General features: G+C 39.3%; 11 protein-coding genes across 14 annotated transcripts; 6 read left to right on the top strand and 5 right to left on the bottom strand.

Annotated features, from left to right (window-relative positions):
- Positions 1 to 21,159: 21,159 nt before the first annotated feature.
- LOC137046506 (zinc finger protein 771-like) lies at positions 21,160 to 35,192 on the top strand. Its single transcript, XM_067423769.1, has 2 exons — positions 21,160 to 21,262; positions 34,059 to 35,192. Exons 1-2 carry the CDS (start codon positions 21,205 to 21,207, stop codon positions 34,841 to 34,843), a joined length of 843 nt encoding a protein of 280 aa, XP_067279870.1. The 5' UTR covers positions 21,160 to 21,204; the 3' UTR covers positions 34,844 to 35,192.
- Positions 35,193 to 41,989: 6,797 nt separating this feature from the next.
- Positions 41,990 to 48,769, bottom strand: LOC137046491 (gastrula zinc finger protein XlCGF57.1-like). Its single transcript, XM_067423741.1, has 3 exons — positions 48,637 to 48,769; positions 46,935 to 47,051; positions 41,990 to 43,963 (listed from the first exon to the last, which is right to left on the bottom strand). The coding sequence occupies exons 2-3, from the start codon at positions 46,990 to 46,992 to the stop codon at positions 42,936 to 42,938; spliced, it is 1,086 nt and encodes a 361-aa protein (XP_067279842.1). The 5' UTR covers positions 46,993 to 47,051; positions 48,637 to 48,769; the 3' UTR covers positions 41,990 to 42,935.
- Positions 48,770 to 54,123: 5,354 nt separating this feature from the next.
- Positions 54,124 to 108,218, bottom strand: LOC137047054 (zinc finger protein 420-like). The gene is made up of 10 exons (XM_067424593.1): positions 108,083 to 108,218; positions 107,819 to 107,946; positions 83,796 to 83,912; positions 82,760 to 83,617; positions 76,795 to 76,908; positions 67,187 to 67,306; positions 65,866 to 67,003; positions 57,949 to 57,968; positions 56,250 to 56,405; positions 54,124 to 56,075 (listed from the first exon to the last, which is right to left on the bottom strand). The coding sequence occupies exons 3-10, from the start codon at positions 83,851 to 83,853 to the stop codon at positions 55,126 to 55,128; spliced, it is 3,414 nt and encodes a 1,137-aa protein (XP_067280694.1). The 5' UTR covers positions 83,854 to 83,912; positions 107,819 to 107,946; positions 108,083 to 108,218; the 3' UTR covers positions 54,124 to 55,125.
- On the bottom strand, positions 85,692 to 176,834 carry LOC137046500 (gastrula zinc finger protein XlCGF8.2DB-like). Of its 2 annotated transcripts, none has more exons than XM_067423756.1 (3): positions 176,766 to 176,834; positions 88,897 to 89,015; positions 85,692 to 88,723 (listed from the first exon to the last, which is right to left on the bottom strand). In XM_067423756.1, the coding sequence occupies exons 2-3, from the start codon at positions 88,952 to 88,954 to the stop codon at positions 87,825 to 87,827; spliced, it is 957 nt and encodes a 318-aa protein (XP_067279857.1). In that variant the 5' UTR covers positions 88,955 to 89,015; positions 176,766 to 176,834; the 3' UTR covers positions 85,692 to 87,824. The 2 variants fall into 2 exon arrangements, with proteins under 2 accessions (XP_067279857.1, XP_067279858.1); XM_067423757.1 differs by lacking the exon at positions 176,766 to 176,834 and adding an exon at positions 99,024 to 99,130.
- LOC137046504 (zinc finger protein 664-like) lies at positions 110,691 to 117,251 on the bottom strand. The gene is made up of 3 exons (XM_067423766.1): positions 115,116 to 117,251; positions 112,409 to 112,528; positions 110,691 to 112,246 (listed from the first exon to the last, which is right to left on the bottom strand). Exons 2-3 carry the CDS (start codon positions 112,464 to 112,466, stop codon positions 111,441 to 111,443), a joined length of 864 nt encoding a protein of 287 aa, XP_067279867.1. The 5' UTR covers positions 112,467 to 112,528; positions 115,116 to 117,251; the 3' UTR covers positions 110,691 to 111,440.
- On the top strand, positions 123,825 to 134,658 carry LOC137046484 (gastrula zinc finger protein XlCGF57.1-like). Its single transcript, XM_067423732.1, has 3 exons — positions 123,825 to 123,953; positions 124,408 to 124,537; positions 132,634 to 134,658. Exons 2-3 carry the CDS (start codon positions 124,453 to 124,455, stop codon positions 133,722 to 133,724), a joined length of 1,176 nt encoding a protein of 391 aa, XP_067279833.1. The 5' UTR covers positions 123,825 to 123,953; positions 124,408 to 124,452; the 3' UTR covers positions 133,725 to 134,658.
- On the top strand, positions 123,879 to 201,831 carry LOC137046487 (gastrula zinc finger protein XlCGF57.1-like). Of its 2 annotated transcripts, none has more exons than XM_067423735.1 (3): positions 123,879 to 123,953; positions 199,424 to 199,543; positions 199,693 to 201,831. In XM_067423735.1, exons 2-3 carry the CDS (start codon positions 199,486 to 199,488, stop codon positions 200,766 to 200,768), a joined length of 1,134 nt encoding a protein of 377 aa, XP_067279836.1. In that variant the 5' UTR covers positions 123,879 to 123,953; positions 199,424 to 199,485; the 3' UTR covers positions 200,769 to 201,831. The 2 variants fall into 2 exon arrangements, with proteins under 2 accessions (XP_067279836.1, XP_067279837.1); XM_067423736.1 differs by lacking the exons at positions 123,879 to 123,953; positions 199,424 to 199,543 and adding exons at positions 178,080 to 178,234; positions 178,667 to 178,786.
- On the bottom strand, positions 170,098 to 173,631 carry LOC137046478 (uncharacterized). Its single transcript, XM_067423724.1, has 2 exons — positions 171,848 to 173,631; positions 170,098 to 171,432 (listed from the first exon to the last, which is right to left on the bottom strand). Exons 1-2 carry the CDS (start codon positions 172,671 to 172,673, stop codon positions 170,708 to 170,710), a joined length of 1,551 nt encoding a protein of 516 aa, XP_067279825.1. The 5' UTR covers positions 172,674 to 173,631; the 3' UTR covers positions 170,098 to 170,707.
- Positions 201,832 to 207,009: 5,178 nt separating the features above from the next.
- Positions 207,010 to 208,657, top strand: LOC137046505 (zinc finger protein 239-like). Of its 2 annotated transcripts, XM_067423768.1 has the most exons (3): positions 207,010 to 207,616; positions 207,712 to 208,128; positions 208,213 to 208,657. In XM_067423768.1, exons 1-3 carry the CDS (start codon positions 207,559 to 207,561, stop codon positions 208,515 to 208,517), a joined length of 780 nt encoding a protein of 259 aa, XP_067279869.1. In that variant the 5' UTR covers positions 207,010 to 207,558; the 3' UTR covers positions 208,518 to 208,657. The 2 variants fall into 2 exon arrangements, with proteins under 2 accessions (XP_067279869.1, XP_067279868.1); XM_067423767.1 differs by having other exon boundaries at positions 207,712 to 208,657.
- Positions 208,658 to 236,545: 27,888 nt separating this feature from the next.
- On the top strand, positions 236,546 to 243,626 carry LOC137046488 (zinc finger protein 135-like). The gene is made up of 3 exons (XM_067423738.1): positions 236,546 to 236,666; positions 237,135 to 237,251; positions 241,040 to 243,626. Exons 2-3 carry the CDS (start codon positions 237,194 to 237,196, stop codon positions 242,110 to 242,112), a joined length of 1,131 nt encoding a protein of 376 aa, XP_067279839.1. The 5' UTR covers positions 236,546 to 236,666; positions 237,135 to 237,193; the 3' UTR covers positions 242,113 to 243,626.
- Positions 243,627 to 251,181: 7,555 nt separating this feature from the next.
- Positions 251,182 to 278,395, top strand: LOC137047053 (oocyte zinc finger protein XlCOF6-like). The gene is made up of 5 exons (XM_067424592.1): positions 251,182 to 251,302; positions 259,113 to 259,755; positions 269,016 to 269,068; positions 272,411 to 272,530; positions 275,730 to 278,395. The coding sequence occupies exons 1-5, from the start codon at positions 251,245 to 251,247 to the stop codon at positions 276,413 to 276,415; spliced, it is 1,560 nt and encodes a 519-aa protein (XP_067280693.1). The 5' UTR covers positions 251,182 to 251,244; the 3' UTR covers positions 276,416 to 278,395.
- Positions 278,396 to 280,949: the final 2,554 nt, after the last annotated feature.

Raw genomic sequence — 280,949 nt, 5'->3', positions numbered from 1 at the left:
ATGAGCAAGCAGAATTTGCATAGCGTAACTGCTCCACCAGGTGGGTATATAAGGAAGTATGCTGGCATGATCGCATTATGTTTCTGCTTTGGAGCCAAGAGTATCTCTTCACTCCTGCAAGCCTAATTGTTGAAGTGATCTTTGAGACGAACAGTTCTCCAGCGTGTTGGTGTGACAGCGCGTTCCAGCAATCTCATTTTGCCTGCCTGCTGATCTGTGCAGTGATTTGCAACAGCTGTGTGTGTTTTCCCTGGGCGCACAGTTCGCCTGCACCCTTCCGGGTGCGATCAATGTCCGTTGCTCTCTTTGGGCACATTCACTGCTCGACGTATTTGGGCTTCAGTACGTTCGGCCAGTGTTTGTGGATGTGCCATGTTTCCACTGCGGGAACATGACCATCGCAATATTGTGGTCAAGACTCAATGATCTCTGCAAAGAGAAAGAGTCCCCTCTGCCACACCCCAGTCTACAGTCTCCGAGAGAGGTGGTACTTTGGCTGGTGGCCAGGGTGACCTGAGGGCGTTGCTGTGGTACCGAACCCAGATGATCATTCCTCTGGCCACACTCCCCTCTCGCACACCGCTACCCGGGACGGCACCTGACAGCTGTTGGGTCCCACCCCCAATGCCTCTTCGTTCCCGAAATAAATGAGGAGCTTAAGCGGTCTGGGAGGTCCTTGTGTCTTTCCGTGACCGTTTGGTGGCCTCCCCCGCCTTCTCTGCCCTCGATGGGGTCGTGGCCTAAGGGTACACTGGGGGTCAGGTCTAAGGGTACACTGGGGTCCCTTCCCTGCGGTTGAATGCTCTGTTGCACACTACGGTGTCCACGGAATGCTTTGACGTGACGTGGTGAGGCTATCCTAAGCGCCCTCCCAAAGCCTGTGGGCTTGTCTACTTCGGTGGTGAAGTCCTGCAGAGCTATGGGGTAAGCCACCGCCCCTTTGCGCATGCACGAGGGTAGAGTTGATCCAGGGCTCTTCAACAAGCTGCGTGCTGCCACTGACCCGCCCTCCCGGTGATGAAGGTGGCCACATGCTCCCTGGGTCGGGCGATGTCCACAGCTGTGCTCCGGGAAAGACACCTGGCCTTACCTGGTTGATGTGGGGAGGCTAGACTCCATCCCTCTCGCACCACCCCAGCAGCAGCCTTCAGTGGGGCCGCGCAGAAGAGGCCGCAGGAAGGCGCCCCAGTCGACTTCAGCCCTGCAGCCCGTGTAAAAAAATAAAAAACACGCCAGGCTAAGCGGTGCTCCTGATACAGAGAAGCTCAGGGATGGCCAGTTCTTTCCAGGAGACTGTAGCAGGGCCTGGCCTCTCCTCTTCAGGCTGGGGAGAATCTTTTGTTAGGAAAGAACAGACTATCCCATCCCTGAGCACACAGAGACCGGTGATGGCAGTGTGCGTCGCCCCCAGGGCTGCGCCACTCTCGCCCCTCTCTGTCGCCAGCCTCCTCTCAGAGCAGAACCCCGTGGAACACGTGTCCTTCCCTGGTCTCTTCTGTCAGGACGCAGCCTTTAACCGCGCCCCACCGTGACACACCAGGACGCTACGCCTTTCACATCCGGGCCGGTAACGCTTCCTCACTGCCCCACCTGGGGTACGTTTGTGATCCTAGTGACCCCGCTGGTGCAGTTCTTGGGAGCCTGGCTACAGCTCGGGTCTTGCTGGGTCGCAGGGATATCAGGCTCAGCTACGCGATTCAGTTCATGCAGGCTCCTCCCAGCTTCCAGGGAGTCCTCTATACCATGGTGGGGCCCAATGCCCCTGTCATGCGTACCGGAGGTTGCTACCCTACTGGCGAAGACTGTGATCGAGCCTGTCCCTCCAGCCAAAATGAGGTCCGGCTTCTTCAGCCCCTACTTCATTGTACCCAAGAAAACCAGTGGGTTACGACCAATCCTGGATCTGCGCATCCTGAACCGATCCCTTCACAGGCTTCCTTTCGGGATGTTGACAGCGAAATGCCTTTTCAAATGCGTTCGACCGAGTGATCGGCCTGAAGGACGCCTACTTTCATGTCTTTATCCTTCCTCGACACAGACCGTTCCTACGGTTTGCTTTCGAGGGGCGGACATATCAGTACGCAGCCCTCCCATTCGGGCAAGCTCTGTCCCCTCGCGTCTTCTTGAAGATCATCGAGGCGGCCATTGCGCCACTCAGACAGCACGGGGTTCGCATCTTGAACTATCTCGATGACTGGCTCATGAACTTGGAAACACAGTCGTTTTACAGACTAAAAATATTTCACCCAAAAACAAGCTAGAAAAACCGAAGTCAAAGGATCTTCAACCTGCTCTGAGTGTGGAACAAATTTCACATATAAAGGACACCTTAAGACACATCAGGATTCACACTGGAGAAAAGCCATTCACATGCTATCAGTGTGGGAAGTGTTTTGCTTACAAAAGCTGTCTTAAAGTTCATCTGCGTCGTCACTCTGGAGTGAGATCATTTAGCTGTGATCAGTGTGAGAAAACATTTGCTGTGGAAACAAACTTAAGACAACACCTTAAAGTCCATGCTGCTGTGAAGCCTCACGTTTTTTCTTTTTGTGGAAAAAGTTTTGCGGAACTGAACTCTTTAAAAGTGCCATGAGAGTATTCATACTGGTGTGAGACCTTATGTTTGCTTTGACTGTGAGAAGACCTTCATTACATCTGGTGCCTTACAATCACACCAGAAAATTCACACTGGAGATAAACCATACCAGTGCTCACACTGTGGAAAGAGTTTCTCTCAGTCAATAAACCTGAAAACGCATGAGAGAGTTCACACTGGAGAGAAGCCGTTCAAGTGCTCACATTGTGGAAAGAGTTTCTCTCAGTCAAGAAAATTGAAAGATCATGAGAGAATTCTCACTGGAGAGAAACCGTACAAGTGTTGTCACTGTGGAAAGAGTTTCTCTCAGTCAGGAAACCTGAAAAGACACCAGAGAATTCACACTGGAAAGAAGTGTGAAGAAGTACTGCCAATGTAATCTTTGCGGTGTCCATCTTCATTGAATTTTGATATCAGCTAGAGCCGGCCAGAGCGCTGCATAAGTTAGGAGCCACGCTTCCCCTTGAAGGCCGACTTGTGTCACTAGTTTCCGTGACGGGTCACATATTGTGTCGTCTCAATCCTCTGAATAACTTGCATGAGCTTTTCTATATGTAGTTATGGCAATAGATTGGCAGCGCCACTGACAGCGGATGTTTGTGAGGATTTGACAGGTTTTTATGTACATCTCAGCATTGACCCTTCAAGTAATCACCTTTATTATCCTTATCATTACATTCCAAATCACTTAAATATAAGTGCCTTTTTCCCTTTGTCTTCTCCGTTTCTCTCTCTTTCTTTAAGTGAAGCATATCCCCTCCCCACATGTGTTTCTCCTGACAGAGGTTTACTAGGTTTGTCTGGTGAGAGGGTCTCATGATCCCTACTCTTTACATGGAAGGGGGACAGCAGGAGCCTAAGGTTCTCCTGGTTGATATAATGATTACCAGATGTGTTTTATATAATGCAAGTACCACCTGTAGCATGTCCCCATACCATGAGACGTATATGTGATGTAATCCTTCTCTCATTGGTTGAAACCATAATACGCCTTTTCTTTTTTTCCTATATATTGCATCCTAAAAAATAGAACTGGGAGTAGACCTTTTTACCTTCTCCCTAGATCTGAGTCATATGTTTGTTTGAATCCAACAAGGAGGGAAGGGAGATCACGGCACACGAACAGGACTCTTTGACTAACTCTGTCAGGATTTTTTTTAAATGGAGGAAGAAAAGGGTTTTTCAAAATTATTATTAGCTTTTTATTATTTTTTATTGGGTTTTGAAAACCTGAAAAGCTTCAAAAATCTGCAACGATGGGAAACCAGACCATAACCAGGTAAATATGTAGCCTATGGCTAAACGATTTCATCGTTAGCAACTGTTAGTTTATGGTTTTATTTCTTATGTCAATTGATTCAAATATGTAATTGTGATTATTCGCATGATTGTCATGAGTTAACTCGCGATTAATCACAATTTAATCTCAAATTTTTAAATGTATCTTAAATTAAGTTTTTAGTACTCTAATCAACATAGGTATGGACAAATATGCATGTTTTATGGAAATATATTATTAGTGAAACCATACTCAACAGAGCATGAAGACTAGACATGAATCAAAGGTCATAGATGTTTTTCAAAGAACTTGTTCATGTTTCTTAAGCCTAAGATTAAAAATTCAGAATAAGCAGTGATTTCTCTCATTTAAATAAAAAATAAATAAAGGGAGTTTTTACACTGACAGTTTTATTCAGAACAGGGTACAGTTTATTCAAAAATAACACAAAAATGGCCTTTTCAAGCTACCATAGTTGCAACACCTGCACCATCAGAAAAGGGTACACCACCGTTTCTGTTGTTTCTTCAGTAGAATGAAGATTTTTAGCTCCAACCCTTGCTCGTATAATGCATGTCAATAGGGTGTATGGGGTGGAGCCAATATGAGAGTAAAAAACAGACATACGAATCCATATTAAACCCTGTGACTCGTAGCAACACATTGATGTCTTAAGACACGAAACGATTGGTTTGTGTGTAGCAGCCTCACGCTTGGTTTTCCTTAAAAGCTTTTTTTTTTACTTATAACAAATCTCCCCTGGAACTCCTGTTCACGGATCAATTCAACAAACCTGTCACACGCTTTTGCTTCCAGAAACACCTCAAATCCATTCTACAAAAGTCAGGCATCCCAGCAAAGAACTTCTCAAGCCCGTCACATGTCTGTCATGTCTTGTGTAGCACATGTTGTGTTTTTGTCACTTCTGACCCTGTGCTTGTGTTTGTCATGTCTCCGGTCAACTGTCAACCCCGCCCTTCTTGTTATCTGATTATTGGTTAATTTGCCCCACCTGTTCTCCCTCATTACCTGCCTTGTTTGTTCCCTTTTTAATCTCCTTGTGTTTGCAGTCCTGGGCTGGATCGTTGTTGGATGTCACCCTGTTCCTTGGTGTGCTATATGTTCTTGCTCCTTTTGTTTAGTTTATTTCAAGTTTAGTTTTCCCCCTTGTGGGTGTTTTGTTTATGTTTGCATTTCATTTAATAAATCTTTGTTTCCCTCCTGCAATTGAGTCCTCGCTCCTTTTCACTGTTATCTACCCTGACGTAACGATCCAGCCTTAATGAGGACTCAGCGGAGGAAGGACCTGACTTCGGTGAGTGCAAGTCTGGTGGTCCAGGAGGACCTGACTTCAGCGGTCTCAAGTCCGGTGGTCCAGGAAGACCCGATGATGTTCGCAGGCGCAGGGACTGATCCTGTCAGTCCGGACCTTGCCAAGAGGGCGGTGTTGGGCTTTTATGTTTTGGCTGTGCTGCGTGCTTGGAATAAGCACAGGTCTTCCTCCAGGCCTTTTGACACTTCAGAGGCCATCCCAGAGCAGACTGCCGGTGTTACGGAGGTTGTTCCAGAGCAGCCCGCCGGTGTTACGGAGATTGTTCCAGAGCAGCCCTTGATCATCCTGGAGGATATCCCAGAGTTGCCTAAGTGCATTGCTCTGCCATGGCCAGCCCCTGAACAGTGCCCAGGGAAGGCTCCAGCCCCCGAGCAGCGCCCGGGGAAGGCTCCAGCCCCCGAGCAGCGCCCACGGATGACTAGGCTTCTTGTCTTGAGTCCAGAGAGAATGCCCACTGAACTGTTCACGCCACCCTGGCGTCCTGCCCAGGAACCAGACCCGCCCGACCCGCCCTGGCTTCTAGAGAGACCGGAACCCGCCTGGTCCATCCCTCCCATCCCACCCTGGTCAGTTCCTCCCTGGTCCAACCCTCCCATCCCACCCTGGTCAGTTCCTCTCTGGTCCATCCCTGGTCATCTGCTAGGGGTTTGATTGGCCTGACCAGCCCTGGTGCATCATTCCCTTCCTGGTCCTTTCTAGGACTTGCTGGACTGTTACACCTGCTCAGTCTGTTTCCCATCATCAAGTGTTTGTGTTTTCTGGTGGAGCGTCTGGTAGCCACTCTGTAGGGAGGGGGTTATGTCACATGTCTGTCATGTCTTGTGTAGCACATGTTGTGTTTTTGTCACTTCTGACCCTGTGCTTGTTTGTCATGTCTCTGGTCAACTGTCAACCCCGCCCTTCTTGTTATCTGATTATTGGTTAATTTGCCCACCTGTTCTCCCTCATTACCTGCCTTGTTTGTTCCCTTTTTAATCTCCTTGTGTTTGCAGTCCTGGGCTGGATCGTTGTTGGATGTCACCCTGTTCCTTGGTGTGCTTTATGTTCTTGCTCCTTGTGTTTAGTTTATTTCAAGTTTAGTTTTTCCCCTCGTGGGTGTTTTGTTTATGTTTGCATTTCATTTAATAAATCTTTGTTTCTCTCCTGCAATTGAGTCCTCGCTCCTTTTCACTGTTATCTACCCTGACAAAGCCCCTTCTGTCACATCGGGGCCGCAACCTCAGCAGCTCAAAAAGGCCACTCCCAACCACAGCTCTAAGTACTTGAGAGATGGTCCTCGGACCTTTTCCAAAGCTACACCAGGACCAATTATTTCCACATCAAAAACGCCCACCAAACCATAATCGATTAAAACCATCCGGGCCGTCCACTGAGTGCAAGAGAGAGTGCAAGTTGCCAAACAGTGAATCAGCAGGAAGTTCCCATGCAGAGCAAAAGAGTGGAAAGTTTCCACGCTGCAAGAAAGTAGAACGTTTCCACGCAGCAAAAAGTGGAAACTTTCCACTTTTTTTGCTGCGTGTAAACTTTCCACTTTTTTTTGCTGCGTGTAAACTTTCCACTTTCTTGCTGCGTGGAAACTTCCCAGTCAGCAAATTTCCTGCGGCCCAGATAAACTGTGGAAAGTTTTGTTGAAAGTTTCCATGCAGCAAGTCAGTGGAAAGTTTCCACGCACTAGTCAATAAAAAAAATAATTCACACAACATAAAAGAGAGGAAAGTTCCTGTGCTGTAAGGAAGTGTTTATTGTCTCTTTCAGGTTTCTCCTTTTCTGTTTTCTTTTTCAAGCAAGCTCTCCAGCATGAGGTACCACAAGCCACTCTCAGGGGGGTATTTAGCAGGCAGCTGTCCAATGCTCCTTAGCTTTTTGGGGAGTATTTCTTTTCGGGCCAAACTTAGATCTTGAAGCCCTCCCCCTGGAGAGCACACCAAATACACATTTAAACTCAGTCTCCAAAAATGATATGTAAGTGTGAACCTGAATACTTTTTTGTACAGTTTTTATCCACCAGGGTATTTTGCACACATTCCCACATTTAATTGACATCTGATTACAGCAAACGAATAATTAAAAGTGATGATCATCTGCTAAATGAGCAATCGCGACCACAATTCACACCTTCAGTCAGTGAAGCTGCTCCCACAGCCGTTCATGAGAGTTTAAATGCTGGGAATATTCCCATCTTCCCACAGGAGAAGAAGAAGCAAGCAGGAGGAATTACTCCAGGAGAAACTTCAGACATACTATTGTAAAGATGGAGTTTGAGGAAGAACCCTGCAGAATAAAAGATGAAGAGACAGAGGAACAAATAGGTTGGTGTTTCCTTCATTCTCTTTAATGACTGATGAGGAACATTAAGAGGAACATTTTGATAATTTGGGCCTCTCTAAATGTATTTTTGTTTCTAATTTTAGACCCAATGGAAGAGAATGAAGGCAAAATGCATCAGTTTCAAAAGAAGATAAAAAATGAAGATGGAGACACAGTCATTTCACAGACTAAAAATAATTTCACCCAAAAACAAGCAGGAAAAACTGTAGTCAAACGATCTTTCACCTGCTCTGAGTGTGGAAAGAGTTACACACATAGTGGAAACCTGAAGATACACATGAGGATTCACACTGGAGAAAAACCGTTCACATGCACTCAGTGTGGAAAGGGTTTTTTATACAAAAGCTGTCTCAATGTTCATCTGCACCGTCACACTGGACTGAGATCATTCAGCTGTGATAAGTGTGAGAAAACATTTGTTGCAGAATCAGGCTTAAGACAACATCGAACTGTTCATTCTGGTGTGAAGCCTCACATTTGCTCTTTTTGTGGAAAGAGTTTTTCGATGCTGCAGCATTTACAAGTGCATGAGCGCATTCATACTGGTGTGAGACCTTATATTTGCTCTGACTGTGGGAAGACCTTCAATACAATGAGCACATTAAAACAACACCAGAGAGTTCATACTGGAGAGAAACCGTACACATGTTCAAACTGTGGAATGAGTTTCTCTCAGTTAGGAAACCTGAGAGCTCATGAGAAAATTCACACTGGAGAGAAGCTGTACATGTGCTCTTCATGTGGGAAGAGTTTCACCCATCCATCTAGTCTACAGAGACATAAGAAAACGCATTCTCAGAAGGTGTCTAAATAAGCAAATGTTCATGTTCGGATCCATCACTCACAAATAATACACTTATAGGTAAACAATTTGACATTCAGATTCAGCAAAAGCTGGCATGTAGGAAACCATAGTGGAGCTTGGAGGCATTTAAGGACGAGCGACACCAATCAAGGACGAGAGAGGACCAGGCCTGGACTTTCACCTCTTTTGCTGCCTTCGCTTCTCCTTTTATGCTCCCGTCACTTGGCCGCGAGACGAGACCGGTGTGTCGCACAGTTGGTTCTCATTACCACTCGTCACCGGCACGCTCTCGCGGTCCCTCGCCCCGCTGCTTGCCAAATACCCCCATCGCCCCTCGCAGGCCGGGGGGTAAAGATGCTGCATGGAACAGCTTTGAGATGATCAGGATGTTCTTTTACAAGTTAGGATAACATTCTTCAAAAACATTAAAAAAATGTTTAGTGGTAACATTCTTATAACATACCCTAACGTTCTTATAACTGTCACATATCAGCCAGACTCTCTCACCTCCCTCACACAGCATTCACAATCATCCGAGTTCTAATCACCAACACCTATATCCAATCACCTCTCCCTATAAAACACCAGCACTTACCTTCAGTCAGCGTCTGGCCGTGAACAAGAGAAGACCCTCTTTCCTTTTCTCCACGTATCCGCCTGAGTGTTCTCCTGTCTCCTTACGACGCTTACCAAAGACTCCAGCCATTTACTTCCACTGATTCTTCTGTGTTCCTCCTCTGGCCGGAAGATTGTTCCTGCTCTCCATTCTCACCACTTTCACCGTTTACTGCCCTGTGGTTTCAATAAAGCCCTCTTGTGTGTTCACCATTAACCTTGTCTAGTGTGTGTATCCTGACAATAACGTTTTCAGCGTTCTATAAAATATATTCTAAAATGGTTTGGGAATATCCTCATCAAAATGTTTTTAACATTGTCTACCCCAACAGTCTTAAAACGTTTCCAGAATGTCCTGGAAGATACAATAATGTACTTTAAAAACACATTTTTAATGATAACATTGTTGGAACATTATGCCCTAACATTGTTATTGATAAGTTTTTTTCTAGTTTGTTAAATGTTCCCGGACTGGTTATTTTTAAGAGTCAAACTTCATGCTTCAATAACATGCAACTGTTGTGAAACATTTCAAGCTTTAATAGAAAGAAAGTGGTTAAGCTGTGCTCTCTTTACACATTCATGTGCACATCATGAAATACAACTATGAATAATTTTTGCTTAAAAATTTGAATTAGTATCATGATAAAAAAAAATTATAATAATTTTTAAAAACTGCTCAAGAAACAACTATGATTAAACAAAATGTAAATTTTTATACATTTTGTATTTGTAAACGGTTAAGTCAGGAGATTCAAACAGGCCGCTCCCCTCTGGTGCTGCTGCATGGTCTTGATGCATTAATTGACTTTCATCCATTGATGGTCCTGTCTCCTGCGTGATGACTGATCTTCAACCAGATGGAACTGAATGTTCTGATCTAATATGATTTCTGACCTGTAATGATGCTAGAATCATAATCATACACTGTTTGTTCGTCGGCCAGAGGGATGAGCCTGGCTTCTCCCAAGGTTTTTTCTCCATTATGTCCCCTGATGGAGTTTGGGTTCTTTGCCACCGTCGCCCGTTGCCTTTGGCTTTTGGCTTGCACAGTTGGGGACACTAAAGATTTTCTCTCAGTCCTATTAGTTAATGTTGATAAAGTAGTGTTGGTGATTTTAATATCCATGTAGATTATACAAACGAAGCGTTAGAGGCTGCATTCGCAGATTTACTAACTTCTTTGGGGTCGAGCAAAATGTCACTAGACCCAACCAAGACAGCACTTCCCATTATAAAGACTCTAAAAGCAGGCAGGGCTGAGCATATCCGTGTATATATACTTGTTATATTCAATACTAGTTTTACTTGATTTTAGTGCCGCATTTGACACCATAGCTCATAAAATACTCTTAGATCGACTACAAAATTACACTGGTATTTACGGGCAGGCATTAAAGTTTAGATTAAACTGTTAATATCTTGTCTATTTAAACAGGGAAAAATCTGAGATAAACAATTCAGTGAATTATGGAGTGCTGCAAGGATCTGTGTTAGGCCCTCTGTTATTCTAAATATATATGCTGACACTTGTAATAATATAAGAAAACATGAAATTAGTTTCTACTGTCATGCCGATGATACTTAATTATATATTTCATCACGACCAGATAAAATCTCTAAATTATCAAGGTTGACAGAGTGTGTTAAGATAGTGGTTTGCCTACAGTGGTTCAGGCTCCAGGATGTTAGTAAATATGTTAAAGAGTTTATGGTATACTTACAGGGCCGGCACGTGCCTATAGGCGAACTAGGCAGCCGCCTAGGGCGGCAGCTCAGCCAGGGCGGCAAGAGAGAGAGAAGGCGAGAGAGCGAAAGCGAGAGAGAGAGATTTTTATTTTATTTTATTTTATTTATTTGTTAGTTTTACATTAGGTAGGTTACAATTATCACACTTATATTAACAGCATTTTTTCCCCACTCCATTAGTATAAATTTAAATTAACTTTAAATTTAGAATAAAAAATCCCGCCCGCCCGGCCGCGCCCTGCCCCCACCCCACTTAGAGCGGCATCGATTAGTATATGCGTGCAAAATACGTTAATGTATATTCAAATATGTCAAAACGAATAAAATGAGCTGGTCATGAGTACAAAAGACGACGGCTTTTAAAAGAGCAAGCACTGGAGAAACAAAGAGGCTCCTTTTTGAAATTCATCGCCTCTGGAAGTCAAGAGGACAGCATAATAAAAATCAGCAGCGACCATGCTAATGAGAGCGAAGGTGTGGACGTTGGTAGTAATGTGCTGGAGGAGGCAGACAGCTTAGCCATAACTAGCTCATCTGATGAGGGACAGACGGAACAGCAGGGAGAAAAATTACCCTCAGAAGGTGAGGAAATATGTCACGATCCCGGCAAATGGCCAGCAGTAATAAATCCTGGACTTAAAGACACTTTGGTACAGGGAGGGCCACATCAAACCAAAGGAATTATTTTCCTAAAAGACAGTTGGAAAAGGGGATTTTCAGAGGCTCATTACAGTCGCACATTAGCTAACGGGGAGAAACTTGACAGACCATGGCTGGTTTATTCGATTAGCAAGGACGCAACGTTTTGCTTTTGTTGTAAACTTTTTTGTGAAAGCGAGAGAAAGTCTGCTCTGGCTAAAGACGGCGTTAAAGGACTGGAAAAATCTCTCCAGCATACTAAATTCACACGAGAAGTCAAGTGAACATCTGGAGTGTTTCCATAAATGGAAAGAGCTGGACACAAGGTTGGCCACTCAAAACACAATTGATGCGCAAAATCAGCATAAAATATTATGCGAAACATTACACTGGCAGCAGGTGTTGGAACGTTTGGTGAGTATTGTGAGAGTAATGGCGATGCAAAGCATGGCATTCCGTGGCAGCACAGATAATTTATATGAACATAACAACGGAAATTTCTTGAAACTTGTAGAGACGATTGGACTGTTTGATAGTGTTATGGCAGAGCATATCAGAAGAATACAGTCTAAGGAAACTCATGTTCATTACTTGGGCAAAGAGATTCAAAATGAAATCATAGGAATGCTTGCATCTCAGATTCAGCAGGAAATTCTCAAAATGCTCAAATCAGACAAATGCTTTTCGTTAATCTTAGACTGCACACCTGACGCGAGTAGAACGGAACAGACAGTTGTTGTGCGCTTTGTGACAGCACTGGAAAGTTGTGTGGGGGGTTAAGGAGCATTTCTTAGAATTCATGCATTTAACGGATTCCACCGGTGCTGGCATGACAGATGTCGTGGTTAAGAAACTTGGCGATCTGGGGATTGACATAATGGATATGAGAGGTCAAGGATACGACAACGGATCAAATATGCGGGGGAAACACAGTAGTGTCCAAAAGAGAGTGCAGGGCATAAATCCAAGGGCATTCTATGTCCCGTGCAGTGCTCACTCTCTTAATTTAGTGGTGAATGATGCGGCATCGTGCTGCCTGCAGGCTCTGTAATTCTTTTCAGTGATACAGGTCTACAACTTTTTTGCCGCTTCCACTTCTCGCTGGCAGATTTTAAAATGGCACATAGGTGACAGTGGCCTTACAGTTAAGCCTCTCAGCAATACTAGATGGGAAAGCAGGATTGAAGCACTCAACCCTATTCGTCACCATTTAGGAGATGTTTATGACGCTCTTCTATCAATAGCAGAGGATGATGCCCTGACAGGCGCTTGTGATGTCAAAGCCAGATGTGAAGCGAGAGGCATTGCGACCAAAATTAAATTCCTGTGCAGTATCATTACATGGTATGGAATTTTATATGAAATAAATATTACCAGCAAGATACTGCAGACAATGAACATTGCAGAGTTGGACAGTAACTAAGTACATTTACTTGAGTACTGTACTTAAGTACACTTTTTGAGTATATGTACTTTTTTTGGAGTATGATTTTTTCTGGATACTTTTACTCTAACTTTATTTACATTTGAAAGTGTAAGACTGAAAAAACTAGTAGATGCCGAATTGTCTGAATGAGGAACAAGGACTCTCTGAGAAAATAACGGAGATTAACACCTGAACTGTCCTTCACGCACAACTGGAGACGCAAGTCTCACCTCAGTATCAGCTAATCTACATCTTTCCCTGTTGACTCCCTCTCCCCCAATTTCTTCCCTCTCTCATACTGAGATCACTGAAAATACACCCAAAATCTCTCTCTTACAATGTCAATCCACACGATACAGTATTATATGCGTTTGATTTGTAAGGCCGCCCAAATCGTCCCAATGGAGGCTAACGATCGGCGGGTGAAGTTCGCTGCGCGTTCGTCTTTTCAGCGGGGAAAAGGGGATTTTATTCCAATTCCTCGTTATCTGACTCCATTTAATGATAATTTAGAATTTGGGTTAGAATGCCAATTGGTTATTTGGTCATTCATTTTTAATAGTTTACGTACACATTTAATTATTCCGTTTAACCCATTGTTGAAATTATACCCAACCTGAATAATTCCAGAGCAAGTCAGAATCCATCAAAGTGTAACAATTTATTTAACAGTCAGGTAAATGTATAAAGCCAATTACATAGTCAATTCAAAGGTAATCCATATATAACATCAAATAGTCTGAAGTAAAGAATGAAATGTATACCTGACTTCTGAAAACTACATAATGCGGCTATTTTGAGACATCCAACATTACGGGCTGACCGGTTTAAAGTGTCAAGCCCTGAGCTCTTTGCAACATTTCCTTAAATACCCAGAAACAAATGCACAAACTCTTTCAAATGTTAACACAAGCTCACAATGGGAATTTGCATTGATCAAGACTTGTATTGATGCAAAGGCCAAATGGCTGAAAGCCACACCCACCAAACTAAGACAAGATATCTTTAAACTCTTAAAACATTGATTATCTTTTGGTTAACTTCTGTGGAGTTGAGATATTTGTACCAGTCGCACTGAGACATTTCAAATGATATCAAACACATATGATACTCGATCGTGTGGATTGACATTGTAATATAGAGATTCTGGATGCATTTTCAGTGATCTCAGCATGAGAGAGGGAATGAATTGGGGGAGAGGGAGTCAATAGGGAAAGATGTAGATTAGCTGATAGTGAGGTGAGACTTGCGTCTCCAGTGGTGTGTGAGGGACAGTTCAGATGTTAATTTCCTTATTTTCTCAGAGAGTCTTTGTTCTTCATTCAGACATTTCGGCATATACTAGTTTTTTCAGTCTTACAGTTATCATTTGAAATGTCTCAGTGCGACTGGTACAAAGATCTCATCCCTACAGAAGTTAACCAAAACATAATCAATGTTTTAAGAGTTTAGAGATATCTTGTCTTAGTTTGGTGGGTGTGGCTTTCAGCCATTTGGCCTTTACATCAACACAAGTCTTGATCAATGCAAATTCCCATTGTGAACTCGTGTTTACACCTCAAAGAGTTTGTGCGTTTGTTTCTGGGTATTTAAGGGAATGTTACAAAGAGCTCAGGGCTTGACACTTTAAACTGGTCAGCCCGTAATGCTGGATGTCTCAAGATAGCCAGCATTATGTAATTTTCAGAAGTCAGGTATATATTTAATTCTTTACTTCAGAGTATTTGATGTTATATATGGATTACCTTTGAATTGACTATGTAATTGGCTTTATACATTTACCTGACTGTTAAATAAATTGTTACACTTTGATAGATTCTGACTTGCTCTGGAATTATTCAGGTTGGATATAATTTCAACAAAGGGTTAAACGGAATAATTAAATGTGTAGTTAAACTATTAAACATAATGACCAAATAACCAATTGGCATTCTAACCTAAATTCTAAATTATCATTAAATGGAGTCAGATAACGAGGAATTGGAATAAAATCCCTTTTCCCCGCTGAAAAGACGAACGCGCAGTGACCTTCACCCGCCGATCGTTAGCCTCCATTGGGACGATTTGGGCGGCCTTACAAAAGACAAATATTGTACTTTTTACTCCACTACATTTCTATCTAGGCCGAAAGTCGTTTCTGCAGCAGCTCTAAAAGTCGTAGCATGATTTTTTTCCATCTTTAAAAGTTTTTTTGTTGTTGTCGTTTCAGACAGTCTGTTGGGAATCACTCTTATAGGGTCATATACATTTTCCCAACTTTACAACTTTGAACACTGATCAGTTCATAGCAAAATGGAAGAAGACGGTTCTTAGGCACAAGTGTGTGCACCCATAGCCATTCTTTGAAAGTATGTTTCAGTTTAAAAAAAAAAAATCAAGATTAGTTTAGTTGGCATATACTTATGGTGCATGTCTTATAAAATATTAAAAATATAAAAATCTGGGAGAAAGAGAAGAGGAAAGTTGGGAGAATATCAGATGTGTATCAGTGTATTGGATCCGTGCATTTGGCCTTAAAGTGACAGCAGCTTTGTAAAGAGCTTTGTAACTTATATAGAAGTATTTAAATGAGTTTAAGTTAGTCGTATGATAGTATGTCAGACGGAGCATCACTGACTGGCTTAAACCATGATGGCATAATGTGCATTTATACAACAATAATAAAATAATGCATTGGAATAAAAAAGGAAATTTACTTTGATACTTAAGTACTTTTGAAAACAAATACTTCTGTACTTTTACTTGAGTAAAAATCTGTTTTTACAACTTTCACTTGTAACGGAGTAAAATTTGACCAGTAGTACTTTTACTTTTACTCAAGTAATAGAGTTGTGTACTTTGTCCACCACTGGAACATTGACATTCCACATGCAACAGAGCAGCTAAATGCGACAAAGCATTTAACAAAGCATTCAAACCTTGTGGAATACCGCACAGGCAGTAATTTTGACAGAGTGCTGTCCAGCTCAAGACAATTAGCTGATGAGTTGGAAACAGAGGCCGTCTTCCCTCCACAAAGTGCAGCGCGACAACGAAAAAGAAAGAAAATGTTTCCTTATGAAGGAGATGACACACCTGTCATGGACACAAAACAAAACTACAGGGTGGGCTTCTTTAACCAAGTGCTCGACTGTGCCGTCCGTTCCGTGGAAGAGCGCTTTTCGCTGCTTCGAGACCATGGGCGCGTATTTGGATTTTTATATGACATCACATCTCTCAAAGAAAAGAAGAATACAATAGTTCTTCAGGATTGCTTAAGACTGGAAAAGGCCCTGACTCATGGAGACTCACGGGAACTGCTTTGGGCAGACGCCTGGTTGCTGGATCTAAACCACTGGATGCGCTTAAATTCATCTGTGAAAAAGGGGTGGAATCAATTTTTCCAAATGTTTTTATAGCATTGAGAGTGCTTCTTACTCTCCCCGTCACTGTAAGCTCTGGAGAACGCAGTTTCTCAAAGCTTAAACTGATTAAAAATTATCTCCGAAGTACAATGACACAAGACAGACTCAATGGACTAGCAACAATTGCAATTGAGCACGAACTTGCTGAAAAAGTTTAACTCGAGGACGCAATCAAAGCGTTTGCAATCAAAATGTAGGCTATTAGTTATGTGAATGTGTGTTTGTGTGTATCAGTCAAGAAAAAATCGAAACCTCCAATGAGCTAAAAAGTTGTGTGCATTTATTCTATACACTATCTATTATAAAACAGAAATGATATGCAACTGTTGCACTGTGTACTTTTTTCATGTTGCAGAATGTAAAATAAAATCTGAAAACATGCTTGCACGTTTTTATTTTAGTGTAATTTTATAGATAATGTTACATTCCATGTGTTTTGTATTGTTTTGGTTTGTTTCTCTTTTGTGTTATTAGTATTCTTTGGACCATCGGGAGATTTGGCTGTTCAGTATTGCATCACGTTCGACGCAATGAGTGACGTTCGACCAATCCGCTGCCGTGCTGGCATCTTAAAAGGCCCCGGTTTTCATGAATGAGTAGTGAGGGCTGATCAGCGCGAGCTCTCACTCACCTTTCCGCACTTTCTGTTGTCTTCTGAAATATATTATTTACTAGACACTTGACTTGGTTCTGCGTTAACTTCTTTTTCCTAGAATTGTTCGTATACTAGTCCTGCCCGAGCGAATATGTGCATACGCTAGAGTTGATTGCGCACAGGTGTTCTGAGATCAACGTGTTACACGCTGATGTTGAGAGACAAACGCAGTATATTACTCAGCCAGGTCTTAAGTCTCCGATTGTCTTTAGTCATTAATTTGGATTAATGTTGTCTTATTTAGATAGGTAGTTTTTTTGTGTTAGTTAGTTAAAGGGAGAATTCGCCCTTAATTGTACTTTTGTTTTGATATTCAGCGTAGTTTATTTAAGAAGTCGTATACGCTGAAGATCTCGGTTTTGTTTCTACATTTTTCTTTGTTAGTTAGTTTAGAGGTTTGGGCTAGTAGTAGTGGGGGTTTGGTTTTGATTATTTTATTGATTTGGGCGATTCTCTTGTTTATTATTTGTGTTTAAATGTTTATTGGTTCTTTTGGAACATATTACATTTGATTTAATAAATCATGTAAGCTTCACTACATTCTTGTTTATGGTTGTTTTTCCTGTCTACACCTCCACAGTTACATCTTGCATAAATGTTGCGTCATCATCCCGTTTACATCTTATAAGCACGTAACATTTAGTGGTGGCAGCGGTGGGATGTTCCTTTTTGGGAACATTTCTTCTTTTTGGGATGAGTATTGTGAGATGTGCTGTTGTTGGTGTTGGCGGATCAACCATAAAATTGGTGGATGAATTGTAGTGAGGATAGTTTTGGGTAATAGTAGCGTACTTAGTATGGCTGACTTTGATTTGAGTAGTTTTGTGAGTGTACCAACTGTTGGACAACTAGATAATTGTAGAAAAGATGATTTGGTGAGTGTGGCTGAGCATTTTCACATTAAAGTTTCTAGACAGCAGCTTAAGCGGGAAATTAAAGATCTTGTAGTGCGAGGGCTGCGGGATCTGGGTGTGTTGAAGCCAGCTGACAGATTTGAGCAGGATCCTTTGGATTCTGATGTTCGACCTTCTTGGACCGGTGAGGAGGATGTAAGTAATATTGAGGCGGAGGGCTCTGAAGCTAAAGCAGGTTTGCCACCCTTCGATCCTTTTTCTCCGACCATGACTGGGTCTGGAAGTGATTCGCGTCTTAAAGTGCGTTTGGCAAGATTTCAAATGGAGGCGCGTGAGAAGGCAGCGGAACGTAAGGCTCAGTTAGATTTACAATTACAAGTCCGTCGGATGGAAATAGAGGCGGACACGCAAGTTAAATTGCGGGAGCTGGAGCTAAAGGCAGCCAGAGACGCACCGGTTTCACCTGTGCCACCTGTTCAACCTCTGTTACCCTCTGCTGTTGTGACAGGAGCGGGTTCGTCAAGCAACACGTTTGATGTGAGTCAACACATTTCTCTTGTTCCACAGTTTAGAGAGACAGAAGTGGATTCATATTTTAATGTGTTCGAACGAATTGCTTCGGCTTTAAACTGGTCGAGGGATGTGTGGCCTTTGCTGTTACAATGTAGGTTAACGGGACGCGCTCAAGAAGTATGTGCCGCACTGTCTTTAGAAGAGAGTCTAAATTATGATATTGTCAAATTGGCAATCTTGAGAGCTTATGAGCTTGTACCGGAAGCTTACAGGCAGCGATTTCGAAACCATAAGAAAAATTTAAGTTAGACGTTTGTTGAATTTGCGAGGGAAAAAGGTTTGTTGTTTGACAGGTGGTGCACATCGAATAAAGTGTCAGATTTTCAGGCGTTACGTGAGATGATCTTGTTAGAGGAATTTAAGAGTTGTATTCCTGATCGTATAGGTGTATACATAAATGAACAGAAGGTGACTTCATTGTCTCAGGCATCTGTTCTTGCCGATGAGTTCGCGTTGACGCACAAGACTGTTTTTAGTTCTTCTGCTCGTATTGAGAGAGGCTTGTCCGTGCCCGCTCTTTCAAAAGAACAGTTGCAGTCGAAAAATGTTGGAAAATCGAAGGAAGCACGAGAGTGTTTTTATTGTCGCAAGCCGGGACATATAATTGCAGATTGTCTTGTTTTAAAACGCAAGCAACAAAACGCTGGTACTAAAAGTGTCGCTTTCGTGAAGACTGTTGATGTTACTGAACCTGAGTGTAGTGATAAGCTGGATAGTAGCTATCAGCCTTTCCTGATGGAGGGGGTGGTATCTGTAAATCACCAGTCTCTGGATCAGGTAAAAGTAACCATGTTGCGTGACACAGGAGCGATGCAGTCGTTCATGGTGGCTGATGTATTTCCGTTTTCTGAGCAAACGTTCTGCGGTAGTCATGTATTAGTCCGAGGATTTGAAATGAACATTATGAAAGTTCCTTTGCATCAGATTTATTTGAAATCAGATTTGTTTATCGGATTGGTAAAAGTGGGAGTGCTCGACAATCTACCTGTGCAAGGAGTGAGCTTCATTCTTGGTAATGATATAGCAGGTGGTAAAATCGTGCCGTTGTTAGAAGTCTGTGATAGACCGGTTTTGTCTGATCACTCTGATGAACTGTCAGAGAGGTTTCCTGAGGTTTTTCCTATCTGTGCTGTGACGCGGGCGCAAGCTCGTAAGTTTGCTGATGCGGATGATTTGTCTGCAACTTTCATGGCACCTACTCTTGTGAGTGACGCGTTGTCAACTGAAGGTAAGCCAGATCAGACTATTGTTTTAAAATCGGACGATGTGGAACTTAAGATGACTCGTGAAAAAGTTATCGCAGCGCAAAAAGAAGACTTTGCTTTGCGTAACTGTTTTTCCTCTGTTGTTCCTTTTGATGAGGCTAGAGAGAGGAAAACCGCTTATTATTTGGAGGACGGGTTGCTGATGCGGTGGTGGTGTACGGATGTCACGAACAAGTTGGAATGGACTCATGTAAATCAAATTGTTATTCCTGCATGTTATAGACAGACTGTACTTTCTTTAGCTCATGATCATGATTTGTCTGGGCATTTGGGTATTAAGAAAACGTATCATCGAATTTTGAAACATTTCTTTTGGCCCCGAATGAAATCTGACATAGTGAGGTTCTGCATTAGTATTCTATTCTGGTTCAATATTAGTATTCTTTGGACCATCGGGAGACTCGGCTGTTCAGTATTGCATCACGTTCGACGCAATGAGTGACGTTCGACGCAATGAGTGACGTTCGACCAATCCGCTGCCGTGCTGGCATCTTAAAAGGCCCCGGTTTTCATGAATGAGTAGTGAGGGCTGATCAGCGCGAGCTCTCACTCACCTTTCCGCACTTTCTGTTGTCTTCTGAAATATATTATTTACTAGACACTTGACTTGGTTCTGCGTTAACTTCTTTTTCCTAGAATTGTTCGTATACTAGTCCTGCCCGAGCGAATATGTGCATACGCTAGAGTTGATTGCGCACAGGTGTTCTGAGATCAACGTGTTACACGCTGATGTTGAGAGACAAACGCAGTATATTACTCAGCCAGGTCTTAAGTCTCCGATTGTCTTTAGTCATTAATTTGGATTAATGTTGTCTTATTTAGATAGGTAGTTTTTTTGTGTTAGTTAGTTAAAGGGAGAATTCGCCCTTAATTGTACTTTTGTTTTGATATTCAGCGTAGTTTATTTAAGAAGTCGTATACGCTGAAGATCTCGGTTTTGTTTCTACATTTTTCTTTGTTAGTTAGTTTAGAGGTTTGGGTTAGTAGTAGTGGGGGTTTGGTTTTGATTATTTCATTGATTTGGGCGATTCTCTTGTTTATTATTTGTGTTTAAATGTTTATTGGTTCTTTTGGAACATATTACATTTGATTTAATAAATCATGTAAGCTTCACTACATTCTTGTTTATGGTTGTTTTTTCTGTCTACACCTCCACAGTTACATCTTGCATAAATGTTGCGTCATCATCCCGTTTACATCTTATAAGCACGTAACAATAAAGAAAATATTAATTTGTTTACATGCATCTTAAGGATACCTAATTGTGTGTGGGAGGTGGGGGCGGCACGATCGTGCTCTGCCTAGAGCGGCATTTGAGCTTGCGCCGGCCCTGGATACTTAGTATGAAATAAAACCATTTTAAATACATTTTGGTATGGTTTTTATCCACCAGGATATTTTGCACACATTCCCACATTTAATCGACTGATTACAGCAATCAACCCTTAATTCACTTAAACCATGAATAATTACGAGTGATAAGTTTATTGCTGCTGATTGTAAGTGTGATGATCATCTGCTAAATGAGCAACAGCGACCACAATTCACACCTTCAGTCAGTGAAGCCGCTCCCACAGCCGTTCATGAGAGTTTAAATGCTGGGAATATTCCCATCTTCACACAGGAGAAGAAGCAAGCAGGAGGAATTACTCCAGGAGAAACTACAGACATACTATTGTAAAGATGGAGTTTAAGGAAGAACCCTGCAGAATAAAAGATGAAGAGACAGAGGAACAAATAAGTTAGTGTTTTCCTTCATTCTCATCCTTAGAGAAAAACCGTTCACCTGCTCTCAGTGTGGAAAGAGTTTTCCTCAGAAAAGCTATATCAAAATTAATCTGCGCCGTCACTCTGGAGTGAGATCATTCAGCTGTGATCAGTGTGAGAAAACATTTGTTGCGGAATCAGGCTTAAGACAACATCGAACTGTTCATTCTGGTGTGAAGCCTCACGTTTGCTCTTTTTGTGGAAAGAGTTTTTCACTGCTGCAGCATTTACAAGTGCATGAGCGCATTCATACTGGTGTGAGACCTTATATTTGCTCTGACTGTGGGAAGACCTTCAATACATCCAGCAACTTAAAAAAACACCAGAGAATTCACACTGGAGAGAAACCGTACACATGTTCAAACTGTGGAATGAGTTTCACTGAGTCAGGAAACCTGAAAACTCATGAGAGAGTTCACACTGGAGAGAAGCCACACAAGTGCTCTTCATATGGGAAGAGCTTCACCTATTCATCTAGTCTACAGTATCATAAGAAAGAGTATTGCCAGAAGGTTTCTAAATGAGCAAATGTTCCTGTTTGGATTCATCACTCATAAATAATACATTTACAAGTAAATCATTTGATATTCAGATTCAGCAAAAGCTGAAATTTAGGAAACCATAGTAATTTAAGAATTTAATTTGCTAAAATAAGTGAAGTAGATCATTTGTAAAGGGACATTTTGCCAGGGTTAGTAGTAGTCCATGAAACTAGTGTTGATGTAAAAGTTGTGATTTATGAAGATATATGTTTTGTCTTCTAAGGAGTTCAATTATTTTCTTTAAATTGCACAAGTCTCACAATTCCTGAGAACATTTTGAAAGAAAATTTTCTTTCATTACATTTTTTTTTTTTTTGCATTTGAAAATATGCTCTGTACATTTTGAGACTAAGAAAAATAAAAAGGAGCACATGACATGACTTGATGAATAAACTTGTTTACATTAAATCAAGGGAAAGGTCTTGGGTTACTTGATTGTAACCCTCTGAAAAAGCGTGAACGAGATGCTGCGCTGACACTATGGGAACACCTTTGTGTGACCGGCTGTGCAAACACAACACTTGAACTTTAACCTCTGACAGTGATGCCATTGAAATATAAATACTTTATAACCACAAATGCTCGTCTTGCACTAGCTCTGCGATGCGTGTCCACGATTCAAGCATACGTAGTCACGTCGGAAAAGTCGCGTGTGGCGGATGTACATACCCAGTGTTCAGGTACAGTAAGTCAAACAGCCTTTACAAAAAAGATAAAACAATATTATCAGACGATTTTGAAGTAGGAGAAGAAAATGACATGGACATTTTCGCCCTATCCCCCTATGTGATGCATCGTAGAGCTAGTGCAAGATGAGCATCTCTGGTTAAAAAGCATATACATTTTTCTTTTTTTTCTTTTTAGAAAATGGCCAGTAGTTTCGTTAGCCTCTTAAAGGTGTAATGAACTGGCTTTTTTAATTTTTTTTATACTGTTGTCTAAGGTCACCTAGTGACGTTCATATGGTTTTTACATTCAAAAACATAACTAATAAGTAATAGGCTATTTACTTTCTATTTTCTCCTGTCTTCTGAATGCTGGGTTTTGATGGGCGTGCCGCACTGAAGACTTGGAAGTAAACACCCACGGCTAGGATTGGATAAGATTTGCATATTTAATGAGCTTTAGCTCCGCTGTCATATCTATGCCCCTGTCAGTTCACATGAGGGAGAGATCATTTTGAAAGATTACTTGTCTTTATCAAACAAACACAATTATTTATTTCTCATCCACCCGTGATTGTATTACATGGGCCCGCACGAATGGTTGATATAAGCGCGAACACACACAAGAAAGATGCCCAGATCAAGAAAGAATTTCTGCCGACGAGTGTACATTTTGTACCCGTCTGGTACAGCCCCGGGACTAGTACTATTACATATAAAAAATACGTTTTACTCACATAAGTTTGTTGCACTATTCCTGTCAGATCCAATATAGAAGGCACAAGATTGTGCCTGCAAATCCAACACTTGAGACTTGTTTACAAACGATTCCTCAGTGAAATGAAGCGAACACACGTACACGGTCTTACTCACGTGAGCTGGATCTTCATTGACCATCTGGTCCTCTTCGTTTAAGGGTCGCACTTGTCCTTCTCCTGATCAAAAGTGACTGAAGCCTTACGCCGCATTCACACGGGGCGTAGGCGTTAACGCTTGACGGAGGGCGTGGCTGAAGCTGGGTGCTGACGCGATCGTCATAGTGACAACAGCCAATCACATTAACTTGCGGCTTGGACCAAAACACAACACAAAAAAGCGCCTTTTTATGACAGCTAGTCTGTGAGACGAAATGGATGCCGATTTGGTTGTATGTGCGAGTGTGATTGCTCGTGTAGTTGTTGTCAGCGCACTGCACAGGTGCACGAAGCTGTTAAGTACATTAAATCCTGAAAAAGCGCCGACAGCGGGAAGAATATCACGTAGTGGTCCAGGAGCTGCGTCTGGATTTTTAACGGTCTATGGTCTGGATGGTTCACGGAGCAGTATGAACACAATTGGCTAGTGTCTGCTTTAGGATATTTGCATACGGCGATCTGATTGGATGACGTCTGCGCTGGCGCATGAAAAGTTAAGAAATTCTTCAACTTCTGCCGCTTGCAACGCGAGTGAAGCGCCGCGACGGAACCCACAATTCAGTTCGGCAACGGATGATGTCACCCATTCAAAGTAAATGGGAAGCGTTAACGCCTACGCCCCGTGTGAATGCGGCGTTTGGCCCAGTCCACATGTACACGGGTATTTTATTACCGGAGTTTTTCCTCCTCCGTTTTAAAAAACAATCGCGTCCAAACAAGCACGGTTTTAAAAAAAATTGGTCCACAACACTACGCTATGATGTGCTGCCTGATTTCCATATGGGTCCCATTCACTGCACCGATGCACATTGCACTGACTGAGGGATGCCATGGGCTCAAGTGAAACACTTCTACAAGTTCCTTTGCTTTGGACTAAGTGACAGGTAACTGTATACACAGGTGCAAGGCCGAAGTGGACTGTAGTAGTTTCACACACTTTACTACTTTGTATTATTGCATTCTGGCGCCTTTGTTCTGCAATACAATGAAATAACTGAACATGTATCTGTAGGCTATATAAGTGATAAGCGCTGTTAGTGGAGTCCACCGCATAGACTCCACTCACGTCAAACAAAGGAGAGAACAATGCGCACTGCGATTTAAAAAGCTGAAATCTCCAGTTTCACCATCTACACAACAACGCTGTAACCGGAGTTTCTAAAAATCTTCACCCTGGCCGGAGTTTTCAAAAAAGTCCGGTTTTAGTAACCGGATACAACGTTTGCGTGTGGACGAACAGCCAAACCGCGTAGAAAAAGCTGCGGTTTTGAAAATACCCGTGTTCGTGTGGACAGGGCCTTAAAACGCTTATGCAGCGACTGTGTTCTTCGACAATATCTTGCTATTTTCTTCCACATGTTTATTGCTGCTGTCTAGCGAGGCTGCTGAATTACATGTTCTGTAGAGGTGTGTTTTGTCAAGCACATGATCGTTTTCTGGGCCTGGTTTCTATAAAAGCTTTTCTTTGACTAAAAAGGAAGTTTTCAGCTCTGAAACTTACAGGATTTTCTTATATTATCATGACCTTAAAAGCTCAAGGGAAAGTTGATTTCTCAATTCATCACCCCTTTAAGATCTGTGACAATTTTTGGGATTTTTCTAAAGTTTTAAACTAAATATCAAACTAAAATTAATCACTAAATTAACTGTATCAACTATATCACTGATCTGCCCATATTGTCGCTCTATGATAAATTAAAATAAGCTGATAACACCCCTGTTTTCTCCAGAACGACTGTACAGCTGAATCAAATTTTGTTGCAATATTTTCCTGTTTAACACTGTGAAGCTGGAAATGGTACCAGAGTAATTTAGTGTAAATACATTACTTTGTGTAAAACAAATGCCAAAGTGATGCATATGTCCAGAAAGTAGAGACTAAGCCACTAAGCGACCTTTGCTATTGCAAAGGGCCCCGTGGCCAGCAGAAGGCCCCCTAGAGTCACTGCTAACTAGTGGGTGAAAAAAATCATACATCAAAAGTAACATAAAATAAATAAATAAAAAGAAATGGGCCTACAGCGCTCTTTATAGGCATCATGATAAGCCCAGTTGTTATTTATTTAGTTCTTTATTATGGCGAGTTCCCCACTAATCTTGACCCTGACTGACCCTATGATGTCACTTGTCACCTGGTCAGTGTCTGTCAGACTGTCAGTCAGTCAGTGACTCCGAGTGAACAACCGCCTCGCAGATTATCCTGCTTATTACATGGAAACTACCAAATAAATAAATTATTTGACACAAAATACTGATTTAAAAAGGAGTTTATTGATTTAAAACCGATATATTGCTAGGCCTGTTGCGATAGTCAATAAATCAATTAATCGCACGATTAAAAAAAAAATGTGCTGGATCTTTTTTTCAGGCCGCAATTATTTCCATTTGCATGCTTGTGTGTTTTCCTTGTCTCTCTCGCTGACTGCGCGCATGCCTCGTTTATACTCGATGCTCAGACTGAGGCGTGATGAAACGTCAGATGAGATGGAGCTCATGGCTCTTCAGTTGCGGCGCAAATGTAAAAAATTTGACGTGCAAACCACCAAGCGAAATGGGGTCTTGCGCACTCCACGTTGACGTCATTTTTGCCGCGCTCGCTCTGACGCTCGTACGTACGCAAGCATCGAGTATAAACAAGGCTTAATAAAGCTACACTGAAGTTGGCCGTTTGATAAATGCAATGTAATTTTTCAGTTCAATCTTTGTGTGCTAAAAAGGCACAAGTTCCTGTAGAGATAGCAATAAACATTTTCCTTTTTTTTGCCAAATAAATGAAAAGCACGTCATCAATGTCTTCTTAAAGATAATTAAAACATAATTTAATAGACAAAAAAAAACAAAAAAACAGTAGATATAATATTTACAGTATAGTTATAAGGTAGTCATTGCTTTTTTTTACGCCTTACTTAAAATGGTCAAAGGGGCCTCCAACCAAATTTTGCTTAGGGCCCCCAAAGGTCTAGGGCCGGCTCTGCTCTAAGCTTTCAAATGGTACCACATATACCATTTGAGCCACCACAGGGACCGCAGTAAAAATGGTTGCCCAGCTGTGTGTTCACAGTGCGTGTTTGTGTTCAATACTCACTGCTGGTATGGTACACCATCCTCGACTTCAAGTCACGTTTCACTTTAAAACAGCACCAGATGTTTTTCTATGTATATTTAAAGAGGCGATTCCTCTCATAATATGAACTCTTGCGTGAGCTTTTATGTAGTTAAGGAATAGTTTGGCAGCGCCACATGTTCCTCTCGATGGCGCTATTTGCTTTCATTTCAACCACGTGATTTTGTCGAGTCCCTCGTAATTCATAAACGTTCACGACACTATGAAACTTTTTGTTCAAATTTTTTTTTTAAATATTTATATTAAGAGAGCTTCCAAACTATATGAATCCATCTTCCAAATCATGTTTTTGTCTTATCCTCAGTCAAAACAGTATGCCTATGCCTATAAGTGTTTCTGACTATTTTAGCGGACGCATGACTCCTCATAGACAGGGATGGGCAGTATTTCAAATACATGTATTTAAAATACGTATTTGAAATACAAAATACTATTTTGTATTTTGTATTTTAAAGCCTTTGGAAAAAATCGAATGTAATTTGTATTTAAATACATTTAAGATGAGTATTTTTGTATTTTCAAAATACTCAAAATACTTTGAGCCAAGCAACCTCTTTATCAGGAGCTGTTTTCATGCATCTACTAGTTCAGACCAGACACCCCTTACGCAACAAAAATATATTTCTCAATATATTAGTTGACAATATATTTAATGTGTCTCCATATATTGTGAAATTTACATGGTAATATATCATATGATATATTATATAATAATATATTATATATGCAAGTTATATATTGCAATATATGGGACAATACTGCAATTATTGCCGTTTTCATATATTGAATAAATACATATTATTATACTATTCAATATATTGCTATGTATATTGAAATCTATCCTACAATATATGAAATTATATATTGGAAGAGTCATTGTATATATATGTAAATATATATGTAAAATTATATGAGATAATATACCTCAATGTACTGGATAATATAATCAGATTTATATGGGAACATATGTCTTAAATATATTGATTTATATTACATAGTATATAATTATCATATATATTGTATACATGGTAAATATGAAATAATCTAATGTACACTGTCTGTCATATATTTTAAAATATAACAGATTAAAATATAATATAGATATTAGGGCCGGGACTCGATTAAAAAAAATAATCTAATTAATTAGAGGCTTTGTAATTAATTAATCGTATTTTAATTGCATATAAATATTTGACCTAAGAACAAAGAGAATGTATTTTTAGTATACCATTGAATAATGACTGAATACATAAGCTTAATCAACAAAATATTGTTTATTTATTTCAGTCCAGCAGACCAGCGCATGTTTGCCATTAAGTGTAGCAAAAGCATTTTTGTGATATTTGAGGCTCGATGTGCTGCGGTGATACGCTAATTCCTTGTTGTATAGCTTGCTCACAACCGTGCTCTTGTCGACGCTTCCATCCTTTCGTTTTTTAAAACAAAATTTCCCATCCACGGGGCCAAGCAAAGCAGTCTCATCAGCTTCTTCGTTCCATAGCTTCGTTCATGTTCACATGGTTTGTTGTTGTCGTGACTCGTGAACGCTAGTTGGTGTTCCAGTATAATTGGTCCGTCGAAACTCATTCATTGAAAAACGTTCCGCGGTGCAAAAATAAGTGTGGTAAAAAAAAATTTTTTTTTGCGTAATTAATTAACGCGTTAAAGTCACGTAATTAACGCGTTAAAGTCACGTAATTAACGCGTTAAGGTCACGTAATTAATTAATCTTAAATAACGCGTTGTTTCAATAAACATACATGAAATAATTCAGTTTTGTTTGTATATCAATGTATTTTAATATATGAATCAATATATAGCAATAGGTTGTCCATCCATATATTGCTATATATTTTCAAATATATGAGGAAGTTTCTGATACATTGAAATATATTTTCTAATGTATTGCAATATAAATTCTAGTATATTGCAATATATTTTTGTTTCGTAAGGGACACCCCTCCCCCCAACATTCATTCAGGTGAGCCGCAGCTGTACAACCCTAGCCTGACAAGCCAGACCCACATCAAGATGTTTGGTCTGGAAACTCACCATAGACAGTTCAATCCGAGGGGCGGGATAAACGGTTGTCTTTCAAACTCCCTCTGCACGCGATAGGATAGCGCTACAACCATCCAGAGCAACGTGAAGCGGAGCTCATTGATAGATTAAACATTCGCTGTATCCGGTCAGCAAAACTCCGAACACATCTTCCCTTTTTAAGAATGACTTCAGTGCCGTTCTTTGTTCTTTTCTCAGAGAAAAGCTTAACTCAAGTCTTCCAGAGTCACAGCCAAAGCTGATTCGAAAGACCGCCGTTCGCCAGCGTCTGTGTTTACTAGAAGCACGCAAACGCAACTCTGCCGTCATTATGTTAAGCCCCGCCCACCGACTCTATACACGATGTGATTGGCCCGACCAGAGTTTGGTTTTTACAGCTCAGAAGTGTATTGAGAGTTGCTAGACGGCACTCGTGGCAGATTAGATTTGCTGCCGCTAGGGTGCGTCTAGATTTCTAGGCTAGTACAACCCAGCCTTGGATCGGCAACTTTACAAAATTGTTGGAATAAGGTGAGGATGTCATGGTCAATTCTACTTGTTGATTAAAGTAGCTTGTCAAATGTGTTTAAAGTATTAACGTTACTGCATGTTAGGGATGAGTGATATCATATGACAATACATATCGTAGATTCGTAGCAAAAATATAAAATGTGAATCGATGGAACTTTTTCTAAATCATTTACATAGATAGGCCTATCGGGGTAAGCACATATATCTGTGCAGCTTTTAGAGGGCAGGAATAATTGGAATGTTGGAGTGGAAAAAGAAGTGAGGGCGAATGAGTTATTGACGTAATTTGTGTTATTATAACTGCCGCTAAAGGAAATTCAAATTCAAATTGAAAACGAAAGTTTCTAAGCAGTTGCACACATCTAAATGCTTTTTGGCATTCAGAATAGGCCCAGATAGATTACAGCCTAATATGGATACCTTCACTGAATTGCCAATTTCACATGTATTTGGTGTATTTTCAAAATACAAAATACTGTATTTGTATTTAAATACATTTTTCCACACAGTATTTTGTATTTGTATTTAAATACATTTTTCCTCACAGTATTTTGTATTTGTATTTTAAATACATTTCCATGTATTTATGCCCATCTCTGCTCATAGACATAATAAGGCACGCATGTAGTTTTCATTATTAGGCGCCAAAAGTTGTAGTGTACTTTGAAATTGTTTAATTTACCGTGCTTTTCAGACTGTGATTTTATTTTATTTGAAGAAATCTAAATCAGACAACTTTTGTTGAGGCTCTCAGACAGAAAAGTTTGGGCAAACCTTTCAGGCAAATCTTCAGGATAAATAATGCAAACTCCTTAGCAAATATTTGAAGTCTGAATCTTTATCCCGAGTTAAACATATTATGGGATAAATTTATAATCTCAAACAAGATACCAGATCTTGTCTGGGTTGTTTTATATAATCTATGAAGGTTCGATAGTTTAATAGTGTCTGTTTCCCGCCAGTGGAGGCGCTGAATCAACCGAAGCAACGACACACATCCGAGTCTAGAGAAGAAGAGAAGTGAGTGAGGGAAGGAACATAAACATGAGAAGTGGAACACAGCCGTTCATTCTGCACTAAATCTGATGCTTTCACACTGTGAGTACATTCATTTATCATTTATTAGAACTCTACATCCAAACGAATGAACGAGTAGGTTCATTTAGTGAATAATTCAGAAATTAATCAAAATTAACCTGCTGATGTTGGTCATTACTGACTGTTTTTTTTCTTTCTTTATACATTACAATTTGTGAAGATTGGGGTTTGTATTTTAATTTATGAAATGAAACCGGAGTTTTGAATGCATGTAATCCATAGCTAAAGTAAAAGCAACATAAAAATCAGCTAGAGCAGTTTTAATAGTTCCTAAACTGTAGTTTAATCAAAACACTTAAAGCTGGATAATTGAGAGTGATTGTAAGTGTGATGATCATCTGCTAAATGAGCAACAGCGACCACAATTCACACCTTCAGTCAGTGAAGCCGCTCCCACAGCCGTTCATGAGAGTTTAAATGCTGGGAATATTCCCATCTTCCCACAGGAGAAGAAGCAGCAAGCAGGAGGAATTACTCCAGGAGAAACTACAGACATACTATTGTAAAGATGGAGATTAAGGAAGAACCCTGCAGAATAAAAGACGAAGAGACAGAGGAACAAATAGGTTGGTGTTTTCCTTCATTCTCTTAAATGAGGAACATTCAGATGGAAACTGACAAATCCTCTTGAGACCCAGGCATATCATTTCCCCCCCCACTATATTATGAGTATAATAATGTCACATTAAGTCTGGATGTCTTTTAAAGAGCACATTCAGGGCTTTATACCAAATGGAGGTTTCACATTGACAACTTCCTCTTTTCAGCTTAAAATATAAATTATTTGTCCTACAGATAAGCGTAACATAATTTCAAGCTGTCAAGGGTCTACTTCTATATGTGTAAACTCACAATAATAAGGAAACACATGCGCTTGCTGCCATCACTGTCTATAAAATGAACCAAAACTCAATGTTTTGCTCCTCTCACAGAAATGAGAAATATATCAAGCTTGAAATGTCTACTTTTAAATTAACAAATTCAAATAGAAAAGAAATGCTCTCTGCTTCTGTAATCCATATGAAATGGTAATTTTCCCCCTGGAGGCGCTATACCGTGGAGATGATGAGTCAGCATCGCCATCTTCATATTTGTAGTCATCACTGACTCAGAAAACACTAGTTTATTAAATCATTTTTTCAACACATTCATATTCATTACTTTTGCAGGTGTGCACTTACTTTTCATAGTTAACGTTTAAATGTATGCATCATAAGTTACGCTTTAAAAAAATCTATTCATCAGTTATTTGCAGTTTGTGAATTATTTTAATGGATTTGCAGAGTCATACATTTGTATTTTATTAATCAGATGGGCGAGTAAACATTTACATGAACATTAGCTTAAAGCTTTCTAAACTTTTAGATTTTAATTTTATTGTGAGATGGACAATCAAGAATCAAAACACTGAGTATCTGAAATTAGTGAGAAGTGCAGATGTAAGGCTTGTTCGACTTCACCCAGCGATGCGCAGACCGATCGGCGGCTGACTTGAAGCAGTGCATGCCGGTTAGAAATTTTGTCCGACTTGAGACAGCGCCGACGGTACGTGACTGTGACGTATGTCAACAAAGTACCGCGAGAGCAATTCGAGAGCAGCCGGCTGATGCAGCCGCTGCAGATTCTCAAGGGGGACTGCAGGAGGCTGCTCGAGCTCTGATGACGACACAGCTGATCCACGATTGGCCGATTCACCGCATGACAGCGATCACGTGCGTTTCGTGTTTATTCTAAAACCTTATGTTACACTAATGCTCACAAATAATTTATTTATAACAGTAAAACCTCTTTTCATGTAGCCTCGATGTTATATCATCATGTTTATCAAACTAAAACTGATAAAAACCGTTTGCAACACTTCATTGATAGTGTAGGTTTATACGTTGAACTTTAATCTTGTCCAAATAGACGCCTTATTAAACAGTACATAAAGTATTGGATGAAAATATCATTTGAAACATCTGTGTATTTGAGAAATACTGCATTTATTTAACTTCAGCTGTGATAAAGTTTGCAAACGCAGTGCATGCGTCACCACGGGAAGCAGAAAGTGTCCGACTTCACGTCTCCGTTTGCAGCTCCTCCCCGCCTGCACTCGGCTACTCTCGTCGATCGCATGCATCCAGCCGCAGCCGATGTCGAACACACCTATTATGTTTAGCAATGGCTCCACAATAACAAGGATAGTCTATATTGCACGTATCTATTTTGACATTATCATTATTTGGCATTATTTTGAACATATTTTTATCCCATGCTAGTATCACTTTTGAGAGTGAATCCTGCATTTATATGTAGATGTCACTTCCAAAACTTGGAAAACAACACTTTGTTCAGTGGGTTATAACTATATAGCCTCGAACGAGCAAAAGACTGCTAACTTTACAATTACTAAAATGTTGTAACTCATCTCAGTTCACCATCTCACAATAAAGCTGTCTACACCCACTGAATAATGTCTACTTATGTGTCTTTGTTTATTAATGACAGGATTCGTGAGAGTGAGCAAAACACTTGGAAAAAAACTCCAGTATTTTGAGCAGATTCAAACTTAAGATAAACACCTCTGATTGGCCCTTGTGTTCAAGAGATCAACAAACATGTCTGTTCTTGGCTACGTTTCTGCTGTGAATAGGAACGTTTCAAGTTCTCCAGTGCCCAAACTCAAAAAAGCTATGTTTTGCCATTAATATTATATTATTACAGTATCAACTAGTGCTTTTGCTTTCATTCTATAGCAATAATGTAAATTAGAATGAAAATACAAAAATATATATATATATATTTTTTTTAGGTAGGTCTAACGTTAGTATTGAGGTAAGACATACTAAAGAACTGTAATAAGGAATCAAATGAAAAAAATAATACTGGATGTCTTCCCTGATAGAATAAATGCAGATTAATCCTTACAATTAAGGTTAAAACTGACATTTTCTGTCCACAAAGTATGTCATCGCTGTTAGCAAATGGTCTATTTTACTAACTCTCTCAACTGTATAGATTCGCTTAAAGGTGAACTATGTAGTATTTTTGCAGTAAAATATCCAAAAACCACTAGGCCAGTGTTATATATTTTGTTCAGTTGAGTACCTACAATATCCCAGATGTTTCCAACTATTTGTAAATTGTGAGAAAATTGCTTTTTTAACTAAGGACAGGGACGTTTCAGCATTGCATTTGAGGGAGTCGCCTGTCAATTGCGTCCTATCTGCGTTACCCTCGGTTTCGGCTTTTATTTGGCAGGAACGCTTTACTCTTAGCAGTGTGAACAACTGAACGCACGGAGTAACGTCATAACATCGTTTTAAACACACTTAAATGTATCTAATATGATAAACAGAGCTACATTACCTCAAAATCATAACCGGAAGAGCGGATCTGTGCAGGCGCCCGGCGAATGAGTCTCGTTCCGTCATAATAAAAGTCCCGGTATTTGCGAGGCGGGTATTTGTTTAACAATCGCTCCAGCAGCTGTGTTCAGCTCCACAACACTCAGTCTTTCATGTCATGTCAACATTCATGTCTCTATGATAACGTTAATCAAACACATTTCTTTTTCAGGTTTCGTCCATTTTATCCACTGCTAAAAAAAACTCTTAAGCCTCTTAAAAGTCCGACCTCTTTTAAGTGTTAAGATGCTGTCTGAATAATTTTTTTTCTTTACATCCCATTTCTAAAAATTTGACTAGTAGCAACTCTTTGCACTTTTTTTTTTTTATTAATGTGGGCCCTGGTTCTCAGGAGGATATAACAATGCATCTAAAACTAGACACTAGTAGACTCAGATTTGCGTTAAATTAAGAACAAACTTTATTTCCTAATGTTTCCTTTTGTCTTTATTCAATGTTGATTTTAGACCTGATTGAAGTGAATGAAGAGAAACAGCATCATTTCATACATGAAGATGGAAAACTGACATTTAAAAATGAAGACGAACATCTGTTTCAACCACCTAATTTCAAAACTGAAGATGGAGACCTAGTCGTTCCAAAGACTGAAGAGAATTTCTCAGAAGAGCAAGCTGGACAATCTGGAGTCAAAGGATCTTTCAGCTGCTCTGAGTGTGGAAAGAATTATGTGCATAAATCAGACCTTATGAAACACATGACGATTCACACTGGAAAAAATCTGTTCATATGCTGTCGATGTGGAAAGAGTTACACTCAAAAAAGCGCTCTAAAAGATCATCTGCGCCGTCACATAGGAGTGAGATCATTCCGCTGTGATCTGTGTGATAAAGCATTTGTTGTCGAGTCATACTTAAGAAGACACCTTAAAGTTCATGCTGGTGTGAAGCCTCACTTTTGTTCTTTTTGTGGAAAGAATTTTTCAAAACTGTACTCTTTAAAAGAGCATGAGCGTATTCATACTGGGGTTAAACCTTATATGTGCTTACACTGTGGGTATAGCTTTACGTCAACCTCACAGTTAAAAAAACACAAGAGAATTCATACCGGAGAGAGACCATACGAGTGCTCACACTGTGGAAAGCGTTTTGCACGTTCAGGAACCTTGAAAGGTCATGAGAGAATTCACACTGGAGAGAAGCCGTACCAGTGCTCTTTATGTGAGAGGAGGTTCACCCAATTATCTCATCTTCGGACTCATGAGAAAAAGCATTGCCCAAAGCTGTCTAAGTGAGCCCAAAGTTGCCCATTGCTCAACGTTTGCTTTTCTGTTTTATCTTATGACCATCTTGAGGTTACTAGTGAGTATATCAGCTCCAGTCTGGATCCAGCCTCTTATGAAGACTTCAGATGACCAACACCTGTGAAGAGATGACCCCGAATCCTGCGAGGACTTCAGATGACACAGCTCTGAGTCAATATGCACCAATACTACATTTTTTATATATATCCTAATCTTTTGTTAACATGTTTCAATTACTTCAATGACTTCATTGGTTCTGCCTTAAATTAATACATTGTTAGCTATCTTTGTGATTTGTATGATATTTGTAGAATTCTAAAATACATCACTTGGACAGTCACCTCTGATTTATTTTATTTTTTTCTGCAACATGACATCATGACTTTGCGTAAACATACACGCCACTTTCTAAAGGTAAGTTATCTATACGTATTTTGAGCTATCCACGTGAATTTCTACGCCGTGTGATTCCGCCAACCTGATCTGACAGAATATTTATATCCTAATTTTATATTTTGGAGCAACTAATTCCACTCCTACCCTAAACCTACCCACTCTCACCAATATAAAACACGTAACAGGCATAAATGTACAGTCACATGTATTTATTGCAAAAACGGACCAAAAAACAATAAACATTAACTCATGTTGCTTTCCAAGTCTTCTGAAGTCATACGATATCTTCATCTGAAGAACAGAGTTGATATTATTGTTTTAGTCGTTGAAATGATAATCGCGCCCCCTTTGTGAACAGAACACACACGCACTCGATTTCTGTCTGATTCAAATGATACACGCGAGACGACGATGATGAAAATGACGCGATCGGTCACGAGAAACAGGAGGGCCAATGGCATTTTACAATCAAAGCTGACGTAATGACGCAATTGGTCACGAGACACACGAAAGCCAATGCTGTCAAAGCTGACCTGACGTTTCTTCCGGCGGCAATATTTGAAATTTATTATTAATCTTTGGCAGATGGAGTCTGTTCTGATCGCTTTTGGGGATTTTCTTCACACAAATCAATTTTTTTTGGCCTCAGAACACTTGGGATATTTGTACTTTCTTAATAAATTGTGCCTGCAGTCGTATCTGCCTGTTATCCTGTTTTTTATAATACACAAATGGGTAGGTTTAGGGAAGAGTTTGAGTTGCGTTCAAAATGTGTCTGAATATGTGTGTCCACAATGTAAATGGATTTATAAACATACTAAATTTTGTTTTTTTTGAAAATGTAAAATGCAGAATGTTTCTTGTGATGGGTAGGTTTAGGGGCTGTGTGTGTGTGATGGGTAGGTTTAGGGGCTGTGTGTGTGTTGGGTAGGTTTAGGGGAAGGGGCAGTGTAGGGGGGTAGAAAGAAACGGCGTTGATTATATTTATTTTAAGGAACACTGAACTTTTTTTGAAAATAGGCTCATTTTCCAACTTCCAACTCCAGAGTTAAATAGTTGATCTCCAGGTCTGGTTGTAGCACTTTTAGCATAGATCATTGAATCTGATTAGACCGTTAACATCTCCCTTAAAAAATGACCAAAGAGTTTCAATATTTAAAACTTGACTCTTCTGTAGTTACATTGTGTACTGAGACTGATGGAAAATGAAAAGTTGTGATTTTTCTAGGCCGATATGGCTAGGAACTATACTCTCCTCTCACCCCTGCGTAATTATCAAGGAGCTAGTCTATCTCAGGCCACCAGAAGTGGTGCACAGGGCTTATGTACTACGAGAACAGACACTGCACTTTTGGTAAAGAAAAACATAGATCTGGACTGAACTGCAATAAATAAAGAACACTGTAGCATAGTTTCAATAATAGCATCACACATTTCAATTAACGAACAGTATAAATTAAAATTAATTCCCTTGTATAGAATAAAACCAGCAGCCATATCACCCTGTAGCCCAAGACTGGTTTCCCACTGAAGCTAAGCAGGGCTGAGCCTGGTCAGTACCTGGATGGGAGACCAACTGGGAAAAACCAGGTAGCTGCTGGTAGAGGTGTCAGTGAGGCCAGCAGGGGGCGCTCACCCTGTGGTCTGTGTGGGTCCTAACACCCCAGTATAGCGATGGGGACACTGTACTGTCAAAGAGCACCGTCTTTCGGATGAGACGTTAAACCGAGGTCCTGATTCTCTGTGGTCATTAAAAATCCCAGGATATCCTTCGATAAAGAGTAGGGGTGTAACCCCGGCATCCTGGCCAAATTTGCCCATTGGCCCCTGTCCATCATGGCCTCCTAATAATCCCCATATCCTGATTGGCTTCATCACTCGGTCTCCTCTCCACCAATCAGCTGGTGTGTGGTGAGCGTGCTGGCGCAATATGGCTGCCGTCGCATCATCCAAGTGGATGCTGCACACTGGTGATGGTTGAGGAGATTCCCCCCTTCTATGTAAAGCGCTTTGAGTGCCTTGAAAAGCGCTGTATAAATCGAACGCATTATTATTATTATTATTATTATTATTATTAAAACAAACGGAACAAATCAAATAGAACAAGGTAACGTCCGGCTATATTTAGTCTGCCTAGCTACGCTCTTTTCATGTTGTGTGTGAGGAAGATGAGTTTGTCCACATTTTCAGGTAAAAGGAAACTTCAGGTCTTATTATCAACGTAACCAGTTTTAAAGAAAATGGGGCTGGGGTTGTCTGAGATATGAATAAAAATCTGGACCAGGTCCTTCTCAAGGAATTTCAGGTGCTTGGATCGCTGGACTAGTGCTGAAGAAAGGAGGTAGATGCTGCTGGGTTCCAAGTTTAGTTGCCATCTGCTGTCGATCTTTTTAATTTCTCTAATGGCAGGGCTGTCATCCTCCTCCGGTGACAGGTGGACAGGTTGAAGAGCATTGGCACTATTGCAGACAATGACATGTTTGCCTTTTGTGATAGTTCTGTGAGTGTGATTAGGGGTTTCAGTACTTCTGTCTCCTGTGCCAGTTTTCACTGGTCAAAGCTGCAGTCTCCTTTCTTTGTGATTCGGGGATCTGACTAAACAGCTGTCACTGCCCATCCTTGCTCCACCAGTCAGTTAAAGGGGGGTGAAAATGTTGTTTCATGCATACTGAGCTTTTTACACTGTAAAGACTTGGATTCCACATTGTTGGTTGTTCCCTGTCTTGTTAAGTATATATTGCAATAAAAAAAAAAAAAAGACTTGGATTCCCATCCTAAACATAGACAAAGTTTCAAAAACTAATGTTGGACGTTTGATGGAGTATTTCTGTGTCAAAAATACTCCTTCCGGTTTCTCACAAGTTTCGGAGAGTTTTTTTCGAGTATGGGTCGGCTTGACGTTAATAGAACGGAAGGTCCTTGTATGGGCCGTACGGGCTCTTCTCCCGGTAGGGTCCGCGCGAGAGAGAGGTAATGCACGCCCATAAACACTCTCTCAGGTGCAGATCCAGTCGTCCGTGACCACTTCTGTCGCGCCGCGCTACACTTTATTCCTATGGGTGACGTCGAGCGACTTCAACGCTTCAGCACAGCATTCCGGGAAGGTAGCGCTGCATTTGAACCGATTTGAACGCAGAAATGACGGGAAGGTTCACAACATCGCTTCAGTCACGTCTCAAAGTGGATTTCCACGCCACTGCTGTCACAGGACTTCACGAAATCATACCAAAGAAGTGTGTTTTTGACGGAGCGGTCCCAGCGATAAAGGTTCGGTCCTGCTTTGGAAGCAGCCGGTGAGTGAAACTGCTTCAAATGTCTGTGCTGTCGGCTATCGTCACGTGAGTAAACATCAGTAAACGACACGATCGCGTGCTTCGTCATTCAAATGCGCTAACGTTACTCCATTGCTGTTCTCTGTATAACGTTATACTAGTCTGACGTGCAAAACCGTTTTGCTTGCTACTGCTAAGGTTTAGTCGCATACAATAGTCCATAAACCGAATCATGTCCTCATAAACTGCGAGTAAACAAGAGCAAATGTTGACAGGCCACTAAATACAGTCCATACCACAGAGACGGACGTCCTGCTGTTGCTGTTTCTCCTGTTCAATTTATTTCAGCCTCTGAATGATTCTGGATCATATATCTATTAGCTGAGCTCGATAGCGATGGGCTTCTCCACGCTTGAGGACGTCACCGCTTTGCGCTCGTCATTCTTTAGCTCCGCCCACTCGATACGCCTCCAGGCGCTCGGTTTTTTCCGGAAAGACTCGGTACAGCCTATATTTCTTTTATAAATATAATAAAACTAAAGACTTTTCGGAGATATGAAGGATGCAATACTACTCTATAGGTACTCAAGATTGACATGAGATTGACTGAAACTGAGTGTTTCACCTGCCCAATGAGCATTTCCAATGAGTAGCGACATCTTGAATAAGTTTATCTACAAAGTTCTGCTTCATTTGTTTATCTTTCAAAGCATCTATAGCCTTTGCACTTTTTTTTTTTTTTAAGTGACACAAGATTCCTGGCAGCCGAAATTGTGTGACAGTCTGTCCTATTTTAGAGCTGTATTTATGGACCGCTGTAGCATGTTCTGAGCAGTGACTCCTTGAACGTTTCTCTGGTTCTTTTTTCAGCATCTCGTGTACAGCTTCCTATTGCTTGCATTGTCGTGAACAACGGCAACTCACTTATAATTTGAAATTGCAAAGGCGTCGGGCGAGTCTCCAAGCTGTTGTGCAATGTTGACTCCCATATGGCTCATCTTAAATGCTTTCATTTCCAAAACGAAGGCAGTGTTCCCACTCCTGCATAAAATGACATGTGACAGCCATGTACGCCTCCATACTCACCAAGGTCCAAGGTTTCCAACAAGAGCAGAAACTTCACAGATTGCTGTACTTCAGAGACAGGGCATTTGAAATACTGGAGCGGTTTGGGACAGTGTAGTCAGGCTCCATCTTCTTAATTCATTTTCTTAAGCCTACACCTTCAACTACATTAATAGGTCTCGTTTATAATGATGAACTCCACTATGGCATCTGTTATCTCTCTCTCTTTCTCTTCTGTTATCAGTGCTCAAAAGTGGGGTTTCCATTCTATTTACCAGTACGCAGTGCCGGCACGTCTACATTTTACTCTTAAGCGTACCAGCACATTTCCTTGTATACCGCTATGTTTCGCATTTACAATGAATCAGTTTTCTATGCAATATGACTGTGACTGAAACCCAATTGTTTAAGTGGTATGCGAATCACTGTGTGCGTTCACCATCGTGCTTGCTGAGTGCAGTCATATAAGTGCTAATATATGCACGAGACATTTTTATGCAACGCTGACGATAAAATGTGCGACCCATTTGAATTCTATCGAGATAGTAAAACACTACAGATAAAGTCAAACTTGATCTCAAACAGCCACTAAAATGACTGATGAAAAGAGGGGAAAACATCATGCAAGCTTTTCAAACTGATGACCACATTTACTATAATTGATCACGTTCTATTGCATTTTTTGTGGTAAATTGACTAGTTGTAGAATTTATAATAGATAATCATTTATGGGAATAGATGTAGACTATATTGCACCTGTGGCATGACTTAGGTATAGTTTCTAATTGTGCTGCTATAGATTAAAAAAAAAAGAAAGAAAAAAGTTAACATTGGCCTGCATGATAATGATGAGCCATTAATGGTCTTGCTATGTAAATAAACCCTTATTGTAACAAATGCTTTATTTAAACAATTAAAAGGACTATATGTTAGTTTTAAAGGTCCCGTTCTTCGCGATTCCATCTTTCAAACTTTAGTCAGTGTGTAATGTTGCTGTTAGAGCATAAATAAGTGTGGTCTTGTTGCTCTCCCACGTCGGAAAAGAATGCGCATTCAGCGCTTGCATCGCCCCGTTATGGTAAGAGGCGGGACCTTTCCGGGCAAAGTGCGCTAAGCTGCTGTCCAATCACAACGCGGGAAGCGCTGGCCGTTTTTAGGACAGAGGAAACAGCGCTGTACGGATAAGTAAATTGTGTGAAAAATACAGTTTTTTTTCACGTGAAACATGAACTCGTGTTATATTGCACACTGTAAACATAATCAAAGCTTCGAAAACACGCGAAGAACGGGACCTTTAAGGCTGAGTACAAGTTAGAAAGAGCTTTAAAATATGGATTTTTTTGAATGAATGACTAAACAATCCCCCCTCCAAAAAAACAAAGCCCCGCCCCCTTTTCTGAGTACCAGGACTTTATTTTTTCCACCTCAGTCACTAGACGGAATTAATGAATGTGCTTTTTGTCAATTGCTTAAACACGCACACGCTTAAAATCCCAAAAGTGGCTCAATTGCTTGGCAAAGTCAGATGAATCACTGGCTTTTTACATCGAAGCAGCATCGCCTGGCATACTCAAAGTAAAACAAAAGTTACTGGATCTACCCTCGCATAAGCTGAAGACTGACGTCGTAACTCGGTGGAACAGGGCACTGGATATTCTAGAGCGTTACCTGGAACAGCAGCCAGCAATCTCCGCAGCGCTCACCTGAGGTTTGCAGAAGTGAGAAGGAGGTGAGATGTAGTGAAGGATGAAGTGTATCCCATGAAATCTGCTACACTAGCCATGCCTGAGGAGTGCGCGCCAACCTTTTCATTCATTGGTCTTCTGGATGCACAGCTGCTGCAGGAGATGAGAATTGCAATCATCAAGGACTTTAATCCACACATGACAACCTAAAGTCAAGGTATGTTTATTTTTACAAATTCTATAGTAGTGTTGATTTATATACCCTGTGTAAACTAAATATAGATAATTACATACATTAGATTTAACAATCAATTAAATGCAATCAGCAACACTTTAATAACTTCCTATGTGACTTGTGCATGGCTTTATACCTGCATATGACAAAAGTGATTTAAATGTGTAATTTCCTCAAGATATGCTGGCCTGAAGGAAACACTGTAAACAGCATCAGCACTAGATCCTCGTTTTATGGCCCTTCCCTTCTTGTCTGAAGACGATCGTGACAACACGTTAAAGACTGATGAGAAATTGTTAGTCTGGAGCAAACTAAAACAATGTAAGTTGTACCAGTGTAGAAAAGATTAGATTATAACTTCTTTGTGATGATTTATAATCATTATATTTTAAATTATATCTTTGAAGGAACTGTATGTGAGAAATTTATTTCAATTAATCATAAAATGGCCCTGATATGTTACTAGATATTAAGAAATCATGTTAATTTCTAATACTTCTATCACTGAAAGCAGTAGTCCGGCCAGGATACTGTCATTTAAAAGTTGTTGTTGCAGCCCTCAACTGATGTTGATGTTGACATGTTGTGTTTTGGTAGGTCGTGACAATCAGGGGGAGGGGAAAGGGGATACACCGCTCTAGTAAGTTGAAAGGGATTGCAGCACCAGTTTTGGCCATATTACTTACATACACTTCCTTTAAGCAACAATGGACCTGATCCTGCTTGCGATGACGTCACTGTGCCTTTTCAGCAGAATGACGATTCCTTGGGTCCTCCGGATGATGTGAGAGATACCAAACCCCCCCTACCTCACCCAAGGAGCCAAAAACATCTGCGCTGATGGATCTCCTTGGACCAGTCTACAAAGCAGTCTACAGTCACTGAAATTGTAAAGGAGAAAGTGGAAAGGTAGAGGGAGTTCAAACCTGTCATTCTCTCTGAAAACCCACTAATCTGGTGGAAGATGCATGCAGAAGAGTATCCTCTTACACCACAAGCACGGTGTCTCTGTGTCTGAAAAAAAGTGTTCCTGCGAAGAGAGGTTTTTCAACTGCTTTTAATGTAAATAACAACGCAAAGGAGCTGCCTTAGTTTTACTAAAAAGTTGTTGAGAATGTATGACCGTTAGTTTTATGAACAGTTTATGTTTGGGTTAGCAAAATCATCAAGAGATGCATGACCGAAGAAACACAACAAAAAGAAATACTACACATTTACCACCAACATTAATGCAAGACAATGAACTCAGGGCGTTTCAACAAAAAACTGAAAACTTTGTATGCTTTTTGGCCATTTATTTACACAACTGTTTTGTTGTGCTGAAAAAGCAAACAAGAAAAAAGTATTCAAAGTGCAAGTTTTTTAAAATGTACTATTAGTTAGACCTTCATAAAATGTCCTTTGTCAGATGCCCAAACTTCACTATTATTTCAGCACGTGTACGGCTTCTCTGCAGTGTGAACTTTCTCATGCTTTTTCAGGTTTCCCGCCTGAGAGAAGCTCTTTCCACAGTGTGAGCACTTGTACGGTTTCTCTCCAGTGTGAATTCTCTGGTGTGTTTTTAAGTCGCCAGATGTACTGAAGGTCTTCCCACAGTCAAAGCACATATAAGGTCTCACACCAGTATGAATACTCTCATGCACTTTTAAAGAGTTCAGTTGTGCAAAACTCTTCCCACACGAAGAGCACTGGTGCGGTTTCTCTCCAGTGTGAACTCTCTCGTGAACTTTCAAGGATTCTGAACGAGCAAAACTCTTTCCACAGTGTGAGCACTTGTACGGTTTCTCTCCAGTGTGAGTTCTCTGGTGTATTTTTAAGATGTCCAATGTAGTAAAGGTCTTCCCACAGTCTGAGCACATATGAGGCTTCACATCAGCATGAATTATAAGGTGTCTTCTTAAGTTTGATTCAAAAACAAATGTTTTCTCACACTGATCACAGCTGAATGATCTCACTCCAGAGTGACTGCGCAGATGATCATTGAGAGAGCTTTTGTGAGTGAAACTCTTTCCACACTGAGAGCAGGTGAACGGTTTTTCTCCAGAGTGAATCCTCATGTGATTATTAAAGTGTTCTTTCTGAATGAAACTCTTTCCACACTCAAAGCATGTGAACGGTTTTTCTCCAGTGTGAATTCGAACGTGCATATTTAAGTTTTTTCTCTGGGTGAAACTCTTTCCACATTGAGAGCAGGTGAACGGTTTTTCTCCAGTGTGAGATCTCATGTGCACATTTAAGTGTCCTTTATGTATGAAACTCTTTCCACACTCAGTGCATGTTAACATTTTTTCCCTAGTGTGAATCCTCATGTGCACAATAAAGGTTTTTTTGTGCATATAACTCTCTCCACACTCAGAGCAGATGAAAGAGACTATGACTCCAGATTTTCCAGCGTTTCCATCTTCATTTGTGAAATGATTGGGTTTTTGAAACTGATCTTGTTTGTCTTCATTCAGGTCTAAAATCAACATATTACATTGTTAAAATTAAAGACAGGATAATTATAACAAAAATAATTATAGCAGTAAAAAATGGTGTTCTGTCATGGCAACTCAAGTGTTTAACATGGAAATGGGTATGACAACGTTAATAGGTTTAGTCTTGGGAATAGATCTCACACAATATTGCGGTTGACTTTGTTGCTGCAGAGCAAGCAATAGGACTTTCTACCGCATCCACCACTGTTTTTTTTTATATTAATAAAATCATGTAGTTCAGTTAGAGAACAGACACTACAACCGACCTATCAGTAAGCCCCTCCCCTCAAATGTAGATGAGCCAATGGCAGGTGAGTATCAGTTGAGCCCCTTTCACACTGCGATTCCGGCAAATACACGGATAATGCGACCCGGCATTTGTTCCTGGGCCGCTAGATTTGGTCCATTCACACTGCCAGCGAAATATCGTAATATGTGCGCTTTCACACACAACCCGTAACGGTCCCGGATCAAGTTGACACGTGACATCTGGATGTGACGTATAACGGCGAGCGATCTCAGCTTCAGCGCGGATAGTAAGGAGCTCCGTGGTCTCGACTTGTGTCCAGTTTGCACAAACTGTCGGTCCATAAAGACATGCACGAGCGAGTTTGGTGTAGAGGAACTTGACTGGCCTACAAAGGGCCAACTCTATATTAAACCCCACAGATTAAGAACGGATATCATTAAAGTTCATGTGCATGTAAAGGACGACATACCAAATCTTTTGCCAATATAGTGTAAAATAAGTACATGTGGCAGATAGGGTTGGGCGATGTCACTTAAATCGGCAGCTGACGATGTGTACAGTAAAACATCGCGATGAACGATGATATCGTCCGGGGGGGAGAGACGAAAAACGAATATTTTCATTTTGTTTTCGTTTTTTCGAACTAAAGCTTAAATCGGTTAGAAAAAAATCAAGACCGACCCTACCCAAGCCAATGCACCCGAGAGACCGGCCCTGCCCGACACATTAACTGTAATTATGAGCCCGAGCCCCATTTAAACCCGACCATTTTTGAATACGTGGGCGTTCTGTCGAGAACGAGCCTGTAATGACTAATGAGCGGAGCGGAGCCGGTGTGATCAGCTCAATAATCCGCAGGCGAGCACTCATGAACCCAGCGGTAAAATGATGTTCGTTCAAATCCAGCTCAGACATGACATAAATCTGTAGCTTAGCCCTACTATACTTGTTGTAGCCATTAAACAATGTTTTTAATTTATGCTTAAATATTATAGCCTAATATTATTTTTTAATTTCATCTGATTATGATAGGCTATAAGTGCAAAAATGCGAGTGGGTCAGAAATGATTTTGGTGGTTATATTTAGTTTTGTTTTGTAAAAAGCCTCTCTTTCGTTTTGTACAAATTGTCTCTTAATTTTAATAAAGGTTTCTTCGGCCAATTGCATGTATTTAATTAATAAGAAGCAATTAAGTAGCCTAGCTATGAGGTCGCGGAAGCCATCGCTTTCAATGATCATGAACTGGAGCACATCTCAAATAAACTGAAACTCAGCAGGCTTGCCTCACAGACATGAGAAAATGGACTGCATTTATATAGCGCTTTTATCCATAGCGCTTTTACATTTTTGCCTCACATTCACCCATTCATACACCGACGGTGATGTCAGCCATGTAAGGCGCCATCCAGCTCGTGGGGAGCAGCTGGGGTTGGGTGTCTTGCTCATGGACACTTGGTCAGGTGGAACCGGGGATTGAACCACCAACCTTCTGGTTTGTAGACAACCTACATGAACCACTGAGCTACTGCCGCCCCGATGATAAATATGTAGCCTAATATGAGTAGAAACGAAAATATTTAAATAAGCATAGTGCAGTGTTCAGAACTCACGGTAAACAACCAGCTTGATACAGATGATCACGGCGATGGGCATGAGCGGGATGTTAAAGTTTAAGGGATTTTTTTTTTTTTTTACCTCATACTGAATATGTTCGGGTGAAAGCACATTTTAAACAGGTAGCATTTATTCACACACGAACTAATCGTTCTCTCTAATGCATTCAAAAACATCTTGTAGTGCTTATACCTGCATACAGTTATCAGTAGCCATAGCCTAAGTTATTATATTCTATTATATGATTTTGAATGAGCAGACATCTGTATTGATCCGTAGATAAAATAACTGACGAAAACGTTCATCTTTCCAAACATACAAACAAATTTGCACTGCAAAAAGCATCAATGATATTTAACTTTTGATAAAGCCAGTTTGGCATAGTGGGGGGGAAATGCACACAAATGTTCCAACCACGTTGAAACTAGGCTCTTAATCTCCTATTGTTTATTTGTTATAAAATTTTTTAAATTAATGCAGGTTATAAACCGAACTTTATAGTGATATTTCAGAGCTTACTAAAATACTTTAGCAGTTATTAGCCGCAAATTTCCTCGGAGCGAAGACGGAGCGGTGTTTCTGTTATCAGTGAGCGAGGCGGGGAGCGGGAGATGGTGAACCCGGAGCGGAGAGATTCTTGAATGCTTAGAAAGAGCGTGGAGGGGAAATTGCCGCCGCTCCACTCCGCTCACGTACTCTGGTGTTGAGTCGCAAGACTTGCAGCGTGGTGGGGGCGGGGCATCACGATGATGTTTCTTCATCGTGATGTCGCACAGCCATCACGATGGACGATGATATCATCCATGGGCACAACCCTAGTGGCAGATCTATTCTGGAGAAGCTGGAGGGTTTCTGATAGCACTCTGCAACTGCTCCAACAAATGCTGAACAGTATTTGAAAGTTAAGCATCAAGCTCATTAAATGCTGATGCAGCAGAAACTAATCAGAATGATGTGGTGGCTAGCAGATTGAGTTATGGACCTATCAGTCTGAACCATCTAGAGTTTCATGACAGAACTTTGCATTTTTAGATTATTGTTCTTGTTCTTAATGTTCTTCATTAAAAAGAATCGAGAAAACACCAACCTATTTGTTCCTCTGTCTCTTCATCTTTTATTCTGCAGGGTTCTTCCTCAATCTCCATCTTTACAATAGTATGTCTGTAGTTTCTCCTGGAGTAATTCCTCCTGCTTGCTTCTTCTCCTGTGGGAAGATGAGAATATTCTTCAGGATTTAAACTCAAGAGATGTGAATTGCAGTCGCTGTTGCTCATTTAGGAGGTGTTCATTATACTTACAATCACTCTGAATCATCCAGGTTTAAGTGTTTTGATGAAATAATCATTTAGAAACAATTTCATAATTTACATTTGTTGACTAACTTCGAAGTTGGTGGAATGACCTGCCTTATCAACCCGAGATGATTTTTCTTTTTTTGCGAACACTTGACACATTAATATTAACACTTGCTAGCCTACATATCTATATAAAAACAATACATTTTGTTGTGTTTACGGTCTTGGTAGTAATGATTGTCATAAATATTACATTGTGTGCTGTTGGCATCGAGTCTGGTGAAATGTAGTCACACTTTTGATCTTTTCCATTTATGTGGGTCTATTTACACTGCACACGTCTGAGGCACATCGCAGTGAACGATCTAAGCAAAGTATCTACGGTTGTATTTTGTAATACAAAATAATATTAAACTTTGTCATTAGACACACTTTAGTTTTGTATGGTACTTGGAGTTTCCTATTGCTACTGTACTAGCATCTTGCGTTATCTAGACAATGCTGTCTCTCTAAGAAACTTTCAATTAAATCAGAAATTGTTTAAACAGCCAATAAGTGGATAAAATCGCTACTTACTGCTTGCAGGAATATAGTTGTGATTGCCACTTTCTTCAGTTTAAGACGCTGAGCGAAGCTTGCTTGAAATGGGCCGAACAAACGAACGATCTTGAATTAAATTGTTGTGGTATCGGATTAAAAACATCAGCCATGACTGTTGACATTTTTTATCTGTGGGAAGGATATGTAAAGTCCTCAGGTCTCCTGAACAGCCTGGAACATGAAGTGTGTCCATGCGAGCAGCTTGTACCTGATGATTCGCTCCATTTCCACCTGACAATGAACATGTTTGGACAGATGTAAATGTTAGGGGCGTGCATATAAATGATCCCCAACGCTTGCGTCACGTTTGGCGTTATGTTGAGAAGCACTTTTTTTTTCGTTGTGTTATAGATTTACGAGATTTACATAAGAAGTAGGAGGCAATGTTTGAGACTCACAGTATGTGATGTCCATGAACTTATTATTTCACCATGGCAAGGTTAATTAAAATTTTCATTCTAGGGCACATTTAAAATAAATATTCTAAATATCTTAATTTGTGTTCTGAAGACGAACAAAAGCCTTATTGGCTTGGGACATGAGGGTAAGTAATTAAATGAAATTTGGGTGAACTATCCGGTTAGTGTTTTGCTCAAACAACTGTTTAAAAACAATTTAACTCCTCCAGCTGACTTTTATATTGCTCTTACATTCATATGACTTTCCTGCATTAAATACTTATTTGCATTAGTTCATAAAATGAACATACAACTCAAAATCTTCACAATTTGTAATGTGAAAACCAATCATTAATGAGTTTACGTTTCTCAAGCGTAATGAACAACATCAATCGGTTCATTTCGATTAATTTCTGAGTGATTCACTAAATGAACTGACTAGTTAAGTCGTTAGGATTTATATTTATCCTAATAAATGATGAATTAATGTACTCACAGTGTTAAAGCCTCAGATTTAGAGCAGAATGAACGGCTGTGGTCCACTTCTCATGTTTATGTTCATTCCCTCCCTCACTTCTCTTCTTCTCTAAACTCGGATGTGTGTCGTTGCTTCGGTCGCTTGAGCGCCTCCACTGCCTGCTCCACTGGCGCAAAACAATCCATATTAAAATATCTAACCTTCATTCAACAGATATAAAACAACCATGTTTATCTGTAATCTTCTTGGTTGATAACAATTTCTATCCATAAACATTTGGAACGTTTGATTTGGAATAATTATCTACTGATTTAGAAATACAATTTTGCTTTCACCATAATAGATAATTTGGAGAGATTCAAACTTTAAATATCTTATATATATATATATATATATATATATATATATATATATATATATATATATATATATATATATATATATATATATATATATATACATATATATTATAATATACTAATTATATAATATATAATTTTAAATAAATGCCAAGTTTGCAATTGTGTGTGTATATATATATATATGAAGAATATTGCTAATGGGGAAACTAAGCAAGATGATTTACTCAGAAGGATGGAGTTAAATGTTTAGAACTAGTGAAATATCAGCCTTATTTATATCTACATTTTTCCAGCTTCGCCGTATAGCCCAACGTTGTTCTTGTGTCTCACCTAAAGATGCTGAAACATTAGCTCATGCTTTTCTTACCTGACGCCTTATCAACAAAAAATCTACTTACATTTTTGTGTGATAGCATAATAATCACAGGTGCAACAATAGAATTTCTGATAATTAGATATATAAAACAGGCAAATGTCTGGATATTTATAGGAGCATTAACTATGTTGTTTTTATTCTGGGTATTATCTTAGGTAATGAAATCATAATATTACTGGAAAGTATTATATATAGATGGGATAAAATAAAAAGACAAAGAAACTATGTAAAGAATGTTACATTTAACATTAAGGAGTTCAGTTTCTCTCTCTGTCTGAATTTCAGATGCTGATAAAAAGATTGCTGAATTGGTGAAGACTGGACAACTGATGAGATTGTTGTGAATGGGGTAGATAGTCCAGCTGGAATCAGACATTAATTAAACCTGTCAATGTGTGCAAATTACAGACAAAGTAATAATTTGTAATTCAGAAATTAGCTGAATCTAGCGCGCTGAAAAACTTTCCCCGAACCCCGTGAAAAAGTAGGGCCACAACATCATGGCCACCAACAAAATTCAGCAAAGATTGTTCTTGCACCGGCTTTATCTTCTGGATATTGTATTGCTTTATTACAGCTGTCATAAAGTTAGTCAAGATGCACTCTGTGGTACATTGTAGAAGTTGACTAACAGAAGGTTAGATGTCCTTAGCTTCCTCAAGAAGTAAAGGCATTGTTGTGATCAAACATGCAGTCGTCACCCCAGGAGTGATCCTCTTGGTAACTCCCAGAAATCTGTGGCTGGTGGTTCTCTCTACAATCTCATCTTTAATATTCACAGGAAGGTGGGTGATCTTTTTAGTGGTCCTAAATGCCACAATAATTTCTTTGGTCTTTTTGACGTTTAAGACCAGGGGCCCGTTCTTCGTACCTCGCTTAATACACCCGAGATGATTTGACAGATCCCAGATCATTTAATCCTGATAACTGATCTCGGGCTAATTTGGTTCTTCAAACGAATTTGCGGATTGGATTAAAATATCTGGATTAAGTTATCTGAGATCACTGCCCGTGCCTGTGTTCCCTGAAGAGATGCATCGATACTCGAAACCACGATCAGCAATGCAGCGATTGGCTGACGTCAAGACAACATAATGACATCATATAATTAAAAAAGCCATCTGGCAAAAAACTTGTCAAAGAAAAAATTACTTTCTGGACCTTTATAAGGAAACAGACAAATGACCAAACTAACATAAAAGTTAAATAAATGAAATGTGCACTGTTTTGATGAACGTTATTCCCAATTATTTATATTCATGATTTTATAATATTTGTACACACTTTACATTTTTATTTCAATTTTTTAATTTAATTTTTAATTTTATTTGAAGCAGATTTGTTATGTGATAGTATTAATTAAAGTTTCTTAACAGTCAGATCAAATGGTCTGCATCTCTTGCGCTACATCAAGCCACTCCCATATTATCCGTCATCAGTCACATTAATGCACGACGGAGATTAACTGCACAATGTGTGTAAACCTCCAATACAACTATAAAGTAATCATTCCATCTCAATTCACAAATACATTTCTCAATCAATTGACTGTGTCTATAGTATTATACGCAAATTTTACACAACATTAAAAAATTATTTTCAAATAAACTTTTATATTTATTATTATTTTAAATTATTATTGCCCCTGGTTCAGTAATGAACTCTTGTAATAAAGTGGCAGTGGCTGGGACAGATTTTAATTATCACCTCAAGATGCGATCTAATCCTTTTTACATGAAATAAGATAACGGACCCGTTGCTATGACAGCAAGTCCAGGATGAGTTACGAAGAACCAAACAATCCGAGATCAAGCCAAATCGGCAGCTGTCAAATCCAGCCAACTGAGTTAGCGACGTACGAAGTGTCAGGTTCTGAACCTCAATAACAAAGACAACTTCCTAGTCAATAGCATCATCATGCTGGGAAAATGTTATATACACAAATGCAAGTTCTTAAAGGTGAAACCAAGGTTTTACTCATTTCACAATGAGTTCAACTTGTATACAAAAGCCTAGCCTAGACATCTAGACGCACCCTAGCGGCAGCAAATTTAATTTGCCCGCAAGTGTGGTCTAGCAACTCTCAATTCCTATCTGAGCTGTATTCCTCAGAATCTGGACGGCCCAATCACATCGTGTAGGCTATAGAGTCGGCGGGCGGGGCCATAATGACGACGGCCGAGTTGCGTTTGCGTGCTTCTAGTAAACACAGAAACTGGCGAACGGCGGCGGCCTTTCGAATCAGCTCTGCCCGCGCCTCCGGAAGACTTGGAGTTAAGCTTTTCTCTGAGAAAAGAACAAAGAACGGCACTGAAGTCATTCTTAAAAAGGGAAGATGTGTTCGGAGTTTAGCCGACCGGATACGGCGAATGTTTAATCTGTCAGCGAGCTCTGTTTCACCTTCGTTGCTCTGGTTGGTTGTACCGCTATCCTATCGCGTGCAGAGGGAGTTTGAAAGACAACCGTTTATCCGCCCCTCAGATTGAGCTGTCTATGGTGAGTTTCCAGACCAAACATCTTGATGTGGGTCTGGCTTGTCAGGCTAACAAAAGCCCTAAAAATTATGAAAAAGAAAAATGCAATCAATCTTTATTCCATTATAGAAGAATATGATCTACAAAAAAAAACCTAGCCCCATTTATTTTATTTTAATTAATTTAATATTTTCTTTTAATTTTTATGGATGTATTTTATTTATTTTAAGCACCTGATCTGTATTTTCTACTACGAAAATTTGTGTATGATTTCTGTTCATTAAAAAAAAAAAAAAATCCCATCTTCCTTATGGAGAATGAGGACATACGTCATGGTAGCTTGCTGTCACGTGACAAATCGGGCAGTGTTTGCCATAGACAGTAAAAGAAATGGACCGAGCGACCCCATTGACGTTGTCATGACCATAGACATCATGGTCATGACAAATCCTGTCCCCCTGTGAAATCGTGTCCGCTGGTAGCGGTTTTAAATGCCTGATCAAAAGTTGTTATACTTGGTTCTGGACAATTAATTGTTTGAAAATAACTAAATAATAAACTAATAAACTATGAATTAATTGCCATAATAAGTACACACGCAAAACATTTATTTAAAATATTTAATTGATTGCTATAATGGGAGCAAAAACATGTTCTGAATTATATACTTATATAAGCACTTATAGCTTCAGTTATATACTACTAATACATGAAACATATGCTTTGTAAGACATTAAAGACTATTTTAACACAATTTAAACAGCAAAAATCAAAACGCGATTGTGTAAGAATTGTAATCAGGCTCTGAACAGATAACCTATTAAAATTTCTTTCAGCCAATAGAATCGCTCTTGGGGTCCTTGCGGACACGATTTCACAGGGGGACAGGATTTGAACGTCAACGGTGAAATAATGAAGTCAACCTAGGGGCACTCACTTCCTGATGGCTGAGCGTACTGCGCCGGCTCAGACTGAGCTTGACGACGTAGATGTGACGTGAGCCTCCTGTCTGACAGCTGTAGGTCTTCTAGTAGTTGTGGAAAGTGAAATCTGAATCAGGTTGTTTAAATATTTTCTCCCGTTGCTTTTGGCTCACTATGGGCTTCTCCCCATTCTTCTCCTTTGACTTTATCAGACTTTGTCTCCACGTCCCTCCGACTGTCTCATAGACAGTAAAAGATTGCTTCTGAGCGTCTCCTCAGGTCTATACGGTAATTTCTCAACTGTGCGACAGAGTCGCGTTGGTTATGATGCAATCGTTAGCCTATTTTTACAAAAACAGCTTCTGCGAGGCGATAGTGTAAGATACAAGGTAATGGAGCCTTTTATACATTGTCGTGTTTCTTTAGAAATAAACAATGGACAAATGGAGTCTTTAAACGTCTCAGATGTAAAGTTATTCACTGTCAAAGTGACTCAAAAATGAATGGGAGTCAATGGGATGCTAACAGCAGGTGATGGCTTGGTTAGCAATGGCAGCCCCTATGGGTGGAACGCTTTCCGAGCGCTAGATTACCCCCTTGGTGTTTGCCCGTCCACCATTTTGGGATCCGACTCTATCGGTTGCCAGGGGCAACACTGTAAGCGCGATACAGAGATCGGAGCAGGAAAGACGGCTCACGGAATCACGTCGTTTAAACGGGGAAATTTTAAAATGGAAAATAAAAAGAAATGGAGGTTAACTACAGGGAGAAATTGCTACCAGCGCCAGGCAGAGGTATTTAGAGGAGCTGGATAATATCAAAAAACTTCAGTCCATACGAGCTGCCTGCAGCAGAATGGAACAGAGACCTAACGTTAGATGCTTTAACTTACTAACGTTACCTTGCACGTTCCTGAAATGTTTCTATATATTTTTTGTGCATTCTGAATAATAAATCTGAATCTCCCCACTATCCTGCAACAGTCTAGTGCTCGTCCTCTTACAGTGTTTTTCTCATACTGACCATATTTATACCTGATGACAAGTTTACATTTCTAAATTAATTTAACTAATAAAAAGGAACGCTTGTGTGCGCTGGTGCTTTTACTCCAGCCTTAGACTAAATGCTCAGTACGTACATAACGTTAGAGGAAAATGACAGTCAACTAGCTATAGGCCTAAGTTACTTTGAATATTAATCATTTTGGCATTAACATGTAAATTACATAGAACAAAATTGACAATGAAAAATGACAGAATAGTTTTCAAAATGTTTAATACAAATAAATAAAGGATAGTGTTCATCAGATGTCAACACACTCCAGCATCGCGGCACTAGTAAGACGATGACTGACACCCTGTGGTGAAATAATGGCGTATGTTCACCAGCAGCTGCTTTCTCAGATCGTCTGGGGTGGATTAAAACGTCATGTTCCATTAAGTTTGGAAAATTATGTACATTGTAATCAGAATATCTCTTCTCCAGTCTCTGTCCGAATCCAATACCTGGTGGACCATCCTCCCAAAATGGTGGAAGGGGGCGGGCGCTGTGTCGAGACGACATCTCCTCATTCTCAATTGTTTGATATAAGCCCAATGACAGTTGTATCATACTAGTTGTATGTACCAAGACATTCCCAAATGTGGGCAAAAATCCACCATACTAAAAGAAACAGCCCTAAGCCCACACCCTGTCCCAACCACACTCAATGCGACACGAAAGAAAATGTATCTTTTTGATGTTAATCAGTTGTTTGTTTGAACCGGCAGCCGCAACCATTTCTATTTCTGCATCATAGCTGCTGGAACAACATACAAAGTATGACAATGAAAATCTCAGGTGCTGATTATGTGCTTTATTTAATGTAAAAAGCATTATAAAACATAAAAAAAAACATTATTGCTAGCCACAGATCTTGAAAATAACTGAATGGAAACACCTGAGTACTGAACATTGTTCAAACTGTCAACTCAAAGTGAATCAACAAGTGTATTCAATAATTCACTCAATATGTATTTTTAATCATGTTAAAATGGAGCAAGTTTTTAGGAATTTGATAATGCACTAATACATTTTGTGCAGTTGAATGCAATGTGCTTGCAGACAGCTCCACCCAAAAGCTGATGAATCTCACCACAGTTAACCTGAAAAAATGAATGCGTTTCATTTCTTTTCAATGAAAAGTTTGAAGTTTAATCATATCATTATAAATCATGTTACAGTGGTTGTGAAAGGGGCAATGTTTAAGCAAACTTTCACCAGATTCAAACTTCACTAATCATTTTCAGCAAATTACCCTCTCAGGTTAAATAACTCTGAATGTCAAATTTTTGTAAGCATATTTGTTAATCATGACTGTGAATGTACTTCGCTCACTTTGGGCAACGCTTTTTCTCATGAGCCCGTAGACTAGATGAATGGGTGAAACTCACCCCACATGAAGAGCACTTGTACGGCTTCTCTCCAGTGTGAACTCTCTTGTGAATTTTCAATTGCACTGACCGAGTGAAACTCTTTCCACAGTGTGAGCACTTGTACGGCTTTTCTCCAGTATGAACTCTCTCATGATCTTTCAGGTGTCCTGACTGAGAGAAACTCTCCCCACAGTGTGAGCACTTGTACGGCTTTTCTCCAGTATGAACTCTCTCATGATCTTTCAGGTTCCCTGACTGAGAGAAGCTCTTTCCACAGTGTGAGCACTTGTACGGTTTCTCTCCAGTGTGAATTCTCTGGTGTATTGTTAAGCGGCTTAATGTAATAAAGGTCTTCCCACAGTCAATGCACACATGAGGTCTCACACTAGCATGAATACTCTCATGCACTTTTAAACAATCCAGTCGTGAAAAACTTTTCCCACAAAAAGAACAAAAGTGAGGCTTCACACCAGTATGAATTTTAAGGTGTCTTCTTAAGTTTGATTCAAGAACAAATGTTTTCTCACACTGATCACAGCTGAATGATCTCACTCCAGAGTGACAGTGCAGATGACCTTCGAGGAAGCTCTTGAACTTGAAAGTCTTCCCACACTCAGAACATGTGAACGGTTTTTGTCCAGTGTGAATCCTCATGTGTGTCTTAAGATGTCCTTTACATCTGAAAGTCTTTCTACACTGAGAGCAGGTGAAAGAGCCTTTGACTACAGGTTTTGCAGCTGGTTTTTGTGTGAAATTCTCTTCAGTCTTTGAAATAACTGCACCTCCATCTTCATTTTTGAAATCATGAGGTTTTGGAAACAGATGCTGTTTGTCTTCATTTTTAATTGCCAGTTTTGCATTTTCATTTGTGAAATGATGATGTTTGTTTTCATTACCTTCCATCAGGTCTAAAATCAAAATATTCAATTAAAAAGGACAAATGAGAAACAAAGTTAATTCTTCATTTAGCACACATCTAGTTTACACATTTGAGTCTACTGGTATCTAGTTTTAGATGTATTGTTATATGTCAATTTTCATCTTAATGTTCCTCATTAAAGAGAATGAAGGAATACACCAACCTATTTGTTCCTCTGTTTCTTCATCTTTTATTCTGGAGGGTTCTTCCTTAATCTCCATCTTTACAATAGTATGTCTGTAGTTTCTCCTGGAGTAATTCCTCCTGCTTGCTTCTTCTCCTCCTGTGTGAAGATGGGAATATTCCCAGCATTTAAACTCTCATGAACGGCTGTGGGAGCGGCTTCACTGACTGAAGGTGTGAATTGTGGTCGCTGTTGCTCATTTAGCAGATGATCATCACACTTACAATCACTCTCAATTATTAGGTGTAAATGTTTGCTCAAATAGTGATTTAGAGACAATCAGTACTTATCTTGCTGGATCTGTCTGCTGCTTTTGACAATGTTTTCCACAAAACCTGTGGAGCGGTGAGATGTCCAAGTCACAACATCTAGCTACTGGGGTGCCCCAGGGCTCAGTGCTTGGACCACTTCTCATCTCCATCTACAAGTCATCATTATGATCCAAAATATGTTTTTTCCTATCATTGCTATGCTGCTGATGACATTCAACTCTACCTCTCATTCCAGCCAGATCATCAAATGGTAGTTGCTCATGTCTCAGCCTTCCTAACAGACATTTCTTGCTTTATTAAACTAAACCATGTGAAGACAGAACTGCTTGTGGTCTCAGCCAACCCAACACTTCATATTATGGACAGGTTAAATATCCCTGTGGTAACATACATTGCCTTAATCAAAAATTTTCATTAAATTTAGAATTGCGTGATAATATTTGAAAGTGGTTTCTGTCAATTTGAAAGATATACATTGTATTTTCCCACTTTAAATCTGGTACAGACTGCACAATTTTAGCAATCCCATTTGAAATCACACTGTAAGACGTTTTTGTATCATGTTGTGTTGATTTCATTTAGCATTTTTTCAAAACACAGTAGACTCGTCAGTAGAAAGAAGGATAAATGAGTTCCAAGATTCTCTGCCCGAGCTCGAACTTGAGCTGACCCAATTGACCTGACCCTCGATCAAGCATTTGTGTTTTTTATAATCGATTACTTTATTAGCCTAATTTGGTGGCTGGAGAGAAAGCTATAGCCTGCCTCTGCACTCCTACATACTTCCGCTCAATTTTCATTCAGTACTCCATCTGGGACTGCGTGTGTTCTTAGGTTTTCTCCGAACAAATTTTAACCGGTCCAATCAGCGAACAGAGGGAGTGGCTGAGAAAATGACAATGTTGTGCGCTAGTTTGAGTTGTAGTATCTAGAAGTTAAACCCGGAGCAAGAACAATCTTTGCTATGGTTTGTTGGTGGCCATGATGTTGTGGCAAAAACAAAAAAATGATGTTGTGATGTTCGGGAAAAGTTTGATTTTTTTCAGGTTGCTCCATTAGTGGTGAAGGAGTTGGCTGAAGCCGTATTCGGACGGTAATTGTTTCTTGTGGGGTCGGAAGGTATTGTCATCATTTAAGTAACGGGCTAGTCAGTGATTTTATTGCCGTCCATCTCCCACCATCTCAAAATCCCTGGCCGAATTACCTACACTGTAAAATTTTTGGGTAGCCAGTAAGACTGTAAATTTACAAGAGTACTGTAAACCTGTAATTACAATTGTACTGTAAAAATACAGCACACTACTGAATATACAGTATTGTTCAAAATAATAGCAGTACAATGTGACTAACCAGAATAATCAAGGTTTTTCGTATATTTTTTTATTGCTACGTGGCAAACAAGTTACCAGGGGCCTGTACCATGAAGCTGGTTTAGCAGGTTATCCAGATAAGTTTAAGCTTAGTTTGTGCTAATCCTGGGTTTTAGGTACCATTAAAGTGGTTTGGCTTTTAGCTGTGTTCATCGCCATAGTAACTTACACTCCACGGCTAACCTGCTCCAGGGCAGGTTATGTTCTGGATAAGAGAACTCAATCTGAAATTGGGCCAATCAGCTGTGAGTAAATTGACACACCTCTGATGCAATAAAGTCACTCCCCCTGTTTCTACTTCAAATTAAAGGTCACTACATAGCAAATGTTTTTAAAGACTAAAGCGTCTGGCTTTTACCCATGCTTATTTATAAAAATAATAATTTTTAATGATTTAGATATAATTTATGTAATTATTATACCCTTACTTAATTACACATTTATCATTTTAGTTAATCAATCATTAATAGGCACTTTGTTAAAATTAATATAAATAGCCTACATAAAGTCATACAAATATGATTAAAATCAATAAATAAAGCTATTTAAAAAAAGAAGTTTACTGAGCTTAAATGTTCAATTTTCTTTATCAACTAAACTAACTTGTATTGACATATAATATTGTTTCTTTAGTTGTCCTCTTTCATAGACAGCTCTTTTCTTCTTGCTGTGTAATTTTTTTTTTTAATTCTTAATATTTTTCAATCATGTAATAATCTGCAGAAGAGAGAAATGAATCTCAGTTTCGCTGATCCACAGCGTGTGATTGGCTGTTCACTGCTGATGTCACAGCTAAACTCCTGAACTCAGGATCAAAGCCTGACTTGACAGAGCGAGCTGATGATCAGCATCATGGGACCAACAAAGCCAGAATAGATTGGTTTGGTTTTGTCAACTCAAAACTAATCCTGTAACCCTGAGTTTGTTAAACTACCATCATGGTACAGGCCCCAGAAGGTTCAGTAGATTCTCAGAAAACAAACAAGACCCAGCATTCATGATATGCACGCTCTTAAGGCTGTGCAATTGGGCAATTAGTTGAATTAGTTGAAAGGAGTGTGTTCAAAAAAATAGCAGTGTGGCATTCAATCACTGAGGTCATGAATTTTGTGAAGAAACAGGTGTGAATCAGGTGGCCCCTATTTAAGGATGAAGCCAACACTTGTTGAACATGCATTTGAAAGCTGAGGAAAATGGGTCGTTCAAGACATTGTTCAGAAGAACAGCGTACTTTGATTAAAAAGTTGATTAGAGAGGGGAAAACCTATAAAGAGGTGCAAAAAATGATAGGCTGTTCAGCTAAAATGATCTCCAATGCCTTAAAATGGAGAGCAAAACCAGAGAGACGTGGAAGAAAACGGAAGACAACCATCAAAACGGATAGAAGAATAACCAGAATGGCAAAGGCTCAGCCAATGATCACCTCCAGGATGATCAAAGACAGTCTGGAGTTACCTGTAAGTACTGTGACAGTTAGAAGACGTCTGTGTGAAGCTAATCTATTTTCAAGAATCCCCCGCAAAGTCCCTCTGTTAAAAAAAAGGCATGTGCAGAAGTAGGGATGGGTACCGAAAACCGGTATTAAACGGGCCCCGGGGCTGAATTTTGAAAGACCGTTGTATCGATAAGCTCGGACGTTATCGGTTCTGCTGTCGGTACTTTTGAAAATACACGTGACGAGAGAGAGAGAGAGAGAGAGAGAGAGAGAGAGAGAGAGAGAGAGAGAGAGAGAGAGAGAGAGAGAGAGAGAGAGAGAGAGAGAGCTCCGCAAACGACAGCCGAGGACAGAACCAAACATTCAAACATAGCCTGGTTACACTTTAGATCTGTGATAGTCTGCTTTTATTTTAGATTTTGTCTTCCAAATATTATAATAATAATATTTATGTCTAGCCCAACTTGATTCCCTTTGCAGCAGTAGCCTACGTACGCTGTCATTTCTCCATAAAACTAAAACGTAATGACAGAATCAGCACGATCAGGGATTGTTGTAAAATACAGTCTAGCTACTGTTGGTAAATTGTGGGACGCGTTTTATAATAAAAAGAGCGATTAAATGCACAAAAATGTGCGCAAGAGATTGTTCCCAAGTCGACGCGCGCGCTCTGAAACAGCCGCAACGAGACGAGCACATTACACTTTCGGTTTCACACTCGCGTCTAAACGATCAAATGTACTCAAATATCTATGTCAAAATGACCGGCTTGGAGAGTCTCATAAACATAACACAGTTTGTGTCTAAAATGGACGTAGTTATTATGGATATAGTCGGGAGAAAGTGTAGTGCATCTGCCTATTATCAGTCGCCTATAGAGCTGCACATCTGTCTTAAAGAGGCAGCAGTGTAAATAAACAAGCTGACGAATTACTGCGAATTAAACAACCAAATGCAAAGAGAAAATCCCTCACAGCTCTTGCATGAATAACTTCAGCTTTAATAAGCATTAATTTGGCTATTTATGATGAACAGTGTTATTTTACATTTGATTAGTAGAATTCTTCCTGAAATGAAAGCACTGCATGTGTAGGCTGTGTATTTTTGTTAATTGTGTGTGTGTGTGTGTGTGTGTGTGTGTGTGTGTATGTGTATGTGTATGTATATATATATATATATATATATATATATATATATATATATATATATATATATATATATATATATATATATATAATCTCAAAAAGTACCGATAAGAATACCGTTAAAGTACCGGACCGATAAGCAGTATCGGTAAGAGTAGTAATACCGTTAAAACCTTAACGATACCCATCCCTATGCAGAAGAGGTTACAATTTGCCAAAGAACACATCAACTGGCCTAAAGAGAAATGGAGGAACATTTTGTGGACTGATGAGAGAAAATTTTTTCTTTTTTGGTCCAAGGGCCACAGGCAGTTTGTGAGACAACCCCCAAACTCTGAATAGCCACAGTACACAGTGAAGACAGTGAAGCATGGAGGTGCAAGCATCATGATATGGGCATGTTTCTCCTACTATGGTGTTGGGCCTATTTATCGCATACCAGGGATCATGGATCAGTTTGCATATGTTAAAATACTTGAAGAGGTCATGTTGCCCTATGCTGAAGAGGACATACCCTTGAAACGGTTGTTTCAACAAGACAATGACCCAAAACACACTAGTAAACGGGCAAAGTCTTGGTTCCAAACCAACAAAATTAATGTTATGGAGTGGCCAGCCCAATCTCCAGACCTTAATCCAATTGAGAACTTGTGGGGTGATATCAAAAATGCTGTTTCTGAAGCAAAACCAAGAAATGTGAATGAATTGTGGAATGTTGTTAAAGAATCATGGAGTGGAATAACAGCTGAGAGGTGCCACAAGTTGGTTGACTCCATGCCACACAGATGTCAAGCAGTTTTAAAAAACTGTGGTCATACAACTAAATATTAGTTTAGTGATTCACAGGATTGCTAAATCCCAGAAAAAAAAAAAATGTTTGTACAAAATAGTTTTGAGTTTGTACAGTCAAAGGTAGACGCTGTTATTTTTTTGAACACACCCCTTTCAACTAATTGCCCAATTGCACAGCCTTAAGAGCGTGCATATCATGAATGCTGGGTCTTGTTTGTTTTCTGACAATCTTCTGAACCTACTGGTAACTTGTTTGCCACGTAGCAATAAAAAATATACTAAAAACTTTGATTATTCTGGTTAGTCACATTGTACTGCTATTATTTTGAACAAGACTGTATTTAATCACAGCTCAAAAAATAAAAACATTTACATTTGAAAACATTTGAATTGGGCCGCTATTTACTGCAGCATTTATTCTTATCATACCAAGCATTACATTTTATTTACAGCATACATTAATGTTACGGACCACGTGAGCAGCGCATTCCCGATCACATAACTCTCCCCTCCACCGTGAATAAATAACAAACCAAATGCATGAGTTTTAGGTTTTATTTGCACAGATTTTCATGTGAGAAACAAAGGTTTAACGACCCATAACATACGTCACAACCAAACGTTAGCGATGGGTTATGGCAGATCCAGAGAGGCTCAGGGTAAAGCCAATAGTTTTATACTTCAAAAGAGTATCCACCTTCATGGAAGTCAACACTTGTCAATGTAGAGTGGCCAGACTCTCTCTGCAAATGAAATGTACGAGAGTCTGGTAAGACCAGGCTAAGAAAGCTATGCCATAATCAGAAATATTATATATTTATAGGAGAACATAGGGCATTGGAACAACAGCAAAATATATAAAGTAAAATATTTCTAACAATGCTAACCAGATTTCTGTAGTTCAAACTCAGATTTGTAGTTGAGAGCGTCAATTATAAACACCTATGTATTAAAAAATGGTCAGGTTTAAATCAGGTTTGGATCATAATTACAGTTAATGTGTCAGCCAGACTCGGACACAATGGGCTCGGGTAGAGTATTCTAGCCGAGAAGTAAGTTAGGTGGAAGCTATATTATTTAAACTCCGGAATGAAACAATAGATGATATTTATCAGTGTGATATCTCACATGCACATGATTTTTTTTCCATTTATAAAACTCTTAACACATTTTTTTGCACTCTTTGGTCTGTGAAATTCCATCTTTATTTATATAAATGTTTTATGAAACAGATGTTTCTCGTCTTCATTCACTCAATTCCCATAATTTAAAAATGTATGGGCTCTCTGAACACAAATGCAATGAGTTTGCCTTCTTTTTTTTTTAGAAAATCAATAATTTTTATGAGAAAATAAATAATACCAGAAAGGTGATTATTATATTCTCACGGTCAATTTATTTATAAAGCACATATAAAAACTCCTAGTGTATGCTAAAGTGCTTTACATTAACACACACAAAAAAAACATACAACACATTAACCATTCTAACACAATACAGCACACAAAGATACATTTCCTTCAAAAGCCAAGAAACACAGATAAGTCTTCAGGGAAGATTTAAAAGCAGGAAGGAAAGGGGCAGATCTAATGTCCTGAGGTAGGCTATGCTATTCCATAATCTATAGGACCGGCTACAGAAAAAAGCCTGAAACCGCTTAGATTTCAAGCGAGAGAGAGGTATCTGCAGGAAAATTTTGTCAGAAGATCTGAGCGTGCGGAAGGATTGCTGATAACTGAGAAGTTCGGACAAGTATGATGGGGCTAGGCCATTTAACGCTTTATACACAAATAATAAAACCTTAAAATGGATGCTGCACTGGTAATAAATGAAGACACTAGAACTGGAGTGATGCTTTCTCTCCTCCAAGTACCAGTAAGCAGCCTCGCAGCTGCGTTCTGGACCATTTACAAGTGATTTGTTGATGATTGTTTGCAATAATCAAGGCTGGAGGTGATGAAGACACAAGTAACTATCTCCAAAGAGCATATATTTAAGTTTAGATATTTGCCTGAGTTGAAAGAAGCTGCTCTTCACCACATCATTTATCGGTTTATCAAAATTCAGATGTGTCAAAAATCACACCTAAGTTTTAAGCAAAGACAAGGCAAAGGCAAAGACAAAGACAACAATCTCAGCTTTGCTCATTTAGTTGGAGAAATGTTCTGCTAGTCTAGCATTTAATATCTTCAAAGCACTTAAAAAGGTCAGAATTAGAGTGGTCCGAGCTAAGAGGAATATAGATCTGAGTATCATTAGTGTACCAATAGTATGCAATATTATATTTTATCATGATCGAAACCAAGGGGAGCATATACAAACAAAATAAGGGGAGGACAAGTTTCCAATCATCACCAATCACTGATCAATCAGAGGTATGATGAGAAATACTCCAGTGCCGTAATGCCAAAACCATTCCTTAGACCATTAAGAAGGGAAGCTTGATCAACTGAATGCTGAACTAAGATCCAAGTAACATTTAAATAGCAGTTTACCAGAGTCCAAAGCAAGGACTAGATTGTTCAACACCTTGATTAGTGCAGTCTTGGAGCTATGATGGACTTTAAAACCAGACTGTTTAAGAAGTTTATTTATAAAATTATTTTGTGATATAAATGAAGATAACCGATTAAAACATTTTGACAAGAATGGCAACTTAGGAATAGGTCAGAAGTTGTTAAAGGAATTGTCTAAGATTGTGGCCAAAACTGTTACTGCAATCACTTTCAAATGACTGTAGAGCGGTGTATCCCCCTACCCCTCCCCCTGACTCAAGGCTGCCAGATAGACTGCAGGATCAGCAGGAACGTTTGTAGCTGCAGCTGTGGTAACTAGAGCCGAGCTGGCAACCCGGATGTAGAAACACTACTGACTTTGTGTTTGGTAGATAGGTGGAGGGCGGAGCTTCAGGTCAAAACACAACATGTCAACATCAACATCAGTTGAGGGCTGCAACAACAACTTTTAAATGACAATATCTTGGCCGGACTACTGTTGTCAGTGATATAATTATTTGAAATTAACATGATTTCTTAATGTCTAGTGACATATCAGGGCCATTTTATGATTAATTGAAATACATTTCTTACATACAATTCCTTTAAATACTGGTTATATCCAAATATAACCAGTATTTAGCCACTCGCGGTCTTTCCTCATCCGCGCTGCCCGAACTCCTCAGCACCGCGATCCCCCTCAGCAGCGAGGGCTCTCCGACAGCGAATCCCTCCTTTCTCCCGGGCTTCAGCACCAATGTAATAAATGTTCGTAGATGGGAAGGAAGGAGGCGGGAACCGGCGAACGTTTAACAACTTTTATTAAATAAACAAAATGAAAGTACGGTTTCTACTTTCAAAAACACCTGTTTTCGTCTGACCCTGCTGACACTGAGCAATTCACTCTCCAATGTCCATGCCTTAACTTCAATTTCTAATATTACATTAGTATTGCATTCTTCTTATAGGCATTTAATAATTTTTTACTTTCCATTTAGCGTTAAATCTCTTTTTGGCTAATTTTAACTGTAAAATAAAATGTGCCTAATAATTCTGCACACATGAATATAAGGTGTTTTTCATTTACAGCCTCCATGAACATTTATATTATCACTTATAAATTATTAAATACAAAATGGTAATTTAGGTGGAATGATAATCCATTATGGAACTCCGAAATGAATCTAGAGTGTTTTAGCTTTTAAATGATCCATAGTTTTCTGATAGTTGATTGAATATTTTTTATAAAACAAAAGTAAGTAAAAGCATTTTTTTTGTAAGCATAATATATGTACATTTGCTCACAAAAGCATTATTCGCACGGGATTAGTATTATCTAGGGACCTCTGTGATTTAGAAATAACTCCCCCACATCTGAGTTTTGCGTGGCGCATTCGCACAGGATAAGCAAAGCCTGTGATTTTACTCGAATTCACTGACTTCTCCCGGATATGATGTCAAGACTTTTTATAGATATAGCTGTATGAAATCATAAACAGGCATCGATATCGTTTTGATTATTTTATAGTAATAAATAAACATAATTTCGTTCAGTTAGCGAACAGACTCCATGAACTGAGCACAGACCAGCGGCAGGAGTCAGACTTCATTTATCACGAGTGAGAAGCTGACACACGGCGGAAGATTCAGTCTTTCAGTGCTAAATGTAAAAGCGCCCACTTAAACGAGCTTGTCATTGTACTGTTCTGTTTTTCATTAATAATAGTATTGATATTAATATTAAACACACCATTCAATCAGTTTACTACCAAAATTGATACTCAGTCTAAATTGAAAGTATAATCCGTGCGGCCGCACGGGAATTCATAACGGTTGGCATTATAAATGCAGACTCCATTCTTCGTGAAAGATAAAGATAGAAATGCTCACAGTAAAAAAAAATTGTGCAAAAATTATATACAATCAGCCTAATCCTGACCAAATCACAGAGATGTTGATTCGCACGGGACCACTATTGTCACAGGGCCTCGGTGTTCGGCAAAATATGGTAGGTAATTTGTGGGGGAATTTTTACTTTTCAAATTACAGCAATTATTACAAATCACCAGAGGTCCCCAGATAATACTAGTCCCGTGCGAATAGGGCTTTAGACAACTTTGGGCAATGCTTTTTCTCATGAGTTCGTTGACTAGATGATTGGCTGAAACTCTTCCCACATGAAGAGCACTGGTACGGCTTCTCTCCAGTGTGAATTCTCCCATGATCTTTCAATTGTTTTGACCGAGTGAAACTCTTTCCACAGTGTGAGCACTTGTACGGTTTCTCTCCGGTATGAACTCTCTCGTGATCTTTCAATTGTTTTGACCGAGTAAAACTCTTTTCACACGACGAGCACTTGAATGGTTTCTCTCCAGTATGAGCTTTCTCATGATCTTTCAATGTTCCTGACTGAGAGAAACTCTTTCCACAGTGTGAGCACTTGAACGGTTTCTCTCCAGTGTGAACTCTCTCGTGATCTTTCAGATTCCCTAACTGAGAGAAGCTCTTTCCACAGTGTGAGCACTTGTACGGTTTCTCTCCAGTGTGAATTCTCTGGTGTGATTTTAAGCGGCTTGATGTTGTGTAGCTCTTCCCACAGTCAAGGCACACATGAGGCCTCACACCAGTATGAATACGCTCATGCACTTTTAAATGACCCAGCAGTGAAAAATTTTTCCCACAAAAAGAACAAAAGTGAGGCTTCACAGGAGAATGAACTTTAATGTGTCTTCTTAAGTTTGATTCCAGAACAAATGTTTTCTCACACTGATCACAGCAGAATGATCTCACTCCAGAGTGACAGCGCAGATGATCATCGAGAAAGCTTTTGCGCTTGAAACTCTTCCCACACTGAGTGCAGGAGAATGGTTTCTCTCCCGTGTGAATCCTCATGTGCACATTCAGGGTTCCTTTACGTATAAAGCTCTTTCCACACTCAGTGCATGTGAACGGTTTTTCTCCAGTATGAATTTTCATGTGCACAGCTAGGTGTCCTTTACGTATGAAACTCTTTCCACACTCGGAGCAGGTTAAAGATCCTTTAACTCCAGAATTTCCAGATTGTTGAATGAAATTCTCTTCTGTCTTTGAAACGACTGCATTTCCATCTTGAGTTTTGTAATGATGAGGTTTTTGAAACAGATGTTCGTCTTCATTTTTAAATGTCAATTTTCCATCTTCATGTGTGAAATGATGGTGTTTCTCTTCATTCACTTCCATCTGGTCTAAAATCAACATTAAATTCACAAAAAAATTACAAATGAGAAAGAGAAATAAAACTTCATTCAGCACAAATTTAGTTTATTAAAGGAGTCTACTAGTATCTAGTTTTAGATGTATTGTTATGTGTCATATTTCATCTTAAAGTTTCTCAGAAGTATTTAAAGAGAATAAAGGAAAACACCCACCTATTTGTTCCTCTGTCTCTTCGTCTTTTATTCTGCAGGGTTCTTCCTTAATCTCCATCTTTACAATAGTATGTCTGTAGTTTCTCCTGGAGTAATTCCTCCTGCTTGCTTCTTCTTCTCCTGTGGGAAGATGGGAATATTCCCAGCATTTAAACTCTCATGAACGGCTGTGGGAGCGGCTTCACTGACTGAAGGTGTGAATTGTGGTCGCTGTTGCTCATTTCGCAGATGATCATCACACTTACAATCACTCGCAATTATCCAGGTACAAATGTTTGCTCAAATAGTGATTTAGAGACACTCAGTACTCATCTTGCTTGATCTGTCCGCTGTCATTGACACATCCACCAAAACCTCCAGACAACTCTCATGGTGAAAGGTATCTCAGGAACCGCCACTGTTTCAAGTCTTACCTCAGGCCCTTCAGGGTGTTGTAGAGGGGTGAGATGTCTAAGTCACAAACATCTAGCTACTGGAGTACCTCAGGACTCTTGGGACGCTTCTCTATTCCATCTATATGTCATTCAGAAACATGGCTTTTCATATCACTTCGTGATGACACTTCACTTAAACTCTTATTCTAGCCAGATGATCCAGTGGTAGCTGCTCACGTCTCAGCCTGTTGTGATGAGGTTGAACCCTCCAGGAACTTTGGAGTTGTGATCAATGATCAGTTAAACTACACTGAACTAAATTATAAAGTGTTGCATTTTGTTTTTGCCCCCATTTTTTATGACTTTTTCTATGTACACAAAATGCCTATTTCTCTCAAATGTTATTAATGTTAGTGAGTACTTCTCTTCTGCCGAGATTATCCATCTCCCTCACAGGTGTGGCATATCAAGATGCTTATTAGACCGCATGAATATTGCACAGGTGCGCCGTAGGCAGTCCACAATAAAAGTAAGACAAAAGCAAGAATCGACAATTGAATGATTGAGTCCTAAGACATTCCCTGCATCCCAATTCGCATACTATCCATCCTAAATAGTAGTAATTCGAAAATAGAATTAGTATGTCCCAAATTGTAGTATGTTGAAAAGAGTATTCCAAAGATTCCCGGATGGTTTACTATTTCCGGTCCGAATTCGAAGTATGGATCGATGGGCACTCTAACGGATGATATTGCCCACAACCCATTGCGAGTTGGACGAGGATTCGATTAGAACTACAAACGCGGATAAAAAGCTCCAAAAAACTACAAACATGACGGATGTGCGCGTTCGACGGTTAAGTAGAGAAGTTTAGATAAAGGGGTTTGAGTGACCAACTATCAATATTTAACCCGACAAAAATATATTTATTCAGTGTTGTCCACATTATATTTCACCCGCAGCAGCATTGAGAACTTTTGTAATGACATGTTCGGCCATTAACTTTTAAATGCATCATTATATTTAAACTGCAAACACATGAGGAGAGTCTCTGCATTAAAGACACACACATGGCAGATCAACGAGCGGCTTCATTTCTCTCCGATACGGCAGGAGATTAAACTGAATGTGGAGGATTTGAACTGTGACGAATCTGACGATGATTGACAGGGCAGATAAACGCTGACGGGATGCACGTAACTAAGCGACAGAGTCCGTTAAAGATGGGGAAGTAGTATGTCCCGAAGCTTGCATACTTTTCTGCTACACACACAAAAGTATATACCTTTTTTTCACAAAAAGAGTACATACTTTTAGGACGTAGTATAAGTAGGTGAATTGGGACGCAGCAATTGTGATGCCACAATGAAACATTAGCATATTGTCTGTGTACTTAGTGCACACAAGTAGCATCACAGAGAAATGTCCAGCTCAAGGTTGGGGTACTAGTAACTGAATAACTAGTTATTGCCGGTTCTTCCGTTGTATCATCATTGGTTCAGAGTTGCACTGGGCTTTGGTGTAAAATCAGCGTCATCATTACTGTCTTTATAGTGTGTATAATTGCTAAGCTTTAGGAACATTAAGCCTCCTGAATGGAGCTGGAGTTCAGCTACGGTAATGGCTGTTTGTTTCCAAAATACTCACTGTACACAATTGACCAATCACAACAGACTGTCTGACCAATCAGAGCAGAATAGGCTCATGGAAAAGAGGGATTTAGAGGGACAGGCTGGAAAACTGGGTCAGATTTTCTGGGATGGCCCTTAAATGGTTCAGGACATACATAGAAGGGAGAGGTTTTTATCTGAGTATAGGTGACCATAAGTCTGATTGGACATCCATGACGTGTCATGAGCCCCTTTCACACTGCGATTCTGGCAAATACACGGATAATGCGACCCGGCATTTGTTCCCGGGCCGCTAGATTTGGTCCATTCTCACAGCCAGCGAAATACCGTAATATGTGCGCTTTCACACACAACCCGTAATGGTCCCGGATCGAGTTGACACGTGACATCCTGATGTGACGTATAATGGCGAGCGAGCTCAGCTTCAGCGCGGATAGTTTGGAGCTCCATGGTCTCGACTTGTGTCCAGTTTGCACACATTTCTGCTTGTTTAATTTTAGTTTCTTTTGTATACGAACACTCTCTGCGTTTAAAACACCGACTAGCTCTTCTGGCACTGCAGGGTTGTTTTATTGAAAAAACAAGCTCTAGGAGTCGCACGATAACTACGTACACGTTGCGGCATTAGTTTCGGCTTTTGTTCACACAGCGCTCGTCCCGGGTCGAATACCGCAATATTACTAGGTCCCCGACCCGGGTTCAATTCGGTAATCAATCCCGGGACGCGGTTGCTTTCACACAGAAGGCGACCCGGCAATGTTCCGGGAATATTGCGGGTCCGACGTGCAGTGTGAAAGGGGCTATGGAGTCCCAGAAGGCATAATTCCTGCACCACTCCTATTTATCCTGTAGATGCTCCCATTGAGCCAATTAATGAGGAAGCCAAGGCAAGTTTATTTATATAGCACAAGTTTTACCACAGGTATGCAGACAACACTCAGATCTGCTTAACCTGTTTATCTGAATTTCGTGGGCGGGGAGGTTGACGCAAGTGTGCGTGTCTCTTTATAATTACTTTTGTTTTATACAAACTATTCAATCACTATCACAAACTATGCATCACTTGAAAGCTAAACACTTAAGATTCATGTTCTGATCTAATTTTTGCAATAAATACACCAGACAGGAAAGGGTTAAATTAATTTCTGAAGCACTAGCTATTTAAACCTTAGCATAATAAACACTGTACTCATCTTTCATCTCCTATTGTGCAGATCAGACGAATCCATGAAACAGCACTGATGTCCGTGTATTAAGTCCACTCTTCAAAATGCATCCCCACCTTGTGCTTACCGTCTACATAGCATCCAATAGTATCCAGCATGGCCTGCCAGTTTTAGCGCACACACTTAATCGTAATCGCACACACGCAGACTGTTTTTTACAACTAAATGAGTTTTTTACACTTGTAAATTCTGTAAATAATTGCTTTAGTTTTTCAGAGCTGTAAATGCATTATAATAAGCAGTTTATTGCAGACTTATTTTAATAAAAAACGAGTCTTTACAATTACAAATGTTCTAATATAATTGCCCTTTTTGAAAAGCTTTTTTTTTTTTTACATAAAAGCTTACAGAAGCTACATTTTTTGAGAGAATCATCCTCAAATTTAAAAATCAAAACATGGTCAGACATTCAGCTTTATATTTAGGTTATTTTCAGGACCTCAAGATTAAAATGTAAAAAAAATTCCTAAGGAAAAAAATAAATAAACGTGAGTCAACATGCATATTTCCCCTTGTTTTACTCTGTTCCTATACTATTTTAAGTTATTATGACTCTTGGGTAACAATTATTTCAAGTGTCTAGTTTAAAATAAGATTTATGAACAGACCATAGGGTTTAAAAGCTGCAGATCGTTTTAATTGGGCATGTCGTTTTCAGAGAATTCTCAAAACTAAGGGTGCGACCACCTCAATTTTTGACAAAGAGAGTCAAATAACTGTCGGATTTAGCATTCAGGCAAGTGTTACAGATCATTATAATCTGGTAAGTTTTTACTTTTAATTATGTACACTCACAATGAATACTTTGTGAATACTTGTCACACAAACACGAGACAAATGTCAGGTTTTAAACAATGTAAATCAAATCTAAAACAAATAATTCTCTATTTATGCAATCTGTTTGAAAAGAGAGAGAGGTCAGTCATTCGCCAGCTGCTTCATTATTTGCTAATGCGGCCATGTCCACGAAGTACAAATTATTTTGAAATTCAAATAGGCCTACTGACACGATCCATGCAAGTGGAGTCAATGCCCACATCAACTTTGACCAAACAAAAGAAGAAAAGTTGTTTATTTCGAAAAGTAACAGATCCATAACGATTGTTATGCAAGTTTATTCTGTTAGTTTCTGTAAATATAAAACTGCAAAACCGGATAGTTTAAACATGAATTCTGCTGCTACATAAAATGTCATAAACGTAAGAATATTTTTTTAATATACTATGGAAGAGTGGCAAGAAGAAAGGCATTTCTTAAAGATATCCATAAAAAGTGTCATTTAAAGTTTGCCACAAGCCACCTGGGAGACACACCAAACATGTGGAAGAAGGTGCTCTGGTCGGATGAAACCAAAATTGAACTTTTTGGCAAAAATGCAAAACGTTATGTTTGGCGTAAAAGCAACACAGCTCATCACCATGAACACACACCATCCCCACTGTCAAACATGGTGGTGGCAGCATCATGGTGTGGGCCTGCTTTTCTTCAGCAGGGACAGGGAAGATGGTTAAAATTGATGGGAAGATGGATGGAGCCAAATACAGGACCATTGTGAAAGAAAACCTGATGGAGTCTGCAAAAGACCTGAGACTGGGACGGAGACTTGTCTTCCAACAAGACAATGATCCAAAACATAAAGCAAAATCTCCAATGGAGTGGTTCAGAAATAAACATATCCAGGTGTTAGAATGGCCAAGTCAAAGTCCAGACCTGAATCCAATCGAGAATCTGTGGAAAGATCTGAAAACTGCTGTTCACAAACGCTCTCCATCCAACCTCACTGAGCTGGAGCTCTTCTGGAGGAGGAATGGACAAACATTTCAGTCTCTCCATGTGCAAAACTGATAGACATACCCCAAGCGACTTACAGCTGTAATCGCAGCAAAAGGTGGCGCTACAATGTATTAACTTAAGGGGGCCGAATAATTTTGCACGCCCAATTTTTCAGTTTTTGATTTGTTAAAAAAAGTTTGAAATATCCAATACATTTCGTTCCACTTCATGATTGTGTCCCAATTGTTGTTGATTCTTCACAAAAAAATCCATTTTCATATCATTATGTTTGAAGCCTGAAATGTGGCAAAAGGTTGCAAAGTTCAAGGGGGCCGGATATTTTCGCACTGTATTTGCATTGGTTTAAATCCATTAGTTCAATTTTATGCAATCATTTTCCAGCGAAGTGGCGTATTTAAAGCCTGAGACATAAGAAAATAAACTGTATCGTCATGCAGCTGAGAAGAACAAATAAATCAGAAACGCATTCGATTTCTAAAATAATAGCAAATAAAGTGTGAGAGTATATCGTAGATATTTCAAGAGGATCCTCTATAATCATGACTGTTTGGATTTATATGAAATGGTAACACTTTACAATAAGAGTCCATTTGTAACATCAATAAAAAGTTAATAACAGTACTGTTTATGGCCCCACTTTATATTAGGTGGCCTTAAGTACTATGTACTTACATCAAAAAATAAGTACAATGTACTTACTGTGTTCAAATTGTATTGCAAAACACCTTTGCTGATATTGAGGTGGGATACGGGTAGAGTTAGGGACAGGTGTGGTGGTATGGGTCAGTTTAAGGGTAGGGTTAGGTGTAAGGGAAGTGCCAACTGTGTAATTACAAATGTAACTACAGAAATTAATTACAGATGTAATTACAGCAGGTATTTTTAAAATGTAAGTACAATGTAAAAACATGTATGTACACAATAAGTGCATTGTATCAAATGATTAATTACAATGTTAGTACATAGTAGTTAAGGCCACCTAATATAAAGTGGGTCCCTGTTTATTGTTAATAAACATCGACAGCGCTTAACATTAGTTTATGCTCTATGAATTAACATGAAATCTCATGGTTCAGTACCATTTTTACATTTTTGTAATACAAGTTTAGCCCCTTTTAGTGTTATGTTTGTTGTCCACATGACACTGTTACTACACAGCACTGGGAGATCCAATGAGAAAGCGTTGAATTGAAAGCCACATAATTAATAACATCACTACTGTGAGATCTAACAGGAGTGTTCGGTTAACAACTCTCTATAATAAACCACACAAACAGATCAAACACAGCTGATGTGGAGACAAGGAGAAACATTGAGCTATGAACAGAGTTCAGTAGCCTGACGTGGTCATACTCAATTCTAGTCAGAATATGAGTCTGATGCTCCATTGGGCTGTGATTATGGGGGCGTTTCAACCAAACCAGGAAAGACATCAATTGGATAGATCTACAACCAATCAGAGCAACGGAGCGACGTCAACAGACCTCAACTGCACTGTGTTGCCCATGGTGTTGCCAAGTCCGCGTTTTTTTCCGCGGTTGTTTTCTGTGTCCGCGGGTTGAAGCGACTATTATGTGATATATAGACCCATGAGTGTGAATTTTAGTAGGCAACCTTGCCAAAATAACACACATTTTACCACATTTTGCCATTTTTCCTCCGGAGAACCCCCCGAGAAGCTATTGTTTAGGGCTAGTAGTTGGCGGGTTTTGTTGTAAAAACTTGGCAACCCTGTCTGCACGTGCACTGGTATCAGGCTGGAATAAACGATCTTTGCCGGTATTGTAAATTTTTTTAATAATTTAATGATACACAGAGTACTTACCCAACATGATCTTTATTTTTGAGAGAAATAGTGAAGGTGATGCAGACACAAACAAGCTCTCCGTTTAGGATTTGAACAAATATAACCCAATCCCTTTGATGACGTGATGATTACGTTACTGTTGATCATCTGTCCGTCATCGTCTAAAGCCCGCCCTGATGATCTCATTGGTCTGAACAGTTTCTGTTCGGGGATAATTACTCCTCTATGGAGCAAGGCCAGACCGAACCGCCCGACCTAAAAATGTTGTGGGCGGGGCTGAGTTCGGCTGGCATCCAGGCTAGGAGTTCGGGGATTTCAGTCACAAATCAGATTGTGGTAAACAAGCACTTTCAGTAGAGCTGGTTTGACTGGCGAGCCTTCTAAGATCCGGTTTGTCTTTCCACGGGGTAGAAAGGCACCACAGAGCCGTCTCTCATCTTTCTAAGCAACTCTAGAAAGGCAGTGGAAAAAGGCACAGCACAAAAGACACAAACACTCCAGGCTTGTTCAAGATGCATCAGTGCTGTGTGGACCGGTCTGCGTATGATATTAAAATACTGCATGATGGATTCAAAAGCATAAGGAGTCGTTTACCCTCGCTGTACTTTGATGTCACAAGTCTTCCATCAATAATGGCGAACATTGCGTCACTATTGATGCACATGGCTTTACGATCCTACATCGGCATCAAAACACAGCAAATCCAACTGTCTTGTTGGTCATGGTAACCCGCCCCCAGCCCCTGATTTAAATGGTTCTTACTTCTAGACCAGCAACGTTTTGGTGCCACTTAATAACCACTTTTCCTGGTTCAGAGCTGGTGCTTTGGGTGTGAAAAGACAAAGAACGATTTGAAACTAGGCTCTGGCTCTCCGAACCAGCACTGCCATGGTGGAAAAGGGGTATTTGATTTAAAAAAAAGACATGAAGTGACCACTATAACCAGTATATAGCGGCAGAGGAGTGCTTAGCTATTTCCACTCTTTTCCAATATATCGTAAAAAGTTAAAGTCTCTTTGAATTGACTGAATTACACAGAAAACAAAGAGTGCTCCTTTTATAATCACTTAAACTATCGCTCAGTTCAGTGTGATATTTTTTTTCTTCTTTACTTTATTTATAAGGGATCATGTACAATATTTAACATAAATGTTTCCATTCCCTGCATTGTAGCAGATTTAGCTAAAAGCTAATTTTCACCCCTGCAGTCCCCTTGCATAATATAGAAGAATAATAGTACATTCAGTAAGTAAGGGATAATGTACACCCAGCCGGTTGTCATCACAGAATAAACCCCGACAGAGTGATCAGGACCCCGACACGAAGCGGAGCATCACTCTGAAGGGGTTTATTCTGTGATGACAACCGGCTGGGTGTACATTATCCCGCTTATTACACGGCTACTAGTCTCAAATAAATAATTATTAGACACAAAAAATTGTCTTGAGATTAAATATTTTATTAGCTCTTACGCAGTTCCAACCTGCATTAAGCCTTTATCTATTGCTGAAGATTTGCCATATGCTTAATGTTGAAAATGAATGCTGAAAGGGTTAGTTCACCCAAAAATGAAATCAAGCCTATGATTTACTCACCCTCAAGTTATCGTAGGTGTATATGACATTCTTCTGCCAGACAAATACAATCGGAGTTATATTTAAAAAGTCCAGGCTAACGTTAATCCCAGCAGTAGTTGTAGTTGTGTTTGAAGTCCATAAAAATGCAGCTGTCCGTCAAATAACGTGCTCCACACGACTCCGATGGGTTAATAGAGCCTTCTGATTCGAATCGATGCGTTTGTGTAAGAAAAATATCCATATTTAAAACTTTATAAAGGAAACCTGCCTTGAAGTCTTCCATTGTAACCCACGACTGTTTAAGCCACAAGATGGCGCCAGCGTTAAGCACAGAAGAAGTACCGGTCAAGATAACTCGTACCCGGATGAGCGGGTGTTATCTGGAAATAACGTACCGCTGGAATGCGCGATTGACCAATCAGAATCAAGTATTTCACAGAACCGTGTAATAAGAATAGAATATTTACATTTTCCTTATAGAAATTAGGTTTTTGTACATTACTTTCTCCACATCAATTCACGCTCAGGGCTTCACTGTTACATTTCTATTAAAAAAACAAAATATTTTAAGTAACTGCATGTATTAACAAAACAAAAGAAATTTTATTTTTAAATTATATGAACTAAAGTTTATGCCACTGCTGTCAATTGTTAGTTGATAGATGTTGTTAATAGAAAACACTGTTTTTTTTTTGTAGCCAGCACTGAAAGCTATTCTCCATAAAATGTGCAGCACACAGATTAACTTTGGGGTTATAATGTTCAGGAACAGTGTTTAAAATAAATGAACCACTCTGAGTTATTTAAACTTAGAAAGGTGTTCAAAGAGCTTTGGAAAAAGGGTGGAAAAAACAGCATCTCTTAACATAACGACAACTTTGTCTTTGCTAATGCAGCTACACCAGACCTCATCCCTATTTTTTGTGTATTCCATGGGCAGAGATTATTTAAATGAGTAACATTGTGACTTCACAAGATATGTATAAAAAAAAGTGTTGAAGCCCAAACAGCTCGTTCGTTTTAGCTCTTGGAAAGTGAATTCTGTTAAATAAAATATCTCCCTTTGGAGTGGACTTTGAGCTTTGTAACCCTGCAGAACTTTTTATGCTCAAACAGCAACATGACAACAAAAGTGAAAAAGCATGACCCCTTTTAATGTTGCTCATCAGTCATTAAAGAGAAATGAAGAAAACACCAACCTATTTGTTCCTCTGTCTCTTCATCTTCTTCCTTCCCCTCCTCAAACTCCATCTTTACAATAGTATGTCTGTAGTTTCTCCTGGAGTAATTCCTCCTGTTTGCTTCTTCTCCTCCTGTGGGAAGATGAGAATATTCCCAGCATTTAAACTCTCATGAACGGCTGTGGGAGCGGCTTCACTGACTGAAGGTGTGAATTGTGGTCGCTGTTGCTCATTTAGCAGATGATCATCACACTTACAAACAAGGCTGAACCCAGCTTCTTATTGACGCTATCCGTTCAACCTTAAAAACGCAATGCTTCTGCGCTTGTTATTTCTTATTCACACTCAATTTAAGGACAGTGCATTTTTTCTCTTTTTCAGGGATTGTGTTAGCCTACAAATCTAGACGCACCCTATCGGCAGCTAATTTAATCTGCCGCGACTGTAGTCTAGTAGCCTGACAAGCCAGACCCACATCAAGATGTTTGGTCTGGAAACTCACCATAGACAGCTCAGTCCGAGGGGCGGATAAACGGTTGTCTTTCAAACTCCCTCTGCACGCGATAGGATAGCGCTACACCAACCAGAGCAACGAAGGTGAAGCAGAGCTCGTTGATAGATTAAACATTCGCCGTATTCGGTCGGCTAAACTCCGAACACATCTTCCCTTTTTAAGAATGACTTCAGTGCCGTTCTTTGTTCTTTTCTCAGAGAAAAGCTTTACTCCAAGTCTTCCAGAGTCACGGTCTTCCGTTCGCCAGTTTCTGTGTTTACTAGAAGCACGCAAACGCAACTTGGCCGCCGTCATTATGGCCCCGCCCACCGACTCTATACACGATGTGATTGGCCCGGCAAGAGTTAGGGGAATACAGCTCAGAAGGGTATTGAGAGTTGCTAGACGACACTCGCGGGCAGATTAAATTTGCTGCCGATAGGGTGCTTCTAGATTTCTAGGCTAGTAGTCTAGCAACTCTCAATAGACTTCTGAGCTGGAAGAGCCAAACTCTGGTCAAGCCAATCACATCGTGTGTAAAGTCGGTGGGCAGGCTTAACATAATAACAGCAAAGTTGCGTGTTACTTGTAAACACAGAAACTGGCGATTGGCGGTCTTTCTAATCGTCTTTGACCGCGACTCTGGAAGACTTGGAGTTAAGCTTTTCTTTGAGAAAAGAACAAAGAACTGCACTAAAATAATTCTTAAGAAGGGAAGATGTGTACGGAGTTTTGCCGACCGGATACGGTGAAGGTTTATCTATCAACTAGCTCCGCTTCATTTTGCTCTGGTTGGTTGTAGCGCTATCCTACTGAATGCAGAGAAAGTTTGAAAGACAACCGTTTATCCGCCCCTCGGATTGAGCTGTCAATGGTGAGTTCCCAGACCAAACATCTTAATGTGGGTCTGGCTTGTCAGGCTAGGTTTGTGTTGCTTTTGTGCTATTTTTAGAGTAAAATAATAATATATTAACGAAAATGGACTGTTAAAATATAAAAACACATAAAATACAATTATAGTATTCTTTAACTATTGTGCATGCCATCCACTCAGTTTAGAGACCATATGGTTTTTCTCTTATTCACACTTTTTAGGGACCCTAATACTATTGTCTATTTTCAGAAAAGAATTATTAGTATAAGTATAATTACATCATTCTTCAGTTACTGCACTTGAATGCATTAATAAATAAAAATAAAAAAAAATAAAAAAACAATTCAAAAAATATAAAACATTTCAATATCACAAGGTAACTAGAGATTAATGCCAGCTTCAGCTCGGATCCAGCCTCCGAAGACTTCATATGAACCAACACCTTTTATTATATGACACCTACTAATGCAAGGTCTCCAGAACATCAAATATGGGTTTATACAAAATATGTAATCATGTTATCTTTGCTTTGAAATGTATATATGATATTTGGCAATACTGTAATTTGTAATATCTTACAACTGTACTTTCTGGTTTAAATGACTAATTAATTTGACTTGAAGAGCCGTTGGTTACTTTGGCAGATATGACAATAGTTATCTCTAGTTACCTTGTGATATTGATACGTAATAATTGTTTGAATTGTTAGCTTTTTTTTTTTATTAATGCATTCAAATGCAATAATTGAAGAATGATGCAATTATATTTTATGTAACGTTACATTTATATTTCTGTGTTATTTACCTTTCAAAATAGTTTATTATTATTTTCTGAAAATAGACATAATAGTATTAGGGTCCCTGAAGAGATTGAACCTAAATTGAGCGGATGGCATGCATGTGCTTTTATTTTTTACAGTTCATTTTCGCTAATATATTATTCTTTTATTCTGAAAATAAGACATAAAAGCAACACAATCCCTTAAAACGCGTGAAAAAGAGAAAAGCCGCAATGTCCAGCTGTGAATAAGCTAACGAACGAGGAAGCATCGCGTTTAGCTACAACATCCTCATGCATACAATTAAAACTGTTTACCAGGTTTAATTTCATTACACAAAATTAAAACAAAACTCGTATGATCTTCACAAATTGCAATTTAAAATCAGTCCGTAACGAGTTTATATTTCTCGAGCGTAATCAGTTTCTGAGTGACTCGTTTGGACTTACATTCCCCCTAATAAATGAATGTACTCACAGTGTGGAAGCATCAGATTTAGAGCAGAATGAACGGCTGTGTTCCACTTCTCATGTTTATGTTCATTCCCTCACTCACTTCTCTTCTTCTCTAGACTCGGATGTGTGTCGTTTCGGTCGCTCCAGCGCCTCCACTGGCGGAAAAACAATCCCTAAACTTGTATTTACCTTCAATACAGTATATCATGATTCATGTACAAAACAACCCAGATAAGATCTGTTATCTTTTTGGAGATTATACAAAACACTACTTATCTCAATCAGATATGTTTGATTCGGGACAAAGATTCAAACTTCAAATATCTGCTAAGGAGTTTGCAACTGTATTACCATCTTGATCATTTTACCTGTTAGTGTTACTAAATCTCTACTTTATTTTAAAGTTAGATAGTACAAGTATGATAGATTAAAACAAAAAGTGAGAGATTTAAAGATTCATCTTAAAAACTCCAGTTCTGTCCGAGCAGCTCAATGCAAATGGTCTGATTTACATTTCTCCCAATAAAACTAAAATGACTTACCCTCAAAGGCTGATAAACACAGTGAAATCAGTTAGGGCTAACTTGTTTTTAAAAAAATCTCAATGGATTCATCAACTAAACAAAATCTGTTAAATAGTTCATCTTCATTATTTTTAGGGATTCAATTGTCAGAATATAAGCATATAATGTAAGAGCCTTAATAATCTTAAACCTTATTTTATATTTGAACTAGACAGCAGCTGCAAAACAAGTATTTCACTGCTCAGTATCAATGCCAACTGCAATTATTTAAATGTTGCAAAGTGATGCAAGTTCAATATCAATTTTGCACCCGCAATACACTTCAATGTCAGCAAATTCCTCACCATTTCAAAATTTGGTCAGTAATATTTTCAAAATTTAGCACATGAAATTGTTCACAAAAACTTCCTTAACCATTCATCACATAATATAGTTTGGATGTGCAGCAAAAGATTGTTGAGCTTCACAAAATAGAAAGTTTCTGTAGGACAATAGAAAACCCCATTTCCACCATCAGGGCAATAATTAAGACATTCCAATAAACTAAAGATTTTCTGAATAGGCCTGGAAGAGGACGTGTGTCTATATTGTCTTAATGCATGAGAGGAGGAGTGTTTGAGTTGACAAAGACTCTCCAAGGATCACAGATGGATAATCGCAGAGATTAAGATAAGATAAGAATCACTTTATTCGCCAAATGCATCAGCAGATACACAGGAATTTGATATGGCCATACGTAGCACACAAACATATGCGTATAGCTGCAAAGCGTGCCTAAAACAAACAATCAAATAGTAAAAAAGACCAAAAATAGTGCAAGATCAGCTGTTCATAAGGGAAATGGCTCTTGAAAAAAAACGAGGTCCTTGTCCTCACTGCTCTGTACCTCCTTCCTGAAGGAAGCAGCCTAAAAATGTCACTTGCTGGATGGGACTGATCATCCAGGGTATTCTCACAAAAATGCGTATAAATAGTACGAGTGTGCAATGTCGTGGAATGTATACGCCAAAACTCATTTTGGCGTGTCTATGGCACGCTGTTTTTCGCGTGCATATGATACGCATTTTATGGCGTATTATACATACGAACCCCCCACCCCACCACCCTAAACCTACCCAAGCGCGTCATATATACGCCATAAAGTGCGTATCATATGCATGCCAAAATGAGTTTTGACATTCCACGACATTGCACACTCGTACTATTTATACGCATTTATGTGTGATCGGGTTGGATCATCAGCAATTTTAGCCGCCCTCTTCCTTACTCTGGCCTCATACAGGTCATTCAGTGACAGCTGCATTTGTCCAGTCAGCCTCTGCTGTGCGCACAATACGCTGTAGTCTGACCTTCGCCTGGGCTGATGCAGATGCAAACCAGACAGTAATGGATGCTGAAAGAAGGCTTTCCACCTTGGCTCTATAAAATCTAGACCTAACAGAGCTAGAAACGTTTAGTTTATTTAACTGTCTCAAAAAAAAACATTCCACTATGAGCTCGCTTAAGAATGGAGGAACTAGTTGAGTCTTGAGGTCAGAAAGAGTAAAATAAACAAAACAAACATAATCCCGGCATACTGAGTTGTCAGACACGACTGAATCTTCAAATGGCACCTGGTTCTGTGGTCAGATGAAACTATGAAAAAAGCTTTTTGTCAGCAAACCCACCAGATGGGTGCAAACAGGGATCAGAAATATCCCAGTCCACGATTAAATATACATCTGAATCTGTGAAATTTTTTGGCCTGTTCTTTTGTTGGAGGTCCTGGACATCTTCAAACACATGAAGATGACACATAATCATGGATTCTAGTAAATACCAACAGATAAAAAAAATCTAAACCTAACGGCCTCTGCTAGAAATAATATAATGGGCCACGGTTGAATCTCAGGACAACGATCCAAAACAAACAGCAAAATCAACACAAAAATGGGTCAGTGTGCACAAATGACGCTTTAGCCAGGGCTGTCCCAGCCCCTTGATCAGAACCCTATAGAAAATGAGGAGAGTGAACTGGAGAGAAGAAGCACCAACATGGATCTGGGAATCTGAAGGATCTGGAGAGATTCTATATGGCGGTATAATCTCTGATGTCTTGGCAGGTTTTCTCCAAATTGATCAGGCATTTTAGGAGAAGACGGTTATCTTGACAAAGGAGGTTTAAAAATTATTGAATAAATGGGTGCTGATAATTATGTCTTACGTGTTTTGGAGAAAAAATAATAATAAAGATTTTCCCTACATTTTCAATTATTTTATTTCAATTAACTTTTGTGGGTTTAACATTTTTTTATAATGCAAATATTTTTTTTTACAGGGTTATTTATTCCCTATTTACCAACAGGATGATAATTCTGTCCACACGTGTACGTCTGAGAACCTTTTATAGACATTATTAACTACAGATACTGAAATTACATGGAAAAAAAAATCATTTTTTTAAGATCTTAATAAATAAGCTTTCCATTGATGTATGGTTTGTTAGGATAGAGCAATATATGGCCGAGATACAAATCATTTAGACCCATACAACGAATTGTTTGCTATTGCCACTCTGACTTATAAGTCTTACAAGACTTGGTTCGTGGTCGAGGGTCACAAATATTTTGAGTGTCCAGAATTCTCTCCAGAAGTTGGCAACCCTAGAGCCGATTCTTCATCCATTAAACCTTGATGAGAATGACTGAGATTGACAACAAACGCAGTAAAATCTGTGGAATTGTAAATGTTCACTTTATTTATAAACATACTGAATTATTCTGATGATGAGAAAGACTAGACAAAATAATAATAATAATAATAATAATTCACCTGTATTTTTGCCCATGCACAACATTCGCTCACTTAGACACCTTCAGGTATGCTTTTTCTCATGAGTCTTTAGATTAGAGGATTGGGTGAAACTCTTTCCACAGTGAGAACACTTGTACGGTTTCTCTCCAGTATGAACTCTCACATGATCTGCTAAGGATGATAAAAAAGAGAAACTCCTTCCACAGTGTGAACACTTGTAGGGCTTCTCTCCAGTATGAACTCTCTCGTGTGTTTTCAGGTTTCCTGACAGAGCGAAAGTCTTCCCACAGTGTGAGCACTTGTGCGGTTTCTCTCCAGTGTGAATTCTCTGATGTTTTTTTAAATCGCTTAATGTAATAAAGGTCTTCCCACAGTCAGAGCACACATGAGGTCTCACACCAGTATGAACACGCTCATGCTCTTTTAAATTTTGTGGTAGTGAGAAATTCTTTCCACAAAAAGAACAAAAGTGAGGCTTCACACCAGTATGAAGTTTGAGGTGTCTTCTAAAGTTTGACTCCAGAACAAATGTTTTCTCACACTGATCACAGCTGAATGATCTCACTCCAGAGTGACTGCGCAGATGATCATCAAGAACTTTTTTGGATGTGAAACTCTTTCCACACTGAGAGCAGGTGAACGGTTTTTCTCCAGTATGAATCCTCATGTGCACATTTAGGTTTCCTTTACGTATAAAACTCTTTCCACACTCTGAGCATGTGAACGGTTTTTCTCCAGTGTGAATCCTAATGTGTCTGTTAAGGTGTCCTTTCTGTGTGTAACTCTTTCCACACTCAGAACAAATGAAAGGTCCTTCAAATCCAGTCTTCTCAGCTTGTTTCTGTGTAAAATTATTTTCTGTATGTGAAATGTTTCCATCTTCATATGTGAAATGCTCTTTGTCTTCATTCACTTCCATCTCATCTAAAAATCAACATTACATTTCCGTGAGAGAGAAAACAAATTAGAAACAAAATCAGGAGGCCCCAAATTAACAAAATCCAGTCTAATATTGAATTTAATATATAATTTTAGATGTATTGTTATAAGTCAGTTTTAATCTTAATGTTCCTCATTAAAGAGAATGAAGGAAAACACCAACCTATTTGTTCCTCTGTCTCTTCATCTTTTATTCTGCAGGGTTCTTCCTCAAACTCCATCTTTACAATAGTATGTCTGTAGTTTCTCCTGGAGTAATTCCTCCTGCTTGCTTCTTCTTCTCCTGTGGGAAGATGGGAATATTCCCAGCATTTAAACTCTCATGAACGGCTGTGGGAGCGGCTTCACTGACTGAAGGTGTGAATTGTGGTCGCTGTTGCTCATTTAGCAGATGATCATCACACTTACAATCACTCTATTATCCAGGTGCACATTTTTTGGCTCTAATAGTGCTTTAAATACAATTTCATTATTTTTTTGTTGTTGTTGAGACGGCAGAAGACAATATAGGAAACAAACAAAATCATGTATTTTAAGTTTAAATGAAGAATAGATTTTAAAAAAAAAATCATAACACAAATGCACATTTGTGCATTCATAATGCACACTAATGACAGAAATAAGCTTAGTTAGAACAGAAAATATAATAGATTGTGATTATATTGTATTTCAAACGAATGTCAATCCTGACATAAAATTAAAACGAGTTTGCACAGTTTAAAGTTTAATACAAAATGTAATATAACAATATTTAATAACATTGATTTCGCTACAAACTGGATGTCTGAAATAATGATTTGATGTTAGGTTGTTTCTAGAATGTTTTTCTGAATGAGAGAAAGAGATTTATGCTCCAACACTTTCTTGCAACTGACAAACAAACTATGAATTTAGCTTTAAAATGACGTTATTATCAGAAATTAGCTCTATACTCCTATAACTGTTAAACTATCATAGTTTTGCCCAAATTCTAGGCTGGACTAAGAGTGAAAAGTAAGGGTGGCGGAGGGATCTAGAAAAGTTTCAAGGTAACTAGGTGATTATTCCAAAATGGATTAAATTCAAATGGAGTCACCAGTGATACATTCAGTTGATTGGACATGATTCGGAAAGGCACACAACTGTCTATTTAAGGTCCTATAGTTAACAGTGCATGACAGAGCAGAAACCAAGCCATGAAGTCCAGGGAATTGTCTGTAGACCTCTGAGACAGAATTGTATCGAGGCAAAGATCTGGGGAAGGGTAAAAAAAAAATTCTGAAGAATTGAAGGTCCCAATGAACACAGTAGCCTCCATTATCCATAAATGGAAGAAGTTTGGAACCACCAGGACTCTTCCTAGAGCTGCCGCCCGGCCAAACTGAGTGATCAAAGGAGAAGAGCCTTAGTCAGGGAGGTGACCAAGAACCTGATGGTCATTCTAACAGAGCTTTAGCGTTTCTCTGTGGAGACAGGAAAACCTTCCAGAAGAACAACTATCTTTCCACCAATCAGGCCTGTATGGTACAGTGGCCAGACGGAAGCCACTCCTCAGTAAAAGGCCACCTGGAGTTTAACTAAAGGCACCTGAAGGACTTTCAGACCATGAGAAACAGTTATCTGGTCTGATGAAACAAAGATTGTACTATTTGGCCTGAATGGCAGAAGTAATGTCTGGAGGAAATCAGTCAACGCTCATCACCTGGCCAATACCATCACTACAGTAAAGCATGGTGGTGGCAGCATCATGATGTGGGGATGTTTTTCAGTGGCAGAAACTGGGAGACTAGTCAGGATCGAGGGAAAGATGAATGCAGCAATGTCAAAAGACACCCTTGATGAAAACCTACCCCAGAGTACTCTAGACCTGAGACTGGGGTGAAGGTTCATCTTCCAACAGGACGATGAACCCCAGATTTCAAAACACTGCTTCCTGAAGCTTCAGAGTATTACGAATCATATGATTCAGTATATCAATTTATGATTCGGATCTGAACTGCTGATTCGATACACTGATTTATAATACTCCGAAATTTCACGAAGCAGTGTTATGAAATCGCCCCATCACTATGTCTTTTTCGTTTTTTTTTGCACAAAAAACTATACTCGTTGCTTCATAAAATTATTGTAGAGCTATAGTGAGATGGACTTTTTAATGACGCCTTTAGTACCTTTATGGGTCTTGAGAGAGGAAATGTCATTGTCCCCAATGGAGGCCTTTCTGAGCCATCGGATTTCAACAAAAATATCTTAATTTGTGTACCAAAGATGAACAAAGGTCTTACGGGTGTCAAACGAAATGAGGTTAATTTTAATTTAATCTTTAAAAACAGTTAAGTTATACATAATATTGTATATTTTACAAAATTATACATTGATTTCCATTGAAGGTGCCATGAACTGGCTTTTTTTTAAATACTGTTGTCTGAGGTCAACTAATGACGTTCATGTGGTTTTTACATTCAAAAACATCATAACTAATAAGTAATAGGCTACACTGTTTCTACACTGGTTTTGATGCTCTCTTCTGAACGCTGGGTTTTGATGGGCGTGTCACACTGAAGACTTAGAAGTAAACACCCACGGCTAGGATTGGAGCAGATTTGCATATTTAATGAGCTTCAGCTCCCGTCATATATGTCCCTGTCAGTTCACATGAGGGATTGTTTTGAAAGCGGCAACCGGAATGATTCTCGACCACAGGGCTCGTAAACGTCTTTATCAAACAAACACAATTGATTGGACTATTATTTTTGTATTACATGGCCTGCCCGATCGGTCGATATAAGCGTGAACTGGGCACACGCCCTTCAAATGTCAAGTTAAGAGAGAGGGAACAGTGCAGATCAAGAAAGGAATATTATTTCACTATTTGAGATTATTTGGCCTGCCGACGGGCTTACATTTTGGTAGCCCGTCTGGAAAACACACAGCCCCAGGACCATGGCCCATACATGTCGGAGTACAGCGTGCAAAAGGGAAGTTCTTTCAGACACATAAACATAATCAAAACAACTGTAACTATGCAATACTATCACATATAAAAATACGGTTTACTCACATAAGTGTGTTGCACCATGCCTGTCGTATCCAATATAGAAGTCAGCATTGTTTTAATCTCAATATGTCTGTAAATTCAGCATCTGAGACTTGTTTACAAACGAGTCCGCAGTGAAATGAAGTGAACACAAATATCTTCCCCACGTGAGCTGGAACTTCATTAAAAATAAACGAAGTATCACATTTCTAATATTAAGATCCGAAGGAAGCTTATGCAGTGACTGTGTTCTTCCACAACCAGAAATAGCACAATATCTTGTTAAATTCTTGGGCACGCTCGTTGTTGTTGGCTAGCACGAGCCGATCACCTCCATGAGTCAGTGGGCGGGAATACTGGATTAGATGTGCTGTAGAGGTGTTTCTTGTCACGCGATGACGTAAAAACGCGCACACGATCGTTTTCTGGGCCTTGTGTCTATAAAAGCACTTCTTTGACTAACAATGAAGTTTTCAGCTCTGAAAGGTATAGGATATTCTTATATTACCATGACCTTTTATATATCAAAAGCTCAAGGGAAAGTTAATTTCTCAATTCATCACCCCTTTAATAAAAGTAAATTGTGTAAGAAGATATAAAAGGTGTGAGTGTGGATTGATAATCTGGGTTTTTGGTATTAAGGAGAAAATAGTTAGCCCTCGACTCGTCGCTATCGAAGTTGCCCATACCCGATCTAAATGTATGCTACTATGAAAGACCGACAGTTAATTTGAATAAGACTCAAACAGTCAGAATATTTTTTTTTGTACCATTTACATTTTTATTGCAATTTTTTCAATCGTTACTGTTTTTGAAGCCACTACTAGTCCAATGAGCATTTGTAAAAGACAAAACAGGTAATATTAATATTGCAGTCTGCACTGCACATTGTGCAGAACATACACAAAATCACAAACATACAAACACTAAGAATTAAAATGTATTAAGAGTACAAAAATGTGAGGTGTTGTCATGTTCTGGCAATAACGAGTAGTTGAAACCACAATTAATGGTCTGTTTTTTACACCTTTGTTTTAAGAGCTAAAGAGCAAAAATCAGCATTAAAAAAATTTGGTAAAAAATTGAAAAAGATTTGGCATTTATCATTCTAATTATCAATATCAAATGAGATTAAAAAAAACGTATTGTGCTTTTTTTGGGCCATATCGCCCAGCCCTACTTTACACCACTATGATATATTTCAAGGTGTGTTTTTAAGCTTGATGCCAAAACAAAGGATTTATCACACTGATCACAGCTGAATGATCTCACTCCAGAGTGAAAGTGATCATCATTGAGAGCATTTTTTCCACACTGAGAGCATATGAACAGTTTTTCTTCAGTGTGAACTCTTATGTGCACATTAAAGTGTGCCTTCCTATTGAAACTCTTTCCACACTCAGCGCATTTGTAAGGCTTTTCTCCGGTGTGAGATCTCATGTGTCTTAAAAGGTTAGATTGGTGCCCGCAACTCATTCCACACTGAGAGCAGGTGAATGGTTTTTCTCCAGTGTGAACTCTCATGTGCACATTTAAATCTTCTCTGCGAATGAAACTCTTTCCACATTGAGTGCATGAGAATGGTTTTTCTCCGGTGTGAATTTTCATGTGCACATTAAAGTGTCCCTTCTGAATGAAACTCTTTCCACACTGAGTGCATGTATGTGGCCTCTCTCCAGTGTGAGATGTCATGTGTATCTTAAGGTGTGCTTCTTGTCTAAAACCCTTTCCACACTCAGAGCAGGTATATGGTTTTTCTCCAGTGTGAATTTGCAGGTGTCTGTTAAGTTGTGATTTATATATGAAACTTATTCCACACTCAGAGCAGCTGAAGGATCCTTTGACTCCAGATTGTCCGGCTTGTTCTTGCGTGAAAATCTCTTCATTCTTTGAAACGACGGTGTTTCCATCTTGATTTGTGAAAGTCTCTTCAGTCTTTGAAACGACTGCATCTCTATCTTCATTTTTTAATTGATGAGGTTTTTGAAAAAGACCTTTGTCTTCAATTTTATATGTCAGTTTTCCATCTTCATCTGTGAAATAATGGTGTTTCTCTTCATTCACTTCCATCTGGTCTGAAATCAACATTCAATTTATTAAAAAAAGACAAAGAAATGAAGTTAATTCCTAATTGACCAAAAAAATTCTAGTTTACTAGAGTCTAGTAGTATCTAGTTTTAGATGTATTGTTATTTTTCAGTTTACATCTTATTGTTCCTCATTAAAGAGAATGAAGGAAAACACCAACCTATTTGTTCCTCTGTCTCTTCATCTTTTATTCTGCAGGGTTCTTCCTCAATCTCCATCTTTACAATAGTATGTCTGTAGTTTCTCCTGGAGTAATTCCTCCTGCTTCTTCTTCTTCTCCTGTGTGAAGATGGGAATATTCCCAGCATTTAAACTCTCATGAACGGCTGTGGGAGCGGCTTCACTGACTGAAGGTGTGAATTGTGGTCGCTGTTGCTCATTTAGCAGATGATCATCACACTTACAATCACTCGCAATTATCCAGGTGCAACTTGTCTTACTGGATACGTCTGCTGTTTTTGACAATGTTAACCACACAAACCTCCTGCCAAACCTCTTGATGAAAGGAACTCAGGAACCACACTCCAGTTTTTCCAAGTCTTACTTCTCAGGCCCTTTATGTCTTGGAGGGGTGAGATGTCTAAGTAACATCATTTAGCTACCGGAGTGCCTCAGGGCTCAGTGCTTGGACCACTTCTCTATCACACCTCTACAGCTACATGCCATTACTAGGATCCAAAACATGATTTTTCCTAACACTGCTATGCTGATGACACAACTCTACCTCTTATTCCTGCCAGACCATACAACGGTAGGTGATTATGTCGCAGTCTGTCTGACATTTGGTCTCCGCCAAACCAACACTGCATCAAAACTTCTCCATTCATCTAGATTCATCAACCGTAACTCCACGCAGGACAGTCAGGAACCGTGGCGTATTAATCGATGATCAGTTAAACTTTACAGACAACTTTGCTAGAACTTCTTGGTCCATCAGATTTGCCTTATATAACATTAGGGAGATCAGGCCCTTCCTATCGGCTCATGCTAAGCTCTTGTTCTCTTCAGACTGTATTATTAAAACGCACTCTTCCAGCATGTACCGTCAAGCCTCTGCATTTGATCGAGAACACAGCTGCTCCACAGATGAAACAGGATTTCTTTCAGACGAAGTTACATTAAAAAAAGTCCCGGCTAATCCAAGCATTATAATGGCAATGAATTGTTGCCTCATTAATGAAAAACATCCATATTTCAACCTTTACAGACTAAAATAACTTCACATAAGCAATTCAAAAAGAGTAACCCCATGACGGGATGTATAGAAGCATCGCATGCTTTAATGCCTCTCGTGGAATTCTCGTTGTAGACTCGGTGTTTAGTTTTGCTCCATCCTCTGCACTTCTACATTTGTCAATACGTCAGTGGTTAGGTCAGCTTTTTCCCGTAAATTGATACATGTAGTCTATACATTTTTAAATATGGATATTTTTTCTTACACAAATGCGCCACTTCACTTCTGAAGGCCTTTATTAACCCCCTGGAGCCGTGTGGAGCAGTTATATGAATGGATAGATGTACTTTTATGGACATTAAAAACAAGGCAACAATTCACTGCCATTATTATTATTATTATTATTATTTGATTTTTGCATAGATAGGGTAACATTCATTGTTCGTAGTTTTCCTTAGAATAAAACAAACAGAGAGGAGACCCTCTGAACCCCACACCCCCACTCCAGCGGTCCCCATGGTCCAGGCCACTGATCCTTTCCATAAAAATGCAATGAAAAAAAAACATTCACGTATACACCTGCATAAAAAAATAACAATAATAATAAAATATAACGTTAAACAAACAGAATAAATAAATACAGATACAGTCTGCAATATGAGAAATTTACTGCCATTATAATGCTTGGATTAGCCAGGACTTTTTTATTATAACTCAGATTTTATTTGCCTGAAAGAAGAATGTCATATACACCTATGATGACTCGAGGGTGAGTAAATCATGGGCTAATTTTCATTTGTGGGTAATCTAACCCTTTAACTAATGATGTAAACTGGGAGTCAGCCTACTAGGCCACATTAGCCTGCTATAATATTAAAGGTACAAACACAAATTACACTTTTTAAAAAATAATAATAATACAATTATAATATTAACTGTACAATTACATAATCATATTTCTATTACAATTCATATATATATATATATATATATATATATATATATATATATATATATATATACACACACACACACACACACTTAAATTGTGGCTCTCATAAAAACGTACTAGATTTATTCAAACATGCATTAAATATTGAAAAACAAAAAATGATAATGAATATATAAGTGCATATTTAGCAAAATGCTTCTCTCTCGAGTTAATTTTTCTATTTCAGTTTATGTTTATGGACATTGGATATGGTTTTTCTGAAGTAAATGTGACGTTACATGACATCGTTTACAAGCAGTTTTACTGATATCTTCCCACGGTTGAAACTGATTGAACTATTCCATGTGATGATATACAGATTTCAGTAAGTGGTTAATGTTTATTTCACACTGAAACTAATATTAAAGGGTTAGATCACAATTTTTTTTAAATTCTGTCATTAATTCCTCACCCTCATGCCGTTTGACACCCGTAAGACGTTCGTTCATCTTCGAAACACAAATTAGGATATTTTTGTTGAAATCCGATGGCTCAGAAAGGCCTCCATTGGCACCAATGTCATTTCCTCTCTCAAGACCCATAAAGGCACTAAAGACGTCGTTACAAAGCCCATCTCACTACAGCGGCTCTACAATCATTTTACAAAGCAATGAGAATAGTTTTTGAGCACAAAAACAAAACAAAACAAAAAACACGAAATAACTTATGGCCGATTTCCAAACACTACTTAGGGAAGCTTTTCAGTGTTATGTATGAAAGAGCAATGGTTAATTTGAATAAGACTCAAACAGTCAGAATATTTTAATTTTATTATATATATTTTTATTGCAATTTTTTACAAATGTTACAGTTTTTGTTAATGAACATAAATTTACATCTGCATCCTAACTGAAGCCACTACTACTACTGTCAACTCCAACTACTGTACAATGAGCATTTCTAAAAGACAAAATGGGTCAAATATTGCAGCCTGCACTACACACTGTGCTTAAGATATACAAGAAGTCAGGCAACACAAACCTGTTTATGATGAGAAAAAAAAAACCTTTATATCATGCAGAAAAATAAGGAATTACATTTTTATTTAAAATAAGGTAAAGAAAGAGAAAGAGAGAGAGAGAGAGAGAGAGAGAGAGAGAGAGAGAGAGAGAGAGAGAGAGATGCCTCATTAGTGCCAGCGCAGATCGGTTGAATGAGGCATCTAGAAAACATATTCAACGGAAGTAATGGCGTGGGAACACTAAATGAGATTCGTCTGAAATGAGATTAAAAAATAATGTTCGGTTTTCTCGCAGAAACCGATCGTTTCGTGTCTTTAAACATCAATGTGTCGCCACGAGCCACAGAGTTCAATATGGATTTATATGTTTTTCACTCTCATAAGCCGCGTTTCCACCGCAGGAACTTAACCCAGAAACCAGGAACTTTGGGTGGTACTCGGTGTGTTTAGACCGCAGGAACCAGGGTCTAAATGAAGTTCCGGGTAAATATTTCCCCCTCCAAACGGCCCTGCTCGCGAGGTAGTACTTTTTCAAAGTTCAGGAACTTTCGAGGGCGGGACTTGGGCGCTGAACATGCTGATTGGTTGAGCTCACGCAGCATTTTAGTTCAACGGGCATTTTTAAAAGTCTTTTGCGAGGTTCGGTCTGCGTTCAGTAAATATCAGTCTTGCTCTCTGTCTGATGGCGCGCGTTCGTCTCAGCCATCTCACGTGCAATGTCCGTAATAGCTGATAACAAGAACTGCAAGCAGTTGTACGGGGCCAAGCCCCAGAAGGGGCTTTCGCCGAACGCAGAGCGACCTTTAAAAGGGCGCCCCCCACGGGACTCGAACCCATAACCTCCGGGCGCTGGGTCCATCGCTCATCTCATTGCGCCACCGGCCGGGCTTGTGTTCAAACACCTGCTGAAGTTCCATAGTTCTAATGAGAGTCGACTCAAAATGAAGATTTTTTTCAAATCAATGCACAGCATTTAATATTTAAAAAGTTCTGTTTACATCAATCTGAGAATGACTCAACGTATGGAACAGAAGCACATTTTGCAAATAACCAATTGGCATGCTAAGCTAACTAGCATAAAAACACAAACACAGGAAGGGTCAACTTCAGTGACAAATATCTCAGGAACGGTAGCGAATATCAAAAATCCATTCAGTCATTTCTGTGCGGCTCAGTCCGAAGATCATCTGAGACAAATTTGGACAAAATTGGACAAAATTTGTAGGAGGAGTAGCGAAAAAACTGTTTTTCACTTGTTTCAATATGGCGGACAGTAACATGTTTGGAATATGACAAATGATATATCGTCGGAATCGGCATAATCCAGGGAACAAAATGAAATAAATTATATCAAATTTAGACAAAGCGTTCAAAAGTTATAAATGTTTTAGCAAAAATTCCTATATCTCGGGAACACTAGGTGGCGCTATTCTGAAACTTCTCAGGTACGTTCGGGACATGCTGACGGTCACGCATACCAAATTTTGTGCAGATATATCAAATATTTCAAAAGATATAGCAATTTATGACAAAATTCAAAATGGTGGTCACGTGGTTCATTCAATCTTAACATATCCGCTATCCACAGATTCGGCATGACGCGGGGAATCCATAGACACCAAAATTATGATTTTCTGACAAAGGGTTCAGAAGTTATGAGCAAAAATAGCCATTTTTCATATCTCATGACCCCTAGGGGGCGCTGTTCCCAACTTTGGCATGGACCCTCAGATCATGGGTCTGATGAAGCGTACCAATTTTCGTTTCGATTGATCAAAGTTTGGCCGAGATACAGCCTCAGAACCAATTTTGGGTCGAGCTTGTTAAGTTCATGACATCATAACTTTTGAACAGAGATGAATATCAAAATTCGGTTCAGTCATTTCTGTGCGGCTCAGTCCAAAGATTCTCTCTGCCAAGTTTCGACAAAATTGGGCAAAATTTGAAGGAGTAGCAAAAAAACTGAATACTGTACTTTTCAAAATGGCTGTTACTGTAAGGGGCGGAGCCTTAATGTAAGATATTGAAAATGATGAGGGTGAGGAGAAGAATCAGATGTACTAAGTTTCATTTCTCTACTCCAAAGGGTTCAAGAGTTATAACAGTTTAAATGTTGAATTTTTGGACTGGTGGTGGCGCTATGGAGTTGGCCTTAGAGACTCCAAATTTGGTATATGCATTATTGATAAAGATATCTACAAGTGTGCTAAATTTCATCATTTTCCTATATACGGTTCATAGGGCTGCCATTGACTCCCATTCGGAAAAATTAATAATAATAATAATAATAATAAAGTAAACCAACAATTTCAAGAGGGGCTACAGCCCCTTTCGGGGCTTGGCCCCTAATAATAATATACATTGTCATTTCAAATCTAGCTTTACAAGCTTTCTGAATATGCTGCTCTTTTCCGTCGTTGTTAATTACCTCTTTAGTAAACCTATACATAACCAGCAAAAACAGCACAGCTTGAATCTCTTCCATACTCGTTATTCATTTTTTTACAGTCTATTTTTCACCATGTAAACGACCTGACTGATTACTTTTAAATGTCCGTCCTTACATGACGTGACAGCGCGCGCCGCACATGTTGACAAGAGAGGAAAGTTCATTTTTCTGAGGGGTAAACTTTTTATTTCGTAAGTTATGAAGATAATGTTGGAGTAATGACACAGCGTATATTGCCCCAGGCAGTTTTTACTTTAACTGCGCCTGACAGAAGAATTTTTGTTTTCTGAGATGATTATTACACTTTACAACAAATAAATAGCTATAAATAATACTGTATTAGTCCTGGTGGCCGTTAAGAGTTGAAAGTCATCACATGAAAACACCAAATCAGTTTAGATAACGTCTCATGTAAACAGTCCACTAAATCTTTCAATCGGTACACGCAAAAATGATTAGCCTACTGTCCGTCACTGACTTGGAGGAGCAGTCGCGTGCAGTCCTACATCACCGGACTAATCTGCCTAATCTTCACAGAACTTTAGATCGCGGTGGAAACGCACAGTTGCAGGTTTGGGGGGGAGAAAAGTTCCTGTAAAATAGTTCCTGGTACAAATTGTTCCGGGTAATTTTGGTGGAAACGGGGCTATAGAAATACACTCAACTGACATGCATTATTCAAGCAACGGTTGGAGCTAATCATCTTCATTTATGTTCTTCTGAAGAAACCAACACACTAGGGATGCTCATATTGACCGTTTAACCGTTAACCAACAGTAAGAATTTTGAACAATTAATACTAATAGCTAAACAGTTTACATTTTTTTATGCTTTGGTTTGTTTGCTGCATGGTAAAAAAAAAGAAGAAGCTGTATTTGTTAGCTTGCGGGACTCGTCGACACAACACTTGCCAACACAGACATATATTTCGCAAAATGAAGCAATGTGAAAGAAGAAGCCTACTGTCTGGGACCATTTTGACAGAAAGGGTGGCAAAGTTACGTGCAAAATAAGCTACGCAGTATTACAATACTGCAGTAGAACTGTAGTACAAGCTCTTGACTGGTGGAGGAAAGCAAATGAAAGGCGCTTCCCGAGGCTGGCCGCTTCAGCGAGGCATTATCTCTGTATTCCCCTGGCATCAGTGCCATAAGAAGCCTTGTTAAATGCTTTTTGTAGTGTGGTTTTGGTCACGTTTACTAAAGTAAACAGTCACGCATGTTCTTCTCGATGATGTTGGTTTATAGAACAATTACTCTGAATCGCCCTCTGTCGTTTCAGAGAACAGCACAGCGGCGAACGTGTTGAGTATTAACACTTCCGCACAGACGAGGCTCGCGCTGCGGAGACAGACGAAATTAAACAAGGCTTTCTTCCGCGTGTCCTACTGTCAACAGGCTGTGCTCCAGACTAACCCACATCACTTTGACATGTTACTTTTTAACAATTAAAAACCAGTCAAGGTGTGGATTGAGGTAGGCCAGCTATTTTTATTTGATGGAAATAAACTATTCCGGTACTTCAAAGCTTTAAAGGTCGACTGAAATCAAAATTTAAGTTTATTAGCTTTTAGTATGACTGTGTTAGCCTAAAAGTTATGAATAAGCTGCTATGTTCCAAAACTATGACAAAATTTGCATTTAGGAGATATAAGCATTCAAAATGTACTGTCTCCCACTTCCGCTAAAACGAATCTCAGATTTTAGTGACATCATCGCAGACTTCACTTTCTCGTCAAATCTTCTGTCCAATCAGAATGAGCTCTAGAATCTAAAGCCCGCCCCCTACACTGCCGAAGCTGAAATCGGTCATGAGTTGTTAACACACATTTACTAATTTCTACATGGTGAAAGGCACATAGCACACTATATATGTGATTGGAAACGATTCAGTGTAAATGTGCTTTCATTTGAGGCGAATAAAGTCTGTTTTCACGTTAGTTTCACACACCGCAGCAGCGAACACACTCCAACGGCTCTGGTCTAAAGTTAGACTACAGACATGAGAGCGCAGCGCAGATCATATGCGCGAGTCCGTGCAGACAACAAACATATCGACCCATTTGAGTTCTGCACAGAATGCTGCATTTCAAAGCGATATGGAGGAGATTATGAAGATAAACAGTGTTAGAGAAGACTGGCTTTACCAAACAGAGAAAGGTCTGCTCTTGCGCTCTAGTCAAACTGTATATTAACGAAACGCTATTGGCCGTTTCAAAAAAGGGGAGGAGCTGCTAACAGATGGAGCCGTTTCAGGGGAAATCACGTCAACACATTGAATAATGCGACGCGTTTCAAGGCACCTTTAAACAGACTCAGTGTATTTTCGTTTTGTAATCTCAATTTGGTAATTAAGGGTCACAGACACTCGTCAATTGTATTTTTATAATGCCAATACAATATTATAATCTTATCAGTTAATGGTTAATAATTGATTAGTGAGCATTGGTTGTCGGTCGGGAAAATTAACCGAAATGAGCATCCCTGAAAGGCAGTCTACATCTTGGATGCACTGGGGGGTAAGCAGATAAACATCACATTTTTATTTTTGGGTGAACTATTCCTTTATTATATTTGGTTTATTAAGAAACAAAAAGTGTAGAGTACAAAAATGTGAAGTGTGTGGTCATGTTTTGGCAATAAAGGGTAGTTGGAAAAACAAGCACTTGAGTGCTTAGAAAAGCGATATATACATGTAACAAATAATTATTAATAAGGGTCTAGTTTCTACACCTTTCCCTTAAGAGCAAAAATCTGCCTTTAAAATTGAATGAAATAAAGATTTGACATTTATCATTCTAATTATCAACATCATGATAGTGACTTTTTTTGGCCATATCTCCCGGCCCTACTTCACACCACTATGAAACATTTTAAGGTGTGTTTTTAAGCTTGATGTCAAAACAAAGGATTTATCACACTGATCACAGCTGAATGATCTCACTCCAGAGTGAAAGTGCATATCATCGTTGAGAGCATTTGTTCCACAGTGAGAGCATATGAACAGTTTTTCTTCAATATGAACTCTCAAGTGCTCATCTAAGTGTACCTTTCTACTAAAACACTTTTCACACTGAGGGCATTTGAATCGATTTTCTTCTGCATGAACTCTCATGTGCTCATCAAAGTGTACCTTTCTAATAAAACACTTTTTACACTGAGGGCATATGAACAGTTTTTCTTCAGGATGAATTTGCATGTGCTGATCAAAGCGGGCTTTCCTATTGAAACTCTTTTCACACACAGAGCATTTTAACTGTTGTTCGTCAGCGTGACCATTTATGTGCTCTTCAAGGCGATCTTTCCTATTGAAACTCTTTCCACACTCTTTCACAGTGCATTTGTAAGGCTTGTCTCCAGTGTGAGATCTCATGTGATTTATAAGCATATAACGGTGCACGCAACTCTTTCCACACACAGAGCAGGTGAATGGGTTTTCTCCAGTGTGAACTCTCATGTGCGCAGTTAATTCTTCTCTCCGAGTGAAACACCTTTCACATTGATCGCAAGAAAATGGTTTTTCTCCGGTGTGAATTCTCATGTGCACAGTTAGGTGTGCCTTCTGAATGAAACTCTTTCCACACAGAGTGCATGCATATGGCTTCTCTCCAGTGTGAGTTGCCATGTGTGTCCTAAGATGTGCTTCTTGTCTAAAACCCTTTCCACACTCAGAGCAGGTATATGGTTTATGTCCAGGGTGAATTTGCAGGTGTCTGTTAAATTGTGATTTATTAATGAAACTTATTCCACACTCAGAGCAGCTGAAGGATTTTTTGACACCAGATTGTCCGGCTTGTTCTTGCGTGAAAATCTCTTCAGTCTTTGAAACGACCGTGTTTCCATCTTCATTTGTGAAAGTCTCTTCAGTCTTTGAAACGACCGTGTTTCCATCTTCATTTGTGAAAGTCTCTTCAGTCTTTGAAACGACCGTGTTTCCATCTTCATTTGTGAAAGTCTCTTCAGTCTTTGAAACGACCGTGTTTGCATCGTCATTTGTGAAAGTCTCTTCAGTCTTTGAAACGACCGTGTTTGCATCGTCATTTGTGAAAGTCTCTTCAGTCTTTGAAAAAACGACGGTGTTTGCATCGTCATTTGTGAAAGTCTCTTCAGTCTTTGAAACGACCGTGTTTGCATCGTCATTTGTGAAAGTCTCTACAGTCTTTGAAAAAACGACGGTGTTTGCATCGTCATTTGTGAAAATCTCTTCAGTCTTTGAAGCAACTGCATCTCCATCTTCATTTTTGAAAGTCTCTTCAGTCTTTGAAACGACTGCATCTCCATCTTCATTTTTGAAAGTCTCTTCAGTCTTTGAAACGACTGCATCTCCATCTTCATTTGTGAAAGTCTCTTCAGTCTTTGAAAAAACGACGGTGTTTGCATCGTCATTTGTGAAAATCTCTTCAGTCTTTGAAGCAACTGTGTTTCCATCTTCATTTTTGAATTGATGAGGTTTTTGAAACAGATGTTCGTCTTCCATTTTATATGTCAGTTTTTCATCTTCATCTGTGAAATAATGGTGTTTCTCTTCATTCACTTCCATCTGGTCTGAAATCAACATTAAATTCAATAAAAAGGACAAAGAAGTTAATTCCTAAAATACCACAAAAAAAAAGTTTACTACACAGTCTAGTAGTATCTAGTTTTAGATGTATTGTTATTTGTCAGTTTTCATCTTATTGTTCCTCATTAAAGGGAATGAAGGAAAACACCAACCTATTTGTTCCTCTGTCTCTTCATCTTTTATTCTGCAGGGTTCTTCCTTAATCTCCATCTTTACAATAGTATGTCTGTAGTTTCTCCTGGAGTAATTCCTCCTGCTTGCTTCTTCTTCTCCTGTGGGAAGATGGGAATATTCCCGCATTTAAACTCTCATGAACGGCTGTGGGAGCGGCTTCACTGACTGAAGGTGTGAATTGTGGTCGCTGTTGCTCATTTAGCAGATGATCATCACACTTACAATCACTCGCAATTATCCAAGTGCAAATGCTTGCTCAAATAGTCGTTTAGAGACGATCAGTACTTGTCTTACTGGATATGTCTGCTGTTTTTGACAATGTTAACCACACAAACCTCCTACCAACCCTCTTGATGAAAGGAACTCAGGAACCACACTCCAGTTTTTCCAAGTCTTACTTCTCAGGCCCTTTATGTCTTAGAGGGGTGAGATGTCTAAGTAACAATATTTAGCTACCGGAGTGCCTCAGGGCTCAGTGCTTGGACCACTTCTCTATCACACCTCTACAGCTACATGCCATTACTAGGATCCAAAACATGATTTTTCCTAACACTGCTATGCTGATGACGCTCAACTCTACCTCTAATTCCTGCCAGACGATACAACGATAGCTGCTCATGTCTCAGCCTGTCTGACATACATTTCTTGCTGGATGAAGGACCACCTCCTTCAACTCAACCTTGCAAAAACTGCCTCACAACTTCAATGACAGAAATGCTTGTGGTCTCAGCAAACCCAAAACTACCGTACAACTTTTCTATTCATCAACCATAACTCCACGCAGGACAGTCAGGAACCTTGGCGTATTAATCGATGATCAGTTAAACTTTACAGACAACATTGCTAGAACTTCTTGGTCCATCAGATTTGCCTTATATAACATTAGGGAGATCAGGCCCTTCCTATCGGCTCATGCTAAGCTCTTGTTCTCTTCAGACTGTATTATTAAAACGCACTCTTCCAGCATGTACTGTCAAACTAAGGCAACTGATGCAGAACACAGCTGCTGCACAAAATAAAGAGGATTTCTTTCAGACGAAGTTACATAAAAAAAAAAGTTCTGGCTAATCCAAGCATTATAATGGCAATGAATTGTTGCCTCATTAATGAAAAATATCCATATTTCAACATTTATAGATTAGGGATGGGCATTTCAAGCAAAAATAATAGGGATGCACAGATAAGTTATCGGGCGTTATGGGTGAAAATTTAATTTTTATTGCTCTGATAAATAAAATATTGATAACTAGATCTGATTAAGTACATTTGCTGGTAAATCAGTCTGATTTATCCAAGGGTGCGTTTCAATCCGCTCCCTAGTTCAATAGTCAGGGAACTGATCAGGGAGTCAACCCATCGAGTTACTTCCCAATCAGTGCCCTGACTACTGAACTGGGGAGCGTATTGAAAAGCACCCAGAGATTCATCTGCTTTCAAACTGCAAGTGACCATGTCACGTACATAACGTCATCATCTGTGAACATGTCATCACTGGTCCGGAAATGTTTCTCTGTAGCAGCAGAGGACAATGCCATTGCTATTTGCTAAGTATGTTCTGCAAAGGTTCCAAGAGTAGGATAAAAGGCGTCAAGTTTTAATACAACAAATCTAGGTGTGATCCCGAATAGTCGAAGATTCGATGCATCGATATGCGGAGCCTGATTCGACCACCGATCTCACGGTCGAATCTTCGCGGGTGTTATGAAACGAGGATCATACCATTTTGGCAATATGGGGGTGCTCAATATTTTAAAGACGTGTCGCGGCGCTGAGCATCGGTGTGAGACCCCTTTAAGGGCGCTGAGCTTCGCACCGCGCCTTTAAAATTAGAACACGTTCAATGAGTGTACACACACCGGCGGCAGCATTCAGCGCCTGTCCACGGCCACTCAGGAAGTTGTTTATAATCCTGCTGCACCACAGAGCGCTTTCGTGCAGCTCATCTGTCAGTCAATTCAATTGAGCTCGCGTGTATATAATGTAAGCATCAGGTGGCGGTGTGAGTGAGATCCTGAGGCGCGCGGGGCTGAGCTTCGCGTACATCTTCACCCGCTTTAGGCACAATCGGCTTCAGAACGTAAACACACTAAGTGTTCTTCTCCTCTCTAGGCAGGTCTTTTTTTTAGGTTTATTTATCAAAATGTTCTTTTATATATTTGTGTGATGTTCTGTATTTCGATCGCGGCTTTAACATGTTATGAGAAAACGGTTTATGAATGTTTATCCACCACATTACCTTTTAGGCTATTTAAACTTAAATAAGAAAGCCACTGTCTGTTCATCTGTCAGTTGGCAGGCAGTTTTGGTCGCTTTATTAAAAGTTGTTGCTGTGTGCAGTGTGTAAAGGAAAATAAAAATAGTTTTACCCTTCTGCTGACAGTGTCGTGCCCCTCCCAACCCATTCACACACACAGATGATTCGACTATCAGTCGACCATAGAGAGATTCGACAATTCTGATTCGAATGTCTAAATCCTTAGTCGAGGACAGCCCTAAACAAATCTCATATCTCACTTGAAAGGATCATCGCGGCAAAGCTGTATTAAAGGAATATGAAGCAGCCGCTGCAGCATCTACTACCGCCAAGCCTAAACCAAGAATTCAGCTTTAGCGATGGCCTCATTTAGCGAGAATTTGAACATTGCAAAAAGTTTTCCAGAGACAGCAAAAAGGCTAAAGCCGTAAATGACAAAGTAATGAATTTCATAGTCCTTGATGACCAACCTTTTCCCGTGGTAGAGGATCTGGCTTTTTATGGGTTAGTAGAACATTTGGAGCCTCCAAGCCGCCACTTCTTTTCTGAAGTTTCCTTCCCTGCCTTGTATGATTTAGTCACCACACGCATTCATAATTTGATTGACAATAATGTACTGAAAAAAAAGTTTCACCACGGATATTTGAACATCTGACGTTAGTCCGGTTAGTATGCTTAGCTTAACAGCTCAGTGGTTGAAGGAATATTTTATCTTGCAAAAAGTCTTGCTGCACGCACAGGATTGCTCCGGATTGCATACAGGGACAATGATATACCAAGCTTTTGAAACCATGCTCGAACAGTGGATAATAATAAAAGACAGTGCATGTGCTCAGGGATAAATGTGATCAAGGAGATGGAGGAATGTGGGCTTGCAAGCTTGGGCTGTATTTCACACATCTTACACCTCGCTGTAAACAAGGCTGTGATAAGCCAAAAAAAGCATCACAGACTGTTTCAATCTGCGGGAATATGGTAGGACATTTCCAACACTCCCAACTTGCCACCTCCCCTCTTAAATACTTTAAAAAAAACTAGAAATTAAAAAAGAAACAAGGCTTCAACAAGGCGTGCACACAAGATGAAACAGCACAGTGTAAATGCTGAGAAGTTTGTTGGAGCAGAAGTGAGACCTTGCAGCATATGCAGTAGATTTCCAATTACCTTCTTTTCTGAGCATACACCAATGGACGTTAATTGAAACATGGCCACGCTTGATCCATGTGAAAAACTGACAAGAGACATTAGCTCATTTACAGCCACAGTAGCCGATGTGATCCCCTCCATTGAAGCCTTGAAGGTATATTTCACCGCTTTTTCATATTAAACTATGTTATTCCCTTACCTAAGATGAGTTGATACATACCTCTCTCGTCTCAGTGCGTGCACTTAATCACTCTGATGTGAGGTTCAACTACAATGTATGGCGTTATAGCACTTCTGAGAGTACTTCGACTCGGTAAAAAGTCACGCCTGAAAAATCCTTCCTTCAATCCCCCCTCCACCCTATTGACAGAAATGAGGGTGAGATGTGAGGGAGGATTTTTCAGGCGTGACTTTTTTACTGCGCCGAGTCGAAGTACTCTCAGAAGTGCTATACCGCCATACATTATAGTTCTCCTTTTTAATCCGCTTAGAAAAGCGCCATGGTTTATTTTGTCACAATACTTGATCGTTCATCTATTTGTGTAACTGTATTTAAATGGGAACATGCGAAGGTGTTTGGTCACTTCTAACTTGATCTCAGTTTGGCACTATAGTGAATGAACTGGGTTTAGTGGGCTAAGCTAAATGCTATCAGAAAGTCCGAGCGCGTCAGAGAGATTACGTATTGAAAACGAGAGATTTATGTATTAACTCGTCTTAGTTAAGGGAATAACAGTTTAATATGAAAAAGCGGTGAAGTAACCCTTTAAAACATCTGTTGCAACAGATTATGGTGTTAACTTCAAAGACCACTCAACTGCAAGCCATAGAACAGCAATTCAGTCAAATCTTCAGAGCCCGTTTTATCTTGCCACAATCTTGGACCCTAGATATAAGGTAGGGCTGGGACGATTAAACGATAATGATAATTATTCTTGATAAAAAGACAACAGTTCGATAAATTCTGGATATAATGCTCACGCGCCATGTGTAATGCTGCACATGCGTATTGTAGACCGGGCTTCTGTGGCCACACGCGGTGTTGTTTAGTCACAGTGGCTGACAGGCTTGGAGGATCGGAGTGAAGTGGAGCGAGAAAAATGAGTGATAGCGATGAAAATTCAGCGCTCAGGACCAGCTTGGAGGACAGAGATATCGTTGACAAGTTAGTTCGCTCAACTTCATTGGTGTGGAGATATTTAGGCTATCCAACATAAAGCAGTGACGTACGTGCACTGCTTATCATAGGTTCACCACATGGTAATATAACTATTAAATTATCTTGCTTCAAAGTTTTTCACTGGACGCACCGTGCCTTTAAAATTCGAACACGTTTTCAATGAGTCTACACACACCGGTGATGGCACTAGGTGCCTGCCTGCGGCGACTCAGAAAGTTGTTTAAAATCCTGCCGTGCCACAGAGCTCCATTTCAAGGTTTTATATCAAATTTAAATTATATTTCCCTCAAATCTTCAATGTACAAAATGATTTCACCCTGTGCTACAAGATACACTCATCGTGCAGCTCTTGTCAGAAGTCGATTCAAAATTGAGCTTGCGTGTATGTACGCGTCTGGTGTAGGGATGCGCGGTATACCGGTACTGGAAAAATACCGGTATATATTTTATTTAAAACGGTACGATATCATGATTTGGCACATATGCTGCTTTTCCGAAGTTCACCGCTAGATGGCAGCGCGCTAAAACTGACCCGAAACAACCGGCAAATGTGACAACAACAGAGACGAACAAAATGGATAAAGCAGTCGAATCTCACTCAAGATGCCCAAAACGAATTAATAAAGAGAGGAGTAGAAGTGACATTTGTAATGACTTTGCTTATAAAACTGATGAAGAACCATCAAACCTAGCCAAGAGATCGACAGGTCAGTGAATCATTCAAACCATCTCATTTAGACATTTATTTTCTTTTTACACTGATCAACACACACACACACAGCCTAACATAAGATCGAATATCACAATCTCCAGCGTTCGTTTCAACCAATGACATTTAGATCTCATTATATTTGCACGCGCACTATTACACTATTTACATTCACGTTAGACACCGCCGACTGTGTTTATGTGAATACTCACTAAAGACGGACATTTGTACATAATTCTGTGTATTTGACTGTTTAAGGAAACTTAATGTGTAATGTGCGAGCGTGACTAAGTGACAGGCGTGTGTGTGTGTGTGTGTGTTTGTGTGTCGTATGAGCTCATATCTCCTGTAACTTATTACGAAATGCTATAAAATCGCTTGCTTGTTCAAATGATTTCTGTTCTCCATCCCGAGACGAGCGTGAAATGTTGAATAGGATTATGCAGATTGCTTTAGTGTAGTGGGATGTCTTTTGAAACCAGAAGCAATTTGCTAATTTTGAGAGATTTTTGCTGAAATTATTTCTCACAAGAAAGTTTTCAAATGGCTGATTTGATGTGATAAGCTTCGCTGATTAATTTACTAATAAACATTTGTGGTAATTTCCCACTTTATAAACTCAAAACTTGCTTAATTGTTCTCATTCGCGTGCAATACACCCGCGCTAATATCAGACCTTGTGGTATCGATTTAATATCGGTACTTCGGTATTAGATTGTGGTACCGTACCGAAGCCAAAATTGTGGTATCGAGCCATCCCTAATCTGGTGTGAGATCCCTGAGGCGTGGCACTGAGCTTCGTGTCCGGTGTGCGACCCCCTTTAGGCACAATCGGCCTGAGATAGTGCATGTAAACGCACTTGCACTTTTCCTCTCTAGGCAGGTATTCTTTTTAGGTTTATTTATCAAAATGTTCTTTTATATATTTGTGTGATGTTCTGTATTTCGATCGCGGCTTTAAAAATGTTATGAGAAAATACTTTACGACCACCACCTTACCTTTTAACCCTTAAATGCATGACTGTTTCGCCAAACATTCTTACATATTCGGGTCGTAAGCGACCCGGATCTATATTTAACATGGATAGACCTCTACCTGTTGTGATAATATATAAAACTCCTGATGTTAGAGTAACAGAAGAATAAAATAAAACCTATTTCATTACCTTTTGGAGCTTGGAAGGATTCAGTTTGAGCAGATGTTTAATACCATCATCATCTCTCCTCGCCAGAGCTCGTTTACCAGTATATTCAGCATCTGCCTCATATTCGCGATCTCCAGCATATTCTCCAAACTCATTTTCAATGTCTTCAAAATCAATATTTTGATCACTGACAGCTTCTTGACCACATCCATCATCAAGAGACAGTGACACTAATATTTGATTGTGTTTCGTACTTGCTCTCTGCGGTAAATCACTGAGCCATTTCAAGTTTTGCAGATTATAATTATAATTGTTTCATTTTCTGTCAGAGGTAACTGTGAGTGAAACGTCACTTCGTCATTGCGTATCAGACATTGCCACCTTGTGGAATAAAGGTGAATTGCGCCTTATTTCGTCATTATAGATTCATTTATCATTGTGCAAAAAAAATACGTACAATCGGGTTGTTAGCGACCCTATACAATTTTGAAAAAAAAACTAGTGAAAAAAACAGGCATTCAGTTATAATTCTATAATTTTTTTCTTGTTATATTGTTTAAAATTGATTGATGAATACTAAGAAGGTTGATGTCTAACTTAAAAAAAAATAATGAGGAGCAGGGTAGTGAATGATGTCTCAGGTCGCTAACGATAATCGCATTTAAGGGCTAAATCTAAATAAGAAAGCCACTGTCCGTTTGTCTGTCAGTTGGCAGGCAGTTTTGGTCGCTGTATTAAAAGTTGCTGCTGTGTGTAGTGTGTAAAGGAAAATAAAAATAGTTTTACCCTCATATCAAACTGTAATTATTTCCCACATCCAGGTTATAATATGCAAAAGTCTAAATATTTATAATTTTGCAGTAAGAAGTTATACTTATCGGAAAATAAAGGCTTAAACATAAAGCACATTTAAACTTTTTCATCATTTACTCTCCCTCAGGTTGTTCCAAACTCGAATACATTTCTTTGTTCTGCTGAGCACAAAGGAACATATTGGGAAGAACGTTTGCAACCAAAGCTGATCCATGCAACCATTACCATAGCAGGGGAAAAAATACTATGGTAGTCAATGATTGCTTGGATCTGATTGGTTAAAAACGTTCTTCCAAATATGTTATTTTGTGTTAAGCAGAAGAGGTGAGGGTGAGTAAATGATGACAGTTAAGTAATATGGGCTAAGATTGAGCCTATTAAGGAAATGTAATTAAGCCAAAGAAGAACTTTTATTTTAAATAAATGTTCATTTAAAACCAGCCTACTGCAGTGTGATATGTTAGCATACCATAATGCATGCTTAAGACAGATAATTTGTTATAATTGTAGTGTGATGATCAGAGAATATCATAGGTTCGGAAAGTTGAAAGGTAGATGATTTATATTTTAACAGTGGATTCAGGTGACATTGGAGCTGATCTGCACATCTCTGTGCACACAAGACTTTTTCTTTGTTCAATTGCACATTGAATATGGCCTGGGGCTTTTCATTCATAATCTCAATGTGCACCAGATTAATGACTATCTCTGAAATTGAGAGATTTCGAGATCCACCCTCCACAGTCCCACAAATGACTGTGGAAAACACTGTATATGATAAATATTCTCAAAATAAAAATCTATTTTTTAATTATTAATAGGCTACACCTAAAATATGTGCTTGTAAAATATGTTTCCTTAATCAGAACCATACCAATTTAACCACTCTGAGCCAGGAAAAAACGTTATCTGTACATTTTTAATGGAGAATTAATTTTGACATATTAATTTGAAGTTGTTTGCATATGATTCAGTAAATGTGTTAAATAAAGTTGTTTTTTTTCCCTTCTTGATTTAATCATTGTCCTTACATCACTAATCAAAGAAATATCAATCCTTGTTTTCTTAATTTTAAAAGAGAATCAAAAGATTTTCTTGAATCATTACAATATTGAGTTTGGATTGGTCAGCTGGCAAGATAAATTTAACATAATAGCTAGCTACTCAACACTGTTAATCTAATGGGGATGTAAAGGGGGTTGTGATTTTAGATGGATGGGTTTTGTCCTTTTTTTTCAACAAGAGGATGCCACGCCACCCCCCACAACGAGGCATGTTAACATTATATGATTTAAATCCATTAAATACTCTGATTAACAGGTTTCCTTTGGTAATTACAGAAATAGAAAACACAAATGATAATCCTCACAAATTTAATAGGAAAAAAAACAATACGTTTACGTTTATCGAGCGTAATGAACAACATCAGTCGTTTCATCTAGATTAATTTCTGAGTGATTCACTAAAAGAAACGAGTCGTTTGAATTTTGATTTCCCCTAATAAATAACAAAATTAATGTACTCACAGTGTGGAAAAACAGCAGATTTAGAGCAGAATGAACGGTTGTGTTCCACTTTTCCCTCGCTCACTTCTCTTCTTCTCCTAGATTCGGATTTGTGTGTGTCGTCGCTTCGGTTGATTGAGCGCCCTCTACTGTATTGAAGGGAGAAACGAAGCGTTTTAAAGCTTCGAATAAACTGAATCAATTGCTGCTCAAAATGATTCTCAGTTTCAAAGCGTTCGAAACATCACACGCTAGGGGTTATTCCAGAAACCAAGGTTAACTTACCGTCACATATACCTTGAACTCTCGTTTGATTAAACCAAAACTTGCTTACTCGAGGTATGGTGGCTCCAAAAACGAGTCCGGAGTGAGCTCAGACAACTCAGAGATGTTTCCGGTTAACAAACAAGACATTCTCAACAGAGCGACGAATCAGTGATTCACTATGGAAAAGCGCGCTACTTCCTCTTCTTCTTCTTTTGTCTTTATCCACTCAAAATAAGGATTATAAGGATTATATTTTTTGTTTGATGCTACTTAATTGAATGGAGATCCATGTGTGATATGACATTAAAATAAGCAATAGATACATTTGAATTGCATTAACATTTAAACTTATTTGTATATTATATAACTGAATATAAAGAGGCCAGAACCATTTAAATGCAGCACAAACTCATGCCAAACACGCATAAAAAACAGCTTTTACAAACCCTTTGCAAATGTTTTATTTAAAGTATAATCTATTAGATGCAATTAACTAATCATATAATACAATTTAATATTAAGTATCTGTATAATATGTATTCTTTTATACATTTTCAGGGCTTGGGTCCGCTACAGAGATGAACTGCTATTGTTCCTTTTAATTATACAAATACCTCATTAAAACATCTACAAATGTATAAAATTCATCGGAGATCAGGATATCGATACTTAGACACTTCATAATTAAAGACTAAATTAGTTAAATTTTTTAATAATCTAAATTAGTTAAAGACTAAATTAGTTACTTTTTTTATAATTACACTCCTGTTTTCTCAGGTTTCTTTGTGATGTCACATTTGTATTGTGTGTACACTTCTGCTGCAATATTTTGCGCGGCATGTTACTTTATGAGTTCTACTAGTGCTATTTTCACCATAGCAGATTAATGCATGTAGAAGTTGTTTGATTTAGGTTTCCCCAATTAAATATAACTAGAAATATAACCTGATTATCCTCACAATCTGATTCAAAGGCACATCCATTGACTCGTTTCAGGAACAACAAAAGATTCAACCAGCTCATCATGTGGTTGAAATTAAAATAAATGGGGACATCTAGAGGAACGTCTAAAGAACTGTTGAACTATTGTCATAACTTTGTGTAGAAACCAGTTACCACCAAAATTAAAAGAATGTAAGAAATGTATTTCAATTAATCATAAAAAACGCCCTGATATGTCACTAGACATTAAGAAATCATGTTAATTTCAAATACTTATATCACTGACAACAGTAGTCCGGCCAGGATATTGTCATTTAAAAGTTGTTGTTGCAGCCCTCAACTGATGTTGACATGTTGTGTTTTGGCCTCAAGCTCCGCCTTCCACCTAAAAAAACAAGATATGGAGCCGTTTTGAAGGAATCGGTGGGGGCTCTGACTGTTTCTTTAAAAAAGGGCCTTCAAATTGCAAAGTCCATCTCTGATAGAAACACACGTGATGGTCGAGACTACATAAAATCTGTAAAAACATGATTTCAAATAGTTTTCAAAAAGGTGTAATCATATAAAGTAAATTATCTTATAGTTCATGTTTGTGCATGTGTGTCAGCCTCTTTAATAAACATAAAACATCTAGTGCTACATCTGGTGCCATTTTAGTTGTTTCTAATTAACAAACCTGAATACAATGTTAAACCCAATGCCTTCACATTGTGCGGAGCGTGACTTCAATACCTTATTACCCAGGAAGTCACTGAGATTAAAAATATATTTCTAAATTACATTTTACAGTTTTTTGACTAAAAGAGAACACATTTTGTTACCAATCTGAGGTTGTGTTATATTTAAAAGCTGTTTTGCCAAGATCAGAGATACACAGAGATTATAACAGGTTTGAGAACATAAATAATTACCAACTAATTTCTGCTGGATAAAGCTACAGCAATATGAGGGCAGGAGACCCAGATGCTTTATTAATAAATACCTGTGATGAGAATTTACAATCTGTAATAAATCTTAAAGGATTCGTTCACTTCAAAATGAACATTTCTCATCCATTACTCATTTACCATCATCTTATCCAAAATGTTCATGTCTTTCTTTCTTCAGTCAAAAAGAAATTAAGTTTTTTGAGATCATTCCAGAATTGTTCTCCATAAAATGTATGTCAAAGGCAATTAATGTGTCGAAAGTCCAAATCAATGCAGTTTCAAAGGGCTTCAGAGGCTCTGCACGATCCCAGCTGAGGAATACGGCCTTATCTAGCGAAACCTTCCGTAATAAATAAAAAAAAGAAAGAAGATTTCGACCACAAATGTTTGGCTTTCGTGTTGATTTTCATCAAGGCGTATGATGTCATCACGTCAGAAAGGTCACGCACTTCGTAGGTGGAAGTGCCGACCAATGCTGCGTTCCAGTTCGTTTGTAATATGCCCTTCACTTGCTGACTTCCCTCCGCCTCGTTCACTCGGATGTGCGTCATTGCTTACGTTGCATGAGTGTCCACTACTGGCGGAAACTTTTGCAATGGACTGAACTGGAACGCCCTAAGCCCCTGATCACTTGGAATCCAAGATGGAGTATATTTATTAAAAAAAAAAATTCTTTACGAAATTGTCTAATGCAGTAATCTATATGTATATGGGTGTGTTTGGGTTGTTTTAAGTGTTTTTTAAAAATATTGTTTGTGGTGGGGTAAATTAAACGCGATATGTGGTAACGTCACAATCGCGTTGCATTGTGGTATATGAAGCTGCCTGAAGTGTACATATGAAGTAGACTCGCTCCCTCTGTCAAAATCGAAGGAGCAAGGGTTTTTCCATATAAACTTCCCTTGTCCACTTCACAAAGTGGAACGCACTTCAAAATGGCGGCTGGGATTCCCCCGAGGGGAATGCGTGTCTTAAAGTGGAGTGGAAGGCGCGTGTGTTAAAATGAACATGCAGACACTTAAACAAATCGTCCTTTACAAAAAAATGTAATAAAAAAGGTAAAACAATGATGTTGAAGGGATATTGAAGCTGGAGGAGAACTGGGTCTGGGTTAGTGTGTTAGTACTTCCACCTTCGGCACATACTCCGACGTAATGACGTCATGCATCGTACAAAAGCAAAACACTGAAGTTGAGCATTTGTGGTTAAAAGTAGGGCTGGTCCGAATACCATTTTTTGAGCTTTGACGCTTCGGTAGTAATCAACACTGAAAATTTAAAGCTTCAGAGGAAGGGGGCTGAACATACTCTTCTAATAAAGGCCTTTTATGCACTAGTGATACAAAACACTGGTGTGTCACAGCCCAGTAACAAGCACCGCACAAAAAATGCCTCATATGTTCAACTATTATTTTGACCTTCCCCAAAGGTCCCCCATGTTAAACAATCAAACTTCACTACTAATTTAAGCAAAATATCCAGCTTTTCATTAATATTAATGTCAAATTATTTACTTGTAAGTGATGGATCTGAACATGAACATTCACTAATTAGACAACTTCGTGCACAATTGTTCTTATGTTTCTGTAGACTACATAATTGTGTGAAACTCTTCCCACAGTGTGAGCACTGGTACGGTTTCTCTCCAGTGTGAACTCTCTGGTGTGATTTTAAGGTACTGGATACACTGAAGGTTTTCCCACAGTCAAAGCACAGATAAGGTCTCACACCAGTATGAACACGCTCATGCTCTTTTAAATTCTGCAGTCGTGAAAAACTCTTTCCACAAAAAGAACAAAAGTGAGGCTTTACACCAGCATGAACTTTAAGGTGTCTTCTTAAGTCTGATGCCACAGCAAATGTTTTCTCACACTGTTCACAGCTGAACGATCTCACTCCAGAGTGATAGCGCAGATGATCTTTGAAAAAACTTTGGGATGTGAAACTCTTTCCACACTGAGAGCATGTATAAGGTTTCTCTCCAGTGTGAATTCTCATGTGCACATTTAGGTGTCCTTTATGAATAAAACTCTTTTCACACTCACTACACTTGAACAAATTTGCTCTAGTGTGAATCCTCATGTGTCTGCTAAGGGTTGATTTATGTGTGAAACTCTTTCCACACTCAGAGCAGGTGAAAGATCCATCGACTCCAGATTTCCCAGCTTGATTTTGTGTGAAATTTTCTTCGGTCTCTTCATTTTTGAAGTGATGTGGTTTTAGAAACAGATGTTTGTCCTCATTTTTATATGTCAATTGTACATCTTCATTTGTGAAATGATGCCTTTTGTCTTCATTCACTTCGATCAGGTCTAAATCAAAGATGGCAAATGAGAAACAAAGAAATACATTTAATTCCTAAGCACAAATCTATTTTACTAATGAATCTTCTACCTTCTAGTTTTAGATATATTGTTATATGTCAGTTTTCATCTTAATGTTCCTCATTAAAGAGAATGAAGGAAAACACCAACCTATTTGTTCCTCTGTCTCTTCATCTTTTATTCTGCAGGGTTCTTCCTTAATCTCCATCTCTGCAATAGTATGTCTGTAGTTTCTCCTGGAGTAATTCCTCCTGCTTGCTTCTTCTTCTCCTGTGGGAAGATGGGAATATTCCCAGCATAATATTAGTCTCAGGTGTCCCCCGAATGTGTCTGTAAAGTTTCAGCTCAAAATGTTGTCTCTTTAAATGCGAATGAGCTGCTGCTCCCTTTACAGAAGAGTGCAGAGACTTTACAGCTCCTGCTAGTTTAGAAACTCTGGCAAAAACAACTGAAGTGTGGAGAACCTCACACCACAAATATAATTCTCAAAGATGGCTCAATACCAACTGTCCAACTGCATATTCAGAACAAACAAGTATCGCACTGTTTATTTTATGAATATGGTTGTTAATAGTATGTTTTAAAGGGTCATGAAACCCCAAAACACTTTTTTTGAGATTTAAACAGATATGTATAGGCTGCACATCATTGAAAACACTAAGGGTACTCATTAATGGTATTCAAATGTGAAAATAGTTATTTTTGCATTTTTCAGAGCGATTTCTGTCTTCCGGTTTGAAAAGCTTAGTCGGAGCAACGTCACAAATGCTGACGTCGGCGCGGCCTTTTCGGCCCAAGTATGGGCTGCTGGGCACATGCTGACGTCGACCGCTCAAAGCGATTCTCGATATATATTCATGACATAAAGCTCATTCAGTCCAATCCCTGCGCTGTAGTATGCATAAAAGATAATTCAGTTAATATGCATGAGACAGTCACTTCTGTCAGGCTCGTCTTACATCATTATTGTAGAGATATGTTAGGGAAGTTTTGGAAGCAGCGTCCGGAAAAGTCACGGAGGAAAGCTGGGCGTTGTGCTGATACGAAATAACGTAAAGGGCGCCGAGCGAGCTGTAACCGGCGCCGTCTGTGGAAGCCTTTGCTACAAAGGCTCGGTAAAGTAAAATTAACTTGAGCAATCGCACGCCGAACCTGCAAGCATTGCCTAATTTTTGTCAGGAGTGCAAAATAACCAATCTGTAATCTGTAGGCTAATGAACAAAAGCCACGTCCTCTCCGTTTTATTTGTGGTCACAGCCATGCACTAAACCGCATGTGTTCGGGCTCTTAGTGAAACAGTGTGCATATTTGGACAGATATAGATTTAGCTGCCCCGAGTGACCGCGCGGATCGTCACGGCAACCCAGCGCGCGTCGCTCTGTGCTTCAGATGCGCAGTCGAGACTATGAAGCCTCAAACCCCTTCGCTTTAACCCCGATCTAGAATTACACATCTCTATCACTTCGCATGTTGGGTGGTTCACGTTCTCATCACGTCGGCGCGTTGTTCATCTTGCCAAACAGCGTGCATATTTGGACAAATATAATTTTATCACGTTTGCAAAATATTTCGTCATGCAGAACAACATTTATTTTCATTTCTCACTGAATTATGCTGGTTTGAAGAGCTGAATGATTTGCGATCTCTGCTGCACGCCACTCATAGCTCTCTCATTCGCTGTACTCATCCCTCATTTAATCTCACTGTGGTAAACAATGCCAACGTGAACCAAGAACATGTCTCAGAACCGCTGTAACTGCTGCTGTTGGTATCGCTAGTCTTAATGCACCTACTGACACTCCCCTATTTATGCAAACCATTCCCTCTTTCCACACAATACCATCCCACCTTTTCACAGCCGACCACTCCCCTTTTAACAAGCCTTTTCAAATCGAAGGTGTGAAAAAGCACCGCTGCAGCAGGGGGGTTTCATGACCCTTTAAGGTTAATGTGACAACAGAGTCTCTGATTGTATTCACAGAGATCAGAGCTATGGCATTAGTTTTATTTTTAAGAAGTAATAAGTGTGCTTTTGATTTGTACATACAGTGAGCATTTTTGGGTTAAAAATAACACTCTCTGGTCTCTGAATACAGTAAGAGACAGCTTTAGCCACATTAGCACAGAAAAGCAGAAAGGCGATCGTTCATTATAAAGTACTGTAACAATAACGAGCCTTGGGGAATACTTTATTTAAAGAGGACTCATATTCATGAGTCTATAATGTGACTCACTGTTTGTACATTAGTTATTAAATTTATAACGGGACTTTTAATCCTGTTATTATCAAAGTCGATTTCAGTCATCCAGATTTTCCTCTCGTCTCGCGAGTGGAAAATGGGATTTCGTCATCGAGTATCAATCTTACAAACTCGAAGAAATAATAAATTGTTTGATCAGGACAAATAATACTTCATGAATTTGCACAATTTGTATTACTGAAATAGAAACACAAAAATCAAGCTTAATTTGTAGCTAAGATCTTACGTCATCAGTGACTTCAAATCCATGAGCAAGGCATTCACTTCAATGTAATTATTGGATTTTAATAGACACTAGAGTATACAAAACTACGATTTCACACAGGGTAAAACATGCATATATGTGGGTAACAAAACAAACAACATACAAGGAAAAATCTAAACTTAATGAATAGCACAAAAGTAACATAGAATATGAGAGAGAGAGAGAGAGAGAGAGAGAGAGAGAGAGAGAGAGAGAGAGAGAGAGAGAGAGATGGAGACAACTTTTATCAAGCAGTTCTTTCCAAGAGGCCCCAGTTAAATTCATATTCCCGTAAACAGGAATGGTCAAGACAACCTTTAAGCGCAGTTTGTTTGCGAAATAGGATACTTGCATTTAAGTTTTAGGTGTGTAGGTCTGTTGCAGTTTCTTCAAGGCAATGAAGCTTGGATGTTCTTGGAGGAGTTTTCAGGGCGTGATGGCTGGTCGTGTCTCTCGGGCAGGTTTCCCCATCTCTCCTTGCCCGCTCCTGGCTCAATCGTTCATCTCTCCAGAGTGGCGGAAAAGTGCTCGCAAAGAGACATTGTGGGTCTAGGTTTTTATAGATGAAATAGGCGGAGATAATTCAATCAGGAGATGAGTGGTCACAAGTCTCTGTTCCTATTGAAAGCCTCCACTTCCTTGTGACTCAAACAAAGATGGGTGATGTATTAAGCCCATCTTTCTTTCTTTTCCCGGAAAGTGTATAGTTTCATATTGATGCCATTTGTCGCATATTTAAGCACTGAAATCGTCGCCGTTGGGCGTCTGCGATTCCAATGATACCATGAACGACAGTATTGACATTCGAGAATGCAGAGGTACAGAATTTACAGTTACTAGCCTACAGAAGTTGATTTTACATGCAGTAAACATCCAAGTTACTTCAAAACATCATATAAAACATTGCATCACCACAATACATATATTTGGTACATTGAAGAGGTAATTTAATCTAAAAGTCCATATATTGCTGATCTGTGTGTTCTCAGAGCAGTTTCTCTGTGTATGTGTGTGTGTATGGGTCAGAGGTCGAAAGCAGGGGGGTTGTTTGGATGACGTGTATGCTGCAACCCAAAAGGCCTGAGGTGTCCAGGACTTTAGCACACAAAATCCTTTCTTTGGGGATTATAATGTGGCGCCTCATCAGTTAATTAGTAGTATAGTTGCAGTACAAGGGACCTCTGTAGGGTGATTACATCATCCCAGGGTATGTGATTATCTGAGCTCTGGTCATTCGGTCATATGGTTAATTATTAACTCACTACCATCTCCCATTGTCGCTACAGTACGGTACTTGCATGTTATATGAAGTTGGTTCACATAGTGGTGGTATTGATCCATCTTTGAGGAGCAACTTTGTGCAAACCCTGCGTTTACTGAGCCTCATTTGCAAAGCAGTCCACAAATATTCACACTAATTTCTTGGGCACATTCCCATTTAAAAATGAAATAAGAATCATATTAACACCAATTTGTGCTGTACAGATCCACAATAGTCACATCGTGTGATGTCGAGTAGGGATCATAGTTGAGCCAGCTTCCCCCGGTTCAGAGCGCATGTGGTTCACGGATTCATTGCAAAGTTTAACCATCATAGAGTGAAAGTTTATAACTTTTGCTAATAACTTTTAAACAGTTTGTTATGGAATCTATGGATTCCTTGTGTCATGCTGAATACGTGGATACTGATTTTGCCAGGATTTGATAACCCATCTATCCATCATTTTGAACACTGTCATTAATTGCAATATCTTGATCGATGATCGACGATCGACAATGATCGACAGCATGCCCTAAAGGTACGTAAGAAGTTTTAATACAGTGCCACCTAGTGTTCCAGAGATATGTTTTTTTTGTTGCAAAAACGCTTTTTACTTTTAAAAACAGAAAAAATCTACATTGTGATTTCATGTCATTATGGTCCTTGGTTTATGCCGATTCCAATGATATCTAATTTTTTCACTACTATTAAATTTGCCTAATTTTGTCCAAAATTAGGTCAGATGATCTTTGAACTGAGCCGCACAGGAATAACTGAACGGATTTTTGATCGAGAAATTACGTCTCAGAATTTGACCCCGTCTCTATCCTTATGCTAGTAAGCTTAGGATGTTAATTGCTTAGCATGCTAAACAGTTGCCATTCTTTCTAATGTGGCTCTTCATCTTTCAGGTTTAGTTTAAGCTACATTAGCATTAAGTTATCTTATGTTATCTGGGGCCTGTACCATGACGGTAGTTTAACAAACTCAGGGTTACAGGATTAGTTTTGAGTTGACAAAACCAAACCAATCTATTCAGGCATTGTTGGTACCATGATGCTGATCATCAGCTTTCTCTAGCCCCTTTCAAACTGCACGTCGGACCCGCAATATTCCCGGAGCATTGCCGGGTCGCCTTCTGTGTGAAAGCACCACGTCCCGGGATTGATTACCGAACTGAACCCGGGTCGGGGACCTAGTAATATTGCGGTATTCGACCCAGGACGAGCGCTGTGTGAACAAAAGCCAAAACTAATGCCGCAGCGTGTGCGTAGTTATCGAGCGACTCTTAGAGCTTGTGTTTTCAATAACACAACCCTGCAGTGCCAGAAGAGCTCGTCGGTGTTTTAAACGCAGAGAGTGTTCGTATAGAAAAGAAACTCAAATTAAACAAGCAGAAATGAGCGCAAACTGGACACAAGTCGAGACCACGGAGCTCCTTACTATCCGCGCTGAAGCTGAGATCGCTCGCCGTTATACGTCACATCAGGATGTCACGTGTCAACTCGACCCGGGACCGTTACGGGTTGTGTGTGAAAGCGCACATATTACGGCATTTCGCTAGCAGTGTGAATGGACCAAATCTAGCGGCCCAGGAATAAATGCCGGGTCACATTATCCGTGTATTTGCCGGAATCGCAGTGTGAAAGGGGCTTCTGTCAGATCAGGCTTTGATCCTGAGTTCAGGAGTTTAGCTGTGACATCAGCAGTGAACAGCCAATCACAGGCTGTGACATCAGCAGTGAACAGCCAATCACACGCGAGATTCATTTCTCTCTTCTGCAGATTATTACATGATTGAAAAATATTAAGAATTGTAAAAAATGTACACAGCAAGAAAAAAAGAGCTGTCTATGAAAGAGGACAACTTAAAGAACAATATTATACATCAATGCAAGTAAAAGTTATGAAGTTAGTTTAGTTGATATAGAGAAAATTGAACATTTAAGCTCAGTAAGCTTCTTTTTTAAATAGTTTTAATGATTGAATTCAAGCTTATTTGTATAACTTTATGTAGGCTATGCATATTAATTTGAACAAAGTGCCTATTAATGATTGATTAACTAAAATGATAAATGTGTAATTGATTATGGGTATAATAATTACCTAATTATATCTAAATCATTCAAAATTATTATTATTATTATAAATAAGCATCGCTAAAAGCCAGATACTTTAGTCTTTAAAAAACATTTGCTATGTGGTGACCTTTGATTTGGAGCAGAATCAGGGGAAGTGACATTAGGCTTGTTCGACTTCACCTAGCGATGCGCAGACCGATCGGCGGCTGACTTAAAGCAGTGCATGCCGGTTAGAAATTCTGTCCGACTTGAGACAGCGCCGACGGCACGTGACTGTGACGTATGTCAACAAAGTACCGCGAGAGCGATTCTCAAGGGTGGCTGCAGGAGGATGCAATAGCTCTGATGACGACACAGCTGATCCACGATTGGCCGATTCGCCGTATGACAGCGATCACGTGCGTTTCGTGTTTATTCTAAAAACTTATGTCACGCTAATGCTCACAAATAATTTATTTATAACAGTAAAACCTCTTTTCATGTTGTTGCAATGTTATATTGTCATGTTTATCAAACTAAAACTGATAAAAACCGTTGACACCACTTCATTGATAGTGTATGTTTATATGTTGAACTTTAATCTTGTCCAAATAGACGCTTTATTAAGCAGTATATAAAGTATTGGATGAAAATATCATTTGAAACTTCTGTGTATTTGAGAAATATCGCATTTATTTAACTTCAGCTGTGATAAAGTTTGCAAACGCAGTGCAAGTGTCACCACGGGAAGCAGAAAGTGTCCGACTTCACGTCTCCGTTTGCAGCTCCTCCCCGCCTGCACTCGGCTATTCTCGCCGATCGCATGCATCCAGCCGTAGCTGATGTCGAACACACCTTTTATTGCACCAGAGGCGTGTCACTTTACTCACAGCTGATTGGTCCAATTTCAGTTTGAGCTCTCTAATCCAGAACATAACCTGCCCTGGAGCAGGTGAGTGGTGGAGCGTAAGTTACTATGGCGATGAACACAGCTAAAAGCCAAACCACTTTAATGGTACCTAAAACCCAGGATTAGCACAAACTAAGCTTAAACTTACCTGGCTAGTCAGCTAAACCAGCTTCATGTTACAGGCAAGGGGGTAATCTAGCGCTCGGAAAGCGTTCCACCCATAGGGGCGGCCATTGCTAACAAAGCCATCACCTGCTGTTAGCATCCCATTGACTCCCATTCATTTTTGAGTCACTTTGACAGTGAATAACTTTACATTTGAGCCGTTTAAAGACTCCATTTGTCCATTGTTTTTTTCTAAAGAAACACGACAATGTATAAAAGGCTCCATTACCTTGTATCTTACACTATCGCCCCATAGAAGCTGTTTTTGTAAAAATAGGCTAACGATTGCGTCATAACCAACGCGACTCTGGCGCACAGTAGAGAAATTACCATATAGACAGGAGGAGACGCTCAGAAACAATCGTTTACTGTCTATGAGACAGTCGGGGGGAAGTGGAAACATAAAGTCTGATAAAGTCAAGGGAGAAGAATGGGGAGAAGCCCATAGTGAGCCAAAAGCAACGGGAGAAAATATTTAAACAACGTGATTCAGATTTCACTTTCCACATCTACTAGAAGACCTACAGCTGTCAGACAGGAGGCTCACGTCACATCTACGTCGTCAAGCTCAGTCTGAGCCGGCGCAGTTCGCTCAGCCATCAGGAAGTGAGTGCCTCTGATTGGCCTCATTTTCCGCCGTTGAAGTCAATGGGAACGCTCTGTCCATTTCTTTTACTGTCTATGGGTACAGGCCCCTGGTTAACAAGGTTTTGTGAGCTCTTTCTTACACTTAAGGCTCTTCCTCAATAGCCTGATGAATCAACATCCACCCAATGGTGCAATCTATTAAGACGTCTGTCTTGAACCTTTCAAGTCATGAGTTTAAGTCCCATGTAGGGCAACTTTATAAAATTGTGTGTAATGTGTCTTTTAACTAAAAACTCTGTAAAATTAAACAATTTTTGACAAGAGTGTAATAGGGTAATTTCCCCTGAAATGGCTCCAGCTGTCAGCAGCTCCTCCCCTTTTTTGAAACAGCCAGATGCTGCGTCCCAATTCGCCTACTTATACTACGTCCTAAAAGTATGTACTCTTTTTGTGAAGAAAAAGTATATACTTTTGAGTGTGTAGCAGAAAAGTATGCAAGCTTCGGGACATACTACTTCGCCATCTTTAACGGACTCTGTCGTTAAGTTACGTGCATCCCGTCAGCGTTTATCTGCCCTGTCAATCATCGTCAGATTCGTCACAGTTCAAATCCTCCACATTCAGTTTAATCTCCTGCCGTATCGGAGAGAAATGTAGCCGCTCGTTGATCTGCCATGTGTGGGTCTTTAATGCAGAGACTCTCCTCATGTGTTTCCAGTTTAAATATAATGATGCATTTAAAAGTTAATGGCCAAACGTGTCATTACAAAAGTTCTCAATGCTGCTGCGGGTGAAATATAATGTGACAACACTGAATAAATATATTTTTGTCAGGTTAAATATTGATAGTTGGTCACTCAAACCCCTTTATCTAAACTTCTCTACTTAACCGTCGAACTCGCACATCCGTCATGTTTGTAGTTTTTTAACGCTTTTTATCCGCGTTTGTAGTTCTAATCGAATCCTCGTCCAACTCGCAATGGGTTGTGGGCAATATCAGCCGTTAGAGTGCCCATCGATCCATACTGTGAATTCGGACTGGAAATAGTAAACCATCCGTGAATCTTTGGAATACTCTTTTCAACATACTACGATTTGGGACATACTAATTCTATTTTCGAGTACTATTTAGGATGGATAGTATGCGAATTGGGACGCAGGGAGAGTTTGGTAAAGCCAGAGTTCCCCCCTATTCTCTAACCATTTATCATCATAATCTCCTCCATATCGTTTTGAAATACAGCATTCTGTGCAGAATTTAAATAGGTCTGATATGTTTAGTCAATGGCTCTGTCTAGACCAGGGGTGTCCAACTCTGCTCCTAAAGCACTACCATCCTGCAGATTTCAGTTCCAGCACTGCTCCAACACACCTGTCTGTAATTATCTAGCGCCCTGATTACCATCATTAGCTAGTTAAGGTGTGTTTGATTCAGGTTGGAGCTAAAATCTGCAGGACGGTAGCTCTCCAGGACCAGGGTTGGACTGCGCTGTGGTGATGCGTGAAATTAATGTGAAACCAGACTTTGTTTGCTTTAACTGAAAGCATATTTATGTGCCATTTACCATGTAGAAAATAGTAAATGTGTGAACAGCTGACCAATTTCAGCTGCAGCATCAGCGTGTATTTATAGTGTAGGGGGAGGGACGGTTCAGATTCCTAAGAGCATTTGATTGGAAAGAAAATGTGATGGGAAGTCTGCGAAATCTGTGATTCATTTTAACGAAAGACTGTACGTTTTGAATGCTTACATCTACTAATCGTGAATTGTCATTGTTTTGGAACACACCAGCTTATTCCTAACCTTAAGGCTAACATAGTCATACTAAAAGCTAAAAAAACCTTTAAAACGCAGTTTTTAAAACACGGTTTTGATTTCAGGGGGCCTTTAAACCATGTGAATTATGCAATGTAATTTATTATACAATAAAAAAATAAAATTCATATTCAAAATATAACCAAAAAAAGCCAACAAAAGTCATTGGAGCTTGGCAATGGCAGCAATCAGCTATATTTTCAATTGTATTTTTCTTCTCTTGTATTATTTATCTATGCTTGTAAAAAAATTTTTAAAGCTATTACATTTTTTTCCAATATCGTGCAGGCCTACTAGCAATAGTTTCTAGGGGTGTGACGAGACACTTAGCTCACAAGACAAGACACAAGATTAGGTTGACAAGAAGAGATGAGATTTTTGCACAGTATTTCTAAGAAATCCTCAATGACAAAATGTATGACTGGAAAAATAGTCTGCAGGTGAAATGTGTTAACATCATCTTGAAATTAATGTCAAATGCATTGAAAGACAGCAATATATGAGCACTGTAAAATGTTTTGCCAAAAAAACTTAACTGACTGGTTTTTTTCCTATGGGATTTCAGTCTCTTCAGACATTACTGTCATGAATCAGGAGCTTCCAGAACTTCTGACTGAGGCTGCGTGTGACCTCCTAGTCGAACATAGAAAAACTGAATAAATAACAAAAATAAATAACAGTTTTTTTCTTAGTGTCATTAAGGGAAACAGTAATCAAAGTCAAAGCTAAGAGGTGGTAAACAACACAGCCCAGTTAGGTTTGATATTAGGAGACAGGCTATTGTATGTTAAAAAATGTACACGCATCAAGGAGCGCTCCTAATAAATGATAAATGAAAGTACTCACAGTGTGAAAGCATCAGATTTAGAGCAGAATGAACGGCTTTGTTCCACTTCTCATGTTTATGGTCCTTCCCTCAATTCTCTTCTTCTCAAGACTCGGATGTGTGTTGGTTGCACAAGCGCCTCTACTGGCTGAAAGCAGTCACTATTAAACTATTGAACCTTCAATAGATGAAGGTTACATTGTCTGAGATTTTGCAAATGCTACTTGAATATGTTGGATTTGGGTAAAGATTCAAACTTCAAATATCTGCAAAGGAGTTTTCAACGGACCTAATTGTTACTGATGTTGTTGATTTTAATATAAATATTGATTTCATTTTACATTTAGATGTTACAAGTATTATTAATAAAAATATTAGAGTTATTAAGAGATTTACCTTAAAAACTCCAGATCTCCAGTTCTGTCTGAACAGCTCAACCTTAGCTGTCTGATTTAGATTTCTCCCAATAAAAATAAAATCACAATCTGATAAACACAGTGAATTAAATCAGTCAAAGCTACAACATTTGATTAATAATAAAGGCCAACTGAGGCAAAGCATGATGCGTTTGTGTAAGAAAAATATCCATATTTAAAACTTTATAAATAAATTATCTAGCTCCCACCAGATCTCCTTATGTATTCAACATATAGAAAAAGTGTGTGTGTGTGTGTGTGTGTGTGTGTGTGTGTGTGTGTGTGTGTGTGTGTGTGTGTGTGTGTGTGTGTGTGTGTGTGTGTGTGTGTGTGTGTGTGTGTGTATATATAAATAAAAAGAAAGAAGAATGACTTGAGGGTGAGTAAATCATGGGCAAATTTTCATTTTGGGTGAACTAAGCCTAAGGGGTTAAAAATGAAAGCAAATGGCGCCATCAAGAGGAACATCTATGGCGCTGCCAAACTATTGCTATAATTGACCTATAGAGAAGCTCATGTAAGTTATTCAGAGGATCGAGATGACACAAAATCAGCTTAAATTGAGTTTTATTAATTTTTGAACCTAACTGTTTGTCAAAATACAAGGTCCGGCTAATGTTCTTCCGCAAGACACAGTTTTGTTTGTTAATGATTTAATTCACTGTGTTTATCAGACTGTGATTTTATTTTTATTGGGAAAAAGCTAAACTTGCGTTGGTTGAGCTACTCGGACAGAACTGGAGTTTTAGAGGTAAATCTTCATCTTCACATTTTTCATTACAATAACTTTAAAATTAAGTAAAAATGCAAACATAACATTTGAAAGTGTCTAGGCCTAACGTTACTTCCAACAGTTCCAAACTCCTTAGAAAATGTTTGAATCTGTACCTAAATCAAACTGATTATTTTAATACTATTTATTAACATATTTATTTCACACAAGATAACAGATTTTATCTTGTTACTAATCTATGAAGGTTAGTGATTGAATGAAGTGATTTTTTTCCGCCAGTGGAGGCGCTCGAGCGACCAAAGCAGCGACGCACATCCGAGTCTAGAGAAGAAGAGAAGTGAGCGAGGGAAGGACCATAAACATGAGAAGTGGACCACAGCCGTTCATTCTGCTCTAAATCTGATGCTTTCACACTGTGAGTACATTCATTTATCATTTATTAGGATAAATATAAATCCAAACGACTAAATGAGTCGGTTCATTTAGTGAATAACTCAGAAATTAATCGAAATAAACCGATTAATGTCGTTCATTACGCTCGACGTAAACTCTTTACTGACTGGTTTTCAAATTACAATTTGTGAAGATCTTGAGTTGTGTTTTCATTTTATGTAATGTAACCTGGCAAACGTATTTTTTAATTAGTTTAAATCATATCTAAAGTAAGAGCAACATAAAAATCAGATGGGGGAGTTGAACTGTTTCTTTTTTTTTTATCAAAACAATTCATAGTGATTGTAAGTGTGATGATCATCTGCTAAATGAGCAACTGTTTGTGACCACAATTCACACCTTCAGTCAGTGAAGCCGCTCCCACAGCCGTTCATGAGAGTTTAAATGCTGGGAATATTCCCATCTTCCCACAGGAGAAGAAGAAGCAAGAAGGAGGAATTACTCCAGGAGAAACTACAGACATGCTAAAAGCTCAATCAGACATAAAGATGGAGTTTGAGGAAGAACCCTGCAATATAAAAGTTGAAGAGATGGAGCAACAAATAGGTTGGTGTTTTCCTTAATTCTCTTTAATGAGGAACATTATGATGAAAACTGACATCCTCTTAGAATATGTTTTAGTGAATTTTTTCGAGATCATACATCTCACAGTTTTATATGTCCTGAGTACATTCAGGGCGTTTCAGAGATATCCAAATCCCTCTCATTGGTCTCTAAAAAATGGGTTCATGCTGTGTGATGTTGGCTGTCTAAAGCTGGGTACACACATTGTTATTCATAGTATTCCTTTACGATTGTTTCTTGTCAGACGGTACGAACATGATCCTGTACAATACGTGAGGCACTAAAACGGACAAACGCAAGAAAACCCGCCCAGTGTTTTATATCATCAATGAATGAAACGTTCTGTGACTGTGATCTGCATTACACACAGGATTGAAATGGTGGTTACAAAGAAATCTCTAGTGCTCATTTTGGTCATTTTTGTCTGCAGGACTGTGCGCCAAATCTTCGGACACAGCCAGAATTTTGTCTGAGGTCAAATCTAATCGCAGCGGTCATTCATCAGCTGCCGGAAAAACATGTCAAAACTAACGATCAAAGACTTAATTTTTTAACCAAGGATCAGGGAAATCTTTTGGGATTTGATAAATGTGTTTACATGCAAACCAGTAAACTGATAATGCAAGTAAACCGCGTTTACATGACTATTAATAAACCGGGTTATTTACCTGTAGTGACGTCAAAAATAATAATGTCTGTATCTGACTCAAAGGATTCTAAAGTTAACTTCTTAATCCGCACCGGATCGTGGGCGGGGGCGTCTGACGCAAGTGGGCGTGTCTACTTATAATTACTTTTGTTTTATACACACTGTTCAATCAACTATATCAAACTATGCATCATTTGAAAGCTAAAACACTCAAGATTCATGTTCTGAACTCGTTTTTGCAATAAATACACCAGAGGAAAGGGTTAAATTAAATGCTAAAGCAGTGGCTATTTAAACATTAGCATAATGAACGCGGTACTCATCTTTCATCTCCTGACGTTCAGATCAGATCGGACGAATCCACAAAACAACAGCATACATGTCTGTAGGGCTGCAGCTATCGATTCTTTTTGTAATCGATTAATCTGCCACTTAATCGATCGATTAATCGATTAATCGGATAATAATTACTTTTTCTTTATTAAAGAGCAATAAGAGACAATAAGATGGGTATCTTAAAATTAATATCTAATTTGTTTTCTTTTTAGAAAAATTAAGTTTTTGCTGAAATTGCTTACATTAATAACTTTGAAACTAAACTATTTTAATGCATACAATTGCCATATTATATTAAATAAAAAATCTATTTCAAATTACTTTCAAAAGGTAAACATAGTTCAATCTAAAACTAAACCTACAACCAATACATCTAAATAGTAGTAATATAAATAACAATAATGCCAATATAAATAATATAAATATTCTATAAATTCTATATAATATAAATATTCTAATATTCTATAAATATTCTATAAATAATATAAATAACTAAACATTGTATTTATGTTGTGCAACTTAACTTTCATGTTTCAGCTTCAGCTCAGGCATGACATAAGCATTTACTGTCTTATTTACTCCTTTACTGGAGCAAAATGTATTGGACAGGTTAACTTGGAAGAAGAGATGTGCGGATCAGCTCTATCGTCACCGAATCAGCTGTTAGAAGCAAACCATCCACCCGAACCCGGTATTCTCAACTTCAAATCCTCCGTGTTAAGCGCGATGCTATTGTTTACATTAACCAGGGTCGACAACCTATACATCACACGGAGGAATAACCGCTAGAACGTGATCAAACGCGAGATATGTTTAATTCAGTTAAAGTACATCACACATGCTGATCTTTTGAGCTAATCATTCATCATTGTAACACAGCTTGTTTTAAGTTAGTAGCTATAAATATGATTAAAGTGTGATATTTAAATGACACAAATCAATGAAAGCACGCAGCTCTGAGCTCTGAAAGCACGAGCGCTATTGCTCATCACACACACACACGTGCGTGCAGCTGGTTCTGACGTTTGTTGCGCCTAGTAGGCTATTGAGAACATCTAATGGTGCATTTCGAAGATATTATCAAGTAGGATATATAAAGTCTCATTAAAGATTTCACACACATCACAATGACGGTGATCCATGTGCAAAGCTGCAAACTCCATCGAGTTCATGTGTTTGGAGTTGCTCGTATCTCCTCAGCTGACGCGTGAACTGCCGCAAATGAAACTTAAATGTTCAGCGTCGCATCTTGAAGCTCAACACGCAGTTGTCTTCATTTAAAAACAGCGATATTAAATGATATTACCAGTGCTGATGCCCGGCCGCTCTCTCTCTCGCATTGCGGTCTTTGTTCTCGACATGAGCTGAAAACGAAAGTTAAAGAACGACGCGCATTCATTGCGTTTTAGCGTGAAATGAGAGTTCCGCATCTTTATTAAAATCAACATAGTAACAATTTCTCTCATCCACCTGCAATTTTTGGGATGTTTACGCACCTGAACCGCGGATATAACCGCAATCCGCTCATACTCCGAGTCCTTACACAAAAAATGTCTTTCTGCAACATCTGTGTGTAGTTAAATGGACTAAGCGAAGCATCGAGGCAGGTGATTTTGCCTCGAGGATTTTTTTGATTCGATTAACTCGAGTTACTCGATGAATCGTTTCAGCCCTACATGTCTGTGTAAGAGTCCACTCTTCAAAATGCATCCCACTTTTAATCCAAAACAACGAAAAAATAAGGGGAAAAAACTAAAAATCCTCCGTTGTTTGTATAAGCGTTTTGCGTTAAGAGTAATCAATCATGTCCATTTTCAATGAAATAGCGATTGTAAGCCTTATTTTGACAATCTCCCCTGTACTGTGGACTGTTCCGGTCATATTAAACCCTCCCATGTCTCTTTCCTTCAATCACAAGCCCGGTTAGGAAACTTGCTAGAAAGGGAGTGCGTCACTGGGTGATGCATCTGTCAGTCAAACTCGCCGGTCCTTAGTTGGATAAGCCAGTCAATGCCTAGCCAATGCATAGCCAGCATAGATTTGATTGATGGATGTAGTAACGAATCAAAAGACAATATTTTGCGTAGTTTATGTAAGAGATGTCGTAAGAAGCATTAGTGAATACCTCATGCTTACTTAGCTGTTACTTAGCGTCGTCTTCACGGTTTTCATTCATCGTATCCAGCGCCTGCCAGTGTGAGCGCACACACTTACACACAACGCGCAGACTAAATTAGAGACTGTTTTTATCAACTAAATGAGTTTTTTTACACTTGTAAATTCTGTAAATAGTTGTTTTAGTTATCAGGGACTGTATGCATTATAATTAGCAGTTTATTGCAGATTTATTTGAATAAAAAATACTCTTTACTATTACACAAATGTTCTAATATAATTGGACTTTATTGAAAGGACGCCCAGTCTTTTTTGACATAAAAGCTTACAGAAGCTACATTTTTGAGAGAATCGTCCTCAAATTTTAATCAAAGCATGATCAGACATTCAGTTTTATATTTAGGTTATTTCAGGGCATTAAAATTAAAATCTAATATTTTTTTCCATAAGGGATTAATAAAAAAATAAAAACGTGAGTCACTTACATGCATATTTCCCCTTGTTTTAATCTGTCCCTATACTACTTTGAGTTATGACTTTTGGGTAACAATTTAATTAATAACAATTAATGGGTAATAATTTAAAGTGTCTAGTTTAAAATAAGACCACATTTATGGATATAGACCATAGGGTTTAAGAGCTGCAGACATTTTTATTTGGGGTATGTCATTTTTTTATTTATTTCTCAGGGCAGGGCGAGGGTTAAGAGGTTAAATAAAGCGTGCACTGTGTCAGCGGGAGATTCACGGCTTATTTAATCCCTCATGCAGTTACAGATGCAGCGTTTTGACTGAACCTCTTCTACTTTTGCTGCATGAGATGAGAACACATCTTTACAATTTTCTTTTTCTTAAAAGAGTCTGTGTTTGTGATTATATGTCCTTATTTCATGCAAAACACTAGCTCGCTCTGTCTGGATGTGTTTAAATCTGCTCTAAATTTGCGTTTTTGTCACCCATCACACGTGCTCCTCAGTAAGCCGATAGAAAGCAGGTTAATACGTTTACATGCAGCGCGAAATCGGGGTAAGAGGCAAAAAACTACCTGTCCCGATCGGTTTATGCTTGCGCTGTTTATGACCTTACTTCAATAAAAGAAAACGGGTTACTGCGTTTATATGACCATGTTCTTTGTCGGCTTATTAGGCATAATCCGCTTAAAGGTGGGATAAGTGCTATCTGGTAACCGTTGTTGATATTTCAAATCACCAAAACAAACCAAAACAAACACACCCCTACCCCCAAAAAGGGTATCTGCCCTATATTGATAGGTCCGCCCCACACATACGTAACCCAGGCAACGACTATGGCAGAATCTGTGTGTTACTAATCCAGGTCGAATATTCAATCAAAAAGGCATCCCTTCCATCACAAAAACTCAATCTGTTCTCATGAACAAATAGTACACAAGCCGACAGTCCAGCTAACGACACATTACAATTATGACAAGATTAGAGTTATAGCGATCACAAAACACAAACTGTTCTCATGAACAACTCGATAAAGTTAGTAGGGTATACAAGCGCGATAGTCCAGCTAACGACATATTACAACTATGACCGGATGGGTAATATAAGCCCCGTTTCCACCACAGGAACTTTACCCAGGAACCAGGAACTTTGGGTGGTACTCGGTGTGTTTAGACCGCAGGAACCAGGGTCTAAATGAAGTTCCGGGTAAATATTTCCCCCTCCAAACGGCCCTGCTCGCGAGGTAGTACTTTTTCAAAGTTCAGGAACTTTCGAGGACGGGACTTGGGCGCTGAACATGCTGATTGGTTGAGCTCACGCAGCATTTTAGTTCAACGGGCATTTTTTAAAGTCTTTTGCGAGGTTCGGTCTACGTTCAGTAAATATCAGTCTTGCTCTCTGTCTGATGGCGCGCGGTCGTCTGAGCCATCTCACGTTCAATGTCCGTAATAGCTGATAATAATATACATTGTCATTTTAAATCTAGCTTTACAAGCTTTCTGAATATGCTGCATGCTGCTGAATCCGCATATAGTGCTCTTTTCTGTCGTTGTTAATTACCTCTTTAGTAAACCTATACATAACCAGCAAAAGCAGCACAGCTTGAATCTCTTCCATACTCGTTATTCATTTTTTTTCACCATGTAAACGACCTGACCGATTACTTTTAAGTGTGTGTCCTTACATGACGTGACGGCGCGCGCCGCGCTCATGTTGACAAGAGAGGAATGTAATTTTTTTTTGAGGGGTTAACTTTTTATTTCGTGAGTTATGAAGATAATGTTGGAATAATGACACAGCGTATATTGCCCCGGGCAGTTTTTACTTTAACTGCTCATGACAGAAGATTTTTTTTTCTGAGATGATTATTACACTTTACAACAAATAGGCAGCTATAAATAATACTGTATTAGTCCTGGTGGCCGTTAAGAGTTGCTATGGCTACAGTTAACACACTCCAGCTGCTGGAGAAAACAGTTGACATTTTTGATGCGGCAGACAAACTGCGTGTGACAAAATGATTGCGTTTGAAAGTCATCACATGTAAACACCAGATCGGTTTAGATAACGTCGCATGTAAACAGTCCACTAAATCTTTCAATCGGTACACTTATAAATGATTACTGTCCTTCACTGATTTGGAGGAGCAGTCGCGCGCAGTCCTACATCACCGGACTAATTTGCCTAATCTTCTTGGAACTTTATCGCGCTGGAAACGCAGACAGCTGCAGGTCTGCAGAGGGAGAAAAGTTCCTGTAAAAAAGTTCCTGGTACAAATTGTTCCGGGTAATTTTGGTGGAAACGGGGCTATTGATGTAAAGAGGAAACAAACATACCGGTATATTAGGAGTATAGTATCTTACCTGTCAAACACATTTTGTGAGCTGATGCTTGAAACCGTGAGGAGATTTAGATGCTCCATATGGTGTGGAAATGAACGGGTCTTTATTATCGTTGGAGTGAGCCACAATACGATCGCAAATGGACAAACAAGCGAACATGACACACGAGCATATTCAAGCAAAAGCAGCTTATATTAGTTCTTTCTTGGCTAATGTCCGTCCTGTGTGACTCGTGTGTTTTGAATAATGATGCGCACTGAGCCTCTCTTCTCACCATAGACACGCCCCTTACCTGCTGATTGGCTACAAGTTTGTTATTCCACTCGGCCCGAGTCCTTTTTCTAAAACGGTTTTGAAATAACACTTACCCCACCTTTAAGTATGTGCATGGAAACGCACCCATTGATTCTATGTGACTATATTAAATGATCAAGACAGTGAGTGGGTCCTGACACGTGTTGGCCACTCCAATTATATGCTCTAGATATAACTATATATTACAGCAACACATCCTCCTTTGCCTTTCAGACAAGGCTCGTGTTTAAAACAATAATCTTGGGGGGTTGATTAATTTAAAGGAATGCAATTGTCAGGTTGTAGCCAGGTTTCTGTCAAACGGCACATTCAGGTTATGAACTAATTACATAACTATCAGTAAGTGTTTTTGAGGAAAGGGGTTGAATATTTAGCACCTCGAGCTTTATCCAAATGGTCATCTATATTATATCTGTTTATTTATTGAAAGTAATAACTTGAGTCCTGGGGCCTATTGCACAAAAATAGACTAGATTTTAAATGTCAGAACCTCTAGTAAGTTACATGTACTCAGGAGGGAATAACAATACATCTAAAACGATTTGCTAGTAGACTCAGTAGTAAACGAGAATTGTGCTTAAGTTAGTGTTGTCACGATACCAAAATTATGACTTCGATACGATATCAGACTAAAATATCGATATATCGATACTAAATCGATACCACAGTAAAAAAATAAATAAATAAATAAGATAAGATGCTTAATATGACAACAGAACTTATTATTCTTTGTTATTTTTTACTAAAAATTCATGTGGCCAGCATGTTCCTTAGGGCATCATTTTGATTTGAACAATTATTGATCAATTGATCAATTACTATTAAAATTATCTCACAAATTTTTGCTATCTCAATGTATTTTTTACAATGGGGTAATTGTGTTGCAATAGCTTACACACAGCACAAGAAAGCTTGATTTCGAATGGTAAATTGAATTTAAAAAGACGAGTAAACAGTAATAAAATAAGAACAAATAAACAGATTACAAACAATAGCACAAATAAATGCAATAGAATAGAAGATAAAAATTAAAAAGACTGCTTTTTTTCAGGTAGGTCTAACATTCAGATAAGAAACTGAATTTAAAAAATGCATAGTAATTACATTTAAAACAACATTGGATAATGTTCTTTGTAAAAAATTCAATAGCGTACAGATGAAACTATTAAAGTTACACAAGTTGATCAGTCAAGAGCAGTTGATCGTTTGTCTTTTTGTAGTTTGAATAACAAATGACTGCGGTCCCTTTAAGACTAACAGACGCATGGATCCTAAACACTGCTCCTGTTACTCGTTCTTCCTGAACTGTTTGCGACTGTGTTTACGTTAATACTCTTCCAGATGGGCACTGATAATTCTTTGAGTGTATTTGACCAATAATATGCTGGAAAAGGAAGCAAATGTTTGCACTTGTATCATGTCAGAGGCAGCTTTATTAGGGTAGGCTATGTGTGTGTGCGCTTCAGATGTGGAGCACGAAATCTGCGGGCATTAGCTAGAATTAATTTATGTGCAATCCCGCGCGAAATTCAGACCGATCACACACTAACACTAACACACTGTCATGAGGAAAAAGTCCAGCAGAACGCGCGTTCGCCGTGCTCAGAGGTTAACCGGGCTGAGTGAGAATATGCCGGTGTGTGTGTCAGCTCGCTGACGGTCGGAGAGGAGAGCGCAGCTAATATCGATACTGTAAAAACTGAGAATCGTATCGTTTCAGATATTCCAGTATCGATATATATCGAAATATCGATATTTTTGACAACACTAGCTTAAGTAATGATGGACTTTATTTCTTTGATTCTCATTTGACTTCTTAAATTTAACTTGAGGAATTTAATGTTGATTTCAGACTCGATGGAAGTGAATGAAGACAAAGAGCATCATTTCAAACATGAAGATGGAAAACTGACATTTAAAAATGAAGATGAACAACATCCGTTTCGAAAACCTCATGATATCAAAAATGAGGATGGAGAGACAGTCGTTTCAAAGCCTGAAGAGAATTTCACACAAACACAAGCTGGAAAATCTGCAGGCAAAGGATCTTTCAGCTGCTCTGAGTGTGGAAAGTGTTACGTGTATAAATCAAGCCTTAATATACACATGAGAATGCACACCGGAGATAAAATGTTTATATGCCCTGAGTGTTATAAGATTTTCATTGATAAATCAGCCCTTAACAGACACATGAAATCTCACACTGAAGAAAGGCCGTTCGCATGCACTCAATGTGAAAAGTGTTTCAGACATAAAGGACACCTAAATGAGCACATGAGGATTCACACTGGAGAAAAACCATTCGCATGCACTGAGTGTGGAAAGAGTTTCATTCAGGAAAGAGACTTAAATGTGCACATGAGGATTCACACTGGAGAAAATCTGTTCACATGCACTCAGTGTGGAAAGAGTTTCATTCGGAAAGGACATCTAAATGTGCACATGAGAGTTCATAGTGGAGAGAAACCGTTCGCATGTCCTCTGTGTGAAAAGAGTTTCGGCTACAAAAGCGTTCTCAACACTCATCTGCTCTCCCACACTGGAGTGAGATCATTCAGCTGTGATCAGTGTGAGAAAACATTCGCTTCGGCATCAGGCTTAAAAATACACCGTAAAGTTCATGCTCCTGTGAAGCCTCACATTTGCTCTTTGTGTGGAAAGAGTTTTTCACAACTACAAAATTTAAAAGAGCATGAGCGTGTTCATACTGGTGTGAAACCTCATGTTTGCTGTAGCTGTGGGAAGAGCTTCTTTATATCAAGCAACTTAAAAACACACCAGAGAGTTCATACTGGAGAGAAACCGTACGAGTGCTGCTACTGTGGAAAGGGTTTCGCTCGGTCCGATTCCTTGAAAAGGCATGAGAAAGTTCATACTGGAGAGAAGCCGTACCAGTGCTCTTCATGTGAGGAGAGTTACATTCAGATTGTTACAGTAGAGTGATTTAACCTAAGATGTCCTAACATGAGTTGTGAAGTGTGAAGTTGAATTGTCAACCACTGTAACATGATTAATAATGATATGATTCAACTGAACTTCACTGACCGTAAACACTTGTTTTGCGTTAGAAGTTTTTCAGGTAAACTGTGATGAGATTTAACTTTTCAGTCAAGGTTCATGTTTTGTGAAAGCATTATTGCAGTTTTTTTTGTGGCAGGTGATGCAATCAGTTCACTAACTAAAATAAATAACCATAAAATGGCCCCACATGGCTATGTTTACATGCACAACAAGTGATCGGGTTGATATGCGCGTTTATTTGTCATAAGCTTCAAATCGGAATAGATTTTTTTGACTTGCGCAGACACGAATATGCCAAGTTTCCAGCTATTTGCTCATAATTATTCTACTACATTGGTTCTTTATTTGTTTTAAACAGCAGATTTAGGGTGCGTTCACACTTGTCATGTTTGGTTCGATTAAAACGAACCCTGGTGCGGTTGCTCGTTTAGTGCGGTTCATTTGAACATATGTGAACGCTGCCATCTGAACCCTGGTGCGCACCAAACAAGCGGACCGAGACCGCTATAAAGACGGGTCTTGGTCCGCTTCCAAACCAACTCTGGTGCGGTTCGATTGATATATGAACGCAACACGGACCAAAGACATGTAAACGAACCAAAAACCGGACGTAATGTCACAAGATGCGACGCATAGTCAGCTGATTTGACGACGCGGAAAGATCGGTGTATCCAAAATGAGTAACTTTAACGTTAGAGGGCAAACGTGGAGCAACGAGGAAGAGCCTCATCAATATTTGGTCTGACGAGCATGTTTCGAAAATGCCAGAAAAAACACACAAAAAGCAAACCTAGCTCTTCTCATCAAAGTTCCTGTGTTGCCCATTATTAGCAGGTACAGACGACAGAACGGCCGTCTCTTTTGCATAAGAGACGCCCGACTGTTCTGCACAACGGAGGAAATCCTCAGCGGGTAAAAATAATGCCACATGTACACGCATAAAATGATCGCGTTTAATCCGCACACAGCGTTATTTTGAACATTTCATGAGCTTCTCATGAGTTCTCTGGTAAAAAAATAATGCCATATGTGTTACACGCATAAAATGATCGCGTTTAATCCGCACACAGCGTTGTTTTGAATGTTGTGAACATTTCATGAGCTCTTCATGAGTTCTCTGGTAAAAAATAATGCCATATGTACACGCATAAAATGCCCGCGCGTGTAATCCGCACACAGCATTGTTTTGCATGTTCGGTAAACGAGCTCCTATGTCATATAAGCCGACCAATCAGGTTGATACCGTCTCCCTATGCCTTTGGTTCGGTAACTTAAGGTTCGCTGTTAAAAATGCCAGTGTGAACGCTAAGCGGACCAGGACTATTATGTTTGTTTTTGTTTTTTGGTCCGGACCAAACAAACCGAACTACAAGTGTGAACGCACCCTTAATCTGTTTCTGGTCATAATTTGGAGGCAATGAGCATATGAACCATTTTGCTGTGTTGTTTATATTTATCACGCAGTAAAATGCCCCATCCCACGCCAGTAGATGAGAATCCGACCCGAGGACTGGTGGGATGTTGGCTCCACTTCACAGACGCTGAGTGAAAGGGTTATTTTAGAATGACGAGACTCATTTATATGACCGGAAGAACAGCTCGTTTTTTCTATAGAGATTCTTCGGGATGAAAAGTGCTTTATAAATAAAATCTATTATTATTATTTCTATGTCGCTGCAGTTGTCTGGCTCTCACCAGACCAAGTTAAATTTAAGACTGAACATTGGTCTGGGGAGTCTGCTCTGTGTTTTCTACTGCACAAGAGGCGTGATCAACGAGCATTATTCAAATAACTCTGTACACAATTGGATAGTCCTTCAACCAATCAGACCACAAGTGGTGTGATCAACAGGCAAAGTAGCCAATTGCGCACCAGGTGGATAAGCCGGTTTGTGATTGGTCCCTGCAAATTTGTAACAGTCGGCAGATTGGGTTTAGCCAGTCTAAATGCGCAGGCCTTTCTGTTTTGGTTTTCAAGCCGAATGGGTCTTTTCATGTTCTCTTGACCAGATTAGAAAAGGAATTAACCACCCCTTACAACCCGATCAACATTTCATTCGGATCGAGCTCCAATCGGATTGATTAAAGTGTTTACATGAAGACTTTTTAGTCCGATTGAGCCTCAATCCGATTACTAATGTATTGTTTGGTTGCATGTGAATGTAGCCAGTGATGTATCGGCCTGTAAATATATAAAATCTGTTCTGGCCTATATTTGTGTAGTAAATGTTTACAATTCTTTTGTGCTGGTTTGGGTATTTGAGGGAAACCGTAAACAGAAAACCCCAATGCAGTGCTGCGATTAATGCATTTCTTTGTGTTTTCACACACTGTAATCCCTAACGATCAAAATTCAACAAATTAGTTTAAACTAATTAACTTTTATGAGTATTTAGAACTATTTTTCTTTTGCGTTCACAAAACTGAAACATTTTATGTAATCTGAATTGTTTCATTCTTGAGTTTTATTAACTTGTTTCTTTTAACCGAAACCGGGCTGTGATTTCTATTTGCCAGCATGCTTTGCCATGACACTTCAAACGAGACGGTAAATCTTCAAAAGTAAGTGTTATATTATGTGCAGGGTTTTTGGTGCAAGCTTAAAATCAAGGTGGATATTTAGTAGCGTTTAGTGTTTTATGATGTTAGTTTAGAAGAGTTTCTGTTATGTTGGTTTTTTGGGTGTTTCCATCATGTGACGAGGACAACATGAGCTTATTTTGAGAACAGGTATATGTTCGATGTGTTATATTGCTGTCCTCATTCAGCAAGTGCTATGCTAATGCTACCAAAGCATTGTGTTACCAATGAGCATGGTGGCATTTATTACATTAGCTAGTTAAAGTTAGTCAAATTTCCACCACAAAAAATGTGAGATTACATTATATTTTTCAGTTAAATGTATGAATTAGCTTCTCAAATATTTCAAGTTCAAAGCAATCAAAATGTATAATTGCAAAAGAAAAATCTGCAAGTTTTGCTTACTTAAACTTTAAATTTCTAAACTTTAAAAGAAAAGGCAATCAGAAGCCTCAAATTTTTCGTTTTGCCTACTTAATTGGGTTTAGTGCATGTATAATTGTGTTAAACTGAACTGTTATAGTTTTTTGTGCTGCTACACGTACACATAGACTATTTGAGTTTCTTTAAAACACACAGCTGCTTTACTGTAAGTGTTGTATGCAATAGGGTTATAATTCATGCATTAAGAATATGCTAAGATGTTATGCTTTTTAGATTGTATCTTGTGTAAAATTAGTTAATGTCTTGTTTATTTCTTCCCTGTTTCTGTAAGATTATTTTGGGCTTTATAAATAAACTGAACTGAATGTAATTCACAATCGCATTATCATCTTTGAATGGCTTCTAATTGTTTAATTGTGAAATCATTATGTCCAGTACAGGCCTAAGCATGTTCATGTGCTTGTCCTTTGCGTTTATTCACTTGTCCAAGTAAAAAATGTGCTTGTCCGGAAAAAAGTTCAATATTTTTTTTAATTGTGTGTGTGAGTTGTAACTATAATTTATTCTAAAGCAATATTCTCACCAGTGTTCAATCAGCTTTGACATATTTAAAGCTGCATATTTGTGAATTTTTATTGAATCATTTCAAATTTGTGAAATTTTCACCTTTTATAAAGGGCATTTTCCCTTATTAAATATAAGCAATGCTTCAGGTTTCATTTTATATTTGTAATTTTGATCAATACATTAAATTAAAATAAGACACTATAAGGGCTGTTAACAACAAAATAATTTACACTGAAATATTACCACTGCATTAAATAATGTTTAGAGATTTGTAGTTTTGAATAGACAAAAAAGAAATGTTGGAAAGTATGTTTAAACATCAAACTAAACCTCCAGTAGGTGGCAGCAGGTGGCCGTCTTAATGAGCGAGTCATTGAGTCGTTCATTCAAACGATTCATTCAAACACTGAATCGTTCAGTAACACACTTGTTGCTGTGAGACGTGTTACGGTTCTGCTGTGTGTGAACGATTTTCGCAGCTGAAATCGAACAAAAGCACTCAATATAGCATCTAAAATGTATTGACTTTAAGCGAATGTAAATGTTAGTGAATGTTAATTAATTGTTTATGAAACTGTCATATGAAATCAGTGTCATTTTCAGTTGTGATGGTATTCAGGAAACCGCTTAAACGCTCTAGTGTTGTAATTTCTCCTCGAGAGGCTGCACGAGCCGTCAACAGCGCAACCTTGTTATCGTCAGTTCATCATATATTATTATCCACCACTATCGATCGCCACTTACGCTAAATTAAACCCGGGATTTCCCACCCGTGAACTCGTACTAGCTAGATGTACTCCCAGTTACGAGTTCTGACATCACATAGCAATGGCAGCCCCTATGGAAGCGGTGTTTATTGGAGTCAAGATATATTAAAAACCAAATTGTTTATTAAAATAGGGTTAGTCTAACGTTATATATCCGCAAATGTTATGCATTATCAGCAGCTTTTCTAGAGTTAGTTAGTTTTCAGTCCATTGAGTGCAAGAATAAATGCCAAATACATGCACCATTTTATTTCTCCACTGTTTCCCTCAAATAAGCAAAGCACGCACCTTAAAGTTACACTGTGATATTTTCCCCCATCTAGCGGTGTAAAGGTATATGACCATCCGGTGAATATTAGTTTCTGTTCCTCTCAATTCCGATTTCGTTTTAACTCCTACGGTGGCCGATTTAGTCCAAGATTAACATGGCTTCCAGTTCGACCTCGTCAATGAGTGCCATCGAGTGTTAAAACGCGAAAAGCGAAGCTTGAATTTACGGGTATGTCCCTCTTTGGCTAATGTACTTTCAAGATGGAGGGGCAACATGGCGACCGGCATTCGAACCCCTCACCCGTATGTATTTTCAATGGCATATTATAAACTTACGAGAATACTTTATTAGTATTCTTTATTAGATATACTTTATTAGAATATTTATAAGTAAATATACATTAATGAGCACATATATTTTTAAAAGAACTAAGTGTTTTTAGCTAAGAATAAACTAAAAAAGTTACACAGTGTAGCTTTAATGCTCATTTGCAATCATTTCTATCACCTCAAGATGCAATCTAATCCTGTTTACATGAAATAAGCATGAAATTGTGCAAAGACATCACTTCCTGTGTGTGAGGTCTCTACACGATCTGGCGTAGTTTAAATATCTTTAGATCTTCACAGTGGCAGGGAACACTTCCGCAATTACTGTGTAAACGATGAGTGACGTATACGAGTGCGAGATCACTTCTGCCGTTTGTGTAAACTACACTAGATTGTGTAGATTGACCTTCCTTTCCGGAAATGCTGCGCTTTCAGGGCTGTTGGGCCTTGTGTTGTATATGAAGTAAAAAATAGTATAAATACTGTTCGGTTTATCGCACAAACTGATCTTTTCTTGTCTTATGACATTAATGTGTCGTCACGAGCCGCAGGGTTCAATTTGAAGTTGTCTTCGGAAGGTTTTTTTTTTTTCCTCTTTATATAATTAGACCCCGTTGACATGTTTATATGACTAGCGGATAAAGTTAAAAAAAATCTCCATTTGTGTTCTACTGAAGAAACAAACACACCTACACTTTGGATGGCCTGGGGGTAAGCAGATAAATGTCAAATTTTCATTTTTAGGTGAACTATCCCTTTAAGTTAATTCAACTGCACGTTCAAAAACGCTGATTCTTTCAAAGAGATGTAATGAAACGGCTGTTGAAATCATTTTTTTTTTTACTTTAAACGCCTGTTTAAAAGACTCTGCTGACCAGCAATGCGCCAATGTTAAGACATTGCAACCTTGGACATGGCAGCCTTTTTCACAAATGTGTCTCCGCCTGAAGGACAGTCGCAGGTAATTGCACACTCAGTCCATCTCTCACATTAACTTTCTATTTAGGCTTGTTAAGTGGAGCCTAAATATAAATCGCCATTGTACACATTGTTATTTTTACTAACTTATTTACTATTCAGTACACATGCAAAAAGTGTAAAACGAGAAGGGCATAGTTTAACATAAAAATAAATTACAAAAAACACGGTTGCTGAGGTTCCTGCGTTGCTTTGGTTGGCTCCTCAATAGCGATATTGAGGTTATCATGACCATAGATATCCATAATAAAGGCTAGATGTCTCGTGCGCGCTTTTGGCCAATGGAGGTCGCCGTCTGCAACTTGCGGCCATCTTGTCACAGGCAGCTCGCTCACTCGTAACAGTGTGTTTTAATGGTGCATGTACTTTTAAATAACCATAACTTGCTCAAATTTCAACCGATTTTCAAACTGTTTCGTTTTTTATAAATGTCAGAGATGTAGTTATGCCACTACATATTTATGAATAATTATAACCATGGACTTCAATATGAAAGTAACATTGAACAGAACAGATAGGTGGAATAAATATACACACACACACATGGTATTTATGTTAAATCAATATATAGGCTACTATAACTGTGCAAAATTATATACACACATATACAGCTCTGATTTTTTTTCCAGAGCTAGCTATATATAGCTTATTTATAAGCTATATATATAAGCTATATATATATATATATATCTTATTTATAAGCTATAGCTAGCTCTGAAAAACAAAAACAAAAAATTATATATATATATATATATATATATATATATATATATATATATATATATATATATATATATATATACACTTTATAATAAGAATATCACTATTATAATAAAATAATTTGTATTTAAAAAAAAACAAAAAAACATGCAAACTAAGTTTATTTTAACTTCAAAACGCAATTTACTAGGATTTCACTGTGCCTACTTCAGAGATCACTTTTCCCACCTAATTTGGCCTACCATCAAATGCTTTACCTCTTTAGAAAGCTAAGACGCTGTATTTTCTTAGGAAACAAGCAGAATAATTCTGTGAAGTAGTGGCACAGAGTTATAGCGGCTAGAATATTGTTTTTTTTTACACAAGCTGCATGATTAAGTCGTTTAACGGAACGAAAAGCTGCAATTTCAACATGTTAAAGCATTCAGATTTGTAGCCATGTTAATAACGTTTGTAAGAAACCAAACCATTTGTAAATCCGTCAAGATTTCAGCGAGATAAGAGTATTTAAGTTCGTACAGATCACTCACCTTACATCAGGTTCCACAGAGCCCGACAGATAGCTTGCCTGTGACAAGATGGCCGCCGGTGATGACGATGGTGACTCCGCCGTAAGACATCTAGCCTTTACTATGGATATCTATGATCATGACAGCCTTACTGAGCAGTTAAAGAAACAATGTGAAAATGCTTGTCAGTGTCATCACTCAAGCAGTGCATGTTCACTACAGATTAAACCAAAACAAAAGTTAAAACATACTGAAGACTTTCTTGGATAAATGTGAGAAATTAAAATGAACATACCTTTTAAGTATATTTCGTGAGTATATTTCACAATTACATAAATAGAGTAAAGATTGTGCGTATTTAAGCGTGCTGTCCAGGGGAGGGCTGCGACCTCTGAATATGGCCAGAACCAGAACAAAAAACACTGTTGCAAGACTTTGAGAACTTGTGGAGCAAAACAATAAACCAAAAAAAAAACAAAGAAGAAAAAAAAACATTTATTCTACTATTTGGCACCCAAAATTATAACTCCATTATGGCTATTTTCCAAATTTACAGCATTTTCTTGATTAATCCCTTTTATCTAAACTTAACAAACCGATGCCTACATCTGTCATTTACAGATACAAACTGTTGGCCTACATCATTAAGGTCTACTTTGTCATGGGTCTCTTGATACACATGGCATACATTATATATTACAAGGTACTGCTGAGACAGTAGCTCGTAACCAAGTCTTCAGTCTCATCAGTGCACTGAAGCTTTAAGGTTTAACCGTTCCTTGAATTGAATGTCTAAACTGTGACACCTTGAAAAATTATATTCTCTAGTATTCCTCTCGTGTTTTTGGCTTCTGCTGACTAGCCCCGCTTTCTTTAATGATTGAGTTCCCAGGGAGTCTACCATTACCACTGCCTTCTCAAACCCTTCTGCAAACTTATCCTCACTCCTTTTTTTCTTGAAGAGTTAAACCAGGGGAGGGGAATGTTGATCCAGAAGGGCCACTCTCTTGCAGAGTTTAGCTCTAACCCTAATCAAACACCTGAAGGTCTTCAGGGATACTAAAGTTACAGGCAGGTGAGTGTTTTTTTCAGGGTTGGAGCTAAACTCTGCAAGAGAGTGGCCCTTCTGGATCAATGTTCCCCACCCATGAGTTAAACTAACCTAGTCAACAGCAGCTTGCATGCCATTAATTATTTGGGACTACTTTTGCAATGATTTTTTTTTTAAGCACTCAAGCTCTCCCAACACCTCCAAGAAGTCCAAGAACTCTTCGGAAAGCAATCTAGGAGACCATTGGCTTAGTGTCAGTTTAAGAACCAGCTGAGACCATTTTCTCCAGATTACACAACAGAGCCTCATACTGGCTAAGAACTGTATCAACAGCTTGACCATGCACTGTCTAGCTTGTTTGACACAGAGGTTTAACTGTTTTGGTAGGCCCCTCAGATGTTACATGGCTAGCCAATACCCCTTTGAGTTCCACGGTCATGGACCCACCGCAATGCATCACATAGTAAGATAGAGGCACTGCAAGCTCTGTGTTGCAAGATTCAAACAATGTGCACCACAATGCCCATACAATGCCAATGGCTGTTCTCTCTTAAACATTGCCTGTGCCCCTGAGATTATCCATGACATATTTGCTGCTCCATCGTTTGTCTCAGGATATTCAATATCAGGAGCACTTCACTAGCTATCTTAGCCATCTGCTCACCAGTTGTTCCAAGCAATTCATACAATCCCACCAAGACTTTCTGTGGCACAATGTCTTGATCCATATATCTGACACATATGGAAACCTGCTCTTTCCCCTGTATATCCTGAGTACCATCCATTAGGATTGAAAACTGAATCACAGACAAGGACCTGATTGTTGAGGCAATTTCCCTCACAATTGTGTTGGCAAATAAAGCTAAGTGCTCATTTTGGCACTGTGGACTGATATAATCATGGCAACATTTGAACAAACCTCATGTCCTCTGAGGTCATCTTCCTGCCTTGCTAAATATCTCAAAGAGCCCATGATTTGCTCCTCCTGTAATCTAGTTATTGAAGAAATTGACTATTTGTGTATGCACTGGAGTTTGCTTCAGTAATGGCATGATGGTGGGCTTTGCTTCTCTTGTGGCGATTATAGCATGTTTCCAATTGTCCAACTCATTACGGCAGTTTTTGATGGTATATGCTTTGACACAAAGTCAAAACAAAGAACTTTCTTTAATGTAAGATTATTATACAGCCATAGATATTTACTAAAGCACTTTACCTGAAACCGTACGTCTTGTTGCGAAATGTCTGTACTTTTATGAATTTTGAATCAGGCTGGTATGGCTTACTTCCATGTCCAGGACACTGCAACACATACTTGCCTAAAGATCATTGTTGCTCTCAATGACTGTCTCTTGAAGAGCAAACAAAACTTACTCTGGTCTTTATCCACACTGATATCCTCTTTAACTAATGTCCAATCCCATTTCTACCCCTTAGCTCTTCCCTTTCCCCTAAATGATCGTGTTACCAAGGCAACAACTGACTTGTTTGAATTACATTGCATAAAGCTCTGTTATCGCAGCACCACAGTAGAAAATTAAACCATATCTATATCGGCCAGCTCAGATCAGCATTGAATGGAACGGTTAATAAACCAAGAGAACAGTTTGGCACAATGGAAAAGCGTATCTACCAGTCTTTTATGTTCTGTATCACATTGTGTCATCTTAGGAAACCCGGAGTCTCATATATTTTCGCCGTTCTCTTAAGTCCAAATACAGCCCCAAACAGCATTGCGAGTGAGTTAACAACACCTGGGGCCTGTACCATGATTGTAGATTAACAAACTCAGGGTTACAGGATTAGTTTTGAGTTGACAAAACCAAACCAATCTTTTCAGGCTTTGTTGGTCCCATGATGCTGATCATCAGCTTTCTCTGTCAACTCAGGCTTTAATCCTGAGTTCAGGTGACATCAGCAGTGAACAGCCAATCACACGCTGTGGATCACCGAGATTCACTTCTCACGAGAGAAGCAGCAAGATTCATTTCGCTCTTCTGCAGAATATTACATGATTGAAATATATTAAGAATTTACATTTAATTTACACAGCAAGAAAAAAATTACATTTAATTTACACAGCAAATTTACACAGCAAGAAGAAAATAGCTATTTATGAGAGAGGACAACTAAAAGAACAAATATTATACGTCAATGCAAGTCAAAGTTATGCAGATAGTTTAGTTGATATAGAGACAATTGAACGTTTAAGCTCAGTCAGCTTTTTAATAGATTTTTTAAATAGCTTTGTTTATTGATTTTAAAGCTTATTTGTATGGCTATATAGGCTATTAATGTTAATTTTAACAAAGTGCCTATTAATTATTAATTTACTAAAATTATAAATGTGTAATTGATTAAGAGTATAATAATTACATAAATTATATCTAAATCATTCAAAATGAATATTATTATAAATAAGCATTGTTAAAAGCCAGACATTTTACTCTTTAAAAATCATTTGCCATGAAGTGACCTTTAATTTGGAGCAGAAACAGGGGGAGTGGCTTTATTGCACCAGAGGCGTGTCCCTTTACTCACAGCTGATTGGCCCAATTTCAGTTTGAGATCTCTTATCCAGAACATAACCTGCCCTGGAGCAGGTTAGCTGTGGAGTAAGTTACTATGGCGATGAACACTGCTAAAAGTCAAACCACTTTAATGGTACCTAAAACCCAGGATTGGCACAACCTAAGCTTAACCAAATCTGGCTAGCCAGCTAAACCAGCTTCATGGTATAGGCCCCTGATTTCTGTTAGATATGTGCGCTTCACTGCTGTTCATATTGATGAACTCTTTCCCCGCCAGTGTTTTAAAAAAAAAAGTTGCCAGACACCGCCAGGGTTTTTGACCATTTTCACCAAAATGTAATAGCCCATAGAATGTTTTGTTTTATTAATATCTGAGCATGCAATATATCAAAATAAAGAACTGACTTCTTTAAAAAAAAAAAAAATACAAAAAAGGTTTTATTAAAGCACTCAATATTGCATCTAAAATGTAAGTGACTTTAAGTGAATGTTAATTAATTGTTTATAAAACTGAAAATAAATATGAAAGCAGTGTCATTTTCAGTTGTGATGGTATTCAGGAAACAGCTTAAACGCTCTAGTGTTGTAATTTCTCCTTGAGAGGCTGCGCGACCGCCAACAGCGCGACCTTGTTATCGTCATTTCATCATATATTATTATCCACCACTATCGATCGCCACTTACGCTAAATTAATGCACAATCATTCTTGCATTTTGGTGATTTGCTAGTTATTTTTTGTTTTAATCAGGATCTTGTCCGTCAGGCAAGTAAAATTCTTTTTCACTTGTCCTTTCAAAAAATCCACTTGTCGTGGACAAGCGTTAATGTCGAGCCCTGCAGTAGATTAAGTAGTCTGGTGTTTCCGGTGTCAGGATTGGTCAAACTAAAGGCCTGAAAAATGGAAATCATTGGATGCCCAGAATAATCAAAAAATGATCTAAATTGAAAGTGCACTGGAACAGCCGTTAAACCCGTGACTTCCCACCCATGAACTCGTACTAGATAGATGTACTCCCAGTTACGAGTTCTGACATCACATAGCAATGGCAGCCCCTATGGAAGTGGTGTTTATTGGAGTCAAGATACATTAAAAACCAAATTGTTTATTAAAATAAGGTAGTGCTCTAACATTATATATCCGCAAATGTTATGCATTATCAGCAGCTTTTCTAGAGTTAGCTAGTTTTCAGTCCATTGAGTGCAAGAATAAATGCCAAATACATGCACCATTTTTTTTTTCTCCACTGTTTCCCTCAAATAAGCAAAGCACGCACCTTAATGCCCATTTACAATAATTTCTATCACCTCAAGATGCAATCTAATACTGTTTACATGAAATAAGCATTAAATTGTGTAGAGACATCACTTCCTGTGTGTGAGGTCACTACACGATCTGGCGTAGTTTAAATATCTTTAGATCTTTACAGTGGCAGGGAACACTTCCGCAATTACTGTGTAAATGATGAGTGACGTATACGAGCGCGAGATCACTTCTGGCGTTTGTGTAAACTACACTAGATTGTGTAGATTGATAGCCTAGAAATCTAGACGCACCCTAGCGGCAGCAAATTTAATTTGCCCGCGTGTCGTCTTGGAACTCTCAATACCCTTCTGAGCTGTATTCCTCAGAATCTGGACTGCCCAATCACATCGTGTAGGCTATAGAGTCGGCGGGCGGGGCCATAATGACGACGGCCGAGTTGCGTTTGCGTGCTTCTAGTAAACACAGAAACTGGCGAACGGCGGTCTTTCGAATCAGCTTTGACCGCGACTCTGGAAGACTTGGAGTTAAGCTTTTCTCTGAGAAAAGAACAAAGAACGGCACTGAAGTCATTCTTAAAAAGGGAAGATGTGTTCTGAGTTTAGCCGACCGGATACGGTGAATGTTTAATCTATCAACAAGCTCTGGTTCACCTTCGTTGCTCTGGTTGGTTGTAGCGCTATCCTATCGCGTGCAGAGGGAGTTTGAAAGACAACCGTTTATCCCGCCCCTCGGAATGAGCTGTCTATGGTGAGTTTCCAGACCAAACATCTTGATGTGGGTCTGACTTGTCAGGCTAGTAGATTGACCTACCTTTCCGGAAATAATGCGCTTTCAGGGCGGTTAGGCATGGTGTTTAATATGAGGTAAAAAATAGTATAAATACTGTTCGGTTCATCGCACAAACTGATCGTTTCGTGTCTTATGACATTAATGTGTCGTCACGAGCCGCAGGGTTTAATTTGAAGTTGTCTGTGCATGGTTTTTTTTACCCTTATAGAATTAGACCCCGTTGACATGTTTGAATGACTAACAGTTGGAGTTAAAAAAAACCTTCATTTGTGTTCTACTGAAGAAACAAAAACACCTACTCCTTGGATGGCCTGGGGATAAGCAGATACATGTAAAATTAAAATTTTTAGGTGAACTATCCCTTTAAGTTCATTCAACTGCATGTTCAAAAACACTAGCTGCGTTTCCATTACAGATTTGCGAAAAACTTTTGCGATATTTCTTATATGTCGATACAAAACTGTTGCGAAATGACAGCGTTTCCATAGCTGCAGTTATGCGACTAAAACATATTACTTTCCTCTCGCGATAGGTCAGTCCAAAATGATGGCACTTGGTAGGTTTGTATATCCCATCCATCACACTAGCCATTATTTTTATTGGAAGGAGACATGTGTTATCCAAGCATTAATGGCAAGGAAAGCCCCTTAGGTCACTTAAGCGCCACGGATATGAGGTGTGTGTGTGTGTGTGTGTGTGTGCGTGTGTGTCAGATCTGCTTCAAGGTCTTCATGATAATGTAGCATTTCTGTGTTTAGAATCCAGTATTACTGTAATCCTATATTGTCTTTTATGAGTTTAATAAAGAACTCCGTCTCTTCTTCTCTCCAAACCGAAACCGTCATCTGTAAAGAATGGTCGACTTTTAAGCGCGGCAGGTTGACGCATATAATTTTATTTTTACCACTTTCGTTATTTTGGCTAGATATTTCGTTTGATGAGCATTTGAACTGAATTTAGAAATGCTTTGGAAAAGAAAAAAATTGGCATTTAATAAACGAAAAAAATTTTTTGAAATGGAGACCGCGTTTGGAGTGAGTGCATGCAAAATAATTAGTTCCCCGAGTCCACAAATAGACAGTTTATAGTTTATAATCATGTCTTGAACTCATCTGTATAGCTAATGACAAGAGTATTGTAAATTGTTTCATCTCTCTTAAAGGAAGAAGGAAAAAATGAGAACGTCGGCGCTTTTGTCGGCCGTGGGTTAAAGAAAACAGCCTAACTACGAAACTAAATAGGCTACGTTTAGGCCTAAACATTAGCCTGTAATATTATTATTTTAATTTATATGTTGGTTATGAAAAGTGAGCAGCATGCGCAAGAATCGTAATATGTTTGAGACCTGGGGAGTCACATGATTTTGATTACTTCGAGTTTTATTTTCTAGAAAGTCTTTCTTAAAAAATATATTTATAAATATATAGTTTTGTATAAATTGTATTTTTATTTTGATCGATGTTTCATCAATTAATTGCCTGTTTATTAGATAAGAAGCAAACTAAGATCGTCTGGAATGGATTGACGTGCGTAACTGGCCTGTTTCCTCTGCCTTTGAGTAAGGCTGAAAATATAGGCTGGCTCTTTCTGCTTTAATACATTTCTTGAATATATGTCTTAATTACAGTAAATATAGCCTGTAGTCCTTATTAGGAGAAAATATATGTCCTTTAAACTACATTATCTGGTTATTACGACACAATTGAGTGGAAAATATAATATACAGGCCCTACGTTGCACCAATGCGTCACCGCAACAGGTGACATGTAAATGCGAAAAAACCGTTTCCATTGCAGAGAATCGCCTGAAAAACCACCTCATGAGAGCGTAAAAACTTTTTTGCGATATATGGGAGTTTTTGCGAAATTGCCGCGTTTCCATTGGGCGTATTTTCAATTCGCAATTTCAATTTGCGCAATTTGAAGGGTAATGGAAACGCGCTTACTGATTCTTTCAAATAGATGTAATGAAACGGCTGTTGAAATCATTTTAACTTTAAACGCCCATTTAAAAGACTCTGCTGACCAGCAATGCTCCAAAGCTAAGACATGGCAACATTTTTCACAAATGTGTCTCAGCCTGAAGGACAGACGCAGGTAATTGCGCACTCAGTCCATCTCTCATATTCACTTTCTGTTTAGGCTTGTTAAGTGGAGCCTCTGTATAAATCGCCATTGTACACATTATGTTATGTTTACTAACTTATTTAATATTCAGTACACATGCACAAAGTGTAAAACGAGATGGGTATAGTTAAAGGACAACTCCGGCAAATTTTCAAGTTTATCTTGATCGTTATATCTTTGAGAGTACAGTCTATAGGAAAAAAAAACGAACCGGATTGGTGCTTGCAACACGGAGCTATTACAGTTAATGCCCAGAGCCCCCCTAAAACGGCAGCTTTGGGGGCAGAGACGTAAAGGGTGTCTTTGGACCTCTTAACAGACACAAAATGCAATTAAAATGTCTGTCCAACATGAACAGGTCCCTTACATGACAACAAGATGAGTTTAGCCACTTAGCCATTGGTTAAATTCACCTGTTTTAGACGGCTAGTTGTGTCTCGCACTGATCTACCCAGATCAGATTCAGAGATGATTAAATAAAATGGAGCAGATTGAGTCCAGGCAACATGGTTTTGTGGAGCCCGCCGTTTAACATGATTTTCCCTCCCTCTAATTCATGACCAAATAAGTTAACTTAAGGTCCTTATTTTCTAAACATCCTAAAACCTACTTGCTTGACACTTTGACAATTCATAGCTCATAAAGACCTCACCTGAAGCCATGAAGGTCCAGCCGCTTCTCCCTCAAACCTGCCCTACAGCAATCTCTACTGTGTTTCTGAGTTTCCTACAAATAATAAACAATCCATGCTTGAATAAATATGATTGGTTGAGTGTCCTAAAACAAAACAGCATTGCTGATAACTCCAAATTAATTGACAATTTGACATAGGCTAATTAAACCTCACCTGAAGCACTGATGCCGTTTCCTCAGCCTGCTTCTACATCTGTAGTGGTTTGATGCTGTCTTTTCTGAATACAAAAAGGTTCATACATTTTGTAGCCTATCCTATGGCTAGCAAGTTTAACCCTCCTACCACATTGAAATATGAGTTACATGGATATTAATCAAATAAAGATTAATTATATTTTAGTAACCAACAGTGTTAACTTATTCACATTGCCAAAATATTTTTCCAGCACGTGAAACATGTTGGTTTTTCCAGCAATTACAAAATTACAAAGTCCTAAAGTGTGAATTTGGTGGTCTCCCTTTTATTTCTCTGCATTGTGTAGGCTTACACTCACAAATACATTACATAAACACAATATACAATTCAGATCCACTGTTTATTGGGACTGCAAGATTCTAACTTAAGGTACACATTCAGTGACTTATATGCAAATATCCATGCTGCACACCCCTAATCAATACTTCTAACCTTGGTTGAAAGATTACGGAAGCTAGGTTGAGTTGTAACAATATCCTGTGTAACATATACAGTATTATCACCATTTAATACTATTTTTCACAGTAGAATCTGAATTTGAAAGGCTGGTCACTACCACTGCTAGCTTGTGAGGCTAGTTATTTTGCCTACTTACATTTTGCTTTATGAAAAAGCTTTGTATATCCCCTTTCTTTTCCTTAGGTGGCATAGCTGATCTACAAAGCGCAAACATGTACATGCTGAAGTGCATAGGAATATTAAAATATTTTACTCCTTTTATGGGGTATATATTGGCAGATAGCCCTAGAAACTTGCCGTGAGTGTAGCGTGTCAAATAAAAATAAACTATGAAATATTGTACCCATAAATTCTTCATAAAGTGGACTACCAGTAAAATTGATAAAAATGAGAATGTTTTTCTTAAAGGACAACTCCGGTGAGAAATGACGCTAGGGGTAATTAACAGATGGTTACAGAGTATATCGTTCTCTGGGATGCGTTTTCATGAAAATCGAATGTAAAGAGTTTTATCTTTAAAAACAGATTAGCTTATAATACTAGTCTATGGGGCACTGGGTAGACACAGGGTAGTGAAATTAAATCGCTAGTTAATACCACTAACAAGGCTCAAAATATCCTCACACTAACACGGCAGCATGATGAGGGTCCCTACATGCAAACCGAAGCATTGAGAACTTTGTAAGTGTACAAACAGTTTAATAAGAAGATACTTTATAAACACAGCGCATTACCAAGGGAGTAATCTAGCACTCGGAAAGCGTTCCACCCATAGGGGCGGCCATTGCTAACCAAGCCATCACCTGCTGTTAGCATCCCATTGACTCCCATTCATTTTTGAGTCTCTTTGACAGTGAATAACTTTACATCTGAGGCGTTTAAAGACTCCATTTGTCCATTGTTTATTTCTAAAGAAACACGACAATGCATAAAAGCCTCCATTACCTTGTATCTTACACTATCGCCCCATAGAAGCTGTTTTTGTAAAAAATAGGCTAACGATTGCGTCATAACCAACGCGACTCTGTCGCACAGTTGAGAAATTACCGTATAGACAGGAGGAGACGCTCAGAAGCAATCTTTTACTGTCTATGAGACAGTCGGGGGGACGTGGAGACATAAAGTCTGATAAAGTCAAGGGAGAAGAATGAGGAGAAGCCCATAGTGAGCCATAAGCAACGGGAAAATTTTTTTTATTCAGATTCAGATTCAGATTCAGATTTCACTTTCCACAACTACTAGAAGACCTACAGCTGTCCGACAGGAGGCTCACGGCACATCTACGTCGTCAAGCTCAGTCTGAGCCGGCGCAGTTCGCTCAGCCATCAGGAAGTGAGTGCCTCTGATTGGCCTCATTTTTCCGCCGTTGAAGTCAATGAGAATGCTCTGTCCATTTCTTTTACTGTCTATACGCATTACGCGTTCACGGACAGGCGCCATCTTGGAAAACAGTCTCGACAAATCAATCCACGAGCGCTGTTCTAAGTGAACTGGTCGATGGGAATTAAGTTTGTGAAATGTAATAACATGGACATTTTATTTTTATTTTTTTATCTTCTCTGTTGCGTTCAGTGTTTTCTTCCGGAAGCAACGGACTATAAGAGATTCCAAGTCACAGTTCATCGCTTAGCAGAGCTCTCGTGGCTCGACGAGTCGAGACTGTTTTCCAAGATGGCACCTGTCCGTAAACTCGTAATGCGCTGTGTTTATAAAGTATCTTCTTATTAAACTGTTTGTACTCTTACAAAGTTCTCAATGCTTCGGTTTGCATGTAGGGACCCTCATTATGCTGCCGTGTTAGTGTGAGGCTATTTTGAGCCTTGTTAGTGGTATTAACTAGCGATTTAATTTCACTACCCTGTGCCCCATAGACTAGCGTTATAAGCTAATCTGTTTTTAGAAAGAAAACTCTTTACATTCAATTTCCATGAAAACGCATCCCAGAGAACGATCTACTCGGTAACCATCTGTTAATTACACCTAGGTTCATTTCTCACCGGAGTTTTCCTTTAAGTGTTTTTTCTTTAATTGCTAATGCAAACTTTACGGCCCACAGACCGATCAAAGTATTGCTTGGACATTGGTTGACCTAAATTAGTATTATCTAATTGTGTACTTAAATTTAACAGCTGATTGGTTGGTTGTAATCCATTACATAACTTTATGAATTTGTGCAGACAAAGTTTAAATCTGAGTTCTCATATTTTATTACCATTTTATAAACTATAGCAAATAAACTGTGATAATGTAAGAAAATGTTGCAGGTGTCTGAATAAACTTGTTTTGACTGTAGCTGTAATGAATGACATTGGTGCATCACCGCAAACAGCCAGACTAACAAAATTCATTTTAACAGAATACGGAGGAAGATAAATTCCCTATATTTACTCCCTAAAATAAGCATAATATTTGGAACATTTTGACCTCTCCCCAATTTCCAACAGTCCCCATCATACGCAAGGCCGGACTTACCATTGGGCTTGACTGGGCTCAAGCCCATGGGCCCCGCCCAATAGGGGGCCCCGCGCTTTTACGGTTGATTTTTTTCAATAATATGTCAGTGATTTAATTTTTAATTTAAAGTATGTTGATTGGTCTTGTTACCTTGTCTTGCCCTGCGATGAAAAATGTAATTTAATTAGCTAAATTAAATGCAAGTCATCTTGAGGTATCCTGATTGGTTATTGGTAGTTACGTAGCTGCCTCGTTTACCGCCGTTGAAAAAACCTGTCTGAATTAGTGAATATAATGGCGGACAAACGGTATCAGAGTGGCGCGCTTAAAAGAAAATTAAAGAATGAAAGACAGCAACGCAAAAAGGAAGTTCTCAGTAAAACGAAAAGGATTACTGGATTTTTTACACCCATGACACCACAACTTGATGTGCAAGCGGAGAATACAGAGGAAAACATTCCGAACCCGCTGGAAGAAATGGTTGGAGATGATTCGAATTCACGAGCAGGGCAGCCCATCAATGAGTCATCATCTCTTCAGTCAGAAACAGCGACCGAACAATGTCCAATTACAGATTCTTTATCCACTGATCCTGCTCGCTGGGGTAAAATTGATGAAAACGTGCGTGCTCATTGGGCGCGAAAAGGTCCGGAATCTGTTCAAAATAAGGATGCTAATGTCAAGGTTTCTGAACGCCACTACAAACATCAGAAGAGACTGTTTTCTAAAACTCATTTCAAACGCAAGCATTTGAATGGTGAGTACTTGCCCAGAGAATGGTTGCTCTACTCACCATCCACCGGTTGTGTATTTTGTTTTGCTTGCCGCCTTTTTGGCGAGGGTGCCGGTCAATCCCTTTTTGAGTCTGGCTATAATGACTGGAAACATGCTACCAGACGCATTGCCGAACACGAGAATAGTGACAGTCATAGAAAGGCTATGTTTAATTACATAAACAGAGCAGCAGCTGACGGAGTTATAGATTCTCAACTTAAAAAGCAGTTAGAGTCGCAATGTAATTATTGGAGTGAAGTTTTGCAAAGAGTGGTTGCAGTTGTAAAATTTCTTTCAGAGCGGGGTTTGGCTTTCCGAGGCTCCAGTGAAATATTTGGTCGAGCTGACAATGGAAATTACATGGGAATCCTGGAACTGATCAGTGAATTCGACCCATTCTTGAAATCACACATACAGATTTATGGCAATGCTGGGGTAGGAACCCCCTCATATCTCTCATCAAAAACATGCGATGAATTTATCGAGCTAATGAGCAATAGAGTGCTTTCTGAAATCATTGCTGAAGTGAAAGTGGCAAAGTACTTTTCCATTTGCGTTGACTCAACTCCCGATATGACGCACATAGATCAGCTTACATTTATCGTAAGGTATGTTTCACACGAGGGCCTTGTAGAAGAGCGATTCTTGAAATTTCTCCCTATAACTAGCCACACAGGGAAGGCACTCTGTGATGCAGTGCTCACAGTTTTACATGAGATGGACATAGATATTAGTAACTGCCGTGGACAGTGCTATGATAATGCCGCAAACATGTCAGGAGTGTACAACGGACTGCAAGCTCACATCAAAGACATTAATCCACTAGTAGAGTGGGTGCCGTGTGCCGCGCACACGCTTAATCTGGCTGGAGTTAATAGCGTCAACTGCTGCACAGAGACCGCCGATTTTTTTAACTTCATTCAGACTTTGTTCAACTTCTGCTCGAAATCCACAGCTAGATGGAAGGTGGTAACTGCAGGTTTGCAGCCTAATGAAAACCACCGCATTGAGACACTAAAATCTCTCCCTGACACCAGGTGGGCTGCGCATGCACAGGCCACCAAAGCACTGTGCAGAAATTATGCCAATATTCAAGAGTCACTGATGAACATTGCAGAAGACAGCAAACAGAACCCGACAACACAAAATGATGCTTGGTCACTGCATAAAAAAATGAACAGACTTGAGACTGCTTTTCTTTGCACTATGTGGAATTATGTTCTCCAACGTTTTCATGGGACAAGTGTTGCACTTCAAGCTGTGGATCTGGACCTGTGCAATGCTGTTGATTTGGTGAGGTCACTGCGGGAATATATTGTTGGTTTGAGAGATGAATTTGATTTGTTTGAAGACCAAGCAAAAGCGATGTCTCTCACCGTTTCAGCAACGTACAAACAAGACACACAAAGACAAAGAAAACACAAGACTTACGTGGGTGAGTCTGCAACACATGAGGTTCACTTATCAGGAAGAGAACGGTTCTCATCTGGTGTGTTTCTAGTTGTGATGGATAGGCTGCTGGCTGAACTTGATCGCCGTTTTCAGTCCTATAATGACCTCAACAGCACTTTTGGTTTCCTGAACAACATTTCTACCCTCTCTGCAGAACATCTTCATAAAAAAGCAGCAGATCTACAGAAGAGATACCACGCTGACCTGGAAAAAGAATTTTGCGAAGAAATCATCCAGTTCAAAGAGTTCATCTGCCATGATGAGCCATCATCTGCTAGGGAACTTCTTTTGTGCATTAAAAAAAGAAAACTACAGACCATCTTCCCAAATGTGGATGTTGCTTTCAGACTTTACCTGACATTACCAGTCACAAATGCAAGTGGGGAGCGCAGTTTCTCCAAACTGAAACTAGTAAAAAATAGACTAAGATCCACAATTGTACAGCAGAAATTAAATTCTCTCACTCTGATGTCAATTGAGAGTGACCTTCTACGTAAAGTGGATTTTACTGATTTGATCAAAGACTTTGCTGCAAAGAAATCCAGAAGATGCCACTTCTAAATAGTACTATGTTAATATCTTTAAAATGAGATGACATGCATTAAGTCATAACCTTATTACCTTTCTCTCTCTTTCTCTACCTTGCCTGTTGTTTTAAATAATCAGCCTCTGGATTCTGTTGATGTCATGCTTTCTTAAGATATGATAGTGTACTATTTTTATTTTATTTTATTGACTACATTTCTAATTTGTGTGCATAGTTTAGTTTTTCATTACAACACTTATATACTGCACACACACACACACACACACACACACACAAGTAGTAATAGGGTTCACCTTATGACAAAAAGATTTATGGCTTTGACCTTTTGACCTTTTGCCCCGATTGAACTTCCGGGGTCACGGTCATGGAGGGGTTTCCGGTATGATTTATGACGTGACCTTTTGACCTTCCGGGGGTTCATGGGGATTACGGGTATAATTTATGACATGCCCTTTGACCTTCCGGGGTTTATGGGGATTACCGGTATAATATATAATGTTTTGACAGATGGTTTTATCCTTTGAAGTGGGTATGATATATTTGTGACGGAAAGTTTTTATCCTTTGAAGAGGGTTATAATATATGATGTTTTGAAGTCGTTAATAATGATAATATATGGTGTTTTTTATCCTTTGAAGAGGGTATGATATATATTTGTGACGGAAAGTTTTATCCTTTGAAGTTCGGGCTATCAGGACCCTCCTCCTCCTCAAACCGTATTATCATGCTGTACTGTGAAAAAACTGTCAAGTGTATCTCTCACAAGCATTCTCTTCTTTTCAAATAATATAAACAAAAATCTACCCCGCAAAAGTTGAATGTTTATAAAATAGTTTAATAAAAACAATATTTAAAAAACTATTTCAGTTTTAAATAAAATGGAGTGACAAAAAATTGCAAATTGTATCAAAAAGTGTTTATAGATTCGAAGTAAAAAACACACTGCTTATAAAGCAATACAATGTATGAAACGGTTCACACAAAATCATTTAGAGATATTATTTAGCAATATTTAGACAGTCTGCATCTAACATTTCACATCTTTTAAAAACAAAGTTCCCATACCATGTAGGCATCCTATTTCCTGAATGTCTCCCGAAGCAGCCTCTCTTACCCATGGGCTGGGGTGTGTGGGTGTGTATTCCTGACACCTTGTTGTTTTTAATATCTATACCGCTTCAGATCTCGCCTAATATATGGCACTATTCGTCCCTTTTGTAACGCACCTCATCCGTGGGAGTTGGGCTATAGGGCCTCACAGGTCACGAAACGCATTAAATGTTTATAGAGTTGAAGAAAAAACACACTGCTTAGGAAGCAACGCAATGTATGAAACGGGTTCACAAAAATCATCTAGAGATATTATTTAGTAATATCATAATCATAATATTTAGAGAGTCTGCATCTAACTTTCCACATCTTTTAAAAAATAATTAAAAAATACATTAATTAATATAATTTATAAGCTGTTTTGCTCATGGGTCAAATTTTGATCAGGGGAATACCTGAAACGCACACGCACACAAACACGGTAATTGGTTCTATAAAATTAACTTTTCTCTATTTTAAATGAATAAAAACAAATGTTACTAAAATTATTTGAACACTTTTAGTTATAGTTTTAGCAAAATATAATAATAAATATAAAAATAAATAAATATAAATTTATTTAGTCTGTACTAATTTTCTTTCAAAGTATAATCTTTAAAATTTAAATGAGATCTAAATCCAATCTTTAAAGTTTAAATAAAGTCGTATCTTCTTTATCTACTTATGAGACAACCGTATAAGATCTGATGCCACATTGTAGGAATGATTTTCCTTAAATTCAACCTAAAGTATATTCTTACTAAAATCGTCTGTTCAAAAACTTTAGCTTGTTTAAAATGTAAAATCTTAGATCTTATTTCTACAAATATTCAAAGCAGGTCTTAAATTATTAACCTTGTATGAACCCATGCTATGAAACACATCGACAAAGTTTGTCATCTGTGGTCAAAGACACTGCATAAGTAACGTTTAATTTTACTCGTCTTATGTCTAAGCACGATCTTTAAATAATAACCGGTCATATCTTATACTACTACTATGGTAGCCGTGATCTAGGATTGTAAGTCGCATATGATTTTTATTTTCTTGCGTCTTCCAAACTGGTCTTCATCAGTGTGGAAACATACCCTTTACATAAAATATACTATCAGTTATCTACTCAAAATGCATAGAATTTTGAAAATGTAATGCTCATGTATGTTGTATGTTTTTGAGACAGTTTGTCTGTTCGACAGCATGAACAGACTTTGGAGAGAGCGGATGACGCTAGGAGGGAGATTGCCCTTTGACCCCAAAGATTTTGCAGGCTGTTAAAGACCCTGCAAGGTAGTCATTCATTTCAGTTGTTATTCACCAAAACAGCACAGAGTGAATCTTTAACATTTAAAATTGCGCATAAAAACCTTACAATTAAACTTACATTTAAAGATGGTACATGTCCCATGGATCTATATTTTACTTTTCTTAGTTCTACCCAAAGTTTCAATATCAATTAAACTCCTAGTTGACAATAATGTTTCCTGCAATGCACACAACTGTAAGATACACTACATATGTAAGATAGCAAAATAAAACACTGTATGACACTAGTTTAAAATTTGAAGAAAAAGTTTACCAAATGCATCTACATATCCGTTGTGTTCTGACACAAAGCCGTTAATTGGTACGTTTTGTTTTATAAAATGTACTTTTCCTATGTCTGCAAAGTTTCATGCTACTTTTACTAGCCTGATAAAAATGTAGTTAATACATTGTGAAACAAGACAATCACGCTACCAAATACATTTGATTTTAAGAAAAAGGGATGTTTTAAAATACAACTGAACCAGATTATTTTCTCTTTTGACACACTATTAGAAAAAATACTTTCTCTGTGATGTTGGAATAGGCCTAGGTCTTTTTAAAGTATCACATCAGGCATGTAACAATCATGCAGTGCAATGATCCAGATGAAGCTTCTTATCAAACAAAGACAATTATATTTATCTTTCACTTGTGAATATTTGTACGCTAGTATCACCCTTGCCATTTTTAATAGTCTTTACTATTGCCTAACGCATCCCAATCCAGCTAAATTATCATTTGTTTCACATGTTTATGTCTTTTTCCCTATATTATTTTTGGCTCAATTAAATCGATATCGATTAAAGTTTATCGTCATTGCATCTTCCCTATACGGATACAATCCAAACATGTTCTTTGTAGCAATTATGTGGGACACAAAACTCTGCGTAAATTCAAGAGGCCTAGAGGAAGAAAGCAGTGACATTGTATAAGAAAAAATGTCCGCTTTATTGCGATACGCATTTTTCCCCCATTGCCTATTCTTAGTCGTATGATCAAGATTACTGTTCACATTTTATTTGCCCCGGCGGTATTTGTTTTTAGGTAAAGATTCCTATCTGGTCGTTGTCAGTGCAAGTTTGTGCAAATCATTTTAAGCATTTTTATTAAATGTCTGACTAAACTTATTTGTTTTCTTTTGACAAACCTACATTTCAAACGATTCACCTCCAATGTTCCACAACCACAGGGAAAACATTTTGTTTTGCAACACTCCTGAAACCTAATCTTAGTGAATTTTTCCCACCTAGAACACAAAACTTTGTTCATACCAAACAAGTACGTTTTACCCATGTTGACTATTTAACTATTTTTTGTAGGTATCATGACATTTTAGAGGAATTACTAAAAGATTAAAACACCAGAATCACAATGTTTGTTGATGATGTGATTGTCATATTTAGTTAAATTTCAGATGACCGTTTTGTTTGTTGAAATTTTTGACAAAGGCTCTTCTTTGAGCACCATCAACATTATAGGAATAAATGAAAATTAAGAAATGACACGACAGTCTTTCTATTTGACCGTGTTTGACTAAAGTGATATTTCTTTTACTGTCACTACAGTCTCAGTCTCATCTACGATGAGGAATCACATGAACCGTCACCGTGAAAAGTAAGTCTGCTGTTCTACAGCTGAAACATATACGCCTGTTGCATTCATTAAAGTTTGCGCTTGTTAAACAAAGTTAGACTCCTCTTATAAAGGTTATAGACACATTTTGAACATTAGCCTTATACGCGTTTTATCCATGCACAAATCTCTATGTAATTCGAGAAGTACATTTACGAAAGTATCATTTTATAATCAATTTAGGAAAAAACATTCACAAGCAATTGTGAAAGTTTGTTATTTTGGATTTGTAAATAATGACTTTTACTACTCCACCAGATAGGCATGAGGTTTAGATGATTTTAAATGTGTGACCAAACTCTTCTTTTGACAAACCAACATTTCAAATTATGTAACGAATCGTTTCTTTCAACATCCCACTTGACATTAAAGATTGTGACGTGTCGTCAACTATCATCGACATCTGACCCTGACGTCCGACACATCGGTTGTAATAAACAAGATGTGCTAAAAATTCCATCTGATTTGTTAGTGCGATAATACCACATCAACATAACCTGTTCCTGTTTTTAGGTTCTAGGTCAATTCAAGCATAATCTTTATGCAACAATTAGTACGCATGCACAATTTACCACAAATGTTTACCGTGGATAAGATAAGAGACATTCAGCTATAATGAAATCATAATACAGAAATCCTTTCTTCTGATCTATTGTAAAAGTTTGTAAAGTAGATTTTTCCCTGCCAGTAGAGGACAGTTTTACATTTTGTTTCGAAGACTACACTTTGAGCAGAGTCAAACAGGCATAATACAGCATTAAAAAAATTAAACTATGTTATTTTAGGGGGTCTGTCTGCATAATGCGTCAACATGAATAGCGAGTCTTGATCTTTTTGAAATATTACGTTTACCATCCACAGAACAGGGGTTAGAAGCCGTGACATGATTAATCTCACTGAGTCTGTTAAAGCGGCTGGTGTTTTATGGCTATCGAAAGCACCACATTCTTGTTAGTCACATCAAAGCTACAGCCCCTACCTACATAATTTAGTAGGCCTATTTAAAGAAGTTAGGAAACGGTCTGCAACTCTAGCGTTACAATGACTACTGAAACATCTTTGGTGGGTGTAACACCGACAAGAAGTTCTGTTGAAACGGTAGAAAACCTTCCTTACGCACTACAGAAAAAACAGAGGATCCATTTGACCAAGTTTCTTCATGAAGATGAAGATTTTGTCAAACAGGAATTTCTGCTAGGTGACGTTTATATCGGGGGGTTTGTTTTTGACAAGACATCACACACGGTCAAACTCTACGCCATGGAATTTTTTGAAGAAGAACTTACATCGGAGACACCTTGTGTGCTTTTCTCCGCTAAAGACTGGTCATTTTTCTACAACCGTGTTTGGAGCGATCTTAATGGGGTTGCTAGTAAAACCTATTACATAAACGAATGGGATGGAGCGACGCCCAATGTGAGGTACAAGGTGACAAAGGACAGTAAGGAACCAAAGCCTGATGATTACGTACTCGTATCAACCTGCAGGAACAAGACGCTACATGAACAAAACCGCCTTAAGTTGCGTAAATGTTATGAGGAGGCTGAAATTCGAAATTCAAAGTATTGGCTTCAAAGCAGCAGTGATTCCGACTCTGATAATGACTTCCCAATTCCAGAGGACTACCCTTTCGAATGCTGTACAAAGAGTCTTGTCCTCTTGTGGAGTGACATGCCTATGCTGCACAGCACCTTTTCACTAATAGACATGTTCTTTAAGCTGAGTTATATGTTGAGTGATACTGAATGATCAATCAATCCATCAATCAGTATTGGCGTATTACATGGTTAAGTCCTTTGTATTGAAAATATTAATACGTTTCAGTAAAACCATGCAGTATTTTACCAATTACATTGTAATTGTAATGTTCCTTGTTTTGTGTTACTTGACATTATCTTAGTTTTTTTTGTTTATTGGAACCAATTTCAATCCCCTCTATGTTACAAACTTAATAATAATTCACTCAAATTGTAGAATATTGTTTAAAATTGTTTGTATTTTTTGAAAAACATTAAAATTATTATTGATGTGTTACATAAAATATGCGCATTGTGTTTTAATTTTTCTTGAGACAAATTAATATGACTATGTCAGTAAAAGTCTTTAACTGAAAATATCATCTTAGCATTATCTTAAAAGTCTGCACAAAAAGAAATTTCAAGACTATCTAATTTCTGTTTTGTTTTGTAAATCATAACTGGACTGCGTTACAATTATACACTTCTCTCTGGTGACATGTAGGACTTTTAACATGCGGGTACTTGTAGGACACAATCTGTAGGCGCATTTTCCAAAACTCGAATCACAATTCGCGCAACGACCTTCTGTTTTTACCACACATTAACACAATCCATGTTGGTTTCACACAATATCCAGTCATTTAAAATAATTCTAAAATGCATACATTTTCTGTTCATACATGCTTAGCCAATACCAAAAATCATGGTTTCTTCCGGTCTTATTTACAAATGCTTAAACAGTACGTCACAAATGAAGAGCTAATGGTCCAATCTTTAAATATAGTATAAAGCCTCTACTTCTGTAATAATACTGTTTGTAACAAGCTCAGACATTGTTCATAAAATAATCACAAATGATTGAACCTTTTATTTTTTAATAAACCGTTTCTGGACCTTGATACACTTAAGCTCTCTCCTAAAGTTGAAGAACAAGCTGCTCAAGCAAGCTCTTTGAAAAACAAGCTGCTTGGTTGACTTGTTTCTTTTTTTTTTGTACTGTGAATGTTCATAGGCATTTATATGCCTTATTGACTTGCTTTTTTTAATTATTTACCCTGTGACATCTAAAATGTTCATTGTGTGCAACCTTTACACTTACATTTCTATTAGTTGCTTGTACTGCACATTATTTAATAATGAGGGTTGCCATCATTTGATAACTGTTTTGAAAAAATATTTTTACATTTTAAACATTTCAGAATTTTATTTCAGGTTTTTTGTTAGTTTAAAAGGCTTTCCAAGTGTTCTGATACTGAGATTACACTATCTATGCATATAACTGCTAGTTCCAATATCTGTTTAATATGTCATTGAACGCTGATGTTTATCATCACTCAAGCTGTTTAAACCTTTCAACTGATTTCAAGCATTATTATAACAGTAACATTTAATTAAATTTAAAACAATTACCGGCATATCATAAAACAAGTAAAATGTATTTAAAAGAGCAAATTATTTTAAGTAATTACATTAATTACATCAGACTTGTAAGTAAAAAATACTTTATATAACTTAACAGGACAAGTTACATTTAATTAATGTAATTACTTAAAATAATTTGCTCTTTTAAATACATTTTACTTGTTTTATGATATGCCGGTAATTGTTTTAAATTTAATTAAATGTTACTGTTATAATAATGCTTGAAATCAGTTGAAAGGTTTAAACAGCTTGAGTGATGATAAACATCAGCGTTCAATGACATATTAAACAGATATTGGAACTAGCAGTTATATGCATAGATAGTGTAATCTCAGTATCAGAACACTTGGAAAGCCTTTTAAACTAACAAAAAACCTGAAATAAAATTCTGAAATGTTTAAAATGTAAAAATATTTTTTCAAAACAGTTATCAAATGATGGCAACCCTCATTATTAAATAATGTGCAGTACAAGCAACTAATAGAAATGTAAGTGTAAAGGTTGCACACAATGAACATTTTAGATGTCACAGGGTAAATAATTAAAAAAAGCAAGTCAATAAGGCATATAAATGCCTATGAACATTCACAGTACAAAAAAAAAGAAACAAGTCAACCAAGCAGCTTGTTTTTCAAAGAGCTTGCTTGAGCAGCTTGTTCTTCAACTTTAGGAGAGAGCTTAAGTGTATCAAGGTCCAGAAACGGTTTATTAAAAAATAAAAGGTTCAATCATTTGTGATTATTTTATGAACAATGTCTGAGCTTGTTACAAACAGTATTATTACAGAAGTAGAGGCTTTATACTATATTTAAAGATTGGACCATTAGCTCTTCATTTGTGACGTACTGTTTAAGCATTTGTAAATAAGACCGGAAGAAACCATGATTTTTGGTATTGGCTAAGCATGTATGAACAGAAAATGTATGCATTTTAGAATTATTTTAAATGACTGGATATTGTGTGAAACCAACATGGATTGTGTTAATGTGTGGTAAAAACAGAAGGTCGTTGCGCGAATTGTGATTCGAGTTTTGGAAAATGCGCCTACAGATTGTGTCCTACAAGTACCCGCATGTTAAAAGTCCTACATGTCACCAGAGAGAAGTGTATAATTGTAACGCAGTCCAGTTATGATTTACAAAACAAAACAGAAATTAGATAGTCTTGAAATTTCTTTTTGTGCAGACTTTTAAGATAATGCTAAGATGATATTTTCAGTTAAAGACTTTTACTGACATAGTCATATTAATTTGTCTCAAGAAAAATTAAAACACAATGCGCATATTTTATGTAACACATCAATAATAATTTTAATGTTTTTCAAAAAATACAAACAATTTTAAACAATATTCTACAATTTGAGTGAATTATTATTAAGTTTGTAACATAGAGGGGATTGAAATTGGTTCCAATAAACAAAAAAAACTAAGATAATGTCAAGTAACACAAAACAAGGAACATTACAATTACAATGTAATTGGTAAAATACTGCATGGTTTTACTGAAACGTATTAATATTTTCAATACAAAGGACTTAACCATGTAATACGCCAATACTGATTGATGGATTGATTGATCATTCAGTATCACTCAACATATAACTCAGCTTAAAGAACATGTCTATTAGTGAAAAGGTGCTGTGCAGCATAGGCATGTCACTCCACAAGAGGACAAGACTCTTTGTACAGCATTCGAAAGGGTAGTCCTCTGGAATTGGGAAGTCATTATCAGAGTCGGAATCACTGCTGCTTTGAAGCCAATACTTTGAATTTCGAATTTCAGCCTCCTCATAACATTTACGCAACTTAAGGCGGTTTTGTTCATGTAGCGTCTTGTTCCTGCAGGTTGATACGAGTACGTAATCATCAGGCTTTGGTTCCTTACTGTCCTTTGTCACCTTGTACCTCACATTGGGCGTCGCTCCATCCCATTCGTTTATGTAATAGGTTTTACTAGCAACCCCATTAAGATCGCTCCAAACACGGTTGTAGAAAAATGACCAGTCTTTAGCGGAGAAAAGCACACAAGGTGTCTCCGATGTAAGTTCTTCTTCAAAAAATTCCATGGCGTAGAGTTTGACCGTGTGTGATGTCTTGTCAAAAACAAACCCCCCGATATAAACGTCACCTAGCAGAAATTCCTGTTTGACAAAATCTTCATCTTCATGAAGAAACTTGGTCAAATGGATCCTCTGTTTTTTCTGTAGTGCGTAAGGAAGGTTTTCTACCGTTTCAACAGAACTTCTTGTCGGTGTTACACCCACCAAAGATGTTTCAGTAGTCATTGTAACGCTAGAGTTGCAGACCGTTTCCTAACTTCTTTAAATAGGCCTACTAAATTATGTAGGTAGGGGCTGTAGCTTTGATGTGACTAACAAGAATGTGGTGCTTTCGATAGCCATAAAACACCAGCCGCTTTAACAGACTCAGTGAGATTAATCATGTCACGGCTTCTAACCCCTGTTCTGTGGATGGTAAACGTAATATTTCAAAAAGATCAAGACTCGCTATTCATGTTGACGCATTATGCAGACAGACCCCCTAAAATAACATAGTTTAATTTTTTTAATGCTGTATTATGCCTGTTTGACTCTGCTCAAAGTGTAGTCTTCGAAACAAAATGTAAAACTGTCCTCTACTGGCAGGGAAAAATCTACTTTACAAACTTTTACAATAGATCAGAAGAAAGGATTTCTGTATTATGATTTCATTATAGCTGAATGTCTCTTATCTTATCCGCGGTAAACATTTGTGGTAAATTGTGCATGCGTACTAATTGTTGCATAAAGATTATGCTTGAATTGACCTAGAACCTAAAAACAGGAACAGGTTATGTTGATGTGGTATTATCGCACTAACAAATCAGATGGAATTTTTAGCACATCTTGTTTATTACAACCGATGTGTCGGACGTCAGGGTCAGATGTCGATGATAGTTGACGACACGTCACAATCTTTAATGTCAAGTGGGATGTTGAAAGAAACGATTCGTTACATAATTTGAAATGTTGGTTTGTCAAAAGAAGAGTTTGGTCACACATTTAAAATCATCTAAACCTCATGCCTATCTGGTGGAGTAGTAAAAGTCATTATTTACAAATCCAAAATAACAAACTTTCACAATTGCTTGTGAATGTTTTTTCCTAAATTGATTATAAAATGATACTTTCGTAAATGTACTTCTCGAATTACATAGAGATTTGTGCATGGATAAAACGCGTATAAGGCTAATGTTCAAAATGTGTCTATAACCTTTATAAGAGGAGTCTAACTTTGTTTAACAAGCGCAAACTTTAATGAATGCAACAGGCGTATATGTTTCAGCTGTAGAACAGCAGACTTACTTTTCACGGTGACGGTTCATGTGATTCCTCATCGTAGATGAGACTGAGACTGTAGTGACAGTAAAAGAAATATCACTTTAGTCAAACACGGTCAAATAGAAAGACTGTCGTGTCATTTCTTAATTTTCATTTATTCCTATAATGTTGATGGTGCTCAAAGAAGAGCCTTTGTCAAAAATTTCAACAAACAAAACGGTCATCTGAAATTTAACTAAATATGACAATCACATCATCAACAAACATTGTGATTCTGGTGTTTTAATCTTTTAGTAATTCCTCTAAAATGTCATGATACCTACAAAAAATAGTTAAATAGTCAACATGGGTAAAACGTACTTGTTTGGTATGAACAAAGTTTTGTGTTCTAGGTGGGAAAAATTCACTAAGATTAGGTTTCAGGAGTGTTGCAAAACAAAATGTTTTCCCTGTGGTTGTGGAACATTGGAGGTGAATCGTTTGAAATGTAGGTTTGTCAAAAGAAAACAAATAAGTTTAGTCAGACATTTAATAAAAATGCTTAAAATGATTTGCACAAACTTGCACTGACAACGACCAGATAGGAATCTTTACCTAAAAACAAATACCGCCGGGGCAAATAAAATGTGAACAGTAATCTTGATCATACGACTAAGAATAGGCAATGGGGGAAAAATGCGTATCGCAATAAAGCGGACATTTTTTCTTATACAATGTCACTGCTTTCTTCCTCTAGGCCTCTTGAATTTACGCAGAGTTTTGTGTCCCACATAATTGCTACAAAGAACATGTTTGGATTGTATCCGTATAGGGAAGATGCAATGACGATAAACTTTAATCGATATCGATTTAATTGAGCCAAAAATAATATAGGGAAAAAGACATAAACATGTGAAACAAATGATAATTTAGCTGGATTGGGATGCGTTAGGCAATAGTAAAGACTATTAAAAATGGCAAGGGTGATACTAGCGTACAAATATTCACAAGTGAAAGATAAATATAATTGTCTTTGTTTGATAAGAAGCTTCATCTGGATCATTGCACTGCATGATTGTTACATGCCTGATGTGATACTTTAAAAAGACCTAGGCCTATTCCAACATCACAGAGAAAGTATTTTTTCTAATAGTGTGTCAAAAGAGAAAATAATCTGGTTCAGTTGTATTTTAAAACATCCCTTTTTCTTAAAATCAAATGTATTTGGTAGCGTGATTGTCTTGTTTCACAATGTATTAACTACATTTTTATCAGGCTAGTAAAAGTAGCATGAAACTTTGCAGACATAGGAAAAGTACATTTTATAAAACAAAACGTACCAATTAACGGCTTTGTGTCAGAACACAACGGATATGTAGATGCATTTGGTAAACTTTTTCTTCAAATTTTAAACTAGTGTCATACAGTGTTTTATTTTGCTATCTTACATATGTAGTGTATCTTACAGTTGTGTGCATTGCAGGAAACATTATTGTCAACTAGGAGTTTAATTGATATTGAAACTTTGGGTAGAACTAAGAAAAGTAAAATATAGATCCATGGGACATGTACCATCTTTACATGTAAGTTTAATTGTAAGGTTTTTATGCGCAATTTTAAATGTTAAAGATTCACTCTGTGCTGTTTTGGTGAATAACAACTGAAATGAATGACTACCTTGCAGGGTCTTTAACAGCCTGCAAAATCTTTGGGGTCAAAGGGCAATCTCCCTCCTAGCGTCATCCGCTCTCTCCAAAGTCTGTTCATGCTGTCGAACAGACAAACTGTCTCAAAAACATACAACATACATGAGCATTACATTTTCAAAATTCTATGCATTTTGAGTAGATAACTGATAGTATATTTTATGTAAAGGGTATGTTTCCACACTGATGAAGACCAGTTTGGAAGACGCAAGAAAATAAAAATCATATGCGACTTACAATCCTAGATCACGGCTACCATAGTAGTAGTATAAGATATGACCGGTTATTATTTAAAGATCGTGCTTAGACATAAGACGAGTAAAATTAAACGTTACTTATGCAGTGTCTTTGACCACAGATGACAAACTTTGTCGATGTGTTTCATAGCATGGGTTCATACAAGGTTAATAATTTAAGACCTGCTTTGAATATTTGTAGAAATAAGATCTAAGATTTTACATTTTAAACAAGCTAAAGTTTTTGAACAGACGATTTTAGTAAGAATATACTTTAGGTTGAATTTAAGGAAAATCATTCCTACAATGTGGCATCAGATCTTATACGGTTGTCTCATAAGTAGATAAAGAAGATACGACTTTATTTAAACTTTAAAGATTGGATTTAGATCTCATTTAAATTTTAAAGATTATACTTTGAAAGAAAATTAGTACAGACTAAATTAATTTATATTTATTTATTTTTATATTTATTATTATATTTTGCTAAAACTATAACTAAAAGTGTTCAAATAATTTTAGTAACATTTGTTTTTATTCATTTAAAATAGAGAAAAGTTAATTTTATAGAACCAATTACCGTGTTTGTGTGCGTGTGCGTTTCAGGTATTCCCCTGATCAAAATTTGACCCATGAGCAAAACAGCTTATAAATTATATTAATTAATGTATTTTTTAATTATTTTTTAAAAGATGTGGAAAGTTAGATGCAGACTCTCTAAATATTATGATTATGATATTACTAAATAATATCTCTAGATGATTTTTGTGAACCCGTTTCATACATTGCGTTGCTTCCTAAGCAGTGTGTTTTTTCTTCAACTCTATAAACATTTAATGCGTTTCGTGACCTGTGAGGCCCTATAGCCCAACTCCCACGGATGAGGTGCGTTACAAAAGGGACGAATAGTGCCATATATTAGGCGAGATCTGAAGCGGTATAGATATTAAAAACAACAAGGTGTCAGGAATACACACCCACACACCCCAGCCCATGGGTAAGAGAGGCTGCTTCGGGAGACATTCAGGAAATAGGATGCCTACATGGTATGGGAACTTTGTTTTTAAAAGATGTGAAATGTTAGATGCAGACTGTCTAAATATTGCTAAATAATATCTCTAAATGATTTTGTGTGAACCGTTTCATACATTGTATTGCTTTATAAGCAGTGTGTTTTTTACTTCGAATCTATAAACACTTTTTGATACAATTTGCAATTTTTTGTCACTCCATTTTATTTAAAACTGAAATAGTTTTTTAAATATTGTTTTTATTAAACTATTTTATAAACATTCAACTTTTGCGGGGTAGATTTTTGTTTATATTATTTGAAAAGAAGAGAATGCTTGTGAGAGATACACTTGACAGTTTTTTCACAGTACAGCATGATAATACGGTTTGAGGAGGAGGAGGGTCCTGATAGCCCGAACTTCAAAGGATAAAACTTTCCGTCACAAATATATATCATACCCTCTTCAAAGGATAAAAAACACCATATATTATCATTATTAACGACTTCAAAACATCATATATTATAACCCTCTTCAAAGGATAAAAACTTTCCGTCACAAATATATCATACCCACTTCAAAGGATAAAACCATCTGTCAAAACATTATATATTATACCGGTAATCCCCATAAACCCCGGAAGGTCAAAGGGCATGTCATAAATTATACCCGTAATCCCCATGAACCCCCGGAAGGTCAAAAGGTCACGTCATAAATCATACCGGAAACCCCTCCATGACCGTGACCCCGGAAGTTCAATCGGGGCAAAAGGTCAAAGCCATAAATCTTTTTGTCATAAGGTGAACCCTATTACTACTCACACACACACACACACACACACACACAATTTATCTTGCACTTTGTTTAATGAATTATTTTGCTATATTCTTGCAATTGAAGGCACTTCCTATATTATAATTGCTATCTTATATTAGCCTACTACAAAATTTGAACTTAGGCATGTTCATGTATTTTTGCTAGAGTACTAAATTACATCTAATGATCTTTAAAATGCAATGGTAATGAGAATTTTGTTATATATTATACTCTAAGATAGTAATTTATGTGACGTAGTAGACAGACTGTAGGTCAAAGTCAGCCTAACAGTGCCTATCCGATATGGAGATGTATATAATCTTTACAAAATGTCAGCACTTACCAAGAAGAGTTTTTTTTTAAAGATTTATACAAGATGTAGCAATTTATATGTAATACAAATAATTTGTTATGATTGCAACCTTAAAAGGTATTTGTTTTGCAATATGGTTTCCAGGTAAATAAGTGTTTTATTCTCATTCTGACCAAGACATTTGTGCATTGCAATAAACACATGATCACTTTGAACTTTTTTAATCATTATTTATTTATTGGAAAAAACTTTTTCAAGTTTCAGTCAGTGGTCATATAAATAAATTATCACGTTCTTTTTTCTTGTATTTTTTTTTTTTTACATGTAACAACACTGTGTACTGTACCAGTCACCTTTTGAAATTAGCTTTGCACTTTAAATAACGATTAGATCGATTATATTATTACGCCACTAGATGGAGACAAATTACTTAAAAAAAACATTTGTCATTGAATCGTTCATTCAGGAGATTCGTTCAAAAATGGTGATTCATCTACGAAACAATTGTATTTGATTGAGGAATTGAATCATTCATTCAAACCCAAGTTTTTTTAAAATAAATAATTCAGATTAATTAAACATTTTTATAGACTTCAACAATAAACATAAATTGTTATTTTGTTTAGTTGTTTGTTCAGAATCGTGATCTCTATTTTATTCTCAATTTATCCAGAATTGTGGATTATTTTGTTCTATTTAAAGTAATGTATAGAAGGTAGGGCCCGAAAGTGACTCAAGCCCAGGGGCCCCCACCACCCTAAGTCCTGCCCTGATCATACTGTTATGTAATTTTAACAAATTAACTGTCAGATGATGTCGCTATGGTGCAAGAAATTCCATCTTTTAATTTATCAGAATATCAAGCTATTTGTGCTGGATCTGAACATGAACTTTTCTTTATTTAGACACCTTCGGGCAACGCTTTTTCTTATGAGTCTGTAGACTAGATGAATGGACAAAACTCTTCCCACATGAAACGCACTGGTACGGTTTCTCTCCAGTATGAACTCTCTCATGAACTTTCAAGTAGTCTGACCGAGCAAAACACCTTCCACAGTATGAACACTTGTGCGGTTTCTCTCCAGTATGCGTTCTCTGATGTGTTTTTAAGGCACCCGATGTAATGTATCTCCTTCCACAGTCAAAACACACATAAGGTCTCACACCAGTATGAATACTCTCATGATCTTTTAAATACCTCAGTAGTGAGAAATTCTTTCCACAGAAAGCACAAACATGAGGCTTCAGACCAGTATGAACTTTAAGGTGTTCTCTTAAGTTTGATGAAAAAACAAATGTTTTCTCACACTGATCACAGCTGAATGACTTAACTCCAGAGTGACGTCGCAGATGATCATTGAGAGCACCTTTATATGTAAAACAATTTCCACACTGAGAGCATGTGAAAGGTTTTTCTCCAGTGTGAATCCTCATGTGTCTCTTAAGGTTTGATTTATCTGTGAAACTTTTTCCACACTCAGAGCAGATGAAAGATCCTTTGAATTCAGTTTTTCCATCTTCTTGTGTGAAATTCTCTTCAGTCTCTGAAATGATGTTTACATCCTCATTTGTGAAATTAGGTCTTGGAAACTCGTGTTTCAAAACATTCACATCCACAGGATCTAAAATTAAAATTCAATTAAAGTAGAATAGGTTAGAAACAAAATGAAATATGATAGCCAGTACCAACACCAGTAAATAAATTAAATTAGTTAAATTAATGCTATTATTAATTAATATTAAAACGCATCCCAAATTTTGGCAAGACAAAAGTTTTGTCGCCTATACAGAAATTGAACAAATTTACTGCAAATACAAAAATATGTCAGCAAATTAAGTTGTGGTGCTGTGAGATCCAAATTTAAAATCTTGTATGACTTCCATGAGCTTGAAGGACTGCATCCATGCGGTTTGGCATGGATTCATACAATTTATTGATGAAGTCATCAGGAATAGCTAAGAAAGCAGTCTTGCATGCCTCCCAGAGTTCATCAATATTCTTTGGTTTCGTCTTCCATGCGTCCTCTTTCATCCTACCCCACATATGCTCAATGATGTTCATGTCTGGTGACTGGGCTGGCCAATCCTGGAGCATCTCGATCTTCTTCGCCTTGAGGAACTTTGATGTGGAGATGGAAGTATGCGATGGAGCACCGTCCTGCTGCAGAATTTGGCCTCTTTTATGGTTGGGAATATAAAAGGTAGCTAAGATTTCTTGGTATTTTAGACTATTGATGTTGCCTTCCACCCTGCAGATCTCTCGCACACCCCCATACTGGATGTAACCCCAGACCATGATTTCTCCGCCACCAAACTTCACTGTTTTCTGGGTGAATCTCGGATCCATTCTGGCTCCAGTAGGTCTCCTGCAATATTTGCGGCGACTGTGGTGTAATTCAACGGAAGATTCATCTGAAAAATCCACCTTCTGCCACTTTTCCTGCGTCCATCCTTTTAGCAGGCTGTGGGCCTTGGCAAATGCCACACGGTTTTCCAATTGTCTTTTGTTTAGTGCTGGCTTCTGGGCACTGATTCGACCATGGAGGCCATTTCGAGACCGAATCCGATAAACTGTTCTGGTTGACACAGGGACTTCAGGTGACCAGGTCTCGTGGAGCTCTGCTGTAGTGGAAAATTGGCTGGCCTTGGATTTTCGAGCCAACAAACGGTCCTCTCGAGCAGTTGTCTTGCGGGGTCTGCCTGACCTGGGCTTGTCAAAAACGTCTCCAGTCTCTTCAAATCTTTTTTTTATCCTCTGTACTTGACGCTGAGACACATTGAAGGTGTCTGCCACATCAGCAGTGGATCTGGTCTTCAGGCTCTTGATAATCAAAACTTTAGTCTCAGGGTGAATCTTAGGCATGTTTGCAGAGGTCTAGTTGCAGTTGATGTAAAGGTCTAGTGTACTGGGGTTCTTTTTATACACACTTGAGACCTAATTGATCCATTATTAGTCACAGATGAAGCTCATATGACAAGGTGACAACACTTATGTCTTTGCAAAAATTGACTCAATGGGCTTTACCAAGCTGTGAATATTAGAATACTTTTTGAAAGTTTAGTTTTTCACTGAAACATTATCACAAAAGCTGGTGGGATTAAAATGAGCCATTTCTTGTAAAATATATTTCTGCGGCAATTTAGGTCAATTTGTACACAAGCGACAAGACTTTTGTCAGGGACTGTAGTATGTCTGTAGTTTTTCCTGTGGGAAGATGGAAAAATATTATTATTAATAAAAGATTATGCTATTCAGGTGCAAATGTGAGCATCAGAACTGGACACCAGAACACAGAGCAATGGAAGGTGGCCAGATTTTGGCAAATCACATTTTCTTTTACATCACGTGGATGGCCAGGTGCATGTGCGTCGCAGAGCTGGGGAACACATGGCGCCAGGATGCACTATGGGAAGAAGGCAAGCTGGCAGAGGCTGTGATGCTTTGGGCAATGTTATGCTGGGAAATTATCTTGATTTAGTATCAAATCATATTTATATAGCCTACTGTATATATAAGTGAAACATTTTTTTGAAAGCACTTTGCCTTTTTTAGCACTATTTTAAACTTTTCTTGGGTTAAATTCAGTATTTGCTTGCATTCAAATTCACTTGTGTGTGCTTGTACGGGCATCATTATGAAAATATTAGGATCCAAGTTATTAACTATCTTAAATTTCACATTTAAAAAAAATCTAGTTTGATCATTTCTAAATATGTATTCAAATGCAAAACCCCAAAATAAGCAAGCAGTTATGACCTGTAATTCAATCTATGTGCAATACTCATGGGTAAACCATGCTATTACACATTAAAATAATGAGATTTTTTTTCGCGTGAGATTTACCTTGACAGAATGAGACTGAGACATGAAAGTTTGTCTCTTACGTGTTTGAGAAGGATTGAAAGTGTGTTGATGTGCAATGTATACGGTATTATGACAGAATTAAAGTGTTTTTTGACATTTGATGCATGTAAGTAGGAGACTCCAAAACAACATTAGGAACCTTGAAAAGCTTGATAGGGGGACTATAGGAGAATGAAGGAAAACACCAACCTATTTGTTCCTCTGTCTCTTCATCTTTTATTCTGCAGGGTTCTTCCTCAATCTCCATCTTTACAATAGTATGTCTGTAGTTTCTCCTGGAGTAATTCCTCCTGCTTGCTTCTTCTTCTCCTGTGGAAGATGAGAATATTCCCAGCATTTTAAAGGGTTAGTCCAAAAATGAAAATTATTTAATTACTCACTCACCCTCATGTCTTTGGACACCTGTAACACCTTTGTTCATCTTCGGAACACGAAGATATTTTTGTTGAAAGCTGAGAAAGGCTTCAGAAAGGCCTCCATTGGCATTCAGTACATTCCCACTCACAAGACCCATAAAAGGCACTAAAGACGTCGTTACAAAGTCCATCTCACTGCTGTGGCTGTACAATAATTTTACGAAGTGACGAGAATAGTTTTATTGTGCAAAAAAAAATCTAAATAATGACTTTATCTGCCAAGATATTGTCTTCCGTGTGGGTCTCTGACATAAACTCACCTGGAACGCGATAACGGCGCTCCTCTTCTGGGGCATGCATTCGAACGGTGGAGCCGTGTCATATTCTTGCGCGTGCGTTGAGTTCACGTCAATAACTTGGTGGATAAAGTCATTATTTTGATTTTTGTGTGCACAATAACTTTGACGCATTGTATAACTATTGTACAGCCACTGTAGTGAGATAGACTTTGTAATGACGTCTTTAGTGCCTTTATGGGTCTTGTGAGTGGGTCAGTCGAAATGTACTGAATCCCAATGGAGGCCTTTCTGAAGCCTTTCTCAGCTTTCAATAAAAATATCTTCATTTGTGTTCTGAAGATGAACGAAGGTCTTACAGGTGTCCAACGACATGAGGGTGAGTGATTATTTAAATATTTTTCATTCTTGGGTGAACTAACCCTTTAAACTCTCATGAACGGCTGTGGGAGCGGCTTCACTAACTGAAGGTGTGAATTGTGGTCGCTGTTGCTCATTTAGCAGATGATCATCACACTTACAATCACTCTCAGTTATCCAGCTTTAAGTGTTTTGATCAAACAGCTGTTTAGAAACAATTCAACTCCTCCAGCTGATTTGGATGTTGCTCTTACTTTAGATATGATTTACATGAATTAAAAACTCTGTTTGCCAGGTTTTAATTAATCGTGAAATAAAATGTAAACACAACTCGTAATCTTCACAAACTGTAATTTGAAAACCAGTAGGGATGGCTGACGCGAACCTGTCGTTTCGACGCTGTGTCGAGATCCCGAAGCGCAGATGTTTCGAAACACTGCTCCGAGCTGTGATTCGACACACCCATGTCACGTGACTACCGCTAAACGAAGCGCTGAAGTGTTTCATCAGGTGCGCCTGTCGAAACGGCTTTGATTAAAAGGGGCGGGAACAAACCACACAGTCACACATCTGAATGAACCTCATTCCCCACAGTTTAAAAATGAAGTTAATCCATCTTCACCTCATGGGTTTTGTGAGAGGAGAGAGATTGTGATAAAGCCTAAGTGAGATATATTGTGCATAGTAACACATTCACATAGGCTAACTTAGAATTATAAAATATATAGAATTATATAGATATATAGAAGATATATCCTAGATATATATCCATAGGTAATATATATTTCTATTTTATTCGTTTATTTAATAGACCAAGCATATTCATGAACATTGTTGTAGGCTATAAAAATTCACAATGTAAATATGCCAGAATTAGTAAAAATAACTATTTTTCGTCTGCAGTCCCTGCAGATAACATAAAAATAACAAAGACAGCCAACAATCATTCAACATCATTCACATTCACCTAAAAAATAAAATAAAAAATACACAAATGGCAAGACATTGTTCATTCACCTCTATACTACATTTAGATTTACAGTGTAAGTGTACATACTATTGATAAATGTATGACAGTTAAATATGAGTACACCTCTGGTTTCAAGAAGCCACTGTTTTAAGAGAGTTTTAAAGATGTTGAATGTAGGACATTCTCTTATTGAAAGGGGCCCGTGTACCACCTCCACTGTCAAGTCTTTGAAAAAAGCCATGCAGTGGAGGGGGAGCAAGATTATGTAGCCTAATATTTTGTATACTAAACAAGTGTAGGCTACTTAAAACGTTTGCAATTATCAAAGCTTAAAAATGTATGCCTCTCTAAAATATTGCAATGATGAAATGACAATGCTTTTTTATCAAAAATCTCGTACTACATCTGGTGTGGGAGCATTTCCATTTGGAAACACTACATAAAGTGAGATGTGTGTATTGTATATTGACCCAGAATGCATGATCCATTAACTTAATTTTCAGTAATTTTTCCTCACTTGTGTGTAGGCTACTTGATTATAAAATTATTTGAAAAAATAGTTTTTAATCATTTTTTCCAAAGGCTGGAAATTATATGTAAAAAAAAAAAAAATCAATCAAGTCCTTCAACAGCAGAGCAATTCATATTTTTTTGAATAAAAATGTTATGTAACAAATAACACATTGTGGCTTTATTTCTTTTAATAATCTTAATTTTTCATGACAAAAAAAACTAAATTTATTTACAATGAGGAGGCTACAGGTTACAAAACCAAGTAGTTGTCAGACCGATGTTAAAAACGTTTTTTACATAGTAGATCACTTTCAGAGCAATACACGCAAGTGTCCACTAGATGGCGTCGTGGAGACGGGTGTCGGGTGTTGTTTCGAAGCTTCGGCACATTTGCTTCAACTGTTTCAGTGCTTCACGAAGCCTCGGTCTGCCCATCACTAAAAACCAGTCAGTAGTAACGAGTTTACGTTTCTCAAGCGTAATGATCATCAGCCGGTTCATTTCGATTCATTTCTGAGTGATTTACCAAATTATCTACTCGTTCAGTCAATTGTATTTAGGTTTCTCTTAATAAATGATAAATGAATGTACTCACAGTGTGAAAGCATCAGATTTAGAGCAGAATGAACGGCTGTGGTCCACTTCTCGTGTTTATGTTCCTTCCCTCACTCACTTCTCTTCTTCTCTAGACTCGGATGTGTGTCGCTGCTCGAGCGCCTCCACGGGCGGAAAACAGGTAATGCGTCACGGTAAAGGGAAAGTTTTGTTGTCAGAAAAAAGTGATTTCAATGTTTTTGAGACACTTTTTTTTACCATTGAGATGACTTGGAAAAATTGTCCCAATCAACCTGAATTCATCCTATATTAACATGGTTACATTTTTCATGGTACAATGGTTGTATTTGTTTCTTTTTGTCTCCAAAATGAGCACACTGTTGCAAATGTGGGCAATTCATATTTTTGTTGTCTGGCTTGTTGACTGGATGATAAACTATTGATTGGGTGTGTTTCATTGTTGGACGTTCTGACATGAGTTTTACATTCTGCAAAAGTTACATGTTATTAAGAGTTGAATTCCAGACAACTCTTCCTCAACTTTTTTCAGATGGTCAGACTGTGATTTATATTTTATAAATCGTTAAGATATTAATGTATGTGACACTGAGAGCACAGACAGACACTGTTGTGTAGACTGTAAGTATTTAAAATGTTTTTACTTTTTAAAATACTTGAAGTTTAATATGAATAGGGCTCATAAAACAGCCGTCAATGGCATTTTCAAGTGAAACGAGTTGAGACTTGGACCCAGAAACTATGTTCCTTACGTCACGACTTAACAAGCGGATACAAGACAACCAAGAAAACATTTATGGGGTCAATTTTCCACTCATATTTTGTTCTTTATTTACACCTGTTGTGCTGTTTTTATCTTCACTCTTCTTTCCATATTCTGCACTAAAAATACATAATTTTTTATATAGTGCATAATTTTTGCATACCTCTTTTTAAGCATTTTCACTCTGAATTTTGAGCAATATTACATAAAACATTTATAGTGGGTGATACTTAAATGTTTGAGTATCCCAGCAAATTTTGCTTATATTTTAGGTTGTAGGTTTTAATAACAAATTAAAGTAATTTCGATCATACACGTATTGTTTACCCAATTAGAAAATGTCCTTTACTAATTTAGATTTTTTACTTTAAAATGCTACTAGTCAGTTAATTTACAACTAGCTATACATCACAATATATACAGTTCATTTACAATTAGCTATACATTACAATGAGTGAAAGAAACAACCAACCAACAGACAATTGGTGAGTGTCTAACTTCTTTATTAGACATTAAGCTTTGAATGAGCAACTGTTCCGCCAGTGGAGGCGCTCGAGCGACCGAAGCAACGACACATATCGAGTCTAGAGAAGAAGAGAAGTGAGCGAGGGAAGCATAGATGTATAATAATAAAGGCCTTTATTATGTATATATCTATGGAGGAAAGGAACATAAACATGAGTGGAACACAGCCGTTCATTCTGCTCTAAATCTGATGCTTTCGCACTGTGAGTACATTCATTTATCATTTATAAAGGAGAAATATATCCAAACGACTACACGAATCGGTTCATTTAGTGAATCACTCAGAAATGAACCGACCGAGGTTGTTCATTACGCTCGAGAAACGTAAACTCGCTACTGCCTTTTCCCCCCACATTATTACAGTTTGTGAAGATTATGAGTTGTTTTAATTTTATGTAGGGAAACCAGGTAAACATTTTTATAACGCATGTAAATCATATTTAAATGTAAGAGCTGTGTTGCTAAACATGTTTGAGTAAAACCGTTAAAGCTGGATAATTGCGAGTGATTGTAAGTGTGATGATCATCTGCTAAATGAGCAACAGCGACCACAATTCACACCTTCAGTCAGTGAAGCCGCTCCCACAGCCGTTCATGAGAGTTTAAATGCTGGGAATATTCCCATCTTCCCACAGGAGGAGAAGAAGCAAGCAGGAGGAATTACTCCAGGAGAAACTACAGACATACTATTGTAAAGATGGAGATTGAGGAAGAACCCTGCAGAATAAAAGATGAAGAGACAGAGGAACAAATAGGTTGGTGTTTTCCTTCTTTCTCTTTAATGAGGAGGCAGCACCCCCACTTCCTAAGAAGTGGTAGCCTAAAGAAATGGCTAAAACAGATACAGTTCATGAATCATTTGCACTAAAAGAATAAGTATGGTCTCATTTAAAAGCAGACACTTGGCAGTTTATGAATATAAATATAATTATTTATTAAATATAATGTAATTATTATCATAATCAAAAATAGCTATAATAAGCTTCAAAGTTTTGTAAAGTTATTAGAAATGTATTTGTATGAAATATCTTTATGAAAATAAAGTTGAAGTTGGCCTTTTAGCAATCTAGACATGCACTACAGCTAAAGCCACAAGTCTGACTGTAATATTTCGAATCTGAATATGTTTTACAATCATGTGATCATGCAATTTTATTTTAAAATGTTAATTGCCATCTCTTTTAAGCTTTCTTTCAGTGTATTGCCTCTATTGTTTAACATTGCAAAATGCCCCATTCAGTTTGTCTCCCCAGCACAAATTCACACCTCTGCGGCCTGGTTATGGCTCTAATTACTATTCCTTTGTCTGCATTGTAATTCCTGACAACTCTCTATTCAAACTGTTATATTTAAACCTCATTTATTTTATCAAACTTCTCACTTCGCCTTCTCTGAGAGACTATCAAATGCCTTTCTTACAAATACACATTTCAGTAGTTTTACATAAAATAAAATAAAATAAAAAAGGTATTTGCTCAGTGGCAGGTAGGGCTGAACGATATTCTGTTTTAACATCGACATCGCGATGTGACTATCGCACACGCGCACATCGCCGGAACATGCGATGTGAAGGGTAGTAGACCATGGTGTATTAAAGTCCTCATGAAATCAAAATTGACCATATTTACTTTGCAAGCGCAAATTGCTAGTTTTGTGGTGAACAATCCATGCGTGCAAGTCAATCCGCATCAAAAAATTATTTGGCTTCAGAATCTTTAATCAAAATCTGAAAATGCTCCACCCCCCCTACATTGGTAGGCCTTTTTTGATGACGCCTGTTTGACGGCTTGGGCTTCGACATGCCATCATTAAACACGCCCATCCAACCAACAGTCTGCTGCCCGCGACTGTGTAGAGAATGAAGGAAGTATCGAGTGTCATGGCGATGCCCACTAAACTTGCAGGAAAGTTGTGGATATCCAATCAGGTCACAGAGAGGGGGAAACAAGTCACGCCCTCTGTTCTGCTCATTTAGTACTGGGACTTTAAGAGAACGGACGGTAGCACACAGTAAACACGAGTTTGTTGCTTGAGTGACATGCACGTTCCACGAGCCTGCACAGTGATTGGTTCTCTGAGCCGCTGCTCACCCGTCACCCCTCACGGCCAAACATTCACTGCTAAAATGCGCCATGAAGAGGATCTGCCGCAACAAAAAAAAGTTCCAGAAATCATCTTTTTGGGACTATTTCGGCTACATAAAGGAGGATGTTGAACAAAAAGAGGTACTTTGCATTGAGTGTCTTGTGGCCACAAAACAAGAAAACCCCACCAATTTGTCTGATCACTTAAAACGGCACCACAAAGATGATCTTTACGACGAATACAAAGCAGGGCTCGACAATAACGCTTGTCCGGGACAAGTGTATTTTTTGAAGGGACAAGTGAAAGAATTTTACTTGCCTGACGGACAAGAGCTGGATTAAAACATAAAATAATTAGCGAATCGCCAAAATGCAAGAATGTTTGTGCATTAATTTAGTGTAAGTGGCGATTGATAGTGGATGATAATATATAATGAACTGATGATAATAAGGTTGCGCTGTTGACGCTCGTGCAGCCTCTCGAGGAGAAATTACAACACTTGAGCGTTTTCCTGAATACCGTCACGACTGTGACGCTGATTTCATATGACAGCTCCATAAACAACTAATTAACATTTAGTCACTTACATTTTAGATGCAATATTTAGTGTTTTTGTTCTATTTCAGCAGTGAAAATCGTTCACAGCAGACCCTTAACCGTCTCACTCATAGCAACAAGTGTGAACGATTCAGTGTTTGAATGAATCGTTTGAATGAATGACTCAGTGACTCGCTCATTAAGACGGTCACCTGCTGCCACCTACTGGAGGTTTAGTTTCATGTTTGCACATACTTTCCAACATTTCTTTGACTTTAATTATTGACTTTAGCCTGGATTGATGGCTCTTAATATCGCAATATATATCGTTGGGGAAAAATATCGCAATATAATTTTTTTCCAATATCATGCAGCCCTAGTGGCAGGTACATCACTACATGATTAAAATCATGTTTTATTCCAAACTTGCTTCATATCACTTCATAAGTCAAGTGTTTTACATACAGAAAATACACTGATAAAATCTTTCAAAAAGCATTGCATTATAAGTATAATATATTATGAAAACACCCAACATGGCATAAAGAACACAGACAAACCATATATTGTCACGATTGTGTGTTTATTGTCTTCAAACGTGTCTATCTGCATGTTATAGCGATCTTTGTAAGATATGTTTGTTTATGTCAGGGAGTTCAATGTCACTCTTTGTCTCTTCTTCATGAGTTCCATATATGGACTGAATGCGCACAGCACAGGTCTCTGGCGCCCTCAGGCTGCCAGTATGAATTGAAAACACTGCACATCAGAGTATAACAGCGCTCCTAATGATGCATCTGCGGATTTTGGGTAAAGATTGAATAAATAATATTTCTCTGTATAGAAATTTGACTCAAACATGAGAATCTATCAACATTTCTCAACATTTGCACACATTTGAACTAAAAGGCCTGAGGGATGTTTTTGTCGCGAGTCTTCAAGACGACCACAGATGAGTTTTTTATGAATGGGAGCAAATGACGCTCTTATTACAATCAAAAGTAGGGTGACCACCCCCCTCCCCCCCCATCCCGTGTAGCGCGTGTGCGCACAGCGTTTGAAGCCAAATTCATGCGGCCCGCAAATTGAGAAGCTCACGCATAATTAAAGCTTGTTTTAAAAAAAAATTGGTCGCTCTATATCCTCGTGCCTCAGGCAGCCAAACCAACATTACTTGACAGTTCAGCACGCTACTGTTGCCACACACACCCCTCAGATGAACTGCTGTTGTCAACTTTTTCGTTGTTGTCATGACAGCGCACGCATGTGCATACCAGACACACTTGGAAGTTTTTGATGGGCACTTTCCTATTCGAAAAATGGAGTCTTTAGGCACCGCACTCATCAATTAAAAAGAGAAGGAGTGGGTACAAGAAGACTGGGGAAATGAATATTTGTGACTGAAAGGTGTTGAGGTGGAAACCGAGAGAGGTTTTTGCGACCTTTGCAAAACGTCTTTCTCAATCGGACATGGAGAGTAAAATACGACGTCAAACGATACACTCACACTGCAAAAAATGCTTTTCTTACTTAGTATTTTTGTCTTGTTTCTTGCCAAAATATAAATAAAAAATATCAAGCAAAAGTAATTGTCTTGTTTTGGGAACCAATAACTCAAAACTAAGAGAGTTTTTGCTTAAAATAAGACAAATAATCTGCCAGTGGGGTAAGAAAAATAATCTTAATTCAAACAGAAAATAAGATAATTTTTCTTACTCCATTGGCAGATTATTTTGCTTAAAGGGGGGGTGAAACACTCAGTTTCAGTCAGTGTCATGTCAATCTTGAGTACCTATAGAGTAGCATTGCATCCTGCATATCTCCGAAAAGTCTTTATTTTTTTAATAATTATATAAGAAAGATGCGCTGTTCCGAGTCTTTCCGAAAAAAGCAGAGCGGGTGGGGGCGTGTCGTGTGAGCGGAGCTAAATAATGACGTGTGCACGCCGCTGCTATTGTGTTGAGTCGAGTGCGTCGTAAAGCTGTGTCATCCCTAACAGCGGGAAAAACTTTATTCAAAATAAAAATATGGCTTTTAATCAGATACAGCCATACATCTATGATCCGGAATCAGACCCAGAGGCTGCAGTTGAACAGGAGCAGCAGCAAAAACGACTAGAGCAGGACGTCTCTATGTGGTACAAGTTATACACTAACTATATAATATGCTTAGCGGCTTGTGTTATTTACATATTTATACTTGAATTATATCGTCGTATTTTTGTCTTTGAAGGTAAGGTGTATGTAAGGCCGCCCAAATCGTCCCAATGGAGGCTAACGATCGGCGGGTGAAGGTCGTTGCGCGTTCGTCTTTTCAGCGGGGAAAAGGGGATTTTATTCCAATTCCTCGTTATCTGACTCCATTTAATGATAATTTAGAATTTGGGTTAGAATGCCAATTGGTTATTTGGTCATTCATTTTTAATAGTTTAACTACACATTTAATTATTCCGTTTAACCCATTGTTGAAATTATACCCAACCTGAATAATTCCAGAGCAAGTCAGAATCAATCAAAAGTGTAACAATTTATTTAACAGTCAGGTAAATGTATAAAGCCAATTACATAGTCAATTCAAAGGTAATCCATATATAACATCAAATACTCTGAAGTAAAGAATGAAATGTATACCTGACTTCTGAAAACTACATAATGCTGGCTATCTTGAGACATCCAGCATTACGGGCTGACCGGTTTAAAGTGTCAAGCCCTGAGCTGTTTGCAACATTTCCTTAAATACCCAGAAACAAATGCACAAACTCTTTCAAATGTAAACACAAGTTCACAATGGGAGTTTGCATTGATCAAGACTTGTATTGATGCAAAGGCCAAATGGCTGAAAGCCACACCCACCATACACCAAGGAAAGATATCTTTAAACTCTTAAAACATTGATTATCTTTTGGTTAACTTCTGTGGAGTTGAGATATTTGTACCAGTCGCACTGAGACATTTCAAACGATATCAAACACATATAATACTGTATCGTGTGGATTGACATTGTAATATAGAGATTTTGTGTGTATTTTCAGGTGATCTCAGCATGAGACAGGGAAGGAATTGGGGGAGACGGGGTATATAGGGAAAGATGTAGATTAGCTGATAGTGAGGTGAGACTTGCGTCTCCAGTGGTGTGTGAGGGACAGTTCAGATGTTAATTTCCTTTATTTTCTCAGAGAGTCCTTGTTCTTCATTCAGACATTTCGGCATATGCTAGTTTTTTCAGTCTTACAGTGTACATGTGGGAAGTGCAGTTGTGCACGTGTGTTTGTGTGTTTACGCGTGGTTTGTGTAGACAGTAAGCGGACTGGTTTTGCACGGCAAGTTAAGTTAGTGTTTACATAGAAAGACACGGAATAGTAGCGCATTTGAATGAAGAAGCGCGCTTGTTTAGTTCAACATATTTCCCCCCTCTTTGTGTATTGTTGTTTGGAGTGCTTTTACAATACACAAACATAAAGTTACACATATAGTGGCCAGCTAAACAAATGTACACGCACTACACATCGCATGCTCCATTGATCAATTAACTATACGTGATCATGTTTGGGCTAACGTTACTTGATGAGCATAGGCAAAAACACAGACATTTGAAGCAGTCTTACTCACCGCCTGCGGTACTAACGTTGGGACTTTTATCGTTGGGACTGCTCCATCCTTTAGCAATAGGCGATTGGAAAATCCGGCGTCGAGCTGGGCCTTGTTTATGAAACAGTCGGCACCGAAATGCAGTGAACAGACATAAACCTTTGCGCAACTCAGTTGCTGATCCGGAAAAGCAAATTCCATCCGCTGTTGCCTTAACGCGGGGTTTTTGGGGAATCTGTGCAGGACTGTCTTGGTCTGGCAACCAAAAACGCACTTTTTTGGTGACATTGTTATGTGCACATCACCTGTCCAGCATCCTACAAGCCAGCGCTTTGATGGGCGTAGCCTGTTACTTTCGCTCTCTCTCTCTCTCTCTCTCTCTCTCTCTCACGCTCTTCCGGTAGAATTGTCCGTAAGGCCCATACAAGGAAATTCCGCCCCCATTAACGTCAAAGGGACCCATGATCGCAAAAAACTTGCAGAAACTTATGACTAACCGGAAGTAGTATTTTTGACAAAGAAATACTCCCATCAAACGTCCACCTTAACTTTTGAAACTTTGTCCATGTTTAGTATGGGATTCCAAGTCTTTAACAGTGTAAAAAGATCAGTATGCATGAAACAGCATTTCACCCCCCCTTTAAGAATGTTTAGATATTTAGACTTGAAACAAGACAAAAATACTTAGTAAGAATGCTTTTTTTTTTCAGTGCAGACTTTACTAACATGGAAGTTCACCATCCTTCCTCCCCTTCTCGTTCCGTGAACCTCTGGAGTTAACTTTACTTTTAGTTTAACTTTAACTTAACACATTTTTTTTTACTGTTCCTGTGGTAATGAGCAACTACAATTTCTGTTAATCCTATAATTTTATATAATTTATTTAAAGGGAATAAATTGTAATGAAAAATAAGTAAAGTAAAGTGGAAGTGCATCTGTCAATTCATTGAATGTTCAAAATATTATGTTAAAAATACACATTGGTTGGCCTATTCATGAGCATACATCAGCAATTAGCCTAAACATGTTTAGGGGAATAGGGCATTATTAATATACCATGTAATGTGCTATGTGCTAGAAATGGGTAAACCTCTATCTGCCCGTCTGCCCGTGGGGTGGGGCACCGCCGCGCCAGGCAGTGTCCCACATTGTCCCTCAGAAACATACCCTTTGTCCCCCCTTGGGCTTATTAGCAGGTGGTCACCCTAATCAAAAGGCACAGCCGCCGGTTTTCATATTCATAACTCCTGGCACATAACGCATTACGGTCAATATGAGAATAAGACTTTGAGAATAAAACAGTTTTTTAAAAAAATGAACTTTAGTCTTAGATCTTTTTAATGATGTATAGTTTGTCAAGGTAATTACTTATATCTGACAGTAATTGAGCTAATTTAAACAAAGAGGGCTTCAGTGCGTACATGTCCTCCCTCAGGTTAACAGGCTAACCCGTTGACACATATATTATGGGGTACTTCATTTATGGGTCACACTCAGGACTTTCGGGTCAAAAATGACCCGGGCGGCCTGATTAAGATAAAAAAAATTTTTGAGTAAAATCAATGGTATTTTTGTTCACTAATATTTTGTCTTTTCTTTTTTGGTGTTTTGAAAAAATTTAAAATGTAAAATATTCACTATACTTTTGCCGAAAGTTCTGGAAGTCACAAGTAGCAATATATGGTGTTCTGTCTGGGCTCAAAACCATTCAGGATCTAAGTCAACACACTGAGTGCCACCATATGTATTATAAAATATTTGCTGACTGCTAAAATGACTTTGCTCTTAAATGAAGTTGCTCTAGAATCACAAGTGTCGCTGGACCCCGATCTCCCCCTCCCCGGTCACTAGGGTTGGGAATCGTGAGAAATTTTCCGGTTCCGGTTCCGATTCCGCCTAACGATTCCGGTTCCGATTCCAGTTCCATTAAAATTATTAAACAAATAGTGGTAAAGGAAAAAGGCACAATACGCAACTTTAAACAATCCTTTTTTGTGTTTATTACTTGCTCTCAAATGAATTTACAGGTTGGCAATGTCAAAAAAAAAAGTCCTGTACTATACATATATTACAGGATTAATCGAGCCATATGGAATTTATGGAAATTAAAATAAACATGTTCAAATTTACACCTCTGAAATTGTCTTATTACATTTTCTCTATCTGTTTTAGGGATGTTAACCGATGACCGTTTGACCCATGGTTGACCGTATCAACGTTAACTGATCAAAAAAAGTTAAAAAAAAGTTAACTGAAAAAAGTGATCTCTAAATTAGGCTATTATAGACAGTGGACTAAACGCTACTACAGTTAGCCGTCTCATTCCAAAATCTTTTTGTGTGAAGTGAACATATCCCTCGCACTCAATTTTTCATAACTCTCCTGTTTGTACTTAATAAACCAATAAAAACATTTGGGGCGAGGTCGCAGCGTTTGCGCGCTCACAAGGTTTGCAAAAAGTAAACAGGCTAAAACACTCGAGGTTAGAGCCAGAGCAGACGACAGTATGAAGCGTCATTCCGCATAAGATGGGCTTACATTTGGAAATATAATATCTACATTTCAGTGGTAACACATAAGGTGTTGATCGTCTTTCTTTATTATTGTTAGCACTAACTTACCTCGAACTAAAGCGGCGTCTCTTCAGAGCTGTTATTTTCTTAAATGAGCCGCGGCAATGTTTCAAATGAGCTCATAACGCTAGACAAATGCCTTTATTTTCAACGCGATCAACTTGTACCCAAACCATTTCGAAACTAATGAGCCATGGTCCTCGGATTACAAACAAGCTCCTCGGCGCCGCGTTTGCGGGACTCGCGCTGTGGGGGATTTTAAAAAAGTGACGTGAGGGGAAGGGAGGCGGCAGCGCTAAGACAGTGTGTGTGTGTGTGTGTGTGTGCGCGCGTGTGTGAGAGAGAGAGAGAGAGAGAGAGAGCGGGAGTGCGGCTCGCGGCTATGCTCCCAGCGCTTCGCACACACATTGCTCCAGAACCGTTTTCGGAACCGACACTCAGGAATTTCGCGCGGTTCCAGTATTTTTCAAAAATCAGTATCGGTTCTGCATAAGAACCGGTTCTCGGTTCCCAACCCTACCGGTCACCAACAGAATTTTTTTCTTTTGAAGACTTTGTCGCTCCTAGTTTGAATACCGCTTTATGCATGCTTATCTGATCTGCGAACAAATTACTCTTTAGAGTCAAAGCATTTAAAAAAAGTAGCAAGAGTGTTACAGGAATAGTGCGAACATTTCTAACACCCTCTTTGCGGTTAACATGCCCTTGATGCGCACTTATGCCGTGCCACACTAAAGCAAGCTCAGACTTCTTCCAGACAGTCAAAGCGGCATTACGTCACGAAATTGCAGACTCGTAGGAAGACCACAAGTTTTTAGGGTGCCATTTGCGACAGAATGTAGCTAAACTTTTAATGTTTGACAACTGTTTTACGATCGATATGTTTAATGACCCACAGTAACAGGGATGCAAACTACTTTTTAAATGTAATTTCGCCATTTCTAATTGAAAAGTGCTATCATTTAAATGATGTCAATCATAACTGAATGTAAAGAGACATTTTTTGTTAGGTTTTTGAAAAATATGACATCAGACATACAAACAAGTGAATGTGTACTAAGAGTTTGTGTATCTTTTTAATTAAATAAAATACTATTTGCAAATAGTTTAAATGGATTACATCACGAATATATAGGCTAGAATTAGACCAGGAACTTCTTTTACCATTCTTATTTCTTTAATCCCTTTAAATCCCTTTTAATTGTTTAGGTATATCTGAGAAACTAGGGATTGCACAAATATATTTTAAATGGGTTAATTGTAACATACTGCTCTAAGACACGAAGGCTGGGGATCCAAATGCAATTTTATTGGAAAGTTATACACAGGAAAGAAGTCAAACAGGCAAAAAAGGCAGGAGACAGGCAAAAGGGTAATCCACAGACTTGGCAAGTAATCCCAGCCCAAGAGATCAGGGATTCTCCCTCAGAAATGCAGTATTATACTTAACAAGCCTTTGCAGTGAATGGCAGGGTGAAAAGGCTAGATATAGGCAGAGCTAATGAGGAAAATGAGAGACTGGTGAAAACAATGAGTGATGGTGAGTCCGGCCAAAGGGTTATGGGTAATGTAAGCTGTGTCCCAAAGTGAAGTGCGCGCACTTCAAAGGCCGCATTTGAAGTGCGATTGCGTCTGTGGTGTGGCAAGCAGCGGGGCGAGGGACCGCGAGAGCGGGCCGGTGATTAACGTTCACGAGTGCCAGCTGCGTGGCACACCACAGCGTCATAGCGGCACTACGAAGGCTGTCCCAATGTGAGAGCTGCACCTTTGAAGGCCACATTTGAAGTGCGATTGCGTCACAGCGGCACTACGAAGGCTGTCCCAATGTGAAGGCAGAACCCTCTGAAGGCCACATTTGAAGTGTGATTACGTCACAGCGGCACTACAAAGGCTGTCCCAAAGTGAGAGCTGCACCTTTGAAGGCCACATTTGAAGTGCGATTGCGTCACAGCGGTGCGACGAAGGCTGCCGCAATTCATGAGCTACTTTAAAATGCGCCCTTCGGTTCTCAGGCAAAGGAAGGGTACAGCAGATGGGACCTTTCCACAACTTCGCAGCCTTCCCTATTCCAGAATTCATAGCACACTGGTGACTACAGGATTTGACTGGTCCGCATTCCCGCGGCACTCGATCAGATTTCCCAGTTAAAGACGTTATAGCGGTCGGTAACTCAAGTGTAGCCTACTATTGAACACAACAACGCAAGCGCTTGAAGTTAATAAAACGTTTAGTGCATTCGCACAGTTCCCAGTTCTCTGCCCTGAGCAACCAAGATGAACTTTAATTTCCCAATTTTTAAATGCTATTTATTTCGCAACCATTATCTCAAGAAGATAAATCAGTCCATTATCACACTTTTCGCTGTTTCTTTCTTCTTCTTTTTTCCATACACTTTCTTTAAATAGCCTTCAAAATTAAATCTGCGCGGGGCTGTATTTTTGTTCCGCTTCCGCTATGCACCGCACCATTCCGCTCGCGCGTAAAATTCACTCCCTGCTCACCCGCTATAAATTATTTTATTCCCGACCTGACTCATCCAGCTAAATTTAAATTTTGTTTCCAGAATCTATCTTTTAAATTTCCTTTACAGAAAGAGAGACATTGGGTATAGGAATTGTCTGTGCAATCATTTATTTTTCTTACAGCATAGTATAGCCTACTGTCAACACCGTAGCTAGAACAAATATCACAGAAAAATAGACTAGATCAAATGTGACATCTGTCACTCAGAATTATAAGAAAAAATGTAAATAAACGAAAACTGCTGACTTAGATGCTAAAATAACGTTTTTTATATGAATGAATGAATGAATGAATGAATAAATGTTCAATGACGGTCACCAAAAGATCGATCCTCCTAAGGCTGAATGCGTGGCCGACACAGAACAATTTAAATGGCTAGGCTATAGTATTAGTTTATTATTTTTTATGCAAGTTATTTGTAAATTAAACAAAGAAACTGCTGTCTATTGTTCATTTTCGTTAACTTCAAACGTAGGCTAAATTAAAGAGAAGTGGTTCTGTAGCCTACATTGTTTATTTTTGTAATGCACGTTATAATTTGTTACATTAAACACATTTATATATGTTTATACATATATTTTCTTGTCATGTAATTTAAAATGTGTAAATGAAAATAAATTGGTCTATACATTAGCTTACCCTTTTTAAACTATAGCCTATTTATAGACCAGTAATATAACTTAAGTTTAACATCAGAAACAGCAGAAATTTTAATTATCAGCCAAACCAGAAGAAAACCCTTTTCTACACTTTCATTGCGCTGAGCGGGAGAAGCTGGAGCTGAACCGTCGGGGATGGGGAATAATGCACAAGAGAGACTCTGGTAAGGCCTGAGCGGGACATCATCTTCTGGGGTGAGCAGGGCATATTTCCACTGTCCGCAGCTCTGCAGGGCTGAATCGGTTGACGGCTGGCATGTCATAAAAAGTAGACAATGCATCTGAGATGATGAGTTGAATAAAAATAAGTAGGCCAACTTAAAAAAAACTTGGACGTATATAGGCTAAATGTTTAAAATATATTGTAACAGTTACGTTTAACATAAGAAATAAACTGTTAACTAATATTTGCAATTTGACAATATTTAAGCGGCTAGATTTACATGCTATGGTCCGGTCTCCCATCGTCGCAGGCTTTGAAGCATGTCAAAACCCTATAAAAAGCTTTAAAAAATATATATATATATATATATATATAAAAGGTTTATATATATATATATATATATATATATATATATATATATATATATATATATATATATATATATATATATATATATATATTAGGGGTGTAACGGTTCACAAAATTCACGGTTCGGTTCGATACGGTACACTGGTGTCACGGTTCGGTTCGGTACGGTTCGGTATGTTTTAGATAGGCCTACAGCAAAAAGAAAAAATTGGCAGATAAATTACCTTTTTTTATTATTTTTTTATTAAAACTAACAAAGTATGATTTTTTTTTTTTTTTACATTGAACAATGATGGAGCTATACTTTACCCATCTTCTATGTAGTTACAGGAATAAGACATTAGCTCTTTACATTAGCGTGTGCGATGCAGGAGCCCCACACCCTGTAGTGCGCAGTCCGCAACTGATCCGCTGTTGCATACCACAAACACAGCATTGATTCATTATTTTTTATTTAAAATCCAAAAGTTTTTACTGAACATGCCTCGTCAGAATTCCAATTCTCTTTGTTTACTCTTTAATAGAAGTCAGGTTAAGTAGCCTACTAGATTTAAACAACATTTTATTAAATTAATTTATTCATATTTATATACTTTAGATTTAGCTCACACAAGTGGCAAAACATTTAAACATAGTTTATAGCCTTAAATCACAAACATTTTAAATTAGAAACTTACAATAGTCTATTCAAAAACAGCCGACTCTCGTCTTTTCTTTCGTTTTTACACCCTTTTAAAAGAAATCCTGCAGGTCAAAAAGAACTTTGCTTTTCACCTCCAAGAAAGGACGAGTGCTATCCATTATGGCACTTTTTTTTTTTAACCTAAATGCCAGGTAAGGTGTCGTTTTGTTGCTTTACTTGAGAAAAAAAAAGCCATGTGTTGACTTTGAAACAAGAGTATATTTTAAATGATATGCATCTGTGGTGAAATTACTAGATTTTCGCGTCAGCACATGTTTATTTTAATGCGAACAATGTTCTGTAGCTTTAATGCAGCAGTGCAGCGCAGCAAACAATAGACTCGGTACGAAAACGATCCGTGCACTGCTGCAGACGCAACGCACCTGGAACGCACTGACGGACCGCATCCGCGTGCAGTGTGAAAGCTGTCATCCGTTAACATGGGTACGGAAAAAAATACGCAACGCACGCGCACTGCAGACGGAGTATGTGTGAAACGGGCGTTAGGTCTCATATCCGCGGCTATAAATGGACCACTCGCCGCGGTGATGTCTTTTGCCATTTGAATAAGTTGGAAATGTCTGTCTAAATGCTGCGGGGATAGTTTGTGGGATAGTTTGTGGCTGTTTCTTCTTTTTATCGTCTTGTTGTCGGCGTAAATGAGTTGATTGACATGACATGAATTATTCCCGCTGCTGTACCATCAGCAAATGCGACATACCGTTGTTTTTTAATCCATCGCTCTTGCCAACACCATTATAGCTTACAAATAATCCAAAGTTCACCCAAACATCAGACCTGTTGGTTATTGGAGGATCTTCTATTTCTGGTTTGTTAAACGCAATAGCCATTTTGCCACGAGCATTCAGCGCGTAGCCTACTGAGTAAGCGAGCACCTGGCTGAGCAGCCTAAAACATATTTGGTGTTTTTTTTTTTTTCTTTCACTTCGGCGGTGTCAGGGGCATTGCCTGTTATGTCGTTTTGGTTATTGGGCTACCTTGTTGAACGCATATTATTATATTTCACACACTTTTTTATTTTCCAAATCTAATTAATTAGTCCAAGAACCGTTCGGTACATAATGCGTACCGCGTACCGAACCGAAAGCCTCGTACCGAACGGTTCAATACGAATACGCGTATCGTTACACCCCTAATATATATATATATATATATATATATATATAACCTGCTAGGCCATTAACGACGGTTGGTTCATTGTTGCCAAGTTTGGAATGGGGCTGCATTTAGGCTACTGTTGCTTTGGGGTGTTTGGAGCCTATAATCCACAGGTTAAGTTGTCTTTACTTACGCAATATTTCTACCGCCCGCGCCCCGCATTTTGGGATATTTTGGCCTATTCTGGCCGTGATTCCGATACTTTTGAATAATAATTGGAGGGGTTTTGTTATTCAGACATGGCAATCCTATTCCTCGGTTTGCCCTTCGTGCAGCTTCATGCACTTCGTGCACTTTGAAGGCGTGGCCAGGCCTGGCTTTCGGAGTGCATGGCCTTCGAAGTGCACACCCTTCACTTTGGGACACAGTAGTCTTTGATGAAATGACAGCCCTCTGATGGTAATCATTTAGTGGCTACACAGTTGTATTACTGCTATTCATTTTAATCTTTATTAACAAATAAATATATATATTTGTATGTATTTGTTAATAAGGATTAAAATGAATACACCAATGTTGTTGTTTTTAAGGCGTTAATAAGGATTACACCTTTAGTGTGTCAAAATGGCTAGAAATGGCCATGTGTCCGTATTATGTTCTAAAATGGGTAAAACATACAGAAATGTCTTGTTTGAATATGTGTTTGATACTGTTTAGTTTATTTGAATTGATAGTTTAACAGTGCTGGAAATATAGAGCTAAAATATTTAAAGGGTTACTTAAGCGATTAGCATATGGCTTTCTATCAGTAGAAACCCTGGAGTATATTCAAATGATCGTGCTCCCCCCTCTTATATCCCCCTGAGACGAGAGATTTATGATCAGGACTCGGATGTATATTCCGGGTTACCGTGTAAACGGTGCGCACTTGCACCGCGGTTCATCTCGCATCTGATGACGCATCAATAATATGGGTTGTAACTTGAAAATAATGCGTTATGTATTGTGATAAAGTTCGTTTTGTGAGGAAGGAAGAGGACAAGGGGGTCGGCTTGACTGCTGACGCTCTTTATTAAATAAACAAAAACTCAGTCTCTGCACACTTCTTTGTCAGTGTGTATTTCTCTCAGTCACTTCCGGGTTCCGGTTCAAACATTCCGCTTCCGGGTCAACGTGTTTCACTACTCAATAGCTGTGTCCCAAAGTGAAGGGTGCGCACTTCCAAGGCCATGCACTTCGAAGGCCAGACCAGGCCACGCCTTCAAAGTGCACGAAGTGCACGAAGGGCGAACCGAGGGACAGGGTTGCCAGGTCTGAATAATAAAACCCCTACAATTGTTATTCAAAAGTATCGGAATCACAGCCAGAATTGGCCAAAATATCCCAAAATGCGGGGCGCGGGCAGTAAAAATATTGCTTAAGTAAAGACAACTTAAAGGGTTACTTCAGCGATTAGCATATGGCTTTGTATCAGTAGAAACCCTGGAGAATATTCAAATTATTGTGCTTTCCCCCCTCATATCTCCCTGAGACGAGAGATTTATGCATTTTATTTCTGGAAAAATTCCTCCTATGATGCAAAATGACGATTTTTGCATCATAGGAGGAATGTTTGCCCAGAGGCTAAAGACTACAGCCAGCAGAGGGAGCTATTTCCGCATTTTTTGAATCTGCGCATGGGGGATGGGAGATAACACTCAGCTGGCAGGGAGAGCTCAGCTTGCAGACAGGATCATTTAAACGGAGCTATGGTGTGCAATGTAAGTCTTTTAACATCTCAAATTCATTTCTATGAAAGTTAAGCTTGCAAAGGCATGAACTGAAACGCGTGCCAGACTGAACTCCTGTGTGAATGTATGCCGCGAATGTAGTCGTGATTACCTCAGCTCTCATCACTCCTGCAGTTAGTGCTCAGTGCTGTGACACTCGCGCGGTGACTCACTCATTATATTGAACAGACACGTTCAGTTTTTAATTGTAGTGTCTTCTAACTCAGTCACAGTAATGAAGTTGGTGGTGTTGGGAATGGCCTCACAGGGCAGCGAAGCATTCTGGGAATTGTAGTCTTTCATCCCCATGGGACAAAAATACATTTTCTGTCTTTTCTCAGTCTAGAAGACACCAAATTCAAAAATAATTTCACATTTCTACTACATTGATGACCCAGTTTAAATACAGATTCATCTTCCCAGCGCTGAAGTACCCCTTTAACCTGTGGAGGCTACAAACACCCCAAAGCAACAGTAGCCTAAATGCAACCCCATTCCAGACTTGGCAACAATGAACCAAAGCGCCGTTAATGGAGCAGGTTCTGACAACTGACAGCGGACGTTCGTGAGGAGATTTTAAAAAGAGAAATGGAGCATATACTACTACTTATATATATATACTTTTTTTGAGCTTTCTATTGGGTTTTGACATGCTTCAAAGCCTGCGACGATGGGCTGGACCATAAGCATGTAAATCTGTAGCCGGTTAAATATTGTCAAATTGCAAATATTAGTTAACAGTTTATTTATTATGTTAAATGTAACTGTTACAATATATTTTAAACATTTAGCCTATATACGTCCAAGTTTTGTTTTTTTTTTTTGTTTTTTTTAAGTAGGCCTAGCTACTTAGGCTATTTTTATTCAACTCATCATCTCAGATGCATTTTTTATGGCATGCCATGCAGCCGTCGACCGATTCGGCCCCGCAAAGCTGCGGACAGTGGAAATATGCACTCATCCCAGAAGATGATGTCCCGCTCAGGCCTTACCAGAGTCTCTATTGGGCATTATTCCCCATCCCGGTCCAGCTCCAGCTTCTCCCGCTCAGCGCAATGAAAGTGTGAAAGTGTAGAAAAGTGTTTTCTTCTGGTTTGGCTGATAATAAAAAATTGTTGTTTCTAATGTTAAACTTAAGTTATTTTATTGGTCTATAAATAGGCTATATTGTAAAAAGCCTACGTAGGCTAATAGACCAATTTATTTTCATTTACACATTTTAAATTACATGACAAGAAAATATATGTATAAACATAAATGTGTTTAATGTAGCTACAAATTATAACGTGCATTACAAAAATAAACAATAGCTAGGCTATAGAAAAACCACTTCTCTTTAATTTAGCCTACGTTTGAAGTTAACGAAAATGAACAATAGACAGCAGTTCATTTAATTTACAAATAACTTAATTTAGCATAAAAAATGCCACGCATTCAGCCTTTGGAGGATCGATGTTGACCGTCGTCAGTGAACATTCATTCATATATATATATATATATATATATATATATATATATATATATATATATATATATATATATATATATATATATATAAACTTTATTTTAGCATCTAAGTCAGCAGTTTTCGTTTGTTTGTATTTTTTCTTATAATTCTGAGTGACAGATGTCACATTTGATTTAGCCTATTTTTCTGTGATATTTGTTTTATCTATTTGTTAGGCTACAATAGGCTGTAAGAAAAATAAATGATTGCACGGACAATTCCTATCCAGTGTCTCTCTTTCTGTAAGGGAAATTTAAAAGATAGATTCTGGAAACAAAATCTAAATTTAGCTGGATCAGTCGGGTCGGGAATAAAATAATTTATAGCGGGTGAGCACGGAGTGAATTTTGCGCGAGCGGAATGGTGCGGTGCGGTATAGCGGGAGCAGGACGAAAATACAGCGCCGCGCAGATTATATTTTGAAGGCTATTTAAAAAAAGTGTATGGGCAAAAAAAAAAAAAAAGAAACAGCGAAAATGGTTATAATGGACTGATTCATCTTCTTGAGATGGTTGAGAAATAAATAGCATTTAAAAATTGGGGAAATTAAAGTTCATCTTGCTCAGGGCAGGGAACTGGGAACTGTGTGAATGCACTAACGTTGGACGTTTTATTTACTTCTAGCGCTTGCGCTGTTGTGTTCAATAGTACCCAGGCTACACTTGAGTTACCGACCGCTACCGTCTTTAACTGGAATCTGATCGAGTGCCGCGGGAATGCGGACCAGTCAAATCCTGTAGTCACCAGTGTGCTATGAATTCTGGGATAGGGAAGGCTGCGAAGTTATGAGAAGGTCCCATCTGCTGTACCCTTCCTTTGCCTGAGAACCGAAGGGCGCATTTTGAAGTCGCTCATGAATTGCGGCAGCCTTCGTCGCACCGCTGTGACGCAATCGCACTTCAAATGCGGCCTTCAGAGGTGCAGCTCTCCCTTTGGGACAGCCTACGTAGTGCCGCTGTGACGTAATCGCACTTCAAATGCGGCCTTCAGAGGGTGCAGCTCTCCCTTTGGGACAGCCTACGTAGTGCCGCTGTGACGCAATCGCACTTCAAATGCGGCCTTCAGAGGTGCAGCTCTCCCTTTGGGACAGCCTACGTAGTGCCGCTGTGACGTAATCGCACTTCAAATGCGGCCTTCAGAGGGTGCAGCCTTCACTTTGGGACAGTCTTCGTAGTGCAGGTATGACGTAATCGCACTTCAAATGCGGCCTTCGAAGTGCGCGCACTTCACTTTGGGACACAGCTATTGTCCGTGTGTGGGTCGCGTCAGCAGTCCCTCTCTCTCTCCTCGGTCTCCGGTTCCACTGATGTCTTATACCCTCTCCGCGCTCATTACTGGAACGAGAGACAGGTGTTATTAATCTGCGTCCAACCCACTCACTTACCGCTCGTCCCGCGGCTCTCTCTCCCGCTGCAGACCTCGCTGAACCACGCCCCCTTGCCACATGTATGTTTCTGTAGATGGATACACGTGCTGGCTCCTTATTGATACATTACTACAGCGCTAATAAAAGAAAAACGTGGGCAAAACGGTCTATCTGTGTAAACTTTGTTCAATGCATACGAGTGCTGCCGTATGTTCAAATATGACTAGTCATTTTCACAGTCATCACCCAGGTATATTCGCTAGAAGACGCAAATGAGACCGCGCGCGCTGATCTGTCTTTGTACATCATCCGGAAGCACGCAGTCGTCTCACAGCGCGCATATATTGAGTTCTCTTTCAAGTCTTGTGCTTAAACGGACAAACTCACACAAGAAGTATGTCAACATGTCCATCTTGATGAGTATCCAAGCAGACATAGTCTGAATATGCCTTAAGAGGACTTAAGTCGAGAAAGACGACGCAGAGCCTTCCATTAGGTCTTAAAGGGGCAGTAGCCTTTACTGCTGTCTGTTTAATGTTAAACAAAAGATAAGGAATCACTCACTGCTCTTGATTGAATAACTTTTTAAAGGATTATTCTTTAATTTAACAGTTACATATGCAGCTATTTTACATTTGATTAGCCTACTGTATTCAATTTCTCTACCTAAAAACTAATGTTAGACCTATAAAAACCTGAAAAGCATTGTTAATTACACTTCAATCAAATTACACTTCAAATATTTTCCCCCAAAGTTAGTTTGTCATTGTAGGCAGTTATCATCACGATGATTTCATTTCAAGTGTTTGTTTTTTAAATAAGTTTAGTTTTAGTTAGTTATTTGATGCTATAAAACCAGCTGTGTGACGTCATGATTGACAGCTGAGACTGACGTCTTCTCTGAGTGAAGTTGTCACTGAGGCACTAACAAACTTTTTTCAGGATTTTTGGGAGCAGATTATTTAATTTCCATAACTGTTTATTTTACACCAACATAATTAATTGTTCTGCATCTGTGAGATTATGGGCGGGCTTTTGATATCGCAGCTGTACTTCCTGCTCTGCGCAACTCCGGTCCCAGACTTTTTTATATTTACAGTTGCACTAAAATCCAAAAGTGAAGAATTTATGTTATTTATTACTTGATTGTTCAAGCTACCTCACAGAAGTGCTCTGTTTGTTATAGAGTTGTTGAATGTTAAAATAAGGTGAATAAAATAAAAAAATAAGAAACATCCTGGTTCGTTTTTTCGCTCTTCTTTATTTTTTTTAATGTATTATAGAAGTATCAGATCGGGACTCTGTATCGGCAGATACTCAAAATCAAATGACTCTGACTCGAGGTCAAAAAAAACTGATCGGGACATCCCTAGAAAAATTATTCCAGAGACGCAAATATCATCGATTTGCCTCATCGGTAAAATGTTTGGCCAAATGCTAAAGACTACAGCCAGCAGAGGGAGCTGTTTCCTCATGTATTCAACTCGCACATGGGGGATGGGGTCGCACTCACAGCTCGGCTCGGCTCAGCATTCATGGAAACGGTGCGGCCGGCAGAGCAGAGTATTTTATCTTCTCAAGTTAATTCCTATGTAAGTTAATCTTCCAAAGGCATGAACTGAAAACGCACCAGACTGAACACGCGCTGAGAACGACTGCCACAAGCGTGGACACGTTTACCTCAGCTCTCATGACGAGAGCTCATCACGATGCGTGTTATCTGACTCCTGCTGCGTTTGTGCTGACACTTCCTCAATGTATTGAACAGACACTTTCAGTTTTCAATTGTAGTGTCTGTGAACGCGGTGGTGGGAAAGTAAAAGTGATTCAGTAGCGGTGGCTTCAGGAGTGGCCTCATAGGCCACTCCTGACAGGCCTCACAGGGCAGCGAAGCATTCTGGGAATTGTAGTCTTTCATCCCCATGAGACAAAAATACATTTTCTGTGTTTTCTCAGTCTAGAAAGCACCAAATTAAAAAATAATTTCACATTTCTACTACATTAATGACACAGTTTAAATACAGATTAATCTTCCCAGCACTGAAGTACCCCTTTAAAGAGATAAGTTACAACTTGCGAACACAACACTAGTTTGATTTCATTATTTAGAGCCTGAATTATGTTCTGTTGCAAGAAAATGTTTGAACATAATCCTCACAATTTCTTAAATTCAATCAACATATTATAAATCTAATCCCGTGTAAGAGCAACAATTAGTCAATTATATTGTTTTTTAAATAAATTTATATTTTTATATAAATTATATATATATTTTTTTCTAAATGACTATTTGAGTAAACCTTTCCACCTGGATAATTGCGAGTGATTGTAAGTGTGATGATCATCTGCTAAATGAGCAACAGCGACCACAATTCACACCTTCAGTCAGTGAAGCCGCTCCCACAGCCGTTCATGAGAGTTTAAATGCTGGGAATATTCCCATCTTCCCACAGGAGAAGAAGAAGCAAGCAGGAGGAATTACTCCAGGAGAAACTACAGACATACTATTGTAAAGATGGAGTTTAAGGAAGAACCCTGTAAAATAAAAGATGAAGAGACAGAGGAACAAATAGGTTGGTGTTTTCCTTAATTCTCTTAAATGAGGAATAAGATGAAACCTTAAATATAACGATGCATCTTAACATATACTAGTATTAATCTAGATTTATTTTTCTCATTTATCCTTTTATTGAATTATGGGTATTTAATATGTTGATTTTAGACCCGGTGGAAGTGAATGAAGACAAGCAGCAAAAACCGAATTATTTCAAAAATGAAGATGGAAACCCAGTCATTTCACAGACTGAAAGGAGTTTCACACAGAAACAATCTGGAAAAGTTAAAGGATCTTTAACCTGCTCTGAGTGTGGAAAGAGTTTCATACATAAAGGAAACCTTAATATTCACATGAGGATTCACACAGGAGAAAAACCATACACATGCTCTCAGTGTGGAAAGAGTTTCACTTATAAAAGTTCTTTCAATGATCATCTGCGCTGTCACTCTGGAGTGAAGCCGTTCAGCTGTGATCAGTGTGAGAAAACATTTGTTGTCGAGTCATACTTAAGAAGACACCTTAAAACTCATGCTGGTGTGAAGCCTCACATATGTTCTTTATGTGGAAAGAGTTTCCCACAATTGCAAAATTTACAAGCGCATGAGCGTATTCATTCTGGTGTGAGACCTTATGTGTGCTTTGAATGTGGAAAGACCTTCATTACATCCAGCAACTTAAAATCACACCAGAGAATTCACACTGAAGAGAAACCGTACAAGTGCTCACACTGTGGAAAGAGTTACACTCAGAAAAACTCTCTCGAAGAGCATCTGCATATTCACTCTGGAGTGAGACCCTTCAGCTGTGATCAGTGTGATAAATCATTTGTTGTGCAATCATACTTAAAACGACACCTTAAAGTTCATACTGCTATGAAGCCTCACTTTTGTTCTTTATGTGGAAAGAGTTTCCCACAACTGCAAAGTTTACAAGAGCATTACAAGAGTATTCATAGTGATTTGAGACCTTATATATGCTCCGACTGTGGGAAGACCTTCATTACATCAGACCACTTAAAAACACATCAGAGAATTCATACGGGAGAGAAACCGTACAAGTGCTCACAATGTGGAAAGAGTTTCACTCAGGCAGGAAACCTGAAAAAACATGAGAGAATTCACACTGGAGAGAAACCGTTCAAGTGCTCTTCATGTGGGAAGAGATTCATCCAATCATGTAATCTACAGACTCATGTGAAAAAGCATTGCCCAAAGTTGTCGAAATCACTAATCGGACGGTAACTGTTTCTCATGTGGACGTCTGTAAAAATAAATTTGAATGCCACCTCGATGGCGATTTATTCCCGGTGGAGGAGCGAGTTTTGTGATCCTGCGCAACTGGGAACGCTGCTCACGTGCTCAGTCGAATGATTGACAGAGTTAGGCTGCATTTACACTGCAGGTCTTGATGCACAATTCCGATTTGGTGACTATATCCGATTTTTTTTGACGACCCGCTTACGTCATCTTTTCAAAAGCGACCCGTATCCGATATTTGCATTTACACTGTACACTGGCAAAACAGCCCAAGACGTTCTTAACCGGTGAAAGGAAGTAAAACAGCGCGATATGCAATGGACGCAGACAAAATGATGGCACAAGGTCTCAACTGTGTTAAAGTAGTCCTGTTCCGCATGAAAACCGCGGACTTGGCAACACAGGATCGCAGTTTGTGTCCACCTGAGTTGACGTCTTTCGCCTCCGTCCTTTTTTTCAATGACGTACGACTCGCATTTACTGGGGAATATCTGATTTGACCGCTTACATGGCAGACGCTAATGCACGCATGCGAGTCATATCGGATTTATTCCCACATATGAGTGAGGCCTGACTCCGATCTGAGGATATCGAAATTCAGGCGTTTTTTTTTACTGCTTACACGTTCACATGTCATATCCGATCTGTGCCACATAAGAGGAAAAAAATCGGAATTGGGTCACTTGAACCATGCAGTGTAAATGGGGCCTTAGACTTAAAAATCATGACGATCGTGCATTCGCTACTGCTGGACCCAAACTTTAGAATAGCTTTCCTCCCTATATTAGGGTCACTCCTTCTCTTAATACATTTAAATCTTATCTCAAGACATATTTATTTAATATTTATTTTCATTGGCTTTTAACACTGCTTAGTAAGCTATCTTGGCTCTCCTTGTTTATTGTTGATTTATTTATTTGTGTGCCTATTCTTGTTCTTTTACTTCATTTTTTGTTTGACTTTGTTTTCTTTTATACTTTGTACAGCATCAACCTTGGTTGTGTTTAAATATGCTCTATAAATAAACATTGATTGGTTGATTGATTCATTGATGATTTTCTGCTGTAAAAATGTCAAATGCTTGGAATAATAAGAATAAAATCATTTAATTTAAAAATAGGGAATTATTAACTATTTAAATCTCCTGTTTAAAAAAAAGTCATTTTAAAAATGTGGAAATGAGCGGAAATTCTAACGTTATATAACAAATATAACGTTAATTACTGCTGTAATAACAGTCCATTTCAAATGTGTTTTTTTTTCTATCTTTCTCTTTCGAGCAGTGATGAGAGATTATTCTTGTAAATACTGTCCACCATTTAAGTGAAGGCTAGATCTTTAAAATGCACTCAAATTACAGCAAAGCGCAACAATATGGTTCTCCGCAGGGGTCAAAAAGGATAAACAGTTCATTTTGAAGCGATCTCTTCTTGAAAACGTAGAGATGTGGATTCGGACGGCAATTAAGTTACCGCACGACCTTGGTGTTTGTCTAAAAACAGTCGATTTTTACGCAGGTGGTGGGAGAAAATCACTGACATTCTGGATTTCAATGGGAATAAAATCACAGACTAACCCCTGTAAATGAGGAAAAGACTACAAGAAACAATTGCCGTCAGAATAGGGCTTTAGTCTCGTTCTTTCAATCGTTTCGACAGATACAGCCAGGTGTATTCAATCTAACGATGCTTGATTTGATTGGAGAATTAAGGGGAGGAGTTGAAATATAAGCAGAAGCGGATCAATTGAGAAGAGAGAAAGAGAGACTTAAGCCCAGTCCACACGGAGACGTGTTTAGCTGTATATGTATACATTTTGTACTGTATCAGCGTTTCGTCCACATGAATCTGGTGTTTTGGAAGCATGAATCCGATAGTTTCTGAAACCGGATCCCAGAGTGGATAAATCTGAAAACGACAATCTTACGTTTTCGTGTTTACAGCCAATCCGTATATTTTCTGTAACGGTGATGTCATCAAACAATGTCCAGCACGGTGAAAGAGTTAAGGGATACAACTACAGGCACTGGGCAAGCGCACATCAATATTGCGTCATTTAATTACCGTATTTGCATTATTGTAAGGGTACAGAAGACGATGTTTTCTCTCCGCAAACACTTCCAAAGGATAAAAATTTGAGGAGTCAGTGGTTAAAATTACCCTAGTGATACAGCAGCAGTAAAAATGTCTCGGGTTATTACTATAACCCTTGTTCCCTGAGAGGAACACACCAGTGTCTGAAGCATGAATAAAAATCTCTCCATACATGATTGGTGGAACGTAATGACGTAGTACGTGACGCTGACCCTGAAGCTACAAAGGGACGCCGGCACATGGCACATACAGCTCTTTCGCGATAAAGCTGGTGCTCTGGCGAGACGAGGTGTGGCGACGAGACGCAGTGTCTCGCTCCCTCTCAGAGAACAAGGGTTATAGTTATAACCAGAGACGTTCCCTATATCGACGGAACTTGCGCACCCGATAAGCCATGGCTATAGCCTGGACAATCCATTTACTGATTGTCTGCTTCGCAGCAGGCAGCCCTTTCTCTTGGGTGGGGCGACGCACACCAACAACTGGTTTGATTTTCTTCACTGACCAGACTCCTCCAGATAAATGCTCAATGCCCTAACTGGACAGAGCAGGTGAAGCCTGCTCGCTTCCATCATCGTGTGAGGAGGAGGATGAAAAGCCTGCAGAACCACTAACCTGGCTACGTTAGATGGCACCTTGGGCACGAAGCTCGGCCTAAGGCGCAGAATGGCCTTGACTCTGCCAGGGGCAAACTCCAGGCAGGGTGGCATGACAGCTAGAGCCTGGAGATCCCCCACTCTCATCAGAGGTTATGGCTAGCAGAAAGGCCACCTTGAAGGTCACGGTCTTAGGATCAGCTGACTCCAGCAGTTCAAAGGGGGCCTCAACAAGCCCTTCGAGCACCACTGCCCGGTCCTGGACGGAGTCGCAGGTCTCATCCTCCGAGCCCACGGAGGAACTGTACAACCAGATGGTGCTTACCCAGAGGCCTATCATCTACAGGCGAGCTGAAGGACCCTATGGCTTATACCTTAAGACCCTATGACCCATATACCTTAAGTTTGGACGGGGAATGACCGACAGAGAAACGATCTTGGAGAAACTCCAGAACTGAGCCTACTGGGCATTTGACTGGGTCCACCTCACACTCTCTACACCAAGTGGAGAACACATTATTTCAGGCTTTACAGTTTCAGTGTAGTCGGAGCCCTGTAGCTGAGAAGGGTCTCCACAACAACTGCTGACAGGCCCTCTCCTAGGTACTGAGCCCTCTCAGGGGCCAGACCCAGAGGTTCCACAACTCTGGCCGGGGGTGAAATAATGTGCCCCTTGCCTGAGACAGTAGATCCCTCCTCAGAGGAATGTGGAAAGACGCAGCCTCTGCCACGTCTGCATCATGGCATCCAATTCTAGCGGAGCCGAATGACTGAGAAAACCGCAGTGGGACGTCTCTCGAGACGCAAAAAGATCCACTTCCACTGGGCCAAACCTCTTGCACATGACCTCCACCACCTGAGGGTGGAGTCGCCACTACCCAGGCCTAAGCCCCGGCCTTGACAGGAAGTCTGCTCCCTGACTGGCCAAAATGAGCCAGTCATCTATATAATTGAGCACTCGGGTGTCCTGGAGTCTCAGCGGAGCCAGTGCTGCATCCAAGCATTTGGTGAAAATGTGGGGGGAGAGAGCTAGGCCAAAGGCAAGAACCTGATACTGATATACCTTGCCCCGAAGGCAAATCTCATGAACTTCCTGTGACATGGAAGGATGGAGATATGGAAGTATGCGTCCTTCAGATCTATCTTGACAAACCAGTCCTCAGACTGGATCGGTTTCAAAATGGCAGGAATCGTCAGCATCCTGAACCTGAATCTCCTTCTGGTTCCGGAGACCGGTTCAGGATCCTTAGATAAATTATAGGACGCAACCCTTCATCCTTCTAGCCTGGTTTTACCAGACTTTCATACATTTCATTTGTACATAGAGTCTAGTCGCTCTCCATTGAAAAGCATTTACTTCAGCAAGGCGGGTACTCTGATAAATGATTATAAAGTGATTTTTGAAGTGATATATTCTTGAAAACTCAGAGATGTGGATACGAACAGCTATTACATCACCACATGACCTTGGTGTTTGTCAAAAGCAGTAGGTAATTCGGCCAGGGATTTTTACGCAGGTGCTGGGAGACAGACGGCAATAAAATCACTGACTAGCCCCTGTACATGATGGCAATACCTTCCGACCCCACGAGAAACAATTACTGATATAGGGAACCTTTTTAATGATTGCTCCATGACAGATAATTTGCCTCTAATGTTGGTCGCAGTTTCTCAACTAACTGCAAAAGAATGTGTTGTGGGACTTTGGGTTCTCCTAATGTGTCTCCACCATCAAACGTTGCTGCTCTTTGTCTTCAATAAATATAATGCCATTCTCAGAAAAAGCTTATTGTACTGTTATTTTTAGCATTGGATTTCAAAAAGCACATGTACAAATATCACTGTATGATAGACTCGTATCGCTTTTGTTTTTTTATTTTTTTATTCAAAATATTGACAAACTTGCAAATTTACAATGTCATCAACTATCTAATAATCCAATTGTGGGTGTGTTTTGCCATTTAAAAACCTTTATAAATTATCTTGATTTTGATCTATAATGTGTATGAGATGGGCATGCCACCTTTGAACAAATGCACCGCAGTTCAGAGTCCTGCCATTCGGATTTACTACAGCAAGTAAATTCATCTCATGAAACAAGTAAATGACCGGTGAACTGGGAGAAGAATCCAGTAAACTTTATAATTATTATGTGTATCTGATATGAATAAAACATGTCGGCAAATTATATTTGAATGGATTGTTATTGCTGCTTCCATATACACCAGTGTATTCTACAAACTCTAAATGTATTGTTTTACTAGTACTTATGTGTATTTAAATGTTTAAAAACCTAAAATAAACATTATGTGGTTGAAAACACTGATCATCTGCAAAGCATGATATATAATATATGTCAAGCGCTGAGCGCATCTGCATCTGTCTCCGCCCCAACCAAAGCGCAAAAAAACACAGTTTGAATCTGGCAGTTATGTCACGTCCATAAACATTCTAAACCCCTTTTGTGGGTCCGTACTCTCAGGGGCACAGAAATAAAAATCAAAAACTTGGATTGCTTCGGATGACACAGACACCGAGCAACAGTGGGAGTAGGCACTACAGAAGGAACCCAGACAGCAGCAGCAGCGGGACTAACTTGAGGGAGAACTGGTGGCGCAGCGGTTAACCACATGTTTAATACATTTAGCCTCTCAAATCAACTCTTGACTTGTCTTGCCTATAATAAAATCCATATATATAATACTTCAAGCATCACAATGTTAGTTAATTTAGCCTAGGCTACTAGCATACTATGATATTACCTCCACAGTAAAAGGCATTTTTGACGAGCTGAGGCAGGCTGATGCAGCATTTGTGGCAATGCGTGTTACAGTAGCACCTTCATATCTATGCTTTCAGACCACCTTCTGAATTGGTTTGTTTGAGTAATCAGAATTAAATATAACTTGAAAGAATCTTGGAAGGCATTTATGCCTACTCCTGGTCATTTTGCAATCAGATAGATAGCCTACCTGCTCAGAGAAAACGAATGAAGGAACCAGTTTTAAAGGCCATAACTCTAGCAGCTGAAGAAATGCGTGCTGCTGCTGGACTCTATATGTGTGAGCCATGTCTTGACAGTTGCGTAAGCTATTATAGTCTCGTGTTTTTCCACCAGCGCAGCACATTGTTTCTTTTAAATAATAAAATAAATATAAAACGAAGGATAAGCCTAAAAAAGGTCCGAAGCCCAGCTCGCGTTTAGGTATGACGTGAAAATTGGCCCAATGTCGGGTCCCGTCGGGCTCGGGCATAAATGCATGGCTCTAGTGTGAATCCAGGTTCTGTTGTTGAGCTGTTCTGTATGTTCTGTTGTTTGCACAATAAAATAAACACGCGAAAAAAAAAGTATTTTTACCAGGTCACAGACACTCTTCAATTGTATTTTTATGTAATGCAATTCAATACTATAATCTTACTAGTTAACAGTTAATAATCGATTAATGAGCATCGATTGTCGGTCAGGAAAATTAACCAAAATGAGCATCAACATTTCTAAAGAATGCTTTCAGCACCTTGTTGAATCAATGCCACGTAGCATTAAGGCAGTTCTGAAGGCGAAAGGGGGTCAAACACAGTATTAGTGTGGTGTTCACACAAACTCGTGAAGTTATTAAACACAATTTTGGGAGGAGTACGGCAATCTAATCTTTCAATTAAAACCAAGGTATAAAACCAACAGCTTACCTCTCCCCCTTTTTAGTTCCTGCAGCAGCCCTCCTCCTCCCCTGTTCCTCCTTTTGTACACCAAACTGGTGGTGGTTGAGGAGAGATCCCTGACACGAGTATAAAGCGCTTTGGGTGTACAGTAGTACAAATGAAAGCGCTATATAAATGACTCATTCATTTATTATTTTATTCATTCAATTTTGCCTGTTATCTCCGGCCCCTCTGTTTACCACTTTCACTAAGTTTATTTGCACTTAATTGCGAGTGATTCACAATTCACACTTTCAGTCAGTGAAGTCGCTCCCACAGCGCTCATGAGAGTTTAAATGTTGGGAATATTCCCATCTTCCCACAGGAGAAGAAGAAGCAAGCAGGAGGAATTACTCTAGGATAAACTACAGACATACTATTGTAAAGATGGAGATTAAGGAAGAACCCTGCAGAGTAAAAGATGAAGAGACAGAGGAACAAATAGGTTGGTGTTTTCCTTCATTCTCTTTAAATATGAACATTAAGATAAAAACCTTGATCATTTGGGGCTCCTTGAATTATTATTATTTATTTTTATAGATGTGATGGATGTGAATGAAGACAAAATGCATCAGTTTCAAAAGAAGATAGAATATGAAGATGGAAACACAGTCGTTTCACAGACTGAAAAGAATTTCACCCAAAAGCAAGCTGGAAAATATGCAGTTGAAGGATCTTTCAGCTGCTCTCAGTGTGGAAAGAGTTTCAGACATAATTATCACCTTAAGACACACATGAGGATTCACACTGGAGAAAAACCGTTCACCTGCTCTCAGTGTGGAAAGAGTTTCACTCGGAAAAACTCTCTCAATAATCATCTGTGCTGTCACTCTGGAGTGAGATCATTCAGCTGCGATCAGTGTGAGAAAACATTTACTGTGGCATCAAACTTAAAACACCTTAGAGTTCATGCTGGTGTGAAGCCTCACGTTTGTTTTTGTGGAAAGAGTTTTTCACGACTCGAACTTTTAAAACTGCATGAGAGTATTCACTCTGGTGTGAAGCCTCATGTTTGCTCTTTTTGTGGAAAGAGTTTTTCACATCTGAACTCTTTAAAAGTGCATGAGCGTTTTCATACTGTTGTGAGACCTTATATGTGCTTTGACTGTGAGAAGACCTTCTGTTCATCCAGCGACTTAAAAATACACCAGAGAATTCACACTGGAGAAAAAACGTATAAGTGTTCTCACTGTGGAAAGAGTTTCGCTCAGGCAGGGAACCTGAAAACACATGAAAGAGTTCATGCTGGAGAGAAGCCGTACCAGTGCTCTTCATGTACGAATAGTTTCAGCCAATTGTCTAGTCTACAGAATCATGAGAAAAAGCATTGCCTGAAGTCGTCTTAGCGATACAAGTTCATGTTTCGATCCATAAGTATAAAGTTTGATTTTCTCATGGTTCCTACAAAATATGGACAATAGGGAATTAGATTTTAGTGATTTTCAAATCTGGTGTATTCCAAGTGACAAGTGTAAATGAAAACTATTTGCTTCCCTGCTCTGTTTTCCTCTATTCCTAAATAAATTTGTCATATAAGCAGAGTGTTTATTATTGCTCGATTGCTCCTGTCCTACTTGTCTGCACTTAGTAATATCGACATTAAAGACATTTTAGGTTAAATATTAAAAAATTTGCATTGTGCAATAAAGAAGAACTCCAAATAAAGTTTAAATATAATATTTATATCAGTAAGTCTCAAGTGATATGTCAGTAAATATACTAATGGGTTATAGTATAATAAGAATGAAATAAATGTAGCGGTTGGAGTAACCCATTTCGGGAGCGATAGGAAGTCTTACCCATGGCACAAACCGAACAATCCAATACGAATTCCATAGCGGGCCACCAGAACCGTTGCTCAACCAAAAACGGGGTTCTATTGACTCCTGGACAAGCTACATTGGTACCATGACCCCATCGAATAACGTTGGACCGAACTCCCTCAGGCACGAATAATTGATTCGTTGGGCCACTGGGCAGGGGCGTTACCCCTTCTAAGGCCAAGTTGACCTTTGCTTCAACCTCCCATATGAGTGCAGAGATGATGAGTATCTCAGGAAAAATGCACTCGGGAGTAGACGGGCATTCGGAGCAGTCAAAAACGCGAGACGAAGCATTGGGTTTGATGTTTTTAGAACCCGGGTGGTACGAAAGAGAAAAGTCAAAAAGTCCAGAAAAAAAGAGCCCACCGAGCCTGCCTAGAGTTGAGTCTTTTAGCAGATCTGCTATACTCCAGATTCTTATGATCGGTCCAAACTACAAAAGGAACCCCCAATCCTTCTAACCAATGGCGCCATTCTTCCAATGCAAGCTTGACTGCCAACAACTCCCTGTTTACAAAGAATGGTGTGAAAGGGAAAAACATTCAGTATACTGCAGTCCCCTGAGGCGCGCCTAGTTGGCTAAAATTATGAATGAAACGTCGATAAAAATTGGCAAACCCCAGAAACCTCTGCAGGGCCTTACGGGAACCTAGTCGGGATCCATGCGCATTCCCTCGGATGAAACAATATGCCCTAGGAATGGAACAGACTGTGCACGGAAAGCACATTTCTCCGTCTTGACAAAAAGCCCATTCGCTAACAACCTCTGGAGTACTAGTCTGACGTGCTGGACATGTTCCTGGAGAGACGAAGAAAATATCAAAGTGTCATCCAGGTAGACATAAATTAACTGATCTACCATGTCTCCCAGCACGTCATTAAGTAGTGCTTGGAAGACTAGAGGGGAGTTGGACAGCCCGAAGGGAATGACCAAGTATTCAAAGTGCCCCCTAAACGCAGCCTTTCATCCATCTCCCTCCCTTATGCGGACCAAACGATAAGCATTGCATAAATCCAGTTTTGTGAATATTGATGCTCCCTGCAACCTCTCAAAGGCTGACGACATCAACGGCAAAGGATAGGTATTCTTTACCGTGATGTTGTTCAACCCTGGGTAATCAATACAAGGTCGCAGGGAGCCATCCTTCTTACCCACAAAAATGAACCCCGCCCCTGCTGGAGAAGAAGGCCTCCATGGCCTCCCTTTCTGGAATAGAAAGTGATTATAACTTGCCCTTAGGCTGAGATGTACCGGGCATAAGATCTATAGCGCAGTCATAGGGACGATGAGGAGGAAGAGAAGCAACCCAGGACTTACTGAACACTATCTGTCCATTAAGAGCGTGAATAGCGATGGGTGTACTGAGAAGGTTTACAGGAATCTGGAGATGAGTGGCAAGAGAAGAGTCCATAAAATTACCCTCCGCTCCGGAGTCCTCAAACACTTGACACTCAGGTGACCTGTCTGCCCATTGCACTCTTCCCGGCAAGAGAGTCATGGACGAGGATTTCCCCAATGACGCTCCACCCGACAGTAGCCTCCTCTCTACAGTCGGGTTTGATCTTCTAGTGGACAACTATTGAGGAAATGCCCCGCCACACCACAGAAAAGACAACGTCCCTCAGCTCTACGACGCTCTCTCTCTTGCCGGCAAAGACGAGCTCGACTCACCTGCATGGGCTTGGGATCACTGGATGGGCTGACCGTGTCTCTTACCATGAATTCAAGAGGCTCCGGAGATTCTCTGATGAGAGTACGCCAGTCTCGCATCTCCAGTCTTTGATCCACACGCAGTGCCAAATCCATAAGATCATTAAGGCTGCTGGGAAGATCCATCGCGTAGATCTTGTGTGATGTGGTCTCTTCCCTTATTAGACAGAGAAATGTTGCCTGGGCTAAGGCAAAGAAAACAAATGATCCATTAGATTGGAGTTTTTATAGAGCACTATGAAATAAATGCAGAAACGCAATAAAACATGCAAAACGTGAATATTATCTTATGTGGTAAATTAAAATTGAAATAACCCCTACAAAATTCTGGAAGCTAGTTAAATCTACTACATCGTCTTCAAGTCTATCAAGTAAAGTTACAGATTATATAGTTGTCAACCAAACTGTAGTTAAGGGTATAGCTGACAGAGACTTTTAATAATCATTTTTCTACTGTTTCTAATTCTGATTCTATTCATTCTGGTACCTCTAGAAATCCTGCTGAACATTGTCCTGAAGTGTTTAACTTTTCTCCCATCACAAACAGGTTTTTAATGCTCTAGGGAAACATAAAAAAATCAGTGGGAGCAGATAAAATTTAGCACTATTTTTTTTTAAAGGCTGCTCGTATTGTCGCAGGGCCAATTGCTTCTATTTTTAATCTAAGTTTACTTTAGATTATTCCAAAATAATACTAATACTATACCAAAAATTTGGAAATCAGCAACAGTCGTTCATCGGTCATAGCACTATTACTGGAACTGTGCTAATCACAAACAATATTATAAACTCCTTAAATAGCAAAAAGTCCTGTGCAGTGTTATTTGTGGACCTGTCAAAAAATTTTGACTCGGTGGACTATAGTTTACTGTTACAGAAACTTATGTCTATAGGTTTTGGTAAGGCTTCTACGGAAGCCCTGAACGGCCATGGATAATATTTTTTTTCTGTCTTGTTATGTCGTGATCACGAGTTAATTTTCTCGTGATCTCAAGACAACGAAAGTTGTTTTCTCGTGATCACGAGAAAATTAACTCGTGATCACGAGAAAACAACTTTCGTTATCTTGAGATCACGAGAAAATTAATTTGTGATCACGACATAACAAAAGTTGTTATCTCGAGCTCACGAGTTAGAACATGTTCTAGAGGCAGCAAAAGCGCAACCATCATGGATGATCGCATTCGCTTTTACTTTGATCAGGGACTCACTCAAACTGAAATAGCTCTATGTCTGTCAGTGATTGACAACGTACTCGGTTACTTTCGTAACCTCGGTTACTTGAGAGAGAGGAACGAGTATTACGTATGGGAAAAACTCCTTTTCTCGAGAATGTGAAGCAAAACTTTTAATAAAGGTATCTATGTAAAGCGCAGTGAGCTGCACGGCCATAGCCCAGCGCGAGGAGCGCTCTGATTGGCCGGGCTGCGGCAACTGCAGGAACCTATGGTGAGGCGGCTGAGAGGAACGAACCAATGGGGGGCGTTCCAGAAGCCCGCCGAAAAAGGTGCTTATATTTGCATACAGGAGGCTATATAAGATCCTAATTCGCCATAGGTGTCAGGTTTTAAGATCGACTGAAGCGATACCTGAGAAGCATAAACACGGCACGGAACGTAATACTCGTTCCTCTCTCTCAGGGAACCGAGGTTACGAAAGTAACCGAGTACGTTCCCTTTCGAGAGAGGTTCCTCGTATTACGTATGGGAACACAATGTAAAGCGCCGTGTGTGCTGACTGACCCAGTATACCCAAAGCACATGTTATAAACCCCCGAGACACCGACAGAGGCGGCTTATAAGGGGAATGAAGAACCGGAAGAGTCGGTTCGTTTGAACAGCTGATCGGACATAGTCGGATCTTATGATGAATGAATAGTGCTTAAGGACTAATGTGTACAGGCCAAAATGTAAGGCAATCTGTTTGCCAGGGTCAAGATAGAGCCTAGATGGAGAGAAGCCCTGCTTGTAGAGCTGGAACCTCCAACTTGTAGAATCTGATAAAAGTGGACGGAGAGGCCCAGCCTGCCGCCGCACAGATATCTTCCAAAGAAATGTCACACGACCAAGCCCAAGATGAGGCCATGCCTCTAGAGGAGTGGGCTTAAATGCCTGTAGGACAGGTTAGGTCCTGGACCTATATGCTAGTGGGACTGCATCCACTATCCAGTGTGAGAGACTGTTTCATGACAGCACAAACTTTAGTGCGGCCACCGAAGCAATGAAGAGCTGATCCGACTGCCTGAAGGGGGCGGAGCGCTCTAGATACAATCTCAATGCTCTGACTGGGCAGAATAGGTTTGCGTCTTATTCTCTCTGAGACGCAGGTTAAGCAGTGCAAAGACCTGCATACTGAAGGGGTTGATAGCACTTTCAGCATAAAACCATGCCTCGGTTTGAGCACAACCTTGAAGTTGCTGGACCCAAACTCAAGACAGGAAGGGCTCACGGAGAGTGCAGGTAAGCCACCCACTCGGTTAACCGAGGCCACAGCCAGCAGAAAAACGGTTTTGAGTGATATGTGCTTCAAGCTCGTGTTCTGAAGTGGTTAGGAGGGGGAACCCTTCACGGCCTCCAAAACCATGGCGAGGTCCCAAATAGGGACCGAGGTAGGGGCAAGGCGAGCTGAATCTCCTGGCCCCTTTAAATAAACACACAATAAGATCACTTTTCCCTAGTGAATGTGCCGCGATAGGAGCGTGGCTAGCTGCTATGGCGGAGACACACACCCCGAGTATGGAGGGGGGACGACCCGCATCCATTAGCTCTTGGAGAAAGCGAGCGGTTCCGCCAGTTCGCATGAGTGTGCGTCGATGTTTCGCGTAGCACATTGGTTAGAAAACCACTGACCACTTCAAGCAGAGCTGCCAGATAGCAGGGGCTCTAGCTTCCGAAATAGTGTTCATAACTTGTCAGAGAGGTTCCCGGATACCGTTGATGGGCCATACGTGGAGGGCCCACAGCTCGGGATTGGGATGCCAGACCTTCCCTTTCATTGGCAGAATAGGCATGGGGCTGTGTCTGACAGCTGAAACAGTATGGAGAACCATGTGCGGTTCTTCCAAAGTGGGGCTATTAAAAAGCACAGGCTGCAGCTGGATCGCGATCGGAGGGAACATATAGAGGGAGTCTGGGCCAACATGGGCCAGGGCATCCCTGCGTTTGCAGAAAAAAATATTGGGCAGCGTGTGCTGTGCAAGCTGAATTGTTTGCGGGTAAAGGGACCATCCCCCTGGGGACATGGGTCCTCTGGATAACATGTCCGGACCCTGATTCAGAATACCTGGCACGTAAGCCGCCCTTAGGGAGCTCAGATTGTGCTCTGCCCATAAAAGGAGATGCTTAGCCATGCAGTGAACAGAGTCTGATCTCGGCTGCCCTAGCGATTTTATGTACATTATCAAGACGTGGTGGTTCTTATGCCGTAAGTCTTGAGTCTATGACAATGACTGTACTGATAAGCCTGCCCCTCGAAGGCGAATCTCAAGAATGGCCTGTAGTGGGGGTGGGGGGTTATCGTAACGTGAAGTATGCGTTTTTCAGATCTATTGAGAAAACCCAATCCCCGGGGCGAATGTGCGCGAGGATTTGTTTCACCGTCAGCACCTTGAAACGAGCGTGTCATAAGTGCTTTGTTCAGATGCCTGGAAAATGGGCCTGAGACCGCCACCCATTTTCGGCATGAGGAATTAGCGACAGTAAAAACCTGACTCGCTAGCGTCGGGTGTACTGTTTTCGCTGCTCTCTCCTTTAACAGTCTCAATGCCTCAGCGAGAAGCACGTGACTGACACTGCTTCTTACAGAGGGCTCGACCACGGCTTGAATCGCGGGGTCTGCGAGCAAAACTGTAGCGAGAACCTCGTTTTATATGTTCAACACCCAATATTATATACCAGGAATGGCCTGCCAGGCCTGGGCTCGTAAAGCCAGGGGTTGAATTAGATTTGGGGGCTGGCCGCTTAGTAATAGGGGCCTGTTAGCCGGGTTGCTTGTGCTGTAACACTGCTTGTAACACTGTGGGGATAGTGTTAGTTTTGGCGGTGCAGGCTTTGCAGTGGGCGCACGCCTCACATTTATATTGTGTGTGCGAGAGTGAACTTTGTGAAAAGTGCTTGGGTGCAAGAGTGCAGACTGTAAAGTGGGCACATTTCCTACATAGAAAGCTCTTTTGTGTGTAGTGTAAACAATGTGCAGTGGCGCACAACCTACGTAGAATACCCACGGTGCAAACCAGTGAGCAAATCCACAGGGGTAAACGCACACAGCATTAGTGTGCAGACGAGCGTGTTTAACACAGGCTAGTTGACTGCAATATTTCATCTCCAGTCACTTAACTTAAGGGAACTGGGAGAATGTAAGGAAGTGCGGATGGTATGTGAGCCATTCCACAATGCCGTTATGCTCTAGTCTAGACTGAAAGCGCTCATGCAGACAAGCGTGTTTGACCACAGACTAGTTGACTGCAATAAGGCTAGTTGACTTTATATGGTGTAATCCGGCCGCGGCGGGATTTATTTGTGATTTTGTGAGGCTGAATTAACAGTGCTTATGTAGGGGTGCACACTGTGTAGTGGACACTTTGTCTACAGTGTAAAAACCTTTCCAGCCGCCTGAATAAAGGGGACTGGAAGTGATAGAGTGAAAAAAGGGCTTAGCTTGGCAGCCATTTTCCGACGCCCTTATGCTCTGACAGTGAGCGCGTGCTATGACGTAAGCCGCGCTCTAGTCAGCAACGCGCTGTGGAAGGGGCGCGCGCTATCATGACAAGGCAGCCATTACAACTTCCTTGGCAGTAAGCGCGCGCTGCAGCGACATTGTTCTTGACATACCCAACAGCCCGAGCTCGCTCGTCTAACTTACTCTAGTATTCTCTGTCCGCAGCGCTTCAGCACGGCGGCGGTAGAATGAGCACGGCGAGAGCTTCGGCTCGAGTTTGTTTATTCACTCTATTATTCTCTGTCCGCGGCGATAGAGCGACAGGACGAGAGAATTGGAAGCGTGAGGAAAAACTCTGTCCGCGGCGCTTCTAGCACGGCGAGAGCTTCGGCTCGAGTTAGTTTATTCACTCTAGTATTCTCTGTCCGCGGCGATAGAGCGACAGGACGAGAGAATTGGAAGCGTGAGGTAAAACTCTGTCCGCGGCGCTTCTAGCACGGCGAGAGCTTCGGCTCGAGTTAGTTTATTCACTCTAGTATTCTCTGTCCGCGGCGATAGAGCGACAGGACGAGAGAATTGGAAGCGTGAGGTAAAACTCTGTCCGCGGCGCTTCTAGCACGGCGAGAGCTTCGGCTCGAGTTTGTTTATTCACTCTATTATTCTCTGTCCGCGGCGATAGAGCGACAGGACGAGAGAATTGGAAGCGTGAGGTAAAACTCTGTCCGCGGCGCTTCTAGCACGGCGAGAGCTTCGGCTCGAGTTTGTTTATTCACTCTAGTATTCTCTGTCCGCGGCGATAGAGCGACAGGACGAGAGAATTGGAAGCGTGAGGTAAAACTCTGTCCGCGGCGCTTCTAGCACGGCGAGAGCTTCGGCTCGAGTTTGTTTATTCACTCTAGTATTCTCTGTCCGCGGCGATAGAGCGACAGGACGAGAGAATTGGAAGCGTGAGGTAAAACTCTGTCCGCGGCGCTTCTAGCACGGCGAGAGCTTCGGCTCGAGTTTGTTTATTCACTCTAGTATTCTCTGTCCGCGGCGATATCGCGACTGAACCAGAGAAGAGGAAGACTGAGGAAAAACTCCGTCTGTCCGCGGCGCCTCCTCAGCGCGACGGTATAGTGACGAGAGCTTCGGCTCGAGTTCGCCTATTCACTCTAGTATTCTCTGTCCGCGGCTGTAGCGCGACGGAATGAGAGAAGAGTGGGAACAACTCTGTGGCAGCGGCGGAAGAAGAGCCGCGGCGGCGGCAGAGTGAAGAGAGCTTCGGCTTGAGTGTGCTCATGTCCTCTAACATTCTCTCTTTCCGCGGCGCTATTCAGCGCGACGGGACGAGAGCAGAGGGAGAGTGAGAAGAGCTCCGTCTTTCCGCGGCGCTTAACGACGCGGCGGAACGAGAGAGTCCTCGAGTAGAACAAGCCTGTAAGCTCTAGAAGTGGCGTTGCAGCGGCAACACAAACACATATAACACTCAACATAGACACAGTTTAAAGGATATATAACGCCGGATGGCGTAGCTGGAACGGCAGAGAAGGCGGAGAGGGAGTCCGTCGTCCTCAGCTGCAGGTTCCGCTGGTGCCTTTTCAACGGCGGTGCTTCTTCCGGAGACCAGCGAAGGTATCGCTGAAGGAGATAAAATCTGACACCTATGGCGAATTAGGGTCTTATATAGCCTCCTGTATGCAAATATAAGCACCTTTTTCGGCGGGCTTCTGGAACGCCCCCCATTGGTTCGTTCCTCTCAGCCGCCTCACCATAGGTTCCTGCAGTTGCCGCAGCCCGGCCAATCAGAGCGCTCCTCGCGCTGGGCTATGGCCGTGCAGCTCACTGCGCTTTACATAGATACCTTTATTAAAAGTTTTGCTTCACATTCTCGAGAAAAGGAGTTTTTCCCATACGTAATACGAGGAACCTCTCTCGAAAGGGAACCACATTAGTGTAAGACACTTGAGAAGGAGGCTTTCAGGTCTGCAACTTTATCGTCGAAGACAATATAGCGACCCTGAATGTGTAGTCAGTTTCATTGCCAGCCAACTTGAGGGACCGGGACGTCTGCATGGCTACAGAATGATGTTTGAAAGATGCCGTTTAAATGGTTTACGGCTGACCTGAGAAATGGTCAGAGAGGTACAATTAAGTCTGGATCCGTTAGGTGTGGAGGGAAGAAGAGGGAGAAGGTTGCGGAGGCGACATTACTGAGTGCCAGGCCCTAATTATCTATGGCATATGGATTCTTACGATAAAATCAAGCCGTATGGCATAGCAATCAACGGCTGCATTGATGGTTTCTCGAGGCACATCATCTGGATGGAAGCCTACTTCACCAATAACAATCCCAGAGTAATTGCTGGGTATTTTTTCCGCGCTATTGCTGAAAGAGGCGGTTGTCTGCAAATAATCAGATCCGATTTTGGCACCGAGAATGTACATGTCAACAGGCTACAAGAGTTTCTTTGTGAAGACTCGACAGGAACTCTGCATGGACCGTGTGTCTTTCAAGGAACAAGCCCAGCAAACCAAAGAATAGAAAGCTGGTGGGGTATCTACAGACGACAAAATGCAGATTACTGGATGGATATGTTTAAAGAACTGCAGGCAACTGGTGATTTCACAGGCGATGCAACTGACAAGTGCCTCATCCGGTTCTGTTTTCTCTCATTAATCCAGGTAACATGTTTAGTCTGCTATTAATTTATCTTAATAATTTCCATTTATCTCTTTTAACACGTTTATTCATGTGTCTATTAGGCCTGGCCAATGTATTTTGAGGAGGGGGGGGTGCATACACTGTAAAATAAAAATAAAAAGTCCGTTAAAATAGGGCACAATGTTCTGTACAGAGGCGTACTACAGTCAGTGCACGATTCTAAGTTTCTAAGATTCTAAGGGCCCACGCACTTTTGGGACCTCCAGAGATCGGTTTTATTAGTTGTAACAGTACCAGTAGTAGCCTAATGTAATATAATTTGTAAATGTATAATTCACCAGAGAAACAAACAAAACGAAAGTGTCTTCTTTCTGAATTTCTGGCAAAAATCGAATTCCAGCGCAACGCTTCAGCTAACAGTCACAAAGTGCAAGATGTGATGTGTAAGTTAGCTAACTAATCAGCTTTGTTATGATAAAAGTTAAACGACAGAAACAATCAGTTTGCAAAGACTGTATCAACCAAAGCTCAGCTTTGAGAAGGGGAATATACAGGTCAGAGAGGAAGGAGAACGTGGTGGAGAGGGAGATGAGAAGCAGGTTTTGTGCTAATTAACTACCGGTCAAAAGTTTGAAAATGGGAAGATTTTTTAAATGTTTTTGTAAGAAGTATCTTCTGCTCACCAAGTCTTCATTTATTTAATCCAAAATACAGAAAAAATCAGTATTATTGTGAAATATCTTTACAATGTAAATTACTTTTTTTTCTATTTGAATATATTTAAAATTATTTTATTCCTGTGATCAAAGCGGAAGAAATCGTTCTCATATGAGGATTTGATGATCAACAAACATTTATGATTATTATCAGTGTTAAAAACAGTCTCAGGATGATTTAATGAAACGAATGTTCAAAAGAACAGCATTTATTTGAAATGCTTTTGCAACATTATAAATGTCTGTCACTTGATCAATTTAATACATCCTTGCTGAATAAATGATTTAATTTCTTTAAGTTCTTTCTCAAAAAGAATAAAATAAATACATTCTTATCGACCCGAAACCTTTGAACGGTAGGCTAGTACAATGTTACAAAAGCTTTCTATTTAAAAAAAATAAATAAATAAAAATGCTGTTCTTTTGCGCTTTCTATTTATCAAATAATCCTAAAAAAATACACGACTGCTTTAAACATTGATAATAATCATAAATGCTTCTAGCAAATCCTCATATTAGAATGATTTGTGAAGGATCATGTGCAGGGGCGTAGCCATCTTTTCAGAAGTGAGGGGGACAGAAATGTCATAATACCCAATAAAAGATTTTTGGGCCGATATAATTTATCTCTTGCTTTTAATTTGGTAAGATATCAAATACACTGCTGAACAATCACCTCTAATATATCTATAATATTTTTCTCCTATTTTTTATGCCAATTTTATGATTGGTTGATCAAAGCTGAATTTATCATCATTACTCCAGTCTTCAGTGTCACATGATCCTTCACTAATCATTCTCAGATGAGGATCTGATGATCAACACACATTTAGGATTATTATCAGTTGTGCTGCTCATGGTGCTGCTTAATTTTTGTGGAAACCATCTAAACATTTATGGTAAAATTAAAAAAGAGCGAAATTAATACTTTTATTGATCAGACATGCATTAAATTGATCAAAAGTGATGTTTTTAATATTATAAAAGATAATAATTTATATAATAAATGCAAATAAATGCTGTCCATTGAACTTTCTATTCATCAAATAATCCTGAAAAATAAAATGAATCATGGTTTCCATAACATTTTTAAGCAGCACAACTGTTTTCAACACAGATAATAATCATAAATGTTTCTTGATTATAAAACCACCATAGGAGAATGATTAGTGAAGGATCATGTGACACTGAAGACTGGAGTAATGATGATAAATTCAAATAAATTACATATATTCACATAGGAAAAAAGCTGTTTTCATTTGTAATAGTATTTCACAATATTACTGTTTTAACTATTTTCGATTAAATAAATGCAGCCTTGGTGAGCAGAAGATACTAAACATTAAAAAAGCTGCATTATTCATGATACTTTATTGTCAATAAATAGGCTACATTGAGATGGCTTGAAAAGCACACATAAAGCATATATTGTCGCACTCGTTATCTCAATATATTGTCGTGTACTCAATATATTGTCGTGTTGTCGTCACGTTTCATCATCATAACGATTATTTTCCTTCATTGGATTGACGTGCGTAACGAAACCTCTTGCCTGTTTCCGGGGCCTTCCAGCTGAAATGATAGGCTAAGTCTTTCCGGTTTTATTAAAGAGGGGGTGAAACACTCAGTTTCAGTCAGTGTCATGTCAATCTTGAGTACCTATAGAGTAGCATTGCATCCTGCATATCTCCGAAAAGTCTTTATTTTTTAATAATTATATAAGAAAGATGCGCTGTTCTGAGTCTTTCCGAAAAAAGCCGAGCGGGTGGGGGCGTGTCGTGTAAGCGGAGCTAAATAATGACGTGTGCAGCAGCGCGCTGTGTGTTGAGTCGAGTGCATCCCTAACAGCGGGAAAAAAACTATTCAAAATAAAAATATGGCTTTTAATCAGATACAGCCATACATCTATGATCCGGAATCAGACCCAGAGGCTGCAGTTGAACAGGAGCAGCAGCAAAAACGACTAGAGCAGGACGTCTGTATGTGGTACAAGTTATACACTTACTATATAATATGCTTAGCGGCTTGTGTTATTTACATATTTATACTTGAATTATATCGTCGTATTTTTGTCTTTGAAGGTGTACATGTGGGAAGTGCAGTTGTGCACGTGTGTTTGTGTGTTTACGCGTGGTTTGTGTAGACAGTAAGCGGACTAAAAAAAACACAGACATTTGAAGCAGTCTCACTCACCGCCTGCGGTTCTAACGTTGGGACTGCTCCATCATTCAGCATTAGGCGATCGGGAAAATCCGGCGTCGAGCTGGGCCTTGTTTATGAAACAGTCGGCACCGAAATGCAGCGAACAGATATAAACATTCGCGCAACTCAGTTGCTGATCCGGAAAAGCAAATTACATCCACTGTTGCCTTACCGCGGGGTTTTGGGGAATCTGTGCAGGACTGTCTTGGTCTGGCAACCAAAAACGCACTTTTTTGGTGACATTGTAATTGTGCACATCACCTGTCCAGCATCCTACAAGCCAGCGCTTTGATGGGCGTAGCCTGTTGCTTTCGCTCTCTCCCTCGCTCTCTCTCACGCGCTTCCGGTAGAATTGTCCGTAAGGCCCATACAAGGAAATTCCGCCCCCGTTAACGTCAAAGGGGACGCATGATCGAAAAAAACTTGCCGAAACTTATGACTAACCGGAAGTAGTATTTTTGACAAAGAAATACTCCCATCAAATGTCCACCTTAACTTTTGAAACTTTGTCTATGTTTAGTATGGGATTCCAAGTCTTTAACAGTGTAAAAAGATCAGTATGCATGAAACAGCATTTCACCCCCCCTTTAAATGTATTGAATAAATGCTTTAATTACAGTAGGCCTATAGATAGGCCTATAGTTATTATATGTGTGCCTTTAAAGCAATAGGCTATGCTATATTTTATAAAGTGGTAATAAACGTGACTTGTCTGGAGAGCTAAATTGCAGAACTGCAAACGTATCCACATTGATATGATAACAGAAGCTTTCTCTTTAAAATGTCGTATTTTTATTTTTTTATTATTGCGCAGCACATATTCACATAGGCGATATCTAAACGGCGTCGGGATGTTCATTAACCATGGGTAGCCCATTTCAAAGTTATTTTCACCCCAATGTAAAGTATGATCAAGAACATGAGCGTGTGTGTTGGAGCAAATCGGACGCAAAAAGAACTACCAAACTACTGATTTTAGTTTTCTAAATCATGGGCGACCAACTAAATTGGTCTAAATCAATTCCATTTGTAGCCTTCAGTAAATTAAAAAAGCTCCGTTTTTTTCTGCCTGTATTGGGCATAATATTAGTAGTCTAATGAATGTGTGCATATTGTGAATTAATTTAATAAACTTAGTTACCTTTCCTGGTAGCTTTCAATAAATTAACGTGTCTACTAAAATGATTCATAAAACATAAATATCAGTTAACCAGATTTACTTTTTTCACTGCCAAAAATTAAAAAAACTATCACTGCCATGGTTTTTAAGCTATTGTTATCTAACTTTTTGGCCTTCAGAACATCTTAAAATGCACATATGTAGATCATAGAAATTAAAATGTTCTCAAAGGAAGCATGCAACTTCTTCACATTTGGAATCTCAGTGATTATAAAACCGTGCCTTTATTCCGATTAAGGGATGTAGGCCCTAATGTGGTCATACAGAATAAGGCCTTAATATTTGCTTTATAAGTAATAATAAACAGCCGATATCCTAATATAGAATTGGACCATATAAAGCGTTTCCGTTTGTAGGCCTAGGCCTACTGGTAATTTTCTGCCAGTAGCCTACATTATGCAGTAATTTTACGGAAATTTAATTTAACCCTTGAAACACAAACTAATGCAAAGTGTAATTCAAAATACAGGTAAAACACCTGTAAAAAAAACAATACGGAAAATTCCTTCATATTTATACAGTAAATTGTGGCCTTTTTTACGGACTTTTTTTTTTTTTACAGTGTAGGCTACTGGCTTAGACAAGTCTGATTATTTGTTCAAAAGAGTGCTGTTTTTAATGTAGTCTAGGCCTATTTAATATTTTTAGGTTTATTAATATCTCCCATTTGCGATTTAAAAAAAAAGTGATTGATCGGTAGCTGTTCGTTTGCTGTAGTGCGGCATCTACACATAAATTGGCAAGACGCAGTGGGATTCAGCACTTTTTTGGGGCGGGGCGCCAGAGATCGGTTTTATTAGTAGTAACAGTACTAGTGGTAATTTATAAATGTAGACCAATGTTGAAAAAAAAAAAAAGTATGGCTGAAAGAATTTCTGCATTTATGACAAAATCCACTCATGAACCGCTCACACTCACCCACTCAAATCCCGATCCAACATGAAATTGCTCTGTACTGTAGGCTACTACACTGTAACAGTTTAACATTTCTTAACTTATTTTGATGAGTTAAAACAATGTAAAAACAAATGTTGTCATAACTTATTGAACATTTAATTTTTAAATTTAATTTTACAACATTTTAATTAATTTTTTTACAGTGTATAGCCTACTTGTTGTAGCCATTAAAAAAAGGTATTTAGTTTAATATATATATATATATATATATATATATATATATATATATATATATATATATATATATAAATTTTATATGGCTAATGTTTAAACCTAGGTATATGAAACTAAATAGTTTTGCATGCACCCCACTACTGTCTTCATTAAAAAATACATTTTGTTTATTAAACGCAAGGTTTTTCATTTTTTAAAAGCATTTTTAAATTCAGTTCATATTTCCAACAAACGAAATTCCAAGCCAGTAGTGGTAAAAAACAAAAACAAAAAAACATGCAAATTCAAACATTTCACCCTTAGCAGTGACTACCTACACCCAACAAGTGCGAATATATAAATATTTGGATATGTTCAGAATGAGAGGAGTAACTCTGGTTTCAGTTTCCCTTAAATAGGCTGGCCTAATTCGTTTAGGCTTTAAAATAAAAATAGTTTGAAGGCTAATGTGTTTTACATTTATATTTTTCATTTCGTTACATTTAAAGGATTTGTTGTGGAAACAGCCTAAAATAGCTATGTTGATAATATTTGTAAACATTGCAGTATTTTTAATGAAATGGGAATGACACACCAGTTGCGATTTGGGTTTATTTCTCTCAGCAACTTAAATCTTACCCAGTGCCTACTCGACATCTGGGTGCAAGTCAGTGTGACAAGGCACATAGGCTATATCAATTTTCTAATGTGGATAAAGGCATATTTTATACACATCACTACACAACACATTATTAGGAGAAAATATGTCGTTTTAACGAGAAAATTATGTAGTTAAAACGACATAACATCTCGTTAAAGCGAGAAAAGATGTTGTTAAAACGACTTAAGATCTTAATTTGGCAGCAATGCGATTCCGTAGCTATGATCAAAATATGTATGTTCAATTCAGCTCATGAATGGCCAACAACCAGCAGAGTTTAGCTCCAACTTGCCCAATTAATTTGCCAGGAAGTTTCTAGTTTCTTGGTTTGCTGGTAAAGCTGTTTAATTAGGGTCAAAGCAAAACACTGCCAGAAAAGGGCCCTCCAGGTTTAATATTATTTTATACTTATTTATTGTAACATACCTGCTACTAGACAACAAGTCATTATACTCCTCTATTTATTTCTAATATGCTTTGTTTTTAGGATGAACTGGACACTGTTGTAAACATGTGGAATAACCATCGGATCCGACGTAGCAACAGTTGTGACTTACAACATGGGAAACCCTTCCTCATGTACAACTTACCAGAACTTTATCAATCAAAAGACTACTTGAATCCTGTAGATGCTGAAAGACTGGATGTGATTATCCATGAAAATGTCTGCCTGTGGAAATCAGACATACCCTGTGATCGTGACTTCTATGACCTCTGCATTCTTGTTATGGAGGAGAACAATCTACAGCCAAGTGCAGCAGCCACAGAGGCATTGAGACTCTACAAAAACATTCGACCGCTGGTTAGAGAACTTTTAGGTTTATAGATGTCACATAAATATGCCATAATTGTAAAATGCATTTTTGTATGTGGAAATATAAAATGTCATTTTTTTCTGGGTTGCAGGTTATATTTGTATTCGTTTTAGTTTCATAACTAACTAGTTTTTAATTTACTGTTTTATTTTGTCACCTAATGGAAACAAAAGCAGAGTACATTAAATGATTAGAGTCAAACAACTTTGTTTTAATACAAAAGCAATTGAAAGAGCCATACGACTGTGTACAGAAATAAATGAATCAGTTGATGAAAATAAAACTATTCAAGGGCATCTGTGCAGCTTCAACAAGATTATGTTTATTAAATTTTGGATGTATAAATGGAAAAATGTGTAATCAAGAAACAAATGCTTGATTGGAAAACATAAAACTATCCCATTCAAATTACACTGTAAAAAAAATTCACGCCCAATATAAAATTTTCTAGTGACTGATCACATCAAAAAATTTTAGTTGGCCAAATTTCATTTCTGTGAAATAAATTGCATCAATTCACAGAAATTCAATATGGCCAACTGAAGAATTTAGATGTGATCAGTCACTAGACAATTTTCAATTGGGGCTTGAATTTTGTTTTTTTACAGTGCAGTCCACTAAACTTATACAAATAGAGTAAAACTGAAAAACCAGTAGACAACCCTATTCTATTCACAGGATTTTTTTTTTAATTACTCCCATTTTAATTTCATGAACTGGATAACTGTACTGCTTCAACACCTGACAGGACAACATAAAACTGTCCCATTCAAACTAGCTAAATTTCTATTAGAATTAGTGTTCAATTTGAGAAATCACATTATTGCATTCACAATAGTTTTTAAACTGACTTCTTTCAATTCCATGAACGACATATAACTTTTAAACATTAAACATTACTTTCAGTTTGTAATGACAATTTAAGCTAACTTACAGTCATCTTTTTCACTTGGTGCAGGCACTTAAACTTTAACCTTCATATGTCTATGACATATCCATTACCCACACTCCACTGTTTAGCACAGAGCAAAACTCTGCCCTAAATTCTGCATAGGTGCTGTAGTCGCTTGCAAGTTCCAGGTGCTGTGTACAAGTGTGGGCAATGGGCCTTCTTGAAAACTCACTCATTTCTTTAAATGTCACTTGAATTGTCTTGGAGAGAAATAAATCAGACCTTGTGCAGTATCTGAGAAAAAGACCAAGCTCCTTCTGGTCTCTCTCCCTAATGAAGCGCAAGAGATGATTTGATACAATTGTTTCAGATGGAGACATTGATTGTGGGAAGCTAATGGATTTTGACACATGTCTTGCCCTTGGTTGGAGATTTTCAGTTATCTTGTCCAGACTTTCTGCAGTCATGGTTTCCCCAATAGATCGCAGAATGGGTTTCCAGCACTTAATTATGTAGGCTGGTTGTTGCACCATCTCTTTATGTGCAATTTCTTCCAGTATTTTCTGGAGATTATTTTCATTAGGAAGCACCGTGCAGTTGTGACTGCTGAGGACACTGAGGACTTCATCCATGTCAGCACTTTGGAAGTCTTGGAGCGCTTCACTTAAAACATCCTTCTCTGTTGGCAGTGGCGTAGCACCAAATTTTGGGCCCTGGGTACAAACCATCTTGCTGGGCCCCCGTACCATGTATGTGTATGTATAGAAAACGGACTTCCCTGCCTCGGGCCCTGGTAACTCAGTACCCTTTATCCCCCCAGTCCCACGCCCCTGTCTGTTGGACTAATGTAATTGAAAAATGCCTCCATTAGACTGGTTTCTGGTGAAGGAAGGGACAGTGCTTCTTTTAGAAAAGGAGGTGCCAGCTGAATTGGCAAGTAACCAAAGCGCAGCCACCCAATGGCAAAAATACGTGCAACAGCTTCCCACTCGCTTTCTTGGTAAGTGTGATGCAGAGTAGGTATCTTGTAAGTTGTTCCACATGTTCTTGTTGCAAAGAATGTGTCCCAGAATTCAGTAATACAGTCCCGGAACACTCCATCGCCGATGCCAGCTTCCTCCTCACCATTTTCGAGTACACGTTTAAATGTCACATTGGCATGCAAAATGTTGTTGTCTGAAAAAGCTTGAATCATATCATTTACACAGTGAACTCTGCGAATTATAACAGTTTCACTTTCAGTCACATGCCTTGGATTTTCAAAGAACGAGTCATTGTTTGTTGGCTCCTGAGTGTCAGTTGCCTGAGGTGGATCGTCTGGCACAGTTTCTTCAGCATCTGTAACTTCACAGAATGTGCTACCTGAAATGAAGACTGAATCTGACTTGGATGGAACGGTTTCCAGTATCGTTTCAACAAATGTTTCTGTTTCCACACAATCAACATGTACAGGTGAGTAAACAAGTGTGTCAGAGACCATGTCAAAGGATGTGTTCAAATCATTACTCAGGAACACAACTTCATCATCAGAAGATTGGAGTACATCATCTTTCAAACTTACAGGCATAGAAGGTGGGAAGTGCAAAGTTTCACTTCTGTTCTGATTGTGACATCCTGAAGTACATGGAGCTATGTCTGGAGTGGAATTAAGCCTGGGTCTCTTTAGAGTCAGATTCCTTTCAGTTTCGTCACTCTGATCAGAATCCTGATCTTTCAGTCTTGTGCACACATACAGTCTAAGGACTCTGTAATGTGTTGACTCGTACAAGTCGCCAATTGTCTGAACTTCTTTGAGTGGTTCTTCAGAGCCAGTGACACAGAGCATAAAGTTGAAATCATCAGCATTCCCTTTAGCTGATTCACCACCGGGGAAAAAAAGTTTTCTCCCGATATCTAGAACCTTTGACACGGTGTCTTCTTTTTTAACAACGATTTCTCGTGTTCCACCTCCTTTGGGTCTTCTAACTAGTTTGTAGCTGCCATTTTGGTAGTTCATCCAGCCAAGTTCAACTTTCCTTGTCTTGCTTTCAGCATTTTTATTGCCAAATCCATATTTTTTTTTCTGATTTTGAATAGCTGGTAGTTTCATTTTATCTCTTAATCGGTTAATCAATTTCTGTTTTCTGTGTTCAGTCCCATGTTCCTCTGCATTTACCGGCATCCAGTTCTTTGCAAAGACCCTGTCGCCATATCGTGGTATATATTTTGACAGTTCCTCTTCATTTAGAAGTCTGGCAACAGCAGGATCAATCTGAAACACATCATCAAATATTCTTTTAGTATGTGCTTACTTTTCAAAAATAAGTACTGTGTGTGTGTGTGTGTGTGTGTGTGTGTGTGTGTGTGTGTGTGTGTGTGTGTGTGTGTGTGTGTGTGTGTGTGTGTGTGTGTGTGTGTGTCAAAAATGGCCACAAATAATCTAAATCAGTTAAACAAATCATCTAATATTAGTATTAAAGCCTTCAAAACACTTCTTTCACAGTTTTTTGGGCAATGTGTTATGCAGAGTGTGTTACAGAATACTAAAATGAGCAAATAATTACACAAGTCTGTGCTTTAGGATGCTCAGAATATTACAGACAGGACCAGTTCTACCATTCTTTAAAGGTGCAATGTAGGATTTCCCCATATCCAACAGGCAAACAACTATTTGCAATGTAAAGATTACAGTGTAGTTATAAGGACATCCTTATCCTTCGCATGCTTAGTGTGGCCGATGCGTCATCTAGCGGTCGAAAAATAGTATAGCTATTTTAAAACGGCTGGTATGTAATTTTTGATTATATCATTTTAAATATAATTATTTTTGCACCTTTGGATCATTATTTTTCTGTGTATTCATTTAAAGCTACTCTAAAACAACACGTAGGCCTATTCTATATAAAGCGTTAGGTTATATAAATAAATAGCCCATCACTTAATCACTTAAAAGAAATTGATTTGCAAATCCGACATTACTGGATGCGTTGTGTGTTCGTCTGCTATAGGACTTATTCGCTTTCAGCATGATGAACAATATAAAACAATAACAATAAAATATCATGTTAATCTAGCAAATGACATACCTTATCTTCCTCCATTTTTTTCACATTCTCCTCTGGGACACCCCTCTCTCTCAGTGCAGATATAAAATCCATCTCTGCTGCTGCGAGCAATTGAAACTTCAAAAACGTTCAAATTTCAAAGACACACGGGGAAACTACGTACGCCACCAGTAACAGAAGGCGCGGACTTTTTCTCACGATTCGTTTTGTTATCACGAGAACATGAAGTCGTTATCACGAGAAAACAACTCTTGTTATCTCGAGATCATGAGAAAATTAACTTGTGATCTCGAGATAACAACTTTCGTTATCTTGAGATCACGAGATCTCAAGATAACAACTTTCGTTATGTCGTGATCACGAGTTAATTTTCTCGTGATCACGAGAAAACAACTTTCGTTATCTTGAGATCACGAGAAAATTAACTCGTGATCACGACATAACAAGACAGAAAAAAAATATTATCCATGGCCGTTCAGGGCTTCCGTAGTTGAGTAACGTTAATATTTAAATAGTATTTACTATACACAGACACTCGTATATATTCGGCTACAGTCTGGAGCCCTGCGTGGCAACTGAACGCAGCTGCGGGACCGAATATAGTCTGAGTCGATGCTATACAGATACTATATCGTCACATTTTTAACATTTCAGTATGTACTTGGTACCGAAGTACCGGTGCTTGTGACATCCCTACATACAACCATGTTTAATTTTCGTAAGGGGATCATGGTTCTGTGTAATCACAAACTGTATTAATCTATCGTCTCACATGCCTACCTACACTAACACAAGTCAGTACATTGCATCGGATTCTGAGGTAAAACTTTTGTCGTCTTAACGTCATGATGTAAGCTTAAGAATTGTTGCCGCGAGAAGAAAAAAAACTATAATTATGCTAATTAAAATGATTATTAATGAAAATATATGAACTTATCTTAAAACATCTGCAACCAGTGGCTTTGCCTTTTGCATTGTGCTTTCAAAATGACAGTTTGGGAGCGAATTTAAACGAATCAAGGCGGGAAGCACGTGAAACAACCAAGCGCTGGGTAGAATCAACCAAGCATTGTGACCCAGCAGGTTTAACCCAACGACTGGAAATTTGAAACTACCCAATGGTGTTTAAAATGTGATCAAATAAACCAACAAAAATTACCCAACAGTCTTAACCCAGCATATTGGGTTAAAAAATAACCCAGCATTATTTAGAGTGTGGTGCCTATTTTTGTGCCATATTCTTCAAAATATCTGCTTTTGTGTTTAATTAAAAATAAATTCATAGGTTTGGAACAAATACAAATGACAAATACATTGCTTTTTCACAAACAGTGCATCAATGTTTGGGTCAGTAAGATATACATATATATATATATATATTTTTTTTTAATTCAGCTATGCAAATTGTAGAAATGGTTTAGCCTATGATTCAGATTATCTTGTGACTGTTTCTTTACAGCATTTGTAAAGAATAATGAAAGTAGGCTAACAATCAAATGAATTTTATGAACTTCTAAAGTTTATGAACATATACACTTGCAATCAATACATTTTGATCACAAGTAAAAGTATAGGCTACAACATAAGCAATTTCTGATACTAAAAGTATCTGCAACTTAACACTGATCATAAATTTGTTTCACATAATAGCAGAGCCAGGACATGCCAGAAAAAAACTTCTCATTCAAAATAAAGCTTCTCTTTATTGTGGATTGATTTCATTCAGAATATTTCATCCAGTTCGATCTGCTTGAAGATCGCGATATATTATGGCAGCATTTGGTGGGAGGGAGTTGAAGCTGGCCATAGGGTCTGTACAGAGGACTTGGGTCTGGGTCTTGTGGTCGTCTATGGTCTGTGCACGCCACACCACCAGACCGTTCAAGCTTGCAACAGCAACATGTGCGCTCCACTTGACTTTTGATGCTGGACACACCCACGTGGTTTTGCCACGGACGCTGTTGCTCAGGCAACTCTTTCGCGGGACATTTTTCGTTGCTCAGACGGCTTTTTGCGGGACAGTTTTCACTGCTCTCTCAGCCCTTCGCGGGACAGTTGTCGCTGTTGCTCAGACAGCTCTTCGCAGGACAGTTGTCGTGGCTGCTCTGTCAGCTCTTCGCCGGACAGTTGTCGCTGCTGCCCGCTGCCGCTCTGAATGCTGCTGAACGGCTATTCTGCACATCAGTGCCCTTACTGATTCACTCACTGGCGGAAAATCGGCCATAGCCAGGAGTCTCACTGGGATTTGCGGTTTGTCTTTAACTGGCTCCTTCTTTTTACAGCTGCTGCTCTTTTTTATTGGACGAACAGGGCTCTGCTTTACTGACGTTACTACGGCTGCTTTCTCCACACGGCTTCGGGGCACAGGTGTTATCCGACGAGCCGCAGGCACTGGCAGATCAGGTTGTCGTAGCGGAGTTCTAGCTCTCACCCGGGGGTTGTCCGTCTTGTCAGCAACTATACGAACCAGCGGAGGCAGAGTCGGGACTGGAGATTTGTTAACTTCCCAGTGTGGCCTTTCAACTCTCGCCCGCGTTGTATTGTTAGGTCGGGTCACACCATGCTCGTGTCCAATCACCATGAGTGGTAGTGTGTGCATGGGTCCCTGGACAGTGGCAGGCTTCACAGATCCTCGAAGCTCTGACGGAATCCACATAGGGTGATGCTGCCTGATTGTTCTCTGACTCTGGTTAAGTCGGGTCAGACCAACTTTACCCTCATTTCCATTCACAATGAGTGGTATATTCGTGGGTGTCTGGACTGTAGGCTTCACAGACTCTTGATGCATTGATGGCATCTGCAACCGGTGATGCTGCCTGATGGTTGTCTGTCTCTGGTTATGTCGGGTCAGATCCATTTTACACTCATTTCCAATCATCAGTGGTGTGAGCGTGGATGCCTGGTCAGTGGGCTTCACAGACTCTCGGTGCTTTGACGGCATCTGCACACGGCGATGCTGCCTGATGATGGATGATGCTGGCCTGATGGTTGATGGAGGTGCCGGTTGAATGATAAGGGGTGACTCTAAATTAGCTGGTAACATTTTCAATAAAGAAATATTGCTCTTCTCTATGAAATCCTTCTTTCTCGCTGTCAGTTCTCTCGTGAGATTGTTCACACAGAAGCACATTAATGTTCACTCGAATGTTAAGTGCACTGTGATGTCACAGTATGTTCGACATGCTTAGCTTCTGAATTTAGAATGTTGCTGTTTGGTATTTTTTTTTAAATGATTATAGCGTACATAAACAAGTAATATTAATAGGCTATATCATCTTTATTTTTCTAATTAAACAGTAATATTTTTGTCATGTGTTTTTTTTTAGTTTGACATGCATATGTAGGCCTATTCATTTTTGGCATACTTTTATTTAATTTGAAATAAATTTGCTTTATTATTTTTTTTACATGCCCACTTTGGAAATGGGGTTGCAAAAATGGCAAACCTCATAAATAATAATAATAATTTGTTCGATTTATATAGCGCTTTTCTAGGCACTCAAAGCACTTTACATAGAAGGGGCAATCTCCTCAACCACCACCAAATAAACTGAAGTGATGGATTGTCTTGAGGAGTTGATTATAGTTTTTCTCAATCGATTTTGTACATTTCTCCAAACTCAGGTAACAGCTTTCAAAACAGTTAACACAGCAAACTAAATACACTCTTATGTTGCGAAGCAGTTATGCATTTATTAAAATTCAATATTAACATCAAAACTAAAAGTTTGTTCTCTGTTGATGTGATGGACAATGAAACGGTGTTCTCTGTTGATTTGATAACAAATTCAGCTCAAGATAGACAAAGAAATAAATAAACACATGTTTTTCATTAAGTTCTTTATGAGGAGTTTAGGTGAATAACGATACAAACTATTTTGTCACCTACAAAAAAACAAACAAAAAAGCCAATAAATAGGTAAATAATGAAAAAAGGTAGTGCATTCATTGAAACAATAAATCTATTGATCATGCCTCTCAATTACATCTGGCCAGAGAATTTAATCAACATCACAGTAAATACTTTCACGAGTTATGCATGGAGGGAAAAACCGCCTTGAATGCTGTATCCATCCATGACATGCTTGTGCCCCAATATCTCCACGGGCCTCTTCCATCACTTGAAGACTTACTTGGTTGCAAGGGTTGCGATCATGTACTTTCCATCTCGAAAAGGAAAATAATTCCTCAGTTGGATTCAGGAAAGGAGAATATGGTGGAAGGAACACCATCCTGAAATGTTGGTGATTCTCTAACCACTCTCGCTCTAGTGCTGAATGGTGCAATTGGACATTGTCCCAAACAACTACAAAATTCTGCACCATTTGCTCCTGATCAGCCTGCGGAAAGAGGTTACATTGAGGTTTTAAAAAATGTAGGAGCCTTGCTGTGTTGTATGGTCCCAAGACAGCATTGTGTGCCACAACAGTTGTAGAAATTGTGGCACAGAGAGTGATGTTGCCTCCTCATTGTCCAGGGACATTGACTGTAGCACTATGGCCAATCACATTTCTCCCTCTTCTCCTTTTTTTGTGAAGATTGAAGCCTGCTTCATCAATATACAGGTACTCATAATGAGTTGCACTGCTATCCAACTCCAAGATTCTCTAGAGTAAAAAGAACATGAAAGGTACAATACACTAAAGCCCCTTTCACACTGCACGTCAGACCCGCAATATTCCCGGAACATTGCTGGGTCGCATTCTGTGTGAAAGCAACCACGTCCCGGGATTGATTACCGAATTGAACCCGGGTCGGGGACCTAGTAATATTGCGGTATTCGACTCGGGACGAGCGCTGTGTGAACAAAAGCCGAAACTAATGCCGCAACGTGTATGTAGTTATCGAGCGACTCCTAGAGCTTGTTTTTTCAATAATACAACCCTGCAGTGCCAGAAGAGCTCGTCGGTGTTTTAAGCGCAGAGAGTGTTCGTATACAAAAGAAACTAAAATTAAACAAGCAGAAATGTGCGCAAACTGGACACAAGTCGAGACCACGGAGCTCCTTACTATCCGCGCTGAAGCTGAGATCGCTCGCCGTTATACGTCACATCAGGATGTCACGTGTCAACTCGACCCAGGACCGTTACGGGTTGTGTGTGAAAGCGCACATATTACGGTATTTCGCTGGCAGTGAGAATGGACCAAATCTAGCGGCCCGGGAACAAATGCCGGGTCGCATTATCCGTGTATTTGCCGGAATCACAGTGTGAAAGGGGCTTAAGTTAGTGTTTTACAGTAATGGCATTGATTGCAGTCAATACTGTGAAACTGTTGCTGAAGTTTGAGTTCACACTTTGAAGCATCCGTATACATACACTTAAAAAAAATAAAGGTAAAAAAAAGGTAAATGACTGGCAGCTACGGCTGCCAAACAAAAACTGTAAAAATAAAGTAGAATATCTTAATTTAAATAAAGTGCAAAAATAATAATGTTACAGAAATTTACATTAAAAGTTTTAGTGAAAAACACTGTTATTTTACAGATTTGTCCTTGTTTAAATTAATATATTTTACTTTCATTTTACGTTTTTTGTTTGGCAGCCGTAGTAATTTAAACATTTTTCTACAGTGTTAAACTGTTACCAGCTACCATTTTTTATGATTATTTTAAATTGTTTTTTTTTTACAGATTTTATTTGTTTAAATTAAGTTGTTTTACTTTAATTTTATGTTTTTTTGTTTGGCAGCCATAGCTGCAAGTCATTTGATCGTTTTTTAATGATTTTTTTAAAGTGTAAAACTTTTTATTTTATTTTACAGATTTTTCTTAGCTATAATGATCAAACACCTTCAATAAAGTGACAGTGCTAAAATTCTGCAGAATAACACTGTTATTTCACAGATTATTACAAAAAAAAACCTTGTTTTTGTCAATTTACAGTTTTATTTTGGAAGACAAAATACAGTCTGTGCAACAATACAATACATAATACATTTATTATTTAAAATACAGAAAACAGTTGAACAGTTTCATCAAATGTTTAAAGGTGAATCAAATGTTCTCAACTTCAAACTGAAAAAATACAAAACTGATACATCTACAAGATTGTCACTGTTTCACTATTGATTCTACAACTTGTATTATTCAGATATACATTTATGTAAACAAATTCTTCACAAACAATTCTTCAGAGCCCCATGGGGAATTGAAAAACTAAAAATTGCATTTAGCTTGTAAGTTTGGTTACTAATAATATCATTATGCGGTCATGATTTCACCTTATAACAAAATAACAATTTTTGCCGTTTACTGTTATTTTAAAATACAAGTTGCATTTTAGCTTGTATTTTCAAAAATCTGTTTTATATGGTTTTCCGCAATTTTCAACGGACCCCCGTGGGCTCCATATAGCTCTGATAATATATGTGGACAAACATGTACCTTTTAATTTACAATCCAAACTATAGTATAATAAGAAATATAAATCAAAACATACAACACAAGGTCCATGATTCTGCTCCAGAAGACAGACAGCAGATAAAGAGCAATCCTCTTCCAAATCTCCAATCAGCTGGATCCTTAAAAGAAAGAGATAAAAAGACATTGATTCACTGAAAAGTCCTTAAAAAGGGAGAAGACATCAGCTTATTATTAAGCTGCTGCCCCTTTAATAACGAATGCACAGAATGGCATCCGGGTTTCCCCCATAGACCATAAAAACCCCACATTAACTTCATGTCAGACATAACATTTAAATCAAGTGAATACCTCACATGATTTTGAGATAATTGTGTGTGCATTTTACCGAAGGATAATTGATTTTGGGATCACATTCTGTCTGCGAGAGGCGGCTTATTTTAACACATGTATGTCCCGGTCTTAATTCTTCATTCAAACATGTTTCTTTATCAAAATGTCAATAACTTTAAAGGTGCACAATGCAACTTTCCGTCCACTAGAGGTCGTCTATTCAAAACAAATGCGTAGAATTTGATGACGCAAAGTTTGAGCTCAGCATCTTGGGACATTTGGTCTTCACCTCACAGCCGGTGGAAAATAGGATTCGGGAAAAAAAAAATCACGTTCATGCATGCGGTTATTATGTTACTGTAGTGTGAAGCAGAGCAGGACCGAGGGTTGTGGAGCTGAGCACGGCCGCTGGAGCGATTGTTACACAAATACCCGTCTCGCGAACACCGGGACTCTTATCATGACGGGACGGGACACATTCGCCCGGCGCCTGCACTATTTCTGCTCTTCCGGTTATGATTATGAGGTAATGCAGCTCTGTTTTAGCCTGACAAGCCAGACCCACATCAAGATGTTTGGTCTGGAAACTCACCATTGACAGGGCTCAATCTGAGAGACGGGATAAACGGTTGTCTTTCAAACTCCCTCTGCACGCAATAGGATGTATTTAAATACATCTTGTATTTGCTACGGATGTGCCATATTATAAATGTTATTAATATCATTATCTCCATGTTGGGTTTTCCTACATGAATGTCTATTTGGTATCAGAAGTATTTATATGCTATATTAATGTTTACCAAATAACTTCTATGAATTATGTGAAATCTTATAAAGGACAGTGACTTAATGTTTATCTAATATTAAAGAAATTATGTTACCATTAAAAGGTGAGGATTCTGAGGGAACAGGGTTGTTAAGCAGGACAGTTGTTAGTCATTTATTGGGTACACGTTTTTGTTATGTTTTTTTTTTGTATAATGTGTGGGATGTATGATGTTGTACATGTATCAGCTATCTTTGTGCCTCAGGACCCCCACGAAAAAAGATGGATCATCTCAATGGGCTATCCTTAACTAACTAACTAACTAACTAACTAACTAACTAACTAACTAACTAACTAACTAACTAACTAACTAACTAACTAACTAACTAACTAACTAAATAAATAAATAAATAAATAAATAAAATAAATATGGATTGTTTTCCGCCAGTGGAGGCGCTCGAGCGAACGCAACACATCCGAGTCTAGAGAAGAGAAGAAGAGAAGTGAGTGAGGGAATGAACATAAACATGAGAAGTGGAACACAGCCGCTCATTCTGCTCTAAATCTGATGCTTTCACACTGTGAGTACATTCATTTATCATTTATTAGGAGAAATATAAATCCAAACTACTAAATGAGTCGGTTCATTTAGTTAATCATTCAGAAATTAATCGAAATGAAACTACTGATGTTGTTCATTTACCCTCGAGAAACGTAAACTCGTTACTGACTGGATTTCATATTACAATTTGTGAAGAATATGAGATGTGTTGATTTTATGTGATATAAACTGGCAAACAAAAAGTTTTTTTACGCATGATATATTTAACGTAAGAGCAACAAAAAAGTCCGCTGGGGGAGTTTAATTGTTTCTAAACAGATGTAAAACACTTGGATAATCAAGCTGGATAATTGAGAGTGATTGTAAGTGTGATGATCATCTGCTAAATGAGCAACAGCGACCACAATTCACACCTTCAGTCAGTGAAGCCGCTCCCACAGCCGTTCATGAGAGTTTAAATGCTGGGAATATTCCCATCTTCCCACAGGAGAAGAAGCAAGCAGGAGGAATTACTCCAGGAGAAACTACAGACATACTATTGTAAAGATGGAGTTTAAGGAAGAACCCAGCAGAATAAAAGATGAAGAGACAGAGGAACAAATAGGTTGGTGTTTTCCGTCATTGTCTTTAATGGCTGAGTAGGTCTTCAACAAATGATTATTTTGATGATCGATTAATCTATAGCTATATATTCTTTAATAATTGGTTTTCCGTTGGCTTTAATTACTATGCACTTTTAAATTAATAATTTGATACAATATAAAATGCAAAAAAAACGTGATACACCTCCAAAGATTCAAACCGCGATACTCATGTCAAACTGACCAGGCGCCGCCCCCTCCAACCCAGCTCTCACTTCACCTTGTCACAAAATTATTATTTTTCTTCTTGACATTTGATTATTTATTATTATGTTAATTGGTACACTTAACAACTAATAAGAGCAGTATTTTTGCTAAATATACTTATAATAATGTTATTTACTTAATATACACTAACTTTTGTCTTCCAAGTGCATGTCATGTGACTTGGGTGATCACTCAAGCTGCATAGTGGAAGGAAAAAGAGCCAGTTTCCTCATTTAGCCAGGTAGGCTACCTTGGAGTCCCAGCAACATTTTGGTAGCTTGTTACAAAATAAAAGATCTCTCACCTCAGAAAACCGCTTTCCTGTACTCGTAGTGCAATTTTTTTTAGTTTATGTGCACTCTGTTCACCAGGAGCAGTTGTCGACCTACCCGTTGCAAGCTATTACTGTTCCAGGAAGGCTTTCCATTTTTGACAATTCTTCTAGAAGTGCATTTGTATGGTCAGGCACTGATGTTGGATGAGAAGGCTTGCAGTGTCTGCTCTAATTAATCCCAAAGGTGTTTATCCGGTTGAGGTCAGGACTCTGTGCAGGCCATATCTTTTTATGGTGAAGCATTAAGAGTTCCTATCACTGGAACTAAGGGGCCAAGCCCAACCCCTGAAAAACAATCCCACACCATAATCCCCCTCCACCAAACTTTACACTTGGCACAATGCAGTCAGGTGAGTCCCGTTTTCCTGGCAACCACCAAACCCAGATTCATCCATCGGTTTGCCAGACAGAGAAGCATTATTGGTCACTCCAGAGAACACGTCTCCACTGCTCTAGAGTCCAGTGGCGGCATGCTTTTACACCATTGCATCCCACGCTTTGCATTGGACTTGATTTAAGGCTTTGCTGCAGCTGTTCTGCCATGGAAGCCCGTTCCATGAAGCTCTCTACACTGATCTTGAGCTAATCTGAAGGCCACATAGAGTTTTGAGGTCTGGAGCTATTGACTCTGCAGAAAGTTGGTGACTTCTGCACACCGTGACCCCCCTGATTTTACGTGGCCTACCACTCCATGGCTGAGCTACTATTGTTCTCAATTGATTCTACTTTATAATCCCACTAACAGCTGACCTTGCAATATTAAGGAGTGAGCAAATTTCATGAATGGACAACCTATCATGGTACCACACTTGAGTTCACTGAGCTCCTGAAAGCGACCCATTCTTTCAGAAATGTTTGTAGGAGCGTCTGTATGCCTGGTGCTTGATTTTATACACCTGTGGACATGGAATTGACTGGAACATCTGAATTCAATGATTTGGAGGGGTGTCCCAAAATTTTTGGCAATATAGTGTAGCTTCAAAACATAAAAGTAAGTAGTAAATAATTAAGAGGAACAACAAAACATATTCAAGCAATAAGCAAAGATTGCGTTCATTATTTAAGACCAAGAAATTCTCAGAATCGATTCGCGATGCGTTATGGATATTTTTCCCCCCTCTCCAACCCCTGGCATCAGTAATAGTTTTTTTTTTTTTTTTTTTTGCCTCTAGAGGCCGCTCTCATACGGTATAATGACAGCGGACTCTTCTAACAGCTCCAGCATCGAACGCAACCTGGAAAAATATTGCTTTGGATTTTTGCCAATAACTGATTGTTTCGAGATTTAACAAGAATATATTAATCCGGAAATTAAATGCATTGTATAGAATGGGAATACCCTTTAATGGCAATTTGACACTTATATTGGAAAGTATAATAACGGAAAGTGGTATATTAAATACATTATGTCTTTCATGAGATAGTTAAGAATCACCTTTATACAAAGTTTGGGTGAAAATATTCTGAAACCTAAAGTGTATTGATAAACAAAAAAATAAAACCATTATTATTGCAGATATGTCTGCAATTCTGCAAAATCTGCAAAAACCATTATTATTGCAGATACCCCCTTTTGTCTGGGGGTGTCCCCGACTAAGGATTTACACATTCGAATCAGAATTGTCGACTCTTTCTTTGGTCGACCTATAGTCGAATCATCTATGTGTGTGTGGGGAGGGGCACGGCACTAGTCAGCAGAAGGTTTTTTTACACACTGCACACAGCAACAACTTTTAATAAAGCGACCAAAACTGCCTGCCAACTGACAGACGAACTGACAATGGCTTTCTTATTTAGGTTTAAATAAAAGGTAATGTGGTGGATAAACATTCGTTAACTGTTTTCTCATAACATTTTAAAGCCCTCTTTTTTTGAGTAGGCGTGCGCACACCGAATGCTGCCGCCGGTGTGTGTACACTCATTGAATGTGCTCGAATTTTAAAGGTGTGGCGTTGTACTTTGTTTCGCGTTGCGAAGCTCAGCGGCCTTAAAGGGTTAGTTCACCCAAAAATTATGTCATTAATTACTCCCCCTCATGTCGTTGGACACCTGTAACGCCTTCGTTCATCTTCAGAACACAAATGAAGATATTTTTGTTGAAAGCTGATGGCTGAGAAAAGCTTCAGAAAGGCCTCCATTGGGATTCAGTATATTCCCACTGACCCACTCACAAGACCCATAAAGGCACTAAAGACTTCGTTACAAAGTCTATCTCACTACAGTGGCTGTACAATCATTTTACAATGCGACGAATATAGTTAGTGCGCACAAAAATCAAAATAACGATATAATCCACCAAATTATTGACGTGAACTCGACGCATGCGCGAGAATAAGACGCAGCTCCGCCGTTCGAATCATAGCGAATACATGACCCGGAAGAGGAGGAGCGCCGCCATCGCGTGAGTTCACGTCCGAGACCTACACGGAAGACAATATCTTGGCAGATAAAGTCATTATTTTGATTTTTTTTTTGCGCACAAAAACTGTTCTCGCCGCTTGGTACAATTATTGTACAGCCACTGTAGTGAGATGGACTTTGTAATGACGTCTTTAGTGCCTTTTATGGGTCTTGTGAGTGGGTCAGTGGGAATATACTGAATCTCAATGAAGGCCTTTCTGAAGCCTTTCTCGGCTTTCAACAAAAATATCTTCGTGTTCTGAAGATGAACGAAGGTGTTACAGGTGTCCAACGACATGAGGGTGAGTAATTAATGACATAATTTTCATTTTTGGGTGAACTAACCCTTTAAATGGATTACACACCGGAAGCAAAGCTCAACGCCACGCCACGTCTAAAATATTGAGCACCCCCATATTGCTAAAATCGTATGATCCTCATTTCATAACACCCGTGAAGATTCGAGCAAGAAATCGGTGGTCGAATCCAGCTCAGTATATCGATGCATCGAATGTTCGACTATTCGGCATCACCCCTACTTATGTCATTTTTATTTTCTTAATGACTTTCTGAGTCCTGTGGTCCTCTTCAGAGAACATAGCATAAACAAGGAATACAATATCTTTTAAGTTTCTTATTAACAATGTATTGACATAAACTCATTTCACACAAAAAAATCTTTATTTCTCAGCAGGATATAAAAATGCATCTAAATCTAAATACTAGTAGTAAACTACTCAATATTTAAATAGATTTTTGCTTTAATAAGAATTTATTTTATTTCTTTGTTTCCCAAAATGTTGATTTTAGACTCAAAGGAAGTGAATGAACACCAACAGAATCATTTTACAAATGAAGATGGAAAACTAACATATCAAAATGAAGACAGATATCTGTTTCAAAAGCCACCTCATTTCAAAAATGAAGATGGAGATGCTGTCGTTTCAAAGACTGAAGACAATTTCACACAGAAACAAGCTGGAAAATCTGGAGTCAAAGGATGTTTCACCTGCTCTGAGTGTGGAAAGAGTTTCAGATGTCAAGGACATCTAACTGTGCACATGAGGATTCACACAGGAGAAAGACCGTTCACATGCTCTCAGTGTGGACAGCGTTTCACTCAGAAAGGTGCTCTCAACACTCATCTGCGTCGTCACTCTGGAGTGAGAGCATTCAGCTGTGATCAGTGTGATAAAACGTTTGTTGTGGAATATTACTTGAGGCAACACTTTAAAACTCATGCTGCTGTGAAGCCTTACATTTGTTCTGTTTGTGGAAAGAGTTTTACACAATTGAAGTATTTAAAAGAGCATGAGCGTGTTCATACTGGTGTGAGACCTTATGTTTGCTCTGACTGCGGGAAGAGCTTTACTAGATCCAACGACTTAAAATCACACCTTAAAGTTCATACTGGAGAGAGACCATACAAGTGCTCACACTGTAGAAAGAGTTTTGCTCATTCATCTAACTTGAAAGATCATGAGAGGGTTCATACTGGAGAGAAATCTTACAAGTGCTCCCTCTGTGGAAAGAGTTTAGCTCGGTTAGATTCCTTGAAAGATCATTTGAGAATTCATACTGGAGAGAAACCTTACAAGTGCTCACACTGTGGAAAAAGTTTCACTCATTCATCATCCATGAAAGATCATGAGCGAGTTCACACTGGAGAGAAACCGTACAAGTGCTCGCACTGTGGAAAAAGTTTTGCTCGGTTAGAATACTTGAAAAATCATGAGAGGGTTCACACTGGAGAGAAGCCGCACCAGTGCTCTTCATGTGGGAAGAGTTTCAGCCAATCGTCTAGTCTACAGACTCATAAGAAAAAACATTGCCCAAAGTTGTCTGAGAAAATGTTCATGTTCACATCCATCACTCATAAATAATACACTTACAAGTAAAGCCTAGTTCACACTGCCCGATTTTTGCCCCGATTTTGAGTCGCCGACAGGTTTTGCGAAATCGCCGACAAATGCCCGAGATCACAGGCAAATCGGTGCTCGTGCACGCAAGTGACAAACACGCAGCGTGAATAATCAAAGACGCGATCAGAGAGAATCGCCGACGAGTCGCCGACGCCGGTGAGATATTTGGCATGCTAAATATCTGGACCTGTCGGCGATTCAAACTCCTGCTGTGTGAACAGCGTTCTGACTGGAAATGACACCGACAGCCAATGAGAGAGAGATACAGGGCAGCAGGAGGTTCAGGGAGGAGTTATAAAGCAGAATTTCAGTATTTTAATAGATATATTTACAATTCTATCACACAGAAACAAAGGCCAAACATTTGCACATCCAGCCACAGCAGCAGCACATTACAAAATGATTTATTTACCTCAAACTGTCTTTGCAGAACACAATCCTGGCTCCCTCTGTCTCGCCAACAATTTCTTCCGCCATAATCTTTTTTTCTTTTTTTCCCACAAATCAGCACACATACAATTTGAAGCAAACTTTGTGCAGTTTATCATTTTTAATAACAATTCTAAGTCTCGCGTGAGAACTCCGGTCTGACGCACGTGTGATCTCGTGTTGTTTACTCGTCACATCGCACGTGTGTTTGGGAAACATAGTTTGCGCACGGGAGGGAGAGAGAGAGAGTTGTCGGCGATTCTTCCTCTTGTTCAGTCATGCAGTGTGAACTCCTCTGTCGTCAAACCATCGTTCAGTGTGAACACAGCAGTGACTGAATGATACCGCAGATAGTCATGCAGTGTGAATAGAGCAGTGACCCGACGAGTTTGAAAATCGTGCAGTCTGAGCTAGGCTTAAAACATTTGACGTGCAGGTTAACCAAAATCTGGATAATTTATTTAAATTAAGTGTGATTGTTTGACAAGGGGAACTTTGTGGAAGGTCAAAATAATATAAATAAGAATGGGAGGCCTTTGTGTAAATGTGGCAACTATAGTCTTTTTTCTTCTTCAAACTTGAATGTGATGCATTAAAGAGATAGTTCACCTAAAAATTTTATTCTGTCATTTACTCGCCCTCAAGTTTCTTTGTTCTACTGAACACAAAAGAAGATATTTTGAAGAATGTCTGAGTAAATGATGACAATTTTTTGGGGGTGAACTATCCCTTTAAGATATTGAAGAGTTTTTTGCAAAAAAATAAATAAAGATTATATTAAAATTGCAGACAAACAGCAAACCTGGTTCCCCGGGTTTTCCTGTTTGCCTGTTTTTTTTCTGTCTTTTTGGATTATCTACACTAATAAATGCTGGGTTATTTTATTAACCCAAATGCTGGGTTATTTTTTTAAATATTTTTACCCAGTGCTGGGTAGTTTTTCTTAAACTCCGCTGCTTGGTCACCTACCTAGCACTGGGTCAATGTAACCAATGTTGGGAAGTCTGTGCCAAACCGGATGCATTAAAACTGGATGCATTTGTAAATAGTCATTTTGTGTGTTCTGTTCTGAGAGAAATGTCCTGAGAAATTCCAGGGCCCTCATTTATCAACAGTGTGTAGAAAAGGTTCTATATTTGGTCGTATGACTGAAATTTAGAATGTGTCTGAGTACAAGAAAATCCGTATTTATCAAACGTGCGTACACAGTTCTTACGCACATGAGTAAGCAATCGTTGTTGATAAATCCCACATGTGCGTAAGTGCCATGCTCGTTCACGATCACAGTCATTAGCATTCAGAAACGCCTCCAATGAACCATATATGGTGACAATATATCCCTTTAAAAATCACGAGACTGGTTTTTTTTTCTGTCACTGCAATTATGGCAAAAAGAGGAACTTCACAAACACAAAATAAGTCAATCATTTTGATGTTGACGGCAATGACAATGACGACAATGACGTTTAACAACAACAACAACAAATTTGCAACACAAATGATTATTTGTCTAGCTGAGAACAGAATGAAACACTTTTCTATTTACATAATTAAATTTGTTGGTTTATGATGGTGCTTTTATGGCGATGTGGGTGCAGTCTGTGGCTCCAATTCTGTTTGGAAATCTGGCGATAGCATGCAAGCCCCATTTTATTTTGGCTTGTTGAGGATTTCAGTAAGGGAACTGTGGGTAGGGTCCAAGGAAATAATTGCATCCAACATTTGTCACAACTGTCTTTTTTAGGGTTAGAAACCAATTACGCATTGTGTTTAAAATGACTTTATATCTATATCTATATATCCATCCATCCATCTATAGATAAAGATATAGTCATTTTAAAGACTGCATCATTTTATATATAAATTTAGTGTCAAATGAATTTAGCACGATTATTCAAATATACTCCCAGGTTTCTACTGATACAAAGCCATATGTTAATTGCTGAAGTAACCCTTTACATGCTGTTTTATGTGTAGTATCGCTGTTCTACCACTAGATTCTCTGCGTAAGCATGCTCAGAGGTTTGCTTATATTTACACACATTTCTACGTATAAGTACAAGTTGGTAAATCCCACACTTTGCGTGAAACTGTTCTTACGCACTCACTACGCACAGAACTGTGCATACGCACCCTTGATAAATGAGGGGTCAGGTGTGTATTACATATATCAAATTATTACTGTACAGAAGGCGCAAAATGTCCTCACTTTTATTATTTTTGAAGAAAGAATTTTTCACATCTGAACTCTTTAAAAGTGCATGAGAGTATTCATACTGGTTTGAGAACTTTTCCTGTGCTTTTACTGTGAGAAGACCTTCATTACATCAGGAGCTTTAAAGGTGGGATAGGACGGACTGATCTAAAACACTTTTGTCCAAATTTGTTTAAACTTTCTTTGTATGGCAATACATAATTAAAATGTAAGTACTCTGAAAAGGAGAGTATAAAAACCGAGTGACTAGACTTTTTAATCTGCAATAAACACCGCTCATTATTTTCGTTCGGGACGAAACAAATGATTGGCTTGGGCGACTGTCACGCTCTCTCGCTACCATGGCGACCACCGCTTTCATTTACATTTAATCATTTAGCAGACGCTTTTATCCAAAGCGACTTACAAAAAAGGGGAGAGCAATAGAAGCAACGAAACAAACAAGGCCAACAACCTGTAAGAGCTGTAAGAAGTCTCAGTTAATTAGCATAGTACACAGTTTTTTTTTTTTTTTTTTTTTGGACAAACAAACAAAAATTAATGGATAGTTAAGTGCTATTCTTTATTGGTCAGGTGCAATTGGAAGAGATGTGTCTTAAAGGGTTACTTCAGCGATTAGCATATGGCTTTGTATCAGTAGAAACCCTGGAGTATATTCAAATGATCGTGCTCCCCCCTCTTATATCCCCCTGAGAGGAGAGATTTATGCATTTTATTTCTGGAAAATTTCCTCTCGTGACGCAAATTGACGATATTTGCGTCACGAGAGGAATGATTGCCCAGAGGCTAAAGACTACAGCCAGCAGAGGGAGCCATTTCCGCATGTTTTCAACTCGTGCATGGGGAATGGCGATCACACTTACAGCACAGCTCAGCTACAGGCATTAATTTAAACGGATGCTAAGCAATGTAAGTGTTTTAACTTCTCAAATTAATTTCTATGAAAGTTAAGCTTCCAAAGGCATGAACTGAAAACGCGTTGTGAATGTATGCCGCGAATGTGGTCGCGATTACCTCAGCTCTCATCACGAGAGCTCATCAACTCATTTATGACGTTCAATGTAATCTGAGTGCTGTGTATCTCACGCGGCAACTCGATCGTTATATTGAACAGATACGTTCAGTATTTAATTATAGGAACTCAGTCTCTGTAATCCAGTAGCGGTGGCTTTGTGAATGGCCTCACAGGGCAGCGAAGCATTCTGGGAATTGTAGTCTTTCATCCCCCTAAGACAAATACATTTTCTGTGTTTTCTCAGTCTAGAAAGCACCAAATTAAAAAATAATTTCACATTTCTACTACATTAATGACCCAGTTTAAATACAGATTCATCTTCCCAGTGCTGAAGTACCCCTTTAAGATGTTTTTTAAAAATTGCTACAGACTGAGCTGCACGAATTGAGATCGGCAGGTCATTCCACCAGGTGGGAACGGTCCAGGAAAATGTCTGTGAGAGCGATTTCATGCCTCTTTGGGATGGAACCACGAGGCGTCGCTCACTCGCAGAACGCAAGCTTCTGGAGGGTAGGGATGGGTATCGTTAAGATTTTAACGGTATTACTACTCTTACCGATACTGCTTATCGGTCCGGTACTTTAACGGTATTCTTATCGGTACTTTTTGAGATTTTATATATACATATACATATATATATATATATATATATATATATATATATATATATATATATATATATATATATATATATATACACACACACACAATTAACAAAAATACACATTATATAGGCCTATACAGTGCTTTAATTTCAGGAAGAATTCTAGTAAAATAACACTGCATAGTTTATCATAAATAGCCAAAATAATGTGTAATAAAGCTGAAGTTATTAATTCAAGAGCTGTGAGTGATTTTCTCTTTGCATTTGGTTGTTTAATTCGTAGTAATTCATCAGCATGTTTATTAACACCACTGCCTCTTTAAGACAGACGTGCAGCTCTAGGCGACTGATAATAGGCAGATACACTACACTTTCTCCTGACTATATCCATAATAACTACATCCATTTTAGACACAAACTAAAACTGTTAAACTGTTGTGTTAAAGAGACTCTCCAAGCCGGGATTTTGACATAGATGTGTGTGTTCATTTGATCGTTTAGACGCGAGTGTGAAACCGAAAGTGTAATTTGCTCGTCTCGTTGCGGCTGTTTCGGAGCGCGCGCGCCGACTTGGGAACATCCTCTTGCGCACATTTTTGTGCTTAATCGCTCTTTTTATTATTAAAACGCATCCCACAATTTACCAACAGTAGCTAGACTGTATTTTACAACAATCTCTGATCGTGCTGATTCTGTCATTGCGTTTGAGTTTTATGGAGAAATGACAGCGTAGGCTACTGCTGCAAAGGGAATTAGCCTACATAAGTTGCGCTAGACATAAATATTATTTTAATCTTTGGAAGCCAAAATCTAAAATAAAATCAGACTATCACAGATCTAAAGTGTAACCAGGCTATGTTTGACTGTTTAGTTCTGTCCTCGTTTTGCTCGTGGTCTCTCTCTTTCTCTCTCTCTCTCTTTCTCCACACGTGTATTTTCAAAAGTACCGACAGCAGAACCGATAACGTCCGAGCTTATCGATACAACGGTCTTTCAAAATTCACCCCCGGGGCCCATTTAATACCGGTTTTCGGTACCCATCCCTACTGGAGGGTGTGTAAGTCTGAACAAGCGAGTTTAGGTATATTGGTGCAGAGCCAGTGGTTGTTTTGTAGGTGAGAACTAGTGCCTTGAATTTGATGCGAGCAGCCATTGGCAACCAGTGCAGTCTAGTACAGGACTTGCTTTCTTACAGGATCTGCCCACATGTGCGCGCTCGTTTGATTTGAGCAGTTCAAAAGGCAAGAAACCCAGGCAAAATAATGGCAGAGAAAGAGCGTTAAAAATTCACAGTGCAGGGTTTTACAGTCAGCGCAGGCAAACAATGCAAAAAAAGGAAGACAGTACGAGAAAAGGCAATGCACAGAAAGTCTTTGGATAAACAAAAAAATCAAACGCGAGTAAATATCTGCGATGGTGAGAACTGAGGGACCTGAAAAACGCCTCATTGCTGGCTGTATTTCTGCTGGACAGATAATCTTTCATTTTGATTATACATTTTTTTGGTTTATGTTTTCATTAAGCATATATCAAGAGCACATGAAGCTGCCTAATATAGCTAACATAACATTACTTAGCATAAAGTTACAATGTTATACACTTAGCCATTAGTAGAGATGATCAATACTCAATATGCTTAGCTCAAGTTGATCGCTGTCGTGTTAAATTTCGCAAAATTGAACAGATAACAAAATGCATGTGTAAAAACTAGTACGCCGCATGTGTCTTCCAGCTGATTGGTCGGTATAGCGCGTTTGTGTATTTTGGGGGCATGGCTTTAGAAAGAGCCCAGAAGGGAGAAGGTGGAGTAAATAGAATTAATGAGCTGTCTTTAAAACAGTCGTGAGAGGTCTACAGACACTCAAATTTTATACTTTCTTGTTCAGAGTACTTACATTTTAATTATGTATTGATATATAAAGAAAGTTTAAACAAATTTGGAAAAAAAAGTTTTTTAACCAATTCCTTCATATCCTACCTTTAAATCAACACCAGAGAATGCATGTATTGATGCTTTGCCTGACACAGACTGAGATTTCTCTGGATTCCCTAAATCTTTTCACAATATCATGTGTGGTAGATGATGAAATCTTACAGTAAGAAATGTGATTTTTGAATGATTTGACAATGCTCTCATGATATTTGGCACAAAGTGATGAGCCATGACCCATCTGTCCTTTGAGACTAATCACGATCCCTCACCTGTCGACCTGCTCACGTTGACGGTTTTAAAACAGATTAACCTTTAAAACGTTTATATTATTGGAAAAACTTTATTTAAAGGTGACTTGCTTCTGGAATGCAATGTCTTCTTTAAAATAGGATAATTGTTTTTACTTATGCCATTTTATTAATGGGGAGGAGTTAGATTAGCGTGGGGCACAACCTAAGTAACACGCTAGGGTTAGGGTTAGGGTTTACAACGCTAGTTGTAGCACGCATAGTTTAAAACTTTCCACATATGGATTATGAAACATATTCTACACTATTAGAACTACGCTATTCTATACTTTTATGAATTATTTTGAGGAACCATGAGAAAATGGAAAATAATGACAGAGTCAATGTTTAGCCTAATTATTATTATGCTGTAACTATGTAGCAACTTAATATATATATATTTTAAATTATTTAAAAAATTCATTATTTTATTTTAAAAAGTTAATAGTTGTATTTTATCGACAACATATGTTTAGTTTGGCATGGATATATATATATATATATATATATATATATATATATATATATATATATATATATATATATATATATATATATATATATATATATATAATATATATATATAAATAATGTATGTATGTGTATATATGTGTGTGTCAGGTAACATTAAAGCTGTCATATGCTCACGTTACAATGTCCCCCAACTGTGGGGCATATTGTCACATTTCATATCCAATTTCAGGGTAAATTAAGAAAAAAAGTATACACTGTATTAACGGGAAAAAACACATGATTGTACAAGACGTGAAATTAATGTGGGGATATAAAATACTCTTCTTAAAGGTCCACTGAAGTGCCTTGAAACGCGCCGCATTATTCAATGTGTTGACGTGATTTCCCCTGAAACGGCTCCAGCTGTTAGCAGCTCCTCCCCTTTTTTGAAACAGCCAATAGCGTTTCGTTACAGTTTGACTAGAGCACAAGAGCAGACCTTTCTCTGTTTGGTAAAGCCAGTCTTCTCTAACACTGTTTATCTTCATAATCTCCTCCATATCGCTTTGAAATGCAGCATTCTGTGCAGAACTCAAATGGGTCGATATGTTTGTTGTCTGCGCCGACTCGCGCATATGATCCTGCGCTCTCGTGTCTGTAGTCTAAATTTAGACCAGAGCCGTTGGAGTGTGTTCGCTGCTGCGGTGTGTGAAACTAACGTGAAAACAGACTTTATTCGCCTCAACTGAAAGCACATTTACACTGAATCGTTTCCAATCACATATATAGTGTGCTATGTGCCTTTCACCATGTAGAAATGAGTAAATGTGTGTTAACAACTCATGACCGATTTCAGCTTCAGTAGTGTAGGGGGCGGGCTTTAGATTCTAGAGCGCATTCTGATTGGACAGAAGATTTGACGAGAAAGTGAAGTCTGCGATGATGTCACCAAAATCTGAGATTCGTTTTAACGGAAGTGGGAGAAATTTTGAATGCTTAGATCTCCTAAATGCAAATTTTGTCATAGTTTTGGAACATAGCAGCTTATTCATAACTTTAAGGCTAACACAGTCATACTAAAAGCTAAAAAACTGAAATTTTGATTTCAGTCGACCTTTAACGGTCGGCTTAACCCCTAGTTAACCCCTTCTTAAAGTGGATTTACACAAATTGAGAAAGTCCAATAGAGTTAGGTTGTGCCCCGCTCTCCCATATGTATCATCATTTTACTCTTATAATTCCTTTTATAACTTTATCGTCTTGGTTTTTATTTTTGGTTACAATTTGATTTATTTCTGTTGGGAAGGCTCTGTGGTAATGTATTGTTGTTAAGACGTTTTCTGGAAGACAAAAGGTTTCTGGGAGATTAATCGGAGCGTGGACTGAAAAAGTCCAACTCTGTCTGGCCGAATTTAGGTGAAATCTGGAAGTTCTGCTGGAGACATCCGACAGATTATAGGCAAATTATTTTTTATTTTACTGATCATATTTCATACCTGTTGAATTTACATTTTAGCCTACTAGTAAACAACCTTACAAAAATTAGCCATGGTTTTAATATTGTAAAATTGGAGTATGCTAACCATGTACATTTTTCGAAGATTGATTACCATTTGTTTAACCACAATTTTACTACAAATACCATTTTGTATTTTTTATCTGTAAGTGATTTCATTGGCAAAATAAAGATTTGTAAAGGTTATGAATTGTGTTATCTGAATTATATGCAATAAATAAATAAAACGTGGTAAACACAAGCTGTAACACAATACTGGAGAATACATTATTCCAGACATACCATATAACAAAGACATTTTGAGTTCAAGAGTGCTTATGTTCTAGCATACAACTCCCACAAATCAATCAATAAATATAATTTTAAAACTATTTAGTTTGAAACTTATATTATGAAATTGGTTTTAAATGAGTCTTTATGCAAAACACATAAAGCTGGTTAATTGCAAGTGATTGTAAGTGTGATGATCATCTGCTAAATGAGCAACAGCGACCACAATTCACACCTTCAGTCAGTGAAGCCGCTCCCACAGCCGTTCATGAGAGTTTAAATGCTGGGAATATTCCCATCTTCACACAGGAGAAGAAGAAGCAAGCAGGAGGAATTACTCCAGGAGAAACTACAGACATACTACTGTAAAGATGGAGATTAAGGAAGAATCCTGCAGAGTAAAAGATGAACAGACAGAGGAACAAATAGGTTGGTGTTTTCCTTCATTCTCTTTACATCTACAACATCTAAAATTAGATCCTAAACTCAGCCACAACAAAAAAGAAACGTCCCCCAACTTTCAACTACTTTTTCCCAGCAAATTGTAAAAATGTATGTATAAATTTTAAAAAGATTCAACAACTGAGACGAACAGAACAAATTTCCCAGACATTTGACGAACAGGAATGTAATAATGATCCTAAAACAGGACGCTTCCACCGGCTGCTTTAAACAGTTCTTGCTGTGAAATGTTACTTCACTCTTCCAGCAAGACACTCTCAAGTTCTTGAACACATCTGGAGGTTCATAATATGATTACATGTGGGTTAAAAAATAGAAAATCACCATGTTTGACTGAATAACAATAGGTTACTATCGTAACCCCGGTTCTCTGAAACATCGAGTGGAGAGATCCACCTATGGGAAGGGCATCCGTACCTGACCTCTGCAGAAGCATCCAATTGCACCAAGTCTGACAAGACAGGCAGGAGCGCGCAGCCAATGCCCAGTAAGGCCCCACCCCTTACCAGCGGGCATATATGGGCTGCATACGCTACTGTACATCAGTAAGTATATTCGCTTCTCGTGCGGTAAGCGGGGCAACGCTGGTGGATCTCTCCACTCGATGTTTCAGAGAACCGGGGTTACGATAGTAACCTATTGTTCTCTTTCATCATCTCGTTTCGAGATCCACCTATGGGAGAGACATGGACAGCTCCCCGATTGCCCAATACACTCACAGTGAGGTCCTGTTAGCCAGAAAAAGACGGTCACCCCGAGGGGCGGTGCACGACGCGTCTCATAATCATGAACTCGCCACACCGACGCAACCGCGTAACTGCGGTGTGAAGCAGGACATGAAACATAGGATATGTGTGTCACACATAAAGAAGGCAGGGTTAGGAAGACCCCACCCCCAAGACCGAATGTGCTACTGAGGTTCTGGTGACATCCAGCCTGTAGTAACGCACAAACGTATGGGGAGAAGCCCAACTGGCCGCAGAACAGATATCCTGCAGTGATACTCCCCTGAACAGAGCCCAAGAGGCTGCCAAGCCCCTCGTGGAATGAGCTCTGATGTTCCCTGGGGGTTGCACTCCCTTTGATTCATATGCCAAGATTATAGCGTCCACAAGCCAATGTGAGAGGCGTTGTTTAGACAGGGGATCCCCTTTGCGAGGAGGAGCCCATGAAAGGAAGAGTTGGTCACTCTTCCGGAACGCGCTGGTCCTAGACACATACGTTTGTAACGCACGGACTAGACACAGTTTAGCCTCTGATCCTCCGCGGAGGAAAAGGGCGGAGGGTGAAAAGCGGATAGCTCCAACACCTCCGATGTGAACGCAGGGAAACATTTCGGCATGAATGCTGGATTAGGCTTGAGGAAAACCTTATCTCCACCCAGAGAGAAATTGATGCACGAGGGGTGGACCGAGAGTGCATGTAACTCACTGACATGTTTGGCTGACGCCAAGGCCAAGAGCAAGGCTGTTTTCAAGGACAGCAACTTAAGGGGAATATTCCCCAGAGGCTCAAAAGGGAATTGAGACAGAGCTTCCAGCACCATGGAGAGGTCCCATTCAGGGATCGTTCTCCTAATGACTGGCAAGGAGCGACGGGCGCCCTTCATAAATCTGCGGATTAGAGAATGCTGCCCAACCGTTGAGCCCTCAAAACCCACATGGCAAGCAGAGATAGCTGCCAGATAGACCTTAATAGTGGAAAAAGACCTGCCCTTATCCATAAGGTCTTGGAGGAAACACAAGATATCAGCGAATGAGCACTGATATGACGTGAGACCCCGCCCATCACACCACTCATCGAACACCTGCCACTTACAGCCATACAAGGACCGTGTAGAAACGGCCCTGGCATTCTGTATAGTAGCCACCACTCGCGGGGGAAGCCCTAACGTGCATAGGTTCGTCCTCTCACGGGCCAAGCCCAGAGAGCTACCCTGTCCGGGTGTGGGTGATAAATCTCCCCGTTCGCTTAAGACAATAGGTCAATGCGGAGGGGGAGGCACCACGGCTGGGCATACAACAGAGGGATTATCTCTGCCAGCCACGGCGCTTTGGGCCACCTAGGTGCTATCAGGATGAGAGAAAAAAACCCCTCTCTCGCCCTGGCCAGTGTGAGAATTATCAGGCACAGGGGAGGAAAGGCATACAGCAGCACTCTGGGCCACGGGTGGGCCAGTGTGTCCACCTCGGGGCGCGTCCAAGTCCTTTAGCGAGAAGAACATAGGACAATGGCTGTTTTCGCGCGAGGCGAACAGATCTACGGGCGCCCGTAGTCTCATCCATATCATGTCTACTATCTGAGGGTGGAGGTGCCAATCTCCGAAGAGCGGGTTCCCCCTCGATAGAAGATCCGCGCCTCTGTTCAGAATTCCCGGAACATGAGTCGCGCGTAACGACAGGAAAACTCGCCCGCTCCATACCAAACGCTTGTAAGCTAGGGCATGAAGCTTCGGCGAGCGCGCGCCGCCTTGACGATTGATAGCCACTGTCGTGGTATCGTCGCAGCGTACGAGCACATGATGTCCCTGCAGACGAGGCAGAAAATGATTCAGAGCCTTCTAATTGGTTAGAAGCTCTAAATAATCTATGTGCTCTGAACGTAGTTTGCTCGGCCGCAAACTGTTCACAGTTCTGCCCTCCTGGGTGGCACCCCAGCCTGTTAGGGATGCGTCCGTCGTCACGACTTTCCGCAACATGACAGTCCCCAGAGGGGTACCCTGTGCGTAAAAGTCCGCGCTCTTCCAGTGGCGCAGAGCTGCAGCGCAGGTGCGCGTCACTGTTACAGAGCGGCAAAGATCGTGTAACGGGCTGAAATGTAGTGACAAAACCCATTTCATGAACGCCCTCATCCTCAGGGGTCCTAGTGGCAAAAACTGGATAGCTAAAGCCATAAGACCCTGTAGCCTGAGACATGTGCGATATCGCCCCCTCGCCCCCTCTCTGAACTGTGACAGACAGTTCGTCAGAGAGAGAACGCGCTCTTGAGAGAGACGCGCTCGCATGGAGACTGAGTTGAGCTCCATGCCCTGGAAGATCACCCTCTGACTGGGTGTAAAGTTGCTCTTGTTCACATTCACCCTGAAGTCCAGAGATCGGGTGTGCGCGAGCACACGGGAGGTGTCCTGCAACACCTTTTCCCTCGAATCGGCTATGATGAGCCAATCGCATATGTATGTCAGGATCCGTAGACCAGACATTCTTAGGGGAGTGAAGCCCGCTTCCACACGCAAACAGAAAGTTCGGGGGCTTAATTTTTGCCCGAACGGAAGCACCGTGAGTTCGTAACAAATGCCTTGATAGGCGAAACGAAGAAACTTCCGGTGTGGTGGATAAATGCTTATGTGGAGAAAAGCATCTCTCAGATCGACCGATGTGAACCAGTCGTTCCGTTTCATGACACGGACGAGCGAACCAAGGGTTAACATTATGAATCTGTATTTCCTCAAATGTTTGTTCAACACCCTGGGGTCCAGAATAGGACGGAGGGAACCGTCCTTCTTTGGGACCAGGAAATAACGGGAAAAGAAACTCTGGTTTATCAGATTGTGGGGAACCACCTGAATCGCACCTTTGTTTAGAAGAGAGGAGATTTCCTCCTTCAGGACGTGGGCCGTGCTTTCCTCTGTGTGAGAAAAGAGAACGCTGCTGAAACGTGGATGTTTCATAGCAATCTGCAGACGATAGCCCTGTAATATCATGCGTAATACAGTAAGCCAGGCTGACACACAGCTCGTGTGAATGCTCGTCCGGGCCGTGCTGGCTTCGAGCATGCCTAGCTGGCTTATTTGTGATGCAATGGCGCCCTCTTGTGGAGAAACTAGGGACGACACGTGCAGGTTCACCATTACGAGAGAAAGGGTATTTCCCTACATTGAGAGGGTATCTCGCTGTGACGAATTCATTTGATTCGTTAGATTTATTGTGTTTTTTGTGTTTCTGTGTGTGTTGTGTTTTCTGGGAAACACTGGGGCCGAAGCCTTTATTATTTGGGTGAGGGGAACACAGTATGTGCGGTGTGGTTACACTGCTTTTGAACTTTTCCTCACGACAATCCCCTTGAACAGGGGGGAACACACATTGTCCACTAAACACATGGGCTGGGCAGCCACGGGAGGGGGACACCCTACAGTAGGAACCTTCCGTCCTTTGGACAGGGGTTCTGGGGCAGGAAGAAAGCCCAGAAAACTTCTTTCGAGCCTTTTCCTTGACCTGATTAAAATTACGTCCCGGGACCGGGGGGTTAGGCAAACGCACAGGGGGCGCCTGGCGTGGGACCGTCTTCCTGGGAAGATACAATATGAAGGCCTCGTGCTCCTTCTTGTCGTCACATCGTTGTTGCATCATAGCAACTGCGGGGCCAAAGAGAGCCCGGCTGGGCTCTACCGGGGTGCCTGCGATACGTTTCTTTTCGCTATCCGGGAGACCAGACAGGTTGAGCCAGAGGGAGCGCTCTCCTACCACGGAAAGCGCCATAGAGCGCCCGCAGGTTTGGACGACCTGACGAGCATTACGGAGAACGAGGTCGTTAACCGTGATGATCTCCTTCCACAGTGCAGGAGAGGGAGAAGATCCCTTATCTAACCTCTGGCCCAGATCGTCCAGGATCTCCGCTTGGTAAGCGGAAATGAGGGAGGAGACATTCAGAGTCCTAACAGCCAAGGCCGAGGATTTATAAACGGCCTGGTGCACCGAGGCAGAAAAACGGTCCATCCTGTTAGGAAGGACCGGCTTCGGGGGGGCGGGCAGCCCTCCCTGGACTGGGTTGAGGTGTCTGGCAATGGAGGGCTCAATGGCAGGCGGTTCGCCCATGCCGCGAGCCGCCATATCTTTAACCTCCAGCCCCGCGAGACCGTGTTTAAGATCGAGCGGGTCGTTCCAGTAGTGCCTCATGTGCTTAGCGCACGCTGGAAGAACGGGAAAGAGTTCTTTCCTCGGGCCGGGGGGGGCTCCCAACACTTTACCGTCATAAATATCCCTCTCCTGGTCGGTGGCGCTCTGTGGAGCCGGCCATTTAATGTTGAGACGAGCGGCCGCTCGCTCACACACATCCAGGAGGATGGATTGAGGCAAGGCCGTGGGGGCGCTAGCCTGGGGAATAACAGAGGGCGGGATGGCCTCCTCGTCCTCCGAAATTTCAAGAAGGCCCGCGTCGTCGTAATCACCGGACCCGGCAAGATCGTAGGCGAGTGGAAGGTTACCCGTGAAGATGTCCTCTTCGGGGAACTCAGGATTGGGCTGGTCAGCCAAAACAAGAGCCGTCGCGCCCCGGGAGGTCCCCGGTTGCACGCTATCGTCACCGTGTTCCATATCCGAGTACGACAAGTCGAGCTCGCCACACTGAGTAGCGGCAACTTTAAGGCGGTGTCGCAGGAGTTTCTTAGGCAGTACCAGGCAGTAACTGCAGTTCTCCGGGTTCTCTATTGCCTCCTCTGCATGCTTGAGGCCCAAGCAGACCACACAGAAAGGGTGAAAATCCTTAGCGGCGATAAGAGACCCACACGCGGCCGGGCAGGCCCGTAATAGGCTAGACACAGAAGGAGAAGACTGAGAGAGCGACATACCCGCGAAAAACTCAGAAAGGTCCGTGGCGGCAGCCGTGGAACAGGAAGACGGACGAGAGCGCGAGCGGCTCCGAATGCAGACACAGAATGTGGCAGAATAGAACTGTCACGCCCGGTGGAGGCTGATCTGGCGATATTTCCTCCTGCAGACAATAAGTGAGCAGCGCAAATCTAACCGAACTGTGTCAGTGCAGAGATCGCGAGAAGCGAATGTCAACTGATGTACAGTAGCGTATGCAGCCCATATATGCCCGCTGGTAAGGGGTGGGGCCTTACTGGGCATTGGCTGCGCGCTCCTGCCTGTCTTGTCAGACTTGGTGCAATTGGATGCTTCTGCAGAGGTCAGGTACGGATGCCCTTCCCATAGGTGGATCTCGAAACGAGATGATGAAAGAGAACTTTAATATATTTATTAAGAATCGGTGTATAGTTAATTTATAAAGTGAAGACTCTGAATGCTACTATTAAATATATACTGTAGCTATAAAATAAAGCACTGCTTTCTCCTATTTTTTGTAAATAGCATTTTTGCTTAATTTAAAAACAAAGCTACAATTAAACTTTAATTGATGTCCTGTAATTATACAGTCACATTTAAAAAAATAATAATTAATTACTCCTTTCATGAAATAAGATTTTGGTCATCCAACCTGTTTAGAATAATGAAATTTAAAGGGGGGGGGGGGGGGTGAAACACTCAGTGTCAGTCAATCTCATGCCAATCTTTAGTACCTATAGAGTAGTATTGCATCCTTTATATCTCCGAAAAGTCTTTAGTTTTATTATATTTATAAAAGAAATATAGGCTGCACCGAGTCTTTCCGGAAAAAAACGAGTGCCTGGAGGCGTATCGTGTGGGCGGAGCTAAAGAATGACGAGCGCAAAGCGGTGACGTCCTCAAGCGTGGAGGAACTCATGGCTATCTCAGCTAATACAGATAATGATCCGGAATAAAATCTGAGGCAGAAATAAATTGAACAGGAGAAACAGCAACAGCAGGACGTCCGTCTCTGTGGTATGGACTGTATTTAGTGGCCTGTCAACATTTGTGTGTGTTTACTCGCAGTTTATGAGGACATGATTCGGTTTATGGACTATTGTGTGCGACTAAACCTTAGCAGTAGCAAGCAAAACGGTTTTGCACGTCAGACTAGTGTAACGTTATACAGAGAACAGCAATGGAGTAACCGTTAGCGCATTTGAATGACGAAGCACGCGTTTGTGTCGTTTACTGATGTTTACTCACGCGACGATAGCCGACAGCACAGACATTTGAAGCAGTTTTACTCACCGGCTGCTTCCAAAGCAGGACCGAACCTTTATCGCTGGGACCGCTCCGTCAAAAACACACTTCTTTGGTATGATTTGGTGAAGTCCTGACAGCAGTAGCGTGGAAATCCACTTTGCGACGCGACTGAAGCGATGCCTTGAAGCTTCCCGTCATTTCTGCGTTCAAATCGGTTCAAATGCAGCGCTGCCTTCCCAGAATGCTGTGCTGAAGCGTTGAAGTCGCTCGACGTCACTCATAGGAATAAAGTGGAGCGCGGCGCACGTCAAGTGTTCACGGACGACTGGATCTGCAGCTGAGCGAGTGTTTATGGGCGTGCATTTCCTCTCTCGCTCTAGTCACGCGCGCGCGCACCCTACCGGGAGAAGAGCCCGTACGGCCCATACAAGGACCTTCCGCTCTTATTAACGTCAAGCCGACCCATACTCGAAAAAAACTCTCCGAAACTTTTGAGAAACCGGAAGGAGTATATTTGACACAGAAATACTCCATCAAATGTCCAACATTAGTTTTTGAAACTTTGTCTATGTTTAGGATGGGAATCCAAGTCTTTAACAGTGTAAAACGCTCAGTATGCATGAAACAGCATTTCACCCCCCTAATGAATGTTAACATGACTGATAATTATGCGATTGTTGCAAACATCTCTGTAAGGATGTTCATGTAATTATTATTGCAATAAGAGGAGGGAATTTATTTAATTTTTTGGTTTAAAAAAAACAAACAAATAGTAAGTTCTGTCATGTTATGGAGTTATGTATCATGATTATACGTTACTGTATTAAGGTGTTTTAGTCCGGTATCAGTTGTAATTTTAGTATCGGGACAACACTAATCTCGAGTTAATTTGATTGGATTTGTGCTAATTTGAGATTGAACCATATTTATTTTTGTTGAATAATGGGAATGTAATATGTTGATTTTAGACTCTGTGGAAGTGGATGAAGACAAGCAGCAAAAACCTCATCATTTCACAAATGAAGATGGAAACACAGTTGATTCAAAGACTGAAAAGAATTTCACACCAAAAAGAGCTCGAAAAACTGGAGTCAAAAGATCCTTCACCTGCTCTGAGTGTGGAAAGATTTTAACTCAGAAAGTACACCTAAATGTGCACATGAGGATTCACACTGGAGAAAAACCATTCACATGCTCTCAGTGTGGAAAGAGTTTCAGTCAGAAAAACTCTCTCATAAATCATCTGCGCCGTCACTCTGGAGTAAGACCGTTCAGCTGTGATCAGTGTGAGAAAACATTTATTGCGGCATCATACTTAACAAAACACCTTAAAATTCATACTGGTGTGAAGCCTCACGTTTGTTCTTTTTGTGGAAAGAGTTTTTCACGACTGAACTCTTTAAAAGACCATGAGCGTATTCATACTGGTGTGAGACCCTATGTGTGCTTTGACTGTGGAAAGACCTTCACTACATCAAGCACATTAAATCAACACCAGAGAATTCACACCGGAGAAAAACCGTACCAGTGCTCAAACTGTGGGGAGAGTTTCGCTTATTCATCTAGTCTAAAGTATCATAAGAAAAAAACGAAAATGTTTTGCCTAAAGTTGCCTAAATGAGCAAAGGTTCATGTTTAGATCGATCAAACACAAATAACAAAGTAGACATTCAGATTAAACAAAAGCTTGATTCATTGATCTAAGTTTGATCATTTGTCAAAGGACATTTTGCCAGGGTCAGTATAGTTCATGAAACTAGTGTTGCTGTAAAATGTGATTCAATAAGTGATAGGTTTTGTTTCTTAAGAGTTCAGTTATTTTCATTAAATGTGCTTGAGTATGAATATAAATTATGTAATGTGAACAAATTGAAAAGACATTCTGGCTGTTTTTAAAAAAATAAACATGAACTATCATGGTGAGGCTGAATTGATAAACACAAGCTAAGCGTCTTTAAAAGCTTTTATTCTTGCCACGGTGGTCAATTCAGACATGCAGTATGGTTATGGGGAGATTGTTTAGTCAATAATTCAAGAAGGTCCATATTTTAAAGCTCTTTCTAACTTGTACTCAGCCTTAAAACTAACATATAGTTCCTGTAATTGTTTAACTAGTATTTGTTACAGTAAGCGTTTATTTACAAAGCAAGACCATTAATGGCTCTTCATTACTGTGCAGACTAATGGTAACTTTTTTCTTTCATCTATAGCAGCACAGTTAGAAACGTACTCGGTTACTTTCGTAACCTCGGTTCCCTGAGAGAGAGGAACGAGTATTACGTATGGGAAAAACTCCTTTTCTCGAGAATGTGAAGCAAAACTTTTAATAAAGGTATCTATGTAAAGCGCAGTGAGCTGCACGGCCATAGCCCAGCGCGAGGAGCGCTCTGATTGGCCGGGCTGCGGCAACTGCAGGAACCTATGGTGAGGCGGCTGAGAGGAACGAACCAATGGGGGGCGTTCCAGAAGCCCGCCGAAAAAGGTGCTTATATTTGCATACAGGAGGCTATATAAGACCCTAATTCGCCATAGGTGTCAGGTTTTAAGATCGACTGAAGCGATACCTGAGAAGCATAAACACGGCACGGAACGTAATACTCGTTCCTCTCTCTCAGGGAACCGAGGTTACGAAAGTAACCGAGTACGTTCCCTTTCGAGAGAGGTTCCTCGTATTACGTATGGGAACACAATGTAAAGCGCCGTGTGTGCTGACTGACCCAGTATACCCAAAGCACATGTTATAAACACCCGAGACACCGACAGAGGCGGCTTATAAGGGGAATGAAGAACCGGAAGAGTCGGTTCGTTTGAACAGCTGATCGGACATAGTCGGATCTTATGATGAATGAATAGTGCTTAAGGACTAATGTGTACAGGCCAAAATGTAAGGCAATCTGTTTGCCAGGGTCAAGATAGAGCCTAGATGGAGAGAAGCCCTGCTTGTAGAGCTGGAACCTCCAACTTGTAGAATCTGATAAAAGTGGACGGAGAGGCCCAGCCTGCCGCCGCACAGATATCTTCCAAAGAAATGTCACACGACCAAGCCCAAGATGAGGCCATGCCTCTAGAGGAGTGGGCTTAAATGCCTGTAGGACAGGTTAGGTCCTAGACCTATATGCTAGTGGGACTGCATCCACTATCCAGTGTGAGAGACTGTTTCATGACAGCACAAACTTTAGTGCGGCCACCGAAGCAATGAAGAGCTGATCCGACTGCCTGAAGGGGGCGGAGCGCTCTAGATACAATCTCAATGCTCTGACTGGGCAGAATAGGTTTGCGTCTTATTCTCTCTGAGACGCGGGTTAAGCAGTGCAAAGACCTGCATACTGAAGGGGTTGATAGCACTTTCAGCATAAAACCATGCCTCGGTTTGAGCACAACCTTGAAGTTGCTGGACCCAAACTCAAGACAGGAAGGGCTCACGGAGAGTGCAGGTAAGCCACCCACTCGGTTAACCGAGGCCACAGCCAGCAGAAAAACGGTTTTGAGTGATATGTGCTTCAAGCTCGTGTTCTGGAGTGGTTAGGAGGGGGAACCCTTCACGGCCTCCAAAACCATGGCGAGGTCCCAAATAGGGACCGAGGTAGGGGCAAGGCGGGCTGAATCTCCTGGCCCCTTTAAGAAAACACACAATAAGATCACTTTTCCCTAGTGAATGTGCCGCGATCGGAGCGTGGCTAGCTGCTATGGCGGAGACACACACCCCGAGTATGGAGGGGGGACGACCCGCATCCATTAGCTCTTGGAGAAAGCGAGCGGTTCCGCCAGTTCGCATGAGTGTGCGTCAATGTTTCGCGTAGCACATTGGTTAGAAAACCACTGACCACTTCAAAGCAGAGCTACCAGATAGCAGGGGCTCTAGCTTCCGAAATAGTGTTCATAACTTGTCAGAGAGGTTCCCGGATACCGTTGATGGGCCATACGTGGAGGGCCCACAGCTCGGGATTGGGATGCCAGACCTTCCCTTTCATTGGCAGAATAGGCATGGGGCTGTGTCTGACAGCTGAAACAGTATGGAGAACCATGTGCGGTTCTTCCAAAGTGGGGCTATTAAAAAGCACAGGCTGCAGCTGGATCGCGGTCGGAGGGAACATATAGAGGGAGTCTGGGCCAACATGGGCCAGGGCATCCCTGCGTTTGCAGAAAAAATATTGGGCAGCGTGTGCTGTGCGAGCTGAATTGTTTGCGGGTAAAGGGACCATCCCCCTGGGGACATGGGTCCTCTGGATAACATGTCCGGACCCTGATTCAGAATACCTGGCACGTAAGCCGCCCTTAGGGAGCTCAGATTGTGCTCTGCCCATAAAAGGAGATGCTTAGCCATGCAGTGAAGAGAGTCTGATCTCGGCTGCCCTAGCGATTTTATGTACATTATCAAGACGTGGTGGTTCTTATGCCGGAAGTCTTGAGTCTATGACAATGACTGTACTGATAAGCCTGCCCCTCGAAGGCGAATCTCAAGAATGGCCTGTAGTGGGGGTGGGGGGTTATCGTAACGTGAAGTATGCGTTTTTCAGATCTATTGAGAAAACCCAATCCCCGGGGCGAGTGTGCGCGAGGATTTGTTTCACCGTCAGCACCTTGAAACGAGCGTGTCATAAGTGCTTTGTTCAGATGCCTGGAAAATGGGCCTGAGACCGCCACCCATTTTCGGCATGAGGAATTAGCGACAGTAAAAACCTGACTCGCTAGCGTCGGGTGTACTGTTTCCGCCGCTCTCTCCTTTAACAGTCTCAATGCCTCAGCGAGAAGCACGTGACTGACACTGCTTCTTACAGAGGGCTCGACCACGGCTTGAACCGCGGGGTCTGCGAGCAAAACTGTAGCGAGAACCTCGTTTTATATGTTCAACACCCAATATTATATACCAGGAATGGCCTGCCAGGCCTGGGCTCGTAAAGCCAGGGGTTGAATTAGATTCGGGGGCTGGCCGCTTAGTAATAGGGGCCTGTTAGCCGGGTTGCTTGTGCTGTAACACTGCTTGTAACACTGTGGGGATAGTGTTAGTTTTGGCGGTGCAGGCTTTGCAGTGGGCGCAAGCCTCACATTTATATTGTGTGTGCGAGAGTGAACTTTGTGAAAAGTGCTTGGGTGCAGGAGTGCAGACTGTAAAGTGGGCACATTTCCTACATAGAAAGCTCTTTTGTGTGTAGTGTAAACAATGTGCAGTGGCGCACAACCTACGTAGAATACCCACGGTGCAAACCAGTGAGCAAATCCACAGGGATAAACGCACACAGCATTAGTGTGCAGACGAGCGTGTTTAACACAGGCTAGTTGACTGCAATATTTCATCTCCAGTCACTTAACTTAAGGGAACTGGGAGAATGTAAGGAAGTGCGGGTGGTATGTGAGCCATTCCACAATGCCGTTATGCTCTAGTCTAGACTGAAAGCACGCATGCAGACAAGCGTGTTTGACCACAGGCTAGTTGACTGCAATAAGGCTAGTTGACTTTATATGGTGTAATCCGGCCGCGGTGGGATTTATTTGTGATTTTGTGAGGCTGAATTAACAGTGCTTATGTAGGGGTGCACACTGTGTAGTGGACACTTTGTCTACAGTGTAAAAACCTTTCCAGCCGCCTGAATAAAGGGGACTGGAAGTGATAGAGTGAAAAAAGGGCTTAGCTTGGCCGCCATTTTCCGACGCCCTTATGCTCTGACAGTGAGCGCGTGCTATGACGTAAGCCGCGCTCTAGTCAGCAACGCGCTGTGGAAGGGGCGCGCGCTATCATGACAGGGCAGCCATTACAACTTCCTTGGCAGTAAGCGCGCGCTGCAGCGACATTGTTCTTGACATACCCAACAGCCCGAGCTCGCTCGTCTAACTTACTCTAGTATTCTCTGTCCGCAGCGCTTCAGCACGGCGGCGGTAGAATGAGCACGGCGAGAGCTTCGGCTCGAGTTAGTTTATTCACTCTAGTATTCTCTGTCCGCGGCGACAGCGCGACTGAACGAGAATTGGAAGCGTGAGGAAAAACTCTGTCCGCGGCGCTTCTAGCACGGCGAGAGCTTCGGCTCGAGTTAGTTTATTCACTCTAGTATTCTCTGTCCGCGGCGATAGAGCGACAGGACGAGAGAATTGGAAGCGTGAGGTAAAACTCTGTCCGCGGCGCTTCTAGCACGGCGAGAGCTTCGGCTCGAGTTTGTTTATTCACTCTAGTATTCTCTGTCCGCGGCGATAGAGCGACAGAACGAGAATTGGAAGCGTGAGGAAAAACTCTGTCCGCGGCGCTTCTAGCACGGCGAGAGCTTCGGCTCGAGTTTGTTTATTCACTCTAGTATTCTCTGTCCGCGGCGATAGAGCGACAGAACGAGAATTGGAAGCGTGAGGAAAAACTCTGTCCGCGGCGCTTCTAGCACGGCGAGAGCTTCGGCTCGAGTTAGTTTATTCACTCTAGTATTCTCTGTCCGCGGCGATAGAGCGACAGGACGAGAGAATTGGAAGCGTGAGGTAAAACTCTGTCCGCGGCGCTTCTAGCACGGCGAGAGCTTCGGCTCGAGTTTGTTTATTCACTCTAGTATTCTCTGTCCGCGGCGATAGAGCGACAGGACGAGAGAATTGGAAGCGTGAGGAAAAACTCTGTCCGCGGCGCTTCTAGCACGGCGAGAGCTTCGGCTCGAGTTTGTTTATTCACACTAGTATTCTCTGTCCGCGGCGATAGAGCAACAGAACGAGAATTGGAAGCGTGAGGAAAAACTCTGTCCGCGGCGCTTCCAGCACGGCGAGAGCTTCGGCTCGAGTTAGTTTATTCACTCTAGTATTCTCTGTCCGCGGCGATATCGCGACTGAACTAGAGAACAGGAAGAGCGAGGAAAAACTCCGTCTGTCCGCGGCGCCTCCTCAGCGCGACGGTATAGTGACGAGAGCTTAGGCTCGAGTTCGCCTATTCACTCTAGTATTCTCTGTCCGCGGCTGTAGCGCGACGGAATGAGAGAAGAGTGAGAACAACTCTGTAGCAGCGGCGGAAGAAGAGCCGCGGCGGCGGCAGAGTGAATAGAGCTTCGGCTTGAGTGTGCTCATGTCCTCTAACATTCTCTCTTTCCGCGGCGCTATTCAGCACGACGGGACGAGAGCAGAGGGAGAGTGAGAAGAGCTCTGTCTTTCCGCGGCGCTAAACGACGCGGCGGAACGAGAGAGTCCTCGAGTAGAACAAGCCTGTAAGCTCTAGAAGTGGCGTTGCAGCGGCAACACACACACAAACACATATAACACTCAACATAGACACAGTTTAAAGGATATATAACGCCGGATGGCGTAGCTGGAACGGCAGAGAAGGCGGAGAGGGAGTCCGTCGTCCTCAGCTGCAGGTTCCGCTGGTGCCTTTTCAACGGCGGTGCTTCTTCCGGAGACCAGCGAAGGTATCGCTGAAGGAGATAAAATCTGACACCTATGGCGAATTAGGGTCTTATATAGCCTCCTGTATGCAAATATAAGCACCTTTTTCGGCGGGCTTCTGGAACGCCCCCCATTGGTTCGTTCCTCTCAGCCGCCTCACCATAGGTTCCTGCAGTTGCCGCAGCCCGGCCAATCAGAGCGCTCCTCGCGCTGGGCTATGGCCGTGCAGCTCACTGCGCTTTACATAGATACCTTTATTAAAAGTTTTGCTTCACATTCTCGAGAAAAGGAGTTTTTCCCATACGTAATACGAGGAACCTCTCTCGAAAGGGAACTATAGCCTACACCATGCCACAGGTGAAATGTAGCCTACATATTTAGTGGAAAATCTATTCCCTTAACTGATTATCTGTTATAAATTCTACAACTAGTCAAAATTGACCATATAATAGCAATAGAATGATATATTCTACACTGTAAAAAATATTTAGAAAAAAAGTTACCTGGTTGCCTTAACATTTTGAGTTAATACGAGATTCGACAACCTTTATTAAAATATTATTAAAATATTTTGTAAGCATATTGGTTAATTGTGTGTGTTTTATTTCTGATGAAGCAGTGAAAAATGCCAAATAGTGCTATTTTCATGATTTATCACATTTTTATGTGGTTCAGATACAATAATATTTTGAGTTTCTATTTATTAAACTAATTTCCTTCATTGTATCAACTCAAATTTTTTATTTCAATAAACTCAAAATTTTAAGGCAACAGGTTACTTACTTTTTTAAGTTAAACCAACAATATTTTTTTACAGTGTAGTAAATGTGGTCCTCATGAGTTTAAAAAGCTTGCAGGATGACGTTTATATAAAAACACCCAAACGAAAAGTACCCATGGGTTTATTGTAGTAAAAATGTATGTGTTTTTGTTTTCTCATAGATCGATTACCATCTATTTTACCACCATTTAAGCCTACTACAAATACCATTTTTTATTTATTTCTAGTAAAACCATGGTTAATTTATAGATTAACATAATTAGGTTAATTATTATGAGAGTTGTATTATATAATAGATTGAATACTAAAATCTATTAGTTCGGACTCTCATTTCTGTCAATAGGGGCGGCAGTGGCTCAGTGGTTCATGAAGGTTGTCTACAAACTGAAAGGTTGGTGGTTCAATCCCCGGTTCCACCTGACCAAGTGTCGAAGTGTCCATGAGCAAGACACCTAACCCCAGCTGCTCCCGACGAGCTGGATGGCGCCTTACATGGCTGACATCGCCGTCGGTGTATGAATGGGTGAATGTGAGGCAAAAATGTAAAGCGCTTTGGATAAAAGCTCTATATAAATGCAGTCCATTTAGTTGGGAGGGGGAGATGTGAGTGAGGATTTTTCAGCCGGGACTTTTTACTGCGCCGAGTCGAAGTACTCTCAGAAGTGCTATTCCACCATACATTATAGTTCTCTTTTTTTAATCCGCTTAAATATATTATATACACACACAGGTATATTGAAGCGGCAGATGATTTCAGAATCCCTCTACTAAAAATCAGATGAGCCCAGAATATGAACGCAACGCATTTAATTACGCGTTAAGCGTTTTCCTCCATTGAATCCCATTAGCTATAACCTTATCGTATGTTAAAAGATACATAAAAATACTGCCCCGTTTAAACTTTGAGCTGGGTAATGATGGAGCTCTGATAATAAGAAAACTATGGTGACATTTGCTGATAATACTGGGGCAATTTATTATTATTATTATTATTATTTTAAAGAGTGTTATTGCTGTGAAAGCTTCACCTGTGTAATGCTTAGGACTGGGCTGAGGATCGGTCGCTGATGCTAAAATAACATTCAGAGTTTTGGTGTGCATGCTGTTCCCGATCTAACCTGTCTTTCATATTTCCTGCAGAAATAAACGTGTTGCACCAAGAAAGAGCACCCCTTCTTATGAAAGTGACACGAGTAAATACTGTAGTTTTGGTTTCATCTCTTTAGGCCTACCTCTGATTTGCAAACCATGACTTTTCTCCATTTTGCTCACATTCACACGTTGAATCGATGTCTGATTACAGGGATCATCATTCATCAAAATTCTTTCAGATTCTCTCCGAACTGGATTAATGAATTGATCGGTTAACAGTGCTGGAAATATAGAGCTCATTTCTGATAATAACACCACTTTTGAGAAGATAAAGACTAACAGTCTGACAGTTGGATCTTTTGGTTTGTTTTTGATTTGCCCCTTTTTAATTGAATTATGGGAATGTAATGATTCGAGACCCAATGGAAGTGAATAAAGACAAGCAGCATCTGATTCAAAAACCTCATCATTTTCCAAATTAAGATTAAAAAGAATTTAAAGCAACAAAAAAAGTTCAAAGAGTGTCATATTAAACGGATAAATAATCAATCTTGTTTTTTTGTTTTGTTTAAATACTATTGCTATTCCTAACCTTTCAAGATCAGCGAGATCAGGGGTTTTCAAACTAAATGATGCTAAGGACCCCTAAATATGATGAACCTTTATGAGGGACCCCCTTCCTAAAATCCATCTATTTTTATCTAAGAAAAAAATATTTGAACTGTTAGATAAATATAGTAAGTGTGACATTTATAAATACAACATATTGTTTTCCAACTTAAACTGGCTATACTTAATGTTGGATGTATGAAGAACATTTTCAAATAAAAATGTTGTATAAGCAACTTTCTCAATAAATGTATGTAAGCAGTTTACATTCTTGCCTTACAACCCCAGTGAGCGAGAAAAAGGGGACTTTAGCGAGAAAACTCACTAGAAAAACGCAAAGCAAACGTATACAATTCTGGAAAGTATGTATATGGCAAGAAACGAGAGAAACATTTAGAAATGAAACAGTTAGAGTAGACTTTATCCATTATTCAGTCTTTTTATTCTCTGAAATTTTCTGGGGACCCCTTATAACCTTCTGGAGGACCCCTGGGGGTCCCCGGTGTCATGACAAATCCTGTCCCCCTGTGAAATCATGTCCGCTGGTAGCGGTTTTAAATGCCTGATCAAAAGTTGTTATACGTGGTTCTGGACAATTAATTGTTTGAAAATAACTAAATAATAAACTAATAAACTATACATTCATTGCCATAATAAGTACACACGCAAAACATTTATTTAAAATATTTAATTGATTGCTATAATGGGAGCAAAAACATGTTCTGAATTATATACTTATATAAGCACTTATAGCTTTAGTTATATACTACTAATATATGAAACATATGCTTTGTAAGACATTAAAGACTATTTTAACACAATTTAAACAGCAAAAATCAAAACGCGATTGTGTAAGAATTGTAATCAGGCTCTGAACAGATTACCTTTTAAAATTTCTTTCAGCCAATAGAATCGCTCTTGGGGTCCTTGCGGATACGATTTCACAGGGGGACAGGATTTTTCATGACACCGGACCCCAGTTTGAAAACCCCTGAGCTCGATATCCTGCCATCTATTTGCAGGCATCGCATTGCCTGTTTTCCGCCAGTGGAGGCGCTCGAGCGACCGAGGCAACGCATCCGAGTCTAGAGAAGAAGAGAAGTGAGCGAGGGAAGGAGGAAGTAGGAACATAAACATGAGAAGTGGAACACAGCTGTTAATTCTGCTCTAAATCTGATGATTTCACACTGTGAGTACATTCATTTATCATTCATTAGGAGAAATATAAATCCAAACGAGTCGGTCCATTTAGTGAATCACTCAGAAATGAATCGACTAATGTTCATTAACAGTTACGTTACGCTCGAGAACTGTGAACTGACTGGTTTTCCCCACGTTATAATTTGCGATGATTATAAGTTGTGTTTTCATTTTATGTAGTGAACAAATTAAACCTGATAAACAAAGTTTTTAATGATAAATCATATGTAATGTAAGCAGGGCTCAATTTTTCTCCACTCAATGATGTCCACTTATCACTTTGTAACATAATATGAGAGAGACCTGGATGAGATTGTAGTTGGCTTGAGTAAGCTAGACCTGAAAGTTTGAAGTATTTTTAACAGCTTTAAGTTTACAGGGTTTAAGTTTTAATTAGTTTTAGTTCAGTCATTAAACGTTAGAATTAAGTTTAAGTTAGTATTTTAAAGGGTAGAGTTTTGACAGAGACAGATATGTCTTTTCAAGGTCACCCATTTCTACTCGTACTCAACCTGAACCCTTTTGAGCGCCTCACAGCTCTCAAGAAATACAAATCAAAACAATAGACCTTACCTAATTAATAAATTTACTTTATTTTACAATAAATCAAGGCGTTGTCCTTTATATTCAACATCTCTAATCTGTAGAAACAAAATAATTTTAACTAAAAACGTCTCATGGTCTGACAGACACATCCCTAAAGTGTCTGCAGACTCTCCCCTGTGAAGGCCTTATCGACGTCAACAAGACAATAAGCAACCGCAACTTCAAAAAAATGCCTAAAACAAGCCCAATATTATATTATTATATTATCATCAACCTCTCTGAGTTTGAAAAGCAAACAGTGATTTTACACAAATCTTCAAATTGCAGTAAAGGCCACACAGTATCCTCTGATTAGCTGTGAACAGAATAGGTTTGGAGAAGGAAAAAGCGACGTGAAATAGATAGTTGGAGTTAGTGTACACATATTAGGAGCAGTGGTGAACACACACACACACACAGACACAAACACACACACACACACACACACACACACGCACGCACACTGCAAAACATGAAAAGATAAGCCCTGCATCTCAATGTGCAATCTGCCCTAATTGGACAATACCATTTAGGATTAATAATATGCACATTTTTTACAGTCTATAATTGGGAAACAGGCAAGCACCAAGGGAGCGCTGCAATTAGGGCTGGGACAGTATGGATTTTTTAAACCGCGGTTTTAAAAGCAAGAAATTCCCGCGGTTCAGCGCTAAACTGCTTTTAAATCCGTGATATGAAAAAAAGAAAAAAAGACGTGCACCAGGCGTGGCGCCCCTCTTGCGCGTCTTGTTGTGAGTGTGACACACATTCATCTGTTTCTATAGTTTGCTCTGTAAATTAAATTGAGAGTATAACTAATGCATATATACTATTTTAAATACTGTACTGTATTCCAGATATATATAGCCTACATTTTACAATAATAAACGCGCCAACATCCATTTCATAAGCATGCGTGTTTATTTTCCGTCAGTGAAACAACACATAGGCATAGCCTACAGCCTGTAAAACATTTAAATGATTATAAGTAAATAATGGTAATCTTAAGAATATAAGAAAAATTAAATATTCGTTTAAAAAATATTTGTTTTATATCCTATTGCCCCGCAAAGATGCATCATGCCGGTCTGCGCTTTAAGATGAATGTGGGACACGAGCTGGACACTGTCTCGAATATCTTCGTCTTCGTGTTTTCTCCTGATGTTGCAAAGCAACACTTGTTGTAAAACGTCTGAAGAGTGAATTTTCAGAGCCGTTGGTGTGTGTGCGCTGCTGCGTTGTGTGAAACTAACGTGAAAACAGACTTTATTCGCCTCAAATGAAAGCACATTTACACTGAATCGTTTCCTATCACATATATAGTGTGCTATGTGCCTTTCACCATGTAGAAATGTGTGTTAACAACTCATGACCGATTTCAGCTTCAGCAGTGTAGGGGGCGGGCTTTAGATTCTAGAGCGCATTCTGATTGGACAGAAGATTTGACGAGAAAGTGAAGTCTGCGATGATGTCACCAAAATCTGAGATTCGTTTTAGCTGAAGTGGGAGACTGTAAATTTTGGATGCTTAGATCTCCTAAATGCAAATTTTGTCATAGTTTTGGAACATAGCAGCTTATTCATAACTTTAAGGCTAACACAGTCATACTAAAAGCTAAAAAACTTAAATTTTTGATTTCAGTTGACCTTTAACGGTCGGCTTAACCCCTAGTTAACCCCTTCTTAACCCCAAGTGGATTTACACCAATTGAGAAAGTCAAAAAGAGTTAGGTTGTGCCCCGCTCTCCCATATGTATCATCATTTTACTCTTATAATTCCTTTTATAACTTTATCGTCTTGGTTTTTATTTTTGGTTACAATTTTATTTATTTCTGTTGGGAAGGCTCTGTGGTAATGTATTGTTGTTAAGACGTTTTCTGGAAGACAAAAGGTTTCTGGGAGATTAATCGGAGCGTGGACTGAAAAAGTCCAACTCTGTCTGGCCGAATTTAGGTGAAATCTGGAAGTTCTGCTGGAGACATCCGACAGATTATAGGCAAATTATTTTTTATTTTACTGATCATATTTCATACCTGTTGAATTTACATTTTAGCCTACTAGTAAACAACCTTACAAAAATTAGCCTTGGTTTTAATATGTATGCTACATATTGTATGGTTATATACAGTGGTATGGTTAGTATGCTAACCATGTACATTTTTCAAAGATTGATTACCATTTGTTTAACCACAATTTTACTACAAATACCATTTTGTATTTATCTGTAAGTGCATTCATTGGCAAAATAAAGATTTGTAAAGGTTGTGAATTGTGTTATGTGAATTTTATGCAATAAATAAATAAAACATGGTAAACACAAGCTGTAACACAATACTGGAGAATACATCATTCCAGACATACCATATAACAAAGACATTTTGAGTTCAAGAGTGCTTATGTTCTAGCATACAACTCCCACAAATCAATCAATAAATATAATTTTAAAACTATTTAGTTTGAAACTTATATTATGAAATTGGTTTTAAATGAGTCTTTATGCAAAACACATAAAGCTGGATAATTGAGAGTGATTGTAAGTGTGATGATCATCTGCTAAATGAGCAACAGCGACCACAATTCACACCTTCAGTCAGTGAAGCCGCTCCCACAGCCGTTCATGAGAGTTTAAATGCTGGGAATATTCCCATCTTCCCACAGGAGAAGAAGAAGCAAGCAGGAGGAATTACTCCAGGAGAAACTACAGACATACTATTGTAAAGATGGAGATTAAGGAAGAACCCTGCAGAATAAAAGATGAAGAGACAGAGGAACAAATAGGTTGGTGTTTTCCTTCTTTCTCTTTACATCTACAACATCTAAAATTAGATCCTAAACTCAGCCACAACAAAAAAGAAACGTCCCCCAACTTTCAACTACTTTTTGAAAAGATTCAACAACTGAGACAGACAGAACAAATTTCCCAGACATTTGACGAACAGGAATGTAATAATGATCCTGGAACAGGACGCTTCCACCGGCTGCTTTAAACAGTTCTTGCTGTGAAATGTTACTTCACTCTTCCAGCAAGACACTCTCAAGTTCTTGAACGCATCTGGAGATTCATAATATGATTACATGTGGGTTAAAAAATAGAAAATCACCATGTTTGACTGAATAACTTTAATATATTTATTAAGAATCGGTGTATAGTTAATTTATAAAGTGAAGACTCTGAATGCTACTGTTAAATATATACTGTAGCTATAAAATAAAGCACTGCTTTCTCCTATTTTTTGTAAATAGCATTTTTGCTTAATTTAAAAACAAAGCTACAATTAAACTTTAATTGATGTCCTGTAATTATACAGTCACATTTAAAAAAATAATAATTAATTACTCCTTTCATGAAATAAGATTTTGGTCATCCAACCTGTTTAGAACAATGAAATTTAAGGGGGGGTGAAACACTCAGTTTCAGTCAATCTCTTGCCAATCTTGAGTACCTATAGAGTAGTATTGCATCCTTCATATCTCCGAAAAGTCTTTAGTTTTATTATATTTGTAAAAGAAATATAGGCTGCACCGAGTCTTTCCGGAAAAAAACGAGCGCCTGGAGGCGTATCGAGTGGGCGGAGCTAAAGAATGACGAGCGCAAAGCAGTGACGTCCTCAAGCGTGGAGGAACTCATGGCTATCTCAGCTAATAGATATGATCCAGAATAAAATCTGAGGCAGAAATAAATTGAACAGGAGAAACAGCAACAGCAGGACGTCCGTCTCTGTGGTATGGACTGTATTTAGTGGCCTGTCAACATTTGTGTGTGTTTACTCGCAGTTTATGAGGTCATGATTCGGTTTATGGACTATTGTATGCGACTAAACCTTAGCAGTAGCAAGCAAAACGGTTTTGCACGTCAGACTAGTGTAACGTTATACAGAGAACAGCAATGGAGTAACGTTAGCGCATTTGAATGACGAAGCACGCGATCGTGTCGTTTACTGATGTTTACTCACGCGACGATAGCCGACAGCACAGACATCTGAAGCAGTTTTACTCACCGGCTGCTTCCAAAGCAGGACCGAACCTTTATCGCTGAGACCGCTCCGTCAAAAACACACTTCTTTGGTATGATTTGGTGAAGTCCTGTGACAGCAGTGAACGGTGGAAATCCACTTTGAGACGCGACTGAAGCGATGTTGTGAAGCTTCCCGTCATTTCTGTGTTCAAATCGGTTCAAATGCAGCGCTGCCTTCCCGGAATGCTGTGCTGAAGCGTTGAAGTCGCTCGACGTCACTCATAGGAATAAAGTGGAGCGCGGCACGACATAAGTGTTCACTGACGACTGGATCTGCACCTGAGCGAGTGTTTATGGGCGTGCATTTCCTCTCTCGCTCTAGTCACGCACGCGCGCGCACCCTACCGGGAGAAGAGCCCGTACGGCCCATACAAGGCCCTTCCGCTCTTATTAACGTCAAGCCGACCCATACTCGAAAAAAACTCTCCGAAACTTGTGAGAAACCGGAAGGAGTATTTTTAACACAGAAATACTCCATCAAATGTCCAACATTAGTTTTTGAAACTTTGTCTATGTTTAGGATGGGAATCCACGTCTTTAACAGTGTAAAGAGCTCAGTATGCATGAAACAGCATCCCCCCCCCCCCTTTAATGAATGTTAACATGACTGATAATAATGCGATTGTTGCAAACATCTCTGTAAGGATGTTCATGTAATTATTATTGCAATAAGAGGAGGGAATTTATTTAATTTTTTGGTTTAAAAAAACAAACATAGTAAGTTCTGTCATATTATGGAGTTATGTATCGTGATTATACGTTACTGTATTGAGGTGTTAGGGGTTAACAGCTTATGACCCAGGACCAGTAGTGAAGAAATGAAGACAGAGTCAGGATTCCAATTAAATAAAAGAAAAATTTACTTAAGAATAGTTTGCAGTTTCAAAAGCAGAAGCCAGCTTCAAGTCTCACAAGGAGTTCGTAGGCCGCGCTCCCTCTCTCACCGTCTCGTTGCCTCGCCCTATCGTACATACAATTGTCCCAACAGTTATACCGTTTTCAAGGTCTTATCCACGTCATTACTGCAATGTGGATGATTCTGATTGGCTCAGAGACAATGCACAGTCATGGTAAATTTCCACTCGAGTCAGTTAATCTGATGCACGTTTCCACTGACGTGTCACTTGTTGATGCTTTCACCCAGAATTAGGCCCGTAGTGACCTTCCAGATCTGGAGCAGGCGCCAGCTTGCCCAGAACAACAAGTCCACCCATCTCTTAGGGTGCCCATTGAACACCATTCTGATCTGTAGCAGAATTTTGCGCACATACACAGATACACAGTCTCTCCAAGGTTGGAGCTGATTAAGCTCCAGTTCTAACCAGTTTTTACCAAAACATACTGATAACATGTGCTTTCTTTCAGTGAGAGGGACACACAATAGTACAGGCGATATTCATCTTGAGTCTTTAGTGTTTCAGTAAAAGGAAATATAAAAGGAATAAAACATAATAAATTAAATGAAAGACAAATCCATATTTCATATCTGGAAGCCGGGCTAAGTGAGCAAACGCTGTTACTGCACTCCTGACATGTTAGGGGTGTGTGATACCTCAAATCCAAACACACGACCTTGTTGCCAGTGTTTAGTGACACATCACACATCTCTAGGCCAGACCCTCAGTCACTCCTCAGAGACCAAATACACACTTTAGAAAACAAGGAACTAAAACAAAATCATAACTGGATAGAATCATTATAATAATATAGGTAATATAGGAAGATAAATATTAATTAAGGTTTTGATTATGAAGTTAATTAGGATATGAATATATACAGGTATATTGAAGCGGCAGTGGATTTCAAAATCCCCCCTTCAGAGGTGTTTTAGTCCGGTATCAGTTGTAATTTTAGTATCGTGACAACACTAATCTCGAGTTAATTTGACTGGATTTGTGCTAATTTGAGATTGAACCATATTTATTTTTGTTGAATAATGGGAATGTAATGTGTTGATTTTAGACTCGGTGGAAGTGGATGAAGACAAGCAGCAAAAACCTCATCATTTCACAAATGAAGATGGAAAAACTGGAGTCAAAAGATCCTTCACCTGCTCTGAGTGTGGAAAGAGTTTAACTCAGAAAGTACACCTAAATGCGCACATGATGATTCACACTGGAGAGAAACCGTTCACATGTACTCAGTGTGGAAAGAGTTTCATTTGCAAACAATACCTAAATGATCACATGAGGATTCACACTGGAGAAAAACCATTCACATGCTCTCAGTGTGGAAAGAGTTTCAGTCAGAAAAACTCTCTCATAAATCATCTGCGCCGTCACTCTGGAGTAAGACCGTTCAGCTGTGATCAGTGTGAGAAAACATTTATTGCGGCATCATACTTAACAAAACACCTTAAAATTCATACTGGTGTGAAGCCTCACGTTTGTTCTTTTTGTGGAAAGAGTTTTTCACGACTGACCTCTTTAAAACTGCATGAGCGTATTCATACTGGTGTGAGACCCTATGTGTGCTTTGACTGTGGGAAGAGCTACACTTCATCAAGCACATTAAATCAACACCAGAGAATTCACACCGGAGAAAAACCATACCAGTGCTCAAACTGTGGGGAGAGTTTCGCTTATTTATCTAGTCTAAGGTATCATAAGAAAAAAACGAAAATGTTTTGCCTAAAGTTGCCTAAATGAGCAAAGGTTCATGTTTAGATCGATCAAACACAAATAACAAAGTAGACATTCAGATTAAACAAAAGCTTGTTTCATTGATCTAAGTTTGATCATTTGTCAAAGGACATTTTGCCAGGGTCAGTATAGTTCATGAAACTAGTGTTGCTGTAAAATGTGATTCATGAAGTGATAGGTTTTATTTCTTAGAGGAGTTCAATTATTTTCATTAAATGTGCTTGAGTATGAATATAAATTATGTAATGTGAACAAATTGAAAAGACATTCTTGCTGTTTTTAAAAAAATAAACATGAACTATCATGGTGAGGCTGAATTGATAAACACAAGCTAAGCGTCTTTAAAAGCTTTTATTCTTGCCACGGTGGTCAATTCAGACATGCAGTATGGTTATGGGGAGATTGTTTAGTCAATAATTCAAGAAGGTCCATATTTTAAAGCTCTTTCTAACTTGTACTCAGCCTTAAAACTAACATATAGTTCCTGTAATTGTTTAACTAGTATTTGTTACAGTAAGCGTTTATTTACAAAGCAAGACCATTAATGGCTCTTCATTACTGTGCAGGCCAATGTTAACTTTTTTCTTTCATCTATAGCAGCACAGTTAGAAACTATAGCCTACACCATGCCACAGGTGAAATGTAGCCTACATATTTAGTGGAAAATCTATTCCCTTAACTGATTATCTGTTATAAATTCTACAACTAGTCAAAATTGACCATATAATAGCAATAGAATGATATATTCTACACTGTAAAAATTATTTAGAAAAAAAGTTACCTGGTTGCCTTAAAATTGAGTTAATACGAGATTCGACAACCTTTGTTAAAATATTATTAAAAGATTTTGTAAGCATATTGGTTAATTGTGTGCGTTTTATTTCTGATGAAGCAGTGAAAAATGCCAAATAGTGCTATTTTCATGATTTATCACATTTTTATGTGGTTCAGATACAATAATATTTTGAGTTTCTATTTATTAAACTAATTTCCTTCATTGTATCAACTCAAATTTTTAATTTCAATAAACTCAAAATTTTAAGGCAACAGGTTACTTACTTTTTTAAGTTAAACCAACAATATTTTTTTACAGTGTAGTAAATGTGGTCATCATGAGTTTAAAAAGCTTGCAGGATGACGTTTATATAAAAACACCCATACGAAAAGTACCCATGGGTTTATTGTAGTAAAAATGTATGTGTTTTTGTTTTCTCGTAGATTGATTACCATCTATTTTACCACCATTTAAGCCTACTACAAATACCATTTTGTATTTATTTCTAGTAAAACCATGGTTAATTTATAGATTAACATAATTAGGTTAATTATTATGAGAGTTGTATTATATAATAGATTGAATACTAAAATCTATTAGTTCCCACTCTCATTTCTGTCAATAGTTGGGAGGGGGAGATTTTTCAGCCGGGACTTTTTACTGCGCCGAGTCGAAGTACTCTCAGAAGTGCTATTCCACCATACATTATAGTTCTCCTTTTTAATCCGCTTATCTTACAGGTATATTGAAGCGGCAGATGATTTCAGAATCCCTCTTTCAATACTATGTACTAAAAATCAGATGAGCCCAGAATATGAACGCAACGCATTTAATTACGCGTTAAGCGTTTTCCTCCCATAGAATCCCATTAGCTATAACCTTATCGTATGTGTAGCCCTGAGTGTTTATTGTCAGTTTAAAAGATACATAAAAATACTGCCCCGTTTAAACTTTGAGCTGGGTAATGATGGAGCGCCGATAATAAGAAAACTATGGTGAAATTTGCTGATAATACTGGGGCAATTTATTATTATTATTATTATTTTAAAGAGTGTTATTGCTGTGAAAGCTTCACCTGTGTAATGCTTGGGACTGGGCTGAGGATCGGTCGCTGATGCTAAAATAACATTCAGAGTTTTGGTGTGCATGCTGTTCCCGATCTAACCTGTCTTTTTCATATTTCCTGCAGAAATAAACGTGTTGCACCAAGAAAGAGCACCCCTTCTTATGAAAGTGACACGAGTAAATACTGTAGTTTTGGTTTCATCTCTTTCCTACACTCTAAAAACTCCAATTAATAAAATGTTGGAAGAGCAAAAAAATAAATGTTGAACTAATTTTCTTACTTGTGCTTAGTTAAGAAGACTAATTATATTAAGTCTGCAGAAATATATTTGAAAAACATTAAATTAATTGATATTTTCAAATCCAGTTAACATTTAGAATTGCAAATGTTGACTGGACTAAAAAACGCGAATCCAGTCAACATTTTATAAAAGTAGGCCTAGGCTATATGGCCAACACAATATTTTACTATGGTAAATAGATTTTTGTTTGTGCTGTTGAAATGGGCTGTTAGAAACATTTGATAAAATAGCCTATATCAGAACAATATTTGTGAAATTAGATGTATTTTCGATGTTTTGTTTATGATGGTAGGCCCTATCTGCATTATAATGAGAAGATGGATCCTACACTTACATATTTAATATACATATATAATTCATGAACATATGTAGTTAATTGTGACATTTAATCTGCCTAATTTTAATGAATACGTACAAGAGCTTGTTTGACTACGCGAAAGGATCTGTATTGCTCGTTTGATTTCGCGGAAGCATCTCTGGAGTACTTTGATCTGCGGAAGGATACAGATCAAAGGACTTCGCGAGTTTCACCGAGAGAGAGGCAGCTGCAGCAATTTTGAGGATGCAGTTCACGCGTCAGGTAAGTGTTAAGGGGGGGGTGAAACACTCAGTTTCAGTCAGTGTCATGTCAATCTTGAGTACCTATAGAGTAGCATTGCATCCTGCATATCTCCGAAAAGTCTTTATTTTTTTTATAATTATATAAGAAAGATGCGCTGTTCCGAGTCTTTCCGAAAAAAGCCGAGCGGGTGGGGGCGTGTCGTGTGAGCGGAGCTAAATAATGACGTGTGCTCGCTGCTGCTATTGTGTTGAGTAGAGTGCGTCGTAAAGCTGTGTCATCCCTAACAGCGGGAAAAAAACTTTATTCAAAATAAAAATATGGCTTTTAATCAGATACAGCCATACATCTATGATCCAGAATCAGACCCAGAGGCTGCAGTTGAACAGGAGCAGCAGCAAAAACGACTAGAGCAGGACGTCTCTATGTGGTACAAGTTATACACTAACTATATAATATGCTTAGCGGCTTGTGTTATTTACATATTTATACTTGAATTATATCGTCGTATTTTTGTCTTTGAAGGTGTACATGTGGGAAGTGCAGTTGTGCATGTGTGTGTGTGTGTTTACGCGTGGTTTGTGTAGACAGTAAGCGGACTGGTTTTGCACGGCAGGTTAAGTTAGTGTTTACATAGAAAGACACGGAATAGTAGCGCATTTGAATGAAGAAGCTCGCTTATTTAGTTCAACATATTTCCCCCCTCTTTGTGTATTGTTGTTTGGAGTGCTTTTACAATACACAAACATAAAGTTACACATATAGTGGCCAGCTAAACAAATGTACACGCACTACACATCGCATGCTCCATTGATCAATTAACTATACGTGATCATGTTTGGGCTACTTGATGAGCATAGGCAAAAACACAGACATTTGAAGCAGTCTAACTCACCGCCTGCGGTTCTAACGTTGGGACATTTATCGTTGGGACTGCTCCATCCTTCAGCATTAGGCGATCGGGAAAATCCGGCGTCGAGCTGGGCCTTGTTTATGAAACAGTCGGCACCGAAATGCAGCGAACAGATATAAACATTCGCGCAACTCAGTTGCTGATCCGGAAAAGCAAATTACATCCACTGTTGCCTTACCGCGGGGTTTTGGGGGAATCTGTGCAGGACTGTCTTGGTCTGGCAACCAAAAACACACTTTTTTGGTGACATTGTTATGTGCACATCACCTGTGCAGCGCATCCTACAAGCCAGCGCTTTGATGGGCGTAGCCTGTTACTTTCGCTCTCTCTCTCTCTCTCTCTCCCACTCGCTTCCGGTAGAATTGTCCGTAAGGCCCATACAAGGAAATTCCGCCCCCATTAACGTCAAAGGGGACGCATGATCGCAAAAAACTTGCCGAAACTTATGACTAACCGGAAGTAGTATTTTTGACAAAGAAATAATCCCATCAAACGTCCACCTTAACTTTTGAAACTTTGTCCATGTTTAGTATGGGAATCCAAGTCTTTAACAGTGTAAAAAGATCAGTATGCATGAAACAGCATTTCACCCCCCCTTTAATGATTAAATTGCAGACAAGTATGTCGAACATATTAGGCTTGTGTGGATATTTAACGTTAGAAGTGAAGTAAAAAGTAAATTAGAAGTAAATATATCCAAGGGAGATAGGGATTATTTAGGCCTAAGTGATGTCTACGTCAAGTTCACTGGTCATCTAATAAATGATTTACGTTACGTTAATGTGGTCTTTAACCATGTTTAAGTAATAATACATAATTTTGTTTTAAACTATATAATACTATATAATGTATTTTAGATTTAATCTCAGCGTGTTGTGTGCTATTTTTGTGTCAGACAAACTTTCTCTCATTAATAGGCCAAGGTG

This window comes from Pseudorasbora parva, chromosome 18, assembly GCF_024679245.1.
Source record: "Pseudorasbora parva isolate DD20220531a chromosome 18, ASM2467924v1, whole genome shotgun sequence".
Lineage (NCBI taxonomy): Eukaryota > Metazoa > Chordata > Actinopteri > Cypriniformes > Gobionidae > Pseudorasbora > Pseudorasbora parva.
This window is presented reverse-complemented; position numbering and strand designations above follow the sequence as displayed.

Coding starts and splice junctions, on each gene's coding strand:
- LOC137046487 (XM_067423735.1), top strand. CDS start 199,486: ATGGAGTTTAAGGAAGAACCCTGTAAAATAAAAGATGAAGAGACAGAG. Junction 199,544..199,692: donor AGAGACAGAGGAACAAATAG/GTTGGTGTTTTC, acceptor TGTTGATTTTAG/ACCCGGTGGAAGTGAATGAA.
- LOC137047053 (XM_067424592.1), top strand. CDS start 251,245: ATGGAGATTAAGGAAGAATCCTGCAGAGTAAAAGATGAACAGACAGAG. Junction 269,069..272,410: donor GAGTCTAGAGAAGAAGAGAA/GTGAGCGAGGGA, acceptor ATCTTCCCACAG/GAGAAGAAGAAGCAAGCAGG. Junction 272,531..275,729: donor AGAGACAGAGGAACAAATAG/GTTGGTGTTTTC, acceptor TGTTGATTTTAG/ACTCGGTGGAAGTGGATGAA.
- LOC137046505 (XM_067423767.1), top strand. CDS start 207,559: ATGGAGATTAAGGAAGAACCCTGCAGAGTAAAAGATGAAGAGACAGAG. Junction 207,617..207,711: donor AGAGACAGAGGAACAAATAG/GTTGGTGTTTTC, acceptor TTATTTTTATAG/ATGTGATGGATGTGAATGAA.
- LOC137046506 (XM_067423769.1), top strand. CDS start 21,205: ATGGAGTTTAAGGAAGAACCCTGCAGAATAAAAGATGAAGAGACAGAG. Junction 21,263..34,058: donor AGAGACAGAGGAACAAATAA/GTTAGTGTTTTC, acceptor TGTTGATTTTAG/ACCTGATTGAAGTGAATGAA.
- LOC137046488 (XM_067423738.1), top strand. CDS start 237,194: ATGGAGTTTAAGGAAGAACCCAGCAGAATAAAAGATGAAGAGACAGAG. Junction 237,252..241,039: donor AGAGACAGAGGAACAAATAG/GTTGGTGTTTTC, acceptor TGTTGATTTTAG/ACTCAAAGGAAGTGAATGAA.
- LOC137047054 (XM_067424593.1), bottom strand. CDS start 83,853: ATGGAGTTTGAGGAAGAACCCTGCAGAATAAAAGATGAAGAGACAGAG. Junction 76,909..82,759: donor GACTCATGAGAAAAAGCATA/CCTGAAGGTGTC, acceptor ATCTTCCCACAG/GAGGAGAAGAAGCAAACAGG. Junction 57,969..65,865: donor GCCCTATTCGCACGGGACTA/GTATTATCTGGG, acceptor CTGCTAAACCAG/CTTCATGGTACAGGCCCCTG.
- LOC137046478 (XM_067423724.1), bottom strand. CDS start 172,673: ATGCCTAAGATTCACCCTGAGACTAAAGTTTTGATTATCAAGAGCCTG. Junction 171,433..171,847: donor CATCATTGAGCATATGTGGG/GTAGGATGAAAG, acceptor TTTTAATTTTAG/ATCCTGTGGATGTGAATGTT.
- LOC137046500 (XM_067423756.1), bottom strand. CDS start 88,954: ATGGAGATTGAGGAAGAACCCTGCAGAATAAAAGATGAAGAGACAGAG. Junction 88,724..88,896: donor AGAGACAGAGGAACAAATAG/GTTGGTGTTTTC, acceptor TGTTGATTTCAG/ACCAGATGGAAGTGAATGAA.
- LOC137046504 (XM_067423766.1), bottom strand. CDS start 112,466: ATGGAGATTAAGGAAGAACCCTGCAGAATAAAAGATGAAGAGACAGAG. Junction 112,247..112,408: donor AGAGACAGAGGAACAAATAG/GTTGGTGTTTTC, acceptor TCTTTGATTTAG/ACCTGATCGAAGTGAATGAA.
- LOC137046491 (XM_067423741.1), bottom strand. CDS start 46,992: ATGGAGATTGAGGAAGAACCCTGCAGAATAAAAGATGAAGAGACAGAG. Junction 43,964..46,934: donor AGAGACAGAGGAACAAATAG/GTTGGTGTTTTC, acceptor TGTTGATTTTAG/ACCTGAATGAAGACAAACAA.
- LOC137046484 (XM_067423732.1), top strand. CDS start 124,453: ATGCTAAAAGCTCAATCAGACATAAAGATGGAGTTTGAGGAAGAACCC. Junction 124,538..132,633: donor AGAGATGGAGCAACAAATAG/GTTGGTGTTTTC, acceptor TGTTGATTTCAG/ACTCGATGGAAGTGAATGAA.